This window comes from Manis pentadactyla, chromosome 1 (assembly GCF_030020395.1).
Source record: "Manis pentadactyla isolate mManPen7 chromosome 1, mManPen7.hap1, whole genome shotgun sequence".
Taxonomy (NCBI): Eukaryota; Metazoa; Chordata; class Mammalia; order Pholidota; family Manidae; genus Manis; species Manis pentadactyla.
Genome location: NC_080019.1, coordinates 195,807,076 through 196,088,417, shown reverse-complemented (window position 1 = coordinate 196,088,417; position 281,342 = coordinate 195,807,076). Strand labels below are relative to the sequence as shown.

At 50.2% G+C, this 281,342-nt stretch overlaps 15 protein-coding genes and 2 pseudogenes across 19 annotated transcripts in view; 10 read left to right on the top strand and 7 right to left on the bottom strand.

Moving 5' to 3' along the window:
* Positions 1-17,317, top strand: part of SUMO3 (small ubiquitin like modifier 3) — a 26,900-nt gene extending 9,583 nt beyond the window's left edge. The window contains exons 2-4 of the mRNA XM_036912074.2: positions 11,341-11,469; positions 14,596-14,667; positions 15,955-17,317. Of these exons, the coding sequence (XP_036767969.1) occupies positions 11,341-11,469; positions 14,596-14,667; positions 15,955-16,062 (309 nt within the window). The 3' untranslated portion in view covers positions 16,063-17,317. The remainder of the gene's footprint in view (positions 1-11,340; positions 11,470-14,595; positions 14,668-15,954) is intronic.
* A 1,663-nt stretch (positions 17,318-18,980) lies between these two features.
* On the top strand, positions 18,981-78,618 carry UBE2G2 (ubiquitin conjugating enzyme E2 G2). Of its 4 annotated transcripts, none has more exons than XM_057505288.1 (6): positions 18,981-19,129; positions 49,475-49,510; positions 49,601-49,646; positions 63,011-63,129; positions 66,359-66,438; positions 76,967-78,618. In XM_057505288.1, the coding sequence occupies exons 1-6, from the start codon at positions 19,087-19,089 to the stop codon at positions 77,372-77,374; spliced, it is 732 nt and encodes a 243-aa protein (XP_057361271.1). In that variant the 5' UTR covers positions 18,981-19,086; the 3' UTR covers positions 77,375-78,618. The 4 variants fall into 4 exon arrangements, with proteins under 4 accessions (XP_057361271.1, XP_036767964.1, XP_057361269.1 ...); XM_036912069.2 differs by having other exon boundaries at positions 18,982-19,129; positions 66,359-66,454; XM_057505286.1 differs by having other exon boundaries at positions 18,982-19,129; positions 66,314-66,438.
* Positions 78,619-115,186: 36,568 nt separating this feature from the next.
* Positions 115,187-273,815, top strand: TSPEAR (thrombospondin type laminin G domain and EAR repeats). Its single transcript, XM_036912066.2, has 12 exons — positions 115,187-116,013; positions 211,901-212,121; positions 249,915-250,153; positions 251,681-251,771; positions 252,740-252,896; positions 254,039-254,170; positions 254,779-255,005; positions 256,334-256,520; positions 257,705-257,934; positions 267,688-267,875; positions 269,914-270,015; positions 273,285-273,815. Exons 1-12 carry the CDS (start codon positions 115,929-115,931, stop codon positions 273,436-273,438), a joined length of 2,013 nt encoding a protein of 670 aa, XP_036767961.2. The 5' UTR covers positions 115,187-115,928; the 3' UTR covers positions 273,439-273,815.
* LOC118925771 (keratin-associated protein 10-8) lies at positions 124,028-124,709 on the bottom strand. The gene is given in 2 exon segments (XM_057499845.1): positions 124,028-124,563; positions 124,566-124,709. Coding segments are annotated over 2 exon segments (669 nt in total). The 5' UTR covers positions 124,699-124,709.
* On the top strand, positions 132,454-132,765 carry LOC118925819 (keratin-associated protein 12-1-like). Its single transcript, XM_036912063.2, has one exon. It carries the CDS (start codon positions 132,475-132,477, stop codon positions 132,763-132,765), a length of 291 nt encoding a protein of 96 aa, XP_036767958.1. The 5' UTR covers positions 132,454-132,474.
* LOC118925820 (keratin-associated protein 12-1-like) lies at positions 139,555-140,120 on the bottom strand. The gene has a single exon (XM_036912065.2). The coding sequence runs from the start codon at positions 140,079-140,081 to the stop codon at positions 139,821-139,823; it is 261 nt and encodes an 86-aa protein (XP_036767960.2). The 5' UTR covers positions 140,082-140,120; the 3' UTR covers positions 139,555-139,820.
* On the top strand, positions 140,848-141,903 carry LOC118925817 (keratin-associated protein 12-1-like). Its single transcript, XM_057505329.1, has one exon. The coding sequence runs from the start codon at positions 141,145-141,147 to the stop codon at positions 141,589-141,591; it is 447 nt and encodes a 148-aa protein (XP_057361312.1). The 5' UTR covers positions 140,848-141,144; the 3' UTR covers positions 141,592-141,903.
* Positions 151,075-152,778, bottom strand: LOC118925807 (keratin-associated protein 10-12-like). Of its 2 annotated transcripts, XM_057505296.1 has the most exons (2): positions 152,392-152,778; positions 151,075-152,301 (listed from the first exon to the last, which is right to left on the bottom strand). In XM_057505296.1, exons 1-2 carry the CDS (start codon positions 152,760-152,762, stop codon positions 152,013-152,015), a joined length of 660 nt encoding a protein of 219 aa, XP_057361279.1. In that variant the 5' UTR covers positions 152,763-152,778; the 3' UTR covers positions 151,075-152,012. The 2 variants fall into 2 exon arrangements, with proteins under 2 accessions (XP_057361279.1, XP_036767948.2); XM_036912053.2 differs by having other exon boundaries at positions 151,075-152,778.
* On the bottom strand, positions 160,685-162,029 carry LOC118925808 (keratin-associated protein 10-3-like; annotated as a pseudogene).
* Positions 182,141-182,976, bottom strand: LOC118925810 (keratin-associated protein 10-8-like). The gene has a single exon (XM_036912056.2). The coding sequence runs from the start codon at positions 182,974-182,976 to the stop codon at positions 182,341-182,343; it is 636 nt and encodes a 211-aa protein (XP_036767951.2). The 3' UTR covers positions 182,141-182,340.
* On the bottom strand, positions 188,367-190,010 carry LOC118925809 (keratin-associated protein 10-3-like). The gene has a single exon (XM_036912055.2). It carries the CDS (start codon positions 189,653-189,655, stop codon positions 188,837-188,839), a length of 819 nt encoding a protein of 272 aa, XP_036767950.2. The 5' UTR covers positions 189,656-190,010; the 3' UTR covers positions 188,367-188,836.
* On the top strand, positions 194,867-195,925 carry LOC118925814 (keratin-associated protein 10-8-like). The gene has a single exon (XM_036912060.2). It carries the CDS (start codon positions 194,915-194,917, stop codon positions 195,521-195,523), a length of 609 nt encoding a protein of 202 aa, XP_036767955.2. The 5' UTR covers positions 194,867-194,914; the 3' UTR covers positions 195,524-195,925.
* Positions 200,978-250,008, bottom strand: LOC118925813 (keratin-associated protein 10-8-like). Its single transcript, XM_036912059.2, has 2 exons — positions 249,927-250,008; positions 200,978-206,941 (listed from the first exon to the last, which is right to left on the bottom strand). The coding sequence occupies exon 2, from the start codon at positions 203,530-203,532 to the stop codon at positions 202,915-202,917; it is 618 nt and encodes a 205-aa protein (XP_036767954.2). The 5' UTR covers positions 203,533-206,941; positions 249,927-250,008; the 3' UTR covers positions 200,978-202,914.
* On the top strand, positions 225,137-227,323 carry LOC118925805 (keratin-associated protein 10-12-like). The gene has a single exon (XM_057505279.1). The coding sequence runs from the start codon at positions 225,348-225,350 to the stop codon at positions 226,161-226,163; it is 816 nt and encodes a 271-aa protein (XP_057361262.1). The 5' UTR covers positions 225,137-225,347; the 3' UTR covers positions 226,164-227,323.
* Positions 231,602-234,460, top strand: LOC118925812 (keratin-associated protein 10-8-like). Its single transcript, XM_036912058.2, has one exon. It carries the CDS (start codon positions 231,929-231,931, stop codon positions 232,556-232,558), a length of 630 nt encoding a protein of 209 aa, XP_036767953.2. The 5' UTR covers positions 231,602-231,928; the 3' UTR covers positions 232,559-234,460.
* LOC118925815 (keratin-associated protein 10-8-like) lies at positions 238,267-239,142 on the top strand (annotated as a pseudogene).
* On the top strand, positions 245,286-248,111 carry LOC118925811 (keratin-associated protein 10-8-like). The gene has a single exon (XM_057505309.1). It carries the CDS (start codon positions 247,408-247,410, stop codon positions 248,035-248,037), a length of 630 nt encoding a protein of 209 aa, XP_057361292.1. The 5' UTR covers positions 245,286-247,407; the 3' UTR covers positions 248,038-248,111.
* Positions 273,816-281,342: the final 7,527 nt, after the last annotated feature.

The following is a 281,342-nucleotide window of genomic DNA, read 5'->3' as shown; positions in this document are numbered from 1 at the left end:
GCTTATCTATTTTGTTTATTTTCTCGAAGAACCAGCTCTTGGTTTCATTGATTTTTGCTATTGTTTTATTCTTCTCAATTTTATTTATTTCTTCTCTGATCTTTATTATGTCCCTCCTTCTGCTGACCTTAGGCCTCATCTGTTCTTCTTTTTCCAATTTTGATAATTGTGACATTAGACCATTCATTTGGGATTGCTCTTCCTTTTTTAAATATGCTTGGATTGCTATATACTTTCCTCTTAAGACTGCTTTTGCTGTGTCCCACAGAAGTTGGGGCTTAGTGTTGTTGTTGTCATTTGTTTCCATATATTCCTGGATCTCCATTTTGATTTGGTCATTGATCCATTGATTATTTAGGAGCGTGTTGTTAAGCCTCCATGTGTTTGTGAGCCTCTTTGCTTTCTTTGTACAGTTTATTTCTAGTTTTATGCCTTTGTGGTCTGAAAAGTTGGTTGGTAGGATTTCAATCTTTTGGAATTTTCTGAGGCTCTTTTTGTGGCCTAGTATGTGGTCTATTCTGGAGAATGTTCCATGTGCACTTGAGAAGAATGTATATCCTGTTGCTTTTGGATGTAGAGTTCTATAGATGTCTATTAGGTCCATCTGCTCTACTGTGTTGTTCAGTGCTTCCGTGTCCTTACTTATTTTCTGCCCAGTGGATCTATCCTTTGGGGTGAGTGGTGTGTTGAAGTCTCCTAGAATGAATGCATTGCAGTCTATATCCCCCTTTAGTTCTGTTAGTATGTGTTTCACATATGCTGGTGCTCCTGTGTTGGGTGCATATATATTTAGAATGGTTATATCCTCTTGTTGGACTGAGCCCTTTATCATTATGTAGTGTCCTTCTTTATCTCTTGTTACTTTCTTTGTTTTGAAGTCTATTTTGTCTGATATTAGTACTGCAACCCCTGCTTTCTTCTCGCTATTGTTTGCCTGAAATATGTTTTTCCACCCCTTGACTTTTAGTCTGTACATGTCTTTGGGTTTGAGGTGAGTTTCTTGTAAGCAGCATATAGATGGGTCTTGCTTTTTTATCCATTCTGTTACTCTGTGTCTTTTGATTGGTGCATTCAACCCATTAACATTTAGGGTGACTATTGAAAGATATGTACTTATTGCCATTGCAGGCTTTAAATTCGTGGTTACCAAAGGTTCAAGGTTAGCCTCTTTAGTATCTTACTGCCTAACTTAGCTCGCTTATTGAGCTGTTATATACACTGTCTGGAGATTCTTTTCTTCTCTCCCTTCTTGTTCCTCCTCCTCGATTCTTCATATGTTGGGTGTTTTGTGCTGTGCTCTTTCTAGGAGTGCTCCCATCTAGAGCAGTCCCTGTAAGATGTTCTGTAGAGGTGGTTTGTGGAAAGCAAATTCCCTCAGCTTTTGTTTGTCTGGGAATTGTTTAATCCCACCGTCATATTTGAATGATAGTCGTGCTGGATACAGTATCCTTGGTTCAAGGCCCTTCTGTTTCATTGTATTAAATATATCATGCCATTCTCTTCTGGCCTGTAGGGTTTCTGTTGAGAAATCTGATGTTAGCCTGATGGGTTTCCCTTTATAGGTGACCTTTTTCTCCCTAGCTGCCTTTAAAACTCTTTCCTTGTCCTTGATCTTTGCCATTTTAATTATTATGTGTCTTGGTGTTGCCCTTCTTGGATCCTTTCTGTTGGGGGTTCTGTGTATTTCCGTGGTCTGTTCGATTACTTCCTCCCCCAGTGTGGGGAAGTTTTCAGCAATTATTTCTTCTAAGATACTTTCCATCTCTTTTCCTCTCTCTTCTTCTTCTGTAACCCCTATAATACGGATATTGTTCCTTTTGGATTGGTCACACAGTTCTCTTAATATTGTTTCATTCCTGGAGATCCTTTTGTCTCTCTCTATGTCAGCTTCTATGCGTTCCTGTTCTCTGATTTCAATTCCATCAATGGCCTCTTGCATTCTATCCATTCTGCTTATAAACCCTTCCAGAGTTTGTTTCATTTCTGCGATCTCCTTTCTGGCATCTGTGATCTCCTTCCGGACTTCATCCCATTTCTCTTGCGTATTTCTCTGCATCTCTGTCAGCACGTTTATGATTCTTATTTTGAATTCTTTTTCAGGAAGACTGGTTAGGTCTGTCTCCTTCTCTGGTGTTGTCTCTGTGATCTTTGTCTGCCTGTAGCTTTGCCTTTTCATGGTGATAGGAATAGTCTGCAGAACTGGGACGAGTGACGGCTGGAAGGACTTCCTTTCTTGTTGGTTTGTGGCCCTCCTCTCCTGGGAGAACAGCGGCCTCTAGTGGCTTGTGCTGCGCAGCTGCGCGCAGACAGGGCTTCTGCTTCCGGCCCGGCTGCTATGGAGTTAATCTCCGCTGTTGCTGTGGGCGTGGCCTGGCTCGGGCTGCTTCTCCAAAATGGTGGAGTCGCGTTGGAGCAGGAGCTGCTGGGAGGCTATTTATCTCCGTAAGGGGCCTCCCTGCTCCCTGCCGCCCAGGGGTTAGGGTGCCCAGAGATCCCGGATTCCCTACCTCTGGATTAAGTGACCCGCCCTGCCCCTTTAAGACTTCCAAAAAGCACCCGCCAAAACAAAACAACGCCCACCAAAAAAAAAAAAAGAAAAAAAGAAAAAAAAATTTTTTTAATTAAAAAAAAAAAAATTTTTAATAAAAAAAAAAAAGGTGGTCGTTCGTTTTTCTTTATTCTGCGGTGCCAGCCTCAGGCCTCTGCTCACCGGTCTTGCTGCCCTGTTTCCCTAGTATTGGGGTCCCTATCCCTTTAAGACTTCCAAAAAGCGCTCGCCAAAACAAAACAGCAAAAAAGCAAAAAAAAAATGGTCGCGCGCTTTTCTTATGTCCTCTGTCGCCCAGCCTCCAGTGCCTGCTCACTGTTCTTGCTGCCCTATTTTCCTAGTATCGAGGGCCCTGCACTCTGGCCCGGATGGCTGGGGCTGGGTGTTCGGCAGCCCTGTGCTCCGTCTCCCTCCCGCTCTGCCTGCTCTTCTCCCGCCGGGAGCTGGGGGGAGGGGCGCTCGGCTCCCGCGGGGCCGGGGCTTGTATCTCACCCCCTTCGCGAGGCGCTGGGTTCTCTCAGGTGCGGATGTGGTCTGGATATTGTCCTGTGTCCTCTGGTCTTTATTCTAGGAAGGGTTGTCTTTGTTATATTTTCATAGATATATGTTGTTTTGGGAGGAGATTTCCGCTGCTCTACTCACGCCGCCATCTTCCGCCCCTCCTGCCCATTTTTTAATAGGGTTATTTGTTTTTTGTTTGTTGAGGCGTGTGAGCTCTTTATATATTCTGGACGTCAAGCCTTTATCGGATGTGTCATTTTCAAATATATTCTCCCATACTGTAGGGTTCCTTTTTGTTCTATTGATGGTGTCTTTTGCTGTACAGAAGCTTTTCAGCTTAATATAGTCCCACTTGTTCATTTTTGCTGTTGTTTTCCTAGCCCGGGGAGATATGTTCAAGAAGAGGTCACTCATGTTTATGTCTAAGAGGTTTTTGCCTATGTTTTCTTCTAAGAGTTTAATGGTTTCATGACTTACATTCAGGTCTTTGATCCATTTTGAGTTTACTTTTGTATGTGGGGTTAGATAATGGTCCAGTTTCATTCTCCTACATGTAGCTGTCCAGTTTTGCCAGCACCATCTGTTGAAGAGACTGTCATTTCGCCATTGTATGTCCATGGCTCCTTTATCAAATATTAATTGACCATATATGTCTGGGTTAATGTCTGGATTCTCTAGTCTGTTCCATTGGTCTGTGGCTCTGCTCTTGTGCCAGTACCAAATTGTCTTGATTACTGTGGCTTTATAGTAGAGCTTGAAGTTGGGGAGTGAGATGCCCCCTACTTTATTCTGCTTTCTCAGGATTGCTTTGGCTATTCGGGGTCTTTGGTGTTTCAATATGAATTTTTGAATTATTTGTTCCAGTTCATTGAAGAATGTTGCTGGTAGTTTCATAGGGATTGCATCAAATCTGTATATTGCTTTGGGCAGGATGGCCATTTTGATGATATTAATTCTTCCTAGCCACGAGCATGGGATGAGTTTCCATTTGTTAGTGTCCCCTTTAATTTCTCTTAAGAGTGACTTGTAGTTTTCAGAGTATAAGTCTTTCACTTCTTTGGTTAGGTTTATTCCTAGGTATTTTATTTTTTTTGATGCAATTGTGAATGGAGTTGTTTTCCTGATTTCTCTTTCTGTTGGTTCATTGTTAGTGTATAGGAAAGCCACAGATTTCTGTGTGTTGATTTTGTATCCTGCAACTTTGCTGTATTCCGATATCAGTTCTAGTAGTTTTGGGGTGGAGTCTTTAGGGTTTTTTATGTACAGTATCATGTCATCTGCAAATAGTGACATTTTAACTTCTTCTTTACCAATCTGGATTCCTTGTATTTCTTTGTTTTGTCTGATTGCCGTGGCTAGGACCTCCAGTACTATGTTAAATAACAGTGGAGAGAGTGGGCATCCCTGTCTAGTTCCCGATCTCAGAGGAAATGCTTTCAGCTTCTCGCTGTTCAATATAATGTTGGCTGTGGGTTTATCATAGATGGCCTTTATTATGTTGAGGTACTTGCCCTCTATTCCCATTTTGCTGAGAGTTTTTATCATGAATGGATGTTGAACTTTGTCAAATGCTTTTTCTGCATCTATGGAGGTGATCATGTGGTTTTTGTCTTTCTTTTTGTTGATGTGGTGGATGATGTTGATGGACATTTGAATGTTGTACCATCCTTGCATCCCTGGGATGAATCCCACTTGGTCATGGTGTATGATCCTTTTGATGTATTTTTGAATTCGGTTTGCTAATATTTTGTTGAGTATTTTTGCATCTACGTTAAGCAGGGATATTGGTCTGTAGTGTTCGTTTTTGGTGGGGTCTTTGCCTGGTTTTGGTATTAGGGTGATGTTAGCTTCATAGAATGAGTTTGGGAGTATCCACGCCTCCTCTATTTTTTGGAAAACTCTAAGGAGAATGGGTATTATGTCTTCCCTGTATGTCTGATAAAATTCTGAGGTAAATCCATCTGGCCCGGGGGTTCTGTTCTTTGGTAGATTTTTGATTACCGCTTCAATTTCATTGCTGGTAATTTGTCTGTTTAGATTTTCTGTTTCTTTCTGGGTCATTCGTGGAAAGTTGTATTTTTCTAGGAAGTTGTCCATTTCTCCTAGGTTTCCCAGCTTGTTAGCATATAGGTTTTCATAGTATTCTCTAATAATTCTTTGTATTTCTGTGGGGTCCATCATGATTTTTCCTTTCTCGTTTCTGATACTGTTGATTTGTGTTGACTCTCTTTTTCTCTTAATAAGTCTGGCTAGAGGCTTATGTATTTTGTTTATTTTCTCAAAGAACCAGCTCTTGGTTTCATTGATTTTTGCTATTGTTTTATTCTTCTCAATTTTATTTATTTCTTCTCTGATCTTTATTATGTCCCTCCTTCTGCTGACCTTAGGCCTCATCTGTTCTTCTTTTTCCAATTTCGATAATTGTGACATTAGACCATTCATTTGGGATTGTTCTTCCTTTTTTAAATATGCTTGGATTGCTATATACTTTCCTCTTAAGACTGCTTTTGCTGTGTCCCACAGAAGTTGGGGCTTAGTGTTGTTGTCGTCATTTGTTTCCATATATTCCTGGATCTCCATTTTGATTTGGTCATTGATCCATTGATTATTTAGGAGCGTGTTGTGAAGCCTCCATGTGTTTGTGAGCCTTTTTGCTTTCTTTGTACAGTTTATTTCTAGTTTTATGCCTTTGTGGTCTGAAAAGTTGGTTGGTAGGATTTCAATCTTTTGGAATTTTCTGAGGCTCTTTTTGTGGCCTAGTATGTGGTCTATTCTGGAGAATGTTCCATGTGCACTTGAGAAGAATGTATATCCCGCTGCTTTTGGATGTAGAGTTCTATAGATGTCTATTAGGTCCATCTGCTCTACTGTGTTGTTCAGTGCTTCCGTGTCCTTACTTATTTTCTGCCCGGTGGATCTACCCTTTGCGGTGAGTGGTGTGTTGAAGTCTCCTAGATGAATGCATTGCAGTCTATTTCCCCCTTTAGTTCTGTTAGTATGTGTTTCACATATGCTGGTGCTCCTGTGTTGGGTGCATATATATTTAGAATGGTTATATCCTCTTGTTGGACTGAGCCCTTTATCATTATGTAGTGTCCTTCTTTATCTCTTGTTACTTTCTTTGTTTTGAAGTCTATTTTGTCTGATATTAGTACTGCAACCCCTGCTTTCTTCTCACTGTTGTTTGCTTGAAATATGTTTTTCCATCCCTTGACTTTTAGTCTGTACATGTCTTTGGGTTTGACGTGAGTTTCTTGTAAGCAGCATATAGATGGGTCTTGCTTTTTTATCCATTGTATTACTCTGTGTCTTTTGATTGGTGCATTCAGCCCATTAACATTTAGGGTGACTATTGAAAGATATGTACTTATTGCCATTGCAGGCTTTAAATTCGTGGTTACCAAAGGTTCAAGGTTAGCCTCTTTAGTATCTTACTGCCTAACTTAGCTCGCTTATTGAGCTGTTATATACACTGTCTGGAGATTCTTTTCTTCTCTCCCTTCTTGTTCCTCCTCCTCGATTCTTCATATGTTGGGTGTTTTGTGCTGTGCTCTTTCTAGGAGTGCTCCCATCTAGAGCAGTCCCTGTAAGATGTCCTGTAGAGGTGGTTTGTGGGAAGCAAATTCCCTCAGCTTTTGTTTGTCTGGGAATTGTTTAATCCCACCGTCATATTTGAATGATAGTCATGGTGGATACAGTATCCTTGGTTCAAGCCCCTTCTGTTTCATTGTATTAAATATATCATGCCATTCTCTTCTGGCCTGTAGCGTTTCTGTCGAGAAGTCTGATGTTAGCCTGATGGGTTTTCCTTTATAGGTGACCTTTTTCTCTCTAGCTGCCTTTAAAACTCTTTCCTTGTTCTTGATCTTTGCCCTTTTAATTATTATGTGTCTTGGTGTTGTCCTCCTTGGATCCTTTCTGTTGGGGGTTCTGTGTATTTCCGTGGTCTGTTCGATTATTTCCTCCCCCAGTTTGGGGATGTTTTCAGCAATTATTTCTTCTAAGATACTTTCCATCTCTTTTCCTCTCTCTTCTTCTTCTGTAACCCCTATAATACGGATATTGTTCCTTTTGGATTGGTCACACAGTTCTCTTAACATTGTTTCATTCCTGGAGATCCTTTTATCTCTCTCTATGTCAGCTTCTGTGCGTTCCTGTTCTCTGGTTTCAGTTCCATCAATGGCCTCTTGCATCATATTCGTTCTGCTTATAAACCCTTCCAGAGTTTGTTTCATTTCTGCGATCTCCTTCCTGGCATCTGTGATCTCCCTCCGGACTTCATCCCATATCTCTTGCGTATTTCTCTGCATCTCTGTCAGCATGTTTATTATTCTTATTTTGAATTCTTTGTCAGGAAGACTGGTTAGGTCTGTCTCCTTCTCTGGTGTTGCCTCTGTTATCTTTGTCTGCCTGTAGTTTTGCCTTTTCATGGTGATAGGAATAGTTTGCAGAGCTGGGACGAGTGACGGCTGGAAGGACTTCCTTTCTTGTTGGTTTCTGGCCCTCCCCTCCTGGGAGAACAGCGACCTCTAGTGGCTTGTGCTGGGCAGCTGCGCGCAGAGTGGGTTTGTGCTTCCTGCCCGGCTGCTATGGAGTTAATCTCCGCTGTTGCTGTGGGCGTGGCCTGGCTCAGGCCTCTGCTCCAAAGTGGTGGATTCGCGTTGGAGGGGGAGCGGCCTGGAGGCTATTTATCTCCGTAAGGAGCCTCCCTGCTCCCTGCAGCCCAGGGGATTAGGGTGCCCAGAGAGCCCCGGATTCTCTACCTCTCGATTAAGTGTCCCTCCCTGCCCCTTTGAAACTTCCAAAAACCAAACAACCATAAAAAAAAAAAATTTAAATTAAAAAAAATTTTTTAAATTTTTAATTAAAGAAAAAAGAAAAAGGTGGCTGCTCGTTTTTCTTTATTCTCCGGCGCCAGCCTCAGGCATCTGCTCACCGGTCTTGCTGTCCTGTTTCCCTAGTATTGGGGTCCCTATCCCTTTAAGACTCCCAAAAAGCACTCGCCAAAACAAAACAGCAAAAAAAAAAAAAAAAAATGGTCACTCGCTTTTCTGGTGTCCTCCGGTGCCAGGCCACCAGTGCCCGCTCACTGTTCTTGCTGCCCTGTTTTCCCAGTATCGAGGGCCCTGCACTCTGGCCCGGATGGCTGGGGCTGGGTGTTCGGCAGTCCTGGGCTCCGTCTCCCTCCCGCTCTGCCTGCTCTTCTCCCGCCAGGAGCTGGGGGGAGGGGCGCTCGGCTCCCGCGGGGCCGGGGCTTGTATCTTACCCCCTTCGCGAGGCGCTGGGTTCTCTTAGGTGCGTATGTGGTCTGGATATTGTCCTGTGTCCTCTGGTCTTTATTCTAGGAAGGGTTGTCTTTGTTATATTTTCATAGATATATGTGGTTTTGGGAGGAGATTTCCGCTGCTCTACTCACGCCATCTTCCGCCCCTCTGATTGTTTTTTTTTTTACATAGCCATATCTTTTCATTAAAAAAGCAAATGCATCCTCTATCCTTTTTAACACCATCTACAAAAATTAACTCAGAATGGATCAAGGACCTAAATGTAAGACCTAAAACAATAAACTGTTAAGAGAACACATAGGATAAAATTTCACTTGGATTTGACAAAGATTTCTTAGATATGACACCAAAGACACAGGCAACAAGAGAAAAAATAGATTAGGCTTCATGAAAATTAAACTGCATCAGAGACACTATGAACAGACTAAAGAGGCAACTCCAGAAGGGGAGAAGATACTGCAAATTGTGTATCTGACCAGAGGTTAACACCCCAAATATACAGAGAACTCCTAAAACTCAACAACAAAAAACCTGGTTGAAAGACAGACAAAGGACTTGAACAGACCTTTTCCAAGCAAGACATACAAATGGCCAACAAGTCCATGAGGGGATGCTCAGCACCACTGCCGTCAGAGACATGCAAATGCAAACGACAAAGAGACAGCACCTCCCACCCATGGGGATGGGGCTGCCATCAAAAAACCAGAAAACAACAGTGCTGGTGTGCATGGGGAGAAACCGGGGCCTGGGCACTGCAGGTGGGAAGGTGACACGGTGCAGCTGCTGTGGACAATGGCTCAGCGGTTCCTGAACACTGAACACAGTAGTGCCACGGGACCCAGCAACTCCACTGCTGGGGGTATAGCCAACGGAAGTGAAACAGGGTCCTGAGCCATCTGCACACCCATGTTCACAGCTCCGTGCCTCACGGTGGCCAAAACGTGCAAGTAACCCAAGTGTCCGTCCATCCGTGGATGAAGGATACACAAAACGTCCATCACACAGTGGATTACTCAGCCTTAGAAAGGAAGTTCCGACGCACACACCACGTGGACGAAGCTCGAGGGCATTACGCTCCGTGGAGCAGGGAAGATGCAAAAGGACAAATACTGGACCCCATTTATGTGAGGACCCTAGAGCTGTCAGATTCCTGGAGACAGAAAGTAGGTTGGTGGCGGCCATTCTTCAGGGGCTGGGGAAGGGAGAATGGGAGTTGGTGTTTAATGGGGACAGAGTGTCAGTTTTACAAGATGGAGAGTGGAGGTAGATGGTGGTGATGGTTGCCCAGCATTGTGCATGTATTTAATACCACAAAAATGGTTAAAATGGTAATTTTTATGTTTTGTGTATTTTAACACAATTTAAAAAAAGAAAAAAATATTCTCTAAATGCAGTGTAATACCTGGATTGGATCCTGGAAAGCATAGGGCGTTGGTGGAAGTACTGGTGAAATAGCAGAGAAGCTTGGCGTCCCATCGCTAGCGCTGTGCCCACGTTGGCTTCCTGGGCGTGACTGAGGTGCTGTGGTTGGGGAAATGCTGACACGGGGCACCGGGCAAGGGCTGCACAGGAGGGCTCTCTGTTTTGCAACTTTTCTGTAAATGTAAAATTATTCCAAAATAAAGTCTTTACTTGGAAAAAAACAAAAACAAATGCATCCTTGGTCTCCCGTAATGACGGGGATGCTCATGAGGAGACCCAGCCCCACCCTGGCCTTGGGGCACTGGGCACCCCCACTGGCCTCGCCTGGCCGCCCCACACTGCAGTCCTGGTCCTGGAGAGGGCCTGGCCGCGCTGGTGCTGGGGTGGCCTCGCCACAGGAGGAGGTGCCTCTGGCCCCGGGGTGCGTAGAGCCGGACATCTGCCTTAGCCTGGCTGCTGGGATCTCACCTGCTGGGGCCACTGCCTGGGCTGCTCCGAGCTGCCTGGACGGAGCTGCAAAGCCCCTTGAGGCCCCCAGGAGCATGTGCACAGATGTGGCCTCCTGACCCCAGGGCCCTTCTGTTGGCCCGGCTAGGGACACAGGGAGAGTAGAGCAGGGTCCCCAGCCCAGGAGGGAGGGGCAGCGGAATCCTCCGAGGGAGCCTGTCAGGGCCAGCCCTCAGCCCTGACGTGGCAGTCAGCTCCTCGAGTCCACAGTGGTGCAGGACACGCCGGAAGGATGAGTACTGGGTGGGGGGAAATGCACTTGGTGCTCCTTGATCACCATTGGAGCTATTTCAGATCAGCTCGGGTCAGCCCCAGCATTTTATTAAAAACTGAGCAACTCCTTCCTTCCTGAACAGTGCCAGGTAAACGAGGCAGCCCCGCCCACAGGGCCATCCGCGGCACGTCCCACAGGGAGTGCCATGCGGGCTCCAGACTGAGCCACCCTGGTGGCTGCTGCTCCTGAACAGCGGCTTCTTGCGTTAATTCCACATGTATATCCAGGTGACAAGACACCCCAGTCATGTGATGGTTCAGGAGCCTTGTGTGTGTGTCATGAATTACATAAGAGAAACGCTGGACTTGTTCCCTTCAGGTAGGACGGACTGGGACCGGAGACCACAGGAGCGCTGGGCCCGCACTTGCGGTCAGCAGCAGGAGGTGGAGGTTGCGTGTGAAGTCGGGACCCCCGGCCGGATGGTGGCATGCCACTTTTCTTTAGTCGTAGACACTTGTCGTTTGTTCTATTTTACAGTCCTGTACAAGTGTATTTACCCTGAGAACATGCGTTTACTAGTTTCATAAGTGTAATCTTAGCACAAAGATGGATTTTTCTTAGAATTAACTATCTGAAATCTGAATGTGCACTCCATTTCCTTACAAGTGGATGCTTAGCAAATAGAAGTTAAAAATAAATTCTGTGTAAAGATAATCACATGAGTGACTCTGGGTTGCTGGAGATTTTCAAGAATTAGGTTGGTTTGAGAGACTTAAACTGCAGCAGTTACCTAAAGACTCTCAGTTTTAAATGGACGTTGTTTTGAGACACGGTGTTGAGGCCCAGTCTCTCATTTCTTGCAGGAGGGAGTAAAGACAGAGAACGACCACATCAACCTGAAGGTGGCTGGGCAGGACGGGTCCGTGGTCCAGTTCAAGATCAAGAGACACACCCCGCTGAGCAAGCTGATGAAGGCCTACTGCGAGAGGCAGGTGTGTCCTCCCTCCCGCGGCCTGGGGCCTGGCGCTTTGCCCTTCAGAGCGAACCCCGGCCCCTTGAGTCACTGGAGTCCAGGCTGTTCAGGGTTCCGTTGTCCTGGAGGCGTGTGTGTGCACGTGTGTCTGTGGGTGCGTGTGTGTGTGCATGTGAGCGATGCCCTTGGGGCTGTTTCTTGTCAGCCCCTGTCATCTCCTGGTCACCCTGTCAGCTCTCTTCCCCGGGGATCCTGCTGTTCTCCCTCGGCAGGCAGGCCACGGGGCCGACTTGCTCCCTGGAGGTCGCCTTGCGAGTTTGTCGCATGCAGCCCTGTGGCTCCTTCAGGTGCCGCGGGCACACACAGGTGAAGACGCTGCCTGCAGTACCATGGTTCCCAGAAAATCCTTGATCCTTTCCTTTTATTTTCTGGTTTCCAAAATACTCAGCTGACCGATTAGCCCTCTGCCCCAGACAGTGGTGTGCCGTGCTGGTGTCCCTGCGGGTGCCCCGGGGCTTGTCCCACGGTCTGCTCTGCTCTCTCGGGCTCTTGGGCCCCCTGTGGCCGCAGCCTCTGCTCCAGGGCCTGGGCCTTTCCCTGAATGCTTTGAAAATACTAGTCGGTTAGTTTCCACACTTGGCTTTGACCCTGCTGGCCTTGGCATTTTTATTACAAAACACCCCTCAAGAAAGCAACATGCCTTCTGCTCACCCCAGGCCACCACTGCAGCTGCTCCGCCTGCACTTGACTCTCCCAGTAAATGGGCCACTACTTGTATTTCTGCCTGTCTTGACTCGGGTTGTTTCCCCAGTGAAAGGAGGACCTTAGCTCCCTGACATGGCTGCCACACGCCCTTCCTGTGGTGCTCAGGCACCCCCATCCCCAGTGCCCCGGGGGAGGGCTGGCCTTGTTCTGGTGGTGGGCATGGAACGTTCTGGGTGCCTGTTATTGGATCACCCCATTCTCCGCTGTCCTGCACGATCCCCTAGGTCGGTGGCCCTGGTGGCCCTCTCCCACATCTTGTGACTTTGCTATTTCCACATCCCTCTGGCAGCTCCCCTCCTGCCCCCCGGGCCTGCCATCTCCCCAGAGCTTCCTCAGAATTATTCTGGAAACTTCTCTCACTTCCCTCCCGGTATTTTTTAGATTAATCTTCTTCCCCAGTCTTGATGAAACATGTCTTCCAGTATCCTGTTCTGAAAAGTTTTATTAAGTGCAGCAGCTTTGACACCCAGCGTGTTTGAAAATGACTGCTTTTTATAACCCTTCACGCTTGACTATTTGGTTGCATGTAAATGTCTAGGTGGAAATTCATTTTCTGTTTTTGGAGCTAGTGCAGCATTTTCTTCTCTCTTTCAGTGTTGATGTGAAAAGTTCAGGGACATTTTGATTCTCTGTCTTTGTATGTGACTTGGTTTTTCTCTGAGAGCATCTGGGACACATTCCTGTGTTCTGGAATTTCACTGTCATGTGGTCTGAGGTGCATAATTTTTTCCCATCCATTTCTCTGGGCCCTTTTGACCCAGAAACTTAGTTCCACTCAGAGAATGGCTGTGCACTGGCGGGCTGACTGTTCAGGCCCCTGTGCCCCTGCCCCTTGCAAGACCCCGTGCACCCCAAGCTGCTGCCTCTGGGTGTGCGGTCAGGGTCATCTCCCATTTGCACTGGGCTTTGTTGTGCTGTTCTCCCCTTTCTGGGATGTTTTCTGTTCCTACCTTATATGAGGGTCTTCCTTCTGCCGTGGTTTCTAATTTCCAAATGTTCTTCATTTGTTCTTGTGAGGGCTTCTTTTCTCCCTAGCAGCCACTTGCTGTCACTTTCCAGCTCCCTAAGAATTTCAGGGGTGTGGGTGTGGGACTGTTCTCTGCTCTCCTCCTCTGCCTGTGCCCCTGACGGCCTTTCCTTCATGTTGGGCTGATCTCACATCTGAGACCTTCTTTGCATGTCCTGTAATCCTCAGTTAACTGCCCACAGTTAGGAAGGAAACCCTAAGAGGCCCGGGAGCAGCTGTGTGCAGAGGGGTCCTCAGGGCCGCAAGCTGCCGTGGGTTTCGTTCACGGGACTGGTGGCTCTGTGTGGGCTCCCGGAGGTTACGACCGTGAGTTATCAGCTTCCCAGAAGTGGCCCCTCTGCTCCTGCCTGTGTGCCCGGAGCACAGCTGGATGGAACAAGGGTGCTTGGAGGTGGCGGTGGGCATGCTGGCTTTTCCTCCTGCTTGAGGCTGGCAGCTTGTTGCTGCCTCACTTGCGCCTGGTGTCTTGAGGCCCAGGCCTCTGAGGCCATCTCTCCAGAAGGTATACCTTCTACCTGTGGGGGGACAGTACCAGGCCTCGTGGGGTGGGGGACCTGATGTGGGGTCTGACAGGAACTTTGAAGCAGTCATCCAGCCTTGGCTGCTCACTGCCTGCCTCCCTCAGACCTGCGTCGCCTCTTCGCCTCTCAGGTTCTGCGTTTTGCTGCCCCCACCCCCACCCTGACCTTGGGGTCTAGTGTCCATGCGCTGTAGCTTCCAGCCCAGTGACATCCTTTGTGTGCCGGCCTGTCCCCATTCCTGTTCTTTGTCTTTGTTGCTGCCTTTCTTTAGAAGGTTTTAGGAGGAAGCAGAGAGTGCATGTTTAATCCTGTCTGTCCTGCTTACATGAAATCAGAACTGCTTTTTAAAAGGAAATGTTTCTGCATACTGACCATGTTAACCATTCCCTTAGGACACAGAAAGGCTGCCTGTGCTCCTTTCTGGATAGAAAATACCCTCCTGTTGCCTTTCTTCAAGGCCAGAGTCATTGGGGCTGCTTCCTGGTTTATGCAGTCTTCTCATCATGGCCTCATTGTCCTCTGAGCTGTTCCCAAGAATCCCTTTTGAGGTGGAGAAATGGTGGTGCTGACAGCACAAAATTCCTGCTCAGCTTTGGAGGGGAATGAGGGGTGACTGAGGCCCAGCACCAGGGACTGGCAGATGGTAGAATAGGGGTTCCTGGGAGTATTGGTGTTGGGGCACCACTGAAATGGGCTATAGGCCCACTGGCAGGTCTTTGGATCAACCAGGTTGTGAATCTGTATATTCAGAATTCTTATATAAATACTTGATTTTTTTGGAATTAAATGTGTTAGCTAGAAATATTTAATGATAATTTCTTTTTCTTTTCAGGGCTTGTCAATGAGACAGATTAGATTCAGGTTTGATGGGCAACCAGTTAATGAGACAGATACCCCAGCACAGGTATGAGCGCCAGCTTCCTGTGCATACTCGAGGGCTGCTTCTGACCTGCATTTGACCGACTGCCCTTTGGGAGGCTCCTATTTGAGTCACTGATTGGTGCTCACTAAGAATGCCTTACGTTTTCTTAATGGTTTCAGTTATCAGATTGATGTTTTAATTTTGAGGTTTGATTTTTCAAATGAGAAAAATGCATTGTCAGACATCATCTTCCATATTGGGAGATGGAGTAGAGGCCTGGGTGCTCAGCAGAGGTGGTCCAGAGTCATAGATGAGGACCATTACCCACCCAGTGTCTGTCTAGGCCATCCGGGCAGGTGCAGTTACACCCACTAGTGATCTGGACACTTGAGTCTGCAATGCTAGTCACTTTGTAGCTAAGTTCCTGGCTCGGTTCTTGTGCCGTTCAAATATTTACGCACAAGGGGTGAAGGTGGAGAGGAGAGGTAGCCTTGTACTGCTACGGCAGAGTGGTCAGCTCTTCTGTGGGGCTTCTGGAGCCAGGCTGGCCCTCCAGCTTGTCGCTCTGGCCACTGAGTACCCCATAGTGTCTGCAGCGGGACGGAGCCCTGCCAGCCCGACAGTACCGCTCTCCATTTGAGAAATTCCTGGGAACCCTGCTGCTTCCAGCCCTGGGTAGTCTCTGTATGAGCTGGCAGGAGCTTCCTTTTGCTCAGAGAATAGGCAAAGGTCGGGGTGTTTGTGTGCCTGCCATGTCAGGAGAAGCAGGTGGTAAGCTCTGCACCAGCTCTGCCCTGGTCTTGAAGGAGAGGGAAGGAGCAGAGAGGAGAAGCCAGTGTGGTGGGTCCCTTGCTCTCGCAGGTCCTTCTGTGATTGTTTGCTTTGGATGTCATACATGAACCACTGCACTCAGGATAAAGCAGGTGGCCCCTGCCGAGCCCTGGGACTCAGTGCCACTCACTGGATGTTCCTAATTATAATCTGATTTTGTGTAATTTTTGGTAAAAATTTTAGACACTATTTTTAAATGAGTTTTGGGTTTTCTCTCAGTTAAAAAGTCCTTAGCTTTGACCGTTCTTTTGGAATTTTGTTAGGGAAAGCTGCATGAATACGTAAGGTTTATTGGAAATCCAAAATTAGGCATCCCTTCCCTGCATGTTACCTGAGGGGTGGCCACAGAGCAGAGGTGCGATGGGGGCAGGGGCATCCTCTGGGGGAGGGAAACAGCTCCATACACAGGTGGACTTTGCAGATTTTCTGTTCCTGTGATGGTGAGAAAACTAACAGCTTCCCTCTCTCCCACTGTGCCTGTCGCAACACCCCTGCCAGCTGGAGATGGAGGATGAAGACACCATTGACGTGTTCCAGCAGCAGACAGGAGGCTCTTGGGAGACCAGCCCTTGCTCGGGGTGCCTCCATCCTCACATCTGCTATTGAATAGTGAACGTGTGACCATCCCAGTCGCAAAGGAGCCCGAAGCTGAGAACATTCACCAAAATTACTTTCCTCCCTCTTTGTACTGCAGCTCAGAACTCCGTCTGCAGCAGTGAATCCACAGCTTAGGGCTCGCCAATCACAGTCATATCTTGGTTTAGATAAAACGAGTTGTGAGGTTTCTTGGGTTGGTTTTTGTTTTTCCCTCTTTCTGTAACATTTCCCCCAACTTGTGGCCTGAATGTCCACTTTTAGTCTGGGTGGGGATCTTCTCCCAGGCATTGATCCCCCTGCCCCCACTGCTTATTCCAGTCATGTAGAGAACTCACATCACCACAGTGGGGGGGGAAGTGGGGGGCTTCTGTTGGACTGAGTGTTGGGGGCATGGTGAGGAAGGAAGAAACTTTCACTTATACTATTTCTTGTAGGCACAGGTTTTTAAAATGCTAATGTTGCAAATTATGTTTTGTCAGAATATGGTAAAGTTGAAGGGAAATACTGGAACACTTTTTAAAGAATAAAAAGAAAAATAAGTCCTTCAGCAACATGGCCCTAGGCACTGTGCTCCTTGTACCCCCTGGGGCAGGGTCAAAGGCTCAGGACCCGCGACCACCCATTGCCCTGCCATGTTGTGTGGCAAGCCTGGTGTGGCTGAAACTGGCTTATCTCTTGATATGGAAGAAAGCAACTCCCACATATCCCGCTTGGTATTAGTACCGTGGCCTCAGATTTCTTCTAGTATTTGCTTCTGATGAATAATTATGGTCTATACATAAAAAGGTAAGATTTAAGTATTGCTGAATTTGCAGTTTTGTGTTAAGAGCTATTTCAAAGTGTGGTTACAAATGAAGCTCATGGAAAAATGACTTTGTCTTCTCATGGGCTTGTGCTATGCTGCTTTCCAAACAGGTATGGAATTTATGCATTAGTATGTGATTTCAGTTTTGTGAAGCATTTTTGGATCTGTACCAATTAACCTGATAGTTCTGCTGTCCACCTATGTGGACCCACTGATGGTCCTCCTCTGTTGTTCTAGTCACCTGCACAGTGACCATGACCATCGTCTCTTGCTTGCCTCAAATCTTGCTCAAGATGTTTGCATTTCCTCTGTTGTGCTGTTTGGGTGTGGGTGGGATGTCTGCTGGCTCTCTTGTGTTTATTCACCAATTTGTACATTATTTGTTGTCCTTTACTACTGTAAACAGTAAATATAGTTTGATATTCTGTCTCTTGGCTTGTATTAAATACTGCATTTGGAGGTTGGGCGTACTGTCACAGTATTTGTGTTGACCAGTTAAGACTGATTTAAAGGTGTGCTGCTGAAAAGTGATTATCCACCTGATGCTTCCTGTCTGCAGCCCTGGCAGATCACCTGTACCAGGTGTGGCATGTTCCTGCTGAGGGGTGCATCCTGTCTCTCCTCAGCTCTCCCAGCTGACTGAGGTGAACTGGCATAATTACTGCACTTTTCTTCCCCTGGGTGTTGTGTAAAGAGAAGATAGGTTTTGGGAGGCAGACAAATCTGGACATTAGGCTGGGCTTCTCAAGTTTTTTGGTATTTAAATGTGAGACTACTTCATGCAACCAACAACCTACTCATGTATCTGAAAGGACAGTATTGGACTGCGTGTTTGTGATCTCGATCCTAAAAAATGCATACTTGTGAGGTGTGTTTGTATTGTTAAATCTCATTCAGTTCAACACATACTGCCATATCCAGGTACTGTGGCTGCATTCAGGAACAACTCAGACAAAAACTCCCTGTCCTCACGGAACATGTTTTCTGGTTAGAGTAGATAATAAATATTAAGTAAATTACATATTATGCTGGTAGATTATATAGGACATTTCATAGTAAATTCTACACAATGGCATGTAGGATGCATACAGTAGGTAAATGCTGTAGAGGAAACTCTTCTTTTTTAAAAGTTGCATATACTCTTGTGTGGCAGAGCCATAAAGTACTACAAGTGTTTACCTTCCTTGGAGTCATAAGAATGGGGTTTTAATAATTAAGTAGATCACTGAACCCCAGGGGGTCAACTGGGAGTAGAACCACAGCATTATGAAAAAGCACCCTCTGGTTATCCCAGTACACGTTACACAGTTGTGGAGAAGCAGGAGCCTGCGGGGGTAGCTGGAAGGTGGCTGTCCCTCCGCCTCCTGAAGCAGTGCCCAGGGGCTCCAATCAAGCTTGGGGGCCTGCGAAGTCTGGGTGGCTGCTGCTAAGGGGTCCTGCTGCTGTACCACCTGCGACGGTCTCCTGGATGCTCCCTCTCCGTGGAAGCTAAGGCCCCAGGAAGCCCAAATTCCAGCTGTGTCACGTAACGCAGAACCAAACTACCACGATCACCAATCTGCTTTCCCAAACCTTCCAATGCCCATCTGAAGGCAGGCAGAGGGGCAGGTGTCATCTTCGTGGGCTGCGCGCTGTAACCGCAGTTGGGCATGAAGTCGCCCTGCCAGGCCCACGTGCCCCAGGGCCATTAGTCGGCTGCTGGTGCTCAGGTACTCCCCTCACTGCATCCTGAGGACACCACTCGAATGCCGTCTGCGCAGCCGGCCGCCACGCGCTCTGCCCGCCGTCCCCCTCCGTCTGCCCCATGCCGGCCGCGTCGCCGCCGTCCCGCTCCCCGGCGCCAGCCCCCTCCTTGTGGGGCCCTCAGCCGGACGACGAGACAGGCGGTAACACACTCCCCCCGCGGCGCCAGCGGCTCCGGGATCTTCCGGAGGGCCCGGCCCCCACAGGCACGTGGACCGTCGAGGGGGGCGACGCCAACCCAGCAGGCGGCGGAAGACCCGGGCTGAGTGCCGGGACTCCGGGATCCCGGACAGGCAGGACGGTGCGCAGGCGCACAGCTCCGCAGGGGCCCACCCCTCCTATTGCGCACGCGCCCAGCGCCCGGAAATGCTCCTGTGCCCCGGAAGGGCTCATTGTCCCGCGGCGACCCGGAAGCGGCCGGGCGTCGGGCGAGAGGGACGAGCACTTAGGAGACGAGGCCGGAAGGCAAGTCTGTTGCCCGGATCATGGCGGGGACGGCGCTCAAGAGGCTGATGGCCGAGTACAAACGTAAGTGAGGTCCGCCCGGAGCCCCGGCCCCCGCCCTCGTACCCCCTCCGTGGTCACCGGGCCTGGCTGTGCGGCCCTGCCGCGCTGCTGGGGAGGCCCCGGGCGCAGGCCGGCGTGTGGCGGCCCGAGTTGAGCTGCGGGAGTTGCGGGCTCTCCACACCACCGAGTCACACCTGTTTGTTCACGGTTAGGAGCTCGGGGTTTTCGTTCTGGAAAATTGTGAGCCACTGAAGTCTCCGGTCGCCCGCCTCTGCTGTGCCCCGTCCCGTCAGCTCGAATGTGTAAATAGACTCGTAAAGAGAACTCTTTAAAAAGTAGAAGCTAAACGTTACCGCTGCTAGTTCAGGAATGCGTAAACGCCCGCGTTCAGTCCTAGCCCTTTATCTTTGCCTCTGTTATTAATTTAGAGGGCTCCCTGATTCCAGCCTCGCAGACACGTAGTGAGAGGGAGTGAGGGAAACCGAAACGGCCTACTGGGAAGTCAAGCAACCCAAAGAGTGTTAAGAGAAAAAGCGCATTGTGAAGAGTTGGCAGTGAAAGGTCAGGTTTCGGTTTTCAAGAAGGGAACAGAGTTTTCGAACAGTGCCACCTGTCAGTCTTCCTAGGTAGTGTTCAGAAAACCTCTGCTCATAACCAGTAACGTTTTCTGATACTTTGGGCGAAGCACAGGGAGAAGTGGGAACGTAGGAATATTCCATGTTCTGCCTTTGTGCAGTGGCATGCTCCCTTCAGAGCTGCCCTGAGAAGTCCGGATGCCCTGTGTTGTAGGTGTTCCGATTAACTGTGGAGACTAGGTGGCAACCCGAGGGTGGTTAAGAGCCAGGCCTCTGGAGCCACAGACCTGGGTTCAGACCCTGCTTCTGCTTACTAGCTCTCTGAACATGGCCCTTTACCTTCACACTTTTCCTCCTCTGAAGATTAATGCTTAGCGAGATGCCCAGTAGGTAGTTCTTGTTAATGTTAAACATTAGTGTTATAATTACATTGAGGACACTTTCAGGAGAAAGTTGAAAATAAACTAATATAATGAGTGTAATAAGAATAATTGGTAAATATGTGTGCAGCTCAATTTCCTAAACCATGCGGGGTGGCACTGCACAGGGAGAGTTGGTGTTTAGCATGAGCAAACCAAAGCATAGCAAATGCGGGCTCATTAAGTAAATATTGAATTAAAGGACCACCTAGAGTCCTTTAAATTTGTGATGTATTTAAGAGAGTCATTGTGGGGAGAGTGTGGACAGAGAGAGGGTTAGGTATGGGAGGGCTGCTCCTCATGGGAAACCTGGCTGGGGGGCAGGTCAGTGGTGTGGGAACACCTCCCATCTCCCATCTGCCTGGGCTGCGTCTCTGTGCCTGTGTCGGTCTGTGTCTAGGCTGCGAGCAGTTGTTATATTTCTCATTTCCACAGAGAAGGAATCTGAAGCCCTGCACAGTTCAGGCTGCAGCTTCAGTATGGACTTGGCATTGGGGAACTTGTTTCCTAAGGATATTTGCATTAGCAAAGATGATTTTCCCTTACTGGACTTCCACAGGCCTTATCCATTTTTCAGCATGTTGTCACTTGGCAGTAATAAAATGCAGATAACGGTTGACTTCCAAAGCTGTATCACAGAAGTGTGTTGTGTATGTTTTTATGTGCTTCATGTGACATTTTGGTGTATGTGTGGAAGGCAGAACTCTAAAGATGTTGCCCTAAGATTCCTGTCTCCTGATTACAAAGGTGGGCATGAATCTGGGCACTGCTGCCGAGGGGCTCTGGAGATGCAATTTGCAGGTTACCAAGGAGCTGATAGGGCGATTATTCTGGATTATTGGGGTAGAACCCAACAATCACACAAGGCCGGAACACAGGAGAGGAAGGTGGGAGAGGTGAGGTAGGAGGGGTCAGTGAGAGTCAGAGTATGGGAAGGACTCCCCCTGCCATGCTGGCTTTGAAGAGGGGAGAGGGGCCCAGAGCTGAGAACACAGTGAATGACCCGAGAATGACCCTGGGCTGACAGCAGCAGTAAGGATGCTGGAACCTCAGTCCTGTGACTGCAGGGAACTGCATCATGCCAGCTACCTGAGTGAGCCCTGCCAGGTAGCCCTACCTATGACCTCTGCTTCGTGAGACCAAGCAGAGAACCAGCAGACCATGGGGTCCTCAGTCTTCTGATACGTGGAAGCAGTGAGATGGCCAGTGGTGTATACCACTGCTGAGTTTGTGGTAATTCCATTTAGTGGTGCTTATCTTTTGTGTCTTAGCATCTAGTTTTTTTCTCCCACCACAATTTAAGGGGGTACATCCAGTGTAAAGGTGGACTTTCCAGAAACAAGCTTTATGTGAGATGGGGTTTTAGATAGACCTGGGTAGGTTCAGGCACAATTTATTGTATTTTTTTTTTTTTGAGAGGGCATCTCTCATATTTATTGATCAAATGGTTGTTAACAACAATAAAATTCTGTATAGGGGACTCAATGCACAATCATTAATCAACCCCAAGCCTAATTCTCAACAGTCTCCAATCTTCTGAAGCATAACGAACAAGTTCTTACATGGTGAACAAGTTCTTACATAGTGAATAAGTTCTTACATGGTGAACAGTGCAAGGACAGTCATATCACAGAAACTTTCGGTTTTGATCACGCATCATGAACTATAAACAAGTCAGATATGATTATTCATTTGATTTTTATACTTGATTTATATGTGAATCCCACATTTCTCCCTTATTTTATTTATTTTAATGAAATGCTGAAGTGGTAGGTAGATGCAAGATAAGGGTAGAAAACATAATTTAGTGCGGTAAGAGGGCAAATGTAGATGATCAGGTGTGTGCCTATAGACTAAGTATTAATCCAAGCTAGACAAGGGCAACAAAACATCCACGGATGCAGATTTCTCTCAAAATGGGGGGTGAGGTTCTAAGCCTCACCTCTGTTGATCCCCAGTTTCTCACCTGATGGCCCCCCTGCCGACTGTGCCTGTCTTAGGTTGTTCCTCCCTTGAGGAATCTTACCCATCTCTGGCTAGCCAGCCATCTTCTGGGGCCATACAGGGAAATGTAAAGTTGGTAAGTGAGAGAGAAGCAGTTTATTGTATTTTTGGACAATTATAAGCTGCAGAAATTTAGAGGTGGTAGGACTTTGGACATGATTCTCCAGGCCTCTGATTTTAGAAATTTTACAGGAAATTGAATAACAGAAGGCAAGTGATTTGCCAGGGTTCTTAGAACCGGAATAAAGGAGAGCCAGGGAAAGAACTCCGACGCTTGAAACTGGTGTCTTTTTTCTTGATGTTTTATCTTCACATATCATCTGGCTTTTCCCAGGAGTATCAGAGAGAGAGAGTTAGGTGTTAGTTTTCTGGGGCATAAGACAACAGAAATGTATTCTGTAGTTCTGGGGGCCAGAAGTCCCGCTCTGGGTGTCCGCAGGGCCGTGCCTGCTCTGAAGGTTCTAGGGAAGAACCCCTCCCTTCCTTGTCCAGCTTCTGGTGGTTGCTGGCAATCCTTGGGTTGTCTGCCTCTGTCTTCCCTCTTATAAAGATGCCAGTCATTGGTTTAGGGCCCACCCTAATCCAGTATGACCTCGTTTTTACTCAGTTACATCTGCAAAGCCCCCATTTCTGAGAAAAGTAACATTCACAGACTTTGGGGGACATTATTCACCCCAGTACAGTACCTGATAAGAGCCCCAAGCTCACATGTATACAGCCTGCTGCTTCTCCCACGTTTCTGCTCCCACAGCCTTCCCTGTCTCCGTGGCAGCCTCATTCTTCCAGTTGTTTGGGCTCAAAACCTTAGATTCAATCTCTTGATGCCTCACTTTCTTTTCTATCCACATGCAGCCTGTTGTCCTGCCTTCAGACTTCATCTGGAGTCCCAGTCTGGTCCATGCCCCTCCCCCGACCTGGCTTCCTACAGTAGGTCCTGCCCAGCTTCTGCTCCGCGTTGTTCTGTTCTCAGCACAGCAGAGAGATCGGCTTAGAGCCCTTGGCAGTATGTCACTCTGCCCAGGACACTTTGTTGCAGTGAAAACCAGAGTCCTCGCGATGACCTGTTGGCTGTGTGTGCTCTGCCCATCTGCCTCTCGGGCTGCACCCCTGGCCCTCCCACCCTGCTCTCCGGCACCCCTGGCCGGTGCTGGCAGGCCCCTCCTTTCCCGGGGTTCCTGTCACCTGCACCTGGCTGCCGTGGAGGAAGCCTTTCCTGAGCTTTTCCTTCCTGTTAATGTCGTCTTTCCCTGCCATTAACCCTTTTTAGCTTTTTAAAACATTTTTTATTGTGAAGTATAGTGTGAATGTGAGAGTATATAAAACATGTATGTTCAGATGAAATAGTAATGTGAGTGCCTGTACCCCCACACCCAGCTTAAGAAAGAGTGTCAGCAATAGCACGAAAATCTCCCTTGTGCTCCTGCTCACCCCACCAGAAACTACCGCCCCTGAATTTGGCCTCTTTCCTTCATAGTTTTATCACTTAATATACCTCTAAATAACATATTGTTTACTTTTTCCTGTCTCTGTACTTGATAGAAATAGAATTGCACAGTATTTCTGAGGTTCATTTATGTAGTCATACAACTGTAATTTGCTTTCCCTGCTGAGTAATATTTCTTTTTATGAAGAAGAAAAAATTTAGCCATTGTATTTTTTTTTAAATTTTATTTTGGTATCATTAATCTACAATTACATGAAGGACATTATGTTTACTAGGCTCCCCTCTTCACCAAGTCCCCCCCACATCCCCGTTCACAGTCACTGTCCATCAACATAGTAAGATGCTGTAAAATCACTACTTGTCTTCTCTGTGTTGCACAGCCCTCCGCGTGCCCCCCCCCACTATACATGCTAATCGTAATGCCCCCTTTCTTTTTTTCCCACCCTTATCCCTCCCTTCCCACCCGTCCTCCCCAGTCCCTTTCCCTTTGGTAACTATTAATCCATTCTTGGGTTCTGTGCTTCTGCTGCTGTTTTGTTCCTTCAGTTTTCTTTTGTTCTTATATTCCACAGATGAGTGAAATCATTTGGTACTTGTCTTTCTCCGCCTGGCTTATTTCACCGAGCATAATACCCTCTAGCTCCATCCATGTTGTTGCGAATGGTAGGATTTGTTTTCTTCTTATGGCTGAGTAATATTCCATTGTGTATATGTACCACATCTTCTTTATCCATTCATCTACTGATGGACATTTAGGTTGCTTCCATATCTTGGCTATTGTAAATAGTGCAGCGATAAACATAGGGGTGCATCTGTCTTTTTCAAACTGGAGTGCTGCATTCTTGGGGTAAATTCCTAGAAGTGGAATTCCTGGGTCAAATGGTATTTCTATTTTGAGCATTTTGAGGAACCTCCATACTGCTTTCCACAATGGTTGAACTAATTTACATTCCCACCAGCAGTGTAGGAGGGTTCCCCTTTCTCCACAACCTTGCCAACATTTGTTGTTGTTTGTCTTTTGGATGGTAGCCATCCTTACTGGTGTGAGATGATATCTCATTGTGGTTTTAATTTGCATTTCTCTGATGACAAGCGATGTGGAGCATCTTCTCATGTGCCTGTTGACCATCTGAATCTCTTCTTTAGAGAACTGTCTATTCAGCTCCTCTGCCCATTTTTTAATTGGATTATTTGCTTTTTGTTTGTTGAGTTGTGTGAGCTCTTTATATATTTTGGATGTCAACCCTTTATCGGATCTGTCATTTACGAATATATTCTCCCATACTGTAGGATACCTTTTTACTCTATTGATGGTGTCCTTTGCTGTACAGTTAGCCATTGTATTATTGATTGATTACTTACACAGGGTTGTCACAAACCTTCAATTTGTAAAAAACGTAATAACTGCAAAGTGCAGTGAAATGAGGTATGCTTGTATGTACACCACATCTTCTTTGTCCATTCATCTCTCTGTGGACACTTAGCTTGCCTCCGTATCTTGGCTATTATAAATAATACTTCAGTGAACATGGGGGGCATATATCTTTTCAAATTAGTGTTTTCATTTTCTTCAGATGAATACTCACAAGTGGAATTGCTGGATCACAAAGTATTTCTATTTCTAGTTTTTTTGAGGAACCTCCATGCTGTTTTCCATCGTGGCTGCACCGATTTACATCCCCACCAGCAGTGCACGAGGTTCCCTTTCTCCGCATCCTCACCAACACTCATTATTTCTTGTCCTTTTGATAATACCCATTCTGATGGGTGAATCTCATTGGAGGTTTGATTGGCATGTTCCTATGATTAATGAGGTAAAGCATCTTTTCCTGTACCTGATGGCCATCTCTATGTCTTTGGGAAAATATCTATTCTGATCTGCCCATTTTTTAAATCAGATTGATTGGTTTTTTTTTGCTGTTAAGTTGTATGAGTTCTTGATGTATTTTGAATATTAGCCTCTTCTCAGATACATGATTTGCAAATATTTTCTCCCATTCACTAGGTTGCCTTTTCATTTTGTTGATTTCCTTTGCTGTGCAGAAGATTTTTAGTTTGATGTCATCCCACTTGTCTATTTTTGCTTTTGTTGATTTTTCTCTTGGTGTCAGATTCATAAACTTATTGCCAGGGCCTACGTCAGTGAGCTTCCTGCCTATGTTTTCTTCTAAGAGTTTTATGGTTTCAGGTCTTATGTTCAAGTCCTTAATCCATTTTAAGTTAATTTTGTGTGTAGTTTTAAGATAGTGGTCCAGTTTCATTCTTTTTCATAGGAAATGTGACTGTGATTTTCCCAGCACCATTTATTGAAAAGACTGTCCTATTCCCATTGTATATTCTTGACTCCTTTTGTTGTAAGTTAATTGACCATATGTGTAGTTGTATTTCTGGACTCTATTGTGTTGCATTGATCTGTGCCTGTTTTTATGCCAATACCATACTGTTTTAACTACTGCAGCTTTTATGCCAATACCATACTCTTTTAACTACTGCAGCTTAGTATGGTATAGAATGTAATGCTGCCAGCTTTGTTCCTCTTTCTCAAGATTGTTTTGGCTATGTGGGGTATTTTGTCATTCCATACGAATTTGAGGACTGTTCTGTTTCTGTGAAAAATGCCATTGGGATTTTGACAGGGATTGCTTTGAATCTGTACATTGCTTTGGGTAGTATGAATGGCATAACAATATTAATTATTCCAACAACAAGCACAGAACATCCTTGAATTTATTTGTATTTTTCATTGCTTTCATAAATGTCTTATAGTATTCAGTATACGGGTCTTTCTCCTCCTTGGCTAAATTATTCCTAGGTTTTTTATTCTTCTTGATACAGTTGTAAATGGAATTGTTTTCCTTATTTCTTTCTCTGATAGTTCATTATTAGTACACAGAAATGTAAGATTTTGTGTGCTAATTTTGTATCCTATAACTTTCTGAATTTGTTTATTCTAACAGTTTTCTGATGGAGTCTTTAGGGTTTTCTGTATGTAGTATGTCATTTGCAAATAGTGACAGTTTTCCCTCTTCCTTTCCAATTTAGATGCCTTTTATTTCTTTTTCTTGCCTAATTTATGTTCATTGGGGAAATTGGCCTGTCATTTTTTTGTGGCATCCCTGTCTGGTTTTGGTAGTATGGTAATACTGGATTCTTAAAGTGTGTTTGCAAGAGTTCCCTCCCATTCTGTTCCTTGGAAGAGTTTGAGAAGGATTGGTAGTAATTATTCTTTGAATATTTGGTAGAATTTCATGAGGGAAGCCATCTGGTCCTTGACTTGTTTGTCGGGAGGTTTTTGATTACTGATTCAGTCTCCTTACTAGTAATCAGTCTGTTCTGATTGGGCTTTGCTTGTTCTTTTTCTAGTTCCTTGAGGACAGTAAGGTTGTTTGAGACTTTTCTTATTTCTTGAGGTGGCATTTATTGCTATGACCTTGCCTTCTAGAACTGCTTTTGCTGCATCCTCTAAATTTTTGCTGTTTCATTTCCAGTTGTGTTTGTCTCAAGATTTTTTTTTTTATATCTTTTGATTTCTTCCTTGACCTAGTGGTTTTCATTAGCATGTTGTTTAATCTCGGATTTGTAAATTTTCTAGTTTTCTTCATGTAATTAATTTCTTGTTTAATACCATTGTGTTCAGAAATGATGCTTGATACAATTTCAGTCCTCTTAAATTTATGAGGAATTGTTTTGTGACTGCACATGTGATCTGTCCTTGAGATTGCTTCACATGCACCTAAGAAGACTGTTGCTTTTGGGTGGAATGTTCTCTGAATCCCTCTAAATCCATCTGGCCTTAAGTTTAAGGCCAATGTTTCCTTACTGATTTTCTGCCTGAATTATGTATTCATGGATATAAGTGGGATACTGAAGCCTCCTATTATTGTATTACTATTTCTCCCTTTATGACTCTTAATATTTACTTTATATATTTAGGTGCTCCTATGTTGGGTGCTTAAATATTTACAATTGTTGTATCTTTTTTTTTTTTAATGCATGTTTTTATTTGTTAAATATACTTATTCTCTTTTAAATTAAGATTAAATTCACTTTAAATGTTTTCCAAAAATGATCAAAAAGCCTTCATTTACTTAATTTTCAAAAGGTTAAAAGACCCAATTACAGTGAACACTCTTATTCACCACTTATTTAACAAATATTAACATTTTTTTCTTTATTTTCTTTTCATGCACTAGAATATGACAGATGAAACCCAAGTCTCCTCGGTACTTTCTTCAATAGTTCTTATACTTAGTCCTATTTTCCTCCTTTCCAAGAGGCAAACATTATGATGAATGTTAACTTTTCATGTTTTTAATTTTCTAATACATGTACATTTGTAAAGTGTTGCTTTCTCTTTTATGCATAAGTGCTTTATTATACTGTAACTTGCATTTGTCATTCAACATTCTGAGATCTGTCCATGTTGATATAACTGATCTAATTTTGTACAGTGTTTTATTGTCTGACTATGTCACAATACTTAAGCTATTCTTTTATCCAGTGACGATTTGTTTTCAGTTCTGTGAACTGACTGTTCACATCCTTTTACCTGTATTTTTATTGGGTCTCTGTCCTTTCAGTTCTATAACTTCTTTATGTAATTTGTATGTCAATTAACTGTTGACACTAGGTTACAAGTACTTTTTGCTACTATGTGTCTTATCTTTTATTTATGCTTGTATTTTAAATTTTAAATTTTAATGCAAATGCATCAATCTTAGTCATTTGCTTTTTTAAGCAGTTTTTCCTACATTCAGGTCACAAAGATATTGTTTTCTTTCAAAAGGTGAAGTTTTGCTTTTCATGTTTAGACTTTTAATTTCTAGAGTGCAACATTTTTATGGTATACAGTAATGATCTACCATAACATGTGTTTCCAAACTGAAAGGGCAGTTGTCTCAACACTGGTTCTGAAGATCTCTGTACTAATTTCCTAGGGCTACTGTAACAAGGTACTACAAATTGGGTGGTGAAACAATAAAAACTTATTCTCTCATAGGGTGGCTGGAAGTCTGAAATCAAGGTGTCAGCGGGGCCATGCTCTCTCTGAAGCCTCTAGGCAAGAATGTATTCCATGCCTTTTCTTAGCTTCTGGTGGTGGCTGCTGATCCTTGATGTTTCTCAGCTGCAAGCAGCGTAACTCCAATCTCTGCCTCTGCCTCACATGGCATTCTCCCTTTGTGCGTCTGGGTGTCTGTGTCTCTTTTCTTCTTATAAGGATAACAGTTATATTGGATTAAGAACCTACCATACTCCAGTATGATCTCATCTTAACGAATTACTACAACAACTCTATTTTATTTATTTATTTATTTATTTTTATTTTATTTTATTTTATTTTATTTTTTTTATTGAAGGGTAGTTGACACACAGTATTACATTACATTAGTTTCAGGTGTACAACACAGTGATTCAACATTTATATACATGATAATTCTAGGTACCAGCTATCACCATACCAAGCTGTTACAATATCTTGACTATATTCATTACATCCCGGTTACTTATTATTTTACCATTGGAAGTGTATACTTTTTTTTTTTTTTTTTTTGTGAGGGCATCTCTCATATTTATTGATCAAATAGTTGTTAACAACAATAAATTTCTGTATAGGGGGGTCAATACTCAATGCACAATCAATCCACCCCGAGCCTAATTTTCGTCAGTCTCCAATCTTCTGATGCATAACGAACAAATTCTTAGATGGAGTACAAATTCTTACATAGTGAATAAGTTACATGGTGAACAGTGCAAGGGCAGTCATCACAGAAGCTTTCGGTTTTGTTCATGCATTATGAACTATAAACAGTTCAAATATGAATATTCATTTGATTTTTAAACTTGATTTATATGTGGATACCACATTTCTCTATTATTATTATTTTTAATAAAATGCTGAAGTGGTAGGTAGATACGAGATAAAGGTAGAAAACAGAGTTTAGTGTTGTAAGAGAGCAAATGTAGATGATCAGGTGTGTGTCTGTAGACTATGTGTTAATCCAGGCTAGACGAGGGCAATAAACATCCATGTATGCAGAAGATTTCTCTCAGAACATGAGGGGGGAGGTTCTAAGCCTCACCTCTGCTGCTCCCCATTTTCTCACCAGATGGCCCCCTGCGACTGTGCCTGTCTTAGGTTGTTCCTCCCTTGAGGAATCTTACCCGTCTCTGGCTAACCAGTCATCTTCCGGGGCCATACAGGGAAATGTTAAGTTGGTAAGTGAGAGAGAAGCCTTATTGTTTGAAAAGGTTAGCTTTTTACTTCTTTGCATATTTATGCCCTGTGGCTTCTATGCCCAGCATTTGTCTTGAGGTGTCTTTACCACTTGGAAGAATTATGATACTCGGTAAATTCGACATGTGGCACGAGTTCTATTTAAAGGTTGTGATTAGGTAGGAAGAAGAAAAGCTAAAGAAGTAGCAGGCAGAAGAAAACCTGGGAAGATTGATTATTTCTTTGACATATCTTCTTGTAGAGTAACTTCAGCATGGATAGGTTTTAAACTACTAATTAAATTGTGCACACACATTAACATAATAGGAATATAGTTACATAACCAAAGCATACCTGTAATTACCAGCCATCTCCAGTGAAACCAAGAAAACCAGTTAGGCACCTTAGGCATTTGTGAAAACTTATCTATGATATGGTGGATATTGTCCAACTGAACTTGAACAGTCTGAGAGAATTCAGATAAATTATAACAACCCATTCCTGGGGACTGTTCACATCCCATATGTTCTTTTAACAGTAAATAGTCTGTGGTTGTAAGATTTTGGAGTGCTACAATTTGCACTTCTCCTAATTCTTGGTTGAGTTCCAACAGTATAGATCCAGTCCAATTTGTTGTTTTACTGTATGCACAGGCCAGCTTAGATATCTCCTTCTTCATTCCCATGTCAAGTCCAGGAACTGGTGGGATGAGTGCATCTACACCTGTGGCAGTGCGTGGATCTATGTTGGAGTTTTTTTTTTTTTGCTGATCATCTTCTGTCATGAGTCTTCCCGAGAGTGCTGATGTTGGAAGTTCTTTTTCATATCGTATCTTAGTTCATTTTCGGGGTAGCCGAATTAGGCTTTGAACCTCTGTATAAACACAAACAGACCCTTTGCCTACACTTTTATATGCCCTTTATATCATTGTGTAGAACTCATTGGAGGTCACCACACAGGAACTGCTTTTTTTTTTTTTTTTATCATTAATCTACACTTACATGACGAATACTTTGTTTAGTAGGCTCTCCCCTATACCAGGTCCCCCCTATATACTCCTTTACAGTCACTGTCCATCAGTGTAGCAAACTGTTGTAGAATCACTACTTGTCTTCTCTGTGTTGTACAGCCCTCCCCTTTCTCCCACCCCACTATGGATGCTAATCTTAATACCCCTCTTTTTCTCCCCCCCCTTATCCCTCCCTACCCACCCATCCTCCCCAGTCCCTTTCCCTTTGGTACCTGTTAGTCCATTCTTGAGTTCTGTGATTTCTGTTGCTGTTTTGTTCCTTCAGTTTTTCCTTTGTTCTTATATTCCACAGATGAGTGAAATTATTTGGTATTTCTCTTTCTCTGCTTGGCTTGTTTCACTGAGCATAATACCCTCCAGCTCCATCCATGTTGCTGCAAATGGTTGGATTTGCCCTTTTCTTATGGCTGAGTAGTATTCCATTGTGTATATGTACCACATCTTCTTTATCCATTCATCTATAGATGGACATTTAGGTTGCTTCCAATTCTTGGCTATTGTAAATAGTGCTGCGATAAACATAGGGGTGCACTGATCTTTCTCATACTTGATTGCCGCATTCTTAGGGTAAATTCCTAGGAGTGCAATTCCTGGGTCAAATGGTATGTCTGTTTTGAACATTTTGATGTACCTCCATACTGCTTTCCACAATGGTTGAACAAGTTTACATTCCCACCAGCAGTGTAGGAGGGTTCCCCTTTCTTCACAGCCTCGCCAACATTTGTTGTTGTTTGTCTTTTGGATGGCAGCCATCCTTACTGGTGTGAGGTGATACCTCATTGTAGTTTTAATTTGCATTTCTCTGATAATTAGCGATGTGGAGCATCTTTTCATGTGTCTGTTGGCCATCTGTATTTATTTTTTGGAGAACTGTCTGTTCAGTTCCTCTGCCCATTTTTTAATTGGGTTATTTGTTTTTTGTTTGTTGAGGTGTGTGAGCTCTTTATATATTCTGGACGTCAAGCCTTTATCGGATGTGTCATTTTCAAATATATTCTCCCATATTGTAGGGTTCCTTTTTGTTCTATTGATGGTGTCTTTTGCTGTACAGAAGCTTTTCAGCTTAATATAGTCCCACTTGTTCATTTTTGCTGTTGTTTTCCTTGCCCGGGGAGATATGTTCAAGAAGAGGTCACTCATGTTTATGTCTAAGAGGTTTTTGCCTATGTTTTCTTCCAAGAGTTTAATGGTTTCGTGACTTACATTCAGGTCTTTGATCCATTTTGAGTTTAGTTTTGTATATGGAGTTAGACAATGGTCCAGTTTCATTCTCCTACATGTAGCTGTCCAGTTTTGCCAGCACCATCTGTTGAAGAGACTGTCACTTCGCCACTGTATGTCCATGGCTCCTTTATCAAATATTAATTGACCATATATGTCTGAGTTAATGTCTGGATTGTCTAGTCTGTTCCATTGGTCTGTGGCTCTGTTCTTGTGCCAGTACCAAATTGTCTTGATTACTATGGCTTTATAATAGAGCTTGAAGCTGGGGAGTGAGATCCCCCCTACTTTATTCTTCTTTCTCAGGATTGCTTTGGCTATTCGGGGTCTTTGGTGGTTCCATATGAATTTTTGAATTATTTGTTCCAGTTCATTGAAGAATGTTGCTGGTTATTTGATAGGGATTGCATCAAATCTGTATATTGCTTTGGGCAGGATGGCCATTTTGACGATATTAATTCTTCCTAGCCATGAGCATGGGATGCGTTTCCATCTGTTAGTGTCCCCTTTAATTTCTTTTAAGAGTGACTTGTAGTTTTCAGAATATAAGTCTTTCACTTCTTTGGTTAGGTTTATTCCTAGGTATTTTATTTTTTTATGCAATTGTGAATGGAGTTGTTTTCCTGATTTCTCTTTCTGTTGGTTCATTGTTAGTGTATAGGAAAGCCACAGATTTCTGTGTGTTGATTTTGTATCCTGCAACTTTGCTGTATTCTGATATCAGTTCTAGTAATTCTGGGGTGGAGTCTTTAGGGTTTTTTATGTACAGTATCATATCATCTGCAAATAGTGACAGTTTGACTTCTTCTTTGCCAATCTGGATTCCTTGTATTTTTTTGTTTTGTCTGATTGCCGTGGCTAGGACCTCCAGTACTATGTTAAATAACAGTGGAGAGAGTGGGCATCCCTGTCTAGTTCCCGATTTCAGCGGAAATGCTTTCAGCTTCTCACTGTTCAATATAATGTTGGCTGTGGGTTTTTCATAGATGGCCTTTATTATGTTGAGGTACTTGCCCTGTATTCCCATTTTGCTGAGAGTTTTTATCATGAATGGATGTTGAACTTTGTCAAATGCTTTTTCAGCATCTATGGAGATGATCATGTGGTTTTTGTCTTTCTTTTTGTTGATGTGGTGGATGATATCGATGGACTTTCGAATGTTGTGCCATCCTTGCATCCCTGGGATGAATCCCACTTGGTCATGGTGTACGATCGTTTTGATGTATTTTTGAATTCGGTTTGCTAAAATTTTGTTGAGTATTTTTGCGTCTACGTTCATCAGGGATATTGGTCTGTAGTTTTCTTTCTTGGTGGGGTCTTTGCCTGGTTTTGGTATTAGGGTGATGTTAGCTTCATAGAATGAGTTTGGGAGTATCCCCTCCTCCTCTATTTTTTGGAAAACTTTAAGGAGAATGGGTATTATGTCTTCCCTGTATGTCTGATAAAATTCCGAGGTAAATCCATCTGGCCCGGGGGTTTTGTTCTTTGGTAGTTTTTTGATTACCGCTTCAATTTCATTGCTGGTAATTGGTCTGTTTAGATTTTCTGTTTCTTTTTGGGTCAGTCTTGGAAGGTTGTATTTTTCTAGGAAGTTGTCCATTTCTCCTAGGTTTCCCAGCTTGTTAGCATATAGGTTTTCATAGTAGTCTCTAATAATTCTTTGTATTTCTGCGGGGTCCGTTGTGATTTTTCCTTTCTCGTTTCTGATACTGTTGATTTGTGTTGACTGTCTTTTCCTCTTAATAAGTCTGACTAGAGGCTTATCTATTTTGTTTATTTTCTCGAAGAACCAGCTCTTGGTTTCATTGATTTTTGCTATTGTTTTATTCTTCTCAATTTTATTTATTTCTTCTCTGATCTTTATTATGTCCCTCCTTCTGCTGACCTTAGGCCTCATTTGTTCTTCTTTTTCCAATTTCGATAATTGTGACATTAGACTGTTCATTTGGGCTTGTTCTTCCTTTTTTAAATATGCTTGGATTGCTATATACTTTCCTCTTAAGACTGCTTTTGCTGTGTCCCACAGAAGTTGGGGCTTAGTGTTGTTGTTGTCATTTGTTTCCATATATTGATGGATCTCCATTTTGATTTGGTCATTGATCCATTGATTATTTAGGAGCGTGTTGTTTAGCCTCCATGTGTTTGTGAGCCTTTTTGCTTTCTTTGTACAGTTTATTTCTAGTTTTATGCCTTTGTGGTCTGAAAAGTTGGTTGGTAGGGTTTCAATCTTTTGGTATTTTCTGAGGCTCTTTTTGTGGCCTAGTATGTGGTCTATTCTGGAGAATGTTCCATGTGCACTTGAGAAGAATGTGTATCCTGTTGCTTTTGGATGTAGAGTTCTGTAGATGTCTATTAGGTCCATCTGTTCTAGTGTGTTGTTCAGTGCCTCTGTGTCCTTACTTATTTTCTGTCTGGTGGATCTGTCCTTTTGAGTGAGTGGTGTGTTGAAGTCTCCTAGAATGAATGCATTGCATTCTATTTCCTCCTTTAGTTCTGTTAATATTTGTTTCAGGTATGTTGGTGCTCCTGTATTGGGTGCATATATATTTATAATGGTTATATCCTCTTGATGGACTGAGCCCTTTATCATTATGTAGTGTCCTTCTTTGTCTTTTGTTACTTTCTTTATTTTGAAGTCTGTTTTGTCTGATACCAGAATTGCAACACCTGCTTTCTTCTCTCTGTTGTTTGCTTGAAATATCTTTTTCCATCCCTTAACTTTAAGTCTGTGTGCGTCTTTGGGTTTGAGGTGAGTCTCTTGTAAGCAGCATATGGATGGATCTTGCTTTTTTATCCATTCTATTACTCTGTGTCTTTTGATTGGTGCATTCAGTCCATTTACATTTAGGGAGATTATTGAAAGGTATGAATTTATTGCCATTGCAGGCTTTAAGTTTGTGGTTACCAACGGTTTAGGGTTAGCTTCTTTACTATCTTACTGTCTAACTTAACTCACTTGTTGAGCTATTATAAACACAGTCTGATGATTCTTTTTTTCTCTCCCTTCTTATTCCTCCTCCTCCCTTCTTCATATGTTGGGTGTTTTGTTCTGTGCTCTTTTTAGGAGTGCTCCCATCTAGAGCAGTCCCTGTAGGATGCCCTGTAGAGGTGGTTTGTGGGAGGCACATTCCCTCAACTTTTGCTTGTCTGGGAATTGTTTAATCCCTCCTTCATATTTAAATGATATTCGTGCTGGGTACAGTAGTCTTGGTTCGAGGCCCTTCTGTTTCATTGCATTAAGTATATCATGCCATTCTCTTCTGGCCTGTAGGGTTTCTGTTGAGAAGTCTGATGATAGCCTGATGGGTTTTCCTTTGTAGGTAACCTTTTTTTCCTCTCTGGCTGCCTTTAATACTTTGTCCTTGTCTTTGATCTTTGCCATTTTAATTATTATGTGTCTTGGTGTTGCCCTCCTTGGATCCCTTGTCATGGGAGTTCTGTGTACCTCTGTGGTCTGAGAGGCCATTTCTTCCTCTAGTTTGGGGAAGTTTTCAGCAATTATTTCTTCAAAGACATTTTCTATCCCCTTTTCTCTCTCTACTTCTTCTGGAATACCTATAATTCGTATATTGTTCCTTTTCGTTTGGTCACTCAGCTCTCTTAAAATTCTTTCATTCGTGGAGATCCCTTCATCTCTCTCTGCATCAGCTTCTCTGCGTTCCTGTTCTCTGTTTTCTAGTCCATTAATGGTCTCTTGCATCTCGTCCATTCTGTTTTGAAGTCCTTCCAGAGCTTGTTTTATTTCTGAATTCTCCTTCCTTAGTTCTTGCATATTTCTCTGCAAGTCCATCAGCATGGTTATGACTTTTGTTTTGAATTCTTTTTCAGGAAGACTGGCTAAATCTATCTCCCCAGATTCCTTCTCAGGGGAAGATGTAGCAGATGCTGAAGCTGTCTGGGTTAGTCTTGTCTGGATCATATTTTTTTGCCTTTTCATGTTGACAGGTGCTATTGACTGTCAGCTGGGAGGGCCAAAATTTTCACTTGCTACTGGCCTTTCTTTACTGGGACAACTGCGACCCCTAGTGGCTTGTGTTGGGTAATTGCGTGTAGAGTGGGTCTTTGTGTCTTGCCTGGCCGGAAGGGAGAAATTTCCCTTTCTGTGGGCGGAGTTTGTCTCAGGCTGCTTCTCTGCTTTCGCAGCGCCCAGAGGGGTAATGGATGGGGGGGCTGCTTGACTGTTTACCTCCATGAGGGGTCTCAGAGCTGTTGCCCAGGGGGTTAGTGCGCCCGGTTTTCCCTGTAATTTCCAGCTGCTGTACTGTGACCTGGGTTGTTTCCGTCAAGCTGTTAAGTCCCTGTTCCTTTAAGACTTTCAAAAAGCCCCCGCTTTTCTTTGTCACAGGGGCATCAGCTTCGGCACCCGCTCAGAGGTCTTACTGCCCTGTTCCTCCAGTATCCAGGGCCCCCTGGGCACGTACTGTGTCTGCGCTCTGGCCCGGATGGCTGGGGCTGGGTGTTCGGCAGTCCTGGGCTCCGTCTCCCTCCCGCTCTGCTTATTCTTCTCCCGCCTGGAGCTGGGGGGAGGGGCGCTCGGGTCCCGCAGGGCCGGGGCTTGTATCTTACCCCTTTCACCAGTCCCTGGGTTCTCGCTGGTGTAGCTGCAGTCTGGCCACTGTCCTGCGTCTTCTGGTCTCTCTTTTAGGGCTAGTTGTGTTTGTTGCATTTTCAAAAGTATATATGTTTTTGGGAGGAGATTCCCACTGACCTACTCACGCCGCCATGTTGGCTCCACCTCCAACAACTCTATTTTTAAATAAGGTCAAAATCTACAGTTTCAGAAAGGATATGGATTTTGGGCAGTTTGTTTCTGGGTCCTTTGTTTCCACTACTCTGTATGTCTGTCCTTAAAGAAAAGAGCACTGTAGCTGTATTAATTCTGTAGATCTGTAGTAAGTTTTATTATCTGCCAGGGCAATTACCCGCTCTTTGTTCTTTTTACAGAATCACATTTTTTACCTTTATTTTTCCAATTGAACTTTAGAACCTGTTCATCTAAATTCACAAAAATCTTACTGACATTTTGATGACACTGCAGTCAATTTATATATTAGCCTGGGAGAAAAGTATCATATTTACTATATTTAGCCTTCCCATCTCTGGGCACGGTATATCTCCTGTTTAATTAAAATTTCTCTGCAAAAGTGTAGCGTATCTTTTGCATATATAATCCTGGGAATTATGGTTTGAGGTTAACAGTATTTTTAAATGGATGATCTCGTTTGTTCAGTAATCAGCAAACACGCTCAACATTAAAGTTTATAAAACATAAAACATAAAAATAATGGCCACTCCCTCCAACCCTGGAGTTCAACAAAACACTAATCAAATAATGTGTACTCGGGTTTATATATCCTCTTCTATGCCTTCCAACATGTCTTCCTTTCTTATACTCAACACAAACTTTAACACGTTAGAAGCTGAATTCTAAAATTTAAGCCCCTGCCAAACGTCATTTCAACCACTAAGAATCAGAAATCTTTGAAAATGTTCTGAATTTGCAACTATGATGTAAAACTAGTTGAACTGTACGCCCATCACCAGCCCCAGGCCAATTTGTCCTTTCCCTGGTCCTCCCCTGCCACGCCCAGGCGCCCCTGGCCCAGGCTGGGCCAGCATCTCGTTCCGCGTAGTGCATGCTTGGCTTTGCGCGGGGGTTTTGGCCACAGATGAGCCCTCGGAGCTGCGGCCACCGACACCGGAGCCCAAGGAGACCCCCAGATTCCACCCCACCCGTCCGTAGACGCCAGCCCCGAGGACCCCAGGCCTCAGGCTTGCCAAGCCGGACCCCGAAGACCCTCCCTAAGGACTGCATCTGGGCTCCAGGGGAGCCCCTCTTACCCGAGCCGGGGTGGCCATTGCCCTTTACCGTCCCCCAATTGTTGTATCTTATTGTTAGATTGACCCCTTTATCATTATGTAATATCCTTCTTTGTCTTTTGTTACAGTCTTTGCTTTCAAGTCTATTTTGTCTGATAAAACTACCCAGCTTCCCTTCGGTTTCCGTTTGCATGGAATGTGTTTTTCCATCCCTTCACTTTTAGACTGTGTGTGTCCTTACATCTAAAGTGAGGCTCTTGCAGGCAGCATATAGACGGGTCTTGTTTTTTTAATCCATTCAGTCACTCTGTTTTTCTTGATTGGAGAATTTAACCCATTTACATTCAGAGAAATTACTGATAGGTACGTGCTTATTGACATTCTGTTAATCGTTTTCTGGCTGTTTTTGTAGTTCTTCTCTATTCCTTTCCTCTTCTCTTGCTCTGTTCCCTTGTGGTTTGATGACTTCTTCAGTGGTATGCTTTATTCCTTCTCTTTATCTCTTGGGTACTTACTATAGGTTGTTTTTGCTTTGAGGTTTACATATAACTCGTGTCCCTGTTGGTCTCTTAAAGTCGAGGACAAGTCAGGTCTGATCCCATCTAAAGCTCAGCATCACTCTCCCAGCCTGCGTTGTGTGGTTTTCATGCCACGTTACCTCTTTTCACTTTGCCTGTACCTTAGTTACTGTAACCATAGCTATTTCTGCTACTCTTGTCTCTTAACCTTCACACTAGCTTTATGAGCAGCTAATCAGCCGCCTATGCTATATATTTACCCACCCGGTGGGATTTATACTATTTTGTGTGTCCTTGTTACTAATTAGGTCCCTTTCTTTTCGGGTTAAGCAAGTCCCTTCATCATTTCCTGTGAGGCCGGTTTAGTGGGGATGAACTTCCGTTCTTCTGGAAAACTCTCTCCCTTCCTCAGTTCTGAATGATAACCTCGCTGGGCAGTGTTGGTTGGCACTTTGAATACATGTGCTGCTCCCTTCTGGCTGCACAGCTTCTGCTGAAGGATCTGCTTTTAAGACTCCTTATCTTAACTTTTGACATTTATGTTACTGTGTCTTGGTGTGGGTCTCTGTGGGTTCACCTCATGTGGAACTCTCGGGCTTCCTGGACCTGGGTGTCTATTTCCTTCCCCAGGTTAGGGAAGTTTGCAGCCATTATTTCTTCAGATAATATTTCTGCTCCATCTCTCTCTCTCGCCTTCTGGGGCCCTACAATGTGAATGTCAGTGTGTTTGATGTTGTTCGACAAGTCCCTTCAGCCACCTTCACTTTTCTCGTTTTCTCGTGGCTGCTGTGACTGGGTGAGTTCCCCGGCCTTGTCTTGGAGATCACTGACGCCCTCTGCTGCTCCCTCTAGTCTCCTGTTGAACCTTTCCAGCTCTGCGACTTCTGTTTGATACTTTCTTATATTTTCCATCTTTGTTCAAGTTCTCACTGTGTTCATCCATTCTTCTCCCCTGTCCACTGAGTGTCTTTATGACCATTACTTGGACCCTGTCAGGTAAATTACTTACCTCTGCTTCATTAAGGTTTTTCCTGAAGTTTTATCTTGTCCTTTAACTTAGAACGTACTCTTCCGTTTCTTCATTTTGCTTGACTGATGGTTTCTACGCAGTACATGCCACAGCCGCCTCTCCCAGTCTTGAAGGAGTGGCTTTGTGTTGGAGATGAACCTTGCCATGCAGCCCTGCCCCAGCTGTTGGGTGTCTCTCGGGCCTCTGTGCCTGTCCCAGCAGCCTGTTTTTAATAGCTCCCAGTAGTTGAGGATGTGCCAAGTCCTGTCAGTGTCCCAAAGGGGAGGGTCTCAGCACCTCGGTTCACGCTGACTGGAAGCCAGACCCTCAGGCAGCAGCTCTCAAGTGTACAAATATATAGTCCTGTGGGGGCCGCAAGCATCGGTCCTGCTGGCCACCAGAGGCTGGCAGCCTTGAGGTGTCCCCTGCATGTGGTGCCAGGCAAGTGTATGATTTCTTTGCTGGGTGACACGGCAAGCTGGAGGCAGAGGGAGAGCACCAAGACAGCGTCTGTAGCCTTACTCCTAGGGAGCAGCTCCGTGGGCCACTAGGTGTGCCAGACCTGAAGCATGTCCCCAGGACGGCCGCCTTCACTGAAGGCCTGGGGGTGCGGCACCTCAGGCTGCTGTCTGTGCAGTGCCCTGTGGTGGGGGCCTGCCAGGAACTGTCTCTCCAATTGCCCCAGTCCCATGGGATACAGGAATTCAAGCCCCCCCGGCCACCACAGCCAGGCAGTCGAGTGTCCCTGGGCACCGGATGTAAAAACCAGGGCACAGACACACGTCAGGCTCCCCTGCAGTAGACAGTGGTACTCCAGTGCGGCAGAGTGTGAAGGTAGTGACCCGCCCACCCCCAGAGGGTCACAGTTAGCCGCTGGATCAGCCTCTAGACCTGTGTTTAATTAGAAACTGCCTCTCAGGCTGCATCCATTATTAGCTAATAGGGCTCCTTTCCAGAGAGACTGAGCTGGGGCTTCTGCCCCTTGCTGTACCCTGGGGGTGGTGGCTGTTTAAGAACTCCTTCTCTGTTAGTTACAGTACGGTGGGACCCATGAGTGTATGCCCCACTGGCTGCAGTCATAAAAATTGGGGTGCCAGGTGGGTATGAGCTCCTTTCTGGGTGACACTGGTTAGTACATCCCCTGGGGCCAGGAACACAGACTCCCCTGGCCTCTGGAGCCAGGTGATCAGGAGACATCCTCTAGGTGGCAGCCGTGAAACTCATGGCACCAGATGCATGTAAAAGCTTCCTTCTGGGAGATGCTGCTGCTGTAGAGTATGGTAAAGGGGCGTGTGTGAAGGTGCCCTCCAGGCTGCATTTCCAGAGACTGGTGCCAGTGGCTCCTCCACACAGGAGATTAGATGCCTGCCCCTCAGGCCATACTTTAATGTGAGCAGGTGAATACCTGGCTTTGTTCTTCCAGTAGAAGCATCACTGTCTGTGCCCACCAGTCTGCAGGTTCGTAATCCTCCATCTCTGCCTCTGCCCAGAGCAAGAGCCCTTTATATAGTGACTCAGTGAGTAATAGCTCTTTGCATGGGTGTGGAAACAGTAGCCTAGCAGTAGGCCAGTTACATATCAGTTAGTTGAGGGTCAGGTGAGGATCCTGGCCATAGGGACTTCCATTTTCTCCACAGAGCCCCTCCCAGTTGAGGGACTTGTGGCGATCTTGTGTGCAGCCTGTCCTCCCATTTGCTGAAGTGTCGTCACTCATCCAGCCTTTAAGGTTTTTTAGGAGGAAATTGTTTCATATGAAATTGTATAATATGTAGACTCTGTGTCTGGGAGGAGATGACTTCAGGATCTGCACATTGTAATGTTCTCATGTTCCTAATTACGAGTGGCGTATCATTTCATGTGTTTACCTGCCATCCACATAATCTTTTCTGATGATGTGTCTTGAGTCTTTAGCTCACTGTTTAATCGTGTTTATCATTAAGTTGTACAAGTTTATTAATTTACTTACCGGTCTTTCGTTGGATATTTAGTGAGAATTTTCCCTTAAACCATGGCTTGCCTTTTTAAAAAATTGTGGTAAAAAAACAATCTTGGCTTCTCACCAGTTTCTAAATGTGCATTACAGTGTTGCTAGCTCTGTGCATGTTGTACCATGGTCTCCATGACTGGTTTGCAGGGCTGAGGTTCTGACCATGAAATGTCCTCTGTGGCTTGCCTTTTAAAGAGCAGAACGTTCTTTTTTTAATTTCAGTAAAGCTCAACTTACTTTTTAAATCTTTATTGCTTTCTCTTTCTGTGTTATGTTTAATCCATCATCTAACGTAAGCTCACTGAACTTTTCTCCCATGAATTTTTACAGTTTTTGCTCTGTCATTTACATCAGTGATCCATATCAAGTAGAGCTGTGTGAATAGTATGAGATAAAGGGCAAAATTCATTTGCAGGTTATTTGCAAATGGCCACTGTAAGTCCGGGGAGAGGAATTCCCGGGGCAAAATACCTCTTAAAACTGAAATCGGTCAAAGGGAGAAATAAAGTTTAAAACCTGTTTATTGCTTACAAACTGCAGTCCGGCCCATCTCTCTCTCCTGCTTCAGCAGCAGTGAAACCGGCCCTCCCGTCACCTCTCAGGTACAGATACGCCCTCCTTGCCCAGGTAATCACCCATTGATATGGAATGAACTTCTCTTCACCCCTGAGGAATGATGCAAATGCACTAAATCCATACTTCTCTCCACCCTTGAGTGCCTGTTGATATGCAGATATACTAAAGCCCGGTGAGATATTCTGGAAATGTTACAATTTTACCCACAGCCATACAGTTGTTGAGCACTATAGTGGCTTGCTGGGGCTGCTGTAACAAAACACCACAGAACAATACTTGAACAACAGAAATTATTTTCTCACACTCGAGATCCAGGTGTTAGCAGGGCTGGTTCCTCCTGAGGCCTGTCTCTGGGCTTGTAGTCTCCTTCCGGTCTTTGCACATCTCTGTGAGGACAGCCGGAGTGGATTAGGTTCCGCCTTCTGACCTCTGTTGGTTACTGAGCCCGTTACTGGCCAGCAGATGCCGCTGTTGAATAAGGAGGCTGGTGGAAGGTGCGGGATGGTCTCCAGCTGCAGTCTAACCCCCCTTGCCTCTCCCGGAAGGGCAGGTATGACAGAGGGAAGTTCCGAGGGGGAACTGTGTCCACAAAGGAAGAAGACAGCCAGCCCCTCTTGGTTGTAAGCCCCTCTTCGCATTCCCTGAAAATGGTTGGTGTGATTTATCTGCTTTGCCCTTAGGCACCCTACACCCTTTCCCTGCCCCCCTCCCCAGCCCCTTAGCAGTTTATAAATCATCTGCCTTAATCTTTCGATTATTTATTTATTTTACTTATAATAAGGTGATTTGATTTTAGACACAAAGACTGGATTTGAGATGAGTGGATGTCTACAGCCAGGTGATTTGGGTTCTGGGTTCACTGTTCCTGGTCCACTACCCTGAAGAGACTCAAAGAGGGACTGAGATGGTCTTGCTGAGTCCAAGGGTCTCTGCCTTCCTGGTACTTGACCTCATTTGCATTTGATTCCTTCCTCCTTGAAGTGTTCAGTACTCGTTGCTCTGCTTCTCTGGCCTTCCTGAATGTCTCCTGCTTCCTTTCTTTTCCTGCTTCTCAGCGTTAGCACACCCCTGGGAACAGCCGTCATCTGTGGCGTTACCAGTTTCCTGGGTCAGGGTTTCTCAAACAGGTGTTGTTGGCATTTGGAATGAAGTAGTTTTTGCTTGTGCAGGACTTATTTATGGCTGATGTTAAGCACTCCTGGCTCCTTCCTACCAGATGGCCGTAGCATGCCCCAGCCTTTGTGAAGACCGGTAAACGGCACCCTGTATTTACGAATGTTCCTTGGGAGACCTGCTCTGGGAAGCCCCATCTGTCCCAAGGGCCCCATACATTCCTGTGCAGATCATTTCCCATGTTTAAATCTCCAGGGTCACTCTCTCCCTTGAGCTTTAGACCCATTTCTCCGGCCACTTGCCCATCATCTCTACTTGTCTGCTTGCTGGACGTCTGGACCTTGATATGTTTAAACTGGAACTCCTGCTTTTCCTTCAAACCTGTTCCTCCCCTTCCGCCCCAGAAATGGCAGCAGCATGCACTGAGTTGTCTGGGCCAGAAGCCTGGACCACTGCTGTTTCTCCTCACGTACCACATCCAGTTCGCCAGCAAGTCCTGCCTTCCGTACCTGCAGAACAGGTCCCCCAATTCACACCCCTTTCCAACTTTACAGTTGCCACTCTCGTCCAAGCCATTGTCTTTCCTGCCTGGACAATTGCAGTCACTACTTCTGAACCTATTCATCAGCTCGGATTATGCTGACAGAAAGAAGAATGCCAGGAAAGGCCTGTTCAGCTGGGAGTGCTCTGAGCATCACTGCCTGAGGAGCAGTAGCCTGCGGTGTGGGCCCCAGTGCAGCTCTGTCCCCACAGGTCACTCTCTGCTTGGCTTGGCTTGTCCACCAAAGTATGCTTTCTTAAACACTGTGTTTAACTTTACCTGTGTTTTGAAGAGTGTAATCTGTAAGTGTGATTATATATTGTGTATTCTATATTGTGTGTGTGTGCACTCTATACATTGTACATATACAAAGTAGGCCTGGCTTCCTTCACACAAGATTATGTTGTGTGTAACTGTGCATCATTTATTTTCATTTTTGTTCTGTTGTATGACTATACCACACTGATCTCTTCTACTATTGATAGGTATTTGGACTGTTTCTATTTTTCTTGGCTATTATGATAATGCTGCTGATAATATATATAGAATAGCTGTTTATTCAGCCATATGAAGGTGGGAATCTTGCTGTTTGCAAAAACGTGGTTAGACCTTGAGACCATTATGCTAAGTGCCATGAGTCTAAGTGCCATGAGTCAGACAGAGAAAAACACATACCATGTGATTTCACTTATATGGGAAATCTTCAAAAACAAAAACTCACAGATACATATTGGTGGTTGGCAGAGGCAGGAGGTGGGGAGCAGACAAAATGGGTGAAGGTGGTTCAAAGGCACAAATATCGGTTGTAAAATAACTTAAGTAATGGGAATGTAATGTACAGCATGGTCACTACAGTTACTAGTGCTGTCCTGTATATTTGGAAGTTGCTAGATCTTAGTAGATCTAAAAAGTTCTCATCACAAGAAAAATAATTGTAACTTGATGGGTGGTAACTAAGACTTACTGTGGTTATCCTTTTGAAATACATAGAAAAGTTGACTCACTATGTTGTACACTTGAAACTAATATAATGTCATGTGTCAGTTATATCTCAGTTAAAAAAAGAACCCACCTCCAGTATGACCTCCACAGCAGGGCCTTTGTGGCTGCCTAGGCCATGTCTTTGTGTCACTTTACTCTGTCTCCCTTTTTACTATGCCCATTGGTATCTGAAACTGTCTTATTTGTGTCTTTCTGGAAGTAGGCTCATCGAAGGCATGGGCCTTGTCTGTTGCATTCACCACTGCATCTCTTTTTTCACTTGTGGAAAACATTTAATAATCCACAGGTTTTGCACAGGAGCCCAGTAACAAAGCAGAAGGGAAATGCTGGAGCGGTGGGAGGGACAGGTACTGGGCAAGAGGAGAGGAAGTTTCAGGTGTTCATTTGGTTCCAAAGCTGAAAGGAGTGACATGGGACAGCCCTATTGGGGGCTGGGTGCCCTCAGGAGGGTCGGCTGTATTCGCCAGTTACTTGTTACCTGGGAGTGTAACTGGAAGGCTTGTATAATTTGGTAGCAGTTGGAAGTCACTTCACCACCACGTGCCTAGGAAAGTGCTTGGCAGAGAAGTAAAATTGGCATTTGCTCATTGGCATTTGGTTAGTTCATGGGCCACTTCCAGTCATGCTGGCCAAGTGGGGTGCTCAGACCATTGCCCCAGTACTTCAGTACCTCGGGTACAGCACCTCAGAGCTTCAGATGTGATGGTGAAGCAAATGCAGAGAGAAAAAGTATCACCTAGAATGTGATGATTTTGTGATTAGAATTGTAACCATGTACTTTTCAATGCATAAATCATGTAGCAAAATAGTGACCCAGGACAGACCTAAGCCAAGTTAGAACCGTATTTTCATGAGGATGATGAAATACTTGAATTGTCCTGTGTTCTAAGGTGGAGAGTCGTCATGGCCCTTCATCGGCTTTGCTTCCTCTGGCGTGGGCCAGGCCAGTACTCGCCCTTGGTCCCTCCGTCTCCTTAGGGGGAGTGCCAGTTGTTCCAGTACAGACGCCATCTTACATCTAGTGACATCTCCCCTCCTGTTTCCCCATGTTCTCCAGAGGCTGAGAGAGGGGATGGGTGTGATAGTGATGGACTGCTCTGCATAGAAGCATTGCTGGCTGTTAACCTAGAACCTGCAGCTCTTCTAATGTCAGCAAGTAAAAAAAGAATTCTTACCAATGCCCTTTGGTGCACGTGTGCATGTGTTTCTGGGATCGCATGCCCCCGAGGGGAGTTGCTGGGCCTGGTACCTCACAGCAGCCCCGTGTCCAGGGTAGTCTTACCAACCAGGCCCCTCATCTGTGCAGATATGCCTTCCTGGCAGCTCTAAGCTCAGGTTACTGGGTCATTCTCATTGGGGTGGTGATGTAGCTCGCCTGTCCCCATGGATAATAAGGCAGCCACCTTGCCGTATGTTTATTGGCCACTTAGGCACTTTGTTTTTGGTGCAGTGCCTGTTCAGACTTGTGGTTATTTTCCTTTGGGCTCCGTGTAGTTGTGACACTTGTGCAGGTTCCTCCTTCCTCTCGGGCTGGCCTTCTCCCTGGAAGAATGTTGGCATCCGAGGCTCCTAAGTGTAATGCTCTTAATGTCACCAGTCTCTTCCTTTATGGTTCATGCTTTTTAGTCACTAACTCTTAGTCAGCCCTGTTTAAGAAGTCTTACACTGAAAGCATGAAGATACTCCCTGTGTTAGTCTCTAGGAGATCTGTTGTTCTATATTTCGGGTTTTGGTTAGGGGAGTTAGCTTTATTGAGATAAATTTACACATGATGAAGTGTGCCAGTTTCCAGCACAGTACTCTTTGAGCTTAGATGAGGGTACATTGCTGTGTGGCCATCAGTGCGGTCATGACACAGGACACCGCTGTCACCCCGGAAAGCTCCCCTGTGCCCTTTGGCAGCTTTTCCCCTCCCCATGGCCCCAGCCTCTGGCCTCATGCAATTTGCTCTCTGCTGTTCTAGTTTTGCTTTTCCTGGAATTCCATAGAAATAGTCTCATGCAGTGTGCCAGCCTGTTGTACTGAGAGTCACCTGGGGTTGTGTGCATCCCTGTTTGCTCCCTTCTGCTGCTGGGCAACCTTCCAGTGTGTGGCTGGGTTGCCCCCGTGCGCGCAGCAGTGTCAGGCACGTGGGTTGTCGCACTGGGCTGTTAACAGATAAAGCTGCTGTGAACGTTTGCATACGCGTCTGTGGGCACGGAGGTTCTGTTTCCCATGGCAGCCATCCACCCATAGAGTTGCCAGGTCTCTGGGTAAGTGTCTGTTTAAGCTGTTTTTATTAGAAATGGTCAGACTTTTTGCCAAAGGGTGACAAACCGTTTTGCGTTTCTGCCAGGGATGCATGAAAGTCTTGCTCCCAGTTGGTGTTTTCAGCCATTTTAGTTTTAGCTACTCTGTTCTGACTGAATAGATACTTTTACTGACATGGGTGTTAGCTGTATCTTTGTGTGGTTAAAATTCCCATTTCCTGGGTGGCTCACACGTTGAGCATCTTTTCTTGGGCTCATTTGCCACCCATGTCTCCTCTGGTGATGGTCTGTTCACATCGGCTGCCTGCTCAGACCCTCGCTCTCCCATGTCTCCATTAACGCTGGAGCGTCACCATGCTCACTTCTGACTCCAGCTGTGGGGGGTCCCCACCACACCATTCTGTGACCCCAGCAGAGGTCCTACAATTTAACTCAATCCTGCTCTGTTCCTGGAGATGGCGTCAGACCCCACAGGTCAGAGCTCAGCCCACAGGACTGCTCCTCCCCCTTCAGATGCTGATCGCAAGTTCCCAGTGCCACGTAGTACCACTTGTGCATCTGACTGATCTTCCGTAAATTTGAAGGGTCCCACAACCTGCTCCTTGGGTTCAATTAATTTGACAGTGGCTCACAGAACTCAGGGGAACTGTTCCCAGTTTACTGTAAAAGGATGTGGTAACGGATACAGATGAACGTCCAGGGGGATGGGGAGGGTGCGGAGCTGCCCTGCCCTCTCCAGGCACCACTGCCCACACACCTGCCTGGGCTCACCCACTGGGAGCTCCGGGAGCCCCTCTCAGCTGGGGCCTTAAGGAGCCTTCCTCACTAGGCAGGATCGAGCCCCTGTCCTGGGGTGGGGTGGGGTGGAGCTGAAAGGGTTGGGACCAGCCCCCATCCTGGAGCCCACCCAGGGCTGCCTCCTTAGAACCAAAGACGCTCCTGTCACCCAGGAAGTTCCTTGGGATTCAGGAGCTCCGTGCTGGGAACTGGGAGCAGCTGTATTTGTATCACTTCACATGCCTCTTCTCTCCCTTCTGTCATACTTTGATTTTTGTATGTAGCATAAGATGGGAGGAAGTCTTATTTTTTGGTGTTAAAGATCAGTATTGTTTGTGGGAAGACTGACTGCCCTCCTTGTGGGGAGCGGGGTCAGGGCCTGCGTGGGCATCTCCATCCGGCCCCATCCGGCAAGGCAGCTTTGGGCCAGTGCCAGGCCACCTGTCTGGACCACAGCCCCCGCAACCCTGCCATGGCGCTCCTGGCCCCCTCCATGCCATCGGCATTTTCATACTCCTTGAGAGTCATCTTGTCACATTCAACAAGCAGCAGACCTGTTGGAACTTGGCTGAGGCATTGAGCTCAGTTTGAGGGGAGCTGATAACTTCATAATGTTAAGTTTTTTAAATTTAGGAACATGGTATAATCTCTGTTTAGTGACTCAAAGCTGCTACAGATCTTGCACATCTTTTAAAATCTTGTTTCTATGTGTCCCATTAATAATTGGTATTTTTAGATTTTCTAACTTGCTAATATATAAAAACACAGTTCTAACACACACACACACACACACACACACACACACACACACACACACACACACACACACACACACACACACACACACACACACACACACCCACCCCCCCCCCTCTGTATTCAGCAACATTGGCAAACTCCTTTATTTTCAGATTCTTTGAGCATCTGTGAATAATGACAGCTTTATTTCTTCCCTTCCGATCGAATGCCTTACATTTATGTTCAGGGACTGGGTGATTTCCGTCTCCTCAGAGACCCAGCTGTAAGTCCCTGTGACCTTCTCTCCGTGTGCTTCCTCCAGGCGGTCCTGCAGCACTGGCCCTGCAGGGTGCGCATCGGTGGCCCGACTCCATCCTCCCGCCTGCCACCCTTCTTGTCTGTGCCCGTCTTGCCTTCCCAAGTGTGTCTGTTGGTTTGCTTTCATTTTGCAGCCTCCCCTGTAAAACGAGGAGGGCCAGGGGTAGAAATGGCATTTCTTAGCGGCAGCTTCTGAGAGGAAGAGCTGAACCTTATCTTTCAGCTACTGCTCATCTTCTTAAATTGCTGAGAAATGCTGCTGCTGACGGGTTTCTTCCTGTTTTTATTTTCAGTGCTGAATCTGAGTTCTGTAGAACATCACATCTGTGGTGCTGAAGATGGACAGACAGCTAGACGTACAGTGCTGTTGTATTTCATAATGCCAAGCTTTGGAAACAGCGCTGTTCATATCTCTAGTTTGTTACATTCAGAAGGGTTTGTACCAACTCCCAGGATGGCAGGAAATGCCATTCAGTTGGAAACTAATATACTGTGTTTGATTTATGAGCTTTAATCCAAATAACCAGCAGGAGTATTTTGGAAAGACAGTGACCTCTTGTGTGTGTTTCTTCCTTTGTGATATGAGAGGTTTATACCTCTAAAATTCCTTAGTTTGCTGTTATAAAGAACTCATCATGGCTTGTATCAGAAGTGTAACTGAGGCAGGCATTCACTTTGGACAAAGAGATTTAATCTGTTAACATGTATGCTATATAATTTATAGTTTTATATACTTTTTAAAGTTGTTTTGTTAAAATGTCAACATAGTATTCATTCTGTTTCCTAATGGTTTTACTTTTTAATTTTATAGAATTAACACTGAATCCTCCAGAAGGAATTGTGGCAGGTAAGGTACCAAAGTTAACCCCTTTATAACTTACTTCTAATGCTGAAATTGCCTTCAAGTTAAAATGTGGAAATTTCTCTTTCCCTACAGGCCCCATGAATGAAGAGAATTTTTTTGAATGGGAGGCATTGATCATGTAAGTTAATCATATGTGTTGGTTTTTAAGACTTCCCTGGAGAGATGGCCTGTGAATCACCTTTAGCAGGGGGGCTGTGCTCAGAAGTGTATGTTAGGAAAAAAGGCTAAGTGTTTCTCTAGCTCTTCTCTAGTCTGCTCATCTGAAAGAAACCAGCACAAACGTTTATCCAAAGGAAATGAAAGTGTTTCCTTAGCTAGTAGGTCTGGTTGTATTAGGTATTTGTAGAATTTTAAAATAACAAACTGAATGTTTCGTGGCTGTGCTGGGTTAGCCGCAAGCTGTATGGGTGGCTTGGCTTCAGGAAGTTTCTAAGGGCCTGAGGCTTTGAGGGTGGGACAGGCTCCTGGCGGTGGGCGCTGGGCTGCGGGAGCCCCAGCCCTGCCCACTGTGGCGGGGGCTCCCCGCCCCCCCCCCCCCCCACTTGGCTCCTCTGCTTCCGTGCGCTTCTGTGGTTGTGGCTTCTCCTTTTTCCGTGTGCTGAGCCCCACCTGCGTGGTCCTGACCTGGAGACGTGGCTCAGTTCTGAGGGTGAGCAGTGTGGTTCCTCACCCCATTCGAGAAAGATGGTAAGTGAATTTCATGATGTTTCACTTATAGTGATGTTATTTGGAAAAAGCCACCCATTGAGGGTGGATGCCTATTTCTAGGGCGTTCTAGAAGAATTGTGGAGTTTGCTGAAGCAAGTCAGAACTCTGAGGGTGAAATTCTGACCACCATGAAACTGAGTGTGAATTCACCCAGTGCTTATAACACATTAATTCTTAATGATTTTCATGTTAGTCTGAGAAATAAATTGCTGCTAAAAATGGTGTCTGTGGAGGTTAGATTGGAAAATTGATATGAAAATGTTTTTGGTAAGCAAAGTATTTTTTTTAAATCATCAGTAAACACTTTCCAGAGAAAGTACAGCATGCCTAACACCTGATAATTGGTAATAACCAAATTGCTTGGGCCTGTGACAGCCGTTTTTTTTCTTTCAGATATTTTTGGCATGAGGGAGTCTTTACAAAATCTGGTTCTGAATTTAATGTGCTGTGTCTGTAACCTTAGATCTGCTGTGATTGGATATTGAGTCCCTTAGCCAGCCAGTGTCCCACATCTAATGGAACATGGCATTGTGCACTTGCGTCAGGTATAGATCCTTTTATTTTGAAGGTGAAAGGAAATCAGATCATACAAATGTGATTTGTAACCTGCCCTTTTCATTTTAATACATTATGTACATTCTTTTTGTGTTAACACAGACATATGTGCATGACATCAGGATGGCAGGCCTGACTGGGTGCCTAGATTATTGGAAGACCTTTCTGAGTGACAGACCTGACAGGAAGATACTCCCCTGTGCACATAAACAGTAGACTTACTTAGAGGCATTTAAAAGGACCCTTGACTTTCTAGTATGGTGTTTAAAAGTGTTTATTGTCAAAAGTCTGTTAGGGTAACTGTTACTAATTTTAGATAAACAGTATAAAATTCAACCAATATTTTGAAAACCTGTTTTAAAAAGTATTTAGATGCAAAGGCAACAAAAGCAAAAATAACTGGGACCACATCACACTAAAAAGCTTCTGCTTTTGCCATCCATAAAACAGAAAGGCAGCCTTCTAAATGGGAGAGCATATTTTTTCCTTTTTTTTAAATTAAGGTGTCATTGATATACATTCTTATAAAGGTTTCACAAGAAAAACAATGTGGTTATTACATTCACCCTTATTATCGAGTCCCCCCGCTTCCCGATACCCCATTGCAGTCACTGCCCATCAGTGTAGTAAGATGCCACAGAGTCCCTATTTGTCTTCTCTGAGCTACGCTGTCTTCCCCGTGACCCCATACACACCATGTGCACAAATCATGATACCCCACAATCCCCTTCTCCCTCCCTCCCCACCCGCCTTCCTACACTCTCCACTTTGGTAACCGCTGGTCCCTTCTTGGAGTCTGTGAGTCTGCTGCTATTTTGTTCCTTCAGGTTTGCTTCGTTGTTATACTCCACAAGTGAGAGAAATCATTTATTATTTGCCTTTCTCTGCCTGACTTATTTCACTGAGCATAATACCGTCTAGCTCCATCCATGTTGTTGCAAATGGTAGGATTTGTTTCTTATGGCTGAGTAGTATTCCATTGTGTGTATGTACCATCTCTTTTTTATCCATTCATCTACTGATGGACACTTAGGTTGCTTCTATATCTTGGTGATTGTAAATACTACTGTGATAAACATAGGGGTGCATATGTCTTTTTGAATCTGAGAACTTGTTTTCTTTGGGTAAACTCCTAGGAGTGGAATTCCCAGGTCAAACAGTATTTCTATTTTTAGTTTTTTGAGGAACCTCCATACTGCTTTCCACAATGGTTGAACTAGCTTACATTTCCACCAGCAGTGTAGAAGGGTTCCCCTTTCTCTGCATCCTCGCCAGCGTTTGTTGTTCCTAGTCTTTTCTGTATTGGTCACCCTAATTGGTGTGAGGTGCTATCTCATTGTGGTTTTAATTTGCATTTCCCTGATAATTAGTGATGTGGAGCATCTTTTCACGTGCCTATTGGCCATTTGAATTTCTTCTTTGGAGAAGTGTCTGTTCATATCCTCTGCCCATTTTTTAATAGGGTTATTTGCTTCTTGGGTGTTGAGGCATGTGAGTTCTTTATATATTTTGGATGTTAACCCCTTGTCAGATATGTCATTTACAAATATATTCTGCCATACTATAGGATGCCTTTTTGTTCTGCTGATGGTGTCCTTTGCTGTACAGAAGCTTTTTAGCTTGATGTAGTCCCATTTGTTCATTTTTTAATTTTGTTTCCTTTGCTCGAGGAGATGCATTCTGGAAAAAGTTGCTCATGTTTATATTCAAGAAATTTTTGCCTATGTTTTCTTTGAAGAGTTTTATGGTTTCATGACTTAACATTCAGGAGTTTGATCCATTTTGAATTTAGTTTTGTGTATGGGTTTAGACAATAATCCAGTTTCATTCTCTTACATGTAGCTGTCCAGTTTAGCCAACACCAGTTGTTAAAGAGGCTGTCATTTCCACATTGTATGTCCATGGCTCCTTTATCATATATTAATTGACAATATATGGTTGGGTTTATATCAGGGCTCTCTAGTCTGTTCCACTGGTCTGTGGGTCTGTTCTTGTGCCAGTACCAAATTGTCTTGATTACTGAGGCTTTGTAGTAGAGCTTGAAGTTGGGAAGTGAGATCCACCACCCCCACCACCACCCCCACCCCCCGCTTTATTCTTCCTTCTCAGGATTGCTTTGGCTATTCGGGGTCTTAGGTGGTTCCATATGAATTTTAGAACTATTTTCTCTAGTTGTTGAAGAATGCTGTTGGTATTTTGATAGGGATTGCATCATTGAATCTGTAGATTGCTTTAGGCAGAATGTTCATTTTGACAATATTAATTCTTCCTATCCATGGGCATGGGATGTGTTTCCATTTATTGGTATCTTCTTTAATTTCTCTCATGAGTGTCTTGTACTTTTCAGAGTGTACGTCTTTCACTTCCTTGGTTAGGTTTATTCCTAGGTATTTTATTCTTTTTGATGCAATTGTGAATAGAATTGCTTTCTTGATTTCTCTCTCTGCTAGTTCATCATTAGTATATAGGAATGCAACAGATTTCTGTGTATTAATTTTGTATCCTGCAACTTTGCCGAATTCAAATATTAGTTGTAGTAGTTTTGGAGTGGATTCTTTATGTTTTTTTATGTACAATATCATGTCATCTGCAATCAGGGATGTTTAACTTCTTCCTTGCCAATCTGGATGCCTTTTATTTCTTTGTGTTGTCTGATTGCTGTGGCTAGAAACCTCCAGAACTGTGTTGAATAAAAGTGGGAAGAGTGGGCATCCTTGTCTTGTTCCTGATCTTAAAGGAAAAGCTTTCAGCTTCTCACTGTTAAGTATGATGTTGGCTGTGGGTTTATCATATATGGCCTTTATTATGTTGAGGTCCTTGCCCTCTATACCTGTTTTTTTGAGTTTTTATCATGAATGGATGTTGAATTTTGTTGAATGCTTTTTCAGCATCTATGGGGATGATCATGTGGTTTTTGTCATCCTTTTTGTTGATGTGGTGTATGATGATATTGTACCATCCTTGCATCCCTGGAATAAATCCTACTTGATCATGATGGATGATCTTTTTTATGTATTTTTGAATTTGGTTTGCTAATATTTTGTTGAGTATTTTTGCATCTATGTTCATCAGGGATATTGGTCTGTAATTTTCTTTTTTTGTGGTGTCTTTGCCTGGTTTGGTGTTAGAGTGATGCTGGCCTTGTAGAATGAGTTTGGGAGTATTCCCTCCTCTTCTACTTCTTGGAAAACTTTAAGGAGGATGGGTATTAGGTCCTCACTAAATGTTTGTTAAAATTCAGCAGTGAAGCCATCTGGTCCAGGAGTTTTGTTCTTAAGTAGTTTTTTGATTACCAGTTCAATTTCGTTGCTGGTAACTGGTCTATTCAGATTTTCTGTTTTTTCCTGGGTCAGCCTTGGAAGGTTGTATTTTTCTAGAAAGTTGTCCATTTCTTCTAGGTTATCCAGTTTGTTAGCATATAATTTTTCATAGTATTCTCTAATAATTCTTTGTTTCTGTGGTGTCTGTAGTGATTTTTCCTTTCTCATTTCTGATTCTGTTTATGTGTGTAGACTCTCTTTTTTTCTTGATAAGTCTGGCTAGGGGTTTATTTTATTTTCTTGAAGAACCAGCTCCTGCTTTCATTGAGTCTTTCCATTGTTTTACTCTTTCCAATTTTATTTATTTCTGCTCTACTCTTTATTGTGTGCCTCCTTCTACTGACTTTGGGCCTCATTTGTTGTTCTTTTTCTAGTTTTGTTAATTGTGAGTTTAGACTGCTCATATGGGATTGTTCTCCTTTCCTGAGGTAGACCTGTATTGTAGTATATTTCCCTCTTAGCATGGCCTTTGCTGTATCCCACAGATTTTTGCAGTGTTGAATTATTGTTGTTTTTTGTCTCCATATATTGCTTGATCTCTGTTTTTATTTGGTCATTGATTCATTGATTATTTAGGAGCATGTTATTAAGCCTCCATGTGTTTGTGTGCTTTTTTCGTTTTCTTTATGCAATTTATTTCCAGTTTCATACCCTTGTGGTCTGAGAAGTTGGTTGGTACAATTTCAACTTTTCTGAATTTACTGAGGCTCTTTTTGTAGCCTAGTATATGATCTATTCTTAAGAATGTTCCATGTGCACTTGAGAAGAATGTGTATCCTGCTCCTTTTGGGTGGAGTGTCCTGTAGCTGTCTGTTAGGTCCATCTGTTCTAATACGTTGTTCAGTGCCTCTCTGTCTCCTTACTTATTTTCTGTCTGGTTGATCTGTCCTTTAGAGTGAATGGTGTGTTGAAGTCTCCTAAAATGAATGCATTACATTCTGTTTCTCCCTTTAATTCTGTTAGTATTTGTTTCACATACGGAGGTGATCCTGTGTTGGGTGCATAGATATTTATAATAGTTACAGCTTCTTGTTGAACTGACCCCTTTATCATTATATAATGTCCTTCTGTTACTTTCTTTGTTTTGAAGTCTATTTTGTCTGATACAAGTACTGCAACTCCTGCTTTTTTCTCCCTATTAGTTGCATGAAATATCTTCCCCATCCCTTCACTTTTAGTCTGTGTATGTCTTTGGGTTCGAAGTGAGTCTCTTGTAGGCAGCATATAGATGGGTCTTGGTTTTTTTCCATTCAGTGACTCTATGTTTTTTGATTGGTGCATTCAGACCATTTACATTTAGGGTGATTATTGATAGATATTTACTTAACTGCCATTGCAGGCTTTAGATTCATGGTTACCAAAGGTTCAAGGGTAATTGAAAGAGCATATTTGCAAATGATATATCTGACATGGGGTTAATATCCCAAATATATAAAGAACTCAAGCAGCTCAGCAAAAAACAGCAAAAATCAAAAAGCCATAATCTGATTTATAAAATGGGCAGAGGATCTGAATGGACATTTCTTCAAAGAAGAGAAACACATGGCCAGTAGACTCAAGAAATCACATGTGAAATCACTAACTGGAATCAAATTAGGGAAATGCTAACTGGAACCACAATGAGATATCACCTCACCCTTGTCAGAATGACTAATACCAAGAAGACAAGAAGCAAAAAGTGTTGGCTTGGATGTGGAGAAATGGAACCTCCTGCACTGTTGGTGGGAATGTAAATCAGTGGAGCCTCCATAGAAGACAGCATGAGGGTTCCTCAAAAAACCAGAAGTAGAACAACCATGTGATCCAGCAATTCTATTTCTGGGTATTTATCCAAAGAAAATGAAAACACTGATTTGAAAAGATACATGTCCCCCTATGTTCATTGCAGCATTAGATACAGTAGCCAAATACGGCAGCAACCTAAGTGTCCATAGAGAAATGAATGGATAAATAAGGATGTGATATATAAATACACAGTGGAATACTACCGAGCCAGAGAAAGGAAGGAAATCTTGCTGTTTGTGACAGTGTAGATGGACCTCTGAAGCATTATGCTAAGTGGAAGACGGTAGAGGGAGAAATACACAGGAGAGACACATGGGAAATCTAAAAACAAAACAAATGAGCAAATAAAAACTCAGATAAAGAGAACAGATTGGTGGTTTGCCAGAATGATGGGGGTGGGGGATGAGCAATTGGGGGAAGGAGGTCGGGAGCTATGCACTTGGAGGTATATAAGTCAGGTGTAGGGACGTCAGGACAGCCCTGTGACCATGGTCACTAATACTGCAGAGCATACTTGAAAGTTGCTGAGAGAGGAAATCTTAAAAATTCTCACCACAAGAAAAAGAAATTTGAAACTTTTTATGGTGACAGATAGTAACTGGATTTACTGTCATGTTTGTTTTGAAGTAGAAATACTGAATCATTATATTGTATACTTGAAACTAATATTATATGTCAATTGTACCTCAAAAAATGTAATTAGAACTTTTCTTAGGTAAAGCACTTTTGTATTTGAATAAGGTTTTTGCATGAATACGGAATTCCCCTGCTTCAAGATCTGGTGAGATTGTGGGTTTTGGTCCTATTCCAGAGCCTTTCACAAACAAGAGGCCGTTTACAGATGTACTTGAATCATCTAGTAAGGAATTAACTGTGCTCCCATTGATGCTCTCACCCTCTTGTTTGGCAAACAGCTGGTGGTGTGTCCCTTCTTAGTGGTAGTTCAGTTGTTCTTTCTTTTTATTCTTTGCTTGTTTCCAGAGTTTCTTGCATGTTCCAGTGTTTCCAAAACCATACTTACCTTGTGTTCTGGAGTCTACTGCTGTCAGGATTGCAGCCCTGATCACCTGTGGGGCTTCCGTCTCTTCCCAGCTGTTCAGTGAAAAACTCCTTTTCAGATGTTCAGACAGCAAAGACTGAGTGTCTGAGGATACAGGCACATCACAGGGGACCCCAGGTCTCCACCCTGAAAGAATGAGGTTGAGGGACTAGGATGGGGACACAGCAAATTAAAGAGCAGGAGAAGAGCTAAATAATAACATTGCTTAGCCTGTTCTCTGATTAAAGTAGAAAAGGACTCTTGCCTCAGCTTATGGGATGGCTGAGCCTGCAGCCCAGTAGAAATGGCCTGGAGCTTCTGGTCCATCTGAGGGCTGTGGGCCTCCAGAGCTGTCTGTAGCTGCCAGGGCCTTATGATCTGGGCCTTCACTTACTCAGATCAAAACAGATGTTCAGTTCCCTTTAGACAAGTGGTTTTCCCATTCCATCTCTTCCAGGCCCAGAGTCTGTGGCCAGCAAGAACTCACTGGCCTTGGCTGTGGGGTGAGGAATTGTCTGCGGTCCTGTACCGTGGGGGTGGATGTGCCCCCAGGTCAGGGCCTGATCTGCAGGGCAGCTGCTTATCCTCAGGGCGAGAAAAGGCGTGAAGCCCCTTGGGGTCTTGCTGCCCACTTCTGTCCTGCCCCAGCGTTCTTGAGACAGCTGGCCCTGGTGACCTCCCAGCCTGGCCATAGCCTAGCTTCCAGCCACTCTCCAGGCCTGGGGACTCTGGCGGCTGTGGTCAAAGAAGGGCCTTCCCCTTCCTGCAAGACTGGGGGCCCTTCTCTTGCTGGGCCTCATCCCTGCTACTGTGGGTGCACTTGGGTCCCCAGTGGGTCCCAGCCTCGGGTGTGAGGACTCTAGACCATCACTTCCTTCGGTACTGCTTGGCCTGTGCTAGGTGGAAAGGTCACCATCACAGCAGCCACCCACTGTCATGCTTCCTGGCTGCAGAGGCTGTTGCACAGCTGCCCCTGTTAGTGTCGTGCCCACTCGGATGTGCCGGAGGCACCTGAGGAGGTAACTAGTCTGCTGTGCATGCTCTGGCCAGCAGGCCCAGGCTGTGGACCCCCACTGGAGAGGTGTTTCTTATCGCGACATTCACTGCAGTAGTAAATGGAAACGCCATTAACCAGCATGATCTGAAGAGCATCCGAACAGTGGACGCCGTGTAGCACAAAAAGCTGGCATGCAGAGGTGTCCACGACATGTCACTGAGTGGAAAAGCATGTCACGGAGCATTGTCAGCTGGGATGACTCTGCCCCTGGTGGGCGTGTGGTGCTGCTGGACATATTGTGGTTGTCCCACAGGGGCTGGGGGGTGATGGTGCTCCTGCTGGCATCTAGTGGGCGGCTGTGGACACCCTGCAGAGTACGAGGCAGCCCCTCACAAGCAGCGCAGAATCGTCTGGCCCAGGATGTCAGCACTGCCAGGTGGGGAAACCCTGGCACTTTCCCCAGTGTAAAATTTCTGACAGCTTTATTGAGAGAATTGTGTACCATAGGTTTTACGTGTAGTAAGTGTATAAGTCAATGATTTTAGTCAATTACAGAACCCTCCAGCCGTCAGCTGCATGGTCTGGTTTTAGAACGTGTCCCCAGAGGGCCCCGTTCCCTCCCCATAGCAGCCTCCTATCTACTGCCTGGCCCTGTAGGTTGGCCTTTTCTGGCCTTTCTTTCCCTACACACAAAATCATAAAATAGCCAGTCTTCCTGTGTCGGCTTTTCCTCAGCTTCACACGCCTGCTTGTCATCGCTGTAGTGCAGAAGTTCCCCTCGTTGCTGAGAGGTGTCGCCCGCGTGGACTGGCTGCTCGCCAGCTGACGGCACTCGGTGCTTGTGAGCAGTACTGCTGCTCACATGCGTGTCACATGCGTGTCAGCCTTGTGGACAAGTGCCTTTACGTCATCGCTACCGCCTGCTAGGCGTGTAGGAGCGGGGGTGCTGGGATGCAGAGCAGGTGCGTGTCTGATGTAAACGGTGCAGGAACTGCCACCCTGCCCCCAGAGCAGCGCAGTGGCGCAGGACAGCTGTCCTGGTGGGTGTGAGGTGGCTCTCACTGGGGGTCTGCCTGCACTTCCCTGGCGGCTGAGGGCATCTTTTCGTGGGCTCATTAGCAATTCATATATCATCTTCGGGGCACTTTTTAATTGGGGTGTCTTATTCCTTATCTACTTCACATGCAAGTCCTTTATCTGATGAATGATTTCCAGATATTTCTCCCAGTCTGCAGCTTTTCATTTTATTTTTTTAATGGAATCTTCTGAAGCTCAAGGTTTTTAATTTTGATGAAGTACAGTTCCTTTTATGGTTCAAAGTTTTCTCTTTTTTTTAAAAAAAAGTTGTTATAGCTCTTTTATTTGGCTTTTTGATCAATTTTGAGTTAATTTTGGGTACGTTGTTAGGTAGGACTCTTAAATTCATTTTTTGCATGTGGCTGTCCAGTTGTTCAGCACCATTGGTTGAAAAGAAAATCCTTCTGATTTGAATTGTCTTGACATCTTTGTCAAAAATCAACTGACTGTAAATGTAAGGGTTAATTTGTGCCTCTGAATTATGTCCCCTTCACCTATGCCTGTCTTCACACCAGTGCCAAGCCTTGATTACTGTGGCTTTATACTAAGTTTTGAATTGGGAGGTGTGAGTCCTCCAATTTTGTTCTCCTTTTTCAAGGTGGTTTTGCCTCTTCTTGGTCCCAGGCTCTGACACCAGGCCCCCTTCCTGCCCACCCTGCAGGGTGCTCTGTGTGTGTGGGGTCCGCAGCGCCGGGCACTGTGCCCCTTCCCTGCGGGTGGAGAGTATTTCTGAAGCAAGGGCCTTTCTTTTTAATGCTTCAGGTGGTTAGGACTTTGGAGGACAAACACCCCTTTGTAATGCCGTGCAAGTACTAATGGATGGGTTTACAGTCTCCATTATTTAAAACCTTGTCATATGTATATTTGAGGCCTTCTGTCTCTGTGCTGTGACAAAACTTGAAAAGGGAACAACAGCAGAAGTGGGCGGTGGTCTCAACAGCTGCGGCAGCTCGAGTGACTGGCAGGCAGCAGTCCTGGAACATGCCCGGCAGGCAGTGGCTTGCTCAGCCACAGGCATGCCCAGCTCAGGGTGAAGTTCTTTGGTCTCTGCCTTCCGTACACAGGCTTGTGGGCTGCTTTTGTTGTCTACATCCAGTTTAAAAAGCTCAGAATTGTTCTTCCCTTGAGTTTAACATTGGGAGACTAAGGAGCGTTTGTCTAGTTCCCACTGGCTCTGCGAGTGACAGGTAATTCCTGGTGTCACGGCCCGAGCAGCCCCTGCCAGGCCAGCTGTGCTAAGCAGCCCCCTGGGTGCGGAGTGAGTGGCACCCAGCGCCCCAGATTAGACCAGGGCTACTGCTGCTCGGTGTTCGCTCCTCAGCATCGAATTTCTCAAGAGCCTGGAAGTCAAAGTGAACTGTGGGAACCGTGATGTCCTTTGCAGAGGAGAGCATGGCTGCACTTAGTCTAGTACTAGTCTCAGAAAGTAAAGTGCTTATCTCAGAGCTCCATTGTAGTTTAGGCTGTTGTTTCTGTCAGTGAGATGGAGATCGTTTGTGTTTGCCTCCCACAGATGTGTTCTGTTTCCTTTCTTCTTGTAGTTCTGTCTTCTTGAGGATGTGAGATGAGGCCTGTAAGTGAAGGGGACAAGTGAGACTGCTGGAGTGTGACAGTAAAACTTGTACAAAAACAACACTGATTATGTGTCTGTCTTGGTTCAGGAATTTACTGATAGCGTTTTCCATAAAGTCAGCAAGCGTACCCCTGCACACGTGGGCCCACCAGCATGCCTATCCCAAGCACCAGGGCATCCTGGAAGGGAATGAACCTCAACTTCAAACCAGGAGCGAACCAGAATGTTTGAAAACAGCTTTGATATGTAAGATGTGGGAGCACTTCAGGAAGTGTTTGATCACACTTCTGAGACTGCAGACGACCCAGTGGATTCTTTATTTTAAAGAAAGCCCTTTCACAAGAAACAAAGAACTGTTATCCAAGTATTGGGCAAATACCATTGGTTCAATTCCAAGAACATGACTCAGACGGTTTTTCTCTTTGGAGAAATACCAAAGGTGCCAGAATACCAAGGTGGTGGCGAGCGCTCCTGACACGAGACAGTGCTCCCTTCCACGGCAGTGCCTGTGTTTGCCCAGCCCTCTGAGTGTGTTGGAACTGTGTTCTCCTAACTCAGCTCAGGGCCTTGACCAGGTCCATGGGCCTCCCAGCTTTGCCCACCAGTGAAGGGAGACACTGCTTCCTGATGCCTCATCAGGGGGATGTGTGCAGTGCTGATGGTGGCGTTTGTCATCTGCTTTGAGCTCCTAGGGAGGAGGCGTACGATGGCTGTCAGTCTCTTGTCCATGGTCTGCTGGGGCTGTGCAGAGGAAAGGGCTTGGAGGGTGTCCTTCAGGGAGAGCAGGGCAGGGCTGGGGCTGCCCTGGGGAGCTGCCGGGTGGTGCAGGCGCCCTGTGCTGCTGTGGCCCCCCTCTGGGAGCCCCACTTGCCTCTTCCTTGCGGGCTTTCCCTGTCCTGGCTTCATGCCAGGGCTCCGGGCACTGCCGTGCAGCAGCGCTCACCCTCTAGTACAGAGCAGCCATCTGCTGGGATGTCTTCAAAAAGTAGGAGTCAAGGTCAGTCTCTTCAGATGGAAAAAACAAACACTTCCTGCCTTGTTTTTGTTTTGACCCTTTTACTGGGGTTCTGGGACCCATTGTCAAGTGCTGTCAAAACCCTGGGTGTCACCAAATAAAAACAAAGCTGCTCAGTTTCTTTTTGAATATGTCTTGTCCTTTAATTGTAGAGATAAATATTGTTTTGGATATTTGCAACTCTATTTTTATTAATGTCACTCAATCAAAATAATTCCATCAAGATTTAAAACAATTTGTGCTTTAAGAAAACAGGTTTTTTAGATGAAAGTTGTTACAGGATAAATAAATCTGGTTACCTTTTCCCACGCCATAGCCGACCTCCCTTTTGGGAGGTCCAGGCCTGCCAGGTGGAGCTGTGTCTGTGGCGGCCTGGACGCCGGCCATGGTCTCCTTCTGCTGTAGGGTTAGTGGGTGTGGCCAGTGCTCAGAGAGGTGTGGACAAAGTGACTTCTGCTGCCAGGTCACTAGAGAGAAGGGGGTCTCCTTTCTTACTTGTGAGGTGGCGGGTCATGCCCGGCACCTGCGTGGGGCCGGTGTCCAGTGCTGCTCCGCAGCTCTGTCTTAGAGAAACTACACCAGAAGGTGGTCTCCCATTTTAAAAAATGACTTGAATTCATGTCTTATAAACACTGTGATCCAGGTGGTTCTCACTCTCCTCTCTGCTGGCTTTCCTGTCTTATATGTTGGTCAAGATGGTGTTAATTTATACGCATAGTTTTAAAACGTGACAAGCCTTTTGCACTGGGTTAGCTCTTTGCTGCCTTTCTCCACGAGGAGAATGTGACCCAAGCAGACGGTGTGCATGTGCCTAGTGACAGGGTCGGCGTAGGCTGTGGCCCCGAGCTCAGGCTTGTGGGTCAGGGCTCGCAGCGCCGATGCCGTGTGCCCACTGGGCTGCCATAGATGCCTCAGTCAGGATCACATGCATGCTCTTTACCTGTTTCTGAGGTCAGAAAATAATTTCTTAGGTACATTTAAAAACTAAAACTAACCTTTGAAGTAACAACCCTAACCCCTCATTTATTTAATACATAGAATCTTGCCATAACACATGCCATCATTTATATCTTTATACCAAAATGTAATTGTACCACAGGCAAAGAGAAACAAGAGTCCTGGGGCCACGCAGGGTCACCACTAGTTCTTCCTCTGATCCCGTTACCCTAGAGGCCCTGCTGCCCTGCTCGTCGCTCGGTCTCTGCGCTGGTGCTGAACACCGACAGCCAGATGGGGGTGGGCTGGTGACGCATTGTCTCCATTCAGAAGAAAGCGCCCATTTGTCGTGATTCTTTAGATAGCCTCTTCACCTGTTTGTGTAAAGCAGTAGGAATTCCCTTAAGTCAGGTTTAAAGTGTGGTGGGAGTTGAAAATATGTCTTGAAGTTGTATCTATGTGTTTTATGTCTTCTAGGGGCCCAGAAGACACATGTTTTGAGTTTGGTGTATTTCCTGCCATCCTGAGCTTCCCACTTGATTACCCGTTAAGTCCACCAAAGATGAGATTTACCTGTGAGATGTTCCATCCCAACAGTAAGTGCTTTTAGAAGTAGTTTTGGTGGCAGCAGAGGTGGCACAGAGATGGTCTGTCACAGGAAAGCGTGATTCAGGCCGTTAAAAAGTCTGTTCTGGACTTAAGTAAGTCAGTCATGGTGGTGCTGACACCAGGATTACAGTTCGGTGTGGGTAGAAGACCTGTGGACCTGAGTTGGGGTACCACTGTACCTGGCCTTCCTACTTTGAGGGTGGGGGAGGAGACCACGTGGGGGTTTGGGGGGCACCGTGGTCTCTGGCTGAGCTGCTGCTAATAGTGGAAAGCACTGAAAGCAACTAAGGTTTTCAGCAGTAGAGGATTAGTCAAGGCAGGTGTAGTAATCCATATACTAGAATAGTGTGTGGGTATTTTAAATGATTTAGAATAATATTTAGTGATAGTGGGATGATTATATCACTGAATGAAAAAAGCAGATTACTGATAAGGTTTATTATAGTTTAATTTTTGAAGAAAAATTCACATGTAAATGTATATGACTGGAAATGTGGCATAATAACGTTGAAAGTGATTCTCTTTCAATAATGGGGTCATTTTTTCTTTTCATAAATCTTTTTTCTAAGATACGTATTCCTTTTAAAAAGAGGTAAAATTTACGTAACTTTATTAAGGTCATTTACGTAACTTTATTGCACACATGATGACAAACTGGTGTCAGAATACTGGGCAGTCGTCACCCTCCCCTTAGAGGAGGGAACTTCATGGATGAGAATCAATAAGGAAGTGTGTTGCATTTTTTATCACATTTAGAATAGTGTTCCTTTTTATCAATGATTATTGCCACGAGTAATCATGATTTTAGTAGTTGTGGAGGAGAAAAGCAAGATACACTATTTTGTAGGAATAAAATGTTTTGAAATGAAGTTCTCTTCCTGTACTTTTCTACTTATCAACTAACTAGCTAAAGGCTAATTTAATCTGTAAGAGAATTTATAGATACACGTATAATATATATCCTTTCTGGTTTATGAATGAACCCACTGGTGCACCCCCATCTCCATCGATCTGGACACCCCCACACATGTGCCCATCCAGGACCCCGTCCCCAAGAACGGGTTTTGGGCTGCCCCCCCGGGAGGTCCTCGCTCTGTCTGGCTTGCTGCCCAAACCCGCCTTGGGAACTTTTCATCTGCCATGTCCCCTTTAGGTAATTAGCTCTCTCCTTAAAGAGAGCTTTTCCTTATCTCAGCAGGAAGTCGATGGTGTGTTAATAGCAGATGCTCAGAGACCTTCATGCTTTTTAGACTGGCCTTGAGCTGGCAGTTATGAGATTGGTGGTGTGCCTCTCCATCCGCTTTGGTGTGTTTGGAATTTTCTGTAACACAAAGTTTAAAAGTACATTATGGTCAGTAGGGTTGATTGAAGAAGTCAACAAATTCTAACCCCCAAGCCCCCCGCACAGTCTCCTCCCCCACCCTCAAAGTAGGAGGGCCAGATATAATGGCACCCCAATTCAGGTCCACATTTCTTTTACCCACGCTGAACTGTCCTCCAAAACTGAAATTGTGGTGTCAACTACATAAAATGCAACTGTAAAGAGGTTTGTGGATAATTAAAAATAATATGACTACATTGAAGAGAACACATTCTTTAGAACAGGGCCTGTGGCATAGGGTGGAGGTCACTGGCCAGTAAACGTATTAAACTACAGGATTACACCAAGAGTAGTCAGGTAACGTTATTGTTAGTGTTCAGATAATTCATACAAATTGTTCTTAAATTTGGCCGTATTGTAAGTGGATATGTTATTTTTATTTTGTAAAAATTGTTTTTGAGAACTATTTTGTAACTACCAATATCATAAAAATTGCTCAGTCCATAAATACTTAAGTAAACATATTTACTGAGAATTGCTGGGATACAGTGGTGAACAAATAACAACAGGTGGGGTCTTAGCCATCAGGGGTTCCCAGTTGAAGGGCAAGGGCAGGCACCGAGGGTGAATGCGTGGTCCCACAGGCAGGTGGCAGCGGGAGCGCTGCTCTGCAGGAAGGGCAGTAGGAGTTCCTCGGCCAGTGGTGTTGACTGTGAGAGGTGGGCGTGGAGGGGCTTGGGGAGAGAGGAGGCACTGGGGTGCCAGGCATCGCGTAGTGCTGCCACGTTGAGGTGGCGACACCTCCCCTGTCCAGGAGGACCACGGACAGCCCTGGGCTCAGGGTCCATGCACGGGGATGTGGATAGACGCGTGATGTCCACAGCAGGCATCTCACAGCTCCTAAACTTGCCTTCAGTGAGAAGTGGTGGCCCAGGCTGTGGCTCGCCAGGGAGCAGAGAGCCGCTGCAGAGCCAGGTGTGATGGGTGGCTCAGACCCTCTGGGTGCCGAGTGCACGTGACAGTGAGCTCACGAGGGCGGGAAGTAAAACACTTTAAGATGTGCTCTTTTTATTATTACAACTATAGCCTCATGATTTCACAGCTGAGCCTATCCAAGTGGATTCCTATAGTCTGAGTGTGTGCTGAACCGTCTGACAATCTCCACAGAGGTGTGGAGAAGACAAGTAGCAGATGCTCTTAACTTTCCTGATAGGAGGGACAGCTGGAAGGTGCTGTTCTTTCCTCGACCCTGGGTGTCTTGTTAAGGATGCTATTTGGTGGGAAGTGGGTTGGGCGTAGATGACTTCCAGAGAGTGCAGGTGATCGTTTTCTTACAGAATCAGTTACCAAGAGACATCTCAGTGCCGCCTTTCTCTGGATATTCAGATAATTCCAGTTGCCATTGGGCAAGCTATGTGAAAACACATTGTACACAGTTCGGTTCTGGTTAGAATTTACTGGTAGGATTAAGAATATCTAAGAAACCAGCTCTGAAAAGTACTGTGAATCACTAACTACATGAGATAGTTTGGTGAAATACTTACTGCCAGATAATTTTTCCTTTATTCTTTTTGGTTTTGATACTTTAAAAAACCCACATGAAGGTGGAGTTGTTCCATGGTGCTCAGAACTGGACCAACCCACCTAGAGCCCCATCTGAGTGAGCACTGCCCTGAGAGGCCCAGACAGACATGCCAGGGCCACGTGGATGTGATGTGTGGGGCTGCCCGGCACACAGGCCATGTGCCATCACACCCAGCTCACCTTCTGCCTCGCACCACCCACTCCCTGTTCTCGGGCCTGAGCAGGTGCCCTGTCCTGGCTCACCTGGTGTGTTCTGACCCCTGCAGTCTACCCTGATGGGAGAGTCTGCATTTCCATCCTTCACGCCCCAGGCGACGACCCCATGGGCTATGAGAGCAGCGCCGAGCGGTGGAGCCCAGTGCAGAGCGTGGAGAAGATCCTCCTGTCGGTGGTGAGCATGCTGGCAGGTAATGCCCCGTGGCGCAGCGGGCCTCCCAGAACACGGGTCGCCACGGCTGCAGCTCTGCCTGCTGTGGTCCTGTTGTGTCATTGCTTTTGTTCATTTCTGTTAAGGTTAGATGTGCTGTTTTCTGCTTTTCCATTTAATGTGATTTGTGGACACTTCTCCAAGAGTAGGGTAACTTTTCTTTTTTTTTTTTTTTTTAGATTATTTTTTATTGAAGGGTAGTTGATGCACAGTATTACATTACATTACTTTCAAGTGTACAACACAGTGATAAAACATTTATATACATAATTCTAGGTTCCAGCTATCACCCTACCAAGCTGTTACAATATCTTGACTATATTCCTTATGCTATACATTACATCCCATTTACTTATTTATTTTACCATTGGAAGTCTGTCCTTTTTTTTTTTTTTTTTTTTGTGAGGGCATCTCTCATATTTATTGATCAAATGGTTGTTAACGACAATAAAATTCTGTATAGGGGAGTCAATGCTCAATGCACAATCATTAATCCACCCCAAGCCCAATCCTCGTCAGTCTCCAATCTTCTGAGGCATAACAAACAAGTTCTTACATGGAGAACAAATTCCCACAAAATGAATAAAGTTACATAGTGAACATTACAAGGGCAGTCATCACAGAAACTTTCGGTTTTGCTCATGCATTATGAACTATAAACAGTCAGTTCAAATATGAATACTCATTTGGTTTTTATACTTGATTTATATGTGGATACCACATTTCTCTCTTTATTATTATTATTTTTAATAAAATGCTGAAGTGGTAGGTAGATACAAGATAAAGGTAGAAAACATAGTTTAGTGTTATAAGAGAGCAAATGTAGATGATCAGGTGTGTGCCTGTAGACTATGTGTTAATCCAAGCTAGACAAGGGCAATAAAACATCCACGTATGCAGAAGATTTCTCTCAGAACGGGGGGGTGAGGTTCTAAGCCTCACCTCTTTTGATCCCCAATTTCTCACCTGATGACCCCCCTGCGACTGTGCCTGTCTTAGGTTGTTCCTCCCTTGAGGAATCTTACCCGTCTCTGGCTAACCAGTCATCTTCCGGGGCCATACAGGGAAATGTAAAGTTGGTAAGTGAGAGAGAAGCCATATTGTTTGAAAAGGTTAGCTTTTTACTTCTTTGCATATATATGCCCTGTGGCTTCTATGCCCAGCATTTGTCTTGAGGTATCTTTACCACTTGGAGGAATTATGATACTCGGTAAATATGATATGAGGTACGAATTCTATTTAAGGGTTGTAATTAGGAAGGAAGAAGAAAAGCTATAGAAGTAGCAGGCGGAAGAAAACATGGGAAGATTGATTATTTCTTTGACATATCTTCTTGTAGAGTAACTTCAGCATGTATAGGTTTTAAGCTACTACTTAAATTGCGTGCACACATTAACATAATAGGAGTATAGTTACATAACCAAAGCATATCTGTAATTACCAGCCATCTGCAGTGAAACCAAGAAAACCAGTTAGGCACCTTAGGCATTTGTGAAAACTTATCTATGATATGGTGGATATTGTCCAACTGAACTTGAACAGTCTGAGAGAAATCAGACAAATTAAAACAACCCATTCCTGGGGAATGTTCACATCCCTTATGTTCTTTTAACAGTAAATAGTCTGTAGTTGTAAGATTTTGGAGCGCTACAATTTGCACATCTCCTAATTCTTGGTTGAGTTCCAACAGTATAGATTCAGTCAAATTTGTTGTTTTACTGTATGCACAGGCCAGCTTAGATATCTCCTTCATTCCCATGGCAAGTCCAGGAGCTGGTGGGATGAGTGCATCTACAGCTGTAGCAGTGCGTGGATCTTTGTTGGGGTTTTTTGATGATCATCTTCTGGCATGAGTCTTCCCGAGAGTGCTGATGTTGGAAGTTCTCTGTCATATTGTATCTTAGTTCATTTTCGGGGTAGCCCAATTAGGCTTTGATCTTCTGTATAAATGCAAACAGACCCTTTGCCTACATTTTTATATGCCCTTTATACCCTTGCGTAGAACTCATTGGAGGTTACCACACAGGAACTGCCCTTTTTTTTTGTTTTGTTTTGTTTTGTTTTGTTTTTGGTATCACTAATCTACACTTAAATGACGAATATTATGTTTACTAGGCTCTCCCCTATACCAGGTCTCCCCTATAAACCCCTTTACAGTCACTGTCCATCAGCATAGCAAAATGTTGTAGAATCACTACTTGCCTTCTCTGTGTTGTACAGCCCTCCCTTTTCTCCTACCCCCCCATGCGTGTTAATCTTAATACCCCCCTACCTCTCCCCCCCCTTATCCCTCCCTACCCACCCATCCTCCCCAGTCCCTTTCCCTTTGGTACCTGTTAGTCCATTCTTGAGTTCTGTGATTCTGCTGCTGTTTTGTTCCTTCAGTTTTTCCTTTGTTCTTATATTCCACAGATAAGTGAAATCATTTGGTATTTCTCTTTCTCCGCTTGGCTTGTTTCACTGAGCATAATACCCTCCAGCTCCATCCATGTTGCTGCAAATGATTGGATTTGCCCTTTTCTTATGGCTGAGTAGTATTCCATTGTGTATATGTACCACATCTTCTTTATCCATTCATCTATTGATGGACATTTAGGTTGCTTCCAATTCTTGGCTATTGTAAATAGTGCTGCGATAAACATAGGGGTGCACTGATCTTTCTCATACTTGATTGCTGCATTCTTAGGGTAAATTCCTAGGAGTGCAATTCCTGGGTCAAATGGTAAGTCTGTTTTGAGCATTTTGATGTACCTCCAGACTGCTTTCCACAATGGTTGAACTAACTTACATTCCCACCAGCAGTGTAGGAGGGTTCCCCTTTCTCCACAGCCTCGCCAACATTTGTTGTTGTTTGTCTTTTGGATGGCAGCCATCCTTACTGGTGTGAGGTGATACCTCATTGTAGTTTTAATTTGCATTTCTCTGATAATTAGTGATGTGGAGCATCTTTTCATGTGTCTGTTGGCCATCTGTATTTCTTTTTTGGAGAACTGTCTGTTCAGTTCCTCTGCCCATTTTTTAATTGGGTTATTTGTTTTTTGTTTGTTGAGGTGTGTGAGCTCTTTATATATTCTGGACATCAAGCCTTTATCGGATGTGTCATTTTCAAATATATTCTCCCATACTGTAGGGTTCCTTTTTGTTCTATTGATGGTGTCTTTTGCTGTACAGAAGCTTTTCAGCTTAATATAGTCCCACTTGTTCATTTTTGCTGTTGTTTTCCTTGCCCGGGGAGATATGTTCAAGAAGAGGTCACTCATGTTTATGTCTAAGAGGTTTTTGCCTATGTTTTCTTCCAAGAGTTTAATGGTTTCGTGACTTACATTCAGGTCTTTGATCCATTTTGAGTTTACTTTTGTATATGGGGTTAGACAATGGTCCAGTTTCATTCTCCTACATGTAGCTGTCCAGTTTTGCCAGCACCATCTGTTGAAGAGACTGTCATTTCGCCATTGTATGTCCATGGCTCCTTTATCAAATATTACTTGACCATATATGTCTGGGTTAATGTGTGGATTCTCTAGTCTGTTCCATTGGTCTGTGGCTCTGCTCTTGTGCCAGTACCAAATTGTCTTGATTACTATGGCTTTATAGTAGAGCTTGAAGTTGGGGAGTGAGATGCCCTCTACTTTATTCTTCTTTCTCAGGATTGCTTTGGCTATTCGGGGTCTTTGGTGTTTCCATATGAATTTTTGAATTATTTGTTCCAGTTCATTGAAGAATGTTGCTGGTAGTTTCATAGGGATTGCATCAAATCTGTATATTGCTTTGGGCAGGATGGCCATTTTGACGATATTAATTCTTCCTAGCCACGAGCATGGGATGAGTTTCCATCTGTTAGTGTCCCCTTTAATTTCTCTTAAGAGTGACTTGTAGTTTTCAGAGTATAAGTCTTTCACTTCTTTGGTTAGGTTTATTCCTAGGTATTTTTTTTTTTTTTGATGCAATTGTGAATGGAGTTGTTTTCCTGATTTCTCTTACTGTTGGTTCATTGTTAGTATATGGGAAAGCCACAGATTTGTGTGTGTTGATTTTGTATCCTGCAACTTTGCTGTATTCCGATATCAGTTCTAGTAGTTTTGGGGTGGAGTCTTTAGGGTTTTTTATGTACAGTATCATGTCATCTGCAAATAGTGACAGTTTAACTTCTTCTTTACCAATCTGGATTCCTTGTATTTCTTTGTTTTGTCTGATTGCCGTGGCTAGGACCTCCAGTACTATGTTAAATAACAGTGGAGAGAGTGGGCATCCCTGTCTAGTTCCCGATCTCAGAGGAAATGCTTTCAGCTTCTCGCTGTTCAATATAATGTTGGCTGTGGGTTTATCATAGATGGCCTTTATTATGTTGAGGTACTTGCCCTGTATTCCCATTTTGCTGAGAGTTTTTATCATGAATGGATGTTGAACTTTGTCAAATGCTTTTTCTGCATCTATGGAGATGATCATGTGGTTTTTGTCTTTCTTTTTGTTGATGTGGTGGATGATGTTGATGGACTTTCGAATGTTGTACCATCCTTGCATCCCTGGGATGAATCCCACTTGGTCATGGTGTATGATCCTTTTGATGTATTTTTGAATTCGGTTTGCTAATATTTTGTTGAGTATTTTTGCATCTATGTTCATCAGGGATATTGGTCTGTAGTTTTCTTTTTTGGTGGGGTCTTTGCCTGGTTTTGGTATTAGGGTGATGTTAGCTTCATAGAATGAGTTTGGGAGTATCCCCTCCTCCTCTATTTTTTGGAAAACTTTAAGGAGAATGGGTATTATGTCTTCCCTGTATGTCTCAGTAAAATTCTGAGGTAAATCCATCTGGCCGGGGGTTTTGTTCTTTGGTAGTTTTTTGATTACCGCTTCAATTTTGTTGCTGGTAATTGGTCTGTTTAGATTTTCTGTTTCTTCCTGGGTCAATCTTGGAAGGTTGTATTTTTCTAGGAAGTTGTCCATTTCTCCTAGGTTTCCCAGCTTGTTAGCATATAGGTTTTCATAGTATTCTCTAATAATTATTTGTATTTCTGTGGGGTCTGTCGTAATTTTTCCTTTCTCGTTTCTGATACTGTTGATTTGTGTTGACTCTCTTTTCTTCTTAATAAGTCTGGCTAGAGGCTTATCTATTTTGTTTGTTTTCTCGAAGAACCAGCTCTTGGTTTCATTGATTTTTGCTATTGTTTTATTCTTCTCAATTTTATTTATTTCTTCTCTGATCTTTATTATGTCCCTCCTTCTGCTGACCTTAGGCCTCATCTGTTCTTCTTTTTCCAATTTCGATAATTGTGACATTAGACCATTCATTTGGGATTGCTCTTCCTTTTTTAAATATGCTTGGATTGCTATATACTTTCCTCTTAAGACTGCTTTTGCTGTGTCCCACAGAAGTTGGGGCTTAGTGTTGTTGTTGTCATTTGTTTCCATATATTGCTGGATCTCCATTTTGATTTGGTCATTGATCCATTGATTATTTAGGAGCGTGTTGTTAAGCCTCCATGTGTTTGTGAGCCTCTTTGCTTTCTTTGTACAGTTTATTTCTAGTTTTATGCCTTTGTGGTCTGAAAAGTTGGTTGGTAGGATTTCAATCTTTTGGAATTTACTGGGGCTCTTTTTGTGGCCTAGTATGTGGTCTATTCTGGAGAATGTTCCATGTGCACTTGAGAAGAACGTATATCCTGTTGCTTTTGGATGTAGAGTTCTATAGATGTCTATTAGGTCCATCTGCTCTACTGTGTTGTTCAGTGCTTCCGTGTCCTTACTTATTTTCTGCCCAGTGGATCTATCCTTTGGGGTGAGTGGTGTCTTGAAGTCTCCTAGAATGAATGCATTGCAGTCTATTTCCCCCTTTAGTTCTGTTAGTATTTGTTTCACATATGCTGGGGCTCCTGTGTTGGGTGCATATATATTTAGAATGGTTATATCCTCTTGTTGGACTGAGCCCTTTATCATTATGTAGTGTCCTTCTTTATCTCTTGTTACTTTCTTTGTTTTGAAGTCTATTTTGTCTGATATTAGTACTGCAACCCCTGCTTTCTTCTCACTGTTGTTTGCTTGAAATATGTTTTTCCATCCCTTGACTTTTAGTCTGTAAATATCTTTGGGTTTGAGGTGAGTTTCTTGTAAGCAGCATATAGATGGGTCTTGCTTTTTTATCCATTCTGTTACTCTGTGTCTTTTGATTGGTGCATTCAACCCATTAACATTTAGGGTGACTATTGAAAGATATGTACTTATTGCCATTGCAGGCTTTAAATTCGTGGTTACCAAAGGTTCAAGGTTAGCCTCTTTAGTACCTTACTGCCTAACTTAGCTCGCTTATTAAGCTGTTATATACACTGTCTGGAGATTCTTTTCTTCTCTCCCTTCTTGTTCCTCCTCCTCGATTCTTCATATGTTGGGTGTTTTGTGCTGTGCTCTTTCTAGGAGTGCTCCCATCTAGAGCAGTCCCTGTAAGATGTTCTGTGGAGGTGGTTTGTGGAAAGCAAATTCCCTCAGCTTTTGTTTGTCTGGGAATTGTTTAATCCCACCGTCATATTTGAATGATAGTCGTGCTGGATACAGTATCCTTGGTTCAAGGCCCTTCTGTTTCATTGTATTAAATATATCATGCCATTCTCTTCTGACCTGTAGGGTTTCTGTTGAGAAATCTGACGTTAGCCTGGTGGGTTTCCCTTTATAGGTGACCTTTTTCTCTCTAGCTGCCTTTAACACTCTTTCCTTGTCCTTGATCTTTGCCATTTTAATTATTATGTGTCTTGGTGTTGTCCTTCTTGGATCCTTTCTGTTGGGGGTTCTATGTATTTCCATGGTCTGTTCGATTATTTCCTCCCCCAGTTTGGGGAAGTTTTCAACAATTATTTCTTCTAAGATACTTTCCATCTCTTTTCCTCTCTCTTCTTCTGGGACCCCTATAATACGGGTATTGTTCCTTTTGGATTGGTCACACAGTTCTCTTAATATTGTTTCATTCCTGGAGATCCTTTTGTCTCTCTCTATGTCAGCTTCTATGCGTTCCTGTTCTCTGATTTCAATTCCATCAATGGCCTCTTGCATTCTATCCATTCTGCTTATAAACCCTTCCAGAGTTTGTTTCATTACTGCGATCTCCTTTCTGGCATCTGTGATCTCCCTCCGGACCTCATCCCATTTCTCTTGTGTATTTCTCTGCATCTCTGTCAGCACGTTTATGATTCTTATTTTGAATTCTTTTTCAGGAAGACTGGTTAGGTCTGTCTCCTTCTCTGGTGTTGTCTCTGTGATCTTTGTCTGCCTGTAGCTTTGCCTTTTCATGGTGATAGGAATAGTCTGCAGAGCTGGGACGAGTGACGGCTGGAAGGACTTCCTTTCTTGTTGGTTCGTGGCCCTCCTCTCCTGGGAGAACAGCGACCTCTAGTGGCTTGTGCTGTGCAGCTGCGTGCAGACAGGGTTTCTGCTTCCTGCCCGGCTGCTATGGAGTTAATCTCCGCTGTTGCTGTGGGCGTGGCCTAGCTCAGGCAGCTACTCCAAAATGGTGGAGTCGCGTTGGAGCAGGAGCGGCTGGGAGGCTATTTATCTCCGTAAGGGGCCTCCGTGCTCCCTGCAGCCCAGGGGTTAGGGTGCCCAGAGATCCCCGGATTCCCTACCTCTGGATTAAGTGTCCCGCCCTGCCCCTTTAAGACTTCCAAAAAGCACCTGCCAAAACAAAACAACGCCCACCAAAAAAAAAAAAAGAAAAAAAAATTTTTTTTAATTAAAAAAAAAAAGGTGGTCACTCGTTTTTCTTTATTCTCCGGTGCCAGCCTCCGGCCTCTGCTCACCGGTCTTGCTGCCCTGTTTCCCTAGTATTGGGGTCCCTATGCCTTTAAGACTTCCAAAAAGCGCTCGCCAAAACAAAACAGCAAAAAAGCAAAAAAAAAAAAAAAAATGGTCGCGCGCTTTTCTTATGTCCTCTGGCTCCCGGCCTCCAGTGCCTGCTCACTGTTCTTGCTGCCCTGTTTTCCTAGTATCCAGGGCCCTGTGCTCTGGCCCGGATGGCTGGGGCTGGGTGCTCGGCAGTCCTGGGCTCCGTCTCCCTCCCGCTCTGCCTATTCTTCTCCCGCCGGGAGTTGTGGGGATGGGCGCTCGGCTCCCGCCAGGCTGGGGCTTGTATCTTACCCCCTTCGCCAGGCGCTGGGTTCTCTCAGGTGCAGATGTGGTCTGGATATTGTCCTGTGTCCTCTGGTCTTTATTCTAGGAAGGGTTGTCTTTGTTATATTTTCATAGATATATGTTGTTTTGGGAGGAGATTTCTGCTGCTCTACTCACGCCGCCATCTTCCGCCCCTCTCGCATCTGGGTTACTTTTCATAATCAGGAATTTGGACATGACCTTGTGTTGCATGCTGTGCTGGTGACCAGAGTTTAACCGTGCTCTGAGCCGTTCGTCAGGCCCTGATCGGGGACCTGCTGTATTGCAGAGACTGGACACTTGTACAGGGGCATGAAGCTCAGTGTAACACAGACCCTGACTGTTAAGGCCTCATCCTAAGGGAACTTCCCAAATCTACCAGTAGCTGCAGGCTGCTGAGTGGACCTGAGATCAGGTGCACGCAGGCTCTAGGCCACCTCCTGAGGTGGATTTTCTGGGAGGAGTTTTGCATGTGAGAAGTTGCAGGGAGGGCAAGAGAGGCCTTGGGGTGACGCACAGCCAGCTGGGGCAGGAGCCCTGCTGCCCCTCTAGGGGGACGCCTCACAGGGGCTGTGCCTGGAGGTATTCCTTACAGAACGCCCAGAGTGGAGGAGAAGCAGGCTGTGTTGTTGGAAGTGGCCCTGGCCTGAGAGAAAAGAGAGGGACCTGTCAGAGGCCTGGGCCGATCTGGGGCCAGGAGGGGTGGGGGATGCCACAGAATCAGGCTCACTGGTGTGGAGGGTCAGGAGTCTAGAGGGAGCAGGATCTCGGAGAGAAAAGTTTGAGGTGTTGAGTATCCATCCTCAGAGGCTGTCAGGACTGCTCCGCTAAGGCCCAGTTGTGGACGTGAGGGTGTGGGTGGGGTCATCCCTGGATGGGGCAGTAGGTGACCAAGGGGGTAACGTAAAAGGGGCACGTGGAAGGAGAGGGGGCCTCTAAGGAGTGTGGGGAGCCGAGGTCTGGGAAGGTAGGAAGGACCCAGCTGCAGAAATGAGGGTGTCAGGGAGGCGGCAGTGCAGCCGGGGCCGCAGGGGAAGGCCCTCGGCAGGCCGCTCGTGGAGTCCCAGGCCTGTGGTGGAGGGTCTCAGCACGTGCCTGTGGGTAGGGCAGAAGCCTGCCGTCACAGGCCTTTGTGCTGTGAGCTCCGTGAGGTTTTGCTGTCCTTTGTACACACACTGCTGGGAATACACGTCCTCTGCTCCCAGCTGCCCTTCCAGCTCCCTCAGCCCCCAGCTGGCCAGCCAAGCCTCCCCTACCTGACCCCACCCCTCAGCCATGGCCCGCGGCCCTGCTTGGTGCCCCGTGGTCTGGACTGCTCTGTGTCCCGGGAGCTGGCCAACTCTGGCCATGCCTGTGGGCCCCGCAGGTGGGGTCCCCTCAGTGCCCCACTATGGAGGGGCCTGGAGGACCCACGGTCGGCCATCCCACTCGGCTTCATTCTCCCTGCGCAGGCGGCCTCTGGTGGGGGGGGCTCACGGCCCACAGCCTGCTGGACGTGCGCCCTCGAAGGGCCTGCGTCGCCATGATGCTGCCCTGTGCCCAGCACGAGGCCTCACACTGAGACCTGGTGAGGAGGAACCGAACCAGTGGAAGGAGGGGGACAGGGACGCCGCCACGGCAGCGCAGGGAGGCAGGCTGTCGTGTGGGGGAGTGGCTCTGGCCCACAGTGGGTGCTGCCCTGCTCACTGCCACCTTGGCCCCTTGGCCGCTGTCTCTGCTCCGGCCCAGCCCTTCAGGCGTTCTGACCGCCTGCATGGCTGCGCTTGTTACTCCCAGCTGTCCCCAGCCTCTGTGACTTCAGTTTTCTGCACTTTGGCAGGCCCCGGTGGCCTCTCTGTTTCCTGAATTCAATTCTGGAGGACCTCCTGATCTCAGTGGACCAACTCAAATCCTAGCTGGCTGGGGCCCCAGGCCGGATGCCCATGGTGGGGCCACGTCTGCCTCCCATGGGAGCCGGGCGGGTCAGGGCTCTGGGAGGGAGTGGAGACCTGCACAGAGCCCCTCCAAGGCCAGGAGGCGGCAGGCAGCTGGGTCGCGGGCTCGCTCGGGTGGGCGCTGGTCCTTAGGTTGTCCTGGTGTCCCAGGGCAGCACTCCCAATCCAGGACTCACGGGAGTGGTTCTCCTCGCCCCGAGCTCCACCTGCTCCTGGCCTGTGCCTGCTGCTCAGCCTCCCTCCCCCAGGTCAGAGGCTCCTGGGTGTCTCTTGGAGAGCCGGCTTCTTTCCCTAATATTTCAGCGTTCTGTTTGTTTCTGGGACACATCTTTGGAAAGATCCTCCAGTGTTTTAAGTGAAATGGAAGATCGTGCCAAGCCCTCATTTCTGGAGCCCCCTCACGTGGAGAGTGTCTCCTTCTCTTACAGAGCCCAACGATGAAAGCGGAGCTAACGTGGATGCTTCCAAAATGTGGCGGGATGACCGGGAGCAGTTCTGTAGGATTGCCAAGCAGATCGTGCAGAAGTCCCTGGGGCTCTGAGGCTGCGCCCGCGCGTGTACAAACAGACCACCAAGTAGCTCCCAGTGCTGCTTCTCTGGGACACTTGGTGACAGAGACACTCTGCGCTGGTACCAAAAAGGCAAAGCTTGCAGAGCCACAGCATCTGTTCCCCACCTTTCCCCGTCCAGACAGGCTTCTCTGCTGGAGCGACGGCTTCTGCAGGATGGCGACAGCTGGGTGCCCTTTGAGAGTATTCCTGGTGAGGCCGTCATGCAGGCGGTCGGAGCCGTCACCACTACCTCTCCCAGCCGAAGCGCCCGTGCACCAGTGCTGAGTGGCTTCCCCTCCCTCCCGGAGTGTGAGGGGAACCTGCCAGGTTTCCGGGGCGTGACGGAAGGGAGCCTTGTCTCCACAGCAAGTGTGGGTTTTGCCTCTGCTTTATAGGCAAGCGTTTTCCTTGCATTTCCTTTCTCATTTGTTGTGTTTTACAAACTGTCACACTTAGAAACACTTTCAGAAAACAAATACTTTTAAAATGTGGGTGAATGAAAAACGGGGTACAAACAGGTTGCTGTTGGTCGTAAAGACCGTTTTCCTGACCATGTTTATCCCAGGCAGACGTTTGCGTCTCAGTCACCAGTGCATTACTGGGCAGGGACATGGGAGACCAAGTAGTTGGGTCTCTTCTGGGTCTGGGGGTTTGTCTTCTCCCATCTGAACTGGGGGCTCTGCGGCGTCCACTGTGGTGGCAAACAGAGCTTCAGCTGCTAGGACGGTTGTTCCTTGCGACACCGGGTGGAAGGAAATCCCATTAGCTGGGAGTACGCAGCGTGCCTTACCCCTGACGCGACCGGCGCTTCTGGACGTGTGGCACGCGGGTCCCAGGCCGCAGGGGGCAGAGCACTGACTGCGGTATGCGACTTCGATGTGGACTGGATGTTGCCCAGCATGGGCCACTCGGCAGCACGGTGCCAGGGGCACCACCATAAGCAATAACAGACCTGTCTCAGATCATTTATTGGGCCTGTTTCAGACAGGCTAAATAGTAATTTCTATTTTTGAAATAAGGGACAGTGTGCAAGACATGCAGTGGATTTCACTGAGCGTTGGCCTGTCCTCCCCTCATGAGACAGCTCGTGGGAAGGAGGCCTCCCATGTGATTTCTTGGTGTTGACAAGGCCTGGCTGAAGGGGCTCCGTCTCTGGCATCCGGAAACCTTCCCCGAGGGAATCACTTAAACGTCCTGATACAGTATGAGAATGTGTATTGGGGGGATCAGGAAAGAGGTATTGTTCCTGGAAGTATTGCAGGCATATCAAATGAGACAGTGCTCTCGCAAAGGGGAAGAGTAGTTGGTGGGGTGGCTGTGGTCCGTGGACGTGGAGTGTGGCCGTCGTAGCCATGTCAGCAGGGGCCTGTGGGGGCTTCCATGAAATCTGAAGGAAGAGAGGCAGTCTCTTGGCAAACAAAGTATTTTTATTCATTTGTATTTATTAAATGGAAAAAAGAATCCTATGGTGTCCTCTTCCTATGGTGTTTAGTGACTACATTAAAAATAAAGTGATATATTTTCCCCCATTCGGTACTTCAGTTTTCTCTGTCGAATTTCTGTATAATGGTACAAACTGCAAGTCCAGGTTCCTGCTGTGCGCAGGCTGGCGGCCCCACAGCAGGTAACCCCCCGCCCCTGGTGGCAGTGCAGGGCGCCACAGTGCCAGCGCAGGAGCCACTCAGTGTGGCTGTTGCTATGACTCGCACGCCTCCTCCGTTCCTCCCCCTCTGTTCCCTGCTCTCCCCTGGAATTGCTGAGTCTCCCAGGTTGGCCCATCGAGAGCACTCCGGGGGCCGGCACTGGGTGGGGGGGCTCACCCCTCACAGCGTGTCCTGCGGCTGAGTGCGCAGGCGCCCGGGAGGAGCAGCCGCCAGATGCTCAGCTGGCTGGTGTCAGGACAGGTGGCGCGGGTTCCCCTGGTCGGCCCACCTCTGCATCAGGCTGTTTAACATGCATGTGAAGCGGTGCAGAGACCCTTCTGCTGGTCTGCTTACTGGCTTGGCAATGGCGACACCCAGCTTTCCTTTGTCATCCTCTGGGATTTCCTTCTGAGGTGGTCCCCGGGCCTCCCCACCCAGGGCCCGGGGCCAGGCCAGGAGGGGCCCAGGCCTCCCCAATGTTCTGGCAAAGGTCTTGGCCACTCGTCCAGCACTGTAAGCTCTCCCGGTGAGGGGTTTCCAGCCCTCGTGCTGAAGATCTAAGATCTCTGACTAGACATTGGGTTGGGGTTCACAGGACCACCCTCAGCGTGGTTATTTGCTGGGCCTCACAGCTGTGGTAAGGGACAGTGATGCACATAGTGAAATCGGCCCAGGGGCAGGCACCTGGGGGGCTGGGGTGTGTGCCCAGAGCCCCTCCCTGTGCAGGACGCACTTGGCTCCCCGGGGGGCTGAGAGGATGGGGTGTCAGCTGGTGTCTCCCAGGGACTTACAGAGGTCAGCACCTGAGTGACTGGGGGCCGGGCAGGTGGGCCCCTCTGCCTGGCTCCGGATGCCCGACTCTGAAGGGGGAGCAGGCGTGGGCATGAGCCAGGTGCTTGTACACAGCCAGGCCCAGGGAGCCTGCCTGCCATGGGGACCCTCCCACAGCCCCTGTGCCCCGACCCCAGCCGGGTCCTGGCCTTGCGAGCAGGCCAGAGGAGGGCGTCCCAGGCCCGCTGAGCCAGCAGCACAGCATCCTTCTTCCTGCATCTTCCCACTTGGGGATTTTAATTAGTCAGGTGGTTCTCTCCGTCACACCTTTGGAGGGTTTGGGACCCTTCCCTGCGGTGTCTGCCCCCGCTTTCCTGCTGGCCTGGGTGGTTCCAGGGATGGAAGGGGGAGTTCTGGGGTTTTGCCCCCTGGTTGCAGGAGCCTTCACCCTTCTGGGGCCCAAGTCCCGTCACTGGGCCAGCCTGGGTGCAGCTCTGGCCCTCAGCCGGAAGGAGGGGCACGGTGGATAGCGCAGCGTCCCTGCCTGGCCCTTGTAGAGGCTGATGAAGTGGCGTTTGCAGGCTGCCACTCGCGTCTTTGTCCCATGTGGTCTCGCAGGCCAGATTGCCAGGTGTTCAGAGGCACATACTGGTCTCAGGCCCTCCCATCCCTCCGCTGGAGTTCACAGGATTCAGAGCCCTGCAGTGACGCAGAAGAGAGGGCCTGCCCCCCACCCCCACCCCCGGCCCTGGACGCTGCTGCCCTGGTGGCAGGACCTCGGCCACCTGCCAAGGCTCGCGCTGTGGGCTCTCACCCCTTCTGGTTGGGTGCACGTGTTCCTGTGTTAGAGGCAGGGCCCAGGAGAACGCCAGAGCACTTTGGGGGCTGCTGTGCTGTGGGGTCACCCTGGCAGAGTGCCCAGTTTGCTGTGGGAGAGAGGTGGGGGCCAGGGTGCAGCCCTTCCCCAGCAGGCCATTTAGATCCTGCAAGTGAGTCCTGCTCCATGGGTCCTCCCAGTGTTTAGAGCCCATCAGGACCTGGGGGCTTTGTGGGAAATGCTGCAGGATGCTGTGGCTCCCCTCTGGGGTCAGGGTGGTGCAGGGCTGTAGGCCCGGGTCTTGGCCAAGCCCTAGGAGGAGGTCTGACTGCAGGGGAGACAGATGCTCTTCGTGTGCCCTGCCCCACAGGATATGTCCCCCTCTGCTCGGGGATGGCGTTCCTGGGCTGCACTGGGGAGCCTGGCGTTAATGGCCCCTCAAATCTGTCCAGGTCGTGTGCCTTCCCACAGGCCTGCACTTTGCAGAGGGGACACAGCAGTTGTTCACAGACCCTCACCCAGCAGTGCTTTCAGGGCCCTGTGTCCGCGTGTGAACTCCCCCGTGGCCACCCTCACTTCAGCAAAGCTCAGCTCTGACGGATGCCACTCCAGCCCATCCCTTGGAGGCTGCCCTGCACGCATCATGAGGCCTACAGCCCCACCCTCAAGGTTATCTGTCTGCCTTGATCACACACGCCTGCCACCCCTGAGCCCCAGCAACCTGGTTTTAGGGGAGGGTTGGGGACCCGTAGCCAGGGTCCCCAGGCTGCTCCGGGTGCACCAACCCCTGCAGGCGCCTCACAGGTGTTGGGAAAGGAAGGTTCCTGCCAAGGACCTGGGTGCGGCTGATGACAGTCACAGCTGTGCCAGGCATAGAGACTGCGTGTCCAGGAGCGCTGCAGCCCCCAGATGCAGAGCTGAGGGTGTGTGCCCCAGAGCCGCAGTTCCCTGATGTCCAGGGCAAGGCCCGTCTCCGCATGGGGTCGTGGGCTTCTACCTCCAAGGGCTTTTCCTGTCTGAGGACATGCTGCCCCCTACCTGTGTGAGGAGGCGGGGCCCGGCCCCTCAGCTGGAAAGGGGGGCACGTGGTCAGCACCCCCCACAGAACTGTAGACCCTGGTCCTCCACAGGGTGCAGGCCCTGCAGCAGCTGCCCACAGCTCCTCTGTGCAGCCAGGCCCAGGCTCGTCTCTGGGACCCAGCTTCCTGCCGGCAGCTTCAGGCTGCTGGCCCTTGGCGATGCTAACCCTTCTCCACCCTCTCCAGCCACTGTGAGGCTTGCCTGGCCCTTTCTGCTGCTGGCAAGGTGGGCCTGCAGTGCCCTCCCTTCTCTGCCCTGCCTCTCCAGCACCTGGAAGCTTCTCCAAGAGCACAGTGGTCCGGCCTGTCCAGCAGCCTCAGGGAGGATGCTCTGCCCCAGCCGTCGTCAGCAGTCAGGGGCCCTGGTTATGCTAGCATGGCCCGTACCCGGTTTCCTCGTCTGCACGAGGATGGCTAAGCCTGCCTTGGGCTGAGCCGAGGGCAAGTCCATGCCCAGGACTTACGCAGCGGAGCGCGCAGCCTGGCCGATGGTGGCTGCGGTGGAAGCTCTGTTGCGGGCCTTAGGATGTGGGATATGCCCAGTGGTGCCCTTTTGCCCTCGCTTCTATTTTGAGTAAATTTATCATCTCACGTGAAGCCAAGACCTTGTAAGCAAAAGGAACCCAAGGTTGAAATGCAGAGTGCAGGCTGTCTACCTGGGCCAGAGCGTGGTGCGGCTCGCAGGCTTCGGGCTTTGCAGGGACGGCCTCTTGAGTCTCGTGGCAGCGGGAGGAGGAGGCTGGCCCTGAGTGCCCTCTGTCTGGCCACCCAGCCACTGAGCACACCGTCCCGTGGGAAACACGCTGCTCCAGCAGCGGTGCCTGGGATCACGGGCTTTCCGCACTTGCACTGTCAGCGGCTGTTTGAACGAGTCCCTCTCCGGGGAGCCCCAGGCAGTCTTCTGGCAATAGTGGGGACCAGGTGAACCTACCCCGGGCCCTACCAGGCTGCCTGTCAGCCTCGCTCCACCCTGGGCTGCACACTCAGGGCTGGTGGAGGCCAACAGGTGCCCCGGGCCTGGAAGCAGGGCTGGACCGTCACAGAGAGAAGGGAGTGGGCAGGCCGGTGGGGCCACGGCCGGTGAGGGAGGTCGGGCCAGGTGGGACCCTGTGGCTGCTGCAGGCACCGCCACTGGCCTGCAAGGCAGGCTGGCGTCCCCTGTGTTGGAGGGGCTGAACCCCTCTTGGTCCGCTGTGGGGGGCAGGGGGTGCACCTGGTAGGGGGCAAGCAGCAGGGGCCACTAGCCTGCCTTCTCCCAGCCAGATGGGGCCACAGCAGCCCGGCCACGTTCTGTGAGTGTGTGTGGGCTGCCCCATCCAGTGGGCCACAGGCCTGGAAGCCGCTGCGGCACTGCCAGGTGGCCCCACGGGCTTGTTCAGGTGGGCAGCGATTAGGTGGGGGGCTGGTCACAGTGTGAGACATGCATGTGAGCATGTCCCTGGCGGCCGCCTCGTGGGCCTGCCTCCGTCCACGCACCGTTGGCTCCAGGGAAGCGGTGGTGATCCTTCCACTTGCGTGTGCAAGTGCGTGTGTGTGGGCTCACCCTCTGGCAGAGGCCCTGATGTTGGAACTGATTCAGATGGAAATGGGAGATGGGATTGTCTTCTGCTAATGGCCCTTTGGAATCCCGGGTGATGCACCAAATGAGTTGGAACCACATCAAACAGCTGCAGCTTGAGGGCAGAGCGCACTTGGGCCTCTCGGGTGTCTCCCTCTTGGACCAGCTCCCGCCCGCCTGGTGGAGCCACTAAGCAGGATGAGGCGGTGAGGTCCCACCTGCCAGAGCCCCAGGCGCCACCTCCCCAAGCATGTCCCTGCCTTCGTCTAGACCTGTGCATTCATGCGCACATGTGCACACATGCACACACACGTGGGCCATCACTCTGCTCCCCTGGGGCGAGAAGCCCCTGTGGCTTTGGGGCTGGTTGGCTGGTGGGCCCTTGGCTCCTGCCCCACCTCCCTTCCACCCGGGAGGCTGAGAGCCCCTGAGGTCTGGCCATGCAGGGCAGGATGGAACTCAGCCTTCACCTCCCATGGCTGCAACCCCTGGGCACTGACCAGCAGCCTCAGGGTGCTGTAGAGGGTACTGGAGGGCTTGTGGGCACAGGCCCGGCAGCCTCGGGGACAAGCCCAGGACAGGCCTGGGCTGCGGAGATGAGGGATGGAAGGGGTCTCAGACATGCTGAGCTCTGAGCCGGAGGGCCCACCGGCGGGGGAGGGCTGGGGTGGGGGCAGTGGAGGGATGGACACACTGCCCCTGGCACTCTCCAAGCCCAACTCAAGGCAGTGTGGGGTGGGGAATGGGGCTGGGGGTGGCCAGCCCGGCAGAGCCCCTGTGTACAGGGCCTGCGGTGGGTGAGGTCCCAGGGCAGCCTTCTCCTGGGCTGGGGCCCTTTACCCAGAGTCCCGGGGGGTCTGTGGGATGGCCTCAGGACAGCGCGGAGGCCACCCTTGCAAGTTTCCCTGGCCTCCTGGGTCTGTCTGCACCCACCCTCTCCTTCCCCCACCTCTCATTTGCCTGGGCTCTTCGTGGGATGTGCTATTGGGTCAGCCCTGATGGCTGTGGAGGCAGAGTGAGGGGGGCGAGCCCACCGGCTTCCTGGGCCCCAGTTTCCTGCTGTGTATGGGTGGCAGAGACAGGCCAGAGTGGGGCTGGAGCAGGTGCCCAGCAGTTGCCCACTCACCTGGGGCCCCAGAGCAGCACATCCTGGCACTGCTGTTGGAGCACGTTCCTCTGTCCTGCAGCCTCCCCTGTGTGGCAAGGATGCCAGCCGTGGAACTAAGGAGTGGGGCACCTCACGTGTGGCCTTCGCAGGTCCTGGCGGGCCTGTGTACAGCCTGCAGGGCCAGATGGGCGTGGAGCAGGGGCAGGGAGGGCGGGGTAGCGGCTCTGCCTCTGTTGGGTGCCACGCCGCCTGGCCCTCTGGCTATGTAACCCCACCTGTGACATGGGTCTTAGCCGTCTGTGTGCACCTGGTGAACTTGAGCGACACTCTGAGTAGTGGGCTTGGAACGTGGCAGCCTTCCTGACCGGAGCTGGCATGGTCAGGGTCAAAAGCCCAGCCCACTGGGAGCACAGCAGAAGCCGTGCCCAAGGGCAGCAGGTCTTCAGAGCCTGTCCCTTCTGGGGGCCTCTGGTGGGAAACTGCAAAAACAGGTTGCCCAGTTTAGTGGGTCCAGTCCCACGTTTGGCCAAGCCTGACTCCCAGGGAACACTGGGCAGTGCCTGTGGACATGCCTGTCACTGTGGCCAGTGGGCAAGTCTGGGGCCTCTGCAGTGCCCCAGGGTGTGGGGCGGCCCCACCCAGAGCAGGACCTGGGAAGCATGGGAGGGGCTGCGGGCTGGCTGTGGGCAGGTGGAGCCGCTCACGGCAGGCGGGCCTGAGGCTTGGGCCTCATGTGCACGTGTGTGCACCCTCACGCTGCCCACTGCACACCACACCCTCGCACCCTGCACGCACCACATGCTGGCGTTGGGGCTCAGAGTGGATGCTCACAGCGCCATTCCGCTGCTGCAGGAGCACTAGTGTCCGCCCGCCAGCCGCTGGAGTGAGCCCCTTCCCTCGTCCCATGTCCCCTTGCCGCAGTTGATGCCGAGGGGCCATAGTGAGGCCCCCACCAGGTGTCCTGTGACTCTGCTGCCCCTTGGGAAGCAGCCAGGGTTGCTAGCTGGGAAAATAGGAGCTGGCTTCTCAGAGCACAAGCTGCCAGCCTCACCCTGCCCTCCCTGAGCAGCCGGGAGCCTCGGGTCTCCCCAGCCCTGCTCCTGCCCTGCTGCAGAGTTGGCGCCTGAGGACACCCACCCTGCCAGCTCCACATGCCTGCAGCCACGAGAATGGAAGTGAGTTACATTTCTGGGTTTTCTGTATTCAGGCCATTCTTGTCTCCCTGGGGTAGCCCTGCTGGCTCATGGTGTTCTTGCATTCTTCTTGAACTTGCGGTATCCTTGACACCACTCCATTCAGTGGGGCTTGCTAGCATCTTGCTGAGATTTGTACTAACATTCATGAGTGCGTGGGGCTCGCTTCTGGCTTTTCTTTTCCAGAGATGTCTTTCTCTCATTCTGGCATCAGAGTTGAATTGAATGGGCCCCAAGGGATAACTTGGAGATTCTTCATTCTTTTATCTTATAGGATAACTTTATAATACAGGATAACCTTAGAAGTGGTAGAGCTCGTTGTCAGCTGGGTTTCTTACAGGTAGCACATGATCTGGGGCTTGTTTTTACATCTTTGTTATCTTTAATCCAAGCTGACAATCCCTTTATTTTAATTAGTGTGATTATGTTTGTTTATTTTTTGTAATTATGTTTGATATGGTTATTGAGATGCTTGGATTGCAGCCTATGGTTTTATTATTTGCTCTCTACCTATCCCTCTGGTTTTTGTTACTTGTGTCTAGCCTTTGGCTAGTCGAACCATTAGTATGCCCTTTAGTTTATTCTCTTTTAAAATATAATTTACTTGTATTAACAAATTATATTAATTTTGTATTGTATTTTTTAGTTATTGCTCTAGGGATTACAAATAAATACCTCGTTTTTCATGGTGGACTCAGTTAACCCTTTACTGCTCTCCGCAAAACCTGAACACCTACAGCATCAGGCGCCTTTGTCCCTGTGCACATGGGGGCCCTGAGGGTGGTCTGGCTTTTGCTTTCTGTGCTTAAAGACCTGGAGGGAGAAGAGGTCAGTCACCGCACACCCACCCAGCTCCGGCTCCTGTCTGCGGCTAGTCCCCGCCGTGGTTCCTCTGCCTGCAGTTTCCTTAGTGTTTCTTTTTGGGTCCCAGATTCTCTGTTTTCCCGTCTGAGACTGTCATTATTCTGCCTTCACTCCTGCAGACATTTCCACTCCATGTGGAATTCCAGGTCGGCATTTGTTTTTCAGGCTTCAGCAATGCTATTTCCTGTCTGCCAACCTCCCCTGTTTCTGGGGTGAAATCCACAGCAACCCGAACTGCTGGCCCTTCATGCAGCCCGTGCTTGCTCTCTGGCCACTTCCCCTAGTTTCCTGCCTTTGGTTTCCAGATGTTTAATCGAGACGCTCCTGGTCGTGGCCTCCTTTGAGCTTGTCCTGTGTAATTTCTCTGAGCTTCGTGAGTATATAAATTTACGTGTTTGCCAGATTTGAGGCAGTTTCAGCTGTATTTCTTCAATATCTTTTCTGCACCCATCTCTTCCTGTCCCTGGGACTCCTGTGCTGTGGCCGCTGGGCCCGCTGGCCCACCTGAAAGCCCTGGTCTTCATGCCAAGAAGGTACTCCTGCTCCCACCGCTCCGTGCCCGACACATGGACCCTCTTCTCTGTCGTCTCCTTCGGCTGTAGAGCCCTTAAGGTTTTTGCTTCCTGTGTTGCATTTTTTGAGTTCTAAAGCCAGACACGGTGTGCTTTTTCTCTGTTGAACATGTGTGTTACGCTCAGGCCGAGCGTGTGCATCCTGACCTCATGGGGGGTCCTGACCCCTTCAGCAGGTGTGGTGCTGGCATCCATGTTATCCCCGGCCAGTGTCTGTGGATTATCCTTCCCTTGCAGAATGCAGATTTCTGAATGTCCTGTATGTGGGGTAACTTCTCATTTTACATGAACATTTTAGACGTGATGTTTGCAGACCTGTCTCTGCTGAGTCCCTGGAGATTCCTCTCCAGGGCAGGGGCTCAGCCTGTGGTGGAACTGAAGCCCGCTGTTCCTTCAGGGCCTCTTCGGTTCTGAGCCTGTGTCCCAGCCTAGTTCTGTGCCTCATTGGGGCCACTCTGTGGGCAGGACTCGGGAGCCTGGGGCTCGTGTTGGCCACCACTCGGGCTCAGGGGAGCCCCTCCTGTATCACTTCACTTTCTGCCCCCGCCTGCGAGCCCCCAGGCCCCTGCCCCACTTTCTGGGCCAGAATCTGGAGTCCTCTCCCAGCTGCTGTGTGGCTCTGTATCCTGCAGCTGCCCTCAGGGTGACGCCATGCATGCAGAGAAAATGGCAGGTTCGCCACCAGCTTTGGGCAGAAGCGGCCTTTCCTCTCAGGTCCTCGCTGGGGGTTTGGGGCACCTGGTTGGCTGTGGCTGCAGAGGGCAGCCCAGTGTCGGGGCTGTGGGGCTGGGCTGGGGGGACAAGGAAGGAGAGGGAGGCCCCCCCATATTCCACAGTGCGTAGCCTGCTTTTGCCTGGCCCTTGGCGTGGAAATGGGGTTTCGCCTGGATTTGGCTGTGCACACGTGCTACCCCGTCCCTGCATTCCGGGCAGAGCCGAGAGGATGGGCTGCTGTGCTGGACCGCTGCTGGGCCTTGTCCTGTACGTTCTGCATACAGATCTGAGGGTGGTCTGTGGGAGGGAGGCTGCTCATGGCTATTTCTCTACCCACTCCTGGCTGGAGCGCTGCCCTGGGTTCTGTGCTTGGGGCCGCTGCAGGCTAACCACAGGCCTGTCACCTGGTGTCCAGCACGGGGGCCTCCTGCCCACCCACACACCTTCCCCTTACAAGGTGGTCGCCTTCGGGATTGTGGCTGCACTGTCCCTCTTCTGTCCTCGGTGGCTCCTGCAGGGCAGCCGCTACTCAGCCCCACAGTCTGGATGCAGCTCTGACCCCTACCCTCTGGGAGCGCCCTTTCCTGGGTGCAGGATTCCAGGGGGCCCTCTCCCCTTCAGCTCTTTAAGGGGCTCCCTTGCACTGTACTCGGAGGAAAAGCCAGCGGCCCCGGGAGCCACTGATCACTGCTATGAAGTGTCACCTTCCTCTCTGCTCTGGCTCTCAGCAGTTCATGATGTATGACTGTCTTGGAAACCCTGCTTGGGGTTTGCTGAGCATTTGAGGTGGAATCTTTAAGGTTCCCGTCAAAGTCAGGAAATTCTATTATCACTTCAGTGTTTTTCTGTTCCATCCTCATTGTTTTCTTCTCCCAGGACATTAGTTTCACACGGGTTAAAACATTCTAGATTGCCCTATGAGTCCCTGAGTCTCTTTTCTTCCCTTCAATCCTCTTTTCTTTCTTCCTCAGATGGGTTAATTTCTATTAAACTGGTTTCTTGATAAGCCTGTCTGGAGAATTATTCATCTTGGATATTCAGAACTAAGAAGTGTAATTGACATTTTTATAGTTTCTGTTCATCTGCTGAGACGCCCCATCTTCTCTCCCTCCCTTTGATGCTTTGAGCCTCCTCACGGCAGCTGCACTGGAGCCTGTGCCAACCCAGGCGGCATGGAATCGGGGTTGCCACTACCAGCCCCCTTGTTCCCAGGGCCATGTTGTCCTCTCCTCACATCTGGTGCTGTTTAACTATTGCTGAACTTCACTGCTGAGATGTCTGGCACTCTGGGCTCCTGCTTCCTTGGAGGTATTTTCTTTTGGATCTGCTTGGCCCTCGAGCGTGGTTCTGTGCTGCCCCGGGTTGGAGCTGAGGCCGGTCGTGGTGGCTTCCCACGCTCCTGGAACTCGGCCGGACTGCATCCCAACTGTGTGGGCTCCTGCTGGGCCTCACTGTGGTTTGCTGGGCAGGGGCTGGCAGGGCCTGAGTGAGGGGCTGAGGAGGTCCCTCCACACTGCTGGGCGCTGCCTGGTAGGCCTACTGTTCCCCCCAGAAGTGTTTCTGTCTGGCGGCTCCCATCACCTGGGCCATCTCTGTACAGCCCCCTCGCTGGGCCCCCCTGCGTGTTCTGCAGTGGTCCCCGCCTGGAGTCCAGCTCTGTGCCACGTGGGAGCCTTCCTGGGAGGGGCTTGACAGCCTCATGGCCCTTCTCTGGCACTCGTGGCCTCCACTAGCCCTCACCCACTGCCCAGGGAGACAGCCGGCAACTGCTTCATCCGGTGCTGGATGCATCCGTTGCCCTGATCACCATCTTTGCCTTATACAGGTGCCCTTGTTATAGCCAACATATGTTACGTCTGTAATTTGGAAAATATGAGATAAAGATGGAGATGCAGGCAAAGCTGCAGCCTCCCTGGCCAGGCGCCTCTGCCGTGTTTCAGGCTGCTCAGTGGGCTCTCTGGGAGGGAAGGAGGTAGAGCAAGGTGTCTCCGCTGCCCCCGAGCTGTGCGGCGATGGACGGGATCCAGGGAGAGCATGTGGAAATCAATGCACTTATTGATGCCAGTTATTCACTCTGTACTGATCACTTTTAAAGTGTATCTCACATGCTTTTTAGCCTTTGACCATCTCTGTGTGAACCCACACTTGATAGTGGCTTCATGCAGACCCTGATGCCAGGCCCCTCCAGTGGTACAAGGGGGCCGGGCGCAGCTGGCACGGCAAGATGACACATAAGTGTGCCTGGCCCACTGGACTGCGGGCATGTGGGCAGTGGGCTCTGCCAGGAGGGTGTCCCCCTGTCTGTGGAGCATGCCACCCAGGAGGCACCGTCCCTTGGATCAGGGCAGGGTTATGCCCCTGTTGCTGGTATGGTGTGCAAGCGGGGAATGGAGTTGATGGGGCGAGCCACGGAGAGCAGGGCAGCAGGGGCAGGCGGGCTCTGGAGCCCCCACATCGACGTGTGGCGAACGTGTGGAGGGAGGGCCAACTTTGGCACAGGCCAGCCTCCTCTCCCCAGGGCTCTTTGATGGTGGTGTGCCTCCCCCCAGCCAGGGGAGGTGCACCCCGCACCTCCGCCCAGCCTGGGGTGGCTGGAGCGATGGCTGAGCTGTCCGAGGCCCCAAGGAGGGCCGAGGGCTCAGGGGAGGGTGCCAGGGCCACAAGGCTGCGGGCAGCAGGGTGTGAGGGGGCCCAGCCCCAGGTTTCCAGCTGACCGTGGGGAAAGTCCAGTTGTGCTGCTGAGTGGAAAGGAGGGCCGGTGGGGGGGGGGTCCCAGGCCACTGTGACAAGGGGGGGTCCACACAGGTCTCAGTGCCCAGCCTATCAGGTGAGGGTCTGTGGGCTGGGCAAGCAGACCCAGCCCCTGTGCACACTCCCATCCGGCATCTGAGAGCCCCAGGGCCACCACTCGGCAAGCCAGATGAGGACTCGTGCGGCTGACTCCAGGGGCCGCCCCACCGCCCCCGCTCCTGCCACCCTGGCCCCAGGCCGGCACCCGCTCCATGGGATAGTGCTCGCTTACTCAGTAGCCCTCAGGGCTTGTGGACCGGCTTCAGGTATTTTTATGTACCCTTGAGAGAATGATTAAAAAGTGATTTACCTAAATTTAGCCTGATTGTCATAAATAAATTAGCCACATGAATCATCTGTGTTTTGCCAGCCTTTACACGCTTGGCTTCCTGGTGATCGCCGCCCCTGGGCAGACAGCTGCCCCACGCTAGGGCAGCGGGCCCTGCAGCCTGGTCAGGAGGACACAGACCCTTGCACACTCCTGCTGTGTCTTGTCAAACCATAGGTGGCAAAGGAGGTCACCAGCCATGCTGTCACAGCCATGGTCACCGTGTGGCTCCTGCCTGGAGCTCTCGCCGGCTGGCAGAGAGCAGAGCCCAGTGGGTTTGCCTTAGGCACAGGCCAGCCTCCTCTCCCCAGCCCATGGCCAAGGGGAACCCGCACTCCAGTGGGGCACCCTCTGGCACAAGGGGTCCTCAACGTCTGGTCTTAGTGGCCACGCATGCTGCCATCTGCACGTGGCTGATGGGCACCCACAATGGCACGTGCAGCTGTTGGCCAGGAGAGGCCTGGCTGTGTTGCTGTCACCCCAGACCTCAGGGCTGAGGTAAACCTGTGCTCCATTCTTTTTACCCGTCCAGGGGACCTGCCAGGGGCCCTGCGCATAAGCTGCTTGGGCCAGCCCACCCCTCTCCGGGAAGACAGCAGAGGCTCAGGGTAAGGGTGTAGAAAAGACAGAAGCCAAGCTAACAAACTATGAAATAAAATAGGCCTTGTCCCCCATCTTGACAAAGGTTTAGAGCGCTCTGATGTTTCCGTGACTGATAGCAAAATACGAAACACACTGAGTTTCATTGCACAGGACGTGTGGATGGGCTGGGAACATTGGACATGAAATAAAATGTAGACATACGTTTTTCACACACTGTTATATAGTTGGCCTATAGAATTTATATTCTTTATTCTCATTTCAACAAAATCACTAATTATGTTGTTACAGTCAAGATTTTCATTAAATTAATATCTATAACAGTGTTGACCTAAAATATTTTTTTTAATATAATTGTATTCAAAGTACACAATTTGAACGTATTTCCATAAAATAGGTAAATTAAAGCTAAATATAAAAATAAACCAAAAGTGTTTTTCCCTGTTTCCAATTTAGTTAACATAAAATGTAAATCAAGATTATTAAGAGCAAATTTTTGAAAATTTAATTCTTTTGAAGATGTAGTGAAATCTTACTGAAGATGCTTTAATCTGAAGGGCTCACCAGGCGCCATGTGCCTGCCCAGCCTGCTCCTGCAGGATATTCGCAGTGGGAAAGGGTCCCTCCTGGTGGGTGCAGGTGCCAGCTGTCCACGGGCTCGAGGCCCCCGGGAGCGCCAGTTGGAGCCAGGCCTGCGTGCTGTGCTCTGGGAGCCGCCTGTGAAGCCGGGCGTCTTCTCCAGCCAAATCCCTGCCCGTATGTAGCTGCATGAACCACAGGTCCGACCTGCCCTAGGTTGCCCCCGAGCCCGTGGGGCCTGCTGCTGAAAGAGGCTGTATCTGCCCCCTGGGAAGGTGCTGGGTGGGTCCCAGCGGCAGATATCCTCTCCTGGCTTCCTGCCCCTACACCCTCAGCTGTGGTCTTGTGTGGGTGACCCACAGGCTGCCTGCACAAGAGCTCGTGCCAGTCCCCACCCCCCACTCACTGGCGGGAAGTGGTCTCACGCAGGGCTCGGGGTGATGAAAGTGGCCTCCCCGGACGGGGCCTGGGGAGCAGTGGTACCCACGCAGCTCTCCCCACCAAGTCCTGGATCAGGGTTCGCCTCTCCGAGCTCCCTCACCAGTCACAGCACCCTACTCTTGAGACCATTATGCCTTTTGGGTTGAAACCCACCACCGAAGTTTAGCTCAGCTGTATTTTTTTTTTTTAACATTTTTGTTTCCTTCTAAATTTTGCAAATGCATAGAGTGAATATGATCGTTCAGACCACCCGTGCCCTCTTCTGTCTGGAGGCTAGTTGGGGACAACAGGTGGGGAGAGGGCCCCTGCTCCCCAGCAGTAGCAGGGCCGGGGACCCTGTGGCTTCTCCGGTGCTCCTGGGAGCAGATCAGGGCATGCTGGGCGCAGCCTGGAAGTGAGAGGACTCCCCACCTGCCTTCAAGGGCAGCAAGGGCAGCTCTTTGGGTGCTGAGGGCTGCCGCCCCAAGGTCTATGCAGCCTGCCTCTGCCCTGCCACAGCCTCTGCTGCCTGTGGCCTCTGCCGGCCGTTCTCAGGGCTCTGTGGCTCAGCTCCTCCTGCCCATGAGCCTGTCACTCCCTGGAGGGACACCTGACTTACGCCAGGAGCGGGGACACCACCATCAGGTTCCCCCTCAAATCTCTGCACTGCCCAACGTTTGGCTTGGGCTGGTGTGGGTCAGATTAGTTTGACCTCGGTTGGGTTGGGTTGGTTTGGGTTGGTTAGTTCGGTGGGTTTGGGTTGGGTTGGGTTGGTTGGGGTTTGGTTGGGTTGGGTTGGTTAGTTGGTGGGTTTGGGTTGGGTTGGGTGGGTGAGGTTCTGACCCCCAAGTGACAGGTGTAGCCACACACCGGCTGTGCTTTCTGCTTCTCCAGGATGGGCGCCCGGCTCTGCTCAGGGCCGGAGCCACGTTCCTGGATGCCCCGCAGGTGGGGCTGTGGTCACACAGAGAGTGCGGCCAGCGGCAGGGGTGAGGCCTGTGAGAGCCCATCTTGGGAGCCCTGGGGCCTGCCGTCTGTCCCGCTGGTGCAGCCGGGCTGGGAGGCCGGAGCCCACACTCGTGGGCCAGTGTGGCCAGCGTGGTCCCTGTGATAGGCAGAGCTCCGCCCCTCTGGCTCTGGCCCCTCCCTCTCCTCATCCCCAGCCCTGCGGGTCAGCGGCCTTGGTCTTCAGTGTGGGGAGGGGGCGTTTCACCGCCACTGTCCAGGCCTTCTTCGCTCCATCCTGGCTCCTGCGACAGGGCCCTCGTGTCCTTCAGTCTGCAGCGGCCACCTTACGGTCTCTCTGCAGAGCCCTGTGCCAGCTGCAGCCTCAAGGGGGCTTCAGTGGGATTCCGCCGAAGTGTCCCTCTTTCACTTGGCCCCTGCCTGGCCTGCCCGTGGGTTTCTGTGAGCAAGGATGCACACACCTCCCTGCAGGGGCCCTGTCCTGTAGCTGGACTCACACCTGCGGCCCCACAGTCCTGGGGCATCACAGTCCCATCTGCCTGTCACAGCTGAGGGCCGTGTCTTCCTTGTCAACCCCCTGGCCTGGCCTGCGTCCTGCCAGTGCTTGAATGTTCTCTGTACCCTCAGGCCGCCAGCAGACCACCACACCCGCCCAGCTCTGCTTTCACCTGGACTGTGGCTCTGACCACGTATGTTTGAAAAATAAAAAAAACTTTTAAAGTCAATGCAAAATTAATTTGTGATCATTTTGGAAAATGAACTTGAAAAATTAGAGAAGGTAAAGATTAGCAAAAGGCAGAAGCTAAAATACACCCACAATCCTGGATCCCCACTTGTCAAAAACGCTTCCTGGGGTCTTCCATGCAGTCTGTGCTAGTGGGTCATAGTTCATTAAATGGCACAGCATGGCCAGGATGCCTGTGGGCAGTGAGGGTGGGCTTGGCTTCCCTCCCCTGGTGGGGGGTTATTTGAGTCAAGTGGGCCTTTCCCAACCACACAGGCTGCCTGCTGGTGCCCCGGGTGTGAAGGCAGGGCCTTGTGGGTCATGGTTACTGCGTGCAGAGGATGCCTCGCTCGGGGTCACCGTGGTGCTCAGGCGCTGTGGCCGTCCTTTCCCCAGAGCGCGGCCTGAGTGCATCTCCTCACCTGGGCATGTCTCCTCCAGCTGGCGTGCAAGCCTCTGGGTGGCTGCTCACTGCAAAGCCACCACCATGTGCTGTGTCCACCCCATGTGGATTCAGGTCTTTGCTGCCTCCTAAGCTGTGGCCAGCGATATTCGTACATATTCTTGATCATTCTGTGAAGAAGGCAGGGCTGCTGGTGGAGGGGCACAGGGAGGCCCAGGCTAGACTGTCTCAGGAGAACGTTGGGCCACGGAGTTTGCTGTTGGGCTGTGAGGCCCTGCAAGGGTGAATCTGGGGCACTTGGGCCTTGCCTGGCATCCAAGACCCCCCGATTCCTCCAACTTAGGAGCTTTGTTGTTCCAGCCATTTTCTCCTGGACCTTGGTAGGAATGTCCTCCCCGCCTCCATCACACTCCACTCCTGGTCATTCTTAAATGAATTTTTAAATTAAAAGACTAATTTGAATTTTGATTGAGGAGTCTTAAGAAAATTTCAAAGAAAGTCAAAACAATATTTTAAATTCATTTCAAAATCATCAAAAATACCTCCCTGGTTCCTCAATACCTCCTCAGGAGCCAGCCCATTCTTTGGGACCCACTGTGCCTCAGGGCCTTTGCTCGGCTCCTCCTCTGTGTAGCCTGCTACTCTGCAGCTCGGACCCATTCCCTCACTGCCTGCAGGCCTTTCCTCAAGGGTTGCTGGGGGCTCCCCAGCCGCACCACTTCCAAACCAGACCTGCCCCTCAGCATCGTCTGTGTCTCCTATGCCACTGCCCCGACCCCTGCTGCTGCTCCAAGGCCAGAGCTCCCTTCCTCTATGGGCGCCACGTGGGTGCTGTTTTGTGTGTTTTCTTCCTGCACTGAGGGCTCCCCAGAAGCCAGCTGCTGGTTGCACGCAGCTTCTCTGAGAAGGAGCGGGGATACACATCTAGTCCTGAGACTGGCCCTCGGCCCCCTTCGGAGGCCACACCTCAGCGTTTCCATCGCGGGCCTTGCGGAGCAGCCCAGGCACCTGTTAAGCACAAGGCCTGGGAACTACCCAGGCCTGGGCCGACCCCGGACCCACTGCACCCAAGCCAGAGCCTGGGTTGAGGGCGTGACCAGCCGAGTGCACCATGGCTGTGGCTGCTCCCACTGTGGCTCAGAGCACAGCCTCTCCCGGGAGACCCAGAGTGCCCAGGGCTTTGACAGTAGGTGTCCCACCTTGCCTGCTCCCTGGGTTCCTCGGCGGTCAGCTCTGTGAGCAGCCAGCCAGAGAGCGGGCGGCTGGGCTCAGGCAGCACCCACAGTGACACGTGTGAGTTCCTGCAGCGCCTCTTTCATCTTGGGGGAGGCGCGTGTCTGGGCGAGTCCCAGCAGCCTCATCAGCGTGCCCAAGGTCCGCCTGGCCCCCGTGCTGCCCCTCCAAATGGAGTCACTCTCGGAATGTGTCCAGCTCCCTCCCTTCAGCACCTGGAGAGGCAGGCGCTTTGTCTGGCTGGAGTCCACCTTCCAGTTGGAGGCCACGGCCTTCGTCACCTGCAGCGGCGGGTGATGCACACAGCCTTGCAATCTAGAGGGGCCCTTGTCCTTTAGACGGCTGCACACATGTGCCACACACACGTACACATAAGGTGGCCCCACATGCACGCATGTGCACTCATATCCACCATAGACCACATATACCATATACACATAGCACTCACTCTCACACATACCACACACACGTACACACGTGTGTATTCATGGCACACGGGGCTGTGAACGGGCTTCCCCAGGCTCTACTGGCAGGGGTGAGGCCCTGCTGTGGGCCCCGTGGGCAGCATGTTGAGCGTGGCTGTTTCTCCACAGGCAGTAGGGCCCTGGGAGGTACAAGGAGCTGCATGTCAGGAGTGGGGTGGGGAAGAGAGGCTGTGCTGGGCAGGGGGCCAGGAGGCATGAGTCAGAGAAGGAGGTGCACTGCGGCGGGCCCGCCTTGTGGCTCGCTGGGCGCGCAGTGGGGCTGCGGGGGCTGTGGGGATGGACAGGCGGGGGGCAGTGTGATCACATCTGTGGCTGGCCCTCTCCTCCCCCGACCTCGGCAAGGCCTCCCCCAGTTCCCTGTGGGGAACTGCTTCTCTCCCCAGTTCACAGTCCCACCTCAGCCACCAGGGCTGTCCCTCCTGGGACATGAGCCCAAGTCCAGGGTCCCAGCACAGACCCCAGAGCTTATTTCTCTCTCAGGATGGACGTTCTGGTGGCTGTGACTGGGAGCCTTCGCCCGCCTCAGCCTTCCAGGGCAGGATTTTCTTTGCCACCCAAGAAGCCCAGTGCCGGTGCCTCTGAAACACATCCAAGAGGTGCATGATGCATGGGACCTGACTCAAAGGGCGACCCCAGGGAGAAGCGCAGGTCCCTGCAAGCGGCTCCACACAGAGCGAGTCCAGCTGCTGCAAGAGAGGGCCTGCGCTTAAATAGGGACAGGCCGGTTTCTGACGGTCCCCAGCTGGCCCCGGTGTGTTCTGGTGAACTCCGAGGACCTCTGTCTGCCAGGCTCTGCCCCCTTGGGTACCTTCTCGGCTCCGTGCATAACACCCACTCCTGCATCCCGGCCTGGCACAGGCCCCGAGGCCCGAGGGGTGGTTTGGTCGTTACTGTTCATTCCTAGTGATTGTCACACCAGGTGCCCCCTCCCCGGCACTGGGGGTTCTGGGCTCCTGCCTCTGACACAACCCCACGTACCCACGGCAGAGCGTGGGACCGATGCTGCTGTGCACCTCCCCTGTGCCGCCTGTGGGCAGCAGTGCCTGGGCCTGTGTGCTCCACTGCACGGAGGGAGCGCAGGGTGTGTTCGTGCTGAGACACACGTGGAAACACGACCAGCTGGAGGTGTTGGGTGCTTCTGAGTCCGGCCACGGGGGCTCTCAGGTCTCCGGTTGGTGCAGTCGGGCAGCCTGTCTCCCAGCCCCTCTGCTCAGAACCAGCAAGAGTTGGGGCTCATGCCCAGTCCTGGGGATGCTGGGGCACGGCGAGGCTGCAGCGAGGCCCAAACCCAGAGCAGGCATCTTACAGCTCACCAGTAAGCGTCTGAGGGACAGAGCATTCACTCATGGGCATGTCCTGCTCAGCCTCAGGGGCAGTGCAGGGAGAATAGGCTGCAAGGTCATTGCACAGGATTTTGGAAACTCTTGGCAAGCATTCCAAACTGCTGGGCAGGGGCTGGGCAGCCCACGTCGTCCAGACTCCAGGCCTGAGGACTGTTTCACTCGTGGGTCCGGTGGACTTTGGTGGGTGAGAAGCCACAGGCCCCTATGCACAGACCTGGCAAACGGCCGCACCCACGTGGGGTGGGGTCGGGTATGCTGTGGGCTGGGAGGCCGGGTTTCACCTGGGGGCTCCTGGCTGGGTGGGGGTTCCTGGGACCAGCCTGGGAGGAGGAGGGCCAGTTGGGTCAGCAGAGATTGTCCTGTGTCTGGAGATGCCTGGGCAGGTTTGGCAGTGTGGGGAGACCAGAGGCACCCATGCTGAAGGGGATCTGGGCCCCCTTAGCCCCCAAACCTGGCCCCGAGTGCCAGCACCCTGCCCTCCTGGGGCTCCCTGCTCAGTCCACAGGCAGTGTTCTTGGACAACGGTGTGAAGGCCCAGGGTGACAGCTGTCAGTGGGTGAGGGTCTCCGCAATACTGTGCTGTTCTGGAAAGAAGCCTGAAACCGGGGTCCCCAGCCCAGAGCTGAGATGTGTCCCCACTGGCGTCACTGTCACTGCTGGAGAAGGCACGTGGGTGAGGCAGGGCCCCCTGGAGCGCCCGCTCCCGCACGGAGCCCCTGGGGGCCTCAGCGTCTGGCTGCATCCCCGGCACCGCCACAGTGTGGGCACCGGCTCTGAGCATGTCCCTCCACGGGGATCCCCTGTGATGACTGAGCACTGCTCTTTGGTCAGTGGTATCTGAGCAGCTATGTTGATGGTGAAGGACCCTAAGTAGTACGTGACTTGCTAATAAGAGTGGGTGGCTGATAGAGCAGAATCCCACTATGGCACCAACTGGTTCTCGTTTTTTGAGATAAAGTTTTGTAACCTAAAATTAACCATTTTAAAGTGACCAGTTCAGTGGCATTTGGCATACACAGTCTGTGCAACTGTCACCTCTATCTAGTTCCAGAACATTCCCATCACCTCAAAAGGCATCCTAATCACCTGAACAGGAACCCCTATCACAGTCACCCCCACCCTGCCCTACCTAGGCACCACTAACCCACCTTCTGCCCCCAGGGGTTTGCCTACTCGGGGTACTTCCTGCAAACGGGGTCACACACTGTATCTTTGGATCTGGCCTCTTCCATGTGGTGCCATGTGGCCACACTGAGCATGTTTACCGAACCTCAGGGCTAGTCTCGGTGCACGGTGGCCTGGAAGCGTCCCCCTCGGTTGCCCCCTGAGGCCTTCTTTCCCACCCCTCCACACACCAGCGGAGGGGGGCTCTCAGCCTTCCTCCCACTTCTGCCTCAGGCTCCCCACCCTTCCTGTGCTTCCTCCTCCAGTTCCCAGGCTGAGGCACGGAGTCAGCCCCTCCCTCCTTGTCCCCAGTCAGAACCTCCCAGAGGGCTTGTTAAAAATGGGGCGGGCTCCCCAGAGTCTGGGAGCGGCTGAGAATGTGAGTCTCTAATGGGTCCCAGGTGATAGCCCTGGGGCAGCCCAGGGGTGTGCTTCCTGTCTTGGCACCTGGAGATACCTGTGGAAGAGGGTGCTGCTTGGAGGCCTCGGGGCTGCCTGGGCCCTTGCTGTCGCCGAAGCCCTTCAGGCGGCTCTGCATTGCACAGCAGAGGCTTGTCTGCACCTGGGGAGAAGGTACCGGGACCCAGAGAAGGGCACGGAGCCGAGGGTACTGGTTTCCCAGAGACGTGCCCCTCTGGCCCTTGCTCACGGTCTTACCTAGTTGAGTGTTTTTATTCTGGAAAGGCTTTTGTTGTTCATTCCACAAGTCAATCAAAATTAAAGTTTAAAAAATTCTGTGAGCGTCAGACTGTAAATACCCAATGATTTCTTTGGGGGTTTCTGGATTTTCCTTCAAGTTAATATGAACATGCATAAAACTGCACAAACATTATCATAATTGTTGATAAAATATATAAAAACATAATGGCAGTTTTTGGGAAATGCATCTCTTGCTGAGACAGGTATTGAGGTTTTTCTGTAGTTCATGTGTCACTGAGAATGAGAGCTTGGTGGGCATCGAAACCAAGTTGATAATAATGCCTGGGGCCACAGAGGGGCCTGTGTGAGAACTTGGACTCCTGGTTCCTCAGCCTCTGAGCTGGAACTGACGCGGTATTGTTAGTGATTTGATCTAAATCACCAGTGCATGGTGGCGGATACATAGGCATAGCAGACAGGACCAGTAAGAAAGGCTCATCCCAAGCAGAACGTGGCTGCAGAGGTTTATAGTGTCTGCATCGGCTGCCTGCTGCCGTGTGACACATCACCCCAAACTTGGTAGCTTAGAACAGCCGCTGTGTATTCACTGTTTCCAAGGGCCAGGAATCCTGGGCCCATGGGTTCTGGCTCAGGGCGGATCACCAGGCTGCAGTCAAAGTGTGGATGGACTGCAGCATCCCAAGGCTTAGCTGAGCTGGAGGGTCCCTGCCCGAGGGGCTCCGTTGCTGGGCTGGTGGTCCTTGGTGCTAGCCGTGGGCTGGGCGCTTTAGTACTAGACCTCATGGCCTCTCCAGCACACAGCCTGTACTGTGGGGGAGTCATGGGGAAGGAGGGAGGGAGGGAGGAAGAGGGGCGGGTCCCCAGAGGTGTTTCACTGATCGCCAGTGTTAAATTGTGAGATGTGTGAGTGGACGAGGGTGGGCGCTGCTCGCTGCCAGAATGGGGACGATGTGGGAGGCTTAGCAGAGTGTGGTGTGGCCATGTGACTGTCCCAGTTATGAGATACCCAGATGGACAGATGGACAGTAAGGGGACAGGGAGGGGCACAGAGACTTGCCCCAGCATTTCCTGTGGACCCACGTGGGACCCAGGGACCCTATGGCTACCTGCAAGTCCTTGCTGATGTCACCACTGCACAGGACTGTCCCAGGAGCATGGGGCCTTGGGCAGGCACAGAGGAGGGACGGCACAGCTGCAGGAACTGCCTGTAGAGCCACGCTGTGGCCCAGCACCCCTGTCTCACACCCTTTACAGCCCAGGGTGATGTCTTCAGCCCCCAAGGGCCCCTGTGTGCCTGGGGTGTGGACCATGGCTGCAAAGCCACATCTCTTGTCTGGATGAAGCTGGCCCCCTCCCCGTGCTCCTCTCGCTGGGATGCTTGCTGCCTCCCCCACGGGGCTGTGTATGGTGTCCTCCTGTCCAGCGCCCTTTTCCTTTGCCCTGCTGGCAGCTGCGCATTGGCCTTGGGGTCCACACCATCTTCCTGCCTCCAGGACAGGAGAAAACTTGGGTGCAGGGTAAGTCCTCTTTATTTCACATGGGCTGGGTGGAAAGGTGAGACTGGCCAGCCCTTGTGGAGGGACACCGGGCAGCTGCTCTCAGCAGTTTCTACAGGACGGCCAGCCAGTCCCCTTAGGTGCTGCCTGCCAGACCCAAGGCTGGACTTTCAGACTTAAAATAGGTAGTTTGAGTAGGCAATGCATGTGCATGGTTTGAAGTTACAAATGTTGACAGTAAATTCCTCTCATCAGCGTCTGCCAGCTGCCAGCTATGTGCACATTTCCCAGGTGGTGGCCTGGGATGCCCACCCTCCAGCCCCTCCTGGCAGCCTGCTGTGTGTGGGCTCCTGTGTGCGCCAGCTCCTGCAGTGGCCCTGCTGTCTCCTTCACACCCTCCTCGGACCTTTCCTCCTGCCCTCTTTCATTGGCACCTGCTCTCCTCCATGTCTGCTCTTACCCACAGCACTGCCATCAGAGTCAGTTCATGGGTCTTTGTACATAGTGGAAGTAAATCTGTAAAAATGTCCTAAAATGAGAATCGCTGGGTGAGAAGGATTGCTGTTTCAAACCGAGAGACTGCCCCCAGGCAGGAAAAACTGAGCTGTGCTCCCACCAGATGCAAGAGAACACATCTCCCCAGTAGCAAAGGCGGTGCCCCCAGCTCTGGCCCTGCCAGCTGGACTGCGGGTGGTGAGCTCTTAAGGCCGCTCCTGCACCTGCTGGTGGACGGCAGCTCCTCGGCAAGCATGTCAGCATGAGGCCTCTCGCACATTCTCCTCAGCCAGAACTCATGTCCCCTCCTTTCTAAACCTGGAAACCCCTTCTCATCCTTCAAGGCCTGCTTCACATACCCTCTCTTCCAGGAAGGCCTCCCCAATATGCCACCAGGTCTCCCCATAACCTTCGTGTGGGCAGACTCTTTGGTTCCAGTGGGCCTTTCAGCAGAAGGGGCTGCTTCACAGGTTGGGGGACACTGTGTTGGCTGGGGGGGTCATTTATTTTCCACATCTATTTAGAAACATCTTCCTTTTTTGTTCAAAATACTTTATCTGGAATATGACACCTTTTGAACTCATTTCTCCCTAAATCACTCTTGACACTATATTTTTTCCTAACGTGAGAAAAACACGGAGGCCACACAGCAGCACGCACCCTGTCTGCAGCTGGGCTGAGCGGCAGCCCCTCTCTCCTCCCTCACGGCCGCCCCTCTCATCAGCCTCCAGGGTCTTTTTGCCAGGCCTCCCCTCTCACCTGGATGCCCCAGGTCGCCTCACAGGCTTCACCTCCTCCCTGAAGAGAACATTCCCTGGTGCTCAGATCACGACCAGACCTGCTCAGACCCTCCCCGGCTCCCTGTTGCACGGCAATGATGCCTGGACATGGCCCCGGCCCACAGACGAAGCCCCCTTCCCCCCCTTCCCCCTCCTATTCCCCCCACTCCCCGCTTTTCCCTGTCGCCCGTCCCTCCCCCACCCCTTGTCCCTCCCCTGCCTCCTGCCCCTCCTCTCTCACCTGGCCCCTCCCCACCTCACCCCCTCCGAGCTGCCTTCCAGAAACACTGGCCTTGCCCTGCAGCAGCTGCCTCCCCAGGGGCTGGCTACCATGCAGCCCTCCCTCTCTGCCCCCGTATGCTGCATGGAGCCCTCCCTTCCACTCTGGGACATCTGTCCTCTCCATCATTCACGGGGACAGAGACTTGCGCAGTCTCGCACTGGGCCAGGGCCCCACACCAGCTCAGGCATGTGCAGCCCAGGGAAGGCTTATGGGCCAGAGGCTGGGTGTACGCCAGGGCGTGGTCCCCACTGTGGTGCCGGGCCTTCCCATGGACACACGGGCCCAGTCGCCCTTCGCATGCTGCCGCACGCCCACCAGCTCATTCGCCTGGGCTGCTGCCCTGGGCCTTCAGAGATGCGGCCTCCTACAAACTGTCCTTCTGAGGTGACCCTGCAGAGATGCCCACTCCCTCTAGCTTCCTCCTTGTGTAGGCACCTGGCACGTGATGAGACAGGGCTTGCTCTCCCAGAGGGCTGGGGTCTCCGGGCTGGCATCAGAGGGAGGCACAAGGCAGGAGTGGCTATGCTCCAGGCCAGAGCTGGGCTTTCACGGGGTCCAGGAACTCAGGGCTGTGGCAATGGGATGACACAGAAGCCCCCAAGGGGAGGCTTCCAGAGGTGAGCCTCTGCGCCCTGTGAGAGACCCCCGGCTGCCTCGGCTGCCCAGCTCCCCACTGACGGGCTTCATGACCCCCGAGGTCATCTGTAGAAGTACCCGTGGTTCTGGGTTGTCACCTATTGTGGGTTGAATTGTGTACCCCCAAAAGCTGTGTTGAAGTCCTGCCCCCCCGTACCTGCAAATGTGACCTTATTTGGAGATGGGGTCATTGCAGATGGAATCCATTAAGATGATTTCAGACGGGAGCCGGGTGGCCCTCACCCAGTGACTGTGTCCTCACATGGCAGCCAAGTGAAGGCAGATGCAGGGCGAGGCAGTGACAATGGAGGCAGAGAGCAGAGCCCCGTGGCGCCAGCCTGGGAGCACCAGGAACCGGGGAAGCAGGGGACCCCCAGGGCCTCTGGTGGGGGCATGGCCCTGTGCCACATGGATCTCAGGGGGCCTCCAGAACTGGGAGAGAACAAAGCATGGTTGTTCTAAGCTGCCTGGTGTGCTGGCTTGTTATGGCCACCCCAGGAAGCTAGAACACCTGTCATCTCAGGCCACACCCTGCCAACCCACCTGGCCATCGAAGTGGGAGTCCAGCACCCCGTCCCCCATGGTGCCCACCCTGTGGAATAGCTACTCAGTGAACCCGTGGTGGGGGTGGGATGTACATGACACGTGTGACTGAGACACGTTAATCACTCTTCTGGCCTCATGGGGAATGATCCTAACTTCAACTCTGGAGTCCAATTAGCTAACAGCATGGTGGGGTGGGGGTCTCAAATGGGAGAACCCTCTGCAGGGCTGGCCATGCCGTCTGTCTTGGTTCAAAGCCAAGAAATGCAGCACATTGTTCTTGCCTTTCAGCATTAAATTGTGTCAGAAGGCAGGGCCTCCACTGAGTAAACACACCCGGGGAGTCCTCAGGTGCCCAGATGGGCACCTGATCAGCACAGGCTGGTCGGGAGGGCTAAGGGCGGCTGGATAGGGAGGTGCTGGGCCCTGAAAGCCTCCCGAAGAGGCCAGGGCCTGGGGGCTTGGAGACCACCACCCGCTCTTCTTCAGCTCCAAGTGCCCCTTCAGATCTTACCCTCATGCCACCGTCAGCCAGGTGGCTTCCCCTGTGCTGTCGGTCAGGCCCCAGGACTCCTGGCATGCCACCCAGGGTTTCTGGCCCCGCTTTCATGAGCACCCGTCCTCCACCCTGGGACTTTAACCCTTCCTCACTGAGAAGGGCTGCAGCTCCAGCACTCCAGGGGCAGGGAGCCACACCACCCGGTGCGCGGCCCAGAGCCTGCGGTGGCCCAGCCACCAAGTCCACTCACTGCCTCCCTTGCTTTGCTGCCCATTGCTGCTCCAGGGCCGCCTGGAGGTGCCTCTCTTACCCGGAGGCGACCTGGGCAGCTGCAGAGCAGCTCTGGCCTCTGCTTCCGGGAACAGGCCACAAGACCCCAGGGCCCTCTCCCAGCGCCGCATGGCCAGGCCCGGGAGCAAGAGCGGGAGGCCCAGGCAGACGGGATCTTTTGGCTTTGGTTGGCCTGGAAGCCTCAGAGAGCCAGCGGTACACGCGGCTCTGAGTGGAGTGGCCCGGGCTCCCGGTGGGCGGCTGTCTTGTTAGGAAGGCGGTTCAGCCGCGTCTCCTGCTCCGGAGCCCTTCCCAAGGAGGGCCTCAGTGTCCTGGAGGCTTGCTGAGAAGGGATGGCGGGAGAGAGGAGTGTGTCCACGCTGATGCCTTCTCGGTCACGTCTGCATCGTGCGTGCGTGACTGTCAGTGTGATTCCAAGATGCCGAGTGCTCATCTCTGGCAGTAGGATTATGGATAACATCATCTCCTTACTTTTGTCATCGTATGTGACGGTGCTTCAACAAAGGGCCCACTCTTACTTGTGTAATAATAAGAAGAATGTTTTCTAAAAGCAAATGTGTGTCTAAGTGATGTAACGTATTTGCTGGACATTACAGACTATGAGTGTCTCAGGTCCCACAAGGCTTCCCAGGGTGGGCCCCTCCGATCTGTCAGCGGAGAATGAAACCGTCAGCGCTCAGCGGCTTTTCCGTTGCTGTGCTAACCAAGTGCACAAGCAGGACCCAAGCAGTGCAGAAGCGTGCCATACAGCTTGGGCGGCGCTGTGCCCACACCTTGTCCTGACTGCAGAACTCGACCCAGGAAATATGCAGTTGTACAAATCACGATTTGACCCACACTTTTCTCCTATTTGACATGCATTCATGTCATGTGATGTGTACGGGACGTGTGTAACCTGGGGTCTGCTGTGCTTGCCTCCACATCCCCGGCAAGAACACCACTCAGGGAAGGCAACTAGTTCTCGTGTTGCTGGTTTGATCCTGACGCTGAGGAAAGGATGAAGACCTTGACATGCTTTTCTGTAAGCACTTTTTAGTAAATAATGACTTAACATGTTTCTTCTGTGTATGGGCTGCGTTGTGTCCCGTGAACCCACATGTTGTTGGAGTCCTAAACCCCAGTACACCAGAGCGCTGCTGTGGTGGACTCGGGGCCCTCGCAGAGTGACTGAGGTTCAATGAGGCCTTGGGGGCCCTCATCCCGTAGGTCAGGTGTCCTTACATGGTGAGGAGGTCGGGAGAAGCACGGCCCATGCAGAGGAAGGCCAGGACACAGGGAGAGGCAGCGTTTGCCAGAGGAGCTGTTCTCCACACGGACCTGGGCCCTCCACGCTGCGTCGCACTGAGGGCGGAGGCATCTCCACTGATGGCTGCCCATCCCCCGATCTCCCCCCTCCCTCTGGCTGTCTCCTGCCTCTCTCTCTTTCCTCTCGGCATGGGGCTCAGTTCTTTCCAGAAGCCTCAAATTTTTTCCTGCCTCCAGGCTTCCCACTCTGCTCCCACTACCTGAGAAGCGAAAAGGGTTCCAGCCAGGGTCATGGAGGCTCGCGGCCCCCGAGCTGAGGGCGGCTCTCCTGCCGTCATGTCCTGTCTGAGCCTGCTTCCCCCTGGGCCCTCCCCTGTCCCCATCACCAGCCAGCCCAGGGGCCTCTCGGCCTTGTTACAGCTGGGCACCTGAGCCGAGACTGGCATGGAGTAAGTGCTCAGTTGGGGTTGTGGAGTGTGTGGACCACATGTGATTTTGGAAGTTTCTAGCAGCTGTGCTGGATCACCCTTTGGGGAGCCCATGGGTCTTGGGGCTGGAGGCCCTCAGTGCTCCAGCCTCTGCAACCTAGAACCACAGTTGGGCCCCATCACACAACCCTATGCGCATCACGTGTAACCAAGCACCTCCTGCTGCTGTGCACAGAGACATGACAGTAAGGGGGGCAGGGAGATGTCTGTGTGGGGTGAGGGGCCCAGCAGGAGCCAGAGTCTCCTGGCAGAGGGTGGAGCTGAGGCACTTCTTGGAGTGGGGTTGGGGCACTCCTGGCACCAAGCAGGGCCTGGGGTTTCTGTGCCCAGACTTTGAGAATCACCGTCCTGGAGCAGTCCCTTAGCAGATGGAATAAATGGCCCCTCGAGGAGAGAGGGGGCAGGTCTGAGGAGGGACAGGGGCCCTCAGGAACAAGGACGGCCCAGAGGGCAGTGGCAGCTGTGGACTGGAAAAGGGCTGGCCTTCTGCACAGCACCCTGGGGGCCGTGCAGGGCCGGCAGGCGTATGGGCCTGGTGTGGGCAGTCGCCGGCCTTGCACGCTGTGGGTTCCCATCACCCACTGGAGGTGAGGCTACTTAGCCGCGGGAGAAGAGAGGGTAGTGCAGAATGCCCAGTGGGGGGCACCCGAGCTCTGATCACTGGGGGTCAGGGGTCTGCTGGTGGTAACAAGGGGACAGCAGCATGCTGATGCCCAGGGCCGGCCAGCCCTGGGGCAGGCAGGCTCCCAACAGGCCAGAGTAACTCACCCAGCCACACAGGCAGGAAGACTTGGCTGAAGGGAATCCTGCCCCAAACCCTATTTCCACTGAACTAAAAAATTGCAGTAGCTAATTACAGAGCCGGGCGTGCTGACTTCCACAGAACACATTTAAATTGAACACAGGCGTGTCCAATACAGCATCCACACACCCCGTGTCCTTGGAAAATGTGGTTTAGAAAATGCCTCAAGACAACAAGGACAGGACACCAACACAGAGGCGAAAATACTGATTTGGAGCCAGTCTGGGGACACGTGGCCAGTGGGTGGCCACCGTTAAGTCCCACCCCTCCTTCTTTCCCGGTGGGTCCTTCTGGAGGCTTCTCTGCAGCCCCAAGTCCCTCACGGCAGCTCCGGTGAGACCCTGCTCTTCGCGCCCCTTCCTCCGCGGGCGCCAGGCCTGCCCAGCTCTACTGGTGCTCTGCTGGTGGAGTGTGGCCAGGGTGCGGGGCGCAGACTGGGCCCTGTCACCGCAGGGCCCCTGGTCCCACGCGTGTGTGCCGCTGCCCACACGCCTCTCCACCCTCCGCCCTGCTCTGGGGCGAGTGCGGGCAGGGAGTCGCCCCAGAGTGGCCCCTCGTTGTCCCCCCGAGTCTGCGGGGCCCGGCGCGGGGTCCCCCAGCGCCTCTGACAGCGGCCGCGCCGGGGCGCAGTCAGCTCCGGCTGCAGCCTGTGCCGCGGTACCTGCCGCTTCCCGCTAGCTCTCTGCGTCTTCCGGGCGGGCGGGGGCGTTCCGGGGCTGCTGCCCGCAGACGCTGAGCCGTGCTCTGCCTGGTGGATGCATGTGGGCTCGTCTGTAAGGGATTTAGGGGCTGCGTGTGGCAGGGCGGCAGCTGGTGGTGGGGCCTGGGCCCCGGCCGAGCTGAAAACGACGGGCTTGGGGAGCCAGGGAGGGGACGCAGGCCAGGGTCCCAGAGCCGACGCCCGGCCCCACTTGGCCTCAGCCCGTCCTGCACCGTGAGACCCGGAAGAGCAAACGCCGGCGAGCCCAGACCCAAAGGGCCCCGCAGGGCCCTCCGCGAGCCGCTGATGAGACCGATTCCGGGCCCTGCGGGGTGCGTGTGGGTGCGGCCGTCCTGAGGGTCTTGCAGAAGCTTCTGGGCTTTTAGCAAAGGGCGGCTGCGTGTGGAAAATAGTACATAAATGCCCGAGGCAGGTCGTCATCTCCTGAAGGACTGGAGGGCCCTTTGAAACCCGTCCTAGCATCTGGAGCCACACAGACAGAGCACCTGAAGTCTGCCGCAGCAGTGGTTTCCGGACTTGACTTTGAGTTTGGAGAATCTTTTCCCTCCGAAGTGACATTACCTGGAACTCCAATTTATAAGAACAATAAAAGCACAAGTCTTCCGCTTACAGGAAGGTCCCTCTGCCTCCCCCTCCACCCTCCCTCCCGCCCTCTCCCCACCCCCAGGTGTGCCTTGGAAGATAATCTGAAACAGCTTCAGGTCTGGCGGTCAGGGCTCTCCAGAGAAACAGAAGCGGCAGTACGTGTCTATAGGGTCACATACCTCTGGGGGCGTTTGAAGGAACCGACTCACAGCTGCGGAGGCCCGCCAGTCCAAATGGCCGAAGTCTGCAGGCCGGCTGGCGGGCCGGGCCCCAGGGGGCGTCCGCACCTCAGTCTTAGTAAGACCCCCATGGGTGGGGTGAGGCCCAGCCACGCTAGGGAGGATAACCGGCTTTCCTCAGTCTGCTGATCGGACTGCCCATCTCATCGAGAAACGCCTTCACAGCATCACACACGGGGTGAACCACTCCCGCCGTGAGGATAAAGTTACCGCCACTCTTGCAGATTTCAGGGTCATTTGTTTCCCGGTGAAGGTACTTTGTCTCAGGATGCTTCCTGTGGGCTCCGAGCAGGCGGTGCAGGGCCCCGAGGGCGGGCACCAATCCGGGCCGTGCGCCTGGCGCCCTTCCTTTGGGGCCCTGCTGGTGTGCCTTGTGCCTCCCCCCACGGTGTTTAACAGGAAAAGTGAACGGTGGACATAAACTGGCGTCAGGCTTTGACCTGAAATTCATCTGTGATGCTGGGGTCCTGGGAATGGGGTTCTGCATGTGCTTGTATTTGAGGACTGGCTCAAACGTGACCCTCCTGACCTTTCCTCAGCTCCCCAAAGAGAGGCCTTCTGGAGGCCCTCCAGGTCTTGGTGCGGGGGCACCTGCATGCTCTGGGGTGTGGGGTGCTCTGGGCTGGCCCCGCATGCACACTAACAGGTCCACCTGCCACAGTTCCGTGAGTTTTGGCAGAAGACACAGCCCCCGGGGCTGGGACAGGGATGGGTCCTCGTTGCGGGTGACACAGGCGACATAAAGAGGCCAGGTGTTCCACGCAGGTGCGGCAGGTTGCATCAGGAGAGGTGCCTGAGCTGAGGCCATCTGAGTGTTTCACAAAGGCAGTGGGTTTCGGCCTGGATCGAAGTGTTGGCAGGACTGTGAGGGGCATGACCCCAGGCCTCCCCACCCTCTGGGGTGAGCCAGCCATCCCTGGGGCTCCTTGGCTGGTAGCTGCATCACCCTGACCTCTGACCCACCATCATGCGGCCTCTCCCTGGGTGTCTGGGTCCCCATTTCTTCTTCTACAGGGACACAGTCACACCGGATTATGGGCCCCCTACTGCAGTTTACCCTCATCTCTGATTCCATCTGTAACAGCCCTGGTTCCAGAAACATCGCATTCTGACGTACTAGAGTTAGGACTTCAGCAGGTGGATTTGGGGGACACATTTGAGGCAGTGGGGGATTTCTCAGTAATATATGTCAACAATGTTCGCACATGAAGGCATAGAAAACCAGAATAAACAAATAAACATAAAGAAATGGAAAAGATTGAGACATTTACCAATGAAAGAGTCCCCAGCTGGAATTTAAATATGGTCATGGAAAAGCTAACCTTACTGGATTAATGGTATTTATCTTAGATACGATCATTTTATTGTAGAAATGTTGGAGTGTGTCCTTATTGTAGGAAACACATGCAGAAATAGCTAGAGTGGTCATGTTAACAATTCGTGTCTGAGTGGTTCAACAGGAATAGTTTACATAAACACCTGCAGACACAAGAGAGAAGCAAATGTCAAAGCATTTCCAATGAGCACTTTGCATTAAGGCAAAGCAGGTTTTGTCATTTTCTGTAGGCTTGAAAAGTTTTTAAAAATGTGGCAAGGAGGAAAAGTTTCAAATGAGGCCCAGGTTATCTGCTGAAAATTCTCACAATAGTCCAAGTAGTCTACACCATGGAAAAGCATGAAAATCACACCAATTTATTTTACAAGCTTAGCATAACCGTAGTATCACCCCCACGGCCAAGATAGTAAGCTCACTAATTGGTTACCTGATGCTGAGTGCCAGGATACGAAGCTCAGCCCGGAGAGGCATGGTCTGGGTGCCTGGGCCTCCAGTCTGGGGAGAAGGACAGACAGCATTCAAAGGGTCACCTGGGGGAGTAATCAAAACTGCCCTGAAGCTGGGGTGCAGGGAGTGTGCTGAGAACCCCTAGCAAGGGGACTTCAGCAGAGATGTTAATTAGACGGAGGAGGGAGAAGGCTGTGGGGCAAAGGGCCCAGCCTGGGAGCAGCCCTGCTGGGAGAGGCACCTGCTGGATGTGGGAGGAGAAGCCCTGCGGCCAGAGCTCCAAGGGAAGGGCGTGACTGTGCGACTACGGGGGCTGCTGGACAGGACCAAACCCCGGCGCCTGGTAGGCCACACCCTGAATGTCGTCTTTATTCTGGGAAGCTGGAAGCCACCGAAGGGAGACTGTCTGGCCAGGTCTGGGTTCTGCAGAGAGGCCCAGAGGGGTTCAGGGGACGGTTGGGCAGTGACCGCGTGGAATGAGGGTGGCTGGACTAGGAAGGCAGTGAGGGCCAGCGGCAGAGGTGTTTGGGGGTGAAATCAGTCAGGGAGGTGCCGAGGATGAGTTCTGGGTTTCTGGCCTGCACCCCTGATGAGCCGTTTTCTGAGTGGGGAGCATTGGGAAATGCCTTTGAGACACTCAGGAGGGAGTCTGGTGGGTAGATGCAGCTTGTACCCACAAATACTGCCTCGCACTCAACACAGAGGTGCAGCTGTGACCCAGACCACCCAGCCTCTGCATCCGAGGGTCAGCCAGAGTCCGAGGGGGCTGCTTCAGAAGAGAGCAAAGAGTGTGCATATGAAGGCAAGTGTTTGGAATGAATGCTGGGTCGAATCCAGTGGTGTATAAAGGGAAAGTGCACCATGACCCTGTGTGCTTTACTCCAGGAATGTAGGGGAGGTCAGCATTAGGAAAGAGATTTGTAAGTAGTTAATTGACAAATTAAAATAGAAAACATGTGAATCATGCCAGTGTGCAAAAGCATTTGAGAAATGCAATGCCATTCATACTCTAAGTAAAAGAGAAGAAAAATGCTACCAAATTCCACAGCCATTCCCACTAAAATCAGGAACCAGATAAGGAGCCCACCATTGTCACTGTTTTCAGAATTGTTCTGAAGGCTCGGGTTCAACCCATAAAATAAGCAAATTGGCACACACATTAAAACATAAGAGCCAAAATTATTTGTGTTTGTAGACAATGTTTGTTTATCTAGGAAAAAAAGAGGTTCTAAAATCACTTAGTGAATTTTAGGTTGCTAGATATAAGATAATTGTACAAAAACAAAGCAATTTTCTTTATAGCAATAACCAATTATAAGTGGATATGGGGGTATTATTTTCACAATGATGATAAATTATAAATAAATCTATAGGATATTTACAGGAATAACTTTATAGATAAAGTAGAGGCCTTCTATCATCAAAACTATGTATTTTTAAAAAAAGAACTTAATTCAAGACTGGAATAAACGGGAGATGTACATGTTCCTGAGTGAGGAGACGTTATATCATAAAAATGCCCATTACCTGCAATTGATTTGTAAACTTATTGCCATTCCAGTATGTATTCTTATAATGTTTTTGCTTGTTTGATTTTGGTTTGGGTGCTAGAGATGAAAACCAGTAATTTTTCAAGTGCATATGGAAGAGAAAGTATGTATGTGAGAATTGCAAATATGTTTTTGAAAATACTGTTCAAAAGTGTCTATATTCTTCATAGGTATGAACACTTACTATAAATGCTATTATCAAAATAATATGCTGGCAAAGGACATAGATTGGTTGAACAGATTTAATGGAGCGGATCCAAGCATGCGCAGGAGTCGGATCCATCACAAATGTGACATTTAAGGGGGTGGGGAGAGAAAGGTATTTAATAAATGGTGCATGCAGAACAGCTTTCTGGAAACAGAGTTCAACTCACTGCATTCCAAACACTCAGAATCACATGGCAGGCGAATCAGAGCTACACAGCAACATTCGGCGTAACGGAGAAATTTGAAACTTGTATTTTACGACCCATAAATCTTAAGGAAAATATTGCTGGATAAATAAAAATCAAAATACCTGGCAAAAGACAAAAGTATCAAAAAGTATTTTAAAAAACCCAACTAAGAACAAAAAAGAAGTGATAAGGAGAAGATATTTGCAGTGGTTAAGGGCCTGCCATCCAAAGAGCTCCTTGGGCGATAAGAAAAAGTGGCAATGAGACCTTTCTTCCTCAGTCAGTTACAGAGTGGGATTGCAGCCTGTGTCCCCGGAGACAACGGCCTCACGTGCCTCTCAGGTGAATCTGTGGGGGGGTGGGGGGTGCCAGGTGGGAGCCCAGCCCGGCATGTCCTGGTCCAGGAGCAGTGGCCCCGGAGCAGACTATGGCTCATAGTCCAAGCAGCCAAGGACCTCCAAGTCTATGTAGACCCGCTGCCACCCATCAGGTGCTTTCTTTATTCCCACAGAGACCTTTTCAAACACCCTTAGAACAGCTGACATTAAACACCGAATCACGGTATACTCAGGAGGAACTGTGTTTTCAAATGATTAAAAGCCACAGAGGCTCAGTCTGCACATGTGGCAGGTCAGTTACTAGAACCCAAATGGGGGGATTGGAAGCCATCAGCATCTTATTTTACAACAAGGAGTTGCCACTTGGAATTTCTTCTTTACCCATCCCTCCCCCTCGTCTTCCTGGAGGAGGTGTCACTGCCCAGTCGGGGTATGTTGAGCATCCCCCTGAGAAGTGGACATGCCTCGGCCACCGAGCGAGGCCTGGGGTGTCGCTACAGCGTGAGAAAGCCCCATGTGTCTGCGCAGGACTTCAGTGAACAGCCAAGTTCTCTGCAGAGCAAACAGCCCTCCTGTGGTGGCTGCACAGATGAAGGGGCGTGGCAGTCGGCCCCAGGGTTAAACTGGATGTGTTTGGGGAAATTCTTGGGAGGTTTTCCACATTTTGTTTGGAGGCATTGGCAGACCTGGGACAGCTGGTGCTCGTGTGCCAGGAGGGCTGGTTGGGGGTTTGCCCAGCCCACTTCCTGGAGTTGGAAACCTGCCTGTGGATGGTTGGGGCAGGTTCTGGTCGGACACTGCAGCGGGACATGCCTCCTCCTTACACATACTTTTGTCTTAGTGGCTTCTGGGACACAGTTCCCTGATTCAGTGCATATGGCATGGGGAAAGGTGACTTCCACAGCAACATGAGCTTGGCCGAACTGGGAGAGACCTGTGCCCGGCTTATTTGCTGTCAATGCCACCCAGCCTTCCATTCCGGCCATTCTTGCTGCCACTTTTCACTCGTCCCCTCAAGCATCTTGGAAACCTGTGTGCTCAGGATGTGTTTGGGAAAATGTTTTTTAATTTTATGTATCCATCATGTAATTTATAGGATATCCCTACCATGCAGGCCTTATCTGGCACATTCTACAGAGCTGGAAAATAAAATTCGGAGCATTTAAGTGGCTTGTCCTGGGTCACACAGGACCATTCTTGAGAAGGAAATCCTGGGCTTTCTTCTGTGTTCAGGCACATATTTCCGTAGTTTTAAGGATGAACAAGATTTCCACTAATGACCCCTTGCTTGTCATTGAGAGGACTGTTAGTATTACTGCATCAAATATAACAGAAGGATTTCCTGCAAGGGTTCAGATTCTTCAGATCTGGTTGTTAAAAAATGACACACAGTTTCATTTTTATCAACCAGTCAAAGGTCAGCAAGAGACCTGGAGTCAGAGGTCAGTGGTCCTGTGGGCAAGATTGGCAGGAGTCACAGTCATCTGCCTGAGTGGCCCTGCCCAGTACCACCCACCCAGTCTGTGGGAAGCCACCTGCCCTGCTGAACTGCTGCCCAGCCAGGGGCCTCTGTTACCCAGAGTGCTCATCAGCTGGGAGAGATGAGAGGGAAGCTCCATTGACATGCGCACCTGGTTCTACTGCACCTACAGACCAGGTGTTTACAAACTGAAGGTTTGTGGCAACCCGGCATCCAGCCAGCCTATTGAAAATAGGAACAAGCCTATTGGTGCAGTTTTCCTAACAGTCTTTGCTCACTTTGTGTCTCTGTGTCATGTTTTGGTAATTCTCCCACCCAGTATTTCAAACTTTATCATTACATTTGAAGTGCTGCAATCTTGTGAAAAAAACATAATGGGTGAGGAGCTGCTCCTGCGGAGAAGCAAAGAACGTGGTTTCCTGAGATGGAATCTGCTCCTGGTGAGGATGCTGTGAGGACTGTGGGAAGACAACGAAGGATTTAGGGTATGACTGTCTGGCCAGTGGGGTTCAGCCCCAGGCAAGTTCACTGTGGATTCAATGTGACCAAAGAAAATGACAGTAAAACGGTCTTGGGTGAAAGGGTTATACCTAACTTTATTTCCAGGTGGCAGGTCAGTCACTAGAATCCCATTCACTCAGAGCGAGTCTGCACCAGCAAGCCGGTCTCTGCCTCTGGGCCTCTCTGCACAGTCATCCTGCACAACCGTCCTCTGGGCCTCTGTCCTCGGCGCTGCCACCACTCCAGCCTCTGCTCTGCTCTCCTGCAGCCTTGCAGCTCTGCTGCCTTGAAGCCCAGAGCAGTGGGCAGAGCTCTTTACATAGTCAACAGCCATGCATTGCCCACAGGTGTGCAGTGAGCTAGTCAAGCAGGGCCAGGTGAGAATTCTGGCCACAGGAACGTTCATTTTATCCTCCATGACATAAACTCAGTCTGTGTGGGGGGCCGAGGGAGGCCATCTGAGCCCGCCTGGCAGGGTGCGTGCCCTACAAGCCCCTCTCCGGGTTTCCTCGTGAGCCTGCTCTTAGCCAAAACTATGTGACAGGACATGGGCCATCTGCTCATATCTGTTGGAGAAGTCTGCCTGTCTGGAGACAGACGGACAGAATCTCTACAGTCGTGGGGGCGGTGCTGTGAAGAGACCCCCTCCCTCCCTGCCTCCCGCGGCCCTCTCCGCCTCCCTCTGAGCCCATTGTCCTTGCCCCCTGGCAGGAAGCCCCAGCCCCAGGTCTTGCTCTTCACGAAAGCCTCTGCCCAGACCTCGGGGCTGGCGCTGCTGGGGGAGGGCTTGGGGTCCACAGCCCAACACTGTTGCTCTGCACCGAGGGAACACGTGCCTCTGGGGGGCCTCCTGACCCAGGGAAGCTGCCGGGGCGCAGGGGGCTCCTCCCGCGCCCTAGCATGCTGCTGGGAGGGCAGGCAGCAGGGTGCTGTACAAAGTGCAGCCACACTTCCCAGCTGTCGGCAGGGGCAGCACCGCACGGCACGCGGCTTGGGGAGGCCCGGCCCTGACGGAGCGGGCGCCCCGCGTGCCCCCTCCCCTGCCGACTCTTACCCGGCTGCTCATTAGCTCTTCCCTTGAAGGGCCGACTTCCCTCCAGAGGGGAATTCCTGAAACCCAGCCGTCGACAAACCCACACGCCCTCGGAGGGCCGGGCACCGGATAAAAGCCCTCTGCGGGAGCCCGGCCGCCTTCCCCAGGCACCCACGGAGCGCGGACCTGCCCTGGGGCGGCGCGCCAGCCCGGTCTGCTCGGCTCCCTGCAGGTGGCCGGCGCGCAGTCCCCGAAGGCGCCGCCCGGGGAAAACAGGTTCTCCGAGTGCCCTGTTGGCTCTAGGCTCTGCACTGGACCATCTCTTTCCGTCTTCGGGAAAAACGCGCCTTGCCAATGAGTAATCAGAGCGGTGCTGAGATGTTATCACCTGTCACCTGCAAGGCAGGACCCAAGCCCACGCGGAAGTGAGGGGCAGACGGGCGGCTGCAGCCCCCACCTGCCAGCACCGCCTGCCTGGAGAGCGGCTGCGGGTGCCTCTGTCCTTGACGCAGGCTTGGGTCATGCGGCCATCCCGGGGGCCCCAAGGCTACCCGTGAAAGGGCTGAGGTGTGTCTGAGGAGCGCCTGACTCACCGCAGGCTGAGAGCAGAGCCCCTGGATGGAGCTTGTGACCTGGACCCCTCATGTCTGTCCTGCTGACGCTGTGGGTCCTGCTCCTGCCCCTAGCGACCCCAGGCCTTGGCACCCGGCCATGGGAGCCCTGCACAGGTAAGGGGGTACGGAGCTGGGGGCCTCAAGGGGCATAGCTGCAAATTAAATGCCACCTTCTGGTGCTGACTCAAGGTCACAGGGTCGTTAGAGACCAGGTAAGAAGATGAAAGGGCGCAGGAGGGGGTCACAGTGGAGATGCGGTTCTTTCAGATGCTAACAGGGTGGGGACCGATTTCAACTAGTCAACCAGCCGCCTTCTGAGGCCCTTCACAAGTATTTACCTGCGTGGCCTCCGGGAAAGACCTTACACCTGCTTTAGGAATGAGCCATTCCCTCCCCTGCCTGTTGGACAGAGGACGCTAGGTCTGCAATTAGCAAAGTGTGGGGACAGCCCGTAAACACACTGATCTGGGGGCCAAGAGCACACCTCTCAGGGGCAGCACCCCTCACCCTGAGCCGTGACCCCAGGCCGGCTCACGGGCGAGCGGCGGAGGAGATTCTGCCCCCTCCTTCCCAGAAAGGCTGCGCTCGCTCCCTAGAGGACTATGACATCATCACCATACCTTTCTGGAGTTTCTCCAGAGAGATTCTGTCTGTCAGACGTTAACAGTAAAAAGCAGAGTAAAAGGAAAATAAAACGAGGTAGCTGGACACCAAGCTATGGGCTGGTGAGTGGGTCGCGGAGGACCCGTGGTCTCACTGTTGGGTCAGGCATGGGTGTCAGTGGGAGGTGCCCCCATATTTGCAGGGAAGTTCCACTTTTATTTGCAAATTACTCATCCTTGGTCCCCTGGAATCATCTGCAGTTCCCTTCATATTATAGCTCTTTGTTTTGATGGCATTTGGTCCCTGTGATGTGACCGGAAGGTGACCAGTGATGACCTGAGTTTGGAGAGTGGCCCCGCATGGCTGGGTGCCCCATGGCCTCGTCCTGGGGGAGGCGGGCAGGCCCTGGGGTGCTGTGTGTGGTGGGGGAGGCGGGCTGGAGCCCTGCTCTCCAGGCTCCCTCAGTGACTACACCTGCCTGCAGTGACTGCCTTGGGACTGAATGAATTGCAAACAAATCTGAGCCAAGTAACCTGTCACTAGGTGAAATCTCCTGGCTTCAAGCCATGAAGGCTGCTCCCTCCCCTGCATACCCTCCCCTGCAGATCAACACGCAGGGGCCATGCCTGCAGAGGGACCCAGCTGGAGCTCAGGACAGCCCTGGGCACAGGGCAGTCTCCGTGGCAGGGAGTGAGTCACTGACATGTATGTTCATGTTCCCTTCAGCGCTGGGAACAGAATCGACCTGCATAATAATAATAAAGGTTATTTATAAAGCCTGCCCCCTCTTCCCTGAAGGTATGTTGCAAATAGTTAAAAGATGACCCAGTTATAAATACCGTGAAGTAGGAGGAAAGATAAAAGTCAAGTAAATAATATTGAACTGAATTTGGAACCCTCCCAAGAAACTTGCATAATGGCTAGTTAGGATTTCAAGTAGTTGAAAAAAAATCTCTTTGATTCCGTTCATTTTGCACTGTAGGGCTGTGGGGTGGGGGGTGGATTTCACTCTCCTTTGGGCCTTGCTCATGGGTCTGTGCAATGCGTGTGTGTGAAGCACAGGGACCCGGCTGCCCCAGCATCTGACCAGACACCAGCCTGGAGTGGTGACTTGTGGCCGAGGCCCTTTCCAGGGCCCCTGAGGGCTTGGGGCTTCTGTACCCCTTGGTGCCACACCCCTTTCCCTGGAGGGTGCTGTGTGGGGTCCCTGGACTATTCGTCCCTCTGCCTGGTATCCACACTTGCTGCCTAGTATAGGTTGCAATAAGGTCTCTGTTGGACTATGGGGAACTGAGGGAGTGGGATTTTCAGGGACCCCAACCCACTGAGGCAGTATGGGGGGAAATGGAACCCTGACACCTGCCCCTAGGAAGGCTCAGCTCAGCGTGGGCAGTGGTGGGGTGGCCAGAGTGGGCCAGAAGATGGCAGAACTGTGTGTGTGTAGGGACAATGGATCTATAGGACGTTGTGTCTGTACGGCTTCAAGTTCAGTGTTGAGGAGGCCATGGGGAAGGACAGTCCAGAAGAGCTGTGGGATTGGGCAGGGCTTTGTCTGGACATGAAGCAAGCTACTTCTGCCTGGCTTTTGGAAGGACTGGACAGTGGGGACTGTGTCCTGGACGGCGGCAGTGGGCATGGCGTGTGGGGGGCTCACTGGGGAACGGTTGGGACCCTGCAGGCATGCAGACTGGTGGTCAGTCCACCACCTGGTGAGCAGCTCACTGACTGATCAGCATATGCTGAGTGGCTTGCCAATTAATTAGCATACCAATGAGCGGCTCACCAATTAACTAGCATTCTGATGAGCAGATCACCAATTAACTAGCATTCCGATGAGCAGATCACCAATTAATTAGCATGCTGATGAGCAAAGCTCCCATGGCCCTGGGTCAGGTGGCTCCCAAAGCCTGCACACCTTTACAGCTAGGGGGTATGGCCAGTTTTGTTGATGGGAAAGCTGAGATGAACCGTCCACCCGGTGGGTGGTGTGGACCCTACGCTGAGGGGTGGGGCTGGCCCTTTAGCACAGGTGTGTCTGAGGATCAGTGATCTCAGGGCTTCAGCCAGGCCAGAGATCACACCAGCAGGTGGTCAGCATGAACAAGGCGCCCAGGGGCACGTGGCTGCTGGACCAGCCTCAGGGTGGAGGTCGGGTGGACGGGGCTCCACAGCAGAGCGGCTGGCCTCTCAGGCCAATGTGCCTGCAGTGTGCAGGTGTGTGCCCCTGTATGAGGGTGGCAGGTGGATTCTGGAGCAAGATGCCTTTTATGAGCTGTTGGCTTCCCTGACTCCAGGAGCCAGCCCGAGTCTTCTGATCCTTGGACCCCTCAGCTGCCCCCCTGAGCCAGCCAGCTGACGTGAGACAAGAAGGTTGAAATAGGGAGCTGAGGTCCCTCCAGCTCCTAGAAGCAGCCCCCATTCTGGGCTGCAAGACGTGTGTGGTGTCAGGACAGTGGCTGGGGTGTCCCACGGGGGGATGCCTTGGTGTGGTGGTTCTAGACGTGTGCCCTCAAATAGGAGCAATCAGCTGGGGCTGGGTGTACAGGTGCTGGCAGACAGCCCCCGTGGCATGAGGCCAACGGGAGGGGCCGTGGGAACCACAGTGGGGACATCTGGTGGGCTCCAGGGGGTTGGGCAGAGAGAAGGGGTGGGTTGGGGGCCTAGAGGGAAGCATGTGGTGAGGGATCTGCACTCACCTGCTGCCAGACTCCAGTAACAGTGCCTCGCCTTCCACTGCATCTCCATGTGGTGTCCCTGGGACAGTCAGAGGCGGGCTCCTCACCCAGGATTCGGGGCCCAGCGGGGGTCAGCAGTCATCTACATGGCACCCTCCATTCCCCACTCACTTCACTCCCTCCTTCGTAGGCTCAGTATCCAGGAAGGAAGGCGCTGTGCTGGGCTGGGAGCTCAGGCAGCAGGGTCCCTGCCCTGGAGCTGGCTGCGCAGCCTGAGGCCTCCCCGGGGTGCAAGGTCCTCGGGAGGAAACCTTCTGGGAGGTGGTGGGACCCTGGGCTGGGGCAGGAGTGAGTGGGGTGGTCAGGCCTTGGGTGTGCTGCAACCCTGGAGCTAGAGGACCTGAACAGGAAATGACCAGAACAGATCATGGCTCAAAGCTGGCTGGGGTGTGGAGGCCACAGGGAGTCCCCTGACTCTCCCCAGCATCAGGCCTCCTTTGCAGTTGGGGGGCAGGAAGTCCTCCCCCCACCCCTGCTGACTGCGCCCAGGCATTCTTCCACCACCTCTGCCCTTTGGACTTGTTTAACAGGGGCTCTGCAGGAAGATGGGTGCTTCCCCATGGGTTCTGGGGAATCCTGGCCCTGGGCAGGGCGCTTCCTGGCCCGTCCTTTTAGTCCCTTTTAGCCTTTCCAGTGAAAAAGCCCCTTGGCTTCTATTTCCAGCCAGCTGTTTTTTGTCCGCCCAGCACAAGTGGGCAGTGCACAGGCCCCTCGGTGCTGGGGCAGGAGCCCCAGGCCTCCTCTGAGCGCCACAGCCCCAGGTGACCCCTCCTAAGTCAGGGAGGTCGGGAGGGCCGAAAAATCACCTCAGCTGGTCGGCCATATCACGAGGCTGGGGAGTGGTCGGAAGCTGGGAAGCCCCTGTCCCCAAACATGCAGTGCTGAGGCTCGGCTAAGGGGCTTGTCTGCCATTACATGAAGCACCACCCCAAGCCCTGCCTCAGGACAGGCTCAGCGAACCACCCTCCGGAGGAGGCCCCCACCTCCAAATCAGAGGGGCCGCCCCTTATTCCCACGCATGGAAGGGGCCGCGCCCCAGGCCAGGTGGCTGCCTGTGCCACCGGGGGGCCTTGGCACCGTCACCCGGGACAGTTTGTCTTTTAAAAAATTCCTAGCCACTAGGCCAGGGCACAGTTTTTGTCCACATAGAAATTAGGAAACAAAAGATACTCATTGTAAGATAAATTCTAACCGAAATGAGCAGGCGACGAGAGGCAACAAAAGGCCAGGCAGTTTATTTGAGTGCAATTCCAGGCGAGGTTCACCTGTCTGCACAGACACATGCCTGAGAAGTCACACCCAACCAGACAGGCGGGGAGTTTTTATAAGCACAGGGAAGGGTGAGGGAAGTGGGCCGTGCCAGGGGTATGTGGGGAATTTTTATTGGCTCAGGGTTGGGTGATGGACAGCCAGAGGTCCCCTCCTTCCGGGTGGAGGGGGTCTGCATCTAGGGTTTGTCGGCACCTCACGGGACTGGAATCCAGGAAGAGCTGTACGTTCCTTCCTTAATATGGCACAGAGCTATTTGGTGCCGTCTTTGTTCCACTTGCATGTGTCCTCGCTTTCCTCCCTCGGGTACCTCCAGTACACTCATCTTTCTAATACCCTTCATACCCCGAAGGCAGGGCCTGCGGTTTGGATCTTCAGGAGTGAATCAGGCATTCAAGTACCTTTTGCCTCAGTGGAACCAGCAGGTCCCCAAGGCACGCTTCCGGCCTGGACTTGGTACCCGGCCCTGGGCCGAGCGCCTCCTCAGTCGGACCCCAGCAGCCTTCGGGTATGCCCCACCACACCGCCCCTCCTACCCCCTCTCCCCTCCATCCCCCCCTGCCCCAGCCCCTTCCCCCCCAGCCCCTCCCCTCTCCCCCTCCCCCACCCAGCCCCTCCCCCCTCTCCCTCCCCTGCTCTCCCTCATCAACCCCACCCTCCCAGAAGAATACGTTCAGGGGGGTACTGGCTGGGAGGGCGCCCATTTCTCTCTCCATCCTGAGTCTCAGAGCCGAGAGGGTACCTGGTTCTTGGCTGTCCTAAGCCTGCGTCTCTGCTGGAAGGGGTGTCCGCCTGACGGGAGGGGACTGGGGGCCCCAGGGTCCCCCTCCTCACTCCGCAGGCGCGTCCAAGCTCGGCTCAGAAGGTGGATGGGGGTTTGGGCCGTGCGAGTGGGCACCTTCCCGTCCGACCTGGTCCCTGCAGGGCCCGGCGCGGGGGTGGTGACCCCAGCCGCGAACAGCTGGTGTCTCATCCCAGCTCCAGGTCGGGGCTCCGGCCGCCGGCCCGCGCAGCTTTGCCATGGAGAGTCCGATTTGAGGAGCATCTCGGGCGGCTTCAGGGGCACCCAGCCCGCGGGGAGGCTGGAGAGAAGGAGAAAGGCCCACCTTGCCTCCCAGGGGGCTCCTGGTGTGCGAGCAGGTGAAGCCTGGGGCCGGTGGGCACGGGGGTGGCCTCGGGCACCCTGTCCACGCCCCCTCGCCTTGCATCAGCAGGGAAGGTGAGGGGGTCGTCTGTGCTTGCATGCACGTGTACGCGTGAGCCCCAAGGCTGGCCACCCAGGTGAGGACTTCATTTCCTTGGCCACGTGTAGCCCCTGCGGTTTCCGCTGAGGCCCAGTTGGCACACTGCGGTGGGACAGAAAGGCTGCGAAGCCGCGGGGGCACCTGCTCAGCCCCTCCTGTCGCCAGGCTCCACGTGGCTACCCAGGTGCGGGGGGATGCCGTCGCTGCCTTGGCGACAGTCCCAAGTGTGCCCAGCAGTGGGGCACAGCACCTCCACATCCCCCACTGGGGAGCTGTGGCCGGGTTGAAGACAATGACTGCTGCCCAAAGTCACAGCCCAGTCGGAATTTCATTGCCTGGGGGACGACCTAACGGGAGGGACGCTGCACCCTGCGTGTTGAACACGCCTGGGGCCCCAGGGGAGGGGTGCGCTTGGCAAAGGTCTCCCCATAAAGCTGCCCGGCCTGAACCCAGTTCTGTTCCCTGATACGGGGAGGTCAGCAGCAAGCGGCCTGTCACCAACACTGGTGTGTGCTTCCCCAAGGCAGCTGGGCCCCATGCGGGCTGGGCGATGAAATTCCGGCAGGGGCTGTGACTTCTGCTGCTGGCGACACTCCGGACTGTCACCAAGGCAGCCGCCACACCCTGTGTCCCCTCAGAGTCCTGTCTATTGGCAGGAGACCCCCGGCAGCTCTTCATCAATGAAGAGCCCACATCTTGCCACGCATTTGTTTGAAAAATATTTTGGTAATTGTGTCTGCACAATTGTCTCCCCTTGAAATCTGGAGTATTGTTTTACACAGTTGAATACATGCTTCTGAGAAAGGGCCTATGGGTTTCGCCAGCCAGCCAGACGGGTCAAGGTACACAGGCGGTTGGGGCCCCTTGGTTTACTGGTGGGCAGGTGGGGTCCAGAGGAGGGGCGGTGGGCAGAGTCCCTCCCGGCTCTGGCAGCTGGGGGGAGTTTGTCTCTCACTCTCCACACCCTCTTTTCCACAGTAGGGTCCCCGGAGGGAGGGGCAGGATCTCCAGACTCCCACCTGCCTTCTCGGCCCCAGGATGCGGGAGCAAGGACTGTCTGCTCCCATTTACACCACCCCATTCCAGTCAAAGGGAAAAGCTACTTTCCGTGGACAGGTTCCCTAAGATCCCCCTTTTTTGGGTATGGGCAGCCCTGGAAAAGCCAGCCCCACCCAGGGGGTCTGGGTCAGGTTCTCCGGGGGGACCTCCTGAGTGTCAGGTAATCTCAGACCTTCTCTCAGGGGGGCCATTCCCTCTTGACCTGCCTGTCTTTGGAACCCTTACTGCATTTCACGGGTCTCCTGGGAGGGAGGAGGCGGCAGGTCAATAGCAGGGGAGGATCAAGAGGCAGGCAGTGGCCCTGGTGGCTCCAGGAAGGTGTGGCTTTCACACTGGCCTGAGGGAATACCCCAAGGGTGGCAAGCCTGGGCTCTGACATAGAGTGGAGCCCTTGAGGTCACCTAACCCTCTGGCCTCTTCCCCTTGACCTCTGCCACGCCAGGCTGGACCTGGGGCTGTGGGAAGGATCCTGGGCCTGGGCAGGTAGACCAACAGGCTGGGACAGAGGGGGGCTCAGGAAGCTGGATGACGCAGAGATGCTCCACTCTAGCTGTGCCCCAGGAATGCTGTGGCCCAGCCTGCCTCCTGGCTTGGAGGACAACTTGGACCCTACCCTCAGTGTCCCCAGACTGACCAGGGAGATCAAGGGCTGGAGTGAACAGGGCCCTCTCGCCAAGGGGCTGCTGGCCCTCTGAATGGACATGCAGCACAGCTGCCCAGGGATGCTTGGAGGGACAGATGCAGGATCTGGGTTGGGGGCCCCCAGGTGGTCTCAGAACTCCACACTACTGCAGATGCACCCAAGGTGGGCTTATCATCCAGGTGAGCCATAAAAGCAAGCCAGGAGAGAGGACCCTAGAGGTGAGGCTGACAAGTTTATTCACTCAGCTCAAGGCTGGCATATGGGGAAGGAGGCCAACACTTTCTGGGGGCAGAGACAGGGCAGAGGCCCCTGTGAGGCCATGGGGAGGCCTGGGCCATGGCTATCAGAGACAACCTGGGGCCCCCCACAATCCTAGTGGAGGGCAGACTCAGGACCCTCTGAGGAGGCTGCAGACTGCTAAGCCCTGGTTGTTGGGGTCCAAGGTCAGTGCATATGCGGAGAGGTGTTTCAGAGCTTGTGCTGGAGTTAAATCCCAAAATCAAAGCTTGTGCTGGGCTGTGAGGAGACACGGGGGTGCCCAGAGTGCCAGCCTGGTGGGGGTGGTGATGAGTGGGTCAGCAGCAGGTGGGACTCCTGCACAGGGGGCGGCAGAGCAGGGACACGCAGGAGGAGGGTCTGCAGCGGGATGGGGGGCAGGGGGTGGGCTGGCAGCACGGGGTCGCTGGGCAGGGGGCAGCCCTACAGCAGACGGGCACACAGCACACAGGCGTGCAGCGGACGGGCTTACAGCAAATGGGCACACAGCACACGGGCTTATAGCAGATAGGCATGCAGCAGGCCTGCTGGCACAGGGAGGAGGTGCAGCAGGAGGGCTGGCAGCTAGATTGCTGGCAGCATGAGGAGGCTGGGCAGAGGGAGGCCTCATAGCAGATGGGCTTACAGCACACGGGCATACAGCAGGCCTGCTGGCATGGGGAGGAGGTGCAGCAGGAGGGCCGGCAGCTAGACAGCTGGCAGCAGGAGGGTGTGCACGAGCTGGTGCAGGCTGACTGGCAGGGGCTGCACCCGCAGCTCACAGGGGTGCAGACGAGGGTCAGGCAGGGGGCCGGGATGCAGCAGCTGGACTGGCAGCAGCTGGGGACACAGCAGGGGGCTTGCAGCAGCTCTCGGGGCAGTTGTCCCCCTGCCAGGAGGGGCCGGTGCAGGAGCCCCAGGACCCAGGCAGGCAGACCCGGCGGCTGTAGCTCAGGTCACTGGAGCATATGGACAGGGTGGAGGCAGCCATGCTGGGCGGTGGGCTGGAGGAGGGTGTGTGTGTGAGTGTGTGTGAGTGAGGTGCCCAGGGTGGTTGGGCTTATACACCCCTCAGGGCTGCGTGTGTCCCTCTTGAGGGCCCGGAAGCAACCGTCTTCCTTGTTGGGGCAGGTCCCTGGGGATGCGCTTCCTGGACCCAGAACAGGTAGCTAAGCTCATTAAACTCCTGCATAAAGCTGGGGGTGCAGGGGAGGTGCCAGGAGCTGGGCAAGACCAATGTGGGAACCTGGAGGGTTGGAGCCCCTGAGCCCTCATCTGAGCATCTTTCTTTTCTGGGGCTTCTTAGTACCGTTTCCCCTCTGTGTCCATGCTCAGCCCAGTCACAGGCATATTTTGTTCTTTTCTGTATCCTCTTTATTTTGAGCCGTAATTTTCTTCCCAACCTGCCGGCCCAGGAGTGGCCCAGGAGCAGTCTGTCTCTAGTGTACTAGCAGACGCCCACAGAGCAGGCCTTCTATGCCCACAGCTTTGTAAGGGTTCGCTCATGAGCCCTGACAGCTGCCTTGTGAACCAATGCTGCTGTTACTCCTGCCCTACACAAAGGGAAACAGGCACAGCTGGGGACTTGCCCCCGAAGCCCCTGGCAGGTGGGCAGAGGAGCCTGACCTTAGCGGGGTGGAGCGGGGTTGATGTAAGTGAGGCCCAGCGGAGGCTCTATGGAAGGGACCTGGGGAGGGAGCAGAGGGTGGACTGCTTAGAGGTGGGAGGCTCTTTCCTGGAGGCAGGTGTGCTGAAGGGCAAGAGGCCTGCAGCCTCCGTGCAGAGCCCTGCACTGGTCCAGCCCTGTGGAGAGGTCCTGCCTGGACCCCAAGAGCTCTGGAGGGGAACTGGGCACTGGCCTGGAGCTCAAGGGGCCTGTGGGTGACTGTCTGAAGAGCGGCCCTTCGGCCAGGGGTGCCTGGCAGTCCTGGGTGCTGGAGAGCTGGCTCTGTCGAGCTGCAGGAGCTGGTACCCAAAGGGGCAGGGGCTTGGACAAGAGAGGGAGGGGTCTCGGGACAGGGAGTCTGAGCTTCTGGAGTGCGGCCCGGCGGCCTGTGGCCTTGTGCCCGTCACCCCGCCTGTGGTGGGAGGCTACACATGCTGTGTCTGTGCAGGCAGGAAGCCTGTGGCCATTCTTGGGGCCCAGAGGGAGCAGCGGTGCCTGGGAGCCGCCCAGGTCCAGGGGCAGCCTGGTGGGGCCCTGGAGTTTGGGGGTCCCTCTGGGGTGTGGCAAGGGCATCCCTGGGGACTGAGGGTGCAGTCCAGGCCCCTGCGGAGGATGAGGAGCAGGGCCTTCCTGGGTGGGATGCAGTACACTGGCTGCAGTCGGAGGAGAACCGCAGGCTGAGGACAGATAGTATTCAGCATAACGTGATGGGCTGACTTCAGCCTGGACCCTGGGGGCGACTGGCCTTCCACAGGGAGGAGGGCCAGGCTGCCAGCACTGGGGAGGGAGTCATGCCCAGGTGGCAGGGAGGTGGGCCTGTCTTTCTTGGGGACATTTTGAACTGGTGACTCCCAGGTCCTTGAGAAGGATCCTGGGGTCATAGAAGGTCCATCTCCAGGAGACTGAGAGAGGCTCTGTACCGGCAGGCTTTCTAACGCAGGTGGGAGGAGGGGCTCAGCCTGGCGTCAGGTGCAGGCACCCTGGGGTCGCCCAGCGGCCCTGAGCGGTGGTGGGAGGGCGTCTGCTGGGCTCTGGGTGTGGCCCAGGGACCGCAGCTCTGTCAGCGTGTCTGTCCGGGTCCCCCGCCCCTGGGATGCCAGGGGCCCTCACAGCCGGGGCTCACCTGGGGCGGAGCTGGCCTGCAGGACCAGGAAGCCCTGGAGGTAGCGCCCAGCCCCCAGCTTGAACCTGCCACCTTCCTGCCGCCTTGTGCACATTTCCATGTTATGTTGTTACTGTTTATCATTATATGTGTGCCTAAATAATATGTTCTTACCTTCGACTTTCTTTAAAAAATGTCTTTTTGTGATAAAATATGTGAAACATAAAATTTGCCGTTTTAATACATCTTGAAGTTCACAGCTGAGGGGCATTGGGTGCGTTCACAGTATGGGCAGCCATCGCCACCTCCTAGCTCCGGAGCTGTCCATCTTCCCAAATGGAAACTCTGCGCCATAAGCACCAGCTCCCCTCCCCTCCCGAGCCCTGGGCGCCCCCTGTCCCACTTCCTGTCTGTACGGATGCAGCCACTCCAGCGCCCCATGTAAGTGGCCTCGCGCAGTGCCCGTCCTTTTGCGACAGGCTTATCTCACTCAGCACCAGTCCTGCGGCTTGTCCACGCTGAAGCAGGTGACACAGTGTCCTGCGTCCCATGACTGAGTAGGGTCCCACTGTGGGCATAGACCACATTTTGTTGCTCTGTCATCTGCTGATGGACACTGGGCTGTTTCTCCCTTCTGGCTATTGTGAATAGTTGTGTAAAGAGCAGCGGGGGTCTTTCTTTTTAGTTCTTTTGGGTATATTCTTAGGAGTGAAATTTCTGGGTCTTGTGGTAACTCAAGGTCTGACCTTTGAGGAACTGCCGAGATGTTTCCAGGGTCGCTCTGCTTTCTGTTTGTTTCTGCTGGTGATGTTTGAGGGTTCCAGTTTCTCCACATCCTTGCTGACACTTATTTTCTTTATTTTTAAAAGACCTATCCATCCTAGTAGGTGTGAAGTGGTGCTCATTTCCCTAAGGATTCGTAATGTTGAGCACCGTTTCATGTGCTTATTGGCCATTTGTATGGCTTTGCTGGAGAAATGTCTATTCAAGTTATTTTCCCATTTTTTAATTGGGTTGTTTGTCTTTTTGTTGTTGAGTTGTGGGGATTCTTTATATATTCTCGATATAAAACTCCTAGTAGATACATGATTCAGAAATATTTTTGCCCATTTTGCAGATTGTCTTTTCACTTTCTTGATAATGCCCCTTGATTCCCTAAAGTTTTTTGAGGAGGTCCAGTTTATCTTTTTTTCTTTTGTTGCTTGTGGTGTCATATTTAAGAGTCCATTGTCATATCCATGGTCATGAAGTGGTCTGTTTATGTTTTCTTCTAATACCTTTTTTGTTTTAGCTCTTACGTTTAGGCTATTGATCCATTTTGAGTTAATTTTTGTATTGGGGGTGAGGTAAGGAGGGGGTCCCATTAATTCTTTTACAGCACATGGAAACCAAGTTTTCCCAGTACTATTTGTTGAAAACATAATTCCCCCCACCCTCTTGAGTGATCTTGAAACCCTAGTCAAAAATCAATTGACCATCAATATTTGAGTTTATTTCTGGAATAAGCCTCAATTCTATTCCATTAGGCTGTAAGTCTGTCCTTCTGCCAGTACCACACTGTTTCAATTACTGTAGTTTTATAGTATTTTTTGAAATCAGGAAGTGAGAATCCTCCAGTTTTGTTTTGTTTTGTTTTCAAGATTATTTTAGCTATTCTAGGCTCTGTCAATTCCATATGAATTTGAAGTCCAGTTTCTCATTTCTGGAAAAAAGGCTTTGTTTTTTTTGATAAAGATTTGATAAAGATTACATTGAATTTGTAGATTGCTTTGGGTAGTGTTGTTATATTAACAGTATTAAGTTTTCCTACCTGTGAGCATAGGATGTCTTCCCATTTATTTTGGTCGTTTTAATTCTTTCAGCAATGTTCTACAGTTATCAGTATACATGTCTTTCACCCCATTGGTTAAATTTATTGCTAGGCATTTTATTCTTTTGAATGTGATTGTAAGTGGAATTGTTTTCCCAATTTCCTTTTTGAATTGTTCTTTGCTGGTGTAGAGGAACACATCTGACCTTTGTGTGATCGTGTACACTCTGCTGAATTCTCTAGTACCTTCTTGTGGATATGTTTTTTTTACTACCTATATGTAGATCATATCATCTGTGAATAGAGATAATTTTACATTCTTCTTTCCAATTTTGATGCCTTATATTTCTCTTGTCTAATAGCTCTGGCTAGAACTTCTAGTACAAAGTTGAAAAGCAGTGGTGAACCAGTTATCCTGTTTCATTCTTGATCTTTGGAGGAAAGAAAGCTGTCAGTCTCTCATCATTGAGTGTGATGTTAGCATGGGTTTTTCCTAAATGCCTTCTTATCAGACTGAGGTATTTCCCTTACATTCCTAGTTTTTTTTTGAGTGTTTTTTTAAAATGATGAAATGGTGTTGGATTTTGCCAAAAGCTTTTTCTTCGCATCAAGATCATGTGTTCTTTCCGTCCCTTGATTCCGTTAATGTGTTATGTCACATTAGTTGATAAAAAAAAGGTTGAGCCATACACTTGGTCATGGTATATAATCCTTTTAATATGCTGCTGAATCCAGTTTGATAGTATTTAGTTCAATGCTGGCATATCCTGAAGTCCCAGATCAGTTGGAACAGACCAGAGAGGAGCAGATAGATGAAAATATCTGTCATGTTGGGCCCTGGAGAACATGGCTTAGGTGTGTGACCCCTGCGGGCTGCACCCTTGCAGCCCGGAATCCCTCTCCTGGATCAAGCAGCACTAGGCAGCCACGTGGAGCCCAGGAGGACCACGCACGGACAGGGGCGAGCTGCCCGTTCCAGGCTCCTCTCCCAGCCCAGGGGTCCAGGCAGTGTGGCCCTGCAGAGCTGCCTGAGAGTCCATGGTGCCTGTCGACAGGGTGGGAAGCCATGGTCAGGAGTGTGGCTTCGGTGTTCCTTCCGACACCCCCTGCGCTCTGTTCTCTTCACACATCAGCACAGCACGTTATTCTGTGGTGGGTGCCACTTCGCAAGGGTGGCCCTCTTTCGGGGCCATGAGGCCCTCTGTGCCTGTGTCGGTCCCCTGTGAGTGCTGATGTGGGCAGAGGGACTGACCTGATGCTCTGCAGGGAGTCAGACCGCCCTGATTTCTGGTCCCCACTGAACCTGATGAGAACTCAGCTGTTACTATTTATTTTTCTTGTATGTGAAGGGTTTCCTTCTCTCATTGCTTTGAAGATTTTTCTCTTTGGTTTCTATCACTTCAACTATTATGCATCCAGATATGGTTTTCTTTGTATTTATCTTACTTGGATTTTTCTAAGAATCTTTGATCTGTAAGTTGGTGATTTTTTTGTTTTTTAAATCAGGTTTGGGAAAATTGTCCATTATTTCTTCAAAACATTTTTATGCTTTAATATAATTCTCTTCTCCTTCTGAGGTTGAACTAATATATATGTTGGATTATTTGATATTGTCTCAAAGACTCATTTCATTTTTTAAAATTCTTTTTCCTTCTTCAGACTGGATAATTTCTCTGCCTGCTTGATTCACCTTTGCTCAGTCTCTTCTTTTCCCTTCAGTCCATTGTGAGGCCCACCCAGTGGACATTTAAATGCACATTTATTGTGCATTTCAGTTCCAGAATTCCCATTTTTTAATAGTTTCCATTTCTCTGCTAAGATTCCCTATCTATTCATTCATGAAAATAATATTTTCCTTTAACTACCAGAACATACCTTCTTTTGATCCTTTAAACATATTTAAACAGCTGCTCTAAAGGCATTGGTTGCCAAAACAACATATGGGCCATCTCAGATTTTATTATTGATTGATTTTTTTTCTTTAACTGTGAATTTACATTTTCAATATCTTTTATGTCTAGTGATTTTTTTAATTGTATGTTAGAAATTATGATAATACCTGTAGGGAGCCTACATTCCATTATCTTTCACTGACTATTGATTTTTGTTCTGCTAGGGAGTCACTAACTGATTACGCTGAACTTGTGCAAGCTTGGTTTCACACTTTGTTAAGGTGGGTCTGTGGAAAGTCCAAAGTGCTTCCTAAGCTCTATATTTTGGGGGGACCCAACGTCCAAACTGTCTTCCCTTGAAATCTTGTCGTGGGTTGGCCAGGCCTCGTTAGCGATCTGCAGTAGGTCTTACTCTGGGGCATAATCTCCATTCTAGGTGTGACTGTGTGGGGTGTCAGCGGGGTGTTGGGGGTTTCCGCTCTCAATCCTAAGGCAGCTGCTCAGGCCAAGGCCTCTGAGGTCTCACCCTGAACACGTGCAGCCCGCCCTTCTCTGCGGATTTACTGGGTGCCCACGTGGACTCAAGAGTGGGTCCCTCCTTCCCAACACCCCAGTCCGCAGATTCCCAGTGCTTCCCCCGCCCCACCTCTGGTGGAGCGGGGCTGTGGTGTCCGCCCAAACCAGCTCACGGTGCTGCGCTTGGGAAGCCGACCCGGGTGGGGAGCCGGGCAGAGGTGGAGCGCGTCGTGCGTGCTTCCTTCCTCCCAGCAGCGGGGCTGTGCTGCTCATAGGCCTTGCCCCGCGCGGGAGTGCCATCGAGTTCTTTTGGTTGCACAGTTGATGGGAGGGCTTGTGCGGTACCGGCCACTCCATGAAGTTTTCCCAGCATGATTATGTTCTCCATGCTTGCCTGTTGTCTGTTCTGAAAGATTCCTGGCCCATGCAGCTGAGGCTCTGGTTTGAGGAGGTGTGCGAGTTCCGCTCCCCTTCGCCTCAGTGTGGAGACAGTGGACAGGCAGCTCTCCGGCAGGTGGGGCCAGTGAGTGTCTCTCCTCATGGAGGGAGGTCAGGATGCGGAGTGTCTCCCTAAGAAGCAGGTCCTGCACACGAGTGTTTGGCTCTGAGGTAGGCACACCTGTTCAGGCACCTAGGCCACACTGAGCTGTGTGTTAGTCCTTAGGGACCCTGCTTTACAAAACTCTTATAAATTCACGCCTGTGCCTTTCACCTCGGCAGCCTCCAGTGCAGGCATTTTCTCAGAAACAGTATCTTCTACATTAAATTCTCAGAGCTTTCTCTCTGTCGAGGGTAGAGGTGGACACGGAATGAAAGAGACCTTGAATTTTATAAAATGGCACAGAGGTTATCTAGATGTACAATGCAGATTTTACAGCCAAGAGCCAAGGGAGGGCAGAGGGCACAGCAGGCATTGCAGCATGTCGGTATTTAGGGGGTGCTGTAGAAGTCAGGCGAGAGCCCCAGGGCGGAGAGGAGACCCGCTGCTGTGGGCAGCCCCTTGTCCAGGTCCCAGCTGACCCTGTGCCACACCCGCAGGTGCATGCAGTGCTCTGCTGGACGGGTCTGGCGTGCCTGGCTCCCACAGGGCCCACACACTGCCCTGGGGTCAGCTCTGGTCCTGCCCTGTTTATGGTAGAGATGCCCTTCCAGGTAAGAGGCTGAAGGCCTCTTGATTCTCTAACTGTGAGGTGTTCTCTGGACAAGAATCCAAGGTCAGCACCCGCCAGCAGTGCTGAGGGACTCGCGCCCCCCGGTCTGCACACACCCTGTGGGTGAGCCATCTTGGTGCCCTTCCTGGGTATCTGCTACTGATCAGCACCAGCTCCCAGCTCCCAGGATGCCTGGGGGTGGGCCAGGCTGCTCCCTCTCCTCACATCTGCCATGCAGCCTGCCTGATATTGGGGAGGAGGGCGCCTGTTCGTGGCTGCTCAAGGACCATCACCACACACAGAGGGGAATCTGGGGATCAAGTGTTTGGATTCACACAAAAGTAACTTGAGTGAAATTTTAAGGAACGAGGCAAAATCCAGGTGGAGTCAGTAGGGCACGTGGGCAAGTTTTCAAGTGTAACGAGCTTGAAGAAAGGGCAGTGCGTTGTGAAGGCACAGGCCAAACAAACAAACACAATATCTACAACAGAAAATTAAGTTCTGGGAGACAGCTGCAAGACACAAAAATGAGGAAGAGAGCAGCTGTGCCCGGATATAAAGGCTGCCCAGGGGAGGAGCCTGCAGGTGTCACTGTCCTCTACCCTGACGCCAGCCCAGCCTCCCTCCAGCATGTGCAACACCAGCTGCTCCACAGGCTGCCAAGCTGCCTGCTGCGTGCCTAGGCCCTGCCAGGCATCTTGCTGTGTGCCTGTGAGCTGCTGGCACACTGTGTGCATGCCCGTGTGCTGCAGGCCCACTGTGTGTGTGCCCATGAGCTGCAGGCCCACTGTGTGTGTGCCTGTAAACTGTAAGCCTGACGTGTGCATGGCCCCCTCCTGCCAGTCCTCCGGGTGCTGCCAGCACTCCTGCCCCACCCTGCTCTTCAGACCTGTCTCCTGTAGCACCCCTTCCTGCTGCTGACCACGCATCTCCTACCCAGCTGCTCCCGGTGCACAAGGGCCACACCTGTTGCCCTCTAGAATCTTTGGTGGGCCGGTTCTGCACGTGGCCAATGGAAACATGCTCAACAAACCCTCTGAGCTTTTTGTGGAGAACATGGCAGGATGATCTGGATTCCTCCGTGACCTGCACATCCCCTCAGCGAAGCCCTGGTCCTGAGGGTCCCACTCTGTCCCCATGGAAACTGTACCCCATGGGAGCCAAATAAATCATGCTTTCCCCACGCAGCACCCTCTGCCTGTCTTTCTATTTGTATGTTTTCTGGCCATCTGGTCTGTGTCACCGAGGCTATAGGGCTGATGCTCTCCCCAGCGATCCCTCCTCACAGCGGCTCACTGGAAGGTGGGAGGTCCTGGGGGCAGGGAGTGGCTGGTCTCCTCACCCTCCCGACTCCCTGCCCGGGTGCCCCTGGCCACAGGCAGCGACCTGCCCCCTTTCAAGGCTGCTCTGCTTCCTCTTGGCTGCGGATTCCTGCCTCAAGGCCGGTGGGCTCTGTGCTCGATGTCGGAGGCTCGGGGTGTGAGCACAGGAAGCTGATCCTGATAAAATTAATTGGGAAGGGTACTCCTTTTATCTTTTGGAAGAGTTCAGGTAGAATTGACAGTATTCTTTCCTTAAATGTTTAATAGAATTTGCCAGTGAAGCTATTTGGTCTTGGAGTTTTCTTTATTGTGAGGTTTTTAACTGCACATTCAATTTCTTTGATAGATACGGGCTATTTAGGTTGTATATTCTTTCTTGAATGATGTTGACTATTTCATCTAAGTTACCAAGTTTGTTGGTTTAAAGTTGATATCATTCCCTTGTGATCTTTCTCATGACTGTAAGAGCTATAATAATTCTTTCATTCCTAATATTGGTATTTTGTATCTTTGTTTTTAATATTCCTGATTGGGCTAGAGATTTATCAATTTTATTGCTCTCAAAGAAGCTGCTTTTGGTTTCATTGTGTTTTCTCTATTGTTTTCCTATTTCTATTTCTTGATTTTTGCTGGTATTTTAAATTACTTTATTGCTTTTGCTTATTTTGAGTTTATTTTGCTCTTCTTTTCTAGTCTAAGGTGAAAACAGATAACTGAACCCCAAATTTTCTTCTTTTTGAATATATGCATTTTGAAATATAACTGTCTCTCTTGACACTGCTTTAGCTGTGCCCCACCTATTGACATACTACTGTCTTCTCATTTGTATTCAATTCAAAACATTTTCTAATTTCTCTTTGCCTTCTTCTTTGAACCATAGATTATTTAGAAGTAATTGGTTAATTTTCTAACATGTGGGGAGTTTGCAGTTATTCTCTTCTTAGAAATGTCTAATTTAATTTCATAGGGGTCAGAGAATATATTGTCTAATTTCAATTCCTTTAAATTTGTTGAGGTTTATTTTATAAAGTGGAATAGTATTTTCAGTATACTCTGTGTGCACTTTGAAAAGAACGTGTATTTTGTTATTGTTGGGTGGAGTGTTCTCTATCAACTAGGTCAAGTTGATTGATAGTATTGTCCTTCCTGATCTATCTTCTCGTTTGATTGATTACTGAGAAGCTAAAGTTGAATGACAAATGTGAATTTGTCTGTGTCTTCCTTCAGTTCTGTCTGTTTTTTGTTTTATGTGTTTTGACACTTTGTTGTTAGGTGCTTACACATTTAGGATTGTTAAGTTTTCTTGGAGAACCAACCAGTTTATCATTATGTAATATCCATCTTTATCTCTGGTGTTATGTCTTTCTCTGAAATGTACATTTTTTTATAATAATACAGTCATTTCAACTTTATTTGATTAGTGTTTGTATGCTATATTTTCCTATCTGTTTACTTTTAACCTATGTTTTTATATTTTATAATATAAATAGGGATATATTTTATACTAATCCCATAACAAGGATTTCTGGTAGATAGCTTATAGTTGGTCTTGCTTTTTTAATCTAATTAGAAAATCTCTGTCTTTTAATTTTGTTGTTTAGACATTTTGCATGGAATGTAATTTTGGATATATTTAAGTGTAAAATACCATCTTGCTAGTTGTGTTCTATTTGTCCCATCTCTTCTCTTTATTGTCTTTCTTCCTTTTAGGTTTACTGTTTTTTATTTATTTTTATTTTGGTATCAATATACAATCCCATGAGCAACATTGTGGTTACTACATTCCCCCCATTAAGCAAGTCCCCCCACACACCCCATTACAGTCACTGTCCATCAGCGTAGTAAGATGCTATAGAATCACTACTTGTCTTTTCTGTGCTATACTGCCTTCCCCGTGCCCCCCCCAATGTTATGTGTGCTAATCGTAATGCCCCTTATTCCCCCTCTCCCTCCTTTCCCACCCACCCTCCCCAGTTACCAAAGGTAACTGTTAGTCCATTCTTGGGTTCTGTGATTCTGCTGCTGTTTTGTTCCTTCAGTTTTTCTTTGTTCTTGTACTCCACATATGAGTGAAATCATTTGGTACTTGTCTTTCTCCACCTGGCTTATTTCACTGAGCATAATACCCTCTAACTCCATCCATGTTGATGAAATGGTAGGATTTGTTTTCTTCTTATGGCTGAATAATATTCCATTGTGTATATGTACCACCTCTTCTTTATCCATTCATCTACTGATGGACACTTACCTTACTTCCATTTCTTGGCTATTGTAAATAGTGCTGTGATAAACATAGGGGTGTATCTGTCTTTTTCAAACTGGGCTCCTGCATTCTTAGGGTAGATTCCTAGGAGTGGAATTCCTGGGTCAAATGGTATTTCTATTTTGAGCTTTTTGAGGAACCTCCATACTACTTTCCACAATGGATGAACTAGTTTACATTCCCACTAGCAGTGTAGGAGGGTTCCCCTTTCTATGCATCCTCACCAGCATTTGTTGTTCTTAGTCTTCTCGATGGTGGCCATCCTAAGTGGTGTGAGGTGATATCTCATTGTGGTTTTAATTTGCATTTCTCTGATAATTAGCGATGTGGAGCATCTTTTCATGTGCCTGTTGGCCATCTGAATTTCTTCTTTGGAGAAGTGTCTGTTCAGATCCTCCACCCATTTTTAAATAGGGTTATTTGCTTTTTGGGTGTGAGACATGTGAGTTCTTTATCTATTTTGGATGTTAACCCCTTGTTGGGTGTGTCATTTATAAACATATTCTCCCATACTGTACAATGCCTTTTTGTTCTGCTAATGGTGTCCTTTGCTGTACAGTAAGTTTAGTATTTTTAATTTTTGCATTTCATCTCTACTTTTGGCTCATATTTTTGAAGTTGATTGTTCTGTATGCACCTTTACTCTAACACAATCTACCTCTAGATAATATTATGCCCCTCTATCTATAATATCAGGACTTAATAGCAGTGGACTTCCCTCCCCCACCCAAGCACACACTTCATGTTATTGTTGTCCTGTTTTACTCTTACACATGTTAAAAATCCCAGAGTACATGGCTACTATGTTTGCTCTAAACAGTGAACTATCTCTTACTGACTTTTATATTCATCTTTGCTTTGAAATAATTTCTAGAGCTATTCTTTTCCTTGTGTAGATCCAGGTTTCTCTACACTCATAATCCTTGGTTTGAAGAAATTTTCTAAATATTTCTTGCAGTGTATGTCTGCTGTTAATCTCTCTCAGTTTTTGTTTATCTGTTTACTTTCATTTTTAGAAGATACTTTCAGTTCATAGTTTTGACAAGGTTTCTTTTAATATTTTTAAAATGTCATTCTATTGTCTTTGGACTGTATATTTCTAACTAGAACTCTGGTGGAATTTTTCTCTTTGTAGTATGTAGCATGTCTTTTACATATGGATTTTCAAGATTTCCTCTCTACTTCTGGGTTTTGGTAGTCACAATTTTTAATAAGATGTGTCCAGGTCATTTTTCACTTGTAGAGGGGAGAAATGTATCCTCTTGAGGTGCTCTGAGCTTTTTGAATCTATTATTTTATGACTTTCATTATTTTTAGAAAGCTTCTCAGCTGTTACCTTGTCAAATATTTCCTCTGCTTTATTTTCTCTCTCCTCTCTTTCTAATTACATGCAATAATGATTATTTGATATGTCCTAAAGCTCTTTGATGTTTTGTTGTTTTTTTTCCCACCATCTTTCTCTTTGTGTTTTCATATGGGCAATTTCTATTTACCTATCTCCAAATTCAACAACTCCACACCTGGCTGTGTCAAGTTTACTGATGAGCTGACGGAAGGAATTCATCTTTGATATTGTAGTTTGACTTACGTGCTGTCTGTTTAATTCTGGGTTACAGTTCCCATTGCTCATTGAAATCCCTCACCTGCTTATATATGTCCATGTTTTACACTTGATCCTTTTACATACTGGAGCATTGTGATTTATATATTTCTCATATATATTTGGTCTTTGTACATGGTTCCTGACTTGCAGGTCCCAAAACTCTTGGAATTTCCTAAGTGCTGAAAGTAACCGCGGTGCCTTTTGTTATGTTAATGAGGTGGGTTTTGGAAAGTACCTAAGGATAGGGCTGGTTGCCAAAAGACCCAACTCTGTGATTAGAGGCTTGGAACTTCCATTACCATCCCGTGACCTCTCAGGGGGAGACGGGCTTGAGGTTGAACCAATTGCCAGTGGCTAGTGATGTAATGAATCATATCTCTGTAATGAAGCTTCACACACCCATAAAAACTCAGAAGGACTGGGCTGGGAGAGCTTCTGCATTGTTGTACATGTGAAGGTGCAGAGAGACTAGCACAGCAGGAGGGGCATGGAAGTTCCATGCCCTTTCCTCATGCCTTACTCTGTGCATCTCTTCCATCTGACTGTTCCTGAGTTACATTGTTTTATAATAAATCAGTGGTCTAGTAAATAAAATGTGTCTCTGAGTTCTGTGGGCTGCTCTAGCAAATTAATCAAACCCAAGGAGAGTGTTTGGGGAACCTCCGGTCTATAGCTTGTTGTTTAGAAACACAGGTGACAGCCTGTTTGTGACTGGTGTCTCAGGTGGGGGCTGGGGGAAGTCTTACAGCTGACTGACTGAGCCCTTAACTTGTGGGCTCTGATGCTGTTGCCAGGATACCCAGATGATGTCCCTAAGTATTGCTTATTGGGGGTGTGGGGAAGACTCCCTGACTCACACATGTGCAAATTGGGTCCAGAAGTGCAATATACATATTAACCATAGTTATTTATTTAAGCTCTATATGCCCTATACAACTCAATGTTTCACTCCATCCCACAGGAAACTATTATCCTACATTTAATATTTATTATACCCATGCTTTTTTTTTTATAGATTTACCACACATTTACCCCTCATCATTCTACTGCATCTCTTAAAACTTCTTACATATTTGCCACTTCTTTGACTCTTTTTTGCTGCATTCTGGACACTTTCTCTAGATCTGCCTTCTGATTTTTCTAATTCTCTCTTTAGCTGTGTCTAATATTCTGTTTATGTTGTTCCCTGGGTATTAAATTTCCGTTACTTGATTTTTTGTTTCCAGGAGTTCTGTTTGTTTCTTTAGGTCTGTTTCTTTCTTCTATTTTAATAAACTCTCACTCTGTTCTCATATTTACAGTACTTTTTTGTATTTCTTTAAATATATTAACTTGTTCTCTTTTATAGTCACCATGCTATACATCATATTCCCCAGGACTTATTTATTTTATTACTAGAAGTCTGTACCTTTGACCACCTTCACCTGTTTCACCCCAACCCCCACCCCAGACTTCTGGAAACCACCAATCTGTTCTATCTTTGAATTGGCTTTTTTGTTTTTTGTTTGTTTTTGGATTCCAAATATAAGTGAGATCATACAGTATTTATCTTTCTGTGTCTGCCCTATTTCACTTGTCATAGTTCTAAAGTTTCTGTCTGATAGCTCCAACATCTGGGTCATTTTTGAGTCCAGTTTTGTTGGTTGCTTTGTGTCTTGACAACGGATTGAATTTTCCTTGCTTTTTTGTATGTTTAATCATTTTTTATTGAATATCGGATATCATGTATTAATCAGAGTGGACATGAACAGTGCTTCCCCCTGGCAGTGGGTGGGTCTCTTCTGCTGTCATGTCATCAGGGTGCTGGGGGAGGTTTGAAGCAACCTGCTGAGATGGTGACCTTGGTCTGGGTCTGGCGACCATGAGGCCCTTCAGGGCACCTAAGACCTCTCTGTGGCAGGCTGCAAGTGCCTCGCACTTAGGGTGGGGGCTGGGGGGCAGTGTTGTTGCTCCACCCTAAGTTTTCAGCTGCCCCTCATGCCTGGCACACAGAGGGGGCCTCTACACACGTTTGCCTTCCCCCAGATGACTGATGCTGCTTGTGCAGCCGCCGGCCAGGCTGCGTTGGGAGGCAGGAGGGCTCTCTGTCGCCCTGGCCCAGGGTCAGTCTGAGCAGGCCCCTTGGGCCTGGGACCTGGGCTCAGGTGTCCTGCTGCTCCTCCCTGGAGGGCCGGATCCCACTTTGTACATGCCCTGGGTCTGTGTGCGAGTTTCCTGCCCTCCCTGTTGCAGCGATCCTTGCAGGTACCATGTGGGCCTCAGGGCCCAGGCCTGATTCCCATCCTTCGCTTGGGGAGAGGAAGTTTTCCCTGTCCTTCCCCACCCACAGTGTGGGTCTCAACTGGCAGAGGCGGGGACAGCACCTTCCCTTGCCCCTCCACCCACCAAGGACTCTGTGCTTCAGCTGAGCCTTTGGGAAGAACACTGTGGAGGAGGGGCTGCTGTGTTTATGACTGGCATGTGCCTTCAAGGAAGGGCTTCAACCATATGTGAAGGTAAAACAGAGGCACAAGCTGCATGGGGAAAGCATGATTTATTTGGCTCCCATGGGGTATGGTTTCCATGGGGACAGAGCAGGACCCTCAGGACCAGGGCTTCGCTGAGGGGATGTGCAGGTCACGGAGGGATCCAGATCATCCTGCCATGTTCTCCACAAAAAGCTCAGAGGGTTTGTTGAGCATGTTTTCATTGGCCACGTGCAGAACCTGGAGGGCCACCAAGGATTCATTTTAGAGGGGAGCAAGTGTGGCCCTTGTGCACTGGGAGCAGCTGGGTAGGAGATGCGTGGTCAGCAGCAGAAAGGGGTGCTACAGGAGACGGGTCTGAAGAGCAGGGTGGGGCAGGAGTGCTGGCAGCACCCGGAGGACTGGCAGGAGGGGGCCATGCACACGGCAGGCTTGTAGCTCACGGGCACACACACAGTGGGTCTGCAGCTCATGGGCATGCACACAGTGGGCTGGCAGCTCACAGGCACACAGCAGGATGCCTGGCAGGGGCTGGGCATGCAGCAGGCAGCCTGGCAGCCTGTGGAGCAGCTGGTGTGGCACATGTCGGTGTGGCACTAGGCTGGTGTTGTGTGGAGGGTAGTGATGTCTGCAGGCTCCTTCTCTGGGTGGCCTTTTTATCTGGGTTGTGGGCATCCCAGCAACACAGAAGCACAGCTGTTGACTTCCTCCTGGCCCTTTCCACCACGTTTCCCCAATACCTTCTCATCCTGGGACGCACCTTCCTGTGATATGCTCCAGCATAAATATGTTTGACTTTGAGGTCGATTTCTCCTTCTGTGAACAGAATGTTCTGGTTTGACTTTATATGGGGTTTGTGTTGTTGTTTCTCCAGACCATTATTGTGCACATAGCACGACTGGCTCAACTCAGAGTACTGTATCTTCTTATTTCTTTTTGTGTCATGCCATCAATGAAGACTTTGGGGCAATAATGTATTTTGAGCTTTTATTTATAAAGGAAAACATTAAGCAGGAGTCTGCAAGCTGAAGTCTATGGGACAAATCTGTCCTGCTGCCTGTCTTGTAAATAAAATTTTATTGGAAACGGCCATACCCATTCACCTGTGTATTGTCTGGGGCTGCATTTGCATGAGACTGTGTGACTGCAAAGCCCGAAATACCATCTGCCCTTTACAGAAAGTTTGCCAACTTCTGCCTTATAGAATAGAAATCTATACAAGAACCGATGTGTTGATGCAACAGATAGATTGCTATAAGGCAAAAGAGATGACCTAGCCTTATGAATCTTCTAGGGCAATGAATAAATGAGCAAATGACAATATTAATGCACGAAATAATTCCAGGGGGGTGCTGAATCCCAGAAAGGAAAAAGTTTCAGCAGATAGAGTAATGAGGGGTGCTGGTGGGAAGGACCTTGAACATCATGATGTGGGGTCTTCTGTCCCCAACTGATGGAAGCTTCCCCATTCAGCCTGGACCTTGCTTCCAGGAGTCACAGGGCCTCTGAGTCATAGTGAGCCTCAGCAGAGGAGGAACTTCCCCAACTGAGTCACTTCACCCAGAGACTCCAGGAAGAGACCATGGGGAGGGCCAAGGAGGAGAAACAACCAGGCAGCCAGGGGGAGGCACCGTGTGGCTTGTTGCTATGGCGCCGTGGCCCGTATATAAAGGCCACACTGGGGAAGGAGCCTCCAGACCAGTCCTGTCCTCCACCCTGATCCCACCCCAGCCGCACACCACCATGTGCCGCACCAGCTGCTCCTCCGGCTGCCAGGCGCCCTGCTATGTTCCCAGTTCCTGCCAGGCGTCCTGCTGTGTGCCCAGCCCCTGCCAGGCATCCTGCTTTGTGCTCAGACCCTGCCAGACAGCTTGCTGTATGCCTGTGAACTGCAAGCCTGTTTACTGCATGCCTGTGAGCTGCAAGCCGGGTCTATGCACACCCGTGAGCTGCAAGCCAGCCATATGCACGCCTGTGAGCTCCAGGCCCGTTGTGTGCATGGCCCCCTGCTGCCAGTCCTCCGGGTGCTGCCAGCCTTCCTGCCCCACCCTGGTCTGCAGACCTGCCCCCTGTGGCACCTCTTCCTGCTGCTGAGCTTCTTGCTGCTGAGCTTCCTGCTGCTGAGCCCATGGCCCCCCAGAACCCCTCCTCTGTGGGGTCAGAAGTAGCTGGCTCTCTGAACTCCTACAAGGCAGCCCAGACATCTTCCACTTCAGGCCTTCTGGACCCGACTAGACCACCTTGCAGCAAGGCTGCTCCATCCCAGCGGTCCAGCCTGAGGCGCCCAGCCCCCAGTGTCCCCTGGCCCCAGCCCTGGTCATGCACACGGCACCCACCCTGCCTGGTGTGGAGCGTCCAGGCTCTGCAGCTTCCAGCATTGAAGGCCTAATAAACGCCAGAGTGTGAGGCCCAGCTGAGCGTGTGACGACTCTCCTTTAGTGCTTTTCCCCAAACGGCTTCCTCGGGCGGGTGTTTCCACAGAGATTCCAGAAAACTCCTCCTGCAGAGGAGGAGCAGGGTCCCAGAAGGCCGTGCCTGGTGACAAGCGCTCAAAGGTGGCCCCTCGGGCATGTGGGCATGCTCCTAGCACTCAGCCTGATGGCACCCTGGGTTTCCTTCTGACCCGCTTGGCTCCTTGAACTCAGGAGGTCATTTCTTACCCTGCCCTGGGTGGGGCTGAGGACAAATCACTTTCTGAGCTGACCCCTCTTAGGTGAAAAGGTGCTCTGCTCGGCAGTGAATACGCAGAGTCCGCTCCTCTCTGCGAGCTGACGGCTGTGCACCCTGTTGGAGAGCATAGCTCCTCCTCCTCCCGTCAGTGGGAAAGGGCTTGTGGGTGAAATCCGTGGCCCCCCAGAGATGCCCACGCCCTGATCCCCACCTGTGGGCATGGTCCCTGGCAGGCAAAGTGATCTTGTGCTCGGGAATAAATTCAGGGTCTTGCGCCGGGAAACGGTCCTGGGTTACACCTGGACCTTTGGGACGTCCCTGCGGGCTGTGGGGTGCCGGCCCGGGGTCCCTGCAGGGCCTTGGAGGGAGGCAGAGGGGGACGGGACATGGCTGCAGAAGGAGGCCCGGGGTGCGCAGACACCGAGAGGGACCAGGGTGCTTCTGCTGGGGCCTCTGGGAGGGTCCGGCCGGGCCACACTGGTTCAGCCCAGCAAGACCCGTTTCAGGGTCTGGGCCCTGCAGCAGTGAAAGAAGGAATTCATGTGGTTTCAGCTGCCATGTCCGTGGTCCTTCGTCCCGGTGGACGTGGGACGGAGCCGTCGTCCCTGTCGCACAGCTCGGATGCCCGCCTTTCCTCCGCGGCCCTGCCAGCTGTGCCCCGGCTGTGGATGGGGGGTGGTGGGGGCAGAGCAGGTGGGGGAGGAGGGGAGCCGGGCTTCACCTCTCACGCGGGCCTCGGCCCTGCTTGCTCTGCGGGCCCCAGCCTGCCCTTCCCCCTCTCTGGGTCTGTCCCACCCAGGGCTCTTCCTGGGTGTCCCCCTGGACCGTGGGGGCCCTCGGGCAGCATCGCCTTGGGGCTCCCCCACCGGAACTTCCAGCAGAGATTCTGGCTGGTGGCCTCCCTGCGGGGACAGGGCTCCCTCCCGGAGGTCCCCCACAGATCCTCACCTGCTGAGGGCGTGACAGCCCCAGACCTCCCACCCCCGACGGCGGGGGGTGGTCCCATTCTCCCCAGGAAATGCCCTCCTGCCCTCAGGCCTGCGGCGCCCTCCTCCTGGCCTGTCCACCCATCCAGGGGCTGGAGCTGGGCAGGGGATGGAGTGGTGTCCCAGGGCCCGTTAGTCTCACTGCCTGGGGGTGGAAGCCTGCGTGGGGGGGCCCTGCTCCCCGCTTGTGGCTGCAGGAAGGCGGAGGCTGCGTGGGGGATGCTGGTGTTACTCCGGGAGGGAGACCCAGTCCAGAAACCACACGGCTGCCCCAGGGACAGACAGGAGAGGCCCAGAGGCTGGAGGAGGCTGCAGGCACACCGGGGTGCCAGGGGGCAGCTTCTGGGACCAAGAAATAGTGTAAGAGGAGCATCAGGAAGGGGGTCCTTCCTGCGGGGAGGCCCGTATCTAGGAACCCTCACACTTTACTGCCGACATCGCGGGCTGACGAGGCCATGGGGCCGGAGGAACCCTGCGCACCGGCCACGCAGCCCTTTCTCACCATCATCCCCTCCAAGCCGGTCTGCCTGGCCAGGCCTGCGTTACTGTCACCCGAATCCAAGCCGGGCCCCTTTGTGTCACGTCCTTGCCCTACAGACAGCCTCCCAAACACCCTGGTGGCCACCAGTGCCGCCCACCGGGCAGTGGAGGGGGACTTGACGGTCTCCTCTGTGATGTCTCTGGGGCGGCACCTGTCCCGGCCTCAGGCAGGGCGGATGATGGGGCCCCGCGTCTGGGAGCACCCGTCTTGCTCACTGCAAACGGGGGGCTCACCTGCAGCCCAGGGGATCGCAGGGCGTTTGGCATTGTCTTTGTGCAGTGAACATGTGTCCCATAAACTTCCAAAGGCGAAGAGCACCCGTGGCCTCTGACCAACTCTCCCTCCGGGTCGGTGTGGCCGGCTGACCCCGGGGGGTGACCCGCAGTGAGCAGCTCAGCCACCTGGCGCTGTCTGTGGCTGCAGCTGGCTCTGGGTGAGGAGCTGTCGGGGGTCCCAGGGCTCTTGGCCGCGGAGGACTCGGTGGGGGCGCTGTCCCCACGTGTGTCCGCACCCCTGCACCTCACTTTCCTTTGGCCTGGGGTGAGGTGAAGCCTTCCCCAGCACCTTTAACTCTGTGTTCTCTGAAGAGTCCATCAACACCTTGTCCGTTTATGGTCATACCTTTCTTAACATTTGAATGGACAAGTAATGAGTATGGCTTTGAATAAATCAGGGCAAACTGAAAGATTTAAGAGTCAAGGAAGGTTTATCTTTAAAGGCCCTCTTAGAGTTTTTTTCTGTCCCCTCTTCCCCAGGGTAGAGCCAAGTTGGGGTAGGGGGGTGCCTATAGGCTCCCCAACAGGTCCCTCTGGGGAGGGGCCTCCTGTTCCTAGGCCCGTCTGCTTCCATGGGTCTCCTCAGTCTGTTCCTGGCCCAAGGGATCAGTAGGGCTCCTGATGCTGACCTGGTCGGTCTGACTGGTGCCCACTTGACTTTCTAGTGCTAGTGGCCCACTGAGACTGCAGGCTCATCCCCTCCCCGCACCCCCCTGGCCTGAAGGGAGGCTCACAGGTGCCTTTTTTTTTTTTTTGGTATCATTAATCTACAATTACATGAGGAACATTATGGTTACTAGACTCCCGCCTTCACAAAGTCCCCCCCATAAACCCTATTACGGTCACTGTCCATCAGCGTAGTAACATGCTGTAGAATCACTACTTGTCTTCTCTGTGTTGCACAGCCCTCCCCATTGCCCCCACCCCACACATTATACATGCTAATCATAATGCCCCCTTTCTTCCCCCATGTCTTATCCCTCCCTTCCCTCCCATCCTCCCCAGTCCCTTTCCCTTTGGTAACTGTTAATCCATTCTTGGGTTCTGTGATTCTGCTGCTGTTCTGTTTTCCTTCAGTTTTTTCTTTGTTCTTATATCCACATACAAGTGAAATCGTTTGGTACTTGTGTTTCTCTGCCTGGCTTATTTCGCTGAGCATAATACCCTCTAGCTCCATCCATGTTGTTGCAAATGGTAGGATTTGTTTTCTTCTTATGGCTGAGTAGTATTCCATTGTGTATATGTACCACATCTTCTTTATCCATTCATCTACTGATGGACACTTACCTTGCTTCCATTTCTTGGCTATTGTAAATAGTGCTGTGATAAACATAGGGGTGCATCTGCCTTTTTCAAACTGGGCTACTGCATTCTTAGGATGAATTCCTAGAAGTGGAATTCCTGGGTCAAATGGTATTTCTATTTCGAGCTTTTTGAGGAACCTCCATACTGCTTTCCACAATGGTTGAACTAATTTACATTCCCACCAGCAGTGTAGGAGGGTTCCCCTTTCTCCACAGCCTCCCCAACATTTGTTGTTGTTTGTCTTTTGGATGGTGGTGATCCTTATTGGTGTGAGGTGATATCTCATTGTGGTTTTAATTTGCATTTCTCTGATGACTAGTGATGTGGAGCATCTTTTCATGTGTCTGTTGGCCATCTGAATTTCTTCTTTGGAGAACTGTCTATTCACCTCCTCTGCCCATTTTTTAATTGGATTATTTGCTTTTTGTTTGTTGGGGTGCATGAGCTCTTTATATATTTTGGATGTCAACCCTTTATCGGATCTGTCATTTATGAATATATTCTCCCATACTGTAGGGTACCTTTTTGTTCTGTTGATGGTGTCCTTTGTTGTACAGAAGCTTTTCAGCTTGATATAGTCCCATTTGTTCATTTTTGCTTTTGTTTCCTTGCCCGGGGAGATATGTTCATGAAGAAGTCACTCATGTTTATGTCCAAGAGATTTTTGCATGTGTTTTTTTCTGAGTTTTATGGTTTCTTAACTTAAATTCAGGTCTTTGATCCATTTCTAATTTTCTCTTGTGTATGGGGTTAGACAGTGATCCAGTTTCATTCTCTTGCATGTAGCTGTCCAGTTTTGCCAATACCAATTGTTGAAGAGGCTGTCATTTCCCCATTGTATGTCCATGGCTCCTTTATCATATATTAAATGACTGTATGCGTTTGGGTTAATGTTTGGAGCCTCTATTCTGTTCCACTGGTCTGTGGCTCTGTTCTTGTGCCAGTACCAAATTTTCTGGATTTCTGTGGCTTTGTAGTAGAGCTTGAAGTTGGGGAACGAGATCCCCCCCACTTTATTCTTCCTTCTCAGGATTGCTTTGGCTCTTTGGGGTCTTAGGTGGGTCCATATGAATTTTTGAACTATTTGTTTCAGTTTGTTGAAGAATGCTGTTGATAATTTGATAGGGATTGCATCAAATCTGTATATTGCTTTGGGCAGGATGGCCATTTTGATGATATTAATTCTTCCTAGCCAAGAGCATGGGATGAGTTTCCATTTGTTAGTGTCCTCTTTAATTTCTCTTAAGAGTGTCTTGTAGTTTTCAGGGTATAGGTTTTTCACTTCCTTGGTTAGGTTTATTCCTAGGTATTTTATTTTTTTGATGCAATTGTGAATGGAATTGTTTTCCTGATTTCTCTTTCTGCTAGGTTATCAGTGTATAAGAAAGCCACCGATTTCTGTGTATTAATTTTGTATCCTGCAACTTTGCTGAATTCTGATATTAGTTGTAGTAGTTTTGGAGTGGATTCTTTAGGGTTTTTTATGTACAATATCATGTCATCTGCAAATAGTGACAGTTTGACTTCTTCTTTACCAATCTGAATTTCTTGTGTTTCTTTGTTTTGTCTAATTGCCATGGCTAGGACCTCCAGTACTATGTTGAATAACAGTGGGGAGAGTGGGCATCCCTGTCTTGTTCCCAATCTTAGAGGAAAAGCTTTCAGCTTCTTGTTGTTCAGTATGATGTTGGCTGTGGGTTTATCATATATGGCCTTTATTATGTTGAGGTACTTGCCCTCTATACCCATTTCGTTGAGAGTTTCTATCATGAATGGATGTTGAATTTTGTCGAATGCTTTTTCAGCATCTATGGAGATAATCATCTGATTTTTGTCCTTCTTTTTGTTTATGTGGTAGATGATGTTGATGGATTTTTGAATGTTGTACCATCCTTGAATCCCTGAGATGAATCCCACTTTGTCATGGTGTATGATCCTCTTGATGTATTTTTGAATTTGGTTTGCTAATATTTTGTTGAGTATTTTTGCATCTACATTCATCTGGGATATCGGTCTGTAATTTTCTTTTTGGTGGGGTCTTTGCCTGGTTTTGGTATTAGGGTGATGCTAGCTTCATAGAATGAGTTTGGGAGTATTCCCTCCTCTTCTACTTGTTGGAAAACTTTAAGGAGAATGGGTATTATGTCTTCTCTGGATGTCTGATAAAATTCCATGGTAAATCCATCTGGCCTGGGGGTTTTGCTCTTGGGTAGTTTTTTAATTACCACTTCAATTTCATTGCTGGTAATTGGTCTGTTTAGATTTTCTGTTTCTTCCTGGGTCAGTCTTGGAAGGTTGTATTTTTCTAGGAAGTTGTCCATTTCTTCTAGGTTATCCAGCTTGTTAGCATATAGGTTTTCATAGTATTCTCTAATAATTTTTTTGTATTTCTGTGGGGTCTGTCTTGATTTTTCCTTTCTCTTTTCTGATTGTGTTGATGTGTTTTGATTCTCTTTATCTCTTAATAAGTATGGCTAGAGGCTTATCTATTTTGTTTATTTTCTCAAAGAACCAGCTCTTGGTTTCATTGATTTTTTTTCTATTGTTTTATTCTTCTCAGTTTTATTTATTTCTTCTCTGATCTGTATTATGTCCCTCCTTCTGCTGACTTTAGGCCTCATTTGTTCTTCTTTTTCCAATTTCGATAATTGTGACTTTAGAGTATTCATTTGGGATTGTTCTTCCTTTAAATATACCTGGATTGCTGTATACTTCCCTCTTGAGACTGCTTTCGCTGCGTCCTACAGAAGTTGGGGTCTTGTGTTTTTGTTGTCATTTGTTTCCATATATTGCTTGATCTCTATTTTAATTTGGTCATTGATCCATTGATTATTTAGGAACATGTTGTTAAGCCTCCATGTGTTTGTGAGCCTTTTTGCTTTCTTTGTACAGTTTATTTCTAGTTTTATATCTTTGTGGTCTGAAAAGTTGGTTGGTAGAATTTCAATTTTCTTGAATTTACTGAGGCTCTTTTTGTGGCCTAGTATGTGGTCTATTCTGGAGAATGTTCCATGTGCACTTGAGAAGAATGTATATCCTGCTGCTTTTGGGTGTAGCATTCTATAGATGTCCATTAGGTCCATCTGTTCAGTGCGTCTGTGTCCTTACTTATTTTTTGTCTGGTTGATCTGTCCTTTGGAGTGAGTGGTGTGTTGAAGTCTCCTAAAATGAATGCATTACATTCTATTTCCTCCTTTAATTCTGTTAGTATTTGTTTCACATATGTTGATGCTCCTGTGTTGGGTATATAGATATTTATAATGGTTATATCTTCTTGTTGGATTGACCCCTTTATCATTATGTAATGTCCTTCTTTGTCTTTTGTGACATTCTTTGTTTTGAAGTCTATTTTGCCTGATACAAGTACTGCAACTCCTGCTTCTTTCTCCCTGTTAGTTGGATGAAATATCTTTTTCTATCCATTCACTTTTAGTCTGTGTATGTCTTTGGGTTTAAAGTGAGTCTCTTGTAGGCATTATATATCTGGGTCTTGTTTTTTTTTATCCATTCAGTGACTCTATGTCTTTTGATTGGTGCATTCAGTCCATTTACATTTAGGGTGATTATAGATAGGTATGTACTTATTGCCATTGCAGGCTTTAGATTCGTGGTTACCAAAGATTCAAGGTTAACTTCCTTACTATCTATGAGTCTAACTTAACTCACTTAATATGCTATTACAAACACAATCTAAAGGTTCTTTTCTTTTTCTCCTCCTTTTTCTTCCTTCTCCATTGTTTATATATTAGGTATCATATTCTGTACTTTTTGTCTATCCCTTGATGGACTTAGGGGATAGTTAATTTAATTTTGCATTTGCTTGGTATTTAGCTGTTCTACTTTCTTTACTGTGGTTTTATTACCTCTGGTGACAGCTATTAAACCTTAGGAACACTTCCATCTATAGCAATCCCTCCAAAATACACTGTAGAGATGGTTTGTGGGAAGTAAATTCTCTCAGCTTTTGCTTATCTGGAAATTGTTTAATCCCTCCTCAAAGTTAAATGATAATCTTGCCAGATAATGTAATCTTGGTTTGAGACCCTTCTGCTTCATTGCATTAAATACATCATGCCACTCCCTTCTGGCCTGTAAGGTTTCTGCTGAGAAGTCTGATGTTAGCCTGATGGGCTTTCCTTTGTATGTGATCTTATTTCTCTGTCTGGCTGCTTTTAGTAGTCTGTCTTTATCCTTAATCTTTGCCATTTTAATTACCATATGTCTTGGTGTTGTCTTCCTTGGGTCCCTTGTGTTGGGAGATCTGTGGATCTCCATGGCCTGAGAGACTATCTCCTTACCCAGTTTGGGGAAGTTTTCAGCAACTACCTCCTCAAAGACACTTTCTATCCCTTTCTCTCTCTTCTTCTTCTGGTACTCCTATAATGTGAATATTGTTCCGTTTGGATTGGTCACACAGTTCTCTCAATATTCTTTAATTCTTAGAGATCCTTTTTTCCTCTCTGTGCCTCAGTTTCTTTGTATTTCTCCTCTCTAGTTTCTATTTCATTTATTGTCTCCTCCACCGTATCTAATCTGCTTTTAATACCCTCCATTGAGCTCTTTAATGATTGGATCTCTGACCAGAATTCATTCCTGAATTCTTGAATATCTTTCTGTACCTCCATGAGCATGTTAACAGTTTTTATTTTGAACTCCCTTTCAGGAAGATTCATAAGGTCAATGTCATGTTTCTCAGGAGTTGTATTAATTTTACTGTGAACCAGGTTCCTTTGGCTTTTCATATTTGTATATGGCGCCCTCTAGTGTCCATAATCTCTACTCTCTGGAGCTGCTCAGTCCCTGAAGCAATATTGGGGGTTGCAGGGGAGTGGTATTGGTGCCTGGGGAGGAAAGAGCTGTTTCCTGCTTCCTGGCTGCTGTGCCTGTCTCCACTGCCTGAAGTAGTGGGCCGGGCACAGAGGTATAAGCCTCTATGCTTTGCATTTGTAGTTGCTGTAGACAGATCTCCCCTCTGGCTGGCCTAACGCCAGGGTAGGGTTTGCTGGTTTGTGAGCCAGGTGTGGGCTGGCCGGGAGAAAGGTGCAGTAGGCTGTGTATCATGGAGGGGGGTCCTTGGAGCTGTGTAGCCAGCCAGGGGGATGGAGCACCTGTAGATCGCGAAAGCTCCCAACCTGCTGGGCAGAGTGCACCCGGACAATTTTGTCTACCTGTTCTTTCTCCTGAGCAGTAAGCTCTGTGCAATCCTTGCCCCTTTGGCAGCCCTTTTGCTAAGGGCTTCCTTGTTAGGAAGTCTCTTGGACTGCCCTCCTTTCTTTTGTCCCAGAGCAGCTGGATATGGATCCCTGCTTTCCAGAAGTGCCTGGAATCTCAGTCTCTCCAGGAATTCTGCCTGTCTTTGCTTTCCCACCCCCCTAATCACCAGAGTACCATGAAATGTAGGTTTGTGCTCCCAGAGCAGATCTCCGGAGCTAGGTATTCATCAGTCCCAGGCCTCCACTCCCTCCCTGCTCTGTTTCTCTTCCTCCCGCCTGTGAGCTGGGGTGGGGGAAGGGCTTCAGTCCTGCGGAGCCACAGCTCTGGTAGTTACCCTGTTCTGTGAGGTCTGCTCTTTTCTCCAGGTGTGTGCAGTCCGATGCCATCTTCTTTCCTGTTGCTCTCTCAGGATTAGTTGTATTAATTATATTTTTGTATTATATGTGGTTTTAGGAGGAAGCCTCTGTCTCACCTCTCATGCTGCCATCTTTAATCCTCTCCCTTTCTTTCTTTCTATACAAAAGTAATGGTGCATTTGTCAGACTGGATCCCCCGAGAAGTAAATGCCAAGTCAGGGTAGGTTGCAAGTGGTTTATTGTAGAAATGCCTGAGGTAGGTAAAGAAGAGCCCAGGGGCAGGAGAGAGAAAGTTAAGGCAGTGAAAGCTGACCCAACCCTCTGATTACAGAGTGGGAAGGGAGCAGGCTGGGTGGGCAGCACCTCAGGCCACTGCCCAGCCCAGAGCCAGGCTCAGACAGGGGCTATGTGCGGCGCCAGAGCAGAGGAGCCTGCAGGAGAGCAGAGAGGTGTCCTCCAGGACAGGGGGCCTGTGATGCGGCAAAGACCTGCTGAGGACGCGGGACCCCCACACTGGCAAGGAGGGCCACAGGGGCCAGGAGGAGAAGGCGGGATGTGGGGATGGGCTTCCGCAGTGCCAGGCCTCCCACCGTCTTCGTGATTGACTGTGGCTGCAGTGCCACCTCCCAGCTCGTGTGGGGACATCGGCAGGAGAGCACAGGGCCTTGGCTGGGGACCTCAGCCAGCAGCACAGGTGGCCACTCAGTGTCCTGTCAGGCCCTGGACTCCAGGATCTTCCTGCTTCTCTATCCCCACAAGAAGTCATGGGATGTTACCTTCCAGAGTCCTGGCATCCTGGGGGTGCACCCTCCCCCCAGCCCCTGCCGCACCCCACTTAGAGCTGGGGAGAAGACATAAAGCAGCATGTAGGGTGCAGAGAGCCAGCTTATCAGGCAGGCGGCCAGGTGCTCCCTCGGGACAGACAAGGGGTGGGACAGCAGGAGGGATGGGGGTGGGGGGATCGGGTTGCCCGTGAGGATGGTGGCCTGTGCTTGGGTTCTGGGATGGCCGTGGAAGTAGCTGTCAGCTTCCTGGGACACAGAGAAGACACCCCACAGGTGTTCTTTCTGTGGGTTTAAACTCCTAGGGGAGGCTAAGTGCCAGTGTCTCTGCGCTCACCCCTCCTGCTGAGGGACTGAGCCTGGCTGGCCTGAGGGTAACGAGTGGATCAGCAGCAGGCAGGGCGGGCGCACACGGGGCGGCAGAGCAGGGACACGCAGGAGGCCGGGCGGGAGCAGCTGGGCTGGCAGGGGGAGGCGGGGGCACAGCAGGGGGAGGCGGGCTCGCAGCAGGTGGGCCTGCACACGAGGTGGCAGATGAGGGACACGCAGGAGGAGAGTCTGCAGCAGGATGGGGGGCAGGGGGTGGGCTGGCAGCACTGGGGTGCTGGGCAGGGGGCAGCCCCAGAGCAGATGGGCACACAGCACATGGGCTCCCAGCACACGGGCACACAGCAGTCCTGCTGGCAAGGGGAGGAGGTGCAGCAGGGGGGCTGGCAGGTAGACTGGCAGCAGGAGGAGGCTGGGCAAATGGAAGACTCATAGCAGAGGGGCTTACAGCACACAGGTTTACAGCACATGAGCACACAGCAGGCCTGCTGGCATGGGGAGGAGGTACAGCAAGAGGGCTGGCAGCTAGACAGCTGGCAGCAGGAGGGTGTGCACGAGCTGGTGCAGGCTGATTGGCAGGGGCTGCACCCGCAGCTCACGGGGTTGCAGACGAGGGTCAGACAGGGGGCCGGGGCACAGCAGCTGGATTCACAGCAGCTGGAGGTGTAGCAAGGGGCCTCACAGCAGCTCTCGGGGCAGTCGTCCGCCTGCCAGGAGGGGCTGGTGCAAGAGCCCCAGGACCCAGGGTGGCAGACCTGGCTGCCATAGCTCAGGTCGCTAGAGCAGATGGACAGGGTGGAGGCGGCCATGGTGGGTGGTGGGATGCAGGAGGGAGTGTGAGTGTGTGAGTGTAAGTAAGGTGCTGAGGGGTGCAGCTTTTATACCCCTCCTGGGTGTGTATGTTACCCCAGAAGCAGTCTGAGCAAGGCCCTTCCTTCCTGGTTGGTGCTGAGAGCTGGTGCAGGAGACCCTTCATTAGTGCTAGTGTATTTTCTATAATTAGTTTTGCTCATTAAACTTGAGTTGTGTTGCAGGATGTTTTTCCAAATATCCTTTGTGTTGCTTCAGAAGTTAAGGAAAATATTTGAAGCCAGTGTTGTTGAGTTGGACACTTAGATGTGGACACTTCTCCAAAGTGATGAACTTTGTTTCTATCTTTCCCAAGTTAGGACAGCTAACGCAGTGGGGATGGAATACATTGACACATTTAAATGCGTGTGACATGAAACCTGCACATATTACAAACTATAAATGGTGCAGAGCAGTAGATCATGGAAAGCTCTCTTCCCTTCCACCCCCACCCCCAAGGTCCCCTGTGTCTTTTTAAAGAGAAGTCTCCCAATTTCAATGTCCAAAGGCCTGGCTCAGCCTCTCTGCTCTTGTTCTGTGTGACACACTCAGATGTGGCTCTGTTACAGGTCAAGCTATCCTCAGGCATTGTTCCATTTCCATTTTTCATAGTAAAAGATCACACTTTTTCACAAATAGTAGTGGGTTTTACATTTTGGGAATCCTTGTATGTCTGAAAATGTGTCAGTGTCACACTTTATGATAGTTTGTCTGGGTATAGAATTCTGATCTGAAATAATTATTTCCTCACAATGTTGAAGACAGACTTCCATTTTTTTGAGTTGTCCAGCATTGCTGCTGAGAGTCTGAAGCCATTCCTTTTTTGTTTTTCATCTTGTTTTTTGTACTCTGCAGGAACACTTGGTTTTCTTTTTTTTCTTGTTGTACATGTTTTGGTACAACATCCAGACTTGTACATTACTTCTCTTTCTGTGGTTGGAGCTCATTGAGGCTTTTGGGGTGAAAGCTCATTTCAGGAGATATTTTTGTTCTATTAAAAAATTATTTAGTCTTTCCTGGTATCCCTGTATGATCTTATTAGATGTCTGAACTTCTGGAAATAGCTGTCATGTCTCAATATTTTCTTTCATTTCCCCTTTGTTTATCCTTTGCTGTCTTGTCTAAGAGATCTTCTTGATTTTCAGACCACATTTCAGTCTTTAATCATTTCTAGCATATTATTTGGCCTTTACATTGACTTATTTCCAATTTTTTAATCTTTGGACATCATTACCTGATTTTTTCTTGTTCTGCAGCTTGATTTCATCTTGTGACATGAATAAGATGTTCCCCATAACTGAGCATGTCAGTGCTTGTTTCTACAAGCTTCCTACCATTTCTTAAGCCATGTGTTCATTTGACATCAGATAAGGCCTGCTCTTGGTGTCAGTTTACCTGATTTTCTAAACCAAAGACAAAAAGGACTTAGCTATTTTGTATTTGTGCATTTGGATCCTGTTCCAATTTATCAATGAATTTTTTTCTATTCATTCCTCTATTCTACAAACATATAGAGGGGCTGGTGAGCCCTCTTTTTGTTTTTGTACCACTTTGACTTAGTCTTCCTTATAACTGGCTAGATATCTTTTCAGTGGCTCTTGTTAGGGTCGTAAGGAAACCATTGCTTAATCTACTTTCCAGAGTTGAAGAGTTTGGTCATGCTTTAGGGGAATGATAGAAATAGTCATAACCACACTAGTACGGCAGGTGCTATTGGTCCTTCATGGCACAGACAGTCAGGCACTGCCTGAGCGCAGTCCAGGTCCACCGTGGCGTGTGGTGCTGCTCTGGGACCCACTCTCACAGATGCAGAAATGCTGGGAGTGGTGGAGACCCTGTGGCGGGTAGGGAACCTGAGACCCCATCATGTCATAAAGGGCTTTGCTTTGCGGTGCTCCCCCCACCCCAGAGCTGTCCTGGGAAGCTGTGGGTTTTGTGTGTGGTAATGTGGGGGGGATGTGGGCTTGAGGCTAATGGCACTTAGGAAGTCTGGTGCTGGCTTCTGGGCAAGCCTGGTGCAGGTATATGATTTTCTCTCCTCTTCTCACATCTGTCTCTGGGGTCCAGCTCAGCCGAAGGGGTATCAGGACCCTCATCGTCTTCTGCTTCTCCCTTGTGGCCTGGGTCCTTTTGTGTGGCCCCCTTCTCCATCGTCTCTGCACGTCCACAGAGCCTTTCAGCTGCCATTGCCATAGCCACAGCTCTTCAAGGGTCCCTGGCCCAAGTCCAGGCCACCCTCCCTGAGACAGGCCCCTGTGCATCAGGGGGCAGGTGGTTGGGGCTGGCAGGGTAGTTTCAGTGAAAGGTCCAATGAAGCAGTGAATTTTAAAAACAGGAAAAACATCTCTGGGCATTTGAGCAAGGGCAGAAGTGCCATGATTTGCAGGTCCTGGCTGGGCAGACAGGGAGATGCTGGGGGAGATGAGAGTTGGGGAAGCTGTATGGCGGCCACACCGGCTGTGAGGGACACACCGTTCATTCTCCCTTTCCAGAATGTGCGCTTTCCTTTTATTTCACTCAGTTATTGGCTAGGATGCCGAGCATAGCACTGGGAGAAAGCTGGGGGCAGAGGGCCTTCCTGTCTTGCTCCTGAAGGTGACCCAAGGTCCTTCTGCAGCTGCTGGCTAAACTGATTCTCCCAGTTGGCAGCAGAGTTTTGACCAAATTCTTGTGGTTTATCTCTGTTCCTAGTTTACCAAGCATTTTGCTTTGGGCTTTTAAGTAAAGAATGAGTTGAATCCTGGGTGTGTGTTCGTGTGTATGTGTGTTAATCTGTTGAGAGTTCTAATGGCTTCTGTTTCCACTTACTAGTATAGTTAATTATATCATTTCCAACTTGCATGCTGAGATATACTCTACCTGAAATTGGTTTATTATTAATTTAATATTAAATTTGCTAGCACTCTATTTAGAATTTCTTGCTTTATATTCTCAGATGAGATGGGTCCACAGTCAGTCTACCCCTCCCATTGTTGCTCGTTTTGGTATCCAAGTTTTGCCAGCCTTACTAGATAAATCCAGAGGTCTTCTGGCTTATTCTAAGCTCAGGAATGTTTAAATTCATAGGAAAGGCCTCTGTGTTGAAGGCTGATGGTATAAACCTTTACAACTGAATCTGTGCCTTTTGAAGAATCAGACCTGTAAATATCTTTATTTTATTTTATTTTATTTTGGTATCATTCATCTACAATTACATGAAGAACATTATAGTTACTAGGCTCCCCCCTTCACCAAGTCCCCCCCACATACCTCTTCACAGTCACTGTCCATCTGCGTAGTAAGATGCTGTAGACTCACTACTTGTCTTCTCTGTGTTGCAAAGCTCTCCCCGTGCCCCCCACACACTATACATGCTAATCGTAATGCCCCCTTTCTTTTTCCCCGCCCTTATCCCTCCCTTCCCACCCGTCCTCCCCAGTCCCTTTTCCTTTGGTAACTATTAGTCCATTCTTGGGTTCTGTGATTCTGCTGCTGTTTTGTTCCTTCAGTTTTCCCTTGTTCTTATACTCCACATATGAGTGAAATCATTTGGTACTTGTCTTTCTCCGCCTGGCTTATTTCACTGAGCATAATATCCTCTAGCTCCATCCATGTTGTTGCAAATGGTAGGATCTGTTTTTTTCTTATGGCTGAATAATACTCCACTGTGTATATGTACCACATCTTCTTTATCCATTCATCTACTGATGGACAGTTAGGTTGCTTCCATATCTTGGCTATTGTAAATAGTGCAGCGATAAACATAGGGGTGCATCTGTCTTTTTCAAACTGGAGTGCTGAATTTGTAAATATCTTTTCAATATTTTCTTTCATTTTGATAGTCAATGTAGGTAATTTATATCTTTTGGAACATGCTATATTTCATTTATATTTTCAGATTTTGGGATAAATATATGCATACTACTTTCTTATACTTAAAAGCAAAAATCCCTGAATCCGTGAGCCTATTCCTTTTCCATTTTTAATATGTTTATTTTTACTACACTTACCAGAGCTTTTGACATTTTATTGGTGCTTTTAAAAAGACAGTCTTTTGTTCTAGATTTCATTAATTTTTCCTTTAAATCTTTTAAAGTTCATTCCTCCCTCTTTTAAAATTTATTTTTTAAAGTATTTTTTTCTGTAGAGTATTGAGTCAAATGCCTAAATTCTACTTTCCATCCCATACATTTTTGTTAGTAACACTTTTCCACACTGTCTTATTTTTGGCACAGTGTTTTAAAGATCATTAGTTGCCAGAGAGTCTATAATATCCACTTTAAGTTTCACTATAAACAGAAGTTCTGTAGAAAGGGCTTAAACATTTCCAGGTGGGTGGGAGTGCACTTCCAGACATTACTGGGGTGGGGGTCGCCGCGGAGGGAAGCTGCTTCTGCCTTTAGGGCTGGGAGCACCCTCCTTAGTGCAGCCGTTGAGGTGGGCACTGGACACATTCTGTGCTCATTTGAGGGATGGGTCATCGTTTTGACAGAGATCGCCGAGTACAGCTTTTGGAAGTTTCTGGGGCAGTGGACGTCCAGGATCCTGGGGGAGCATGTCAGCGCAGGGAGTCCACATCGGAGCGCGCCTCCCTCGGCCTTTGGCAGAGGCTAGCCTCTGAGGGGTATCCTGCTGGTATGACTGAGGGTTTGTAACTTTTTCTTTTTCTAGAACCTTGCAGAAATCTCTCCTTGTAGCTCATTAATTTCACCAGAAACCCGCCCCCTGGGTGTCCCTGGAATGCTTTCATTGGCTTATTTTGGTCTCTGCTTAGCATCGCTCACAGCTTCCAGTTCAAGGAGCATTTATTCTGTGATTTGTTCAGTCATTGTCTTCCATTCCTGGGGCTCTCTCCTTCCGGGGCTCTGGCCAGGGTGGCAGACACTGGGTGTCCCGGATTTGCCCTCCCTGTGTCTTAGCCTCTTGTCTCCATCTCTTTGTCCTTCTGCCTGTGCTGGGGGTGAATCCCTGCCTGATCCTCCCAGTTGCCCTTTTTGCTTTTGTCCATGTTGCAGTCAGTTGCGCTATGTATCTATTGACTCTCATTTTTATTTGGAGTGCAAGGCTTTTAGTTTCCAGGAACTCTGCATGTTTCTCTTCCCTCTCTCCCTCCTTCCATCGCTCTCGCCCTCGCCCCCTCTCTCTCAATCACATCCTGTTCTTCTTTAGGAAGCGACAGCCTCTCCATTTCCTTGGTGCCTATTTTATCACTTGTCCCGGGTTTTGCTTCTTGTGGTGACCCTTGGTTGTTATTCACAGTTTTACACTAGCGTCTGGACTGATCATTGAAGGTGGGCCTTCTGCATAAGAAGACGTGTCCCTCTGAGTGGAGAGCTGAAGCCTGGGGCTTTGAGCAGTGGGGGAGCTTGTCTGCCAGAGGCAGGCCCCCGTTTGTCTCTGAGTTTCCCAGAGCACTGCTCACCCTGTGGCCGAGGCTGGGAGACACTGGCCCTGGCCCTTCTCCTGTCTCTACTCAGAGCTGGGTGGATGCACTGGGGGTCACTCTGCAGAGCTCGAGTCCAGTGGTCCATGACCAGGGGTCACACACAGCCTGTCCCCAGGCACAGTTCTTGCTACCGCTACCCGGGAGCCGCTCCAGGCCCTCTGCAAAAAGCCATTTTTACAGCCTGTGGCCACCTACCTTTCTGTTGACTTTGGAAGTCAACCTGAGTTTTCCACTGTTCTTCCCAGAAAATGACTCTGGTCTACTGATGGCACTTGGTTTTCTCACTGCTCTAAGTACATCGATTTTTATCTGGGTGCAGGGGAGATGAAAGCATTGGTTGGTAAATCAGTGAAAACTGGAAATGGAGTGAGGTTTTTGTTTTAACAGGTTTTCTGAGATATAATTTACCTGCCATAAAGTTCACCGCCTTTAACGCGAATGTCCTGGTGTTCAGTACACTCACAGAGTTGTGCAGCCCTCACCAGGATCTGATTTCAGAGCATTTTCAACCTCCTGCCAAATCCCTTGCAATGATGAGCAGCCGCTTCCCCTTCTCCGGCAGCCCCCGCCCTTGGCCACCCGAGCCTGCCGTCTGCCTCTGTGGGCTCGCCCACTTTGGGCATCTCCCTGAGCATGGCCCTCCCCTACTGGTTCCTCTCACCCAGCATGAAGTCCTCAAGGTTCACCCACGTGCACGTGGGTCGGCTCTGCGCTCCCAGGTACGGCTGCGTGTGCTCCACTGGGTGGCGAGGCCACCTTTGCTTTACCCTCTTCAGGTGACGACAGGGCTTCGGCTGTTCCCTTGTGGTTACTGAGGGTAGGGCTGCTATGAATGTGTGTGTGCGAGCTCTGTTTGAAGACCTGTCTTCAGTTCTTTTGGGTGGATGCCTAGAAGGGTGCTTGCTGGGTCATGTTGTGACTCTAGGTTCAACACTCTGAGGAACGGCCTTCCTGCGCCCAGGACGGAGCTCTGGCAGAGCAGAAGAAAACATCAGTGGGGCTTCGCCGAGGGGCAGGGCCACAGACTCCTCCCAGGAGTACAGGGCTCCCCGGGAACCTGGCCCACAGACATGGGCGAGAGCATGCGTGGCGACAGGACCACGCGGACGAGGTCCGGGAGGGAGCCCAGGCCCTCTGTGCGGCTCTCCTGGACCTGCAGTGGCCACGAGGCCCAGAGAGACCCAGAACCACTGGGCCGGAGCAGCCTCCAAAGCGTGAGGGCACCTGAATCCCCGACGAAGGCTTGGGCCCCGCAGCTGCTGCAGAACCACAGAGAGCCGACATCTCCGCTGCCCGGGCTCCTCGTTTTATCTCTTCGCAGGGACCTGGCCTTGCTCCCAGGAAGGTGGACAAGCCTGTCTCGGCTTGGCTTCTGGCTCTCGGGGTGGCCCTGCTGCCTATTTTTGGGGGCCTGCTGCAGGGAGGAGCAAGGGAGGGGGCCGCTGTCCTGACCTTGGCGAGCACAGTGGGGATGGGACGGGGGTGGGAGGGGCCTGGTCCTGCTCACGCGCTGTCTTTGCCTGGCCACCTGGCTGGCTGTCCCTCTATGTCTGCTTTCTCTGGTCCACCTGCTCCAGCAGGGTGGGGTCTGGGGCCTCAGATGGGCACAGCTGCCCAGCAGCAGAGTGCAGTGGCTTTGCACCCCACGTCCCATGTGGTACCTTGGAGCACGGCTGAGCCCCAGGCCCAAGGGCAGCAGGCAGAAGCCAGAGGGCCATTCGGAGACCTGGGAGACTTGGGCTGCGGAAGGGGCCTTGGGTCTGCCTGGGCTCAGGTGTCTGCCCACTTGCAGGGCACAGGCCTCAGGACTCCGTGCAGGGAGCAGAAGAGTATGGGGCTCAGGGAGCCAGGAATGTGGGTGCGTCAGACGGGAGGTGGGGGTCTGGGAGCGGGAGTCCAGGAGGCAGCCCCTGGGTGGCTGTGCGGGGCTGGCCTCCTCAGCCGATGCAGACTGCCACCTGCACCCCGGCTGGGCCCCACCAGCCACCCTGAGAACACCCAGGAGAAGCCGAGGCTGTGGGCCCCGTGTCTTGCTGGCATGGGTAGGGGGCCGGCTGGGGGAGAGGCCGCCTTGCTGGTTGCCGGGATTGATGCTGTGGTCCTTGGGCTGGTCTCCCTAGTGGCAACTGGGTGGGCGAGGCTGCTGGGTATGGGGCTGGGCATGGACAGGCCGCCCGGGCCTGGGGGCAGCCTCTGGGCTGGGAAGGGGCCCATGGCTGCTGAGGTTGGGGGATGGGGCAGGGGCTCACTGTGCCCCACGACCCCTGGCCTTGGTCCCAGAGGCAGTTTCCTGAGGTGTGCAGGGGGCCAGGGGCTGGGGATCCCACAGGGCTCAGAAGGGGCTTGGTCTGTGGGGTTCACAGAGGCCAGCACCAGGTGTTCCCCATCACACTTGCCCCATTATGTCCATGGACAGGACAGAAGGTCAGCATGAGACAAGCTTTATTAGGACTTGGGGTGACAGCACTGCCTGGAGTGGGGCCAGGCCTGCTGAGGCTTGGGGAGCATGCTGGGACTCAAGGGGCACTGGGGGAGCTACTGGGGTGTCCCTGTTCTACTGGCATCAGGATGGACCTGGCAGCATCCCAGGTCCCTGAGTCACAAGCTGGTCAGGAGGAAGGGTTGCCTGCCCGCATGGCGGCTGAAGTCGGAGGGGAGCAGGGGGGCTGAGAACTGGCCTCCTGCTGGAGAGAGGACCCTGGAGGAGGTCTGGGAGGGGTCAGCAGCAGGACTTCTGGGCTGGGGTGGGGCCACAGCAGGCAGGGCGGGTGCATGTGGGGTGGCAGAGCAGGGACACCCAGGAGGCCAGGTGACAGCAGCTGGGCTGGCAGGGGGAGGCGGGGGCACAGCAGGGGGAGGCGGGCATGCAGCAGGCGGGCCTGCGCACGGGGCGGCAGATGAGGGACACTCAGGAGGAAGGTCTGCAGCAGGACGGGGGGCAGGGGGTGGGCTGGCAGCATGGGGGCGCTGGGCAGGGGGCAGCCCCAGAGCAGACGGGCACACAGCACATGGGCTTGCAGCACACGGGCTTGCAGCAGACAGGCTTACAGTAGACGGGCACACAGTACATGGGCTCACAGCACATGGGTACGCAGCAGGGGGAAGAGGTGCAGCAGGAGGGCTGGCAGCTAGACAGCTGGCAGCAGGAGGGTATGTACGAGCTGGTGCAGGCTGATTGGCAGGGGCTGCACCTGCAGCTCACAGGGGTGCAGACGAGGGTCAGGCAAGGGGCTGGGGCACAGCAGCTGGACTGGCAGCAGCTGGGGGCACAGCAGGGGGGCTCGCAGCTGCTCTCGGGGCAGTCGTCCCCCTGCCAGGAGGGGCCGGTGCAGGAGCCCCAGGACCTGGGCAGGCCGACCCGGCTGCTGTAGCTCAGGTCGCTGGAGCAGAGGGACAGGGTAGAGGCGGCCATGGTGGATAGTGGGCTGGAGGGGTGTGTGTGTGTGTGTGTGTGTGAGTGTGTGCAATGTGCCCAGGGCTTTTATACCCCTCCCAGGTGCATGTGTTTACCCCGCAGGACATGCTGTCCCTCCCTAGCTGATGTTTTGCACCCTGAGGGCCGTCATTAGGGCCAGTTTTGTTTTCGTGACATGTTCTCTCTCAGCTCGTAAAAGTCAGATGGGGCTGGGCAAGGCTGGCCGTCCGGGCCTGAGCCTGGGCCCTGCAGAGATAACCAGAGGGAAGGTGCAGCCTCCCTGTGGCTGACCACGGGGCTTCCAGAGGGCGGTTTATGTGCCGAGGCTCCAGGTGATGGCTCGAGGTATAGGCCCCGTGCTTCGTGTGGGCTCCTGTGCACAGGCCCTCCCCTGGGACAGCTGGCCTGGCCTGAGGGGGGAGAGAAGAGGTTGGAGGTGCTTGGTTTGGGAAAGAGGCAATGTGGGGACAGAACCCTCCTGGGAGGGCTCTGGGAACCTCGCCGATCCATGCCCACCAAGGACAGCAAGGAGGGTGAGGCCTGAGTATGGAGAGGGCCCCTCCGCATGAAGCAGAAGGGGTGCTCCGGCGAGGCCTGAGGTCCTTGGTTTGTTAGGAGGAACAGATTTAGGGACTGACTTTTGGGTCCTAAAGCACGTCTTCTGGAGCCCATGGTCCATTGTCTGGGGGAGGCAGGTTGCGGGTCAGGGCCCGCCTGAGCATGCAGTGGGATTTGATCTGGAGGAGGGGCTATGGAGTGAAGGTGATATGGAGAAACTCTGGGACAATTCATCATCAGCATAATTTCCATCAAAACCCAAAGGGAATCTTTTTTGGGTACAAAATGAGGATATTGAACTGGCAGAAGATACTTGCAATATTCGTGATGGATGAAAGGTTAACATGAAAATTAAGAAATCCTTGCAACTAGAATAGGAAAAGATATAAAAGAATCCCATACAAAATCCAAAACATTCATATTTCCAATAAGCATATGGAAAGCTACTTGATCTCATTGATAATTAATGTTTCTCAAATTAAGCATGAATGTCCCACCTGTGAGATCAACCAAGATTCACAATATTGATCATTCCCAGTGCTGCTGAGCGTGGGGCCTCACTCCCAGAAACCCTTAGCAGGTGTGACTTTCTGAAATCATGATAACATATAGTATAAAATTTACGACAGATCCATTTTAAAGTGTGCAATTCAGTGACATTTTGTACAGTCACAGTGATGTACAATCATGGCCACTATCTAGTTCCAGAACATTCTCGTCAGTCCAAAAGGAAATCCAGTACTACCAGCCCTGTCAATCACTAGTTTGCTTTCTGTCTAGCTACGGATTTCTCTGCTCTGCACATTTCATGTAACAGGAATCCTACAATATGGGGTTTTTCTGTCTGAATTCTTTTACATAGCCTACTGTTTTCCAGGTTCATCCACACTGTAGCATGTATCAGTGCTCTGGTCCTGTTCATGGATGAATAATATTCTATCATGTGGATATACCACATTTTATTTACCTATTCATCAGTCAATGGGCATTTAGGTTGTTTCTACCTTTTGGCTAATGCGAATAGTACTGCTGTGAACATTTTTGTGCAAGCTGTGTTTGAACACATCTTTTCAATTCTTTTGAGTTTATATCTAGGAGTAGATTTGATGGGTTATATGATAACTCACTGTTGAACTCTTGAGGAACTGCCAGACCATTTAACACAGTGGCTGTACCATATTCCATTCCTACCAGCAGTGTACAAGGATTCCAATTTCTCCACATACTCCCAGACATTTGTTTTTTTTAAAAATTATAGCCACTATTGTGCGTCTGAGGTGGCATCTCATTGAAGTTTTTTTTTTTTTTTAGATAATTATTTTTTATTGAAGGGTAGTTGAAGCACAGTATTATATTACATTACTTTCAAGTGTACAAAACAGTGATAAAACATTTATATACATAATTCTAGGTTCCAGCTATCACCTACCAAGCTGTTACAATATCTTGACTATATTCCTTATGCTATACATTACATCCCGGTTACTAATTTATTTTACCATTGGAAGTCTGTCCTTTTTTTTTTTTTTTTTTTGTGAGGGCATCTCTCATATTTATTGATCAAATGGTTGTTAACAACAATAAAATTCTGTATAGGGGAGTCAATGCTCAATGCACAATCATTAATCCACCCCAAGCCTAATTTTCGTCAGTCTCCAATCTTCTGGGGCATAACAAACAAGTTCTTACATGGAGAACAAATTCTTACATAATGAATAAGTTACATAGTGAACAGTACAAGGGCAGTCATCACAGAAACTTTCGGTTTTGCTCATGCATTATGAACTATAAACAGTCAGTTCAAATATGAATACTCATTTGGTTTTTATACTTGATTTATATGTGGATACCACATTTCTCCCTTTATTATTATTATTTTTAATAAAATGCTGAAGTGGTAGGTAGATACAAGATAAAGGTAGAAAACATAGTTTAGTGTTGTAAGAGAGCAAACGTAGATGATCAGGTGTGTGTCTGTAGACTATGTGTTAATCCAAGCTAGACAAGGGCAATAAAACATCCACGTATGCAGAAGATTTCTCTGAGAACGGGGGGGTGAGGTTCTAAGCCTCACCTCTGTTGATCCCCAATTTCTCACCTGATGACCCCCCTGCGACTGTGCCTGTCTTAGGTTGTTCCTCCCTTGAGGAATCTTACCCGTCTCTGGCTAACCAGTCATCTTCCGGGGCCATACAGGGAAATGTAAAGTTGGTAAGTGAGAGAGAAGCCTTATTGTTTGAAATGGTTAGCTTTTTATTTCTTTACATATTTATGCCCTGTAGCTTCTATGCCCAGCATTTGTCTTGAGGTATCTTTACCACTTGGAAGAATTATGATACTCGGTAAATTTGATATGAAGCACGAATTCTATTTAAGGGTTGTAATTAGGAAGGAAGAAGAAAAGCTATAGAAGTAGCAGGTGGAAGAAAACATGGGAAGATTTGATTATTTCTTTGACATATCTTCTTGTAGAGTAACTTCAGCATGTATAGGTTTTAAGCTACTACTTAAATTGTGCACACACATTAACATAACAGGAGTATAGTTACATAACCAAAGGATATCTGTAATTACCAGCCATCTCCAGTGAAACCAAGAAAACCAGTTAGGCACCTTAGGCATTTGTGAAAACTTATCTATGATATGGTGGATATTATCCAACTGAACTTGAACAGTCTGAGAGAAATCAGACAAACTAAAACAACCCATTCCTGGGGAATGTTCACATCCCTTATGTTCTTTTAACAGTAAATAGTCTGTAGTTGTAAGATTTTGGAGCGCTACAATTTGCACTTCTCCTAATTCTTGGTTGAGTTCCAACAGTATAGATTCAGTCAAATTTGTTGTTTTACTGTATGCACAGGCCAGCTTAGATATCTCCTTCATTCCCATGGCAAGTCCAGGAGCTGGTGGGATGAGTGCATCTACAGCTGTAGCAGTGCGTGGATCTTTGTTGGGGTTTTTTGATGATCATCTTCTGGCATGAGTCTTCCAGAGAGTGCTGATGTTGGAAGTTCTCTTTCATATCGTATCTTAGTTCATTTTCGGGGTAGCCCAATTAGGCTTTGATCTTCTGTATAAACGCAAACAGACCCTTTGCCTACACTTGTATATGCCCTTTATACCGTTGTGTAGAACTCATTGGAGGTTACCACACAGGAACTGTCCTTTTTTTGTTTTGTTTTGTTTTGTTTTTGGTAACACTAATCTACATTTACATGATGAATATTATGTTTACTAGGCTCTCCCCTATATCAGGTCTCCCCTATAAACCCCTTTACAGTCACTGTCCATCAGCATAGCAAAATGTTGTAGAATCACTACTTGCCTTCTCTGTGTTGTACAGCACTCCCTTTTCTCCTACCCCCCCATGCATGCGAATCTTAATACCCCCCTACTTCTCCACCCCCCTTATCCCTCCCTACCCACCCATCCTCCCCAGTCCCTTTCCCTTTGGTACCTGTTAGTCCATTCTTGAGTTCTGTGATTTTGCTGCTGTTTTGTTCCTTCAGTTTTTCCTTTGTTCTTATATTCCACAGATAAGTGAAATCATTTGGTATTTCTCTTTCTCCGCTTGGCTTGTTTCACTGAGCATAATACCCTCCAGCTCCATCCATGTTGCTGCAAATGGTTGGATTTGCCCTTTTCTTATGGCTGAGTAGTATTCCATTGTGTATATGTACCACATCTTCTTTATCCATTCATCTATTGATGGACATTTAGGTTGCTTCCAATTCTTGGCTATTGTAAATAGTGCTGCAATAAACATAGGGGTGCACTGATCTTTCTCATACTTGATTGCCGCATTCTTAGGGTAAATTCCTAGGAGTGCAATTCCTGGGTCAAATGGTAAGTCTGTTTTGAGCATTTTGATGTACCTCCATACTGCTTTCCACAATGGTTGAACTAACTTACATTCCCACCAGCAGTGCAGGAGGGTTCCCCTTTCTCCACAGCCTCGCCAACATTTGTTGTTGTTTGTCTTTTGGATGGCAGCCATCCTTACTGGTGTGAGGTGATACCTCATTGTAGTTTTAATTTGCATTTCTCTGATAATTAGCAATGTGGAGCATCTTTTCATGTGTCTGTTGGCCATCTGTATTTCTTTTTTGGAGAACTGTCTGTTCAGTTCCTCTGCCCATTTTTAAATTGGGTTATTTGTTTTTTGTTTGTTGAGGTGTGTGAGCTCTTTATATATTCTGGACGTCAAGCCTTTATCGGATGTGTCATTTTCAAATATATTCTCCCATACTGTAGGGATCCTTTTTGTTCTATTGATGGTGTCTTTTGCTGTACAGAAGCTTTTCAGCTTAATATAGTCCCACTTGTTCATTTTTGCTGTTGTTTTCCTTGCCCGGGGAGATATGTTCAAGAAGAGGTCACTCATGTTTATGTCTAAGAGGTTTTTGCCTATGTTTTCTTCCAAGAGTTTAATGGTTTCATGATTTACATTCAGGTCTTTGATCCATTTTGAGTTTACTTTTGTATATGGGGTTAGACAATGGTCCAGTTTCATTCTCCTACATGTAGCTGTCCAGTTTTGCCAGCACCACCTGTTGAAGAGACTGTCATTTCGCCATTGTATGTCCATGGCTCCTTTATCAAATATTAATTGACCATATATGTCTGGGTTAATGTCTGGATTCTCTAGTCTGTTCCATTGGTCTGTGGCTCTGCTCTTGTGCCAGTACCAAATTGTCTTGATTACTGTGGCTTTATAGTAGAGCTTGAAGTTGGGGAGTGAGATGCCCCCTACTTTATTCTTCTTTCTCAGGATTGCTTTGGCTATTCGGGGTCTTTGGTGTTTCCATATGAATTTTTGAATTATTTGTTCCAGTTCATTGAAGAATGTTGCTGGTAGTTTCATAGGGATTGCAGCAAATCTGTATATTGCTTTGGGCAGGATGGCCATTTTGACGATATTAATTCTTCCTAGCCACGAGCATGGGATGAGTTTCCATCTGTTAGTGTCCCCTTTAATTTCTCTTAAGAGTGACTTGTAGTTTTCAGAGTATAAGTCTTTCACTTCTTTGGTTAGGTTTATTCCTAGGTATTTTATTTTTTTTGATGCAATTGTGAATGGAGTTGTTTTCCTGATTTCTCTTTCTGTTGGTTCATTGTTAGTGTATAGGAAAGCCACAGATTTCTGTGTGTTGATTTTGTATCCTGCAACTTTGCTGTATTCCGATATCAGTTCTAGTAGTTCTGGGGTGGACTCTTTAGGGTTTTTTATGTACAGTATCATGTCATCTGCAAATAGTGACAGTTTAACTTCTTCTTTACCAATCTGGATTCCTTGTATTTCTTTGTTTTGTCTGATTGCCGTGGCTAGGACCTCCAGTACTATGTTAAATAACAGTGGAGAGAGTGGGCATCCCTGTCTAGTTCCCGATCTCAGAGGAAATGCTTTCAGCTTCTCACTGTTCAATATAATGTTGGCTGTGGGTTTATCATAGATGGCCTTTATTATGTTGAGGTACTTGCCCTCTATTCCCATTTTGCTGAGAGTTTTTATCATGAATGGATGTTGAACTTTGTCAAATGCTTTTTCAGCATCTATGGAGATGATCATGTGGTTTTTGTCTTTCTTTTTGTTGATGTGGTGGATGATGTTGATGGACTTTCGAATGTTGTACCATCCTTGCATCCCTGGGATGAATCCCACTTGGTCATGGTGTATGATCCTTTTGATGTATTTTTGAATTTGGTTTGCTAATATTTTGTTGAGTATTTTTGCATCTATGTTCATCAGGGATATTGGTCTGTAGTTTTCTTTGTTGGTGGGGTCTTTGCCTGGTTTTGGTATTAGGGTGATGTTAGCTTCATAGAATGAGTTTGGGAGTATCCCCTCCTCCTCTATTTTTTGGAAAACTTTAAGGAGAATGGGTATTATGTCTTCCCTGTATGTCTGATAAAATTCTGAGGTAAATCCATCTGGCCCGGGGGTTTTGTTCTTTGGTAGTTTTTTGATTACCGCTTCAATTTCGTTGCTGGTAATTGGTCTGTTTAGATTTTCTGTTTCTTCCTGGGTCAATCTTGGAAGGTTGTATTTTTCTAGGAAGTTGTCCATTTCTCCTAGGTTTCCCAGCTTGTTAGCATATAGGTTTTCATAGTATTCTCTAATAATTATTTGTATTTCTGTGGGGTCTGTCGTAATTTTTCCTTTCTCATTTCTGATAATGTTGATTTGTGTTGACTCTCTTTTCTTCTTAATAAGTCTGGCTAGAGGCTTATCTATTTTGTTTATTTTCTCGAAGAACCAGCTCTTGGTTTCATTGATTTTTGCTATTGTTTTATTCTTCTCAATTTTATTTATTTCTTCTCTGATCTTTATTATGTCCCTCCTTCTGCTGACCTTAGGCCTCATCTGTTCTTCTTTTTCCAATTTCGATAATTGTGACATTAGACCATTCATTTGGGATTGCTCTTCCTTTTTTAAATATGCTTGGATTGCTATATACTTTCCTCTTAAGACTGCTTCTGCTGCGTCCCACAGAAGTTGGGGCTTAGTGTTGTTGTTGTCATTTGTTTCCATATATTGCTGGATCTCCATTTTGATTTGGTCATTGATCCATTGATTATTTAGGAGCGTGTTATTAAGCCTCCATGTGTTTGTGAGCCTCTTTGCTTTCTTTGTACAGTTTATTTCTAGTTTTATGCCTTTGTGGTCTGAAAAGTTGGTTGTTAGGATTTCAATGTTTTGGAATTTACTGAGGCTCTTTTTGTGTCCTAGTATGTGGTCTATTCTGGAGAATGTTCCATGTGCACTTGAGAAGAACGTATATCCTGTTGCTTTTGGATGTAGAGTTCTATAGATGTCTATTAGGTCCATCTGCTCTACTGTGTTGTTCAGTGCTTCCGTGTCCTTACTTATTTTCTGCCCAGTGGATCTATCCTTTGGGGTGAGTGGTGTGTTGAAGTCTCCTAGAATGAATGCATTGCAGTCTATTTCCCCCTTTAGCTCTGTTAGTATTTGTTTCACATATGCTGGTGCTCCTGTGTTGGGTGCATATATATTTAGAATGGTTATATCCTCTGTTTGGACTGAGCCCTTTATCATTATGTAGTGTCCTTCTCTATCTCTTGTTACTTTCTTTGTTTTGAAGTCTATTTTGTCTGATATTAGTACTGCAACCCCTGCTTTCTTCTCGCTGTTGTTTGCTTGAAATATGTTTTTCCATCCCTTGACTTTTAGTCTGTACATGTCTTTGGGTTTGAGGTGAGTTTCTTGTAAGCAGCATATAGATGGGTCTTGCTTTTTTATCCATTCTGTTACTCTGTGTCTTTTGATTGGTGCATTCAACCCATTAACATTTAGGGTGACTATTGAAAGATATGTACTTATTGCCATTGCAGGCTTTAAATTCGTGGTTACCAAAGGTTCAAGGTTAGCCTCTTTAGCATCTTACTGCCTAACTTAGCTCGCTTATTGAGCTGTTATATACACTGTCTGGAGATTCTTTTCTTCTCTCCCTTCTTGTTCCTCCTCCTCGATTCTTCATATGTTGGGTGTTTTGTGCTGTGCTCTTTCTAGGAGTGCTCCCATCTAGAGCAGTCCCTGTAAGATGTTCTGTATAGGTGGTTTGTGGAAAGCAAATTCCCTCAGCTTTTGTTTGTCTGGGAATTGTTTAATCCCACCATCATATTTGAATGATAGTCGTGCTGGATACAGTATCCTTGGTTCAAGGCCCTTCTGTTTCATTGTATTAAATATATCATGCCATTCTCTTCTGGCCTGTAGGGTTTCTGTTGAGAAATCTGATGTTAGCCTGATGGGTTTCCCTTTATAGGTGACCTTTTTCTCTCTAGCTGCCTTTAACACTCTTTCCTTGTCCTTGATCTTTGCCATTTTTATTATTACGTGTCTTGGTGTTGTCCTTCTTGGATCCTTTCTGTTGGGGGTTCTGTGTATTTTCGTGGTCTGTTCGATTATTTCCTCCCCCGGTTTGGGGAAGTTTTCAGCAATTATTTCTTCTAAGATACTTTCCATCTCTTTTCCTCTCTCTTCTTCTTCTGGGACCCCTATAATACGGATATTTTTCCTTTTGGATTGGTCACACAGTTCTCTTAATATTGTTTCATTCCTGGAGATCCTTTTGTCTCTCTCTGTGTCAGCTTCTATGCGTTCCTGTTCTCTGATTTCAATTCCATCAATGGCCTCTTGCATTCTATCCATTCTGCTTATAAACCCTTCCAGAGTTTGTTTCATTTCTGCGATCTCCTTTCTGGCATCTGTGATCTCCCTCCGGACTTCATCCCATTTCTCTTGCGTATTTCTCTGCATCTCTGTCAGCATGTTTATGATTCTTATTTTGAATTCTTTTTCAGGAAGACTGGTTAGGTCTGTCTCCTTCTCTGGTGTTGTCTCTGTGATCTTTGTCTGCCTGTAGCTTTGCCTTTTCATGGTGATAGGAATAGTTTGCAGAGCTGGGACGAGTGATGGCTGGAAGGACTTCCTTTCTTGTTGGTTTCTGGCCCTCCTCTCCTGGGAGAACAGCGACCTCTAGTGGCTTGTGCTGCGCAGCTGCGCGCAGACAGGGTTTGTGCTTCCTGCCCGGCTGCTATGGAGTTAATCTCCGCTGTTGCTGTGGGCGTGGCCTGGCTCGGGCAGCTACTCCAAAGTGGTGGAGTCGCGTTGGAGCAGGAGCGGCTGGGAGGCTATTTATCTCCATAAGGGGCCTCCCTGCTCCCTGCAGCCCAGGGGTTAGGGTGCCCAGAGATCCCCGGATTCCCTACCTCTGGATTAAGTGTCCCGCCCTGCCCCTTTAAGACTTCCAAAAAGCACCTGCCAAAACAAAACAACGACCACCAAAAAAAAAAAAAAAAGAAAAGAAAAAAATTTTTTAATTAAAAAAAAATGGTGATCACTCGTTTTTCTTTATTCTCCGGTGCCAGCCTCGGGCCTCTGCTCACCGGTCTTGCTGCCCTGTTTCCCTAGTATTGAGGTCCCTTTGCCTTTAAGACTTCCAAAAAGCGCTCGCCAAAACAAAGCAGCAAAAAAGCAAAAAAAAAAAAAAAAAATGGTCACGCGCTTTTCTTATGTCCTCTGACACCCGGCCTCCAGTGCCCACTCACTGTTCTTGCTGCCCTGTTTTCCTAGTATCGAGGGCCCTGCACTCTGGCCCGGATGGCTGGGGCTGGGTGTTCGGCAGCCCTGTGCTCCGTCTCCCTCCTGCTCTGCTTATTCTTTTCCGGCCGGGAGTTGGGGGGTGGGCGCTCGGCTCCCGCCGGGCCGAGGCTTGTATCTTACCCCCTTCGCGAGTTGCTGTGTTCTCTCAGGTGCGGATGTGGTCTGGATATTGTCCTGTGTCCTCTGGTCTTTATTCTAGGAAGGGTTGTCTTTGTTATATTTTCATAGATATATGTTGTTTTGGGAGGAGATTTCTGCTGCTCTACTCACACCGCCATCTTCCGCCCCTCTCCTCGTTGAAGTTTTGATTTGCATTTCCTTAACAACTAGTGATATTGGGCTTCCTTTCATGTGCTTGTAGGCCATTTGTGTTCTTCTTTGGAGAAATGTCTATCAAAGTGCTTTGCCCATTTTTCATTGGTTTTTTGGTCTTTTGATTGAGTTGCAGGAATTCTTTATGTATTCTGGACACTATACCTCTATAAGAATTGTGATTTGCAAATGTTTTCTCCCATTCTGTGGGTTATCTTTTCACTCTCTTAATAGTGTCCTTTGATGCACAAAACATCTTAATTTTGGTGAAGTCCAATTTATTGATTTTATTTGTTGCTTGGGTTTTTGGTGTCATATCTAAGAAACCATTGCCAAATCCAAGATCATGCAGATTTATTCCTTTCTTCTGAGAGTTTTATAGCTTTAGCTCTTATATTTAGGTCTCTGACCCATTTTTGAGTTAATTTTTATATATGGTGTGAGGTGGGGTTGAACTTCATTTTTTTTGCATGTGAATACACAGTTATTCCAGCACCGTTTGTTGAAGAGACTATTCTCTCCCAATTGAATGGTTTTGACACTCTTGCTGAAAACCAATTAACCATAGATTGTATCTGGACTCTCAATTTTACTCCATCAGTCTATTTTTCTGTCCTTATGCTAGTACAACTGTTTTGATTACTGTAGCTTTGTGGTAAGTTTTATTTCTTCTTTTCTTATTTGAGTGTCTTTTATTTCTTTTTCTTGCCTAATTGCTCTGACTAGAACTTCCAGTAAATATTGAATAGAAATGGTGAGCATCCTTTTCTCATTCCTGATCTTAGGGGAAAGGCTTTCAGTCTTTCAACATTGAGTATGATAGTAGCTGTGGGTTTTTCATAATGCCCTCTTTTATGTCTTTTTTTTTTTTTTGTGAGGGCATCTCTCATATTTATTGATCAAATGGTTGTTAACGACAATAAAATTCTGTATAGGGGAGTCAATGCTCAATGCACAATCATTAATACACCCCAAGCCTAATTTTCATCAGTCTCCAATCTTCTGAGGCATAACAAACAAGTTCTTACATGTAGGACAAATTCTTACATAATGAATAAGTTACATAGTGAACAGTACAAGGGCAGTCATCACAGAAACTTTCGGTTTTGCTCATGCATTATGAACTCTAAACAGTCAGTTCAAATATGAATACTCATTTGGTTTTTATACTTGATTTATATGTGGATATCACATTTCTCTCTTTATTATTATTATTTTTAATAAAATGCTGAAGTGGTAGGTAGATACAAGATAAAGGTAGAAAACATAGTTTAGTGTTGTAAGAGAGCAAACGTAGATGATCAGGTGTGTGCCTGTAGACTATGTGTTAATCCAAGCTAGACCAGGGCAATAAAACATCCACGTATGCAGAAGATTTCTCTCAGAACGGGGGGGTGAGGTTCTAAGCCTCACCTCTGTTGATCCCCAATTTCTCACCTGATGGCCCCCCTGCAACTGTGCCTGTCTTAGGTTGTTCCTCCCTTGAGGAATCTTACCCATCTCTGGCTAACCAGTCATCTTCTGGGGCCATACAGGGGAATGTGAAGTTGGTAAGTGAGAGAGAAGCCTTATTGTTTGAAAAGGTTAGCTTTTTACTTCTTTGCATATTTATGCCCTGTGGCTTCTATGCCCAGCATTTGTCTTGAGGTATCTTTACCACTTGGAATAATTATGATACTTGGTAAATTTGATATGAGGCACGAATTCTATTTAAGGGTTGTAATTAGGAAGGAAGAAGAAAAGCTATAGAAGTAGCAGGCAGAAGAAAACCTGGGAAGATTGATTATTTCTTTGACCTATCTTCTTGTAGAGTACTTCAGCATATATAGGTTTTAAGCTACTACTTAAATTGCGCACACACATTAACATAATAGGAGTAATGCCCTCTTTTATGATGAGGAAGTTCCCTTCTATTTCTATTTTGTTGAGTGGTTGTATCATGAAAGAGTGTTGGCATTTGTCTAATGCTTTTCTGCATCAATTGAGATCATGTGCATTTACCCCCTCTGTCATTCTATTGATGTGGTTCATTACACTGATTGGTTTTCCTATGTTGAATCAGTCTTACATCCCTCAGATAAATCCCACTTGGTTTTGGTGTATAATCCTTTTGATGTGCTGCAGGATTTGGTCTGATTGTATTTTGTTAAGGATTTTTAAATCTTTATAAGGAATATTGGTCTGTAGTTTTCTTTTGTTGTGTTTGTCTGGCTTTGAAATAAGGATAATGCTAACCTCATAGAATGAGTTAGAAAGTGTTCCCTCATCTTCTGTTTTTTTGGAAAAGCTTGAGAAGGGTTGGTGTTAATTGTTCTTTAAATGTTTAGTGTAATTCAGCATTGAAGCCATGTGGTCCTTGGATTCTCTTTTTGGGGAGATTTGTGATCACTGATGTAATCTCATTACTTATTTTATGTCTATCCAGCTTGTTTGTTTTTTCTTCAGTTTGTTCACTCACTTTAGATCAAAAGATACAAATGGATTGAAAGTGGAAGGATAGAAGTGATATTTCATGCATCTAGTAACCAAAAGAGAACTGGATGGCTATAGCAAACACAGGCAAAATGGACTTTGAGTCAAAAATTGTGGTAGGAGACAATTAAGGACATTATATATTGATAAAGGGGTCAATGTAGCAAGAAGATGGAGCAGTTATAAGCATATACACTCTTAGCAACAGACCCCAAAATATGTGAAGCAAACATGGACAGAACTGAAGAAATAGACAGTTGCAGTACTTTGATGAGTCATTTCCAATAATAAAAATGAAATAATAGAACAACTGGATCCAAGAACAATAATAAAATAGAATAGTATAAGCCAACAAGACCTAAGACATATGTAAAACACTCAGCTCATCAGCAGGATACACATTATTCTCAAGTGTACATGGGACATTCTCCAGGTTAGATTTTTTTGTTAAGCCGCAAAACAAATATCAGTAAGTTTTAAAATATTGAAATCATACAAAGTCTGACCACAATGGAAAGAAACTAGAAACCATTAACAAAAGGAAAACTGGAAAATTCACATATATGTGGAAATTAAATGACATACTTAAACAACAAATGGGTCAATGAAGAAATCACAAAGGAAGTTAGAAAATACTTTGAGATGAATGCAAATGGAAATGCAACAAACCAATATTTGTGGGATACAGCAAAAACTGCTCAACACTATTGCTGTCAACAATTACATTAAAAAAGAAAGATTTCAAATGAAAAACCTATCCTTACACCTAAAGGAAATAGAAGAAGAAGAGCAAACTAACCCCAAGGCTAGCAGAAGCAAGGACATAAAGCTTAGAGCACAGATTAATGAAATAAGGACTAAATAAACAATAGGGAGAATCAAGGAAACCAAAAGCTGGTTCTTTGAAAAGAGCAACAAAATTGACAAACCTTTAGCTACACTAAGAAAAAAAAGAGAAGATTCAAATTACTAAAATCATAAATAAAAAGGAAACATCATTAGTGTTCTTACATAAGTAAAAATGATTATATGAGAATACTATGAACTACTGCACACCAAAAAATTAGATAATCTAGACATAATGGAAAAAATCCTGATAAACATACAAAGTACCAATGACACCTTTCCTGGTGTCTTTATTTCTTCCTATAACTTCAAGTTACTGTCTAGTGCATTTTATTTCAGCCTGAATTACCATTTTTGGCAGGGCAGGTCCACTAGTGATGAATTCTTGATCTTTTATTTATCTGGAAATGTTCTAATTTCTCCTTCATTTTTTGAAGGATACTTTTGCTGAATATAAACTTGGTTGACAGTTTTTTCTTGCAGCACTTTAAATATGTCATTCCACTGCTTTCTGTCCTCACAGTTTCTGATGAGAAATCTAGTCTCTATGAGATGAGGAATTCCTCCTTGATGATAAAGTTCCTATTTATATTTTCTCTTGATGCTTTTAAGATTTCCTCTTTGTATAATTTGATTACAATGTGTCTCAGTGTGGATCTCCTTGAGTTTATTCTACTTGAAGTTCATTGACTTTCTTGGAAGTGCAGACTCATGTTTCCTCAAATTTGGGAAGATTTTGGCCATTATTTCTTCAAATATTTTTCTGCTTCTTTCTCTCCACCTTCTCTTTCCAAGCCTCCCATTAAATGTATGTTGATATGCTTGATGGTGTGTGCCCACAGGTCTCTTAAGCTCTGTTCACTCATCTCTGTTCTTTTTTTCTATCAGCTGTTCATACTGAGGAATTCCAATTGACCTGTCTTCATATTCACTGAGTCTTTCTTCTGCCTGCTCAAATGTGCTACTGAGCCCTTACAGTGATGTTTCCTTTTAGTTATTGTGTTTGGTTTAAGAACTCCAGAATTTGTATTTGGTTCTTTTTTATATTTCTGTGTCTTTATTGATATTTTCTATTTGGTGGACATCATTCCTTTGGTCTCTATTCGCTCTTTGCCAATGGTTTCCTTTAGCTCATAGAGTATACTGAGAGAGTAGATTTAAAAGCTTTGTCTAGTAAATTCAATCCCTGGGCTTCCTCAGGGACATTCTCTACTAATTTCTTTTTTCCTATGAATAGGTCATACCTCCTTTTTACATTACATGCCTCAAAATTTTTGTTGAAAACTGGACATTTTGATTACAATGTGATGGTTCTGGAAATCAGGTTCCCCTCCTTCTGTATAGTTTGCTGTTGTTGCTTACTGTAGCTTGTTGTTTTTCTGTTCAGTGACTCTTCTGAGCTATTTTCATAATGTCACTGTCCCATTAGCTCAGTGGTCAGGTAGTGACTTGATGGAGTTCCTTAAACACCAGAGCTGAGAAAATATTTTTTTCCGGCTTTGTAGCTGGGCTCTGTGTGTGTGTCGGGGCATGCCTGCAGCCCTCGGCTGAGCGGTTTACTGCTGCACCTCCACCTTTGCTTCCTGCTTGTCATGGCCCTACGTGCAGCCACAGATGAGTGCCTTGGGTCTGCTCATGTCCTTTCTGAGCACATGTCCCCTCATTGGTACACTGGGCACTTCTAGACTCCCAGGAGTCTGTGGAAACTCTGAAAGCTCTGTTTCTCCAAACCTCATTCCCCAATTTTTATCATAGGCTTTTTGTGGTGTCTTCATTTGACATAACTAATATCATTTCCCCAGAAGCAGAGACTGGTTCATTGGACAAACATTCTCCCGAATTGCTTCCCTGCCTTGGGAGAGTCCTGAGCCAGGAGAAATGCAGGCAAGCCTTGTGTGTGAGTCCAAGGAGCCGCCCACGGGTCAGAGCAGACAACCACACTCTTTTTAGGGCAAGGTCTGCTCTGCCCCTCCAGTTGCCAGGAACCCTCACTGGGAGCACAGGCTGCTGCTGAGCTGGGCACACAGGGTGCAGCAAGGGTTTGCTCAAGTGCAGAGCTCCTGTGCCAGGCGGCAGCTGCCCCTTCATGATGAAGCCTCCCTGTGGCTGCTATAAACCTTTGGCCATTCTCCACAGTTTAGATGTGGTTGATTCTGATGGCTTTGCCTTCTCTTCAGTGTTTCTCTGGGAGGTGGACCCTTTAAGTTCCCTGGTCCCTGTCTTTTCTGACACCCTTCTTAGAAGACACAATGTTGAAAAGTCCAGTTGAGGGCATTTATCAGTATTTCTCAGAATTTGAAGTCAGCAAACACTTCAACCTGGCAATCCGACATCTAGGAGTTTAGGCCCCATGAGAATGTACACTCATGCACACAGTCAGTGGCATGAACCCTCACAGTGGTGTTGGTACTAATCAAAACTAGAGACTTTAAATGCCCATCTCTCTGGTTCTGCACAAGCAGTAATGGTGTGTCCACACCCTGGGGTGTGTGTAGGCAAAGAAGCCACAAGGAGCTGTCTTTCCCTATCGAATTGGCAAGGATATAAAATGCAGGCCTCCATGCTCTCATTAGCAGCACATTGCGGAGCCTCTTGTGGGCAGCCTGTGGTTTCCACCCACTGTGGGTGCCCCGTGCCCCACAGTCTTACCCCTCAGTCCGCTCCCAGCCTGATGCAGTATCTGGCTGTACCAGCACACGTGTGTTCGCACACCGCCCTGGGCTTTCTCCAGCCCTGCCTTCTGAGATCATCTCTTCCCCCCGCTCTCCCTCAGCCCAGCCAGCAGGCAGGAGCTACGAGGCTGCGTCTTGTTCTCTGCCTTCTGCATCCCAGCAGTAGGCCTGGCACAGGAGCATGGGCATCCCAGCATCTGTGTGTGAGCTCAGGATGCCAACGGTCCTGAGATGACTGTCGGTTGCCAAAGTCGGTCCCCCACACCACACCCCCACCCAGCACAACTGGGGCGGTGCTGTCCTCTGGGTCACCCTGCACCTGGGCTGTGCTTCTGCCCACAGGGGCTGAGGGCTTTGTTCTGAGCCCAGATGGTGCCCACAGGCCTTGCCCAAGAGCAAAGCTTCTGAGGTCTCACAGGACCTGGGATGGTGGCCGGACAACAGACAGATGGCATGAGGTAGACATGGGCTTCCAGGTGCCATGGGCAGGGGTCCCAAGCCCCCCAAAACAGCAATATAAAGAGGACTCGAGGGCCCAGGCATCACTGCATCGCCTCCCACCACCCAGTGTATGCAGGCGACACAGAGGGCCAATGAGGGGAGCGGCTTTTATTGGTGTTCAGAGGCTGAGAATGACACTGCTTATTGCAGGACCAGCCCCTCAGGAGGGATGTGACCTGAAGCAGGGACGCACCGTGGGCAGCCATCAGGGCACCCATGGGTTAAGGTCAGGTCTGGAGGAGCCCTGTGAGCATCTCAGACCCCCAGGCCTGGGCAGAGTTGGGGGCAGAGAGGCTAGTCTTTCCGCTGTGGCTGAGCTGTAACTGGGTGGGGTGGGCCCAGGAGGCTGGGAGGCCGGGGCTTCCAGAGGCTGCGGGGAGGAGGAGCTGGTTCAGTGACGTGTTCTGTCAGCAGCGACAGGGCGGCACTGCAGGGACACGCAGGGGACTGGGTGGCAGCAAGACAGGGGAGGGGAGCTGGCAGTGCAGGATGGGGGACTGGGTATGGGGGCTGCCCCAGAGCAGACGGGCACACAGCACACAGGCTTGCAGCAGGCCTGCTGGCATGGGGAGGAGGTGCAGCAGGAGGGCTGGCAGCTAGACAGCTGGCAGCAGGAGGGTGTGCACGAGCCGGTGGAGGCTGACTGGCAGGGGCTGCACCCGCAGCTCATGGGGGTGCAGACGAGGCTCAGGCAGGGGGCTGGGGGGCAGCAGCTGGACTGGCAGCAGCTGGGAGTGCAGCAGGGGGGCTCGCAGCAGCTCTCGGGGCAGTCGTCCCCCTGCCAGGAGGGGTCAGTGCAGGAGCCCCAGGACCCAGGCAGACAGACCCAGTGGCTGTAGCTCAGGCCTGGAGTAGACAGACAGGGTGAAGGCAGCCATGGTGAGTGGTGGGCTGGAGGAGGGTGTGTGTGCATGAGTGTGTGAGTGTGAGTGTGAGGTGCCTGGGCTGCGGCTTTTGTGCCCTCCATGGCCTGTCCCAGCAGCAGGCTCCCCTGTCACCTCAGGGCAGGTCCTGAGGAGCGTGAGGCAGTGTGTCTTCTGGGATGCTGGTCTTCCCCAGGACCCAGTACTGCCTGGGGGCTGTAGTGATCCGGCCGGCTGTCTGACCTGGGTCTGTGGGCTGCTCTGGTGAGCTGGACAGGCGTGGTCACCATGCTGCATGGTGCCACTCCCTGTGTGCCCTCGCTGCCAACCCCTCCCATCCCTGTGCATGAGCTCCTCCATCACAGGAGGGAGCTGGGCCCGGGGCTCTGGTCAGAGCAGGCCTGGGCTCCAGCACTGGCCCTGGGAACAGGGCCAGAGGGGTCCCAATGCCCCGAGGTGGAGGAACACCAAGTCCAGAAGGTGCCTTGGGAAGAGGGAGGGAGGGGCTAGAACAGGGCAGAATGGCTGGGCCCTGGGAGGGCAGAGGGCAGCCCCTGGCAGGGTGGGCTTGCATTGCTAAACCCAGTCCGGAGCTGCCACTGTCATACTGTCTGTCCCTCTCCTGGCCCCACCTGGCTGAGCCCTGCCTGCCCTCCCTGTGGACACGGGTGTTTCCGGTGTGATCAGCATGTTGGCATCTGCTGGGGGCACGTGGCTCTGCTGCTCAAGCACACGGCGGCCAGTGGCGTTTGGTACCCACAGGTGATCCCTTGGGGACCAGGACTCACAGGGCACCTACAGCAGCATTGTGGGATGCAGGGGAAGAGGGGATGCATGCCAGGTGCTCACTGTTGTGTGTGTGGGCAACTTTCCTGAGGTTTGAAAATTTTCAAGGGAAATAGTTGGGGGATTTTTAAAAGACTTTTACTGTGGAATTAGTGATGTCTGATTAATCTGGTGGCAGATCCCAAGTTAAATCCACAGCAAAAGTTTTTTTTAAAACATCCCCCAACTGTCTGTTTCTTCACACAAACTATTGAGGTGCACATCCCCAGACGAGAGACTCGCTTTGCGCCTCAGACCCTAGAGGAAGCATGTTTCCCCCAGCAGCTGGCTGCCGGGGGTGTGACGCTCTGTGCAGTCTGCACGTGTGCCCGCGTCCCTCAGACGCACTCACTCCCACTGTAAAGTACTGTCGGCTTATTCACTCTTGCTGCTGGATATTCAGATCATGTCTAATTTTTCACGGTAACAAACAATGCAGCTTATACACAAATGCAGGCGATTCTCCAGAACTGCCAGGCCGGGAGACAGGAGAACGTCCTGCTGGCTAAGGCACTGCCCGATTCCTCCAAGAGGGACTGAGCCCACTTGCACTGCCCGCCCTGTGAGCCACAGACCCCACTCTCTGCACCTGCCCACAGTGCTGCCATCCGACTGTCCTGACCGGGGCAATAGGTGGGATGGCACCCGCTGCGGTTCTCACCAGCACGGGTCGATTTCTGGCAGAGCTGAATGCCTTTCAAGGCCGCCCAGCTGAGGTCATTGCATGTCAGTAGGTAGTCATGCCCATTTGCTACTGGGGCTTTCACCTTCTTCTCTGATTTATATATTTCCTGCCAAATATCTCCCCCACACTTTGGTTTGCCTTTCGTGCCTTCTGTGTGTTGTCCTGTGTTCGTGAGAAGTCACTTTAGCATCTGTGCCATCCTAGGTACCCATACTGTTTGAGGGCTGCTCTCCATGTCTTCTCGAAGAAGCCTGTATGGACCCCCTCTAAATGCCTTGGTGAATGGGATCTACTGTGTGCCCACAGTCCCAGGGCAGAGGGACAGGAGTACTGTTTCCAGAGTCCCAAGCACAGCCCGGACGGGAGCCCGCACTGGGGCCACCACCAGCCCTGGAGGTAGTCGCCCCTGTGTGGTCGCCTCATGTCGCCCAGTGCTCTGGAAAGCTGTGGGGTCAGTGCAGGCAGGCCGGCCTGGCCCTGGCACGGCTCCCTGTCCTCCAGCCGGCCCTGGTTGGTAGGTGTTCTGCTGGGGGCCAGGAAGGGGGTAGAGCCAGCATGGACTCCCACACCAGGAGTGCCGGGAGGGCCGGGCTTGTGCCCCTCAGCAGGCAAGATCACCACAGTGGAGCACATAAGTTTATTAGCTCCCCAGCAAGGGGTCTACACGGCTCTGTGGGTGCAGGAGGGAAGCACACAGGGGGTCAGTGAAGACAGAAACGTGACGCGTCCTCATACCAGGCCTGGGGAAGATGGGGGACAGCCTGGAAAATCACAGGTCACTTGTGTGAACCACTCAGGACCAGCTTCCTGGGTGGGGCTAGTGGGCGTGGAAGGGACACTCCCGGCCCCACCCCAGGTGACTGTCCCAGAGTACTTCCTCCCCTGTCGGCAGGTGCCGTCACCCAGTGCCAGCGTCGCCCCGAAGTCAGTGGGCTGCTGCCCGTGGCTGTTGCTACATCCAGACCTGCCAGGTGTCCTCAGGTCACACGGTCCCTGCATCCATGACTCCTTGTCCCTCAAGCTTCCAGACGAATCTGGACCTTCAGGGGGGTCCTTGGGCAGCACATGGGACCCTGTGGGCCCTGCCACCCCCCTGAATATCTTATTTCCACACCTGGTCGTTCCCCCTGTGAGCTGGGAGCAGCTCCTCCCTCCCTCATCATGTTTCTGCACATTGGCAGAACCCACAGGGGCTCCCCAAGGGGTCCCCGGGGCCCCCAGAGGCTGTGCTGTGTGGAGCCCCCGGCCCTGCTTCTTGGCAGGTGACTCTGGGTACAGTTTTCCCAAATGGGACAGTGGCAGGAAAGGGCCCAGGGCTGAGAGAGCCCCCAGACCACAGCAAGGCTCAGGCAACCAGGCTTGGGGAAGCCCGGGAACAGTGGCCTCTCTGAGTGACAGTTGGGGTCCACCCGGGGGCCCTGCCCCGAGCAGTTAGCCGTGCCCTGTGGGAGCCCCCAGCCTTGGTCCTAGAAATACTCATGGCCAGAGGAGACAATGTCTGGCCAAAACCCTGAGACCCCCCGTCCCCAAGAGTGTCCAAGGAAAGGAGGCGGTGAGGTGAGGCAGTGGGTTTACTGGGGAACCGAGGCTGGAAGTGGAGGCCCAGGGACCCGAGGAGCAGAGACATGGGGAGGGAAGGACAGGTGACCCAGAGGTGGCGGAGGTGCCTCCTGGGAGGCAGGGGTCAGAGGTCAGGTCAGGATGGTGGACACTGTGGGTGACCCCGTCCTGAGGCAGGCAGCCGCCTAACACAGGTCAGGACCAGACTGAGGGGAGGCTCGGAGGGCCAGTCCCAGGGTGGGCCTGAGCCCGGCTGGCCTGGGGATTGGGTGGGTCAGCAGCAGGCAGGGCGGGCGCACGTGGGGCGGCAGAGTAGGGACATGCAGGAGGCTGGGCGGCAGCAGCTGGGCTGGCAGGGGGAGGCGGGGGCACAGTAGGCGGGCCTGCACATGGGGCAGCATGTGATTGACACGCAGGAAGAGGGTCTGCAGCAGGACGGGGGGCAGGGGGTGGACTGGTAGCACAGGGGCGCTGGGCAGGGGGCCGCCCCAGAGCAGACAGGCACACAGCACACAAGGTTGCAACACATGGACTTACAGCAGACAGGCACGCAGCAGGCCTGCTGGCACGGGGAGGAGGTACAGCAGGAGGGCTGGCAGCTAGACAGCTGGCAGCAGGAGGGTGTGCACGGGCTGGTGCAGGCTGATTGGCAGGGGCTGCACCCGCAGCAGCTCACGGGGATGCAGACGAGGGTCAGGCAAGGGGCCGGGGCGCAGCAGCTGGACTGGCAGCAGCTGGGGGCACAGCAGGGGGTCTCGCAGCTGCTCTCCTGGCATCTGTCCACTTGCCAGGAGGGGCTGGTGCAAGCACTGGGTGAGCAGGCCCGGCTGCCACAGCTCCGGTTGCTGGAGGAGACGGACAGGGTAGATGCAGTAATAACGCAAGTCCTGGGGCAGCAGGTGTTGGCCATGTTGGAGGTTTGTGCTGCCAGGTGAGTGGCTGGGAGTGTGAGTGTTGGGGGTGAGTGGGGTGCTCTGGGTGTCAGGGCTTTTATACCCCTCTCTGGGGTGCAGTGCCTTCCCTTTCCTTGTTATTACTCAGAGTGTTTCCTGACAACTCTCATTAGTCTATTTGCTATGAGATGTTTGTAACGCTGTCCCCAAGACTTTTGAGTGTGTCTGGTATTAGCTGGTTAGGTGTGTCTGAAAGCAAATGCTGAGATTCGTTGTCTGTTGGTTGAATGGCTCATGAGTTAGATATGTTTGTAAAACGCTTGGATCCTCTTTCCATTTTTGCAGTGTCTTTGTTGTAAATTCTGGCCTCAGCAGATATTCCACACGTGTCCCAGACCTCCTTCATTTGGCTTGGAGAGTGCCCCCCTCTCCTGTTCCATGTGCAGACTCAGACGGGACCCTGTGATCTCTGCCATCCCCTTAATATCTTGTTTCCGTGCCTGGCCGTTCACCCTGTGAGCTGGGAGCAGCTCCTCCCGCCTCCCTCTACAGCCCTTCTGTGTGCACACCGCTCCCAGTGTCCATCCCAGATGCCATATTAGTTCCCCCGTTTATCTCACAATTACCAAATAATGTGCATATTCTGTTATTTCTTGAGTTTTGGGTTTTAAAGGTGAGCTGGTTTTCTGATATGGAGGAAAGCACTCGCTTGTTATCCATCAGCCCCATAAAAAGTTCCTCTCATCCCAGCTTTGGCAGGCAGTAATACCCCAATATTTGGTTAAATTTGTGTCAGAATCTGTATTATTTTAATCAAGGGAGTATTGCTGATAGCCAGGTCTGTGTGATGGAACCAGATTTAATTTTCTTACTTCTGCATATTTTGTTTTTGCTAGTGTTTTTCCTTTCTTAGAGTTAACAATTGCTTCCTGTGTTTGCTTATTGTTTCTGTGTGTCTATCATTAAACTGTGGCCAAACTCTCTGATTTGTTCATCCACAAGCTCCACTCACTCAAAAGGTTCAAACATAGCATGCAATTCATCAGCTTTATTCATTTTTTGGAAACATCTCTCCCAGAGTCCTTTTTATTTGTGGGCTGATACCTGTTGTCTCTTCCCCCAGCTGGATGCACAGGCCCCTTCTAGGGATCTCGCTTCACCATTATCTTCAGGTTTTCCTTTATCTTTCTCCTATCATGGATGTCTTATTTCCTGAATGCTGTGTCTTTTTTTCATCTGGGTTTTTGCCCTTGTTTTGTTGGAGCACACCCTCTAGTAGTTTTCTGAAAATGGGTGCATGGGAGATAAATTTTTGAGCATAGCATAACTAAAAATGACTTTGTTCTGCCCTTATGCTTGACTGATAGTTTAGCTGGGTATAGCCTTCTGCGTTAGAAGTTTTCCCTTAGGAAGTGTCACTGAAGATGTAGAATGTCTTCAGAATTCTAGGTATTCCCACATGCTCTTTCTCAGTCAACCCTCCTCTCCAAGGAGCCTTCACCACTCCACCTTCTCTCCCCGTTTAGTTTCACCTGTTCCATCTACTCTTTTGCATATGGCTCTTTTTGCTCAACGAAGCATGGTGTGTGATAAGCACCTGTGTTGCTGCCTGCATCAGCAGTTCATTCTTTGTTTGCAGTGCTGTAAATCATTGCACCAAACCATGCTACACATTATTTATCCATCCTCTTTCCCAGTGATGGAAATTTGGATGATTTCCAGGTTTCTAATATTAATAATGCTGCTATAAAAATCCTTGGATGTTCTGCTTTTGATGGATATATTTACGAATTTCTCTTCAGTGTACACATGGAGGTGGAATGGCTGGTCTTAGATAGGCATACATCAGTTTAGCATATATTATCTGACAACTTTCTAAAGAAATTTACATTCCCACTAGTCAATTTTATGAATTTCAGTCACTCTATATCCTGTATAACATGAGGATTATCACTCTTTTCAAATTTTATCCATTTTGGAAAGTATCTAGGAATACCACATCATTGCATTAATTTGCATTTCCTGATGAGGAAAGCTGGTGATTGAACATTTGGATATCTTTCCTTGCTTTTAAAAAAATAGGGTTATTTGTACTTCTTATGACTTACATAAATTTAGTATATATTCTAAGTATGAGTTATTTGTTGTATATATGCAGTGGTGTGCTGGTAACTGTTTAATAACTGGCTCTCTATAAAACAAAAACAGAAAAGCCCTGACTTGTTGCATTTACTGATTTCCATGGTGTAAATTCTCCTACCATAGCTACCAATATGAAGTTGCTGGTGTGCATGATTAGCTCTCGCGGGATGGCACAAGTGAGCTTCCGCATGCCTCTGGATGTGAGCATGACACAAGTGCATCCACGTCTGGGCTTGTTTTTCTCATCCTCTTGATGGTGTCCTTTTTAAAAAGTCAACCTAACTGAGGTATGATTTATGTACTGTAAAATCCACCCATTTCAACTTTGCATTTATTGAGCTTTGGTAATGGATACACCTGTGTGATCACTATCATAAGCAAGATATAGAACCTTTCCATCACTCCCCAAATTTCCAATGTGTTGTTTACAGTGAATCACACCCCCTCCCCACCCTGGGCCCAGGAAACCACAGGTGTCCTTCTGGTCTAGGTTAGATCTGCCTTTTCTAGAGTTTTCCATAAACGGCATTACATATTATGAACTCTTTGGTGTGACTTCTTCCTCCCAGTATATTGAGATATATAAATGTGTGTGGGGTCTCAGCATGGGGTTGCATTATCAGTGGTTAGCTTCTTTTTGTGCTGAGTAGTATTCCATTGTGGGGTTATGTCACACTTTGTTTATCCATTCAGCTGTTGATGTGGCCAGTTTGAAAAAAAAAGCTCTGAACGTTTGTGGACAGTTGTTTGTGTGGACGTGTGTTTTCCCTCCTGTTGGGTAAATAGCCAGGAGTGGAATGCTTGGGCCACATGAGAGGTGTATGTTTAATGTTTAAAAAACAGCCAAACTGTTTTCAGAGTGAGTGTGCCATGTTATATTCCCACTGGCAGTCGTGTGAGCATTCGGTCCCACGTCCTTGTTGACGCGCGGTGGAACCTTTAACTCGAGGCACCCTCATGGCCGTGCTGTGTGTGTGCGTGGTGTCCTCGGGTGAATACAAGATTTTAGTGTTAATGACATCCAATTTATTGATTCTTTTCTTTATGTTTAATGTTTTTAATGCCTTAGTTCCAAAGTCTCTGCCTACCACAGCCATCATGAGACATCCCACTGCATATTCTTCTAGATCCCCATTGTTTTACTTTTCACGCTTAGCTCTGTGACCCACCTGCAATTAATTTTGTGTTTGGTGTGAGCTAGAGGTCAAAGTGTTTTTCCCATACAGATAGGCAGCTGCCCAGTAGCATACCCGCCCAGGCAGCAGTGGTCCCTAACCGTGAGTCCCCGGCAGTGGGGGGGGCTGCTCCTCGTCTGTGTTTGTACCAACACCCGGACCTCATAAGCACTGCAACACACACTGTTTGCCCATCTTTGCAGTTTCTTCTGTGGTCACTAACTTATTCATGTGTTTTTTTTTTTACCTTTCCTGCATTGATGTCAGTGATATTTTCCTAGAAAGTGATCCCCCTCACCTGTAAATTTTGATTGTGTTGACTTCATGATACACATTTTTCTCATAATTTAAAATTTTCTCCATCTTCATTCATGTGCCTGTTTTCATATTTAATGTTTCTTACCTCTTTTAGATTTGCCAACATTAAAATTCTTTCATAGGTCTTCAGAAAGGATGTTTGGTTTTAATGGTTCTATTATTTCTTTATTTTAAATACATTAATTTTATTAATTTATTTATTTTACTTCCTTTTGGGAAGTTTTTTTAACTTTCTAAATTGAAATCTTATTTATTTTCAATCTTGTTTATTTGCTACTGTATGACTTTAAGGGTTTAATTTATTCCCTGCACACTGCTTTACCCAAACCCTACACATTCTGAGGTATAGTACCTCCTTCATTTATTTCCTAAGAGCCTTTTATTGACTTTCTGTTTTCACCTCAGCTTGAGCAAGTGCCTTTGCATTTTACCAAAGAAACTTTCTTTTTATTGTTATAAGCTTATCTTAGTGAATCTGGCTCAGGAATGTGGTCCACGTGACATCTTTTTACCTTTCTGGATAGTATTTTTATTATGAAATACTATAGAAAGTACAAAATATAATGTAATAAACATGCATATATCTTTGAATCAACATGAACAAATCTGAGCATTCTGCACTATTTGCAATAGCAGGCCCCCGAAGCCCCCTGCCCTCCCTCCCGCTCTGCCCTCGGGGCACCCACTGTTCTGAGGCTGTCCCACATGTGCTTCTGTAGGTTTAACAAAGATGTTTGTAGCCATGAAGACACAATATTGCTTTGTGTTTCTGACTTTTAAATGTGCATTATTCTCTATGTATCAATATGTACCTTGATCTTGAAATCTCAGTGTTGATTCTGAGATTCATCTGTATTGACGTTTCCCTGATTCAGTCGTTTAGCCACCGTGTGCTCCTCCTTTCTGGGCACCCACTGTGGTTTAAAGATCCCATCTCCTGCGGAAGGGCATTTACCCTGTTTTTAAGGTCAGACCTTGCCCAGGAGAGCCCTCCCTGGGTGTAGGGTTTGCTCAGGCTCTGCTTTTCTGGATGTTATCAACAGCACAGAGCAAATCTTTTTTCTACACTCCAGGCTGTGCTTGTTACCAGGCAGGTATTTTTACCAATCTGATGGTGGCGGGGTCCCCAGGAGCACCCTAATTTCAATGATCCAGTAGAACCCCCAGGACTCAGCACGCAGAGCAAAACTGGCCCCGGACAGGCATGGTGGGGAGGCCAGGGCGCCCGACCCAGAGCCCCTCCCTGTGCAGGACACACTCGGCTCCCCAGGGGGCTGAGACAAGGGGGTGTCGGCTGGCGTCTCCCAGGGACTTACAGAGATCAGCGTCTGAGTGACTGGGGGCCGGGTAGCTGGGCCCCTCTGCCTGGCCCCAAACTCCCAACGCCAGAGGGAGAGCTGCCATGGGCACGAGCCAGGTGCTTGTACAGGCTGGGCCCAGGAGCCCTCCTCCCATGGGGGCCCTCCCACAGTCCCCGTGCCCCGACACCACCGGGTCCTGGCCTTGCGAGCAGGCCTGAGAATGGCGTCCCAGGCCCTCTGACCCCTTTCTGCACCCGACCTGTGGGGTTCATGCTTCTGGAGTGGGAGGGCTGGAGACCCTCTGGGGTCAGGGGTGTCACCCCTGAACAGGGGCCCCTCCCCAGGGCAGGCATAGCTGTCAGGTCATATCCTTTGTGTCCTTGGAAGTCAGCCATCCCTTGCACATACATATGCCCAGGGTCCTGGGGTTTCCGGGATCTCCTCTGAAGGGGCAGAGATGTGGTGATCCTGGGGAATTACCCTGGGCCAGCCTCATGTTGGAGAATATCAGGCCCGAGTCTTTGTTGTAAACAATAGAACTGCATTTAGGTACTTTCCTCAGGAAAGGAATTTATTGGAAGGGACTGACAGCCCCCAGGGGCCACACCAGGGTCCGGGGCAACAGCCAGGAGCAGCCGCGAGTACATCATCTCCTCCCCTCCGCGTAAGCCCCAAAGGCCTGCAAAGTCCAGCTGGCATGACTACGTCACTGCCGACCCAGGCTGGGGAGCAGGGCGCACTGATCTGGGGAGTCACTGCTTGAGGAAATAGATGAGCCATTCGAGGAGGAGAATGCGCAGTGGGTGAACAGGAGACCCCAAACGTCCACTGCAGGGGCCCGAGAGTGGGGCGCTTGAGATGTCTTGGCTCTTAGTGAGGAGCCCAGGGGGTGCAGATGGCAGTGAGCTCCTAAGCTTTGGTGGGGCCTGTAAGAAGATTACTCAGCAGCAGGACTTCTGGGCCGGGGCGGGGCCACAGCAGGTGGGGCGGGCGCACGTGGGGCGGCAGAGCAGGGACACGCAGGAGGCTGGGCAGCAGCAGCTGGGCTGGCAGGGGGAGGCGGGGGCATAGCATGTGGGCCTGCACACGGGGTGGCAGATGAGGGACACGCAGGAGGAGGGTCTGCAGCAGGACGGGGGGCAGGGGGTGGGCTGGTAGCACAGGGGAGCTGGGCAGGGGGCAGCCCCAGAGCAGATGGGCACACAGCACACGGGCTTGCAGCAGACGGGCTTGCAGCACACAGGCACACAGCAGGCCTGCTGGCACGGGGATGAGGTGCAGCAGGAGGGCTGGCAGCTAGACAGTTGGCAGCAGGAGGGTGTGCACGAGCTGGTGCAGGCTGACTGGCAGGGGCTGCACCCGCCGCTCATGGGGGTGCAGACGAGGGTCAGGCAGGGGGCCGGGGTACAGCAGCTGGACTGGCAGCAGCTGGGGATGCAGCAGGGGGGCTCGCAGCAGCTCTCGGGGCAGTCATCCCCCTGCCAGGAGGGGCCGGTGCAGGAGCCCCAGGACCCGGGCAGGCAGACCCAGCTGCCATAGCTCAGGTCACTGGAGCACACGGACAGGGTGGAGGCGGCCATGCTGGGCGGTGGGCTGGAGGAGGTGGTGTGACTGTGTGTGTGAGTGTGAGTGTGTGTGAGTGAGGTGCCTGGAGTGCCAGCTTTTATACCCCTCTTGGCTTGTGTTGTCCCAACTGCAGGCTCCCATGCTGCAGGCTCCCTTCCTGCTTGGTGTTTGGAGCCCAGAGAACTCTCATTCATGGTTGTTTTGTTCCGAGGTGTTCAGCTATAAAACTCCTGTTGTATTTTGGTGTCTGTTGATGCATCATAAGCTCTCTGGCCCAGAACATAATGTTGAAGTAGAAAGAGGGTGTCTGCAGTGGCATGTCCTGGGTCTGAGTTGGCTGCAGGAAGCAGCCATTGATCCTATTCCTAACTGCACTTCTGCCAGCCCTGGGCCTGGTCCTGTGCACACCTGGGGCTCAGCTTGTCAGGGTGCCATGGCTCCAGAGTGCCTGGTTGGAGAAGTGCAGCTCAGGGGCAGGTAAGGCCAGAGCTTTTCTGACTGTGACCCCCCAGTCCTCCCTCTGGTGTAGGGAGCCCCCTGGGGGCACTAGGGCAGGTGCATGCAGGCAGAGGTGGGCCAGCGTGGCAGCGAGCGCTACCTCCCATTTCCCCGTACGGAGTGTTCACACTCTGTCTTCTGCCTGATCCCTTGGTGAGGCTGCAGGACCCACATCTGTGCAAACGCTTCTACTCCCATTTGCATTTAGCCCCAACACCGCAAATTGTGAGCTTAACCAGAGCCATCGTATCAGAGCCTCCACAGGAAAAATAATGATTGCTTTAGAATTTCTTGTTAATTTTTTTGTTAAAATTACCTTGGGTCACCCCAGCCAGACACTTGAAAGTCATTCAAGCCTCTCCCTTCCTTCTGCAAATAATGTCCAGTGGCCACCAAGTCCTCTGGTTCTCTCTGCTATGCATGTTTCAAATCCTCTCCATCCTTTTACTTCCCAAGCATGAATTTATTCCCCATGCAGCAAATCCTCTCACATGCTGGAAACGGCACCAGGCCTGAGAACGAAGAGACAAGCAAGGCGCAGCCTGGAGCTGTGGTTCCCTGCAGCCCAGGAGAGACAGGCTCTTGGGATCCTGAGATGTTAGTGATGAATGGGCGCAGCCCAGCGCACACGGGGCCCAGGGAGTGGGTGCGCTCTGAGGGGGCTTTCTGGCCCATGGAGTGTCCCTATCAAGTCAGTGGGCTCAAGTCATCACCCTTCCTGGCTATTCTATGTCTGATAGTGGTTCTCACCCTGTGCCTCTCGACTCTTGGGAAATTTATGGAAGGCAAGAAAAGGGTTCTAGGAATTAAATTACACTGTGGGCTTAGCTGCCATCCTTTATATTTTGAGTTATAAATATGATATAGATTTGAGCCTGGCCTCCTGTGCTCAGCTCCTGGCCCTTCCAGAAGTATAGGAACTTGTGGTATAGGCTGGAAGTACATTAGAAAGAGAAAGAGAAAGAGAGAGAGAGATCTCTCTTTATGACAAGGCAGCTTGTGCCAGACATACATTCCTGCTGAGAATAACTTGAAAAGCTGCATAAAATGCAAAAACGTCTGTTTAAAGCTTTTGGAGGCTGCTGCTGACACTAAGAATTGACGGACAAACATCACTGGAGGGAGGGAACTTCAGTGAGGTGGCTTTCTCCAAATGGCTTTTCCCTTAAGTACAACTGGTGAACTTGACGTGGGGTGTGAGGGGGAGACACTGGGCAGCAAGAACACTGCAACTAAGATGTAGAGGAGCCAGGCAGGGCTCCTGGACATCTTATGGGGTTGGAGAACATTACATGGGGATTTGTGTGACTGCAGTGGCAGCGAGGACACCAGGAGACCAGACCCCAGACAGATAGGAGGCTCCAAGAAGAGCTCAAGGACTAAAGAGTGACCCCTCAAGGCATTTGTCACATTTTTATGACATGCAAGCCAGCAGAAAGTCACATAGGGATTTTTCAATCTCATTACCAAGGAGACCTATGCGGAGTGAAGAGTAGCCAAGGAGCAGCTCTCAACTGGGGACCTGGGAAAGCCACATCCTAGGAATGGGGAAAACCAGACATAGTCCAGAGCCTGCAGAGGCTGCCTCCCAACCCTGTATCAGTTAGTCTTCTGCTTCTACTCGGACTGTTGGACAGAGGGAGAGGTGAACGTCTTTGGAAGAAGAGAAATGCATCCAGAACTGCTAGAATTTTTCATACATGATGCATACATTCAGCCAAGAATTATAGTCATGCCAAGAAATAGGGCCAAGAGACAAAATAGACAATAGAAACAAACCCAGAGATGACCCAGAGTTGGAGTTATCAGACAGATTTTTAAAATAATTGTGATGGATATGCTCAAGGGAATAGATATAATGATGGAGAGTTTTATCATAAAACTGAAATATATAAAAAGAAACAAGTGGAAATTCTAGACTGACAAAATGTAACAATGGTTATGAACTGAGAGATGGATTTAATAGCAGACTGGATGGCAGAGAGGGACTCGTGACCTGGAAGCTCTGAAGCACCTGGGATACAGCTGGAGATTAAATCAGAGGGAAAATAATTGAACAAATGTGGTAGAACATGGTGAAAAAAACTTCACTTTTTTTTTTTTGTCACTGGAGTCCCATATGGGGGGAAAGAAAGAGAATGGGAGAATGTTTGAAGAGATAATAAGAAAGAATTTTCTAAACCGAGAACCAAGCTACAGATTCAAGAAGTATTATAAACCTTAAGGGAATAAATACCAATGAAACCACACCCCAGTTTGTCATAATGAAACCAATGCAATTTGAAGATAAAGACAAATTGTTGAACACAATCAGGAAAAAGAAACATTAACTTCAAAGTTGTAGCAGTGAGATGTAGAGTAGATTTTCCAACAGAAATGATGAGAGCAAGGAGGTAAAGAGATGGCATCTCTAAGCTGCTGGAATAAAATGACTACAAACATGGAATTCTAGCCCAGCAAGACCACCACTCACAGGTGAAGAGAAGCAAAACATCTCCAGATGAACAAAAAGCCATGGACACAGGTTGGGCAGCAAGTGAGCAGGTTAGTGCTGCCAGCTGCCGCAGGCTGTAGATGCTTGCACAACTCTGAAGGCCAGTTTGCTGTTAAAAGTTAAAACTTCATACTCTTAAGCCTGAATCATTAGGCATTTATCCCACAGGTGTTCCTGAATAGCATGATGGCACAAGCTTGTTCAATAATCTGAGACACAGACCGTGTGAGATAGATGCTGGGTGGCCCCACCCTTCGAGTGTGTTCAGGAGCCAGGACATGCTTACAGGCTCAAAGAATACAGCAACAATGAGGGGATTTGTGTGATGACCTTACGTAAGATCCTACCTCTGATTTTGGGAGGAGACCCTCTCCCCTACTAGCTCTGAAGGGGTCACCTGCCCTGTGTGAGGTGCCCATGGAGAGGGCCATGTGGCAAGGAAATAGGGTGGTCTGCAGTTGACAGCCAGCAAGAAATTGAGGCACTCAGTTGGACCACCTGACAAGAAAGATGTGAGCCTGTAAGTGCATCTTTCCCCAGTGGAGCCTTCAGGTGAGACCCTGTGATCCAGCCCCACAGGGAACCTGGTTCAGCTACACCTGGACTCCTGACCCACAATACATGCACATTGTTTTAAGCTGCTAAGCTTGTGGTAATTTGTTACCCAGCAAAAGAAATGAACACATGGGACAAGGTGGAATACTATGCAGCTGTAAACAAGAGAGTAGCATGGAAAAGGAGCTCCACATTATATTAAGTTTAAAGAAAACATAATGGGCAAAATACATACAATTATATTTTAAAAATTTATGCACAAAAGAAATATATATATGTATGTATGTTTGTGCATATATATATATAGAGAGAGAGAATAGATGATAGATGGAAGGTAGATGAGCCAATTTCATTATTCACAGATTCCGTATGTGAATTCACTTTATTTGCAACCCCCAAGTCAACGTTTGCATGGTCATCTGGACCATCCCCCAGGCAGGGCCCCTGCTGAGATGGAACAGGGCCATGTCACCTTCTTGTTTCAGCTCAGATTGTACAGTCTCCATTTCACAGTCTCCTTAGTGCCATGTTTTTGGGCTGTATGCTTGTGATTTTCCTGGTAAAATGGGCCCCCACGCTGGCACAGAGCTGGGGTGCTGTATAGGGTCCTAAGCACGAGAAGGCTGAGATGTGCCGCGTGGAGGAAATACATGAGGCTCAGTGTGAGTCCCAGGGCTGATGGTTGGGAGTCCATGTGGAGGACGATGTATGTCAGGTGCGTGTTGGGTTAGGTGTCTTTAAACAGAAACATACACCCAACACGGTCAAGTGTTGGTCGGTTGATGAAAATGCTGGGACCAGAGGCTCACAGGGGCCCAACCCTGAATTTCCCCAGGAGAGATGGTTCAGTGTTTGAAGTATTTGCTGATTCAGTGTGTGTGGCAGCTTACAGAGCAGGACCACTGAGGATGACAAGAATGCTGTGTGTGTATGTGTGTGTGTCTGTGTACAGAGAGGGAGGGGGAAGGCCCTGAGACAGAGGGAGAAGGTCAAGGGGAGAGAGTAGTTGTGTCTGGAGAGGAAGTTGGGGCTGGCAGGCAGGGGTGAGGGAAACCCACTCTGCACGGCCACCTTTGTGTCTCTGCTGTGCTCTGTGGCCCTGTGCTACTCAGGGACACTGGGCTGGTGTGTGGGGCTGGCAGCTTGGAGACCAGCAGCAGAAGGGCTGGGTACAGGCTGCAGGGGGCTGTCCCTGGGAGCTGCACAGAGGGGGTGAGGGCTGTGATTCTCCCGCAGCCCAGCCCAGGAGCCCCATGGGGCTCGCGCGGAACTGTCCTCATCTTGGGCCAGGAGGGAGGCACGCAGCTCGGCCCTAGAGCACAAAGGCCTGTGGCCCCCGAGCGTGAGGCCTGGAGTTGTGTTGGTGAAGAGATTTCCTCCACAGCTCAGCCAAGAGTTCTGGGTCCGGCCTCGGTGTGCCCCTGCCCTATATGCTCCTCCTTCACGAGCTGGAACAGTCCTGTGTCCCCACTGGGCTCAGTGTGTGAACCACAGGAAAGTGCTTCCTGGCACCATCTGCCTCCAAGCAGACAGCTGGGCCTGAGTGGCCCCCCAACAACTGAAGGTCCCAGGCACGACCCACCCACCCACTCCGCCCCCAACTGAGAACCCAGGCTGGCACCCTGCCCACCCCGCTTCTGCTGCCCCGGGGACACAGGGACCAGGCTTCCCAGACAGATACTCCCAAGAGTTTTATGAGCTGGACAACATCCAGGCAAACAAACATGCCTAATGCTCTCCTGTGACCCGGAACTGGAGGGTCCTGTGACCCATAACTGGAGGCTCCTGTGGCCTGGGACACGGGATCCTGGAGGGGTATAAAAGCCAGTACCCTGCACCTCACTCACACACACTCACACACTTTCACACACTCACACACACACCCCCCTCCAGCCCACCGCCCAGCATGGCCGCCTCCACCCTGTCCATCTGCTCCAGTGACATGAGCTACGGCCCCCGGGTCTGCCTGCCCAGGTCCTGGGGCTCCTGCACCGGCCCCTCCTGGCAGGGGGACGACTGCCCTGAGAGCTGCTGTGAGCCCCCCTGCTGCACCCCCAGCTGCTACCAGTCCAGCTGCTGTGTCCCGGCCCCCTGCCTGACCCTCGTCTGCACCCCCATGAGTGGCGGGTGCAGCCCCTGCCAGTCAGCCTGCACCAGCTCGTGCACACCCTCCTGCTGCCAGCTGTCTAGCTGCCAGCCCTCCTGCTGCACCTCCTCCCCATGCCAGCAGGCCTGCTGTGTGCCCATCTGCTGTAAGTCTGTCTGCTGCAAGCCTGTGTGCTGTGTGCCCATCTGCTCTGGGGCTGCCCCCAGCCCAGCACCCCCATGCTGCCAGCCCACCCCCTGCCCCCCGCCCTGCTGCAGACCCTCCTCCTGCGTGTCCCTCATCTGCCACCCCGTGTGCAGGCCCGCCTGCTGTGCCCCCGCCTCCACCTGCCAGCCCAGCTGCTGCCGCCCAAACTCCTGCATGTCCCTGCTCTGCCGCCCCGCGTGCGCCTGCCCTGCCTGCTGCTGACCCACTCGTCATGGTACCAGCCAGACTCAGGTCCCACCTTGTAACTGTGGTCCTCACAGCCAGCCCTGTCGGATCCATGTGCCCACAGGCAGCTGCTCTCGCTGAGGACGGGGTCAGCTCTCACCTGGAAGCTGGTCTCCAAGTCCTGATTGCCCTGCACTTAGACCACGTCCTTGTGCCTACTGGCCCACCTGCTGCTGAGCTGGTGCATGAAGAACTGAATGCCCACACTTCTGCTTCAGCCCTTGAGGGTTCTCCTTAGAAGTCCCGTGGCTGTGCCTCCCCCCATATCTCCCACCCCTCATGAGGGTCAGCTCAGCCTCTTTCCACAGTGTCTCTGTCCCCTCACCAGCCTCCTCTGGAGGCACAAGAGCAAACAGACCAATAAATGCCCCTGCCTCTGAGCGCAGCACTGGCCCTGTGTGTCACCATCTGTTCCTCAACTTGACCACATGTTCAGCCTTCTCACCCACACACGGCACTCTGCCATCCTGTGGGCCCTCCGTGGCATCCCGCAACTCCTGGGGCCCCAACTGGGCAGCAGGGCATGGGGGTGGGTTTGCAGCCTGTGGCCATTTGGGGCTACCTTGGGTTCACCCTTCACCCCCTGTACCACTTTACCCCGGCACCAGTAATTAACAATTCACTGAACATATCTTTTCTCGGCTCACCCTTATAACTTCTCACAACACCCACCAAATCAGGAATAAGGTCTTCTGGATTTATGTTTTTCCAAAGCATGTTTGAATACCTTCATAACTTCCAAATCAGGAATTTTCTTCTGTATATTGCCTGAAATCCTCTTGCTTGCCCACTGATATCCCTGGGGTGGTATCAGGAGCATACCTGGGGATTGAAATCTCTGCTGCTTGCACCCTATGTGAGCAGAGATATTTTCCTCAACCTCTCCTGGCCTTTGTGTCCTCTCAAAGGTCAGAGTAATAGGACTTATACTTAAGGTATTTACAAGGATTGGCAATACAACAGAAAGCGAGCACATTCTGATTACAGTGAATGTGTGGGTCTCAAGTGGATTGGCCAGAACATAAAGGCACAGTGATGGTTTCTGAGTATTCTAAGAACTCTTTAAAGAATATGTCTGGAATAAAGAAGTGTTGGAGTTGCTGAAAGACGTAGTGATTCTATTCCAACAGTCATAAAATCAAAAGGCTTTTGATGTGTACATGTCAGAGGGTCACCCAGGAGTTGACCACAGAAGGTGTGGAGGTTGTACAGGAAATCAAAGTGCCTACCATGCTGAAGTCCTATTCCCAGGAAGGAGGAGGATGCTCACACAGGTGTACACTATGCGGTTTCCAGCCACGCAGCTCAGTGTGCTGACTGCAACACATGGAACCAGAAGGTTTGAAATAGCCCAGAGAATGAGAATTCTGCAGAAGAGTCTTCATCTGAATAAAGTGCTGCCCACCCCACATGGCCCAGTGGAGATGGTCAAGGCAATCGACGTGCTTAACAAAGCCAACTCTGAGATCAGAAAGTGACTTGCTAGAGGGTGCACAACCCGCCGAGACATCCAACACTCACTCATCTGCAGGGACCATTTGAGTGGGGCCTCATCTCATGAAGACTTGTTTCATAAAAAATGAAACTCTCTTATTGGTCTTTTATTTGTTCAGGGACATTATGTTGATTTCTAGCTTAATTAACAACACAAAGAGTAGTGACTCAAGGGACGTAGACTATGACCAGAGGTCAAACCGACCCCAAATACCTGGCAACAGCCCCCAGGCACAGGAAAAAGTGACCCAGACACCAACACCTCTAGACTGTCCCACACCTCGCTATCCTTGGGACCTGTGGCAAAGACCTGGCGTGCAGGGTCCCCAAACTGATGCTGACCCACGAAGCTCATTATCACCAGGTTGAACACTTGCCTCACTTGCTTTAGACTCCTGAGTGTCCCCTCTGTTGCTAAAGACCAGTCCTAATTTAATATATTTAACCTGGAAAATTTGCAAGGCCCATAGCTAAGCACATGTTCCTACCTCTCAGAATGGCTTCAGACTAACTCTTCATACACGCCCCGTTTCTCCCTCAAAGTCCCCTATTCCCTGACCCACGAGAACTCGCCGGCAATGCCTGGACACTAAGCCAAGCAGCTCCCTCGGTGACTCTTACCCATAAAATCCTCAGATGTGCCTCTGGATTTTGCCTGAATCACCCCTCAGATAGGCCCCTCAGTTAGGACTTGACATACTGTGGGGTCTCTGTGAATAGGAGTTGATTGAGCCTTGGGGGAATGTGGAGTTGCTGTTGTTTCTCACGAAGCCCAGGCCCCCAGGAAGTTCAGTGGCAGTTTCTCATGTGTCTCCATGACCCACTGTTAGAGTTCCTATTTGGAGAACACTGGCTGCACGGGCCAGTCCCTGGGGCAGTGGGGAGTCTCAGGTTGGGCTTGAATTCCCAGAAGGAAGGAGGCTCAGTTTCAGAGTCAGGGAAAGATACTGAGTAGTCAAAGAGGGAAGCAAGGATTGGACTGAAAAAGAAATAGAAATTCTCAAAAACTAGGGGTGAGGCTTTGTTGTGTGCCATGATGAACCTGACTTGTCCTCCCACATTAAGTAACTGGAAAATTGAACAAAAGATCTAAAGCAACTGTTTTTCAGACATTGGACAACTGATGGTATAGAATTTGGAATCCCGAGAGAAGGGAAACAAAGGTGGTTCATCCTCGAGACCATTGCTGAATACTAAGCCATTCATTCAAAGCTCAGAACACGTGATGCTAGACAAGAGCAATTTTGGAGCTCTGAGGAGAGATTATCAGAGCTTACACAAGGCTGAGAGATGTTAGAGCTCCAGATGACCACAGGGAAGCATCCTTGCTGAATGCCAGAGGCATCCGGTGCAGATCCCAGAGGCATCACAGCTTAATCACAGTGCAAAACCTTCCTGAGAGCAAAGGCTTCTCTAGATCCGTCCTAACAAAACTTAAAAACAAGCACAGAAGCATCAAAGATTCAAGGTGATCCACAGGTTGTAGTTGCCAGCAAGAACAAAGTCCAGTTAGGAAGGAAACAAAGTACAACATTCAACAGCATTACAGTATTATTTTATTGAAGTCCAGCATTCAAGAAAAAATTATTAGACACATGAAGAAGAGGAAAGTGTAACCTATAATCAAGAAACAGAAGTTTATAGACACTAAGCCCAGAAATGACAGTTAATAGAATCAGCAGACAAGGTAGTTAAAACAACTGCTATAAATGTGTTCAAGGATTTAAAGGAAAACATGATCACAATGAGGAGAGAAATGGAAGCCACAAAAGAGAACTAAATGGAATGCCAAGAGCTAAAAAATATAACATCAACAATAAAAAATTAAAAGGATAAGCTTCAAAGTAGATTAGACCCTGCAAAAAAAAAGATTAGTGACCTTGGAGACGTTGCCATAAAAATTACCCAAACCAAAGGACAACAGAAAAAAAAGTTAAAAAATTAGAAACTAACCAAGCCTCAGTGGCCTGGGGAACAATATTAAGTGGTCTAACATACATACAACTGAAGTACCTGAAAAAATGTGGGGAGCATGAGGGAGGGGAAACAAACATATTTAGAGATAATGGTCAAATATTTTCTGAATTTGAATAAACTGGTAAGCATATAGAAAACTTGAAAACTGCTATCCACTAACCTGACCAAATTGTTATTTACACAACATTCCATCCAACAACAGAATTCACATATTTTCAAGTGTACACGGAACATTCAACAAAATAAATCATATACTAGGCCAGAAAAAAATTTCAATATATTTAATAGAATTAGAACCAAACAGAGAACATTGTTTGACCAAAGCAGAATCAGATCAGAAAGATATCTGGAAAATTAATGAATATTTGTATATTAAATAACACATTTCAAAATAATCCATGATTCAAATAAATTGCTATGGAAATTAGAAAATATTTTGAATGAAATGAAAATTAACTTTATGGGATGCAGTTAACACAGAGTATAGAGGGAAATGCACAGCTTTAATAATGTAGAACAGAAGGATGGCCTATAATCAATTATCTAAACTTCTACCTTAAGAAGCCACAAAAAGAAGCACAAGTTGAACCCAAAATAAGTAAAGGGAAGGAAATAATCAACAAATGTAAAAACTCACCAAATAGAAAATGGACAAACAAAAGAGAAAATGAATGAAAAAAAATGGAGCTTTTGGAAAAGATCAATAAAATTGATGTTTCTAGCTTTAATAGTCAAGAAAAAAAGAAAAAGAAATTAACAATAACAGGAATGGAAAAAGGATTACCACCACAGATTGTATAGACATTAAAAGAACAAAAAAGGAAGAACACAAACAATTTAGTGCTGATATAGTCAACAACTTAGACAAAATAAGCAAATAACTGGAAAGATGTAAATTAGGAAAACTAATATAAGAAATAGAAAATCTGAATAGCCCTCTAGCAATTGAAGAGATTGAATTCATAATTAATATCTTCCCCACAAACAAAACATTGCTGGAAATCCTAAGCAATATACAAAAAAGCTGTTACAATTCACAAGTGAGTTTAGCAAGGTTGCAGGATATAGTGTCAATATACATACCAATTATATTTCTATAAGTAACAATAGATACTTGGAAATAAGTAAACATATGACTAACTAAAACATTAAAAAATGAAATAATAGAGAAACTAACATATGTACAAGATCTATGGACTAAAAAAATGACAAAATATTGTTAAAAATTAAAAGCAATCCTAAGTGACTGAAGAGAGATACTTATGGACTGTTAAGTAATTTCATATAACATGATATGATATTGTTAAAATGTCAATTCCTTCCAAATTTACCTGCAGGTTTAATGCAATTCCAATAAAAATCCCAGCAGCCTTTTCTATAGAAACCAATGAGCAGACTCTAAAATACATTCTAAAATCTATATGGAAATGTTAAGGATCGAGAATAACCAACCAATTTTGAAGAAGTAAAACAGAATTGGAGGGCTCACATTGCTTGATTTCAAGACGTAACTTAAAGCTACATCGATCGAGAAAGGGTGTTATTGGTGTAGGAATAAACTTAAAAGGAGAAGGGAACAGAATAGAGTCCAGAAATAGCTCTACACATATAATCAATAGATGTTTGGCAAGGGTACTTCAGAGGAGAGAGAGAAGAATCTTCTCAACTAATGATGCTGGAACAACTCACAGTATATTCAAAGATTAAATTGAAGTGAATTATAGGACTAAACATAAAAGTTAAAGTCATGAAATATTTAGAAGTAAGCATTGGATAAAATTTGTGTGACCTTAGGTTTAAGCAAAACTTTCTTAGATGGGGTTATCAAAGAGATGTGATACACTGGATTTCATCAGAGTTAAAGATGTCATCTCTTCAAAAATCACAGCCAAGAAAGTGAAAAGGCTAGCCCTAGACGGAGGAATTGGCAATATATATATATATATATATATATAGCAAATGACTGGTGTCTAGAGTATATAAAGAACACTTACCATGAATAATAAGAACAAAAACAATCGGATTTTTTTAAATGGGCAGAAGATTTGAATAGACACTTGACCAAAGATGACAAATGGCAAACCAGCACGTGAGAAGCCGACCCCTCATGAGTCATCAGGGAAATGCAAATATCACTATACAGGCTGCGCTTACCACAAGGCCCGGCAGCTCTACCCCTGGGGATTTACCCAGGAGAATTAAAACATGCGGAGGGCAGATGTTCGCAGTGGCTTCATCCATAATCCCTGACCTGGAGACCCCACAGGCACTTTAATAGGGGAACGGATACATCCATGCAGTTAAATGCTGCTCAGCAATTAAAAATGAATTAACTACTGATGTACACAACAAGGGAGACAAGTAAAGGAGCCAGATGCGGAGAGCACAGATTATTTCATTTCTGACACTGTAGAAAAAATTGATCTTTGGTGACTCAGCAGAAGGGAGGGTGCGGGGCTCCGAGCTCAGTGCTGATGGGAAGGCATGTGAGGCAGCCTTGGGCACAAATGTAGTGTTATATACCTTGACTTGGGCGCAGACTGTGGGCCTTTTTCAAAACTGATCAAACTTACAATTAAATTGGATGCTTTGGATATAATGTGACTTGTTACCTTGACAAAGCCCATTTTGATCAGAACCAGTGGATGAAAACCTGGTCAGGAGGTGAAGAGGTTGGACCTGGAATGAGCCATAGGCGGGGCAGACAGTGCGGCTGGGAGGCGGGGGCTCAGGGAAGCAGGGCTCCCTCTGTGGGTCTGGCCTTAGCGTTAGGCCGTGGGAGGGCTGAGGGGTCAGAGGCTGGGGAGGCAGTGCCTAGTGTGACTGGTGGGCTGGGGAGGGCTGCCCACTGTCTAATCCGTTGCGGGCTGGGTACAGGGGTCCACTTCCTGCAACACTCTCGCCCCACCCCAGGTGACTGTCCCAGAGTACTTCCTCCTCTGTCGGCAGGTGCTGTCACCTGGTGCCAGCGTCGCCCCAAGGTCAGTGGGCTGCTGCCCGTGGCCGTTGCCACATCCAGACCTGCCGGGGTTCCTCAGGTCACAGGGGCCCTGCAGCCATGACTCCTTGTCCCTCAAGCTCCCAGATGAATCTGGACCTTCAGGGGGGTCCTTGGGCAGCACATGGGACCCTGTGGGCCCTGCCACCCCCCTGAATATCTTGTTTCCACACCTGGTTGTCCGCCCTGTGAGCTGGGAGCAGCTCCTCCCTCCCTCATCACGTTTCTGCTCATTGGCAGAACTCACGGGGGGTCCACAAGCGGCTCCCAGGGCCCCCAGAGGCTGTGCTGTGTGGAGCCCCAGCCCTGCTTCTTGGCAGGTGACTCTGGGGCCAGTTTTCCCAAATGGGACAGTGGCAGGAAAGGGCCCAGGGCTGAGAGAGCCCCCAGACCACGGCAAAGCTCAGGCGACCAGGCTCGGGGAAGCCTGGGAACAGTGGCCTCCCTGGGCGACAGTTGGGGGTCCACCTGGGGCCCTGCCCCAAGCAGTTAGCCATGCCCTCTGGGAGCTCCCAGCCTCTGTCCGAGAAATACTCGTGGCTGGAGGAGACAACGTCTGGCCAAAACCCTGAGACCCCCCGCCCCCAAGAGTGCCCAAGGAAAGGAGGTGGTGAGGTAGGGCAATGGGTTTACTGGGGAACCTGGGAACAGGTTGGAAGTGGAGGCCCAGGGACGCGAGGAGCAGAGACATGGGGAGGGAAGGACAGGTGACCCAGAGGCGGCGGAGGTGCCTCCTGGAAGGCTGGGGTCAGAGGTCAGGTCAGGATGGTGGACACAAGGGGCGACCCTGTCCTGAGGGGGGCAGCCGCCTAACACAGGTCAGGACCAGACTGAGGGGAGGCTCGGAGGGCCAGTCCCAGGGTGGGCCTGAGTCCTTCTGGCCTGGGGATCGAGTGGGTCAGCAGCAGGCAGGGTGGGTGCACGCGGGGCGGCAGAGCAGGGACACGCAGGAAGCCGGGCGGCAGCAGCTGGGCTGGCAGGGGGAGGCGGGCACGCAGCAGGTGGGCCTGCACATGGGGTGGCAGGTGAGGGACATGCAGGAAGAGGGTCTGCAGCAGGACGGGGGGCAGGGGGTGGGCTGGCAGCATGGGGGCGCTGGGCAGGGGGCAGCCCCAGAGCAGATGGGCACACAGCACATGGGCTTGCAGCAGATGGGCATGCAGCAAGCCTGCTGGCACAGGGAGGAGGTGCAGCAGGAGGGCTGGCAGCTAGACAGCTGGCAGCAGGAGGGTGTGCACGAGCTGGTGCAGGCTGATTGGCAGGGGCTGCACCCGCAGCTCACAGGGGTGCAGAGGAGGGACAGGCAGGGGGCCGGGGTACAGCAGCTGGACTGGCAGCAGCTGGGGGCACAGCAGGGGGCCTCGCAGCAGCTCTCAGGGCAGTCGTCCCTCTGCCAGGAGGGGCCGGTGCAGGAGCCCCAGGACCCAGGCAGGCAGACCCAGCGGCTGTAGCTCAGGTCACTGGAGCAGGCGGACAGGGTGGAGGCGGCCATGCTGGGCGGTGTGAGTGTGGGCATGAGTGTGAGTGTGTGTGAGTGAGGTGCTGTGTGTTGCCTTTATGCCCCTCCTCTCTGTTGTCCCTCTAGGGGGCCGCAGGCTTCCCTTCCGTGTTGGTGCTGGGAGCCAGCGGCATCCTGGAGAACAGACGGCAGCTGCTTTAGTTCCAGGAGTGGTTGCTCACATCATAAAACTCCTGAAATTTTCATGGGATGTCTTTACTTGTTTTTAGTCCTAGAAAGAAAACGTGGGGTGGAGTGTAGCTACCTTGTTTGAGGGGGGTCACTGGGAGGCTGGGGCCAGGGTGCGCGGGGCCCCAGCTCCCCCGCTGGATGAACAAGGCCATGCTCTCTGGGGTTGGAGGTTTGTTTGGCTCCTAAATAAAGATAACGTGAGTCATGATTTGTACACAGTACTTATCCATGCCCTGCGGCTGTGGTAACAAAACGCCACAGGACCAGGTGGCTCAAACAGGAGATCTATTCTTTCCCAGTCTGAGGCCCCAAGTCTGAGATCAGCGTGTGGGCAGGGCTGGGTCCTACCGAGGCCACAAGAGAGACTGTCCCGGGCCTCCCCGGCTTCTGGGGTGAGCAGGCCATCTTGGGATTCCTTGGCTTGTAGACGCGTCTCCCTAATGTCTGCTTGCATGTTCATGTGGCACCTCTCAGGGTGTGCCCATGTCCCCTTTTATAAGGACACAGTCCTATCAGATTAAGGCCCTCCCTGGTGAGCTCACTGTAACTGGATAATCTGCAAAGACCCTATTTCCAAATAAGGTCACATCCTCAGGTACTGGGGTTTAGGACTCCAGCGTCCTCTTGGGGACACAGTTCAGCCCATAGCAGGCACTTCCTCTGAAGCAGACCGTGCCAGGGTCAGTCATGGAAGGGCAGGTTGGCCTGCTCCCCTCCCAGGGACTCCGGTCTGTGACAGGTGATGGGCAGGAGCAGACAGGTCAAGGCATGATGGGCCTGACAGCACATGTGTCTCCTCTGCTTGTCCAGGCACGGCTGTGCTCGGCAGGTGATTTCTTGTGTATTTTCCAGAACAGTTGTGAAAAGCGTACAGAGGTCACCTCGGCCCCTGGCCCAGCTTCCTCTAGTGTTGACACCTCACATATGTGTGGGTCAATGACAAACCTTAACATCAGCATTGGTTCGTTACTAGTCACTTAAGAGCAAACCGCATTCGGTGCACCCCTTCCGCGAATGCCCTCCCCCAGCCCAGGCCCCATTTGCATTTGTCAGGCCTTCTCAGTCTTTGGGGCAGAGATAACTTCTTGGTCTTTCCTTGCTCTTTGTGACCTTGACACTTATGGAGAGCAGCGGTCAGGTGTGTTGTAGAAATTTGGGTTTGTCTGAGGTTTCCCCCAATTAGAATGAGGGTATATTGTGGGGAAGAATCCCATGGAAGCGGTGTGTTCAGTGAGGCAGAGCTACATGATGCTGCTCTGTCTCATCACTGGGGGTCTGTTTTCCCTTCTGCGATTAATAAATATTTGGAGAGGAGATTCTCTGAGACGTTGCAGGTATACTTCTTCTGCTGAAACACTCACCCAGTGGTTTTTCGGGTTCCTCTGGGGATCATGCCTGCAGCAGTGGGCACTGTGGTGTTCTGATGGTGATTTTCCACTTTCCCATTCCACCCCCATTTAGTAATGAAATTCTACTGTAAGGAGGAGCTGTCCCTCTCCTCCATTTATTTATTTGTTCTGTTATTTACTTCAATGTGGACTAAAGAATATTTGTTTATTGTTTGAGTTCTAATCCAATATTAGCATTATTTATTTGGTTGTTCAAATTGTTCCATCTTTGACCCTTGGGAACTCTCTCATTCAGCCCTCAGACCTTCAGCATGCCTCCAACTCCCTGACGCCTCACTGCCGGCCCAAACTCCCCTTGAGTTTTCTCTGTTCCGTCCTTGAAATCAACCACTATGCCAGAGACTTCTGGCCCCTTTTAGTGGATGATGGTATTTAGAAACCAAGACTTGGAGATAGGTGTGCTCATTGCTACTGGAGTGTCACCTCCCCAGGGGGTAGACTGAGGAGGTATATGTGTGTGTACTGACACATGCCTGATCTTAGGGGGATGGTATTCAGTCTTTCACCATAAGGACCATGTTGGCTGTAGTTTTTTCTAGATCAGTTTTTTTCGTGCTAAAGATTTCCTTCCATTGTAGAGAGATTTTATCATGAATGGATGTGAGGTTTTTGTGGAATCCTTTGTATGCATTTGTCAAGATGATCATATAGGTTTCTTTTTTAATCTGTTAATATGAGTTACATAAGTTGATTTTTTAAGCTTTTTATTTTGAAAAAGTTAGAGATTCACAGGAAATTGCAAAGCTTGTACAGAGAGGTGCTGGTAATTGACTTCTGAATGTTGAACCAGGCTTGAATTCCTGGATAAACCCCACTTGGTTGTAATGTACTGCCCTTTTTATATGTTGCTGGATTTGACTTGCTAGTATGTTATTCAGGATTTTCACATCTTTATTCATGAGGATGTCGGTGTATAATTTTCTTCTGTTGTAATGCCTTTGGTTTTCATGATGCTGTACTCATAGAAGGAACTGCCTAGTATTTCCTCCTCTTCTGCTTTCTAGATGAGATTGCAGAGAGTTGGAATTCTGTCCTCTTTAAATGTTTGGTAGAATTTTATAAGGAATTGAATTTTCTTTAAAGATACCAGACTTTCCAGTTGCCTGTTTGTTTTTTAATGGGTCTCAGTGGTTTGTGCCTATGAGGTCTTGCTCTGCATTATCTGAGGTTTTGAATATGTGGGCATAATGTCTTTGCAGAAGTCCCTCATTATCCTTTGGATTTCTGAGAAAAGGTTAATAATATCCCATCATTTGTTCTTGATACTGGTAAGTTGCTTCTTCTCATTTTTTCCCCTGGTTAGTCTTGCTAGAAGTTTATCAATTTTATTGATCTTCCCAAAGAACGAGCTGTAGTTTCACTGATTTTGTTAATTTTTCTTTTACAACTGCATTGATGTCTGCCTTATCCTTCTGTCTGCTACAAGTTGCATTGGCTTTTCTTCAAGTTTCTTAAGTTGAAGCTTAGATCGTTGATTTGACACCTTTCTTCTTCTCTAAGGGAGCATTTAGTTCTATACACTTCCCTCTTCCTGAGCATTCCCCGAGTCCTCTCTGTGCCGATGGTCCTGGTCTACAGTCTGAGGCTTCGAATGAGCTGATCTCCACAGCCCCTTCTGGCTCTGATTCCACAATTCCTGGATTCAATGCATATGTTTTAAAGGTAGAGCTGATGAGGACTGACACACAGCGGGATCGGCAGGCAGGCAAACCTCTGGGTGCTGAACACTGGGACTTCCACATCCTGAAGCCTGAGGCTGTTGCAGCCAGATTCATCCTGTTCATGTTTTCACTCGCCAGAAGGACATGAAACGAGAGCATGGAAAGCTGGCAGGATTACAGCGATAATTATGCCTGGCAGGAGAGAGAAGTGTCTTTATTGCAAAGGTCCCCCAGGGGCAGGGACTGTCCCTTCATCTCTGCCCTTCCCATCTTTCAGCTCCTGGCAGAGGAGACCAGGAGGAGGCATTTTGGCCCAGCGGAGATGTGTTCCATGGGTGGGGCCCTGAGGGAAGCTGAGCATCCTGTCTCGGGAAGGGCTTGGATCAAGGCCCCTGTCCCTGTGCCAGCCCAGCAGTCGGCATGGTGCGTGCACCATCTTTCTCTTTCTAAAGGGTCACGTGCCTGATGAGGCCAGTTGGTGGCTGTACTTAGTGGACAACATTAGAGAGGTGAGAAAGGAATGTTCCGGTTTTTAGCTGGCAAGTATGGGGCCAGCAGACAGGCTCATTCCCTGTGTGTGTAGACTTTCCTGGTCAGCTGATTAAGGCACCCCCAGGTGCCCCACTGCTTATTTATGGAGAGTGAGCTTAATATCAGCTGTTTCGCAGCCTCATGGGGCTCCCTCAAGACACCTGCTTTGCCAGCCCTGGCAGCCTGCCTTCCTGCAACCCAGCACAGATTCCCCCACAAACTCAGGTGCAAAGTTAAAAATTGATCTCAAAAGTGGCCCAGCACAGGGCTGACTGTGTTATCAGAGATGGGCAGTCACTGAGAGGCAGTCCATTTCTGGAGAACAGCTTCTGCTCATCAGATGACATTTCCAATCCCTCCCTCAGCCCTAGAAAGGGGGTTGCCCTCTGCTATTGCTGATGAGAGGACCCAGCCTCCAAGAGGCCAATTACAGGGGCTGCAGGACACAGCAGGTCCCAGGAGAGCTGGACACAAAGGCCATCGCCATCGCTGATCTGTCTGCGAGGCGCTTTGGGTGCTGTGCATTCTGGGAGCCCTTGACTCCAAGGGGCTAAGCAGACCTGGGAGGGTGAATGAAGAAAGTCAAGTGTGTGCAGACTTACGGGCACTGCTGTGCACAAGGGCTCAGCCCTCCAGCCCCGGCTGTCTCCCGTACACTCGCTGGGCTGCTGTTGGGATCCTTGCTATTGGGGGCCCTGCCCTGTAGCTTTGAGGGTCTGCTCCCCACACTGCCTTTGGCTTTCCAGGCAGCAGACATATAGGGGCTCTAGCCCCAGAGGGCCTAGCGGTCCTGTTCAGAGCCCAGTGGGCCCACCTTTGTCCACACCCCTTGACTTTCTTTTAAACAAGTTTCAAAAAGCAGGTTTGAACACACCAAAGGAACATGAGTCATTTCCCCATTTGTGCTCCATCTCTACATTTTTTTCCTATTTCCTTTTCTAACCAGTATTACAGGAGAGAATGATGGCTTGTTAATTATATTTTAATTTGCATTTCTCTGACTGGTATCAACTCAGTGTTTTGTCACATTTGTGAGCCCTTCGGGTTTCTTCTTTAAGTTGCCTGCTGTTCATTGTTTCTTTGTTTTGAGGATTGTTCCTATGGTTTCCTTGTTGGTTTTCAGGGGTTCCCGGTCCTTTCGGTGCTGGGTCAGTTTCAGGCGTGGCAAGTGTCTTGCCTGCCCATCCTGGGACTGTCAGCATCGCCCGGGGGTCCTTACTGAGTGGGAATTTCTCTAGAGATCTTCTAGAACCTGAGGCCACGAGGACAGCCCCTGACTCCTCCCTCTCCCTTGGGAGTCTGTCTCTCGGGCCTCTGGGGTCCACAACTGCGTGTTGTGCTCAGGGAGGAGTTCGGGGCGGCTTTGACCCCACAGGAGCCCCGCTTTCCCTCGCCATCTGCTGACACCGTTGTTGACCCACGGGTCCCAGGACTGCTTTCCCAGGGCCCCTCAGCTCTCCTGCCCCCCCAGCTGCCGGCCCTCCCGCCTCTCCCTGGGCCCACACTGGGCTCCTTTGCTGCCATGGCTCTGGTCAGTCTCGTTGGCCCCGGGGCCATACTTAAGTACCCAGGCCTACATTCCTGGGAACGAACCGGCCCTGGTCCCTGCGCATGCACTTCATGGCAGCCACAGAGCAGAGCGTCTTGCTGGCCATTCGGTGCTTTCCTCCTTTCCCGCCCCAGTGGAGGACCCCCTCTCAGAGACTGGGTCCACCTGGCCTGTGGCTCACTCCTGCACTCCCAGCGCCACGGGGCGGGCCCTCCCAAATAAACCTCAGTAGTCATGGGCCCCAGCACAGAGAGCCTCCCCAGGGAAAGATGTGGGTGCGAGGAGCCTGGCCCTGGCTGAGAATCCTCTGGGTCATCCATCAGGCCTGGTCACAGGTGGCCACGAAGGCTTCTGCTGGTGGGCCGCACAAGGAAGCTGCCCCACACACCAGCCGGGCACCAGCTGGGCACCGCTGTCCTGGAGAGAGGGTGCCAGGGATGCAGGCCCCACCAGCCACACTCTGCAAGCCATGTTTGAACTCACGCCTGCATTGCTGGCCCTGGTGCCTCCATTCAGAGGCTCCTGGGGACCGTGGGGCACTTTCCCCCACCGTCTCAGGACTTCCCGCTTCTGGCCCTTCCTCCTCTTCCTCCCCCAGCCCCACGGCTCGTCCACCCATAGGAGGCTTTGGTTCTGGGGCCCCACCGCTGCCCTCCTGGGGAGGATGTGGGGTCACCCACCTCCCCTGGTTCTGGCCTCCTGCTCTTACTGCTGCTGTCAGCATGGTGGCCGCCACTGCCCTTCTGCTTCGCTGGTGGCTGTGATGGCTCTGCTGACACCTGGGCCCCTGTTGGGGGGCAGTCACCACCATCCCATTTTACAGGTGAGGAAACTGAGGTGTAGAGAGGCCCATGGAGCCAGTCATGGGCCGCATCTCGAGATCTGAGGGCCAGTCAGGGGCCTCATGCGTAGCCAGCTTTGAGTGAGTGTATTTGTGGTGGCCACAGCCTCTCTGCCAGGTGGGAAAGACCCCAAAGGTGATGACTGCTCCTGAAACTGCCATTTCAAGGAGCCTTGTGGGATACGTGAGCCACCGAGCAGTCTTTATCCGGTGTGGCTTTCCCCAGGCACCCACCACCACTTAGGCCTGGCAGAGACTCAGACGGGCAGGGGAGGGGTTGGCGTATGGTGGAAAGAGAAGTCTTGTGTGCCCCGTGGAGGCCATGGCATAGGGACGCTGTGGGCGGGCTCCCTTGAGGAAGGGCTCCCATGTGAGTGGGGACAAAGGTTAGGGAAGCCACCCGTCACTGTCCAGGGGCAGCTTGAGCTGGGCTGCGGCCGAGGCCGTGCGTCACAGCCCTCTTGCCACGCAATGTGGTTTGTCCTCCGTGAATGTAGCAGGTGCTAATGCACATGTGTAACAGACTAGAAATAACTTACAGGGCTTCATCTCTTGTGTACATCCGGAGTCCTGAGACAGCTTGGGGTTTTTAGACTCAGTCACTGCATTCCTGCCTCCAGTGGGCCTTTTCCATAACTCACCCTTTCTGGTACCTTGAACACCCCCATATGTTACGAGGACGAGGTGTCGACAGAGAAGCCCTCTGTGTGGACTGCATATCTGCTGGTGTACAGACTGGCCATGCCTGCCCGGGTTAGGGGTGGAGCCAGGAAGAGGCTGCTAATCAAACAGTGGACGCAGAGGCTCACACTGGGATTAGCCCAGTTTGGGGACCCCCTTGCTGATAATGCACCCGACCTGACCTGCCTGTGCTCTGGGCTCAGCCAGGCTGTGGCACGCTCTGAGGGCCAGGTAGGCCTGGCGGTGGACCAACGTTTCCCAAATGAAAGGGTCAGACTCAGGTGGGGTTGCAGCTAAAACAGAGAGGGGTGAGCCTACCACCAGGCAGGGTCCGTATACCCAGCATCCCACAGAGCTTTTTTGGAGTGCACAATGTTTAGTTAGAGCCCAGGGGCCCTGACTCTTCCACAGGACATGGAATCTGACCCCTGCTCCCAGGCAGCCCAAGGCTTGGGTCAGGGTCAGGGTTCCAGAGCACAGTCGAGGCTCCTCCCCAGAGGCCAGATTCCTCCCTAGAGTCAGTCTGGGACCTGTACCCGGGCACGCACACACGCACTGCCTGCAGGATGACCCCTGCAGACCCCAGACCCTGAAGACCCTTTGCCGTTGCTCGTCTGCTCCCTGAGTGGCGCCGCGGGGTCCTCACGCTCTGCTGCTCTGGGCACAGATGATGACCTCTGACAGTACATTCTCCCTCCCAGGGCCCCCAGGGGCCAGGGCCGTGTGTCCTCCTGACACTGTTCATGCCGCACATCAGCCTGTCTCCCACGCTCCCCTCTGCTGTGTGTCCCACTGTCCCCTCTCACTTCCTCCCAACGCAGTGCCCAGGGATGGCGTCCAGCCCCACACGCAGGCTGGCCGCTCACCTGTCCAGCTCGCCCTCCATCCAGCACTCACATCCCTGAGTGTGTCCCTGAACCAATTTCCAGAAAGGCCCCAGTGTCTTTGAGCCCAAGGCCAGATGGCGACAGACTTGGTGTGTATCCCCAGGTGTGTGTGTGTCGTTTTCAAGCGTTGCCCTCCATGCATTTGTTGCCGTGGGCCCCTGTCCTGCAGGTCCTCGAGCGCAGCCCTGCTCACTTTCCTATTGGGGTGACATTGATTAATGAGCAGGGGTTCCCTGTATTCCAGAGATCATCCTGCCTTCTCACCTCTGCTCAGGAAATGCCCTGCTTACCCCCACAAGCCTGTCTCCTTCAGGGCTGTGTGCTGCCTGGGGTGGGCTGGCACTCATCCTCCCTGGTCCCCCAGGATACCCAGCCTAGCACCTGGCTACTGACTCAAAAACAGCAAAATGGAGTGTGCATCTGGGGCTCCTTCTGTGCAAAGCCAGGAGTGGGGTGGCAGTAGAGGTCAGTGCAGACCTGTGCGCCATTCACTCCCTGATGGCTAGTGGCGGGACATCACAGTACCCAACTCGCAGGGGCTCTGGCCTGGGTCTGGTGGAATGGGGAGACCAGAGCTGCTGCGCTGGACACCCCTACATGCCCGGGCATAACCCCCTGCGATTTCCTTGACACAGACCTGCGCCCCCTGGACATGCTGGCAGAAGCGTTCTCTCCGAATGGCATTGCAAGCGGAGTCAGGGTGACCCAGGTTCACGGCGTGCGAGGACTCCAGCTCTCGGCCACAGACCCCCACGTCTTGAGCTTCCCTGCCTCAAGGGTTTTCTTCAGATGTGACCTCTTCCCTGAGGAGTTTTCCATCGTGGTGACCTTGAGAGTCCCCAGTCTTCCCCCAAAGGTAGGTGGCGCCCACTCTTTGTGTTGGAATGACCTGGTGCTCCTTTGGGACACTCTAATGCTAGAGCATGCAAAGGGCGTGACGGACCTCAGTTGTGGCCAGGTGCCAGTCAGGGCCTCCTAGCCACTTTGCGGTCAAGAGTGGCCGGCCTTGGTAGGGGGAGAGGCCCCATCACTGTGAGGGTGCAGCCAGAGCCCATGTGACCAGCGGCTCAGGGCCATGCTGGCCTGTCCTGCAATCGTCATTTTTCTGGTGTGATAACCCATCAAAGCCTAGGGACAATGTTTAGAGTTTTCAGTTCGACATCCTTTAGCCAGGACAGTAGACAATAAAATAACAAAAATATGTGCTTTTGGGTTTGATTACCTGTGATTTGCAGACCCCCCCAGCCCAGATCCATCTAGCATTTCCATCCACCCCTGCTTGGCTGGAAGCTGCCCTCAAGGCAAGGACCAGTGGTGTCCTCGGCCATTTCGGGAGTTTGGGGCAAATCCTCTATGTTTCGGTCAGAATCCTCGGTCAAGAAAGGGAAGCCCTTCTCCCTAACTGTGGTCCTGCTTGTAGGCTTTCTCTGTGATGTGATTCTGTCTGGACATTTTGTGTGGCCCTCTGCCCACTAAGTGTCTCTCCACCATTCCGTCAAATCCACAGTCAAACCCAACTGCCGAGTTCTCAGTGCCAGTCATTGCATTTTCCAGTTCTGTATTTCCCATTTTCTTCTTTTTTGCCTAAATCCCAGCTCTCAGGTTAAAGCCATGCCTTGCCAGCTACTTTCTTGAGCATGACACCAATATCTGGAGATAAGGACTCCATGCTGTGGATGTCCCCAGCATGCAGACCCCCCAAAGGACTGGCTCTGTGGTCTGCTGTGTCCTTCCATTTCTGTCACGCTCCATAATGTTTACAGCTCTATTGAGCTATATGATTCACACACCCGTTTAAAGGATACAATTCAGTGATGTTTAGTGAATTTAATGGATATGTGCAGCCCTCACCACTGTCCATGTAGACATGTTTATCACTTCCAAAAGAAGCCCTGTGCCCTGAGCTCTCCCCCTGCCCACCTCCCAGCACTAAGGACTGAATAATTTACTTCCTGTAGCTATAGGTTTGCCAATTCTGGATATTTCATATGAATGGAATCACATAATATATGGTCTTTACTACTGGTTTCTTCTATGTAGTATGGGTTCTAGTTCATCTGTGTTGTAGCACATATCAAAGTTCATTCCCTTTTATGGCTGAATAATATTCAACTGCATGGATATAGCACAATTTGTTTATCCATTCATCAGTTGATTGACATATGTCTTCATTTCTCTTGGGCATATACCTAGGAGTGGAATTGCTGGGTCATATGGTGACTCTACGATTAACCTTTCAGGAACTGCCAGACTGTTTTCCAAGGTGGCTGCACCATCTCATGTTCCCACCAGCAGTGCTTGAGGGCTGCAATTTCCCCACATCCTTGCCAACACTGTTGTTATCTGATGTTTTATTTGAGCCATTGGCATGAGCATATTATGGTATGTCATTGAGGCTTTGATTGGCGTGTCCCTGATGAGTAATGACACTGTATATTTTTTCACGTGTCCTTGCGATTTGTGTATCTTCTTTGGAAAAATGTCTATTTAAATCCTTTGCCCAGTTTTTAATTGGGTTATTTTCCTTTTTATCATTGAGTTATAAGAGTTCTTTATGTATTCTAGATATAAGCCCCTTATAATACATATGATTTGCAAATGGTTTTTCCCATTCTGTGGGTTGTCTTTTCTATTTTTTGATAGTGTCCTTTGAAGCACAAAACCCTTTAATTTTGACAAAGTCAGGTTTATCTTTATATTTCTTTTCTTGCTTATATGTTCATCATCATATCTTAGAATCTAATGCTAAATCTGAGGCTGTGAAGATTTAATCCCCAACATTTTCTTCTAAGGGTTTTATAGCTTTAAGCTCTTATGTTTCGGTCTTTAATCCATTTAATTTTTATATATGGTATAAGGTAGGGGTCCAGCTTTATTCTCTTGCATGTGGATTTCCAGTTGTCCCAGCATTATTTGTTGAAGAGACTTCTTTTCCTATTGAATGTCTTGGCAACTTATTGAAATCAATTGCCCATAGATGTATGGGTTTATTTCTGGACACTCAATTCTAGTCCATTGATATATCAATAAATATTGATTATTGTCTATCTTATGCCAGTACTACACTGCTTGATTATTGTAGCTTTGTAGTAAATTTTGAAACTGAGAAGTGTGGGCCTTCCAGATGTGTTCTTTCTCAAGACTGCTTTGGCTTATTCTGGGTTTCTTGTCATTCTTTATGAGTTTTAAAATCAACCTGTCAACTTTTGCTAAGAAGTCAGCCTGGATTCTGACAGAGATTGCATAAATATGTAGATAGATTGGGGGAGTATTGCCTTCTTAACAATATTATGCCTTCTGATCCTTGAGCCTGGGATATTCTCCTACTGATTGAGATCTTTAACAAAACAAAACAGTATTTTGCGCTTCCAGAGTATTAGTGCGACAGTTATTCTGTTCCTAAGTATTTGTCCATTTCATCTAATTCATACAATTTATTGGCATACAGTTGCTCATACATTTCTCTCTAATCCTTTTTAATTTCTGTATGGTTGTTAGCAATATGGCCTCTTTAATTTCTGATTCTAATAATTTGAGGCTTCTCTTTTTTCATGATCAGTGTAGCTAAAGGGCTGTTGTTTTCTATCTTTTCAAAGAACCAGCATTTGGCTTCATTGATCTTTCTCTATTGTTTTTCTGTTCTCTTCTTCCTTTATTTCTGCTCTATGCTTTATTATTTTCTTCCTACTGCTTGCTGCTTGCTTTGGTTTTAGTTTGCCTTCTTTCTCCCTGTCTTAAAGTGGAAGGTTAGGTTATTGATTTGTGACCCCTCTTCTTTCTTTCTTTCTTTTTTTTTTTTTGAGAGGGCATCTCTCATATTTATTGATCAAATGGTTGTTAACAACAATAGAATTCTGTATAGGTTGTTAACAACAATAGAATCCTGTATAGGATTGTGCTCAATGCACAATCATTAATCCACCCCAAGCCTAATTCTCGTCAGTCTCCAATCTTCTGAAGTATAACGAACAAGTTCTTACATGGAGAACAAATTCTTACATAGTGAATAAGTTCTTACATGGTGAACAGCGCAAGGGCAGTCATCACAGAAACTTTCGGTTTTGATCACGCATTATGAACTATAAACCATCAGGTCAAATATGAATATTTGTTTGATTTTTATACTTGATTTATATGTGGATCCCACATTTCTCCCTTTATTATTATTATAATTATTATTTTTAATAAAATGCTGAAGTGGTAGGTAGATACAAGATAAAGGTAGAAAACTTAGTTTAGTGTTGTAAGAGAGCAAATGTAGATGATCAGGTGTGTGCCTGTAGACTATGTGTTAATCCAAGCTAGACAAGGGCAATAAAACATCCACGGATGCAGAAGATTTCTCTCAGAACGGGGGGGTGAGGTTCTAAGCCTCACCTCTGTTGATCCCCAATTTCTCACCTGATGGCCCCCCTGCGACTGTGCCTGTCTTAGGTTGTTCCTCCCTTGAGGAATCTTGCCCGTCTCTGGCTAACCAGTCATCTTCCGGGGCCATACAGGGAAATGTAAAGTTGGTAAGTGAGAGAGAAGCCTTATTGTTTGAAAAGGTTAGCTTTTTACTTCTTTGCAGATTTATGCCCTGTGGCTTCTATGCCCAGCATTTTTCTTGAGGTATCTTTACCACTTGGAGGAATTATGATACTCGGTAAATTTGATATGAGGCACGAATTCTATTTAAGGGTTGTAATTAGGAAGGAAGAAGAAAAGCTATAGAGGTAGCAGGCGGCAGAAAACATGGGAAGATTGATTATTTCTTTGACATATCTTCTTGTAGAGTAACTTAAGCATGTATAGGTTTTAAACTACGAATTAAATTGCGCACACACATTAACATAATAGGAATACAGTTACATAACCAAAGCAGATCTATAATTACCAGCCATCTCCAGTGAAGCCAAGAAAACCAGTTAGGCATCCTAGGCATTTGTGAAAATTTGTCTATGATATGATGGATATTGTCCAACTGTACTTGAACAGTCTGAGAGAAATCAGACAAATTAAAACAGCCCATTCCTGGGAACTGTTCACATCCCATATGTTCTTTTAACAGTAGATAGTCTGTAGTCTCAAGATTTTGGAGCACTACAACTTGCACTTCTCCTAATTCTTGGTTGAGTTCCAACAGTGTAGATCCAGTCAAATTTGTTGTTTTACTGTATGCACAGGCCAGCTTAGATATCTCCTTATTCATTCCAATGGCAAGTCCAGGAACCGGTGGGATGAATGCAGCTACAACTGCAGCATCACCTGGATCTTTGTTGAGGTTTTTTGATGATCATCTTCTGGTATGAGTCTTCCAGAGAGTGCTGATGTTGGAAGTTCTTCTTCATATCGTATCTTAGTTCATTGTCTGGGTAGCCAAATTAGGCTTTGATCCTCTGTATAAACACAAACAGACCCTTTGCCCACACTTTGATCTGCCCTTTATACCATTGTGTAGAACTCATTGGAGGTCACCACACAGTAACTGCTTTTTTTTTTTTTAAGAGAAAGGAATATTATCAGAAAAGTGTACCTCCATAGCCGATCATCTGACACCCTTTAAGTGATCATAATTAAGGATATTTAAAGCATGCATTAATTGTTGATTTATAGTTAGTTTTATCCTATCATGGAGTAATCCCCCTTTTCTTTCTTTCTTTTTTTTTGTTATCTTTAATCTACACTTACATGAAGAATATTATGTTTACTAGGCTCTCCCCTATACCAGGTCCCCGCTATAAACCCCTTTACAGTCACTGTCCATCAGCATAGCTAAATGTTGTAGAATCACTACTTGTCTTCTCTGTGTTGTACAGCCCTCCCCTTTCTCCCACCCCCCCATGCATGCTGATCTTAATATCCCCCTTCTTCCTCCCCCGCCCTTATCCCTCTCTACCCACCCATCCTCCCCAGTCCCTTTCCCTTTGGTACCTGTTAGTCCATTCTTGGGTTCTGTGATTCTGCTGCTGTTTTGTTCTCTCAGTTTTTCCTTTGTTCTTATACTATACAGATGAGTGAAATCATTTGGTATTTCTCTTTCTCTGCTTGGCTTATTTCACTGAGCATAATACCCTCCAGATCCATCCATGTTGCTGCAAATGGTAGGATTTGCCCTCTTCTTATGGCTGAGTAGTATTCCATTGTGTATATGTACCACATCTTCTTTATCCATTCATCTACCGATAGACATTTAGGTTGTTTCCAATTCTTGGCTATTGTAAATAGCGCTGCGATAAACATAGGGGTGCATCTGTCTTTCTCAAACTTGATTGCTGCGTTCTTAGGGTAAATTCCTAGGAGTGCAATTCCTGGGTCAAATGGTAAGTCTGTTTTGAGCATTTTGATGAACCTCCATACTGCTTTCCACAATGGTTGAACTAGTTTACATTCCTACCAGCAGTGTAGGAGGGTTCCCCTTTCTCCACAGCCTTGCCAACATTTGTTGTTGTTTGTCTTTTGGATGGCAGCCATCCTTACTGGTGTGAGGTGATACCTCACCGTAGCCTTAATTTGCATTTCTCTGATAATTAGTGATGTGGAGCATCTTTTCATGTGTCTGTTGGCCATCTGTATTTCTTTTTTGGAGAACTGTCTGTTCAGTTCCTCTGCCCATTTTTTAATTGGATTATTTGATTTTTGTTTGTTGAGGTGTGTGAGCTCTTTATGTATTTTGGACGTCAAGCCTTTATCGGATCTGTCATTTACAAATATATTCTCCCATACTGTAGGGTTCCTTTTTGTTCTATTGATGGTGTCTTTTGCTGTACAGAAGCTTTTCAGCTTAATATAGTCCCACTTGTTCATTTTTGCTGTTGTTTTCCTTGCCCTGGGAGATATGTTCAAGAAGAGGTCACTCATGTTTATGTCTGAGAGGTTTTTGCCTCTTTTTTTCCATGAGTTTACTGGTTTCATGGCTTACATTCAGGTCTTTGATCCATTTTGAATTTACTTTTGTATATGGGGTTAGACAATGGTCCAGTTTCATTCTCCTACATGTAGCTGTCCAGTTTTGCCAGCACCATCTGTTGAAGAGACTGTCATTTCGCCATTGTATGTCCATGGCTCCTTTATCAAATATTAATTGACCATATATGTTTGGGTTAATGCCTGGAGTCTCTAGTCTGTTCCACTAGTCTGTGGCTCTGTTCTTGTGCCAGTACCAAATTGTTTGGATTCCTGTGGCTTTGTAGTAGAGCTTGAAATTGGGAAGTGAGATCCATCCTACTTTATTCTTCTTTCTCAGGATTGCTTTGGCTATTCAGGGTCTTTGGTGTTTCCATATGAATTTTTGAATTATTTGTTCCAGTTCATTGAAGAATGTTGCTGGTTATTTGATAGGGATTGGATCAAATCTGTATATTGCTTTGGGCAGGATGGCCATTTTGACGATATTAATTCTTCCTAGCCACGAGCATGGGATGAGTTTCCATCTGTTAGTGTCCCCTTTAATTTCTCTTAAGAGTGACTTGTAGTTTTCAGAGTATAGGTCTTTCACTTCTTTGGTTAGGTTTATTCCTAGGTATTTTATTCTTTTTGATGCAATTGTGAATGGAATTGTTTTCCTGATTTCTCTTTCTATTGGTTCATTGTTAGTGTATAGGAAAGCTACAGATTTCTGTGTGTTAATTTTGTATCCTGCAACTTTGCTGTATTCCGATATCAGTTCTAGTAGTTTTGGGGTGGAGTCTTTAGGGTTTTTTATGTACAATATCATGTCATCTGCAAATAGTGACAGTTTAACTTCTTCTTTACCAGTCTGGATTCCTTGTATTTCTTTGTTTTGTCTGATTGCTGTGGCTAGGACCTCCAGTACTATGTTAAATAGCAGTGGGGAGAGTGGGCATCCCTGTCTAGTTCCCAATCTCAGAGGAAAAGCTTTCAGCTTCTCGCTGTTCAGTATAATGTTGGCTGTGGGTTTATGATATATGGCCTTTATTATGTTGAGGTACTTGCCCTCTATTCCCATTTTGCTGAGAGTTTTTATCATGAATGGATGTTGAATTTTGTCAAATGCTTTTTCAGCATCTATGGAGATGATCATGTGGTTTTTGTCTTTCTTTTTGTTAATGTGGTGGATGATGTTGATGGATTTTTGAATGTTGTACCATCCTTGCATCCCTGGGTTGAATCCCACTTGGTCATGGTGTATGATCCTTTTGATATACTTTTGTATTCGGTTTGCTAATATTTTATTAAGTATTTTTGCATCTACATTCATCGGGGATATTGGTCTGTAATTTTCTTTTTTGGCGGGGTCTTTGCCTGGTTTTGGTATTAGGGTGACGTTGGCTTCATAGAATGAGTTTGGGAGTATTCCCTCCTCTTCTATTTTTTGGAAAACTTTAAGGAGAATGGGTATTATGTCTTCTCTGTATGTCTGATAAAATTCCGAGGTAAATCCGTTTGGCCTGGGTGTTTTGTTCTTGGGTAGTTTTTTTACTACCGTTTCAATTTCTTTGCTCGTAATTGGTTTGTTTAACTTTTGTGTTTCTTCCTTGGTCAGTCTTGGAAGGTTGTATTTTTCTAGGAAGTTGTCCATTTCTTCTAGGTTTTCCAGCTTGTTGGCATATAGGTTTTCATAGTAGTCTCTAATAATTCTTTGTATTTCTGAGGAGTCTGTCGTGATTTTTCCGTTCTCATTTGTGATTCTGTTGATTTGTGTTGATTCTCTTTTTCTCTTAATAAGTTTGGCTAGAGGCTTATCTATTTTGTTTATTTTCTCAAAGAACCAGCTCTTGGTTTCATTGATTTTTGCTATTGTTTTATTCTTCTCAATTTTATTTATTTCTTCTCTGATCTTTATTATGTCCCTCCTTCTGCTGACTTTAGGCCTCATCTGTGCTTCTTTTTCCAATTTCGATAAATGTGACACTAGATCATTCATTTGGGATTGTTCTTCCTTTTTTAAATATGCTTGGATTGCTATATACTTTCCTCTTAAGACTGCTTTTGCTGCGTCCCACAGAAGTTGGGGCTTAGTGTTGTTGTTGTCATTTGTTTCCATATATTGCTGGATCTCCATTTTGATTTGGTCATTGATCCATTGATTATTTAGGAGCGTGTTATTAAGCCTCCATGTGTTTGTGAGCCTCTTTGCTTTATTTGTACAGTTTATTTCTAGTTTTATGCCTTTGTGGTCTGAAAAGTTGGTTGGTAGGATTTCAATCTTTTGGAATTTACTGAGGCTCTTTTTGTGGCCTAGTATGTGGTCTATTCTGCGGAATGTTCCATGTGCACTTGAGAAGAACGTATATCCTGTTGCTTTTGGATGTAGAGTTCTATAGATGTCTATTAGGTCCATCTGCTCTACTGTTTTGTTCAGTGCTTCCGTGTCCTTACTTATTTTCTGCCCGGTGGATCTATCCTTTTAGGTGAGTGGTGTGTTGAAGTCTCCTAGAATGAATGCATTGCAGTCTATTTCCCCCTTTAGCTCTGTTAGTATTTGTTTCACATATGCTGGTGCTCCTGTGTTGGGTGCATATATATTTAGAATGGTTATATCCTCTGTTTGGACTGAGCCCTTTATCATTATGTAGTGTCCTTCTTTATCTCTTGTTACTTTCTTTGTTTTGAAGTCTATTTTGTCTGATATTAGTACTGCAACCCCTGCTTTCTTCTCACTGTTGTTTGCTTGAAATATGTTTTTCCATCCCTTGACTTTTAGTCTGTACATGTCTTTGGGTTTGAGGTGAGTTTCTTGTAAGCAGCATATAGATGGATCTTGCTTTTTAATCCATTCTATTACTCTATGTCTTTTGATTGGTGCATTCAGCCCATTAACATTTAGGGTGACTATTGAAAGATATGTACTTATTGCCATTGCAGGCTTTAAATTCGTGGTTACCAAAGGTTCAAGGTTAGCCTCTTTAGTATCTTACTGCCTAACTTAGCTCGCTTATTGAGCTGTTATATACACTGTCTGGAGATTCTTTTCTTCTCTCCCTTCTTATTCCTCCTCCTCCATTCTTCATATGTTGGGTGTTTTGTTCTGTGCTCTTTCTAGAAGTGCTCCCATCTAGAGCAGTCCCTGTAAGATGTCCTGTAGAGGTAGTTTGTGGGAAGCAAATTCCCTCAGCTTTTGCTTGTCTTGGAATTGTTTAATCCCACCATCATATTTAAATGATAGTCGTGCTGGATACAGTATCCTTGGTTCAAGGCCCTTCTGTTTCATTGTATTAAATATATCATGCCATTCTCTTCTGGCCTGTAGGGTTTCTGTCGAGAAGTCTGATGTTAGCCTGACGGGTTTTCCTTTATAGGTGACCTTTTTCTCTCTAGCTGCCTTTAACACTCTTTCCTTGTCCTTGATCTTTGCCATTTTAATTATTACGTGTCTTGGTGTTGTCTTCCTTGAATCCTTTCTGTTGGGGATTCTGTGTATTTCTGTGGTCTGTTCTATTATTTCCATCCCCAGTTTGCAGAAGTTTCCCGCATTTATTTCTTCCAAGATACTTTCCATCCCTTTTCCTCTCTCTTATTCTTCTGGGACCCCTGTAATACGGATATTGTTCCTTTTGGATTGGTCACACAGTTCTCTTAAGATTGTTTCATTCCTGGAGATCCTTTTATCTCTCTCTATGTCAGCTTCTATGCGTTCCTCTTCTCTGGTTTCAATTCCATCAATGGCCTCTTGCATCTTATCCATTCTGCTTATAAATCCTTCCAGAGTTTGTTTCATTTCTGCAGTCTCCTTCCTAGCATCTGTGATCTCCCTCCGGACTTCATCCCATATCTCTTGCGTATTTCTCTGCATCTCTGTCAGCATGTTTATTATTCTTATTTTGAATTCTTTGTCAGGAAGACTGGTTAAGTCTGTCTCCTTCTCTGGTGTTGCCTCTGTTATCTTTGTCTGCCTGTAGTTTTGCCTTTTCATGGTGATAGGAATAGTTTACAGAGCTGGGACGAGTGACGGCTGGAAGAACTTCCCTTCTTGTTGGTTTGTGGCCCTCCTCTCCTGGGAGAACAGCGACCTCTAGTGGCTTGTGCTGGGCAGCTGCACGCAGACAGGGCTTCTGCTTCCTGCCCGGCCGCTATGGAGTTTATCTCCGCTGTTGCTGTGGGCGTGGCCTGGCTCAGGCAGCTACTCCAAAATGGTGGAGTCGCGTTGGAGGTGGAGCGGCTAGGAGGCTATTTATCTCCGTAAGGGGCCTCCGTGCTCCCTGCAGCCCAGGGGTTAGGGTGCCCAGAGGTCCCTGGATTCCCTGCCTCTGGATTAAGTGTCCCGCCCTGCCCCTTTAAGACTTCCAAATAGCACCCACGAAAACAAAACAACGACCACAAAAAAGAAAAAACTAAAAAAATTTAAAAAATTAAAAATAAATAAAAAATAAAAAATGGCCGCTCGTTTTTCTTTATTCTCCAGCGCCAACCTCAGGCACCTGCTCACCAGTCTTGCTGCCCTGTTTCCCTAGTATTGGGGTCCCTATCCCTTTAGGACTTCCAAAAAGCGCTTGCCAAAACAAAACAACAAGAACAAAAAAATAAAAATAAAAAAATAAAAAAATAAATGGCCGCTCACTTTTCTTTTGTTCTCTAGCACCGGCCTCTGATACCCGCTCGCTGGTCTTGCTGCCCTGTTTCCCTAGTTTCCAGGGCCCCTTGCATGCACTGTGTCTGCGCTCTGTTCCGGATGGCGGGGGCTGGGTGTTCGGCAGTCCTGGGCTCCGTCTCCCTCCCGCTCTGCCTCCTCTTCTCCCGCCGGGAGCTGGGGGGAGGGGCGCTCAGGTCCCGCGGGGCGGGAGCTTGTATCTTACCCCCGTCGCAAGGCGCTGGGTTCTCGCAGGTGTGGATGTGGTCTGAATGTTGTCCTGTGTCTTCTGGTCTTTATTCTAGGAAGAGTTGTCTTTGTTATATTTTCATAGATATATGTGGTTTTGGGAGGAGGTTTCCACTGCTCTACTCACGCCGCCATCTTGGCTCTGCCTCTCTCTTCTTTCTTAATACACTGACAGCTCCAAGTTTCTAGGAAGGCTTTAGTTGCATCCCGTAAGATCCACTTCTTGGTCTTCATTTTCATTCATCTCAAAGTATTTTATGAGTTCCCTTGTCATTTCTTCTTTGACCCTTTGGTTATTTAAGACTGTGTTGTTTAATTTCTACACACTTATGCATTTCCCAAGTGTTTTTCTATTATTAATTTCCCTTCTGTTGTTGTTATTGATCTCTGAGCTCATTCTATTGTGGTCGGAGAACATGCTGTGCATCATTTCTGTCCTGTTAAACATATTGAGGCTTGTTTCACAGCACAGCATATGCTCTCTCCTGGAGTGTGTCCCACGTGCATTCCTGAAGAATGTGTGTTCTGCTGGTGGGGGTGGGGGGTGTTCCGTAGATGTCTGTTAGGTCTGGTTGGATCACAGTGCTGTTCGTGTCCTCTCTTTCTTTGTCAGTCTTATCTCTAGTTGTTCTATCCATTACTGAATTCGGGATATTGAAGTCTTCACCTAATATTATTGAATTGTCTATTTTCCTCTACATTTCTGCCAGTTTTTGCTTCATCTATTTTGGTGCTCTGTTATTAGCTGCATATGTGTTTATAATTCTTATATATTCCTGATAGATGGACCTTTCTATCATTATAAAATGTCCCTCTTTATCTTTACCCTCAATCTTTTGTATGTTTCAACCTAAAGTGTGTGCCTTGTGGAGAGCATATGGTTGAGTCTCATTTTTGTCTACTCTAACAATCTGCCTTAGAATGGATCAATTCATTCACATTTATGGTTATTATTGATATACAGGTGATGCTCATTACTCATGTATTTTGTATTTGCAAATGCACCTACTTGCTGGAATCGACTTGTAGCCCTACATCGATGCTTGTGGGATTCTCCCAGTCACTCACGCACATGCACAGAGAAGTGGAACACTTGCTGCCCTGATGCACGTTCCTGGCTGAGGTCCAATAAGGTGATGTTCTGACCTCTTGCTTCAGCTCAGACTGTAACTAGTACCTTGTTGCTGTCCATTTAGTGCCATGTTTCTTAATCATGTACTTCTTATTGGTGATATCACTGCTTTAAATGGCCCCTAAAGTGCAAGAAGGCTGTGATGTTCCTTATAGAGAAAAGCCATATATTAGATAAGCTTCATTTGGGGTTGGTGATCTCGCTGTTGGAAGTGAGTTCAGTGTTAAAGAACCAACAATAAGTATTTAATGCACATTGTGAAATAAGAGATATTTATGTCTCTGCCTCTGGTTCTTGCTCGTATTTGGACTTCGACCCCAGTTCCTGATGCAGACTTCCTAAATCCCTTGGAACTTCCTGGATGGCAGGCAGGAGCATCTTTGGTTCTAGTGAGGGCACCCTGGGCAGGCTCCAGGATAGGGCTGGTCCCCAGAAGGCCTGCACCGGGAGTGGAAGCCTGGGACTTCCAGCCCCACCCCATCCTCTGGAGACGGAGCTGCTGACTGATCGTGCCTACATGATGAAGCTCCATAAAAATCTCCAAAGTACAGAGTTTGGAGAGCTTCCGGGTTGGTGAACACATACAAGGTCCACGAGGGGGGCACACCCAGTCCACAGGTACAGAAGTTCCTCTGCTTTGGGGACCCTCCCAGGCATCTAGCTGTTTATCTGAATCCTTTCAAATATCCTTTGTAAAAAATCAGCCACAGTACGTAAACTACGTTCCTGGTTTCTCTGAGCCCCCTTTTCTCAAAGCCCAGATTCTGGAGTATTCCCATTCCTGAACCTTCCCTTAAAGTAGACGTTCTTTTGGTAAGAGCAAACCCCTTGGGGCTGGAGCAGAGGGCTGTCACGTGCAGAAAGCCACCTGATTGCTGCTGCCCCTGTCAGAGCACCAGAGTACTTTACTTCTCTTACCTTTCCTCTGGGGACACACATGGGTAGGATGGCCCTGATGACACCCAGGAGTTCATAATACAGTGGCATTTACAGCGACCCAGTGTTGCCAAACACAGCATAATACAAACAACAACCAGGAAAGGAGGGCTTCACTCAGCCTGCCATTGGGGCAACAAATGCACCCAGAAGGGGTATAAAAGCCAGCACCCTGGGTACCTCACACACACACACTCACTCACACACTCACACTCACACACACAGTCACACCACCTCCTCCAGCCAACCACCCAGCATGGCCACCTCCACCCTTTCCGCCTGCTCCAGTGACCTGAGCTACGGCAGCCGGGTCTGCCTGCCTGGGTCCTGGGGCTCCTGCACTGGCCCCTCCTGGCAGGGGGATGACTGCCCCAAGAGCTGCTGCGAGCCCCCCTGCTGTGCCCCCAGCTGCTGCCAGTCCAGCTGCTGCGCCTCGGCCCCCTGCCTGACCCTCGTCTGCACCCCCGTGAGCTGCGGGTGCAGCCCCTGCCAGTCAGCCTGCACCAGCTCATGCACACCCTCCTGCTGCCAGCTGTCTAGCTGCCAGCCCCCCTGCTGTGAGACCTCCTCCCCATGCGAGCAGGTCTGCTGCGTGCCCGTCTGCTGTAAGCCCGTCTGCTGCAAGCCCGGGTGCTGTAAGCTGGTCTGCTGCACGCCTGTCTGCTGTGAGGCCTCCACTTGCCCAACTTCCTCATGCTGCCAGCCGTCTAGCTGCCAGCCCTCCTGCTACACTTCCTCCCCCTGCCAGCAGGCCTGCTGCATACCTGTGTGCTGTAAGCCCATGTGCTGTGTGCCCATCTGCTCTGGGGCGGCCCCCTGCCCAGCTCCCCCGTGCTGCCAGCCCACCCTCTGCCCTCCGTCCTGCTGCAGACCCTCCTCCTGCATGTCCCTCATCTGCCGCCCCATGTGCAGGCCCGCCTGCTGTGCCCCTGCCTCCCCCTGCTGTGCCCCCGCCTCCCCCTGCCAGCCTAGCTGCTGCCGCCCAGCCTCCTGTGTGTTCCTGCTCTGCCGCCCCGCGTGCGCCCGCCCCGCCTGCTGTGGCCCCACCCCGGCCCAGAAGTCCTGCTGCTGATGGGGTGCATCCCCCAACCCTCCTTGGACCAACTCTGACTTTCACGTGGAATCTTGGGAGCCTTGAGCCCTGTCTGGGCTCTCCTTCTGCCCCAGATCTCCCACCTCTGCAGTCTGTGCTGAGCCCTCCCCGCCCACCGGCCCCAGTGGCTGGCTCTATTTCCTCCACATCCTGCGTCTCACTAGGTCCTACTCTCCATCCTGGCTGGACTCTGGTGACAATGTCCTGCTCTCTGTAAGTGACCTGTCTGTAACAATAAAGCCCCTGCCTGTCTCTCTCTGAAGGTCTTGAATGCATATCTGGGTGAAGCATGGGGATAAGGGCTGATGTGGCCTGGGCTTCCCTGAGACCTGGCTGTGGGCTGCATCTGGGGCAACAACACCACTGGGCAGGCCAGGCCTACCAGGTTGCCTTGCAGCCTCCAGCTCAGATAGACCTGCCTACTGGAGCCGCCTGTGCCTCTCAGACATCAGTGAGGGATGGGGGCCGCTTGTCCAGGCCCTGGGCCTGTCACACTGAGGCCTTGGGGCTTTGCTAGGGGCAAAGGAGACCCCACTTAGTAAAGCATCTTCCTTTGGGGCATGAAGCCCACCCAGGGCCAGCTTTGGGCAGGCTGGTGCCAATCACCTCCAGCGACCCCAGGCTCAGAGCGGGTGCTCCCCGCTGTGTGAAGGTGCTAGGGTGGTGAGAGCCGTGTGCAGTGACCATGGGGGCCTGTGTCAATCAGGGCTGTCTGGGGAAATAACTAATGGGGCTGTGTGTGTGCACACAGCGATTCACTTCGAGGACGTGGCTCACGGGGCTGTGCAGGCTGGAGGGTCAGAAGGCTCCAGGGCCAGCTCCCAGGGGCACCGTGGTGCTTCAGCCTGAGTGTGAAGGCCGTCTGCTGGTAGGATTTCCTCCTTGGGGGACCTCAGTCTTTTCCTTAAGGCCCTCAACTGACTGAAGGGCCCACCCATGTATGGCAGATAATCTGCTTTGCTCAGTCTGCTGATTCAAAGGTTATTCTCATCTAAGAGATACCTTCAGCCCAGCGTCCAGATGTGTTTGACCGAACATCTGGGCACATGCCTGGCCACGAAGACACATAACATTAACTGTCATGGGGACCCATAGCCGGGATTCAGATATTTGGAAGTGGTGAGAGCTTGCTGGGTGCCTCCGGGAATTCAAGGAGTAAGGCTGGTTGCCTCTTGAAAAACACCCGGAGCGATTCACACTGACACTGCAGAGCCGGGGCTGGGCAGGTACGTCTGGAGGGTGCAGGATGCTGGGCCGCGGGTGGTTCCCACGGGGAAGGGCTTTGGCTGGAAGGGCCTCAGATGCCCTCTGGCCGCATTTGAGGGAAACCGAGGCACTGTACAGACCCCAGGTCAGAAGGAAGCAGGTGTCCCGTGGAGGGCATTTCTTGGGCCCAAGCACCATTCCCACTTCCAGGGATCCCCACCTGAGAGCCTGCAGATGACAAGACAGCCCCCCCTGAGCGCAGGTGGGGCAGCCGGGCTCCTGACCTCTGCCCTGCATGACCCGCCCTTGTCTTCTGACCAACCCTCTCCTTCCGGGCCAGGGGCCCACAGGTGCCTGCCTCTCTCCAGCCGGTCCTCCATCTGCACAGAGTCCTCAGTGTTGCCCCCTTGCTGTCCCCACAGACCCTTGAATTGGCTCAAGCCCTAGTGTGATGGCCCAGCCCAGGAGGACTGGGCACTGTCTCCCCGGCAGCCACTCCCCACCACTCTTTAGAGTTTTTTACTCCTGAAGATACTTTAACCTGACCTTTTATTTCTTTACCTGTCTGTGTATTTGTTTTACAGTCTGAGGGTGGGGACTACGTACCTTTGCAGGTCCATTTCAGGGTTCTGCCATGCCTGCCTGGTCTTGCCTATGATGCCTTCTTTCCTGGCGTGCTTAGTTATGTTTGGCTGAGTAACGGTCCTTGTCCTCAGCTCTGATTTCTGTCCCCTTCATCCCATAAAACTGTTTAATCCCAAGTTTCCAGATCAGCATGGGCCCATGAAAACAAAGCAACTCCTGGTTCTGCTAAACACCTGGGCTCTGTGAGCTTAGATCAGAAAAAAGACCACATCTTTATTTTCAGGACCCTCTAACTGAAGTTCCTTTTGGTTGGGGATGTAGTCAGCAAACCCTAGTGGTACTGGCAGAACTTGAGCCTTCGTCACCAGCAGAAACCAGATCAGTGGGCCTCCCTGGGGCTGTTTAAGGTGGTCAGTCTGCACAGCCAGGTGGGCGTGACCCTGGGGGAGTGCCAGCTGCTGACGTCTTCATTCGTTTTTTTGCATTTAGTAATCAACTAAATCTCCTTTGTAACCTACTAGGCATTTTACTTAATTCATTTAATAACAGCTGAAGGTTTCTCAAGCTGGCTGGGGGTCCACAGCATAGAGAGGGCCAAGGTTCCCTGACCTGCCTCCTGATTCTTGGCGCTCTTGACAGCTTTCTGTTGTTCCGGGAAGATGCCCCAGCGTTTCCCATTGTTTTTAACAGGGCTCTTGGTTAAACCTCTGTAGTGCATTTGAGTCTCACTGGGACCATTTAGGCATTTTCCAGAGGGCTCCCCAGTGGGCCGCAGTGAGTCCATTCCTGAGGGGCCCTTCCCTTCCAGCTCTTGTACTTGAATAGACCCAGTTAGTGGGTATCCCCTAGCTTGTCGTGGGAGGTCTGTGCAAACCCAGTTCCACGTCGGGAAGGTCCTGCGCCAGGAGTGCAACCCCTGCAGGGGAGGTCCTAGCACCTTGACCTTTGCAGCTGCCCTGGAGGGAGGGGGCTCTGAGGCCCACAAGCCTGCCAGCCTGAGCCCCTGCCATGGGCACTTCTTCCCTGCCCGGTCAGACGGCCACACCCCCCGGCAGCTGGGGTGCTGGGAACCCACAAGCTCCCCGCGTGCAGGGAGCCACCACCGCCTCCTCCCATCCGCTCTGGTCTCAGGCACGGTTCGCGGAGCGGGAGCCCCGGGCAGGCTGGGGGTCTCCTGCTCTGCAGGACTTTCTGTTGTCCGGTTTGTTCCACGTGACAGTAGCTGCCATCTTTTTGGTTTTTACTTTACGAATCATTTCAAGAGATTCTTTTTCATCTAATAAGAAATATTAGATGAAATTTACTTTATAACTGATAACTTAGCTCTGGATTCTGCCAGTTTGATAAAGTTCTGTGCTTTGTAAACTTTCTTTTTGTTTGTTTTGCTTTTTGTCTTTAAAATATCCACCATGGTATCTTTTCCTTCTACTTTTTCTGTTGTTTTGAAAGACAAATGTTCTGTTTGTACTTACACTATACTGTTGAGTTTTCTTTCACATTTGTGTTTTAATAAAGTCATGAATGAAACAACACAATGTGAGAAGTTTCTATTTGAGGCAGAATTGACTTTGTTTCTCCCAACCTGGTCACCGTCCCACCCACACCCTCCCACTTGTCTGTCTTTTTAGTGCCAGCTAAGTGGAGCTCTCCAACAGACACAGCGAGCAAGCCTCATATGTAATCGTAGTATCATAAAACCCACATTTAAAAATGAAACAGAAACAGTGAAATTAATTTAATAACATTTTATACAACCCAGCATATCCAAAATGTGATCAGTTCATCATGTGGTACTGGCTACTTTTCAAGTGCTACGTTTTCAGTGGCCACGTGTGGTTAGTGGCCCTCACATGATGCAGCGCGGAATGGAGAGTCACTGTTCAGTAGGACGCATCATACCGTGCGAGGCAGAACAAAGTGCGATTTGCATTTGCCTTTGGAACCGACCTCACTGGTTGTTTAGATGTATCCTGTGGTTTGATTCTTGCGTCCATGCCAGCCCGACGCTTTCTTACATGTTCATTTGCCAAACTTCTGGTATTTTTTTCAAGAGGGATGCCTGAGTGGAGTTCCATCTAAGGTCTTGCTTATGTGGAAATACATTGTTGCTGTCTTTACTTGAGAAAGATGTAATAATTGGAAAAAAGAAAATATCAGCCTCAGTGCCCTATGTTCCCCAGAAGCTCTGGGCCTCTCACTGTTGGATGGAGGGGCAGTGGGGCCCCGGTGCTGGTCCATCTCCAGGGAGTGTGCCCTTTCCCCCCGCGCAGCAGTGGGACTGATCTCAAACCTTTTTATTTAAGAACTTGCCGATCTGTGCACAGGGCAGACTCTGATGATCTGATGCCCTGGAATCCCCCAAGTCCTTGCCCCCGGAGATGCGCACCTTGTCCGCGCGGCCCAGAGCGCCTCGTCCACAGTTGTTTCTTTGGTTGCTGTTTTGATTCTGATTGACGCTCTTCCCTCCCTAGCAACTGAGTCGTCGTTTCCATCTCAGCTAAACACACAGTCTATTTATAACATTTTCCCTCAGTTACCTTTTACCTCTGGTATGGATGGTACTACCAGCACTTCTGTCCGTAAAGCCGTGGAACTGCGCCTCCCTGGAGCTCGTTCCGCCCCTTCCAGCCTCCACTGTGAATCTGCGACCCAGCTGCTCCTTCAGTGTCCAGGAGGCCTGGCTGCCTTCCATCTCTGCCACTGCGCTTGGAATGGGAAGGGCCTGGTTCAGAGGGTGGGTCCTGTAAGCACCAGGCAGCTTCCAGTGCCACGTCGGCCACGTCGGGCCGTGTGACCTGAGCAGGCTGCTTGGCCTCTGTGCCCAGCCTCCTCGTCTGTTCACTCCCTCCCCAGCTAATGAGGCAATGGCGTGAAGGGCTCAGACCACCACCTGCCATAGAACTTGTGCTCAGAAAATGTTACCCGACATTAGCAGCATTGCCAGCAGTGCTGTGACGAGGACCGTTTTCTAAGGCAGTGAGGTTTCACCAAGTCTGGCTGTGTGGCTCGGTCCCAGGCTCCCTGGGACCATAGCTTCTTGTGTCCATGACAGAAACCTGGGGTTTCCTTCTGGGTGTTGCCCTAGACCCACAAGCCTCCACGGCTCACACGCAGTCTTCAGGAGCAGAGGCTCTCCCTGGACTAAGTCCTTCTGGGCATTGTCCTGAGTGAAGCAAATTCTGACCAGTGTGTATGTGGTGGGTATTTGCTCAGCCAGGGAGCATGGAGGGCAGGGTGTGTACTGACAGCCACCCACGTCTGGGAGAAATACTGAGGGACACTGGACGACCCGGGCGAGCACCCTAGCCCGTCCTGGGCCCCCATGCCCACATCACAGCCCCACTGACTCAGGCCGTGTGCGTCCCTGGTGAAGATGCTGCCCCTGGGTCCCTTTCCCTCTGGCCGTCCACACTCACAGCAGCTGCTTCTGCTCGAGCCGCTTCCCCAGGGCAGACCCCGGGCCTGGGGGGCGACGAGGTGGTATCTGTGTGAGGATCTCCCCCTGCCCCTGTGGGAAGGTGGCATTTGACCGTCTCTCTGATCTAATCCTCTGAGCCAGTTGTACTTTTACAAGTTATGCAAGTGTCACTTTACACCTAAAAAAGATGAAGCCAGAAATAGTCACTTCAGAAAAGTGTCCACCTCTAAACCTCACAAATATTGTCCTCACATGTTTTCCATAACTTATCTGAAGTCAAAAAAGGAGGTTCACAACACATCCTGCAACAACTCACAAGACCGATGAGCAAAACTAATTATAGAAAATAAACCAACACTAATAAGGGGTCCCTTGCACCAGCTCTCAGCACCAAGCAGGAAGGGAGGGCCTCCCTCAGCCTGCTGCTGGGGCAACACAAACACTGAGGAAGGGTATAAAAGCTGCAACCCTGAGCACCTCACTCACACTCACACACACACACACACACACACCCTCCTCCAGCCCACCACCCACCATGGCCACCTCCACCCTGTCCATCTGCTCCAGCGACCTGAGCTACGGCCGCCGGGTCTGCCTGCCCAGGTCCTGGGGCTCCTGCACTGGCCCCTCCTGGCAGGGGGACGACTGCCCCGAGAGCTGCTGCAAGCCCCCCTGCTGCTCCCTCAGCTGCCACCAGTCCAGCTGCTGTGCCCCGGCCCCCTGCCTGACCCTCGTCTGCACCCCCGTGAGCTGCGGGTGCAGCCCCTGCCAGTCAGCCTCCACCAGCTCATGCACACCCTCCTGCTGCCAGCTGTCTAGCTGCCAGCCCTCCTGCTGCACCTCTTCCCCGTGCCAGCAGGCCTGCTGCGTGCCCGTCTGCTGTAAGCCCGTCTGCTGCAAGCCCATGTGCTGTGTGCCCGTCTGCTCTGGGGCTGCCCCCTGCCCAGCACCCCCGTGCTGCCAGCCCACCCCCTGCCCCCCGTCCTGCTGCAGACCCTCCTCCTATGTGTCCCTCATCTGCCGCCCCGTGTGCAGGCCTGCCTGCTGCGTGCCCGCCTCCCCCTGCTGTGCCCCCGCCTCCCCCTGCCAGCCCAGCTGCTCCCGCCCGGCCTCCTGCGTGTCCCTGCTCTGCCGCCCCGCGTGCGCCCGCCCTGCCTGCTGCTGACCCACTCAATCCCCAGGCCAGAAGGGCTCAGGCCCTCAGCAGGAGGGGTGAGCGCAGAGACACTGGCACTTAGCCTCCCCTAGGAGTTTAAACCCACAGAAAGAACACCTGTGGGGTGTCTTCTCTGTGTCCCAGGAAGCTGACAGCTACTTCCACGGCCATCCCAGAACCCAAGCACAGGCCACCATCCTCACGGGCAACCCGATCCCCCCACCCCCATCCCTCCTGCTGTCCCACCCCTCGTCTGTCCCGAGGGAGCACCTGGCTGCCTGCCTGATAAGCTGGCTCTCTGCACCCTACATGCTGCTCTATGTCTTCTCCCCAGCTCCAAGTGGGGTGCGGCAGGGGCTGGGGGGAGGGTGCACCCCCAGGATGCCAGGGCTCTGGAAGGTGACATCCCATGACTTTTCATGGGGAGAGAGAAGCAGGAAGATCCTGGAGTCCAGGGCCTGACAGGACACTGAGCGGCCACCTGTGCTGCTGGCTGAGGTCCCCAGCCAAGGCCCTGTGCTCTCCTGCCAATGTCCTCAACTGAGCTGGGAGGTGGCACTGCAGCCACAGTCAATCACGAAGACCTCGGGAGGCCTGGCACTGTGGGAGCCCATCCTCACATCCTGCCTTCTCCTCCTGGCCCCCGTGGCCCTCCTTGCCAGTGTGGGGGTCCTGCATCCTCACCGGGTCCTTGCCACATCACAGGCCCCCTGTCCTGGAGGACACCCCTCTGCTCTCCTGCAGGCTCCTCTGCTCTGGCCCCGCACACAGCCCCTGTCTAGCCTGGCTCAGGGCTGGGCAGTGGCCTGAGGTGCTGCCCGCCCAACCTGCTCCCTTCCCACTCTGTAATCAGAGGGTCGGGTCAGCCTTCAATGCCCTAAGTTTCTCCCTCCTGCCCCTGGGCTCCTCTTTACCTGCCTCAGGCATTTCCACAATAAACTCCTTGCAACCCACCCTGACTTGGCATTTACTTCTTAGGGGACCCAGTCTGACAAATGCACCATTACTTTTGTATATACAAAGATAAAAGGCACCTAACGGAGACCCAGTACTCTATCAGTGTTCTTACATGAACCCAAATAATTCACACCAGCCCCTTGTTGCCTTTCAAGTACTCCAGTCCATTCCGGGGGATTGGGCAATATCTTCACTTCATCTCTATGCATCTCAATTCCAAACTTGACGGCTTCATCTGCTTGTTACTGGGGGGTATCACCTTTTCTTGGTTTCTGTAAAGAACTTGCTTGTTTAAATATATAGATTTGCGGTGATCCCTCCAGCAGTGAGGATGTGCTTTGTTGAGGGAGAAGTGGAATATACCTTCGTGAGCTCTCACACCACACATACAGTGGCTGCTATCATTTCAAGATGGTCGGTATTAAGTTAAAGATACATACTAGAAACCCTATAATGCAAAGAAAATGTGATAGAATGCAAAACAAAGATCTTGGCTAGGAAGCAACAAAGGAAATCGCATCAATTACAAACAAAATCAAGTCATCCAACAGAAGGCAGAAAATAGGGAAAGGGGAAGGAAGAGCACATGGGACAAACAGAAACAATAGGAAGACAACACACTAAGCCTCACTGTGTCAACAATCACAGTAAATGTAAATGGTCTAAATTCTGCAGTTAAGAGACAGAGACTGGTGGATCAGTTAAAACAAAAAAAAGGCCTAAATTTATGCTGCTTATAGGAAACGCCATTTAAATAGAAGATGAAAACGGGTTAAAAGTGAAAGATGGAAAAGGATATATCATGCCAACATTAATCATCGAAAGCTGCAGCAGTTACACTAATATCATAGGTATACATCCCACATCAAAGAATATTGCCAGGGACCAAGAGGGTCATCTCATAATGACAAAGGAGTCAATTAATTCCAAATGTTATGCACCTATTACTAGGACCTTCTAAGTGCATGGATTGAAAACTGATAAATGGCAATGAGATATGGACATATCTAAGTTTATATTCTGAGATTTCAGTAATCCTGTCTCAATAACTTATGGAACAAATAGACAGAAAACCGAGAAGGATATAGACAGCCCAAGCAATCTTGAGAAAGAAGAACAAAGCTGGGGGGATCACACTCCCTGGTTACAAACTATACTACAAAACTACAGTAATCAAAACAGTATGGTACTGGCCCAAGAACAGATGCATACAGATCAATGGAATAAAATAAAGAGCCCAGAAATAAACCCATGCCTATGTGGTCAATTAATAGATGAGAAAGGAGACAAGAATATGCAATGGGAAAAAGACAGTTGCTTCAATAAATTATGGTGGAAAACCGGACAGCTGCACACAGAAGAATGAAACTAGATGTCGATTTCTAACACCATACACAGAAATAAACTCAAAAGGGATGAAAGACCTAAAAATGAGACCAGAAACCATAAAACTCCTAGAAGAAAACATAGGCAGTAAACTCTTAAACAACAGTCTTAGTAATTCCTTTCTAGATATGTCTCCCCAGGCAGGGCAAAGAAAAGAAAAAATAGACAAGTGGGACCACATCAAACTAAGAAGCCTCTGCATAGCAAAGGACACCATCCACAGAACAAAAAGGCACCCTGCTGGGTGGGAGAATATATTTGCAAATGACAAATCAGATCAGGGGCTAATATCCAAAGTATATGAAGAACTCATGCACCTCAACACCCAAAAACATCCAATTTCGGGCAGAGGGCCCGAATAGACATTTTTCTAAAGAAGACGTACAAAGGCTAACAGGCACATGAAAAGATGCCCAACATCACTGATCATCAGGGAAATATAAATCAAACCCACAATGAGGTATCACCTCATACCAGTCAGAATGGTTAACATCAACAAGGCAAGAATTAACAAGTGTTGGTGAACACGTGGACAAAAGGGAGCTCATGCATGCTGGTGGGACTGCACACCAGTGCAGCCACTCTGAAGGGTGGTATGGAGGTTTCTTGGAAAACTAAAACTAGAAATACCACCTGACCAGCAACTCCACTTCTGGGAATTTACAGGAAGAAAACGAAATAAAAAATCCACAAAGATATATGCACTCCTATGCTTACTACAGCATTATTTATACTATCCAAGATAGGGAAGCAACCTAAATGTCCATGCAGATGAATGGACAACGAGTATGTCATGTGTATACACACACACACACACACACACACACACATACTCAGCCATAAAATCAAATGGAATCTTGCCATTTGTGACATGGATGGACCTAGAGGGTCTTAGGTTACATGAAATAAGTCAGGCAGAGAAAGACAAATACCCTGTGATTTCACCTAAATGTTGACTCTAAGAAGTGAAACAAGTGAACAAACAAAGCTGAATCAGACTCATAAACATGACAACAGACTGCTGGTTGCAGTAGGGGACGGGCTGGGGAATAGGAAAAACAGTGAAGGGGGAAAATTAACCAGAATGTTTGGTGCCTTGATCTGGGTGATGCGTGTACATGTGCCAAAATTCATCCAGCTCTACACTGAGATTCGTGCATTTTTTTGTATGTACCTCAATATAAAAATTTTTAATAAAATTCACAAGAAAAAAAGAAGTGTATAGTATAGACAACTTGAACAATACCATAACCAACTTGAACTATTTGACCTTTAAAGGACACTCCACCCCAAACAGAATAGCCATTCTTTTTAAGCACATGCAATACATGTACCAAGATAGACCACATTTACTGAGATGGACCATATTTGGGTTTGTAAAACCAGTCTCTCTAAATTTGCAGGGACTTAAGACACACAATGTATATTCTCTCATCACAATGGAACTAAAGTCACAATCCAGGTACAGAAAGATCTTACAAAATCCTGACTCTTTAGAAAGGAAATAGGCCTCCATGTAACTCATGGATCAAAGAAGAAAGAAAAGGGGGAATCAGAAGATATTTTGAACTGCATGAAAGTGGAAACACAATGTGTCGAAACTTGTGGGCGCTGCTCCGGCCACACCAGCGGGGAGTTCATAGCCCTGAATGTCCATGAGGGAGAAGATGAGGTCCTCCGATGAATGAATGGCCTCGACTCCCATGGTAAGAAAGCCGGAGGCAACTTAAACCCAAAGAAGAAAGACAGTAACAACACCAGAGCAGAAGCAGCAAGGCGGGAAGCAAATACAGGAAATCACAGACCCAAAGTTGTGTCTTGAGAAGACCAATAGAAAGGACAGCTCATTGGCCAGACCAGCCGGCAAAACGGAAAGAAGACATTAGCCAGTAACAGCAAGAGGGACACCCACACAGGTGGCATGTTCACTGCGGGTACCATGATGGCCATTACGGGGTCTCTGAAATGGACAAACCCCTAGGAAGACACAAACGCCAGAACCCAGGGCAAGAAGCAGCCCTCTGTGGTTCACACCCTCCCACGATCGCCTGTCCCTGGGCAGGGGTGGTAGGCCCCCTGGAGCACCCTGCCATGGAGCCTAGCAAGTGGACACCACACACGGCACCAGGACGGGCTGCTGTGGATCTAAGCGGGTCAGTGTCAGAGAGTGGCTCCTGTGTGGCCATTGAGCATTCTGGGAACAACAGAATAGAGATGGAGAAGAGACGGGGCTGCCGGGCTGCGGAGAGAGTGCCTGGGCGCAGGCACGCAGGGCCAGATGGGAGCACGATGGCCACTGCAGTTCTGTCTGTGCTGGGTGGCACGATCCAGATGTGACCACACACACACACACACACACACACACACACACACACACACACACACACACACACACACACAAATGAGGCATGCAGCCTGGTGGCGGTTGGGACCTGTGTGGCCGAGCTCTGGCTGTGATTTGGCCTGGAGGGACACCAGTGAAGGGCCCCCGGGAGGCCCCGGATCATTGTTTTGTGACTTCTTTGAAACTATAATTTAAAAATCTTCCCACAGAGAAACCTCCAGCCCTGATGACCCCACTTGTGAAATCTACCTGGAGAAACACCAAACCCAGAGTGCAGGCCGGGCCGCGCCCACTCCTGCCAGCCACAGGGGCGCAGGCCATGCGGGGAGCTGTGACCTGCTGGCTGCCCTGCACCTCCTCCCGAGCTCACACCAGGGAGCTGCCAAACCCTACGTGTCACCGAAGTCTCTAGAGCCTTCCTTCCACAGCTGACACAGCCTCCATCGCACCCACATGGACGCCCTGCCAATGTGCCACCCCGGGGATGCCCCATCCCAGTGAGCCCCCAGCCCTGCCACAGCCCAGGTGTGGCTACGAGGGCTGAGTCAGGGGACGGAGCCCTGAGGGGCTCACAGCACAGCCCCTCTGCCCCTGCCAGTACGCGGCCTCCTGGCCCAGGGACCCGGCTGCCCTCCAAGGCCCTCCCCAGGCCGCCTGAGCAGGTCTGCACTCACGCAGTCCGTGGGGTCCCTCATGCCACACGCAGCCCACCAGGGGCCACCACAGCCATCTGCCACTGGAGTCACAGTTCCCAGAGCCCCCATGAGGGGACCCACAGGAGGAAGAGCTTGACCTCGGCGTGGCCCCAGCACCACTTCCCAAGGGCCCCACAGGGGTCAGGCGGTTACTGGGGCAGCCCTGGGGCCCCTGACTCACCTGAGGCTCCCGGGCCTGTTGCAGCACCAACAAGGGCGGGTGCACGTGGGCCTCCTGGGAGGGCAGTGCCAGCCAGGGGCCAGACATACAGGCCTGCAGCCCCGGCACCCCACGCACTCACTCACACACACACCCCTACAGCCCGCCGCCCACCATGGCCGCCTCCACCCAGTCTGTCTGCTCCAGTGACCTGAGCTATGGCTGCCGGGTCTGCCTGCCTGGGTCCTGGGGCTCCTGCACCAGCCCCTCCTGGCAGGGGATGACTGCCCCGAGAGCTGCTGCGAGCCCCCCTGCTGTGCCCCCAGCTGCTGCCAGTCCAGCTGCTGTGCCCCGGCCCCCTGCCTGACCCTCCTCTGGAACCCCGTGAGTGGCAGGTACAGCCCCTGCCAGTCAGCCTGCACCAGGTTGTGCACACCCTCCTGCTGCCAGCTGTCTAGCTGCCAGCCCTCCTGCTGCACCTTCTCCCCATGCCAGCAGGCCTGCTGTGTGCCTGTCTGCTGTAAGCCCGTGTGCCGTGTGCCCGTCTGCTCTGGGGTTGCCCCTGCCTGGCACCCCCGTGCTGCCAGCCCATCCCCTGCCCCCCGTCCTGCTGCAGACCGTCCTCCTGTGTGTCCCTCATCTGCTGCCCCATGTGCAGGCCCGCCTGCTGTGTGCCTGCCTCCCCCTGCTGTGCCCCCGCCTCCCCCTGCCAGCCCAGCTGCTGCCGCCCAGCCTCCTGCATGTCCCTGCTCTGCCGTCCTGCGTGCGCCCGCCCCACCTGCTGCTGATCCACTCGATCCCCAGGCCAGCCAGGCTCAGGCCCATCCCGGGACTGGCCCTCTGAGCCTCCCCTCAGTCCAGTCCTGACCTGTGTTAGGCGGCTGCCCGCCTCAGGACAGGGTCACCCCCTGTGTCCACCATCCTGACCTGACCTCTGACCCCTGCCTCCCAGGAGGTACCTCCCCCACCTCTGGGTCACCTGTCCTTCCTTTCCCATGTCTCTGCTCCTCGGGTCCCTGGGCCTCCACTTCTAGCCTCGGTTCCCCAGTAAACCCACTGCCTCACCTCACCGCCTCCTTTCCTTGGACACTCTTGGGGGCGGGGGGTCTCAGGGTTTTAGCCAGACGTTGTCTCCTTTGGCCATGAGTATTTCTAGGACCAAGGCTGGGAGCTCCCAGAGGGCATGGCTAACTGCTCGGGGCAGGGCCCCCGTCTGGACCCCAATCGTCGCCCAGGGAGGCCACTGTTCCCAGGCTTCCCCAAGACTGGGCGCCTGAGTCTTGCCGTGGTCTGGGGGCTCTCTCAGCCCTGGGCCCTTTCCTGCCACTGTCCCATTTGGGAAAACTGGCCCCGGAGTCACCTGCCAAGAAGCAGGGCCGGGGGCTCCACACAGCACAGCCTCTGAGGGTCCTGGGGGCCCTTAGTGTCTACCTTTGGGTTCTGTCATTTAGCATAAATGTGATGAGGGAGGGGGGAGCTGCTCCCAGCAAATGGGTAACAGACTGGATGCCTTCCCACCTGGGCCAGCTCAAAATATGGATAGAACTATGAAACGGTGGTGTTCCGATATTGAATTTGTGGAGCACAAACCCACTTGGTCCAGCTCAGCACCTGAAGAATATTTCCAGGCCCCCATGTAGAAACGGGACCTATTTGGGGCCCCATGGACTGCTGAATTTCTTAGATGGCCATGGAGTTGGGGAGAGCCGGGCGGCTAGTGTCTGGGGCCAGAGTTCCAGAGAGCAGAGGGCTGCACCAAGTAAGTGTGCTGGCCACAGAGGGTGTCCCTCACATGTCACCTGCGTGATGGTCAGCAGACCAGATGCTGGACACTGGAAACCCCGTGCCGGCGGGCAGACTGATCGTCAGAGACCAAACACAGCCTCAAATGGGCCTGTCGGCCCGCCGCCGGCTCTGGATTCTTGGGCATCTGAGGCAGTCTGCTCAGAAGGGGTCCCCTCGGTCCTGGGTGAAATCAGCCTTCAAGAATCCAGAGGTCTCATCCTGCTGACAAAGGTATGCACTGGTCTCAGGGAGTGAGTGATTTCCCAGCATCCTAGCTACAGCCTGGAACAAAGCTAAGAATCATCAGGGATAATGTATTCAAGAGGTTAGAGAATAGATTAAGCAAGTATATTAAAGAAAGACAAAGAAGATTTAAGAAGATACAGCTGGAACGCTGAGAGAGTGAAACTGCAGTGTTGGAGGGGAAGGTGACACTAGACGGGGTTAACAGAAGAAAAGTCACTGCAGAGGAAAGAGCAGTACGCTTGAAGGCAGAGAAATGGAGCGATGCATGTGGAGTACACAGAGGAGAGAGAGACGGACGGAGCGTCGGCAAGCTGGGGACGGCTCCCAGGGACAGAGCGTTGGCAAGCTGGGGACGGCTCCCAGAGACCCGTGTGTGATTAGAAGTCCCAAAGAAGACAGAGGGGAACAGGGGAAAAAGAGTCTCACTGGACAAAAGACACACCCCGGCCATGCGCCCCATGGCCATGCACTTCAAATATACAGGAACAAACAGGTCAGAAATTTAAAAAGAAGAGTAAATTAAGCCCCAAGCTGGCATATGGTGTGAAAGTTTTGATACAGATTAAGGCAGAAATGGATGAAATTGGAAACAGTAAAACAATAATGATAATCAAGAAATCCAGAGCTTGTTTTTTGAAATGACAAATAAATTTGATAAACTGTAGCTAGACTGAGAAGGTGAAGGACAATATCAGGAATGGAAGAGGAGGAATTACTACAGACCCCACAGATAATAACAGCATTAAAAGGGAGTATAGCAAACAACTCTATTCCCCAAAAATGGATAATTAAGATGAAATGGACTCATTGCTTGAAGTCATAAAGTACCAAAACTCACTTAAGAAAAAAGATAACCTTGAATGTCCAATATCATTTTAATAGACTTTGTTATTTATGGCACTTTAGGTTCCCAAAAAACTGAGTGAAAAGTGCAGAGTTCCCATACAGTCCCCCCACACACAGCCTCTCCACCATCAGCATCTTGTGATATTGATACACTTGTTATGACCAATTAACCTACATGGACACATCAGTATTACCCGACGTCCTTGGCTTACATTTGGGTTCAGTGTTGGTGTTGTATGTTCTATGGGTTTTGATAAATAGATATTGACATATATGGATCAATATAGTTAATAGAAAATAGCTTCCCTGCCTTGAAAAATCCTCTGTGCCCTGCCTACTCACCCCTCCTTCCCTGCTCAGCCCTGGCAACCACTGATGTTTTTACTGTGTGCATAGTTTTGTCTTTTCCAGGATGTCGTATACTGGGAATCACATCATATGGAGACTTCTCAGGTTTTTTTTTTTCACTTAGTAATGTACATTTAAGGTTTCTCCATGTCTTTTCATGGTTTTATGGCTCATTTCCTTTTTTTCTTCCTGATTTTGTATTCAGGTAAAATACACATAACACAAAATTTACTACCTTAACAATTTTTAAGTGTGCACTTCAACGTTACCTACATTCATAAAGTTGTTCAACCATCTCTTTTCATCTTGCAAAAATGAAATTCTGTTCTCATTAGAACAGCTCCCCATTCCCCTTTCCTAGCCCCTGGCACCCACCATCTACTTTATTTGTCTGTGATTTAGACTACTCTAAGTACCTCATGTAAGTGGAATTACACAATATTTGCATTTTTCACACAGCCTTATTTCACTTACTATAATATTTTCATGGTTCGTCCATGTTGATGTCATATATATTTTTTTAAGGCTGAAGAAACATTTCATTATATGGATAAATCTCATTCTGCTTGTCCATTCATCCATCAATGGACACTAGGGTTGTTTCCACATTTTAGCTATTGTGAGTAATGCTGTTATGAACATGAGGTTTACAGATATCTCTTCACAATTCAGCTTTTAATTCTTTTGAGCAAATACTTAGTATAATTACTGGATCATGTGGTAATTATACTTCTAATTTTTTGAGGAACTGCCATATTGATTTCCACAGTAACCGTACCTTTTCATTGTTCCTGCTAACAGTGTCTAAGTGTTCCAATTTCTCTACATTCTCACCAACACTTGTTCTTTCTGTTTTTTAAACATATATATTCTAGTTATCCTAATGGATGTCAGGTGGTATCTCATTGTAGTTTTGATTTGCATTTCTGTAATGATCAGTGACTAAGCATCTTTTCTTGTGCTTTTTTGTTATTTGTATGTCTTCTTTGGAAAAATGTTAATTCAAGTCCTTTGCTTATTTTTGAACTGGCTTGTTTGCTTTTTTTATTATTGAGTTTTAGGAGTTCTCTATACATTCTGAATATTAATTCTTCATCAGATACATGATCTTCAAGTGCTTTCTCTCCCATTTCTTTGGGTTACCTTTTTTTCTGTTGAAACTGATGATATTCTTTGTCAAATTTGATGCAAAAATATTTAGTTTTCATGAAGTCTAATTGTATGTTTTTCTTATATTGCCTGTGCCTGTGACGTCATATCCAAGAAATCGTTGCCAAACCCAATGTCATGCAGTTTCACCCTGTGCCATCTCCTGAGAGCTTCATAGCTTTAGGCCATGGATCCGTTCTGAGGGAATCTTTGTATATGGTGTTTGGGACAGTGTGACTTCATTCTTTTGCGTAGGAATATACCGTTTTCCCAGCACCATTTGTTGTAAAGATTGTCTTTGCTCCATTGAATGGACTTTGTGTCCTTGTCAAAAATGACCTTATATGTGATGGTTTATTGCTTTATTCTATTCCATTGGTCCTCCTGTCTGTCTTTATGCCACTACCATGCTGTTTTGATTATTGTTAGCTTTGTAGTATGTTTTGAAACCAGGAGTTGTCAACTTTCCTGCTTTGTTCCTTTTCAGGATTGTTTTGGCTCTTCAGGGTCCCTTGAGATTCCCTATGAATTTTACGATGAGTTTTTACATTTCTGCAAAAAAAAGGGTCATTGAGATGTCGACAGCAATCGCATTGCCTCTGTAGATTTCTTTGGATTCAATCGTAAGTCTTCCAATCCGTGAACAAAGGATGCCATTCCATTTATTTAAGTCTTCTTTAATATCTTTCAGCAATTTTGTGTAGTTTTCATTGTATAGGCCTTTCACCTCCTTGGTTAAGTTAATTCCTAGGGTATTTTATTCTTTCTGTAAATTGTAAATGAAATTGTTTTCTTAACTTCCTTTTGGGGTTGTTTATTATTTGTGTTTAGAAATGCAAACTGATTTTTGTATATTGGCTTTATATCCTGCTATTTTGCTGAATTCATTTATTAGTTTTAACAGCATTTTTGTGGAGTCTTCAGAGTTTTCTACTTATAAGATCATAGTGTCTGTGAACAGAGATGATCTTACGTCTTCCTTTCCAGTCCAGATTCCTTTTACGTCTCCTATTGTCCCCCTGCTCTCCTAGGACGCCCAGTACTATGGATACAAGTGGCAAGAGGGAGGCCTGTGCCTCGTTCCTCATGTCAGAGGAAAAGCTTTCAGCCTTTCAACACTGATATGATGATCACTGCTGTGGGGTTTTCATGTGTATTTTTTACTATGTTGATGTAGTTTCCTTCTATTCCTAGTTTTGATGAGTCTTTTTATCATGAAGCTGTTGAATTTTGCCAAATACTTTTTCTATATCAATTGTGATGATTGTGTATTTTTTCCCTCCATTCTGTTGATGTGAAGTATTAACACTGATTGATTTTTGTATGTAGAACCATCCTTACATACCAGGAATAGATTCCTCTTGGTGATGGTATGCAATCCTTTCAGTATGCTGCTGAATTTAATTTGTTAGTATTTTGTTGAGGATTTTGTACTGTTCATGAGAGATCTGTTCTGTAGTTTTCTTAGAATGTCCTTCGTATCTGGGTAATTGTTAGCTTCATAGAATGAATTAGGGAGTGTTCCATCCTTAATTAAAAAAAAAAGTTAACAGTGAACTAGGAATAAGTGAAAAAATGTAACCTCATGCGAGGCATCTATGAAAACTTATAGCCAACACCACACACAGCTGTAAAAGCCTGGATGTCTTCCCCCAAAGACCAGGGAGGGACAAGAACAGATGTTCCCTATCAGCACGCCCACTCAACGTCGTGCTGAGGTCCTATGCAGCACCACAAGGCAAGAGAAAGAAAGAAAAGTGTACATACTGGAAATGAAGAAATAAAATTGTCTCTATTCACAGGGGGCATGATTGTCCACATAGGAACCCTCAAGAACTGGCAAAAAGACCCCTAGAAATAAAAGAGAGTATAGAAAAGCTGAAGAGATTAAAGTTTACAATAATAAAAGCCACTTATATTTCTATGTAACAGCAATAAACAATTTTAATTTAAAAAAATTAAAGTATGGTTTATAACAGAATAAAAAAATGAAAACATAGGTATAAATCTAATGGAATATGTACACAATGAGAACTATCATCGAAACACTAATGAAAGAAATGAAGGAAGACACAAATAAATGAAAAACTAGACTCTGTTCCTGAATTGGGATATTGTTATGATGTCGGTTATCTCCGAATGGCTAAAGATGCCAGGTAATGACAACAAAATCCCAGCAGGATTTTTCTTGACATTGATATCAACAAGCTGATTCTAAAATTATTTGGAAAGGCAAAGGGGCTCAAGTAGCCAAAACAATTTGAAAATGAAGAACAGAGTTGGAGACCCACACTACCCGTCTTCAGAACTTCCTACACTGCAGAAATCAAACCAACATGAAGCAGGCGAAGTGGAAGGTACACAAATCAATGAAACAGAAAAGAAAAATAGAACCACCCTAAGTCAGCAACTTCTGATAGAAGTGTAAATGCAGGTTAACAAGATAGAGGTGTATGTGGAATGACATCTTTCTGGTAAAAAAATAAAAGTGAACCTTGACCCATACCTCACACTTAATGTAAAAATTTAATCAAAATATCATAGACCTAAATATAGAGTGCAAAAGTTTTAAATTTTGACAAGAAGACATAGGAGAAAATCTGTGTGGCCTTGTATTAGGCAAAGAGTTCTTAGATTTGACACAAAAGTGTGACCTAAAAAGAAAAAATTGATAAATTGGACTTTATCGATATGAAACATTTTTGCTCTCCAAAAGACACTGTCAAAAGAATGAAAAGACAAGTCACAGAGTAGTAGAAAATACCTGTAAGTCACACATCTGACCAAAATACTTGTATCCAAAATATATAAAGAACTCTCAAAATTCAATATCAAGGAAACCTAACAAAGGAAAAAACCTAAAGATTTTGAAGAAATACCAAAAAGATGCATGGATAGCAAATAATCATATAAAAAAGATGCTCAAGATCATTAGTCATTAGGGAAATGCAAATAAAAACACAACAAGATTCTACACACCTTTTAGAATGGTTAAAATTAAAAACACTGACACTGCCAAGTGTTGACAAGGAGGTGGAGACCTGGAACTCTCATACAGTGTTGGCAGAAATGTACAATAGTACCCCTACTTTGGAAAACTATTTGACAAATAAGCACATTAAAGCACATCTCAACACATCATTAGCCATCGGGGCAATGCAAATAAAAATACAATAAGCTACTACTGCATACCTATTATAATGGCTAAAAATTAAGAAAAAACTCACAACGTCAAATGCTGGCAAAGATGGATAGAACTAGAAGGCTGGTACATCGCCCATGGAAATGCGAGATGGCCCCGCCCCTTTGAAAAACAGTCTGGCAAGTTAGACATACACTTAGCATATGACCCAGCTGTGCCATACCTAAAGGTTTACCCTAGAGCAAACTCCTTATCACACAAAAACCTGTGCCCAAACAATGTTTATAGCAGCTTTGTTCACAATTATGAAAACCAGGAGACAGTAAAAATGTCCTTCAGCCATTGACTGAATAAACAGATTGTGCTAAATCCACATAATGTAGGACAATAAGAAGAAATTAATGCCTATGTTCCAAACAACATGGATGAGTCCCAGGTGCATTTTGCTAAGTGAAAGAAGCCAGACCCAAAAGGCTACATAACTGCATTTATAAGACATTCCAGCAAAGACACAGCTACAGCGATTACGAATCAGGGATCACCAGGGGGTTTGGATGAAGGGAGAAGTTGATTACAGTGGGGCCACACAAGGGAATCTCTGAGGGTGACAGTTCTTCAGTATGTTGCCATGGTGGTGCACATGCAATGCATTCAAACCCACAGAGCTGCACACCACCACCTTAATGAAGAAGGATGAGGAAGATTAATAGTTACTCGGCTCTGTGAGGGCAAGAGATGAATTTCCTGTCCCTGAGGAAGTTAAGGCCCTCAACCTGCTTTTCGCTGACTTTTTTGCCCTTATTATTTCTGCCTTCTACTTCCCTTTAGGTTTGTGTTTTGTTTTGCTGGGCCACGTGCTCTCAAGATACATAGATAGTGTATGAGTGGCAATTTTTCAGAACAGCTATATATTATCAGAAATGCTTTAATTTCTGTTCACCAGGTGACCTAGGGGAATTATATAATCAAAGTCATTTTCCCTCAGGCTTTGAAGATTTGGTACCATGTCTTCAGGCGTCTTGATTTGCTAAGTTGAAGTAGGATACCCATCTCTCTGGAACCTTTATGTTTAGTGTCAGATATTTCACCAGTGCAACTAGACACGCACCATTTTCCATTCATCTTGTCCCATAAGTGGTCAAAATTCCAAATCTGAAGATTATGTTTCTGCTTGCTCTAAGGACTGTTCCCTTTCACTGCAAATAAAGCGATCCTATTTGATAAGCATCAGATCTTCTGGAAGTATCATCTCATAAGTTTTCGTTTCTACATTCCATCTCTTGATTATGTGGGGCTGTGCTGGAGACGCTTCCTTGTCTATTTTCCCAGTACAACGTCCCCCCTGTCCACTAGTGAGCCGCCCTGTTTGGGAGCATGTCCCACAGCTGATGAGCAACTCTGATCCCACCTCAGCCCCAGGCGGCCCCATCGCTGAGACTCGGATTCACATCCCTGACTTGCCACATGACACAACGCCTGGAGAACGGGCATGGTGGGCTGGACACTGGCAGGGAGCCCAGAATCTAGATTTTTCTGTCGTGTTTGCTTAGAGAACCAAACAAGGGTGAGGTCACCCAGTCCTCAACCATAACAGGCATATTACAAGCGGCAAAGGCTTTTGTGTAAATAAGCCAGAAGCAATAAGAGCTCCTGGGAGTCACTCAAAACACTAACAAGGAAAAGGAAGGTTCAGTGAGCCTCCTGCTTGAACAACACACACACACCAGGGGGTATAAAAGCTGGCACCTCACTCACACACACTCACACACACACACACCCTCCTCCAGCCCACAACCCACCATGGCCGCCTCCACCCTGTCTGCCTGCTCCAGTGACCTGAGCTACGGCCGCTGGGTCTGCCTGCCCGGGTCCTGGGGCTCCTGCACCGGCCCCTCCTGGCAGGGGGACGACTGCCCCGAGAGCTGCTGCGAGCCCCCCTGCTGCGCCCCCAGCTGCTGCCAGTCCAGCTGCTGTGCCCCGGCCCCCTGCCTGACCCTCGTCTGCACCCCCGTGAGCTGCGGGTGCAGCCCCTGCCAGTCAGCCTGCACCAGCTCGTGCACACCCTCCTGCTGCCAGCTGTCTAGCTGCCAGTCCTCCTGCTGCACCTCCTCCCCATGCCAGCAGGCCTGCTGCGTGCCCATCTGCTGTAAGCCCATGTGCTGCAAGCCCGTGTGCTCTGTGCCCATCTGCTCTGGGGCTGCCCCCTGCCCAGCGCCCCCATGCTGCCAGCCCACCCCCTGCCCCCTGCTCTGCTGCAGACCCTCCTCCTGCATGTCCTTCATCTGCCACCCCGTGTGCAGACCCACCTGCTGCGTGCCCGCCTCCCCCTGCTGTGCCCCCACCTCCCCCTGCCAGCCCAGCTGCTGCCGCCCGGCCTCCTGCATGTCCCTGCTCTGCCGCCCCGCGTGCGCCCGCCCCGCCTGCTGCTGACCCACTCGATCCCCCAGGCCAGCCGGGCTCAGGCCCACCCCGGGACTGGCCCTCTGAGCCTCCCCTCAGTCTGATCCTGACCTGTGTTAGGCGGCTGCCCCCCTCAGGACTGGGTCGCCCTCTGTGTCCACCATCCTGACCTGACCTCTGACCGCTGCCTCTGGGTCACCTGTCTTTCCCTCCCGTGTCTCTGCTCCTCGGGTCCCTGGGCCTCCACCTCCAACCTCGGTTCTCCAGTAAACCCACTGCCTCACGTCACCGCCTCCTTTCCTTGGACACTCTTGGGGACGGGGGGTCTCAGGGTTTTGGCCAGACGTTGTCTCCTCCAGCCACGAATACTTCTTGGACCGAGGCTGGGAGCTCCCAGAGGGCACGGCTAACTGCTCAGGGCAGGGCCCCTAGCTGGACCCCAACCGTCACCAGGGGAGGCCAGGCCTGCTGGGCCCTGAGTGCCCAAGACACGGCCATGGCTGAATGGAGATTCCTGCCTGCCAGGGCAGCCTGGCTGTGTGGTCAGCATATCCCAGTCACCCTGCCTCATTCCAGCCTGCGTGGTAAGGCTTTGTCCTTCCTCTGTGGTCTCTAGCGCCCACAGATCACACCCATTTCCTGGGAGAGTTCCTCCTCCTCTGGAAGGTCAAGTCCAGGGCCGGGTCCACCCATGGAAGCTGCTGGGCCACGTGTGTCCCCTCAGCACCCAGATCACCCACAGGCTGCCAGGTGGGTTTGCTGAATTAGGTGTTTAGTTAACATGAGGACCATGCAGGCTTCTAACTTCTGTGACCTGATAGTCACGTGGGATTGGCTCAGAGTTTAACATGGCCACAGCTTGCTAAAAACTATACTCTGCCTCAGCATTCAGGCTTGATCACCTTCCACTCTGCACTTTTAATTGCATTAGGCTGGGAATTAATAGACTCTAAATTGCAGTTATGCATAATCAAAGATACATTGTTTCTATGTGATCTGGTTGGAAGCTGATGTGGGGCTAGAATTCCTGTGTTGGCCCTTGAATTGTGGTGAAGCCCACCTGACATTAAATTCACCAGCTTAGCCAACGTCAGGTGTGTAGTTCAGTGGCGTTAGGTACGCGCCCATTGCTGTGCTGCCTCACCACCTCCTCCAGCACTTTGTTGTCTTCCCCAAAGGACACTGCATCCCCATGAAACGCTGACTCCCCCTCCCAGCCCCCCACCCCCATCTGACCTGCTCCTCATTCAGGGGGATGCACACAGTGCCAGGCCTTTGTGGGGGTGTCTGGTTCGCTTCACTCGGTGTCACCCCCTCAAGGTCCATCCATGCTGATGTCAGAACTTCCTTTTTAAGGCTGAACATATTCCACTGCATGGATGGACCACATTTTTCTTTTCCATTCCTCTGTTGGAGGACACGTGGGTTGCATCTACATTTTAGCTATTTCGAATAATACTGCTGTGGACATGGGTGTAGACATCTCTCTGAGACCCTGCGGTCAGCCCTCCAGGGCACATGTCCTGCAGTGGAAATGCTGGGTCCTATGGGAGTTCTCTATTAATTTTATGAGGGCCATACTGTTTTCTCTAACAGCTGCACCATTTAACAATCCCGGCAGCGCCCAAGAGCTCCAGTTTCTCCACATCCTTGCTAACACTTGCTGCTTTTGGTCTTTTGATTATAGCCATCCTCACAGGTGTGAGCCATGCGTTTGGCTTTATCACAGACCATTGCTGCAGCAGCAAGCCCTGGCCTCTCTCCTGCCCTGACCTCACCTGCCCCTCCCTCACCTGCCTGGCCTCACCTGCCCCGCCCTCTCCTGCCTGCCCCGCCCTCTCCTGCCCCCTCCCTCCCCTGCCCCGCCCTCCCCTGCCCCGCCACACCTGCCCCGCCCTCTCTTGCAGAAGAACGAGTACCTGTTCACGGTGGTAACAGAGGAGCGGGACACCCTGCTGCTTGGCCTGCGATATTCGCCCACCCGCTTGCACTTCCTGTTCCTCAGCGAGGATGCAGCCGGAGCCTGGCAGACCCGAGTGTCCTTCCGCAGCCTGATGCTGACGGACAGCCGGTGGCACACGCTGGTCTTGGCTGTGTCGGAAGGCTCCTTCTCCCTCACCATGGACTGCGGCCTCCCCGCGGACATGTAGGTAGCAGGGTGCCCGGAGAGCGCTGCTCGGTGCTGCCGTCCAGAGCCTCTGCCCCGCAAGGCCAGGCTGTGGAGGAGCCGCCCAGGGTCACTGGCGGGATCAGGGGTCAAACTGGCCTCCCCAAAGGCCACGGTAGCAGGGACGCAGGCTGCCCGAGCGAGCGGGAGCCGGAGGACCGGGGGAGGAGTGGAGCTGCCACCTGGCCAGCGTCCGGGCCCGTGGATTGGACTTGGCTGGGGCACGTGCCCAACAGCAGAAGCCGACGGAGAACCCGGGCCAGGGGCCAAATGCATCTGGGCCCACGGGGCCCAGGCCCTGCTTTGTGACTTCCAGTAGGTCATCTTATCTAGAAGCAGTTTCCTTAGCTGGGATGAGGGAGTAAATGTCCCCTGAAACTGCAAATAAAGGCACAGAGAAGCCCTTCAGGGGCCTTCCCACAGCCTGGGCACTTGGAAGCCTGAGAGCATTTCTTGGCCATGCCTGGCAGGTGGGGACCGCTCTGCAGCGGGGGTGCAGAGGCCTCGCCACGGGAGACGAGGCCTGTGGTTGGAGCCTGTGGTGGCCAAGGGGAATTTAGGCCTGGGGCTGGGAGCCCGGGAGTGGTGTCTGGAGTGGGGACACTCCGGGACCAAGGTCAGGACCTCAGCCCACCGAGCCGACGGGAAGGAGCACGTGCTTTTACACGCGGACGTGGCACTGTGGCCGGGGAGGCCCTCTTCCTCCACACTGGCACATGGAGACCTGCTGTCTCTCCCCCCCCGGGGGCTCCGGCCCCACTGTCCCCACCGTCCCCACCAGCAGGGTGCCCTCCCTCTCTCCACCCAGAGTTCAGCCTGCACTTGCACAGCAGGACCCCTCCGACCACATCTTCCAACCCCTCCCAGGTAACCAACAGGGACTCCTCCAGCCCTGACGCCATCTGTCTCCCAACGGGCCCAGTGGGAGATGGGCGGGCGGGAGTCCCCATGCAGGAAGAGGCCATGGGAAGCCCCTGGGACGGAGGAGAGCTGCAGAGCAGCCCTATCATGTAGGACCCCTTTCCTGGGGCAGAGGGCAGAGGGCAGAGGGCACCCACCAGAACCCTCGCTCTGAACCAGAACCAGGAAAGGCACCGTGTTTGGAAACTGTCTTTGCAAGTGTAGTTAGTGTGAAGTTGGAGTCACACTCAGGTGGGGGGGCCCTGATGCAGGGAGGGGATGGGACACAGAGGAGGCACTCATGGGGGCCACGTGAAAATGGAGGCAGAGAGTGAGGTGTGGCCACACGCCAGGAAAGGCCAGACACCCCCAGAAGGTGGACGGGCGAGGAGGAGCCTCCAGGGGGCCTTTGGGGGCACAACCCTGTGTCCCTGCTCTCCGACCGAGGCATCGACCTGGGAGGCTGAAGCCTCAGCCTGTGCCATTCTTCCGGCTACCCGGGGACCCGCACGCCCCACGTGGCACTTGCTCCTGTCCTTTTCCACAGAAATAGGTGCAGCCTTGCTCCCCATGGCCCTAACGCCATCCTCGTCCTCTGTGTTTCAGAGCGGCCGACGTGCCCTTCCCGGCCAGCCTGTCTGTGCAGGGAGCCCAGTTCTTCATTGGCAGCCGGAGGAGGACCAAAGGCCTGTTCACGGTAGGCAGGGTGGCTCTGCCAGCCTCCCAGCACCCGAGCCAGAGGGGCTGTGACAGGCCTTTGGGGAATGGGGGACACAGTACATGGGGCACATGCACAAGGGGTGCTCCACACAACCAGGAGCCTCCACACACCCCCAGACACACTGCATACCCCCAGACATGCTACACACACACACACACACACACACACACACACACATACACACACACACACATACACACACACACACACACACACACTCACACACACAGATACACACATGCTGAACATACTCCACCACAGGGCCTTTGCACTCACTCCTCTGTCCCCCCACACACTCGTCTCCACAGCTGCCATGAGCCCTACCCTCGCCTCAGAGGCCTCCCCGACCAGCCTGCGGGGCTGTCCTCCCACTGAGCCCTCGCAGCCCCTGCCCGGGTTGCTTTGCTCTATCACCCTGACCGCCCCCAGCAAGCTGTGGTGGCTCCTTGCCTGTCTGCCTCTAGAGTGCAGACCTGGTTCTTTGCAGGTAGGGGCTTCTGTACCCTGCTGCGTCCATGTCTGGAATCAGGCCTGACGCACGGTGGGTGCCTTGTGAGTATATATCAGTGGCACGCTTGGCTGGGTGGGAGGGTGAATGACGGATGGAGGGGGCATGGATCGACAGACAGATGAGTAAATGGATGGACAGATCAACGGAGGGATAGGAGGACAGATATATGGACCATGGACAGGTGCCTGGATGGATACATGGATGGTTGGGCTGGTGCACGAATGGACAAGCAATGCAGCCCAGTCAGTCCGCGGCAAAGTCCCTTTTGTGGTTTAATCGCTTTGAAACGGCACTCAGCTCGCCACTGTTGCTGCCAGTCCTTCCCCGTGGCCAATGTGCAGACTCTTCTTTCCCAGCTCTAGCGATGCGTGGGCAGCCCGCCCTGCCCCGGGCTCAGCGGCGTGGGCTGGACAGGCTGTCCTTCTCTCTGCAGGGCCTGATAAGGCAGCTGGTCCTGCTGCCTGGCTCAGACGCCACCCCGAGGCTGTGTCCCTGCAGGAACCCCGAGCTTGCTGTGCTGTCCATCCCCCCCATCCTGAGGGGCCTCAAAGGGCAGCCAGAAGATAATGAGGTGCTAAAATATCCCTATGGTCAGTAGGCCCGAGCCACCTGCCCCCCCCACAGGGACGGCAGACCCAAGAGCCTAGACACTGACCTCTCCCGGCCACAGGCAGGGGGCGGCCCTCTCGGGGGACAGCTCAGGCTTGAATAAGTGGGCCCCCAGCAAAGGCCACCCATGGGCTCAGACATGCCCATGTGGCCCGCCTCTCCTCTGAGGGCACCTGGATGGTGGCCCCAGGGACTGCGGACATTGGCTTCTTTCTCTGGAGCCTCTGCCTCCCCGCCTGCCTGCTGGTTTGCCGCTTTCTCCCCACCCTCTCCACAGACGCCAAAGTCTGAGCCCGCCCCAGTGGGGCCCCTGACCTTCTTAGGTACTGTTTCTATTTTCTGTGACATGCACAGGGCCCCCGACTTCGCCCTCTTAGTTTGTGTCTGCATCATCCCCAGTGAAGTTCCAACACTGACTGTCTATTTAAACCACACCCCCTGCCATGGGGAATCCACAACCCCTCCCCACCCACCCCTCCCCCACAACTCAGGGAGGCGCAGGGATAGCTTGACCCCCCAGCCCCACAGTCCTTCCTTCACAAGTCAGGGGGACCCCCTGGAGCACACGGTTCCTTACAACCCAGTCTGAGAGTGGAGTTTCCAATTCCCAGCTGCACGATGCTCTGGGGCGTTCCTTCCCCCAGTGGCGGCCCTGGCCCCGTGCATGAAGGGGCCTGGGGGCTGGAGTCCTACCCCTGCGCCCCCACCTGGAGACAGGAGGTCCTAGCTGCTGGCTGCTGCGGGGCGGACATCACTATAGAGTGGCCGGGCAGCACGAGGCTGTGTGCCCGACCTGGGATGGGGGCCTACAAGGACAAAAGGCTGTGGAACTAGCAAAACACAACTTTAGGCAAACTTGTGCTGGTGCATCAGGAGGACAAGGTGGCGGTGGTGAGGGGGGACCGCCAGGTGCGGAGGGGCAGCAGGGACGCAGAGGGCCCAGCAAGGGCCGCTCCCCCGGGTGGCAGGGAGGCCAGTCTCCTCCCTCGCTGACCCCAGACAGCGCCCTCACGGTCCTGGCAGGCAAAGACAAGGGCAGGGCCGGGCCGCAGGCTCAGGAGTCCCCTGGCCCCGCCCTGCCCCACGGATCGAGTACCCACTGAAGTACCCTTGTCTCCCCCAGAGACCCACCTGAAGGTGACACTGGGATCCCGGCCTCCATGCACCAAAATGGAGGATGCCCAGTTCTGGTTCGACACTGGCCGGAAGGGGCTGTACCTGTGTGTGGGCAGCCAGTGGGTCTCCGTGCTGGCAGGTGAGGGGAACTCTCGGGCTCTGGCAGGGCCAGCGTTCCTGAGGACCAGGAAGCGACCCCCACGCAGATTGCCTCCTCCTGTGAGAGGAGAGCTGGGGACTCCCTGTGGGGCGGCCTCCCTTGGGGGTGCCCCTGCCCCTCATGGCTGTCACACTCAGATCAGATGCTCTCAGCCCTGATGCCTGGAACCCAAAAGCAGCACCATTTCCCACAGGCCTTTCCACGGCTGCTCCTGCTGGTGTAAGAGGCATATGGAGGTGCTGTGGGTGCAAGAAGTAAGCTGGCTCAGCCACGCTGGCGAGCCCTTAACCCCTGCCTCTAGCTCCCTGCAGATCCTGGCTTCATGTGGAAGCCATGAGCATAGGAAATGTCTGATAAGGACCTGACTTGGTTCCCCTTGGTCGGTGTCCCTGGGGGCCCTATGGTCCCTCAATCCCATGCAGGACAAACAGACTCCTTTGTCGGACCTCCTGGAGGGTGGAAGGGTGCTCCGGGCAATCCCCCGGCCAGCGAGGGCCTGCCCAGGGCCCCAGAGGTCACGCTCCCACACTGGTCCGCGGGGCTTCCATCCGGGAGGCATTAACTGGTCCCAACATTCCCATCACAAGCCAAGGAGAAGCTGGACTATGTGGAAGAACATCAGAGCCTGTTCACGAACTCAGAGACGCTGGGCATCGAGGTCTTTGTCATCCCCAAGGCTGGACTCTTCGTAGCCACTGCCAATCGGAAAGCCACATCCGCCATCTACAAGTGGACAGATGGGAAGTTCTCCCCCTACCAGAACATCCCCACACACCAAGCCCAGTCCTGGAGGCATTTCACCATTGGGAAAAAGGTGAGTCTGCATCGTCAACTTTCTCCATCCTTTTCATTTTGGAAAAACCCAGAGTCCAAAAGCTGGGGCTCCTGTTAACTAGATGTACAGGGAAAAGTACTTCTCATGGTTTCAAAGTCTTACTCAGATTCTAAAAAGCTTTCAAAGTCAGATACTTAGTCGTGACTCTAAATCCAGAATGTGACTTTGAGAAAGTCTGTTTGGCTTCCTACAAAACAGAAGACAAGATCATTCCTAAGGTGCTGCCCAGCTCTCAGGGGCCCCATGATTCCAAAGCTAAAGACTTGCTAAGCTCACGTGACCTGACCAGCCTTCAGTGCAGAGGGAGGGGGGCTGCAGCCCTGGCCCATCCCTGGCCCCTCCTTTCCTCACTCAGCACCACTAAGGACACATGTGGGGGTGGGGTGGGGGGTGGGGGAGGCCCGGCCCAGAAGGCTGAGGCTGGGGGACCCTCACCGGCAGCCCCCTTTCCAGCTGGGGCTGGATGGAACCGAGGGCCTGCGGGCAGTGGATCTGAGAGGGCTCACCCATCAGGACCCATTTTCCCATCCCAGCTCCTTCTACGCCCTTGACTCCAAATGGCAGTGTCCTAGGGACACCCCCCGGGCTCCTCCCCCGACCGCTCACTCACCAACACATGTGCGCCTTCTCTAGGCCCATCCGCAGGGCACCAAACAGCGAGCAAAATACCCAAACCTCCGCTCTCCTGTGGCCTGCAGCCCACCGTGGTCCAGCCGTGCTCGGGTCCGACGTGGTGGATGAATGGCTAGCCCTCTGGCTTTTGGGGGGATGACACTTTAAAGGCTTTAACTTTTTCATTAAAAAATAATTACTTTTTACATCAAAGAAAAATTGGGAAATTCAGAAAAACGAGGGGATGATCTCTTGTCCTGTCCCGAAACAGATGCAGGGTTTATTCTGGACATACGTGCTCCCAGCCACTGTGTGCATGACTCGCTGAGCTGCTGGCTCTTGCTGCGATCACACGGGTGTGACCTGGCCCCGGTCATGTCGCCTGTAGGACGTTCCCGGGTCATACTCAGCTGTGTGACAAACACATGCTCACTCTGGGACACAGGGCATTAAGATTTCCTAGTAGAAATGGAAGTAGTGGGCTGGTGAATATGGACCCTTTAAGGGTCTTAAACGTAATTAAGAGCAGGAGAGAGCCGCCCTCCCGGCCTGCCCCAGGGCCATCAGAGGGACGATGGCAGGGGCGCTCACACTCTGCCCCTTCGCCGTTTGGACAGAGACACCATCAGAGGCTTTTGGCAGCAGACTCCTCGTGCAGATCCCAAAAACCGAGGGTCCTGGATCCTGTCTTTCAGCTATTTCTGGCTGTGGCTAATTTTGAACCAAATGAAAAGGGTCAAGAGTTCTCCATCATTTACAAATGGAGCCAGAGAAAGCTGAAGTTCACACCGTACCAGAGGGTCCCCACCCACAGCGCCCGGGACTGGGAGGCCTTCGAGGTGGCAGGGGAGCACTTCCTGGCCGTGGCCAACCACCGGGAAGGTAGGAGCCTCCGACCCCGGGGAAGACAACCTGGGCGGGGCATCATGTGCCTGCAGGCTTCATTTTCATTAAAAACTATAATAAATTGCACTTGGCCCGATTCCTCCGGCTCTGCTGGCTGACAGTGGTGCCTAAGGGTGAACACACCTGTCCAGGTAGGAAAACAGACATGTAGCCTGTGTGGGCCCTAAGGAGGGAGGGTGCGGAAACATGGGGCACCTGGCTGCAGAGACTGCCCCACTCACTGAAGCTAAGCACCAACTAGCTAACTGGCCTCCCAGGAGGCGCCGGCTGAAATGGGTGTGAAGGTGAGTGACTGTCCACAGGCCCAGTGCCAGGCCGAGGACGCCGGCTAGGCAGGCCTGCCGACACCGTCGCTGGAAGGATGTGGGGCCTGGGTTCCCGGAGAACAGGCTCATCCATTCTGGACAGAGTCTGTGTGATGCATGGGTGCAGACGGGGGGCAGCCTGGTGGGCAGGGGAACCTGGTTTCTGGGCCAGGACCAGTGCTGGGCCAGCCCTCTGCAGTTCCCCGTCCTGTGGCCAAGGGGTGCACAGGGCCTGAGGCAGCAGTCGGCCCTGCAGGGTGCCTCTGGTCTAGGCTCTTGCGGGCTCCATGGCTCAGCGTTTACCCAGTGTGTGGCCCGCCAGGTGTCCGTGGTGGGCCTGGGGAGGAGATTCCTCCACTCTGCTCATGGGCAGGGCACCCCAGGAGCTTGCTCACAGGCGCTCCCCCCCTGACAGTGAGTGTGCCAGGAGGGGCTGGTTCAGCCAGGGACAAAGTGGGGAGGGTCCAGGGAGCATGATGTAGGGGCTTCCAGGCATAGGGAACAGAATGTGGGGAGGCCTGGCCTGTGGGGGCAGTGAGAGCAAAGGGGGGATGCAGGCAGTGTGAGAGGTGAGGCTGGGGGGCTGCGTTGGAGACACTGAAGGGCACATTGGGGGTCTGGAGCCATCCAGGCAGGGGGGCCCACAGGGGTTTTCAGTGGGCGCAGGGCAGGGGAGTGGTTGCCAGGGTGCGGCTGGGCAGCACAGCGCAGCGCAGAGTGGGGCTAGGGCCCTAGCAGAGGGACCAACCAGGTGCAGGGACCCCGGTGCAGGCCCAGGCTGGCCAGGGATCCACCGAGGTGGCGTGAGGCTGCAGAAGCCCGTCCCCTGCCCCGACACGGCCGATTGGCTTCCAGGCGACGACCACAACATCGACAGTGTCATCTACAAGTGGGACCCGAGGACACGCCTGTTCAAGGCCAACCAGACCATCCCCACGTCGGGCGCTTACGACTGGGAGTTCTTCACCGCAGGGCCCTACTCCTTCCTGGCAGTGGCCAATGCCTTCAACGGCACCTCCACCAAGGTGCTCTCCTACCTGTACATCTGGCTGGTCGGCTCCTTTCGGCCTTTCCAGTCCTTCCTGGTAAGCTGCTGCACACCACGCCAGCCCTGTGTCCTGGCGTCACCCCTGCCTGGTGTCAGTCGCCTGGCTGTGGGACATGGTTGGCATGGGGGCCAGGGACCCAGCAAGCCAGGACCAGTGCTGGGCCAGCCCTCTGCCCCAGACCCTCCTTGCATGGGTGCCTCCCCTCTGGGCCCAGGCCCTCCTCGCCTGGTGCCTCCCCCGTCAGGCTCAGGTGGAGTCCATGTGGCCCACAGCAGCCTGCCACCATAAACATAGCCCAGGGAGCCCTAGGAGGTGGGGAGGGGGCCCCAGCCCTGCCCTCCTGCTGGTGCGGATTTCCTGAGCAGGCCCCCAGCCTGGCCCACCTTGGCATCGGGTGTCAGGTGCCTGCCCTGGGGCAGCCAGGCAGTTGGCCTCTGGCCTGGCCCTGGGGGCAGTGGGGGCACTCTCCACTCCTGCTTCCCACCACCATGGCCCTCTGCTGGTTCCAGTCTCCATGCGCTGGCTGGCGAGATGGCTGAATCAAGCCCGGCAGCGAGAACTTATTACAGTGCTAAGTAACCCAGCCCCATGTGGGGGCCCAGGTTCTGGGCAGGGTGATGAGAACTGTGGGCAATGCTGGGTGGGGCCTGTGTTTGCCCATGCTGGGCATGAGGAGCAGGAGCTTGCTGCTCATCCGTTCTCCGGATGAACTCATGGGAATTCCCTCTTTATTTGCTGGAATCAGAGTGGACAGGAGGTTACTGCCAAGGGGAGTCCCCTTCCTCCTTGGAGCCTTCCAGAACATCCCCTTGCTCGGCTCTCTGCCCCAGCAGAAGTGCTCCAATGTCCCTTTGCACCATGAGTCAGTGACCGCCTGGTGCCCAGTGAGGGCCCATGCGTGTGATGCCCACAGCCCAGCAGCTGTGGGCAGAGGAGGGGCGGTGCAGGTTCTGGACCTCCAGGAAGATGCTCAGCAGGTCTCTGGGAGGATGGGAGGGGAGTTGGGTTTTGCTGTGTAGCCCCTGCATTTAGACCAGAAGCTGGGTGGAGGCTGGTGGGCCTTTAGGGCTGCACCGACTGGAAGCACTCTAGAACAGTCTGCAAGCACCATCTTTCTGGATATGCCTGGGGAGCACATGGGGGTAGTTTCAGCACCAAAGGGAGAGGTGAAATTCAGGATTCAAGGAAGAGCATGGCATGGGGAGCTTTGTGGGCACCGAGATGCTGAAGCTGGGACTGTGGGTGGCGGGCTCACAGACACCTCATGCCAGTAGCAGCCCCTCCCCCAGGCATTCAGGGAGCCACCTGCTGCCCACCCCAACCCCCAAGGCTGAGGCCGCGTCTGCACAAGCTGCCCACTGCCCGCCTTAGGTCCAGTGCCACAGCCACAGCAGAGCCTGGGGCTCTATCAAGAGTGCCCATGGCTGGGGACACCTCCCTTAGGGAGTGACATGAGGACAAGCCCCAGAGGGCAGGGGAGCTGGCAGGACTGTAGCTGGCATGCAGGCAGAGGGCAGGCTGCCAGGAAGAGCCCCATACTGTGGTGGTCCTCCAGCTGCTGCCAGCCTCCAGAGGTGCTGGGCAGGGGAGAGGGAGCCAGGGGACCGCCATGCCAGGTGGGGAGGTGGCAGTGCCCAGGGAAAGCATGGACACCCTCAGGAAGCAGAATTCTCCAGTGCTGTGGGTGGGATGGGCAGCATGTGTGCCTGGGGAAGAGGCAGTGGGACCTCGAGTCTCCTGGCACAAGGCCAGGGGTGCCATCTGAGATGGGGCACGCTGGGGGGCACGTGGGATGGGGTGAGATTCCCTGCAGTGGTGCGCTTCCCTAATGGCCTGGGGACGTGAGCAGGGACAGAGGCTCCTGCTGGCTGCGCGGCGACCCCGTGAAGTCCCCGCATCATGAGTCTCACCTGCATCCTCCCACTAGGCCCCCACAGCCACAGGGAAGTCCTGCCACAGGTCCCTCTAACACCCGGGAAACCGTGAGGCTGCCACCCTGCCACTGGCAGAGCCAGGCCTGGCACCAGAGGGCATGAGGCTCGCTTGCTCAGTGCTGGGTGGCCTGTCTCCAGGACAAGTGTCTTCGCGGTTCGCCACTGCTGCAGTGCTTCACGGGCACTGGGGCTCCAGAATCCAGCGTGGGTGCTGTGCCCTAGCCAACAGTGTGCCTGGGTGCGCTCTGAGGGAACGGCATTGTGCAGCGGGCTGGCCTGGGGTCTGTGTGTCGGATGACCGAATCTCTGACTTGGAGTTAGGCTCCTGGCCTGAGACTGGGGGCAGCAGGGGAGGAAAAGCCAGGATTCCTAGTGAGGTCTGGGCAAGCAGGGACGGTGGTTCAGAGTGAGGATGATGGCCGGGGCAGCAGTGGAAGGTCCCGCAGGGGCTGGGAAGGGTGGGCAGGTGGCAGGCCCTATGGACTCTAAATCTCGGGCCACCAGCGTCTCAGGGGCACCCAGACAGCCAATGGGCTGGCGGATGCCCTGCCCTGAGCCCGCCCAGCCTGAGAAAGGGTTTCAGGGCTGTACTTCTGGAGGGGATGTAAAGACACCATGGGAAGGACAGCCTGTGACAGCCACAGCAACTGAGGACTTTATTCTGAAAGAAGGTTTGGGTGGTTATTTCTGGTTATCAGAGAGCCAGGGTCAGGGCAGTAGCCTCTGTGTTTCCTAGGAGCTGAAGTGCAGGCTTTCTGGGCAGCCACGCCAGGTTGTCGGGCTGTCAGACCATGCCTTTGATATGAGGAGGGGCCTGCAGTTGGGTTGTGGGGTGCACTTTGGAGGTTATCATCCTATAACTGCTAGCACTGTGTTCCTAAATTTCCACATTTGAGCAGTTTAGAAAGGTCTTCATCACAGCCCTTCATCCAGGGCCACAACCAGCTGCCCCAGCTCTGTGGAGCCCAGCCGTGGGAAATGCCACCACCTGCCATCCTCACCATTAAACACAGGCAACTAAGGGTCTCCACATGTTTGGCCAGAGGCCCCGACCCTGGAAGAGTCAGGTGGAAATACATACACGGACCCACCCACACCAGAAGGAACCCTGCTCCGTCCAGACATAGAAGAGGATTTTTAAAAATTGTGTTCGTCTTCAAAAGTACCCAAGAAAATACGGCATTTATAACGTAAAAACAAAACCCATTATTAGGAAGGTGTTCTTGGACCAAAACCACACTTGCAGGCATTATAAGAAGATATCATCAACGTGATTTGAAAAGAAAGGTAGGGAAAATCTAGAAAAAAGAATAAAAAAGATAGATTCAATCCCAAAGATCTGGAAGCCAGCTCAGCAGAGTTCCAGGAAGAGCAAAGACAGTGAGGGGGTCGTCCCAGAAAAACTAGAAACCCCCCAGACCTGCAAACGTGCGCCAAGAGGGCGGAGAACTCTGGTCGCCACAGCTGCGGCGGAGGGGAGACACCCGGCCCTCCTCTGCCTCGGGACGCGTCCACGCACGTGGCCTCGGGGGCCACAGCCAGGGATGGGCACAGGCTCACCCCCAGCTGCATGGACGCTGGCAAGTGTGGGCCCCGAGGCCACCCCGTGGACACCCAGAGGAAGAACTAAGTGCATGTGACAAGGGTGCAAGTGGGACCCCCCAGGAGAGCACGGAGCAGCTGGGCTCACGGAGAGGGGGCGGGGCTCAGGGGAGGGCGGGGTTCACAGGGAGGGCAGGGCTCACCGAGAGGGTGGGGCTCGGGGAGGGAGAGAGTCAGTGAGGTGGGGGATGGATTTAGGAAGAAGTAACCAGGAACTGGCTGGACAGCCACCCTATGGGGCACGCAGGGCCCAGGCGCGAAGTGAGCCACATAGTGTGATCATAGCACAAAGGGAGTCTATTTGACCCACATGGGGGACTGTCCCCAGGGGGGGCACAGAGCTCGGCCCACCATCAAAACCACCCAGAAGGGAAAGACCACAGTGGTGCCCTCCACTGAGAAAATGGCATTATGTGGCCAGGATGGTGTAAGTGCCAAGGTAACTCAGTTTTGGAATCATCCTGAGGATGATGCTGGGGGACTTGGCCAGGGCCCAATCCTGAGAGCTTATGTTGGGGTTCGTGAGCAGAGGGACATCCCAGCAGCTTGGGGGAAGGGCAGGGGAGGTGGAAGGTGGCCAGGACCCCCCTCCTTCACACCAGCTCCCACAGTGAGGCGTGAACCGGACTCCAGCTTGCCTGTTGCAAATCAGAGGGGCCTCCTCGGACCCATGAAGAGGGCAGTCACCTCAGCCCAGGCAGGGGCAGCTCTGTGTCGGGTTCTAGGCCAGGTACAGGCAGGCTGGCACCCCCAAACAGCAGGACCTGATGGCCCCGGGCCCCACCTGTGCCTGGGCTCAGCTTGCTTCACACCCCCATGGTCTCATCCCAGGAGCCCTGAATCCCCTGCTGGCAGCCTTCTTGGTTCTCTTGGAAAAGCCTCAATCTACCACGTACAGGGATGTTTAGAGATGCATGTGCTCAGCTGTGAGTCCAACTCAGACCCATTTCACAGAGGAGAGGATGGGCAGCGAGGGCCTGGCCGGAATGCATGGTGGCAAGTGGAAGGGCCCGTCCACAGGTGCCCTGCATCCACGTGCAGTTCCCCTTCCAGGCCTGGGCTGTTGGGATGGAGGCAGGGCCGCGTCCCCGGCCGGGATCGGGAGTGAGAGGTCACTGCATGGCGGTGACTCCCTTCCCCTTGGGGCCGGCCCTTTGACAGACTACGTGCCCTTCATCCAAAGGGCCAGGACAGGATCCTGTGCCTTGCCGGGCCCTCACCCAGGGTGCCCGGCAAGGCACCCTGGAGGCAGCTGGGAGGCATTCCCAGGATTTGGTGGGGGTGGGAGACCAGCCATCCAGGAAGGTGGACGCCACCCTGCGTTTTAAGGTAGCATCAGAGAGCCAGCTCCAGTCTGCACCCGGCCCCTGTTCTGCGGGCACCCTGAGAGGGGAGGCCAGCGGCAGAGAGGCAGAAGCAGGCTAGCTGACCTGAAGGAAAGCAGGCCAGGGAGCATGGCGTCCAGGAGCAAGGCGGCCCCAGCTGGGCTGCAGTGGTTGTGGGGGTGCACCTGCCACCCTGCAGGCAGAGCTGCCCGGGAGCTGCAGCTCTGGGGCCCACGCCCTGCAGGCATCGGAGGGAGCAGCAGCTTCCCACCCTGCCCGGAGGCCGCCTTCTCCTGTGAGCTGCAGCTCTTCACACCTCAGCAGTTCCTCAAAACCCACAAATGGCACTTTCATGTCGTGCCAGCATTTCGTGCTGTGTGAGGCCTCAGGTCCTGCAAAGCCTCAACGTGTTTACTGTTTGGTGTGGGGTTTTCATCATCTTTCATGACTGAGCTTTGACGCTGCAAAGGCTGGGTGCAGAGAAGTGGGGGTGTGGGTGGAGACGGGCCGCCCTCGTCGGGCCCCTTCTGCAGGGGTTGGCAGGGCACTGGGTGCAGGCAGGTGTTGCAAGGCGGGGCAGGAGTGGGCAGGACCCTGGAGCTGCACAAGCCAAGCCTGGTTTGCACCCAGGGGTACTGGCCGCCCACCCTGGGGCACATTGCTTGGTCCGTTCCCTAGGTCTCCCACCTTCGCACCAGGATTTCTAGAACCTTCCTTCCACTGGCAAAGACCAAGGATCCAAGCAATCGAGAGGGGAGGCTAGTTGGCCCAGGGAGGTCTGAGCTGGGTGAGTCCAGTGAAGACAGGCTGTGTCCACAGGACATCCATCCCCAGCTGCTGGGTTTCTGTTCCTTGGGCTGGCCGGCTCGGGAGCCTGTGGTCACAGTCATCAGATGTAGACCCAGCGTGGGGAGGGGCCAGTGTTTGGGAGGGGAGCAGCTGACCAAAATTCGGGTTTGTTGCCTGGAAGGGGGGGCCTGATGGACTTGCTGTGGGCGAATGGGCCGGCTGGGCCCCACAGGACCCCAGTGGAGGGGATCAGTGAAGCCTAAGGAAGCTGTGAATTGGGGCAGGTGCAAGGGATGGCAGAGGTGCACAGAGTTATCAGCAGGTGTGTGAGGGTGCTGGGTGATGCCGTGGGCTTGTGGGAAAGTTAGTCTCCACCAAGATCATAAATGTCCAGAAACAAATGAAAAGAGAGAGGCAAGAAAGTGGGTTAAGGTCCATTTCTGTAAGGAGTGTGGTGCAAGGGTCCCTCTTGGGGGTCAGCACAGCCTGCACGATGCTGGCAGAGCTGGGAGGGACACCCAGAAGTCAGCCAGGGAGGTGCTGCCCCGACAGCCTCCTGGGACGGGGTCGTCACCCCCACAGCCTCCTGCCTGCAGGGAGGATGGCAGCTCCCCCAGGGCCCTTTGTGGGGCTGCCTGCCTTCCCCTGGCAGTGCATCGTGCTCCCCAGGCACTCCCAACCTTGATTCTTTGCTTCTTCAAAGCCAGAACCCAAGGGCCTCCTGGGAACCCAAGGACCCCACAGCTGCTCTGCTGATGACTGGGAGCCTGCCCACCCCCGAGGGTGGCTGCCGGGGGCTCCAGGGGCTCCTGACTTCAGGTCCTGGGAACACTGTCATCCCCGAGAGGTGCTCCAAGCCCACAGGCACCGTGCCAGGAGCTGCCAGGGCAGGACTCCAGGGGAATTCCTCTCAGAAGGAGGGAGGGAAGGGCCCGCCCAGCCCAGCAGGTGCCTGGCCTCCTGCACTCTGGTGCCAGGCAGGGTTTGGCGGTGCTGTTTGATGTGGGGATTTCTCCCCTCCCAGGTGAGTCCCCAGGTGTTTAGAATCAGTGGCCTGACAGCTCCCCAGGCCCGCACACCTCCCGCCCTGGCTGGCGCAGCCCTGGGTGGAGACTCCCCACCCCTTCTCTTCTGAGCGCAAGGAGCGCTGCCTCTGGCCCGCCCTGTGCCAGGTCTGGCAGCCCTGCGTGGGGAGGTGGGCCACTGGCGGGGACCCAGAGGCTCCATGTGGGTCTCTGCCAGCCTCTGTCCATGTAAATCACCGGACGCTCGATTCAATTTGAGTTCTGGATAACCAACAAATAACTTTTTAGCAAAACATCTTCCAAGTATTTCATGGAATTTGCATGAACTGAAAAATCATTATTCATCTGAAATTCAAATAGAATGGGGCACCCATATCTGCTCTGTCTGGCGCCGCGACTTGGCTAGGCACACAGAGCAGGGCAGGACAAGTGCCCCCTAAACCATGCCCACCTGGCCTCCTCCTCTTTGTGCTGCTGGCCACTCCCTCACGCTTCCTTCTCACCTCCAGGACTTCTCCTGGGCTCCCAAAGCCCTGACAGCCCCTCCTGGGCCCCCATCTGTATGTCCCTTGCTGCCAGGGCTCAAGACAATGCCCTGCCCGAGAGCTGAGTAGCTCAGAGCTGGAAGGAAGCCGTGGCAACTGGGGGGGAATCCTCTCCTCAGACCAGCTGCTGACCCCTTGTGTTGTATGGGCGTGCATGCAGGAGTATGTGCACACATATATACACACAGGCAAGCATGCATGTGCACACATGTGGAGGTACATGTGTGTTATATACATGCATTCATGTAGGGGTATGTGCGTGCCCATGTGTGCGTGCACAGGTGCAGGTGTGGATATGTGTGGGTGTGTAACCGTGTGTGCATGCACAGGTGTGTGTGCGTACACAGGTACATGTATTGCAGGATGTGTTGCCCGTGTGTGTGCACAGGTACATGTGTGTGCCCATGTGTGTGCAGGTATGTGCAAGCAGGGTATGCATTTACATGTGTGCACGTGTGTGGTTTCCCACTGATGTGGTTTCTGCAGCTCAGGCTTGGGAGGAGCCCGTGATCCAGCGGTCTGACTACTCCTGGGAGGTCTCGGTGACATCAGCAAGCTGGCACGAGTGACCCACTCCGCACCTAGTGGATCTAGCCATCGTCCTCTGTGAAGCAGCACAGAGCAGATAATTTTGATGGCCCCACCATGCTGGGTGTCTCCAAGCCTGCTCTGGAGTTGTGGGGCGGCCCTGGGGGCAGAAATAGTGCCACGTTAATGGGCCAGAGCAAGGAGAGGATGCGCTAACTCAGAAAGGCCTCAGCCCAGCTCCTAGCCCCGTGACACAGGTGTCCTGGCCCCTGCCCCTGCCCTTGTGCGTGTTACTCTTGGAGCCTAAGCTCCCTGCTTTCCACAACTCAGGACGGGTCCAGACCTGGTTCTCGAGCTGTGGCTCAGCCCATCAGGGGCAGAGCCCAGAATGTTCTCAGCCAACGGCGCCCTCTGCTGGGCATATGGAAACACTGCCCGGCTGGCCCGAGGTCCCTGTCCAGCGGTCACTTACCAAGGCCCACCGGGCGGGCCAGCCAGGCACTGAGACTGGCAGGGGACGGAATGCAGGCTGGGAAGCATGTCTTCACAAGCAGGAAAGTGGCATCCAGGAGTCGAGGCGGGGGCAGTCTGTTCCAGAGAGTGTGTACCCCTTCTACCCAACACCTCAAACAAACGACGGTGTTTTCCCGGCTCCCAAAAAGGGCCTGGTGCCCCGTGCAGTCTTCTGGTCCCCTGAATCTTGATCCCGTCCAATAAATTAATGAATATAAATATACTTTCAGCTATAGGACTTCCACTTGGCTCCTTTTAGAGTTTTTGTATCTCTCTGAATTTTCCTATCCTGTGGCTCATTACAATAGATTATCATAGTTATTGTAAAGTTTCTGTCTGCTAGCTCCAACATTTATACTGTGTTGTTTTATTTCTGTTTACTGTTTATTTTCCTGATCATAGGTCCCATCTACCTGCCTGTTTCCCACTGGTTTGGTCTTTAGCCAGTTCTTTCAGCCTCTCAGCGGCTTTTTGCCTCCAGGTTCCTGGAATCTTGCCACATGTGTGTGCAAGACCAGGGCTTGGGAGAAGCTAATGTGGTTGAACATCTAAACCTATTGGGGCCCCCCTTCCATGGTCCCTCCTCTCCAGGATGTTCCCCTTCTGTCTCTAAACTCACCCTGGACTCCCCTGTCCAACCAGTCTTCTTGTCCCTCAAGTGCCAACCCTGTGGGCCATGGGATAAGGCACGTCCTCAGAGGAAAAGCTACATGACACACACGCTTCCCTTTGCTGAGGGTCCATGTGCGCTCCAGCCTGTGCATGCCCTCGGCCATGCTCTGGAACCTTCAAACAGCTGTGTGCACTTTTTAAGTATTTCATCCAGCATTCATAAGCTGTCGGCAGGACAGGCAGTCTAATACCATAATATCTCCCTCAGAACCAGGAGAAAGTCAGGAGACAAAAGTTTTAAAGATGATTTCAATGCAAAGTGTACCCACTGGGCTCCTGCAGCCCTCACCAGCCTGGAGATGGGGTCAATCTAACCCCCTTTCAGCCACTGTAGGAACTGAGACCCCAGCATCCTCCACAGGCTGTGGTTTGGGCTCCCAGGGGCATTTCCATGCTCTCCCATCAGCCACAGGCCCTGCCACAGGGAAGGTAGAATGTGATTCGTGCAGAAATAACATGCTCAGGAACCCGGAGACAGAGCCAAGTGAAAACCTCAGTACAGGGACAGCATGTAGTAAGGAACAGAGGTACAACGAGGTTGCTTTGGAGTTCAGAGCTGGGACTGGAGGAAGCAGGGAAGGCTCCCTGGAAGAGGTGTTATAGCAGCTGGACCTCACCAGACGGGCAGCCCTGGGCTGTGGAGAGTGGGAGGCACAGATGGCCAAGAAGCACTTCACCTAGATCTCTTTGGGTATGGGTGCAGGTGGGCACTCACATTCGTAAAGGGGGTGGTGGTCGGTTAGGCTGGGAAAGTGAGCAGAGCCAGGCGGGCGGCACGGCGTGAGTTGGAGCTGAGTCCGCGGTGCCGTGGCTGCCCAGTCCCCGCTCACGCATGCCCTCTGCACTCCTGCCCCAGACGTTTGGCGCCGCCGACTGGGAAGTGTTCCACATTGGAGAGAGGCTCTTCCTTGCTGTGGCCAACAGCCACAGCTACGACGTGCAGATGCGAGCACAGAACGACTCCTACGTCATCAACTCGGTCATCTACGAACTGAACGCCACAGCGCAGGCCTTTGTCAAGTTCCAGGAGATCCTCACCTGCAGGTACACTGAGGCTGGTGGCCGGTGGGGGCAGGCGTGGCCTGCGAGGGACATAGCGGCAGATGAGCTCTTTGGCGTCATCAGCATCTCACTTCCCATGGGGCCTGCCTGGAGGAGGCAGCATGCTGAGCCTCAAGGGCAGTTCCCAGAGCCTGATATGGGGCACCCATTCCTGCTGGACGTGCGTGCCCCGCACCTCCTCCAGGGGCAGCTTGGCGTTTCTGCGGCTCTGATTTGTGGTCTTGGCTCTAACTGCTTGCTGTGTGGGTGCTCAGTTGTTGCAAAGAGCGGTTTTTATTAAATTCACAGCGTGGTGCAGCCATCGTCACAGGTAATCTAGAACATTCTCATCACCTGGCCCTCCAGCTGTCTCTCGCTCCTCCCACCCACAGCCCCCAGCTACTGCCAATCTGCCTTCTGTCCCTGTGGATCTCCCCTTCCGGGCTTTTCATGGGGGTGGAATGCGTGGCACAGCCTATGTGTGTGGCCTCTTCCTCGCAGCACGTTTCCAAGGCTCGTCGTGCTGTGGCAGGTCAAGGCTCCGCTCCTTTTACTGAATACTGTTGCACTGCATGCACAGACCACACTCACCCACCCAGCTGCCTGTTGATGGGCATCCGGGTTGTCCCCGCCTTTTGCCCAGTGTGGTCCTGAAGGGTAAAAATATGCATCCAGTTGAGCACAGGGCCACCGTGCAGCCTGGAGGCGCAGCCGGACACCTTGCTTCCTGCAGTCAGAGCAAGTGCGGCTTCCTGCAGGAGCTGTGGTGCAGACAGAGTGCCTCGGAACTCTGCTGTTGGCCTCTTTTCCTCGTGCCTTAGTTGTAGAACCCATCAGACTGTCAGAATGATGCTGTCCTCGGCCACGCTCATGGCAGGCATGGCACACTGGTCCTCTTCCATGGCCAGTGGAAGAGGGAAGGAGGGAGGAGCGGGCCCTACTGGCCTCAGCCTAGCCCAGCCCCTGTGTGTCCAGGACCTTGTGGGCCTCTGCCTCCAGGCCTGTTGAGAATCCTGCTCTGGGCCAGCACCCTCAGTCCCTCAAGGAAGGTGCCCACAGGCGAGTCTCCTCCAAGAGGGCCCCTCTGCTTCCTGAACAGGCTGCCTCCCTGAGGCCACAGGACACGGACGCACCAGTGGACTTTGGCAGGCAACCCACTCCTGCTGCTGGCGGCTGTGGCCTGTTTCCTCATCCTTGACACAACTGTGCCCATTTGCAGCAGGGAGCCAGCTTCCAAGTGTAGAACATTTCTCTGTCGGCCCCTAAATGAGTGTCCAGAAGGAGCAAGCAGGTGACCTCGTGGCCCGCCAGGGTGCGACCAGCCCTCAGTGAGTGACCGCAGGCCTGGGGCTGTTTCTTTGGTTATTTCAGCCTCTTTCAAGTGACCCTCACTTGGCACTCCCTTCCTAATGCTGGGCACACAGCCCGAGTGTCCATGGATGGATGATGGATACCCCAGATGTGGTCTGTCCACACAGTGGAATGTGTCCATCCTTAGGAACAAAGGGATCCTGACCCCTGCCACAACACAGGTGACCCTTGAGGACAGGATGCCAAATGAAATGACAGTCACAAAGGGACAAATACTGTAAGATTTCCCTACATGACTGCCCAGGAGCATTAGATTCAGAGCCAGAAAGCAGATGGTGGGGTCAGGCGCTGGGCTGTGGCAGTGAGCGCCTCGTGGGGAGGGTTTCAGCAGGGAAGATGGAAGGTTCTGGAGATGGCGATGGTTGCACAGCAGAGCGAGTGCGCCCCAAATCCCTGAGCCATACACTTTGAAGTGATTAAGGTGGCGAATTTTAGGTTATGTGTACTTTACAGTTTTGAAGTTGTTTTGACCTTTTTTACGACTACTCTGCATCTCCCTGGAGTAGACCAGCTCACCGTGTGGCTGAGAACCTCGCGTCCCCTGAGGGCCCAGCCCCTCCTCTGTGGATTTTGAGGTGGGGCCTGGGCCCTGAGCTCTGGAGTCAGGAGGCCCCCCTAGCAGTGTCTCTCATGGTCTTGCACCCTGACGTCTGCTTGCTGGTTTCCACAGCGCCCTGGACTGGGAGTTCTTCTCGGTGGGAGAAGATTACTTCCTGGTGGTTGCAAACTCCTTCGATGGAAATACCTTCTTGGTAAACAGTATTATTTACAGGTAAAGAGCTGCCAAAGGCCCCTCCTTCTCACCCCCCGTCACCTGGGGTGGGCTCCCCTTCCCTGTAGGTAACCCAGGCTCAGAGCCACTCACAGGCCATGGGGCCCAGGGGGCCACCTGGTTCTGGGCATGCCAAGTGCAGGCCGAGTTGCGGCCATGTGTCCTGTGAGCTAGGTGGCCTGACAGTCATGCTGACACATGCATGACTATTGATTCTGGTCGGAGGGGCTGCACTTGGACACACCAGCTTGAGCTATGGGCACTTTATTCCATCACCCACTCCTGCCCAGGCCTGCGGTGGGCCTGCCCACCTACTGAGGGTCCTCCATAGTAGTGCCCGTCTCACAGGCACGGTGGCATTCTCATGAGAGTCTCCCTGGAGTTTTCCCAGTACTGTAAGCACAGCACCCGGGATGTGTTCCTTCCCGCGTCCAGCTGCTCATCGTGATGACTTTTGCGTCTAGCCACCCCACCAAATTACCTTATCAGTCCGAGCTGCTTTTCTTAAGAACTCATGGGATTTCTAAGGACGTAACTGCATCTATGAATACAAGCAACTTCGCCTCTTGACCTCTCGTGTTCTTACCACATAGGCTAGTTTTCTTAATTAGCTAGAAATCCCCGAACAGTCTGGAAGGAAGCAGCGAGGGGCAGTGGACCCATCTTGCCAACTTGGTGAGGAAAGTCACGCCTTTCGGTCGGCTGGAGCAGCCGCGTGACACCTGTGGGGTTTCCCTTGGGGTCCTTTAGCGCGTGGCGTGGTTCTGCTCCCATAATCTGCTGACATAATAATTTATGAGAGACTTCCTTGCGTTCCTGGGATGAACACCACTTAATGACGCTGTGGAAATATTTAGCACGCCATTGGCTTTCAGTTGTTTATGACTGACTCAGATTTTTGCATCTTCCTAGCAAATGAAAAATTGGCTGTGGTTTCTTTTGGGGACCTGCCTTTATCCAGTTTGATATGAAGCCTAACTTAATAAATACACACTGCAGTTTTCCAGTGTTAACAAATCTCTCTGTAAAACAGGATATTTGATTACAGAGAGCTTCACTGCTAAAAAAAAAAAACAGTAGCAAACTGGGGAGACGCAGCCCTGGGATGTGAACCCAAAGTGTGCTCCACAGACACGAGAGGGGCTGTTTTCAGAGGAAAGTTTCTGCTGGGTCCCCACACCTGTCCGTGCCATGAGGGGTGCAGGGTCCCCACACCTGTCTGCGCCATGAGGGGTGCAGCCTTGTTCAGTCTCCTTGGGCCAATGCGGCCTTGCTGCTTGGCCGCCTCCCCAGCCTGTGTCTGAGCAGCAGCGGGACCATCCGGGGCCTGGCTCTGCCTTGGAGAACACACCTCATTTGTGGTTCTCCTGAGGATGCTGAACGCCGTGTGGCCTCCTGTCAACACGCGGCCTCCAACCCCATGTGGTGCTGGGCCTCAGTTGGCCTGGTGAATCCACCCTGTTTTCCCGCATAGCTGGATTTTGGGGGAGGCGGTTTTGTCTTATCTCCACCACCTGTGTTATGGACCAGAATAGGTGAAATAGGACTTCTTTACTTTCTTTATGATTAGGTTAAATGCAGTTATAAAGCCCTCTGAGCCTGATTCCTTTTTAATAGTGTCTCTTGAACAATTTTTCCAAGTTTGGTTATTGGTTTAATCAGCTTTGTCTTCTCTTCTACCTTTTCTCTTCTGGAGACGATTTCGGTCATCTCTGTCTTACCTGAAAAATCAAGTTTCTCTAGACTTCCTGACTTGTTAGAACGTAGAGTTTTCAACATGACAAAGTAGTTTGCAGATTCATGTAGAAGAATATATTTTCAAAGATGGCCAAGAAAAATTTGAAGGAGAAGAGTGAAGGGGGGGGCTGGCAGCACAGAAATAGTGTTAAAATAAATGCACATGTAGGTGGGAGAGAAATCAGCCCAGAAGAGGGCCGGCCATTCTCCATCATTTAATGGAATGCAGGCTGTATGTCAGTCCAATGAGGGAAAGACACAGTACTTAGTATCAGTCTCATGTAATGTTCTGTCTGGACGAAAACAAAGCTATTCCCCTGCTTCCTTTTATATACAAAAATAAACTCTAAGGATTAACTATCTAAATGTAAAAAATTAAATGACACAAATCCTAGAAGAAAAGCTGTGACTGTGTGACCTCACAGCTACACTGAAGAGGTGTGGGGACTGCCTGACACAAGGCTGGAAAGAGGTCACCACTTTGACTCTCTCAATTTAAGAGTTTTATATGGAAAAAGACATCCTATCAAAATAAAAAGACAAAGTATTTCCCATACATATGACAGAAAAGGAACCCCTGCAAATTAATAAAATATTTTTTCCTAATTCAGAAAAATGGGCAGAGGATATGAACAGAAATTATTGGAAGAAAATGTAAAAAATGTGAATAAACATATTTTAAGTTGTTTTTCTCCAAGCACAATGCTGATGCACTCCCCCACTGTTTGGAGCTGTTTAAAGGCTCTGGTGCTGAGTGTGGGAGGGGGGGCCCCATCCCACCAGCCTTTCTGGAACATACATCTAGAATTAAAGTTAAAATTATCAAATTAAAATTAAGACTATCATGCCTGTTGACCCAGGCACCCCAAGCTGGGGACTCCAGCCCACAGCAATGCACCTGCCTGTCTGCAGCCTCGGGAAGGGCTCAGCCTAGGGCCTTGGGCTGCGGTGGGAAGGCACTGGGTGCACAGCCTAGCTCAGTGGGAGGCGGTCGCAGAGTGGTGAGCCAGGGACACACGTCCTTTGTTGAAAGTCAGACGATGCCTCACCTGTGTGGTGACCGTTGTGCATTTGAGGGCACATGTCTCACTATCAATGCCAACCCCAAGAGTGAGTGAGGCCTGGCTCAGCCCCTGCAGTAACCCGTTGGACCACCAGGATCCACCCCTGTCCCCTGCCCCTTGGGGGCGCCTCCAGGACATGCTGGTCCAGGCAAAGATGCTGGGTGGATCTGAGGAGCTGTGGGGGTCTTAGAAGGGCAGGTTCCCCCTTCCCAGCCTCAGTTTCCCTCTGCTGGCTAAGAAGGCCCCACCAAGCCCAGGTCTCTGTGATTGTGACTCAGAGGCTGATGCCCCCCCACCAGCAATGCTGGCTGTGGGGGCAGGGCAGGCTGGTGGAGGCCTGGAGAGCATCCCGGAAGGGCCAGGCTGCAGACCGGGTGTGGTGGGAGCCCTGGGTGGACGGCAGCCCTGACCCGGCTACCACCACATCCCTGCAAGCAGCCTGTCAGGGCTGACAACATTTCTCGGCAGGTGGCAGGGTTACGAGGGCTTCGTGGCTGTGCACAGCCTCCCGACCTTTGGCTGCAGAGACTGGGAGGCCTTCCGCACCACCACCGGCTCCTACCTCATGTACTCCAGTGCCAAGGAGCCCCTCTCCCGTGTCCTGAAGCTGCGGACGGTCTGACAGCTGGGGCCCGGGATGGTGCAGGCCTCGCTGCATCCCAGAAGCCTGCCCGAGAAGCCCTGGCATCTCCAGGGTCGTGCCTGGGAGAAGCCTCCATCCTCCAGCCAGAAGACCTGTCCACCTCTCCTCCCTGGTGGCCGTTTGGTGGCTCAGGGGGCACTCCAGCTGACGAGCAGGGCTGCTCCTGCAAGTCTGGCATCCTGCTTTAAAGGAAAAGGTCATACAAAAGTTTACCTCAAAACCAGTGGGGCCTCGTCCCCTCCCCTGGTGACACTCTGCCACTCGCCCACCCAGACGCGGGAACAGGCTTAATGCTGTTCCATGGATGTCATGCCAGCTATTTATTGTACTCTGTCTACACTGAAAAATATTTATGCTGCTCTTTACAAAAAGCAATGGCTTTACTGCATGTTTTTGGTGGGGACTTGATCCTCTGCGAGCAGGTCACAGGGTGGAAAGCTCTCGCCCGGCCACTGCAGGGGACATGCTGTTGGAGCTCCAGTCACCTAGCTGGAGGGCACCTCGTCCGCAGGGAACGCCTCCTCCAGCCTGTTTACCCACAGGTGCACTAGGTCAGGAACCACAAGCGGTGCTCCGCATGGGTCGCACTCCTCCCCGGGGCCCGCCCCAAGGTACCCTGCCAGTCGGTGCCTCTGCCCGGGCTGGCCGCCAGTCCTGCAGCTGGCCTGGAGGGCGTGCAGGCTGGCCTTGGAGGGCCTCCTTGGGGCCAGCACTCTCAGCTCCTCGCATCGAAGGTCGGACTGACACCAGACGGGCTGCCTGCCTCCCTGGGACTGCCGCTGGTCTGTCAGGACACCTCCCCTGCTAACTGGGAGGAGGAGGAGAGGGGCCCTCCCCACCGGGCAGGCCTCCCAGGTTGAATGGAAATGCTCTGTGCCAGCAGCTTTGCTGGAAGAGCCCTGTGGGGTCACATCCGGCCAGGAGACCAGAGGGGGTCTCAGGCCAGGCCTATCCCCTTGTCCAGGCCCTGCTGGCTCTGGGGAAGAGCTGCACTGCAGGGAGGGAGTGGGCGCTGGGCCACCTCCAGCGGGTGCTCAGGGGCCCGTGATGGAGGGCTCACACTTGGCTCAGCTCTGCTATCTCTGTCCTGAAATTCCCAGTGATTTGTCTCCCCCGAGGTCACCCAGCCAGGGGCACAGAGGCAGTTCCAGCCGCCAGAGGCCTGGCTCCCGAGGTAAGGTCCCCCTGAGACCCGGAAGGCCCCCGCCCCAGGAAGGATTCCTCCCCTGAGCCTTCCCCTTTCAGTCCAGGCCAGACGGGGGATTTCAAGACTGTACCCAGGGCCCATGTGATTTCCAACAGCTGAGATTTTTCTAGAGCCTCCTTCAGGCCAGCGAGTGGGACACGTGCCACGGGGGGTGCTGGGGCTGACCTCTAGTAAGGATGACCCTTCCAGGGAGAGTGGCAGAGATGGAGGGGGTGAGGGGGCATCTGGAGCCCCAGGGGGCCTAGGCCAGCTGGGTATTGTGACAGCGCTGGGTCTGCTGGCCCAGGGAGAGTGGCCTGAGGGTGTTACATAAAAATGCAGGATTCCCAGTTCAGACTGATTTGCGGATCCGCAACGAATGCTGTCTGTAGCATACATGTGTCCCAAATATCCCGTAGACCGTATACTAAACGAGTGTTTGCTGTGTATCTGAGATTCAATTCCAGGCGGTATCCTGCGCTTTGCCGGGGGGCCAACTTCAAGGGGGGTGTGGAGGACAAGCCAGGCCTCCTGGGGCCCCAGGGATGGGAGGCAGGCCCTGAGCAGAGACAGTAGGGACAATGCAGGTAGGCCAGAGCCCTAGGGGGCATCCTGGGGGCAGGGTCACTGGGGCAGCCTGTTGCCTCTGGGGTACCTCCGCAGGTGGTCCCCAGGAGGGCCCTGGAGGAGGGGCACCCATGTGGGAGAGGGGAGGCCACCCAGGCCAGGGGGCACCACCCTCCCCTGCAGGATGGTTAATTTTGTATGTCAGCTGGGAGGGTGCTTTCAGACAACATTAGTGTTACTTGGGGGACCTGGGGAAAGTGGTGGCTTCCCAGCATGGAGGCTCCCCCAGTAGGTGAGGGCCAGCACGGAGCAAAGGCAGCCTCCCCAGGAAAGAAGGGTTCTCGGCAGCCTGCCCTCAGACCTGCCCGCCATGGGCAGATTAGGCCTCACTGCCCCCACAGTGGCCTGAGCCAGTTCCTCCTGGGAACCGTCTGCTCTGTTGGCACTTGGGTCGCCATCTCTCTGGACAGACAGCCCTGAGGACACGCCCAGATGTGAAGACCTCCGGAGGCAGGGCGTCTCTGCTTTACGCCACCGGCCAAGTCCCCAGCGCCGAGCCCCGTTCACCCGCGGGGGAGGGAGAGCTGGGTGCTGCCCCCAGCCCCCACCCTGCACACCTCCTCTCTTTGGGGGTGACTGCGTGGGCGTCCACTTTCTCACAGCCCCTCAGGTGTCACTGCGGCTTCTGGCTTGCCCTTGCAGCTGGGGGGCTGGTGCCTGGGGAGGAGGGAGGCAGATACATCAGAGCAACACTCAGGGCCTCGGCCCTGCCCAGGGCTCAGGCGGCCGCAGGCGGTGCCACCTGAGCCCTGCCCCAGAACTCTCGTCTACTGACGCTATAACCGTAAATCACGTTTGTTCAAACTATGAGTGCAAATATGAGGGGGGATGTGTAGAGAGCATTAGATGTTTACATCTTTCCAAGGAAGTGCTTCTGGGTTTCGTCCTATTGATAGGAGTTTCCACAGGGGCACACGGCTCTGGGCGACTCTGCAAGCAGTTGGATGTGGCCACATTCCTGTTGCTTGACGGCTGTTCTGGCTCCTCCGGGCGAGGTGCTGAGTTTGTTGAGCCGCCACCCTTTGATAATCCACAGGCCTTCTTTGCAACGGTCTTTGCTGCGATAAATAACACTTTAAGAACTTCTTTGTACAAACTGCATTTTTCTTTGGGGTCACTTTGAGGTGGTGATTTCCTGCAGAAACACTATCCTTGGCCATTCTCACAGCTGCTCCCTCCAGGGTGTCCTCCTGAAACCTCACCTGGGCCCTCGGTGGGCCTGGCAGGGACCCCGCCTGCTCCACCTTGTGCCAGGTTAGTAAGTGGAAGATCGTGACAAAATCTCGTTTTCACCATGGCCATCGCGCCTGGAGTTGGGATTGCTGGACCTTCTCTATAGGCAGCGCTTAACCTCGCTGCCACGAGCACGTCCCCGGCCCTCCGCAGCTCCCTCACACCCCACGTGCATGCACACATAACACAACCACATGCACACACTCTCCCATGAGCATAAGCACATGCTCACAAACACACAACCCACTCATACATGCACACACATGCGTGTACACATCTTCCAGTCCCTTCCGGCCAGGGGCTGTGTCCTGGCAATCAGCTCGGTGCAGGCTGCCGGTCAGGGTGGCCATGGCTGTCTGCTCGTGCTGGGTGCCCACTATGTGCCGGCAGCCCACTGGGCCTGCAAACACATGCAGAACCACACAGTCCTGGCCACCCTTAAACCCTCCAGGGGCTAAAACCCAGGGGGCTCATGCTGAGCCCCGAGGCCCTGGGATGCGAGGCTGCCCTCCCCTCCCCAGGCAAGGCTCCAGGCCCACAGTCTCTGGCCCACATCGGGGCGGGGCTCCCTGCCACACTCCATCACACGCAAACTCTCACTCCCATCCCGCTTCACCTGCACTTCACCGCACCTCCTTTGCACACACTAGGCTCTCGTGCTTGCTCCCCACTGCGCTGGCCCCAGCGGACTGCAGTGCGGGAACTCCCCGCACTCCCCGCCTCCCGGTGGGCGGGGCTCAGGTGCCCTCGGCCGTCCCCGTGGGCGGGGCTCAGGTGCGGGCTGTGCTGGGTGCACATTGCTGAGGAACGGGGTCCAGTAGGACTGTGAAGTACAGGGCTTTCCAGCCCTGACAGTTCAAGCCCAGGTTCTCTCATGACTGTTGAACTTGTGAATATCACAGAACCCGTCTCCCACCCCCGCCCCACCGGGGTCCGGGGGTCCCCTCAGGCCTGAAACGGAGAAAACCGCTCCCTTGGGCGTGGCAGGGATCATGCGGTGCGAATGCCTGGCCGTGCACAGTTCCTCTGCGGCTGTGGGGTGCACAGCAGGCCGAGCAGGCTGTCACTTAGCTGCCTGACCACGCTTTCCTGACGCAAGCTGGATCCCTCAAGTCACATCGGAAAGAAAATGCGGGCTTGCCCTACTTTTGCCCACAGACCCGATGACTGAAACCGCACGCCAGCAATCAAGTTCAGCAATGACACAAATGACCAAGGGCCGTTTCCTCACTCTGGAGGGCTGGCTTAAGATCCGGCGAGCCTGCAGGAAAAGAAGGGGCTCTGTGGCTCTTCCTGTGACTCCGAGGTATTATTGTTAATCCAGTAAGGGCTCCTGTCTTTGCTTGATTTTATTTGGACTTAATTTAATTTTATTTAATCAGCTTGTGCAGATCTTAAGCATTCTGTTCAGGGAGTTTTAACAATTGTCCACATCCATGTAGCTGTCCTCCAAACGAGGCCCCCAGGGCCCCCTTGAACCCCATTCCAGTCCACCCCCACCCTGCCACCCTTGGCTTTCTGTCACTTGTCCATCTTGGATTTCCTGATTTCCTTCTGTGGAGCCACGCAGCCTGCGCTCCACGCCTGCCTCGTTCACTCAGATCAGTGTGTCTGGAAGCCCCCCGAGTTTGTGCATTAGTAGGTGGCTCATTCTTATGGCTGGTTTGTATTCATTTTTATTGCATATTCCACCTTACAGATATTCTGCCACTTGGTTCTCTCTCCTATTGATCAACTTGAGGTTGTAAACCATTCAGGGCTGCTATAAACCTCACTGAATAGTTTTTGTGGACACGTTTTTATTTCTCTTGGTAAACTGTACAGGCAGAACCACTGGGTTATAGCACAGGTAGGTGATGGCTTAGCTTTATAACAAACCACATGTTCCCCAAGGGACCCTTCCCATGGCCTTCATTCTCCTAATAGCACAAATCACTCTCAGACCCATGCCACAGGCTTACCACGAAACACTCAAGCCCTCTGCTCTGATCACTGCTGTGCCCAGAGGCCTGGGGGTGCCCCCTGATGGTACCAGAGTCCCAGCAGCTCCAGCCTTCATGGTGTGCAAAGGAGAAGATAGCGTGGCACCCTGCCTATGGTGTGCTTGCCCCACAGAAAAGCACAAGAGTGTGAACTAGAAACCTGCTGGTCTTGGTAGGAGAATCTTGTGGGCTCAGTTAACCAATAAATGTATAAAAGTATCTGAGCCCAACTTCTGCTTCATTTCCATGGTGAGAGGACCGCAGAGTGCCAGAGGGGCAGGCACCACCCACTGTGTGCACAAAGCCATGGGTGGGGTTCCGTGGCTGCTGTAATAAATTGTCACACACTAGTGGTTTCAACAGTGGAAATGTACTGCCTCACGGTTCTGGAAGTGAGAAGCACCCCCTGCCCCCAGGAATCATTTGGCCAAAGTCAGTGTGGGCAGGCTGCCTTCCTTGAGCGGCTCTAGGGGCTGCTGTACGGGGCCTGTCTTGGCTGGTACCTGAAGTGGGTGCAGCGGGGTGCCAGCCGAGCATGGGGTAGCAGGTGCTGAGGGCTCTGGGGAGCAGGATGGCCAATGCCCGTCCTGGGGGAGAACCTCTCGCTGACTCTTGTGATAGACCAGTGTCCTTGTGGGGGTGGGCATGGGGGCCTCCAGCCTGGCCCTAGGTGCCACCTTGAACGTGGGCTTGGCCAGTGGACTCTTGGTGAAGTCCAGCTAGGGGGTAACCACTGCTCAGAGCTGCCTCCGGGTCCTCATTACTGGTCTTTGCAGCATCTGAGTGTTGGGGGGCTGGCTGGCTGGAGGGGGTGTGCCCTGATGCCGTGCTCCCATTCCCTCTCTGGCCAGCATCATGGCCATGGTGCCAGGTGCAGACCCTGCCACATTCAGCTCCCAGCGTGGGCATCCAGCTCCTGGCTGGTGGTACAGGGATGGCACCATGGGCCAGGCTCATGTTCTGCATCCCATGCAAGGCCTTTCTTCAACCTGGTGCTAGCCAGGACACCCTTCGATTGGACCATGCTCCAGGGTCTGCGCTTCCTGGAGTGAGAACGTCCAGGCCTGGGCATCCGAGGGTCGGACCGCAGCCCGGCTCTGCCCAAACAGCCAAACCCTGAGCTCGTCTTGTCATCGCTCCCCTCTGGACCTCTTGGGTTTCTCATCTGAAAGTACAGTCTGCTGACCACGCTGGGCCACTGTAAGAATCAGCCATGGCCCCTCGTGAGCAAGCCCAGCCAGGGGTCCGTGCTGACTGCTGCCTCTCCCTGGTGGGCAGCCCTGCCCTGGGCCCACCCAGCAGCCTGAGGGGCCTGCTGATTTCAGGCGCGCTTCCTGCAGGCTGTGTGGTGTGGCCACCACTGGGCCTCGGGTTTCTCCCATCCTAGCCCAGCCCGCCACAAGCCGCTCCCACTCCAACCCACCTCCCCACCTCTGGGCCTGGGGGCAATGCAAGGCCCTTCCTGAAAGCTGGCCCAAAGCACCTGCCTGTCCGACATGAGGTTCCTTCTCGGGATCCCAGTCCTGCACCCAGCCTGTCTCATGGGGAGCCCCTCCCATCTGTCAAGGGGGCTCCAGGCCTCCCCTGAACAAGGGGATACGAGTGTGTGCGCACACCTGCCGCAGGGGTGTGTGGGTTAGCATGCATGCACGTGTGTGCCCTGCTGTGCCCCCACACTGTGGCCCCCGCCTGCTCCCCAAGAGCCCTTCCTCTGGGAGGGGTGCTCCCGTCCTGTCTCTCTGGAAAGGCCAAGGAGCAAGGCCAGCAGGTGGCGTGAGCTCCTGAAGATGCAGCATTCAGTGTACAGTGACCCCAAGAACCAAGACTCAGTGATGGCAAGTAGGGTGGCCATGGGGCATCGCTGGCCACTGCTCTGACCATGCTGGCCATTCCTGAAGTGAGGAAACCATATCAGTTCCCCAAGGCTGCCATACACTCTGTGGTCTATGCCACAGAAATTTATTATTTTACATTCTGGAGGTCCTGCAGCCTGGGGTGGAATCAGAAGCCTCCCGATGAAGCCACAGGCTGCTTTATCTGTCAGGGAGCTCTGTTCACCCAAGAGGCCTGGGAGCAAGGGCCTGAGTGGACACAGTGGACACCCATAGCCTCCAGACTATGACCTTGCAATGCCTCCTCTTCTGAAAGAAACCAGCTCCCCAGAGTGACGGCTGAGCCCCAAGAGGCAGGGCGGATCCAGGCCCGGGGGACATCCCAGCCCATGCAAGGGTCGTTCCTCTTTATGGAAGATTCCAGCTGACAAACGGAGAAGGAATCGCAGAGCTGAGAATCACTGGTCCGGGACCCCTGGGAGCTAACAGACCTACGGGAAGGGCTTCAGTGGCTGCTGACATCACAGAGACCACCAGAAGTGACTCCCTTCTGAGGGGGTCACACCGCCACAGCGAACTGGCCTTGCTGGAGAAATCAAACGGAACTATCCCTTTACAGGAGATGGGACAGAGGATCATGCTGAATGGCACTGCAGGGACACACCCAGCAAAGCCCAGAGAGGAGGGAGCCCACAGGACAAACAACGGGTCTCAGCTGGACAGCTACCAGGGGACGCCAAGCAGACGGATGAGGAGCCCATTGGAGGAGCTGTGGGCGACGCGGCAGCCAGCGGCACCGTCTGAACATTATGGAGGTCCCGACTCAGGCAGACTTGGGAGCTCACGAGACAGTCAGGGAAATGCGAGCAGTAGACGAATAAATACATGATGACTCACGGAATCTTCATGATCTTTAGGCGTGATATGGTTTTGTGTGAGTGTGCTTTTGAGACCCTGTGTATAAAAGATTCCTGCTGACATATTCACAGGTGAGATTTATGGGTCCTAGGATTGCTTTAAAGT

Coding starts and splice junctions, on each gene's coding strand:
- LOC118925810 (XM_036912056.2), bottom strand. CDS start 182,976: ATGGCCAACACCTGCTGCCCCAGGACTTGCGTTATTACTGCATCTACC.
- LOC118925814 (XM_036912060.2), top strand. CDS start 194,915: ATGGCCGCCTCCACCCTGTCCATCTGCTCCAGTGACATGAGCTACGGC.
- LOC118925809 (XM_036912055.2), bottom strand. CDS start 189,655: ATGAATGAGAGTTCTCTGGGCTCCAAACACCAAGCAGGAAGGGAGCCT.
- LOC118925811 (XM_057505309.1), top strand. CDS start 247,408: ATGGCCGCCTCCACCCTGTCTGCCTGCTCCAGTGACCTGAGCTACGGC.
- TSPEAR (XM_036912066.2), top strand. CDS start 115,929: ATGTCTGTCCTGCTGACGCTGTGGGTCCTGCTCCTGCCCCTAGCGACC. Junction 116,014..211,900: donor GCCATGGGAGCCCTGCACAG/GTAAGGGGGTAC, acceptor TCCTTGACACAG/ACCTGCGCCCCCTGGACATG. Junction 252,897..254,038: donor GGTGCTAAAATATCCCTATG/GTCAGTAGGCCC, acceptor TGTCTCCCCCAG/AGACCCACCTGAAGGTGACA.
- LOC118925805 (XM_057505279.1), top strand. CDS start 225,348: ATGGCCACCTCCACCCTTTCCGCCTGCTCCAGTGACCTGAGCTACGGC.
- LOC118925820 (XM_036912065.2), bottom strand. CDS start 140,081: ATGTGCCACACCAGCTGCTCCACAGGCTGCCAGGCTGCCTGCTGCATG.
- LOC118925817 (XM_057505329.1), top strand. CDS start 141,145: ATGGCGCCGTGGCCCGTATATAAAGGCCACACTGGGGAAGGAGCCTCC.
- LOC118925819 (XM_036912063.2), top strand. CDS start 132,475: ATGTGCAACACCAGCTGCTCCACAGGCTGCCAAGCTGCCTGCTGCGTG.
- LOC118925813 (XM_036912059.2), bottom strand. CDS start 203,532: ATGCCCACACTCACACCGCCCAGCATGGCCGCCTCCACCCTGTCCGCC.
- LOC118925807 (XM_036912053.2), bottom strand. CDS start 152,762: ATGGCCGCCTCCACCCTGTCCATCTGCTCTAGCGACCTGAGCTATGGC.
- UBE2G2 (XM_057505286.1), top strand. CDS start 19,087: ATGGCGGGGACGGCGCTCAAGAGGCTGATGGCCGAGTACAAAC. Junction 49,647..63,010: donor GAATGGGAGGCATTGATCAT/GTAAGTTAATCA, acceptor TATGTCTTCTAG/GGGCCCAGAAGACACATGTT. Junction 63,130..66,313: donor TGAGATGTTCCATCCCAACA/GTAAGTGCTTTT, acceptor TGACCCCTGCAG/TCTACCCTGATGGGAGAGTC.
- LOC118925812 (XM_036912058.2), top strand. CDS start 231,929: ATGGCCACCTCCACCCTGTCCATCTGCTCCAGCGACCTGAGCTACGGC.